The 233,474-nt window shown below is 42.3% G+C and overlaps 13 protein-coding genes across 31 annotated transcripts; 9 read left to right on the top strand and 4 right to left on the bottom strand.

Annotated features, from left to right (window-relative positions):
- Positions 1-5,027: 5,027 nt before the first annotated feature.
- hip1ra (huntingtin interacting protein 1 related a) lies at positions 5,028-50,220 on the bottom strand. Of its 2 annotated transcripts, none has more exons than XM_088617811.1 (32): positions 49,694-50,220; positions 31,839-31,902; positions 30,827-30,969; positions 30,095-30,151; positions 29,197-29,277; positions 27,766-27,842; positions 26,467-26,528; positions 24,398-24,538; positions 23,845-23,902; positions 23,267-23,342; positions 22,719-22,883; positions 21,989-22,044; positions 21,545-21,617; positions 20,374-20,557; positions 19,744-19,832; positions 19,148-19,264; positions 18,712-18,813; positions 17,549-17,743; positions 17,037-17,184; positions 16,498-16,584; positions 15,866-15,973; positions 15,395-15,531; positions 14,739-14,849; positions 14,117-14,175; positions 13,636-13,666; positions 13,077-13,139; positions 12,383-12,483; positions 11,225-11,330; positions 10,487-10,610; positions 9,965-10,026; positions 8,919-9,140; positions 5,028-8,272 (listed from the first exon to the last, which is right to left on the bottom strand). In XM_088617811.1, the coding sequence occupies exons 1-32, from the start codon at positions 49,784-49,786 to the stop codon at positions 8,264-8,266; spliced, it is 3,201 nt and encodes a 1,066-aa protein (XP_088473937.1). In that variant the 5' UTR covers positions 49,787-50,220; the 3' UTR covers positions 5,028-8,263. The 2 variants fall into 2 exon arrangements, with proteins under 2 accessions (XP_088473937.1, XP_088473938.1); XM_088617812.1 differs by lacking the exon at positions 49,694-50,220 and adding an exon at positions 37,469-37,623.
- A 502-nt stretch (positions 50,221-50,722) lies between these two features.
- ccdc62 (coiled-coil domain containing 62) lies at positions 50,723-70,967 on the bottom strand. 4 transcript variants are annotated; one of them, XM_088618036.1, is made up of 17 exons: positions 70,852-70,967; positions 70,112-70,215; positions 68,780-68,820; positions 66,995-67,138; positions 65,500-65,692; positions 64,163-64,329; positions 63,406-63,507; positions 62,443-62,614; positions 61,186-61,287; positions 60,220-60,308; positions 59,248-59,348; positions 58,781-59,008; positions 56,288-57,340; positions 55,638-55,830; positions 54,977-55,108; positions 53,813-53,887; positions 50,723-53,216 (listed from the first exon to the last, which is right to left on the bottom strand). In XM_088618036.1, exons 2-17 carry the CDS (start codon positions 70,191-70,193, stop codon positions 53,136-53,138), a joined length of 2,955 nt encoding a protein of 984 aa, XP_088474162.1. In that variant the 5' UTR covers positions 70,194-70,215; positions 70,852-70,967; the 3' UTR covers positions 50,723-53,135. The 4 variants fall into 4 exon arrangements, with proteins under 4 accessions (XP_088474162.1, XP_088474164.1, XP_088474163.1 ...); XM_088618038.1 differs by lacking the exon at positions 56,288-57,340; XM_088618037.1 differs by lacking the exon at positions 58,781-59,008.
- Positions 70,968-71,142: 175 nt separating this feature from the next.
- On the top strand, positions 71,143-83,791 carry denr (density-regulated protein). Its single transcript, XM_088617854.1, has 8 exons — positions 71,143-71,302; positions 74,186-74,301; positions 75,540-75,559; positions 76,022-76,106; positions 78,889-78,969; positions 80,238-80,354; positions 81,747-81,886; positions 83,484-83,791. Exons 2-8 carry the CDS (start codon positions 74,196-74,198, stop codon positions 83,526-83,528), a joined length of 594 nt encoding a protein of 197 aa, XP_088473980.1. The 5' UTR covers positions 71,143-71,302; positions 74,186-74,195; the 3' UTR covers positions 83,529-83,791.
- A 142-nt stretch (positions 83,792-83,933) lies between these two features.
- LOC148641634 (hydroxycarboxylic acid receptor 2-like) lies at positions 83,934-91,129 on the top strand. 2 transcript variants are annotated; one of them, XM_088617851.1, is made up of 2 exons: positions 83,934-88,914; positions 90,995-91,129. In XM_088617851.1, the coding sequence occupies exons 1-2, from the start codon at positions 87,863-87,865 to the stop codon at positions 91,071-91,073; spliced, it is 1,131 nt and encodes a 376-aa protein (XP_088473977.1). In that variant the 5' UTR covers positions 83,934-87,862; the 3' UTR covers positions 91,074-91,129. The 2 variants fall into 2 exon arrangements, with proteins under 2 accessions (XP_088473977.1, XP_088473978.1); XM_088617852.1 differs by lacking the exon at positions 90,995-91,129 and having other exon boundaries at positions 83,934-89,163.
- A 576-nt stretch (positions 91,130-91,705) lies between these two features.
- LOC148641633 (hydroxycarboxylic acid receptor 2-like) lies at positions 91,706-93,805 on the top strand. The gene is made up of 2 exons (XM_088617853.1): positions 91,706-92,688; positions 92,896-93,805. The coding sequence occupies exons 1-2, from the start codon at positions 91,723-91,725 to the stop codon at positions 92,941-92,943; spliced, it is 1,014 nt and encodes a 337-aa protein (XP_088473979.1). The 5' UTR covers positions 91,706-91,722; the 3' UTR covers positions 92,944-93,805.
- A 2,948-nt stretch (positions 93,806-96,753) lies between these two features.
- Positions 96,754-99,060, top strand: LOC148641632 (hydroxycarboxylic acid receptor 2-like). The gene has a single exon (XM_088618331.1). The coding sequence runs from the start codon at positions 96,866-96,868 to the stop codon at positions 97,841-97,843; it is 978 nt and encodes a 325-aa protein (XP_088474457.1). The 5' UTR covers positions 96,754-96,865; the 3' UTR covers positions 97,844-99,060.
- A 2,186-nt stretch (positions 99,061-101,246) lies between these two features.
- LOC148641631 (hydroxycarboxylic acid receptor 2-like) lies at positions 101,247-104,302 on the top strand. The gene has a single exon (XM_088618044.1). It carries the CDS (start codon positions 101,402-101,404, stop codon positions 102,386-102,388), a length of 987 nt encoding a protein of 328 aa, XP_088474170.1. The 5' UTR covers positions 101,247-101,401; the 3' UTR covers positions 102,389-104,302.
- Positions 104,303-104,565: 263 nt separating this feature from the next.
- Positions 104,566-132,068, bottom strand: kntc1 (kinetochore associated 1). 3 transcript variants are annotated; one of them, XM_088618040.1, is made up of 64 exons: positions 131,985-132,068; positions 131,318-131,458; positions 130,243-130,363; positions 130,036-130,151; positions 129,669-129,747; positions 129,481-129,558; positions 129,132-129,166; positions 128,713-128,823; positions 128,313-128,406; positions 128,013-128,065; positions 127,713-127,825; positions 127,566-127,620; positions 127,123-127,221; positions 126,867-126,937; positions 126,377-126,439; positions 126,209-126,284; positions 125,696-125,821; positions 124,868-124,957; positions 124,668-124,733; positions 124,139-124,200; positions 123,720-123,831; positions 123,297-123,440; positions 123,066-123,122; positions 122,879-122,980; positions 122,592-122,711; positions 122,162-122,305; positions 121,778-121,876; positions 121,464-121,567; positions 121,134-121,236; positions 120,783-120,917; positions 119,822-119,941; positions 119,541-119,613; positions 119,390-119,457; positions 118,814-119,103; positions 118,303-118,475; positions 117,966-118,063; positions 117,595-117,739; positions 117,328-117,384; positions 116,962-117,125; positions 116,533-116,637; positions 115,919-116,047; positions 115,300-115,416; positions 114,661-114,770; positions 114,236-114,449; positions 113,992-114,081; positions 113,518-113,689; positions 113,068-113,126; positions 112,632-112,848; positions 111,770-111,843; positions 111,237-111,447; positions 110,875-110,987; positions 110,303-110,358; positions 109,573-109,651; positions 109,294-109,418; positions 108,904-109,039; positions 108,530-108,625; positions 107,979-108,035; positions 107,818-107,872; positions 107,395-107,458; positions 106,979-107,108; positions 106,325-106,414; positions 105,849-105,994; positions 105,455-105,545; positions 104,566-105,017 (listed from the first exon to the last, which is right to left on the bottom strand). In XM_088618040.1, exons 2-64 carry the CDS (start codon positions 131,447-131,449, stop codon positions 104,991-104,993), a joined length of 6,711 nt encoding a protein of 2,236 aa, XP_088474166.1. In that variant the 5' UTR covers positions 131,450-131,458; positions 131,985-132,068; the 3' UTR covers positions 104,566-104,990. The 3 variants fall into 3 exon arrangements, with proteins under 3 accessions (XP_088474166.1, XP_088474169.1, XP_088474168.1); XM_088618043.1 differs by having other exon boundaries at positions 126,894-126,937; XM_088618042.1 differs by lacking the exon at positions 131,985-132,068 and adding an exon at positions 131,879-131,979.
- Positions 132,069-132,775: 707 nt separating this feature from the next.
- On the top strand, positions 132,776-140,256 carry rsrc2 (arginine/serine-rich coiled-coil 2). 4 transcript variants are annotated; one of them, XM_088618138.1, is made up of 10 exons: positions 132,776-132,930; positions 133,566-133,722; positions 134,653-134,693; positions 136,485-136,669; positions 136,950-137,102; positions 137,457-137,579; positions 137,711-137,790; positions 138,311-138,540; positions 138,700-138,789; positions 138,873-140,256. In XM_088618138.1, exons 1-10 carry the CDS (start codon positions 132,925-132,927, stop codon positions 139,053-139,055), a joined length of 1,248 nt encoding a protein of 415 aa, XP_088474264.1. In that variant the 5' UTR covers positions 132,776-132,924; the 3' UTR covers positions 139,056-140,256. The 4 variants fall into 4 exon arrangements, with proteins under 4 accessions (XP_088474264.1, XP_088474267.1, XP_088474266.1 ...); XM_088618141.1 differs by lacking the exon at positions 136,950-137,102; XM_088618140.1 differs by lacking the exon at positions 137,457-137,579.
- A 720-nt stretch (positions 140,257-140,976) lies between these two features.
- On the bottom strand, positions 140,977-143,491 carry LOC148641628 (uncharacterized). The gene is made up of 4 exons (XM_088618142.1): positions 142,993-143,491; positions 142,295-142,424; positions 142,072-142,205; positions 140,977-141,822 (listed from the first exon to the last, which is right to left on the bottom strand). Exons 1-4 carry the CDS (start codon positions 143,110-143,112, stop codon positions 140,992-140,994), a joined length of 1,215 nt encoding a protein of 404 aa, XP_088474268.1. The 5' UTR covers positions 143,113-143,491; the 3' UTR covers positions 140,977-140,991.
- A 58-nt stretch (positions 143,492-143,549) lies between these two features.
- zcchc8 (zinc finger, CCHC domain containing 8) lies at positions 143,550-151,984 on the top strand. The gene is made up of 14 exons (XM_088618137.1): positions 143,550-143,762; positions 145,754-145,794; positions 145,935-146,009; positions 146,530-146,635; positions 147,005-147,082; positions 147,257-147,360; positions 147,809-147,874; positions 147,954-148,014; positions 148,188-148,315; positions 148,681-148,823; positions 148,958-149,079; positions 149,221-149,307; positions 149,563-149,680; positions 149,929-151,984. The coding sequence occupies exons 1-14, from the start codon at positions 143,589-143,591 to the stop codon at positions 150,795-150,797; spliced, it is 2,172 nt and encodes a 723-aa protein (XP_088474263.1). The 5' UTR covers positions 143,550-143,588; the 3' UTR covers positions 150,798-151,984.
- Positions 151,985-152,262: 278 nt separating this feature from the next.
- clip1a (CAP-GLY domain containing linker protein 1a) lies at positions 152,263-212,345 on the top strand. 9 transcript variants are annotated; one of them, XM_088618127.1, is made up of 28 exons: positions 152,263-152,402; positions 153,150-153,400; positions 171,685-171,941; positions 173,764-174,326; positions 175,986-176,110; positions 176,471-176,687; positions 177,334-177,531; positions 178,215-178,318; positions 178,626-178,686; positions 181,094-181,198; positions 182,669-183,592; positions 184,139-184,255; positions 184,804-184,861; positions 185,295-185,378; positions 185,959-186,115; positions 186,496-186,661; positions 187,008-187,223; positions 189,747-192,431; positions 193,542-193,649; positions 197,208-197,314; positions 203,036-203,156; positions 204,382-204,434; positions 206,002-206,022; positions 207,585-207,702; positions 208,141-208,297; positions 208,596-208,648; positions 210,045-210,172; positions 211,008-212,345. In XM_088618127.1, exons 3-28 carry the CDS (start codon positions 171,860-171,862, stop codon positions 211,234-211,236), a joined length of 6,957 nt encoding a protein of 2,318 aa, XP_088474253.1. In that variant the 5' UTR covers positions 152,263-152,402; positions 153,150-153,400; positions 171,685-171,859; the 3' UTR covers positions 211,237-212,345. The 9 variants fall into 9 exon arrangements, with proteins under 9 accessions (XP_088474253.1, XP_088474259.1, XP_088474258.1 ...); XM_088618130.1 differs by lacking the exon at positions 211,008-212,345 and having other exon boundaries at positions 152,269-153,400; positions 209,202-210,100; XM_088618131.1 differs by lacking the exon at positions 184,139-184,255 and having other exon boundaries at positions 152,270-153,400; positions 182,669-183,385.
- Positions 212,346-214,131: 1,786 nt separating this feature from the next.
- On the top strand, positions 214,132-224,671 carry vps33a (VPS33A core subunit of CORVET and HOPS complexes). Its single transcript, XM_088618678.1, has 13 exons — positions 214,132-214,280; positions 214,747-214,812; positions 215,254-215,381; positions 216,399-216,585; positions 217,225-217,341; positions 218,473-218,647; positions 219,223-219,416; positions 220,301-220,427; positions 220,693-220,760; positions 221,117-221,254; positions 221,684-221,821; positions 222,433-222,601; positions 223,807-224,671. The coding sequence occupies exons 1-13, from the start codon at positions 214,179-214,181 to the stop codon at positions 223,998-224,000; spliced, it is 1,803 nt and encodes a 600-aa protein (XP_088474804.1). The 5' UTR covers positions 214,132-214,178; the 3' UTR covers positions 224,001-224,671.
- The last annotated feature ends 8,803 nt before the right edge of the window (positions 224,672-233,474 follow it).

Below are 233,474 nucleotides of genomic sequence, written 5' to 3'. Positions count from 1 at the left end.
TTGCGTTAATACTGTACATAAAGTAAAAAATGGCAAACATATCAAACAGTGATGATGTGCTAATTGTTGGAGTATTTTGTTTGTTTTTTTCATTATTTTCAGTTAATAACTAATTCCTAAAGAAATTAATGCTGACATTTTGGGGAACAACACCAATAAACCTGGAAATACCTAATTTAAGCACAATGGGAAATCTATGCTTGGAAACTGAGCGCAAAAGCTTTTACTTTCAGATCCTTCCTTGACAACGTAACGTCTGCTGCTGTCAGACTTGACGTGTCTGCAAAACTCACTCTGCTCTGGCAACTTCTCTTTTTGAATATTGAGCAAGATATTGGAGAAACTCGTGTTCCTATAGTCTGTACTCGGGGCACCTCATATCCAACCCTTCGCCTGGAGAACTTTCGTCCAGCACGTTTGACAGGTGACCATAAAATCATCTGTTTCGTAAGACATGGTACAGTTTGACTGTGTTCCACTGCAGCAGATTACTTAAATTAAGTCATTTAGAAACCATTTGAACTAAGATTTTGGTCCTCATGGACCAGAACGTTAATTTGCTAAACTTACCAGTGTATCCAGTCATTAAAAGTGATTTAGCTTGTGCTGCGAGACTTATGGGACTGTAGCTCTCTGTGTCCGGGACTGGAGCAGCCTGTTGTAAGGTGTGTGTTGAATCTGAGCAGTGGGTGTGGAGAGACGCACAATGCGCTCCTCTGTGAGAGTTCTGACTGGCCTCCTTTCATCTAGACAATGGGGCACTGATGTTTTCATTTAAACAGGCACACAGGGACACGTCTCCCATCCTTTTTCCCCCCACAGAAGCCACTGCAGTGGAGTGACTTCATTAACTGTGCCATTGAAATAAAATTTGAATTAGTTCAGTGAATCGAATAGGGTTTTTCTCAAATCGGTTCAGGAATTCATGCGAGTCATACTGGTGTGCAGAAATAGTGTTACACACACACATACATCCTGGACGGGATGTCAGTCCATCACACAGCACACACAGACACAAACACGCACCAGGGCCAATTTCCCCAGTCAATTAACTTGCCAGTATGTATTGGGACTGTGGGAGGAAACCAGAGCACCCAGAGAAAACCCACCCTAACATGGGGAGAGCATAGAAACCCCAAGCAGATAGCACCTAAGGTCAGGAATCGAACCCAGGACCCAGTGATAGCCATGGCACCACTGTACCACCTGTAAACATGTCTCATTGCTGGCCATACTAATTGTCTGCATTTCTTTCCTTAAATGGTCTGTTCATGTCTCTCATTTTAATGGTCCCTTCTCTTCTTAATTTGTTTTCCCATCAGTCCTAGTAGAGGTGTATTTCACCTAGATACAGTATGACAGTTGTGGTATTGGTGATTATTTGCGATACCCTGGTAGGTGTTTGAAGATGTAGGACCTGCAACATTTCAACATTCTAGAGCGCGGTTGGCTTATTAATGAGCAAGAAGCGAATCCCGACATTTCTGTGTTGCAGGAAGTGCTAGCTCTCCCATGTGCAGTGCCTTGGGAAATGTAGCAGACACATTCTGCTCAGGCCAGCGCTCCCTTTTCCACACTATCAGCGTCTCGCAGCTGTATCCCAGGAAACCAAAAGCCTGAGAACAACAGGAGGGATAATCCGACAGCAGCTGTGACTGTAGCTTAGCAAAAACAAACCAACTTTTGTTTTTCCTCGTCTACATGTATCTCGAAGGACATGTACAAGTCAAGGATCTCTGACATATATATATATAGCTGCCTGATAACCTTAATAACCTTACTTAAAGCAGTCTGTGTAAACATCTAAAAAAAAAGCCTAATTTCACCTCATGTACAGTATGTCTTTTAATTGCTCCAGTACTGTAATAATTGGTACTTGTGTAATGAAAAGGCTAAATAATGCCAGAAATTACACTAGCATGTTATTTAATGGCATTAATTATAAAGTGTTCTATAAAGAGTACCAGATTTAGTGTTTCTGCTGAACCCTCCCGGGTTTAGCTGGTGTCCTTAATATCCTCTCACAGCTCCTGCTTAGGGTTGCAATAGTGCTAGGTTTCTACTGGGACTTTGGTTGCCTGTATGTAATGGAGTTTGAAAAATGCTGGCTTAATCTGTGTGAAACAGGCAAGACCTTTACAAAACATCAGAAATGCACTCATTTTGTACCATTATCCCATATAGATATCCTGCAATACTCCAGTGTTCTGGCAGCACTGTAACTCCAGAGTCTGTGATTTTTTAAATAGCCCTCCTGCAATCTGTTAGATTGTAAGAGAAATACCTTAATGTCAGTGATAAGCCAGTCATGCGATATCAGAAAGCTCCTCCATCCAGGTACATGTCACGCCATTCCGGAGCCTGTCCTGGAAGCACAGGACACCTGGGGATAATACACACAGGGACGATTCCAAGACACCAGTTAACCCAGCTCGCGTGTCTTCAGGAGGAGGAAGACATTGCATCCAGTGGAAATGGAAGAACACCCAGCAGGCATCCTCTGGCCCAATTCGAACCCAGGACCCCAGACCTGTGAGGCAGCAGCTCCGTCCCCCATGCTACCGTAAGTGACCATTGCGTTTCGTGTTACAGCAAATACGTTTGTTAAAAGCAACAGGCTCTCTCTGCCCTTTAAACGGGGGAAGACACTGCAAAACCACCAAACATCCATGTGAGCTTTTCTACAATGTGCAATACTCCATTGTTTTCTTTCCAAATGGTGGAACAATTTAGCATTTCTAGTTTTGATTCCCACTGAACCAACGCCCCGATTTCTGGTAATCAGCCACTGCTTGCAAAAGCAGTTCAGCCTTTTTACTTTTTTAAAAATGCTATAGAAAATAAGACCATTGAATAACAGTGCCATCACCTGTTAAACTGATAAGACTCCTGATGAAGGAATAGTGGGGTTACTAGGCCTGCAACGAATCTTCAATTGTCCATTGTGAGGTTTCAAAAACTGAATTAAAACCGAGATCGGAATTGCAAAGTTGTCACCCGTAAGCGTACAATCACGACAGCTTGTTGCCCAAATCATGCCTCCGCTCTGCGTCTGTCACAGTGAAAAGTATTGGCTGCCCTACACTACAGAAGAAGGGTCTGAGCTGTACAAGGAGCAATTCTGCAGATATAATTTAAATAAATGCTGCAAATAAGTGCTTATGCATAAAAATGTTTTAGTATATTTTCTTCTCTAGGACTGTCAGATAAAGACTACAATATGTTTAGTTTATGGACTGCAAACAGTATGATATTTTATAAATATTTAACAACCAAGTTATTACAACTCAAATATCCATTATCCACCTATTCATTACCTTTTGCTCATTAACATAATTATACGTACTCAAAGTTGTTTTGCATTTCGCACTAATACCTATGCCAAAAGCTAGATTTTCCAACACAGATGTACTTCACAATTGTACAACCTGTAAGAACTAAATAGCTCGACTCTTCGTTTGGCTGCGAGGCTACTGAAACGGAAGCAATGAACTTGGCGCCTATGGATTGTTTTCTTCTGTCCGGTTCTGCTGTAGGCCTATCGCCTGTCATACAGCAGCAGGCGATAGCGTGAGGTAACTGTACCACAGTAGAAGCAAGGCAAAGCAAGAGAAGGATCGGAAACTAAAAAGATCTGAGGAAGTGCCTGATGGAATCGCGCTCCGTTTGGCACGACACCAGCAAGAGCAGGCCTGGCGTAGGGGCTGGCGAGGAGCGAGAGCCGAGATAAAAAAAGAAGAAGAGAGAAACGAGGAAATCTGATGTCAGAAAACCGATGGGGGACAGAAGGCGTGGGCGCTTCTTGCTCAACAAAACGCAGCACCTCTCTTTACGCCCAGACCTTTAAAATAAGGAACCGCTAAAAATATAAAAATTAAACAGCAGTGTGGAGCTAAAATAAAACAAAAATGCTTTAGTTGCACAGGACTAATATTCACTAGTGTGGGTCAGCAAGAGTCCACAATCTTTCTAAAAAATATATATATTTTAAGTAAAAGTAAAAGTGAGAAAGGCTTAAACAGCACCATGTAAGACTGTTTGGGTCAATTCAACATCTTCCCTGAGTCCTGTGAAGTTGATCAAGAAGCTGAATGAAGAGTTGGGCGCATCTGCACCAAAAAAAAAACAAAAAAAAAACTTAAGTTTCCGAGGAGACCAGAATCGCAGCTCTGTGAATGTGTTGATAGCTGGGGATGGCAGGGCCAGGGTCTGAACATTATACTGTAGATCCTGTTTCCTTCATTTTTCCCAAAAACTCAAAGAACAAAAACAGAGTTTTGTGCTTAGCTCAGACTCCCTATCTGAGGACTGAAACAGTGCTTTCATCCACAGCAGTTTATACGAACACAAGCTTTTACGATTCGCTGACCTAGCCAGAGGCGTTGTGCTAGTAGCCTGTCTTTTTAGGCTGCGGAGTGCTAATGCCAAGACCTTTGTACACACGGACCTCACTGCTCATCCTAGTTTGCATTCTTAAAGAGTACATACTCATCATTGCAGACAGTCCGAGGAAATGTGGACTGAAAATCACTGTTCACCTCCAGTGGAAGTGACCACAATCCAGATAAGTAAACAATGCCCCTGCAAAATCAGAACAGGCCATTAAGGCCTGATCTACCAGAATTACACTCTTAACATTGAGAAGGCAGAACAGGTTTTAGCTTCCACACATCTTCCTAAAACTGCAGCCTGTCCTGATGATTATTAAAACCACTGTCCCACAGCAACATGTAAATCATCTTAGATGGCAAGATTACTTTTTGAAGCAAAACATCAAGATTTGTTGCCAGAAATAATGTACTGCCTTTCGCACTCTGCTCGTATTAAAACCCTGAAGTAGTGAACCATACCATTCATCTGTATGATGCAAAGCTGAAACGCTTGTGTGAAAGTTGGGAAATGCAGGCGAGTGAAGTTACGACGGGAAACAGGTGTGAAATCTGTGCTTGTTCGGGTTTGCAGGGTGGTTGTTCAGTCACAGTGTTACGATGAGGGTCTATGTTTTGTCATCACAGAGGAAGTAACACTCAAGGTTTCATAAACTTTTATTGCTCATTTGACATTTACAGTCATTACAGATAACCACAGTAATCTTTACTAAAATATATTAATGGATCTGAGAGTATAAAGACATCCTTTAAGAAAGAGAGAGAAAACATACTTTATAAGACCCCTTTAGGTAAATATATATCATTCGCCCCATTTAGAAAGCACCCTAGGCAGGTGCCGAAAATCCTTCATAACACCCTTAGAAAATATTTACACAATCATTCCAGAATCCACGTTTCACATTTATCTCCTTGTTCTTCATCGCCATAAACAGCAGCATACTCTGAGTTCTCATTATAAAAAAGAAGAGTGTTAGCTTGTGAACCTTCATTTCGTTCCAGTGGAAAAGACTATGTGAAAAAACGACAATAATTCAAAGAAATTTCCATGGTTCGGATAAATGTAACTCCTAATGTTCCCAACACTAACCAGTATAGCCATTGAGGGGAACTGAGACTCTCACAAGATCTCCTGAGAGAACAGTGGAGCAACGTGGGAGAACAATGGAGAACTAATACAATAAATCAGATGGAAGACAAAGACTATACGAGGGGATGTACCACTACTACAAGAAATAAAAACTGAATATAGTGTTTATTACAGAATGTGCAAAAGTGAACTTTTGATTATTTTCATACAATGGAAATAAAATATCCAGGCATACAGAGGTGTGTAAAAGCATGGACTGTAAAGCTGGCTCAAACTGGAATTGCAAATAACTAGAAACTTGGATTAGACAAGACTGGTCACTTCAGAATAGTGCTGAACAGGTATGTGGATTTTCCCAACCAATATCGAATTGGTAACCTAGCTGTTGTAGGCTGGAAAAATCCTCTCTTTAAGATCTTCTGCCACTCATGGCCACTCCTCCGAATATTTGGGACAACAGTGCCAATACACTTCATTGAACTCAGATCGCTTTGCTCAGAGATATGATTTTACTTGATGCAGCTTTTGCAAGATGATCTAGCCTCACACACAAGTCATAAGGATCCATTTTTGTGCAGCCTTCTGTCCTGAGCTGAAGAACTACAATTGCTTCTGGAATGAGAATCCACTACAGATGTGGAAAAGCCAGACACCACAATACTGTTTCTGGTTTGTGAATTAAGGGAGCTTGTTGATCCATTCCCAAGGGAAGAAGCAGTTTCGCCCTTGCCAAAAGCATGTTAATGATTGTGCTAAAGAAAAGGCACTTCATTTCAGCGATGACCCATCTCTGCAGGTTTAGGAACTGCTGTCCAACTGTGGTCACACATTCATCTCTGAGTAGGTTTGTAACGTCTGTACTTAATGTTGCATGCGGCACCATTCACTGTTAGATAGCACATACTGCATTTGTTTAAGCTGTTGCAAGATCTGCTGTAAGTTCCTGGTGTCTTAGTCTACTGCAGTGGTCACAAACCTAGGTGACTATGCAAACCACCAGATGGAAGTTTTGCAGAGTGCAGGACATTTTCAACAGCCCCTAAATAAAACGGGAAGTGCAGAAATAAGGCAAACTTTCTAAAATGAGTCACTAAGAAGAAAATGCATTAAAATTGTCCACGGCTTATCAAAAGCAGCAGCTAGTGCAGAAATGGAACACAACCCAGCAACGGCCTTCACAACCTCTAAAACGCCCAACGAGTAAAAACAGCATGACTCTCTTTTCCCAACTTGTCAATGAAATTGTTAAAGGAGAAATAACATACAAATATACAGTAACATTGAGCAGCAATAATATTTATCCGAAGCCTTCTCAGTGAGAAAAATATTGGTAAGATGTATAACCTATTTGTGGCTTCCTGGCACACAGCAATGTGATTGTGCTTCTAGTAAAACACAGTACATTCGGGTATTCATTATTCTCAATTTAAAAACAATCCACACCATAAGGTTTCTATGTAAATACTCTGATTTAAAAAAGAGGGATACCTGGATGTCCAGATGACATCGATGTAATCAACTTAACCTCTTGTACTCGGGCAAGAAATCTCTGACAGACTCACAAACCAATCCGTAACTTTTCATGAGCTATACGGCCAGCATGTTACTTACTGATCTGTATTGGAGAGTAATTACAAAGCAGCCAGATGGGTTATCACTGGGTCCATGGTTCAAAGGCCAAGACATTTTTCGAGAGGCTGAGAAATAGACACACCCTTTAGGCTCCCTGTGCCAAGTACTGTATTTAGAAATTCTAGGTTGTGCTGTGGAATACAGGTAACAAATGTCTCCCTGGAAGCTAAAATAAGCAGAAGATAACCCATCTTTGCTTAATTTAAGTTTTGCTATCTTCTGTAATTTATTTTTTTCAAAGCCCATTAAAACATTACACAGTGGTGTGCATATAGATGAGTAACAGCACTGGTAAATCTCCCACATTTGTTAATGTGGTTTCTCTGCCTGCAAACTGATGTGCTTTGCAAATTCTCTTCTTCTGTGCTTGTTCTTAAACCCCTGAGTTGGGTGTGAACAACATAAACACCTCCTTGGTGCTGACACCAAACAGTTCACTCCAATTCAAAAAGGGGGTGACTGATCAACAGAATCATTTTCTAGTATTTGCCCTCAATTCAAAAGATACTTCTTTTTGCTGCTTTTCTATTAATGAAAAAACAATGCCCTTTGCTAAAACTTTGAAAAAAAAACAAAAACAAAAATGTATTTAAATGGTAGACCTACATTCCCTTTCACCCCTATAATCCCTTAAATTCCTTAGAATCTGAAGTGTCTTGCAGCAAGATTGCTGAAAACGCATTGTTTTATGTCCAAGCAACACCAGAAATAAACATAGATTTCCATTTCTAAATAACTCTGTAACAATCCCCTTTTTGTTTCTGAAACCAACAACGCTGACTAAAGAAAACAGTCTACAGCAGAACTGGATGTGCTACACACTGACGGTGTACACTATACACAGGTGAGTGCAAACGCCAATTTAAAATTTCAAAAAGAACGTTTCTTTTCCCTATTAAAAAGGTAGGCAGCAGAGAAGAGGAATGAGAGACAAGCAGAGTGAACCGTTAAGATTTGGCAAGAAAAATAAAATAGTTCAAAGCTGTTGCCGTAGCCCCTCTCTGGGCGCAGGAGAGACTCCAGCTCGTTCTGTCACCTGCGGATCTTGACCCAGGGAGGACGAGACTGGTTCTTCGTTCTTCTTCTCGCTTTGTGTCGGTAGCTCACACATCTTGTCTAATCTTGTCCAAAAATCCTCTCCAGCTTCCATTTTTTATCTGAACTGTGTAAAAAAAAAAAGAAGACAGAAATAATGAGAACTTTGTAGCCTTTAGGACTCATCTCAGACACACACACGGGGGCAGGAGGCCCCTGACACGCGCAGGAAGGAAGTGTAGCTCAGCCAGCAGGCCTGACAAGAACAGATATAAGCGATTTCCTTGCCCCTTTCCCCTTACGAAATAACAGCTGTTAATTCCCTCACTCGAATCGGGGCTGGAGATCCGAATAACTGTAAGATCGCAAGTCAGTCCTCTCAAGCTGAGACGGCATTCTTCGCTCAGGTGTGATCTTCAGAAATAAGATTCTACACCACCTGTTTGGTAGTGGGGTGGCACAGTGGCACAGTGGTCTGAGTGAGGTTTGTAAGTTCTTCCCATGCTTGAGAGGGCTTCCTCCAGGTGCTCCAGTCCCCCCCCCACAGTCCTAACAAATACAGGTCGGTAAACTGGCGCTGGTGTGAGTGTGTGAGTATTTGTGTCTGTGTGCCATCCAGGATGTATCCTTCCTTGCACCCACTGCCTGCTGGGATAGACTCTGGCTCCCCCATGACCCTGAATTGGTTACAAAACGGATGTCTGGTAGTGCCCCACTCACTAAGAGACCTGACCATCTCCAATTGTGGCTAAACGGTTCTCAGCCGCTCTTACTGGGTTTGCCTTGGGCCTCACGGAAGGTTTCTGAGCCAGGGGAGGTTTCCTCATGACGGCGGGCTTCACCGCTGCAGGAGACACGGGCGCTTGCTTCAGGAAGCCGTTCCCGTCGCTCATCTCCTCCGAAGGAGCCCCGGCCAGCTCGTAGTGCTTCTTCCGCAGCTCTCCCAGCCTCAGTCTTTCGCCGTCCAGCTGCGCCTCCAGCTCCAGGACCTTCACCTGCAGGACACACACACACCCCCCCCCCGAGTCAGCGCCGCCACCCTGGCCGAGAGACCCCGGCTCTCCCCGTCCTCCATCGCCCCCACTCCACCCCCCTGTACGAGCCACAGGCGCACGACACCTGGACGGCTCACCCAGAGTTTGCAAAAACAGAAGGCAACACTAATGCAAATGATTCTGAAGCAGCTTTCCAGATTGAAGAGCAGTTGTGAGATGATAAAACCGGCCTGCTGCAGCTTGTTACGGCCTTCACTGAGGCAAAGTGAAAAAGGCCTGTCGAGGGGCCTCCTTGAGAGACTCAATTGCTAGAGGCGCTTGCCCAAGGGAAGGTTTTGCTCTATAATCATGGGTTCGAGCCTCGGTTGTGTCTCTGGCCGACTACGACTGGGATTCGCCAGGAGGTGGTGCAAAATCTGGCTGCGTTCTGGCTGATTCCAGGCCCGCAGTGCAATCAGTGAGAGACGCACCTCTCTTCCAGTCAGCACTGCCCTCAAGGCACCTGTCCAAGAGCAGGCGCACCTCAAGGCACCTGTCCAAGAGCAGGAGCACCTCAAGGCACCTGTCCAAGAGCAGGCGCACCTCTTGGACAGGTGGCTTGAGGGCAGGCAGGTCGGAGGAATCTGCCTGCACCTGCTCATTCTCCCCTGTGTGTGGCTGCAGAGTTCATTAAAAGCAAGTCGTTATGTGAAAAGTGATTAGCTACTTAATACTGAGTATAGCACAACAGTTGGCATTTATCCATTTAAAAAAAGGCCTGTTGGGATAATCTACAGTAATAGGGCTGTGCAATGGTGAAGCCCCTCAATATCTCAAGCACTAACCTGGGACTCCATCTCCTCTTTCTTGAGCTTAATCAGGGACATGCCTGAGAAGTCCATGGTGTCTGTGAGGGACAATAGTACAAATTAATTCCATAAAATCTAGAACGAGAAAACCATTCCTAGATAAAACACTTTACACCTGAATACAAAATGGTTTTGAACAGGGATGGACCTGTAGAGAACCTAGTACAGAACATTTGACTTCTTCTCTAAACAGAACACATGCTGTAAATAATTAAAATCAGAGGTCGTTTACAGGATTAAGGAGACGCTGGATATTCAGTCTATGTCTAGAAGCAAAAACAGATGTTGGACTAGAAAGCCTTCTTGTTGGCAGGAGATTCCATCTGCTAAGCCAGTACTAGGGCAAAAGTGGACTGTTCAAAGACTGTTGTCCGCTGTAATGCTGTGTTTCACCACCCCGCAAGGACAAAACCACACACACACACACAAAAACAAGCGCGGGCTTATACAACGTCCAAAACCCAAGGACTTCGCGGCCGAGTGGGCCGAACCCCTCACCTTTGTCTTCTATCTGCTCCTGCCCGGTCTTGGTGGAGGCGACGAGGTTGGCTGCCGTCTCGTTGACATAGCGGGAGGCCTGCTGCAGGGTGGACAGCCTCCTGCTGCTGCGGTCGGCTTTCACCTGCGCCAAGGAAATGAAAGAGCTGCTCAGGCCACACAAGACTCACGGGTGCTTTACACGCTGGGGCCCTGGGGCCGGCTCTGGGCCTGGGGTGCCATCTGCGGGATCCTTGTGTGTTCTCCCTAGGTTTGCATGGGCTTCCTCCCACAGTCCAAAGATTCTGGGAAAACTGGCCCTGGTGTGTGTGTGTGTGGGCCTTGGATCGGGCGAACCAGGAAACTGCCTGGAGCCTCCAGGCCACCAGGGGGCCCCCTAAATGTGCAACTAAACATAATTTTTTGCAACTGGCACATTCAACTGTCAGTCAAACATTCCCTCCAGTGGCTCTTTCTGTTGCTGCTCTGCTAATATAGACTTTTAAAGTTTGTTAGTTATAAAATATATTATTATTTTAAGTGTAGGAATGAAAGTGTAGTAGTTTATTTCACCCTCGATGTAGGAAATGACTCATCTTTGCCGAAAGAGGACAGTATCGGTGTGGTTTCAGCTGCCGCTACACCCGAAAGCTGTTCGTGTCGTTTCAGAAAGTATTAAATGTTGGGAGGATCGATTGTGTTAATCTTCCATTACATCTGACAGCGCTTCAGAGCCGGTCTTGTGCAGAGAGGCCTCACCTTGGAGGCGGCCACCAGCTGGGCCGTGCTGGCGGCGATCTCATGCGAGCACACAATCAGCTCCTCGTACTTCCCCGTGTGCAGCACCACCTTGTCAGCAGACTCCCTGCAACACAGCCGGACAGCGCTGTCACTGCATTGACACACGCGAGGCTAATAACAGAGCACTGCAATGGGCTTCTGTTACTGTTACAGTTATATAATGCAAGCTTTGCCACAAGCTTCTTAGGCAGGATTTGTAAGACAAAGACAAGTGAAAGACAATTTCTGTTAAGGCCACATTCATGAGACGGATATACTGTAAGGAGATTAACCATGTTCGATACAGCCAGACAGGCAGCACGCAACAATGGCGCCTGTGTGAATCAGAACTGATTAGCAAGGCAGCCAACATCTCTCTCTCTCTTAATGATGAAGTTAAAAATATCATCGCTGCGTTTCAATGTCATCATCTGCGAGGCGGGAGTCCTGCCACAAGAAACTGTTTTTTACTCCTTCACAAAATGATCAAGTGCTTACAGAATTGAAGAAAAAGGACTGATTCCTTTGAAAGATTTGTATACTGACAAACAATCTGCATCATTCAACCAGTTACAAGACTTAAAAGGATTTGGCCTCCCACAATCCCACTTTTATTTGTTTGAATGTTTTGAAAAAGACTGAAATTTTCACATATCCCTGATTGTTTTACACATCCCAACAGTGTGAAATTACTTTTATTATAGATTTAGACTCTTGTCGTATTTCAACAAGAAAACTGTAAAAATGCCTTAGCAAGATTGAGCTGTTTTTTCTTTGTCTGACGGCTGTTTTTTTGTTTTTGTTTTTTATGTGTTGCTATGTATTCTGTGTTGTTCTTTATGTTTCTTAAGTCTTGCTAAAATTTTAAATTAAAAAAAAGACACACCAGGCACACATAGGTTACCCAGTGAGTCTTTCACAAAAATATGTACACAAACTCTCTGGATTAATAACATTTTTAAATGCACGGCCCTCATCCTTACTGTAAAGTGTCAAGTGGCAATGTTTTAAGATCTGTCTTCACAGCACGCAAGAAGACTTATTCAGTGGCTGGTGGTCAGGCTAAATGTCTGGCTTGCCAGCTACAGTATGTACTGTGGTTTGCCGTCCCAGAGATGGAACCAGCAGTGTACTTACACCATCTGAGTGGCTCCCCAGCCCACTGCTTTGGAAGCTGAAATCAGGCCTTCAGTCCAGCGGGAATTTTTTGCGTAGAATTCCCTTACTGATGCTGCCCCCTGAACGACCAAAACATCACAGGAACAGCAGAGTAAAAAAGCAAATCATTATATATTCACATTTGTGTTTCTCTTTTGTATGAAAAAGCCGGTGGAGCCGAAGTCGCAACTGGTCCTGCTCTTTGGCACCTAGGCAAATGAACTAAGAGCTTAACTTCCAATCCCATACTGATGACAACTGAGACATCTCGTGCGTGCAAAGAGTAGAAGAATTAAATTTGACAGAACTCCAAAATGGACAGATCACTGGCCCGGTGTTCGGTGTTTCAGCAGTTTAAATTTCATTGCAGCACCTTTTCAAAGTTATCTTGTACATCAGAACATCAAGAAAGATGATCTGACGTGTCTCTGATTGGCTGGAGCCGGTCTTGTTTGGTTGCTACCAGCTAATCAAGCTGATCTCACCCAACCATTTCACAAAATAAACCAGGATACCAGCTTCAACAAACCTGGACGCTGTCTGTCCCAGACCTCCACATCTCTTAAGTACATCCAATACCGGTCACGTCACATGTACTTTATTTTACAAGGCCACGTCAAATGTATTTCTTCCATTGCTCATCATACAGGAGTGCTTCAGTTTAAAGACTCACCCTGCCACTTTCCACGATCTCTTTCTGCAGATCTGTGGAGGCGATGACCAGCATATGAATGGCCTGAAGGCAAAAAGAAAGACCTCAATATATGTTTTACAAGTGCACCCTGGATGTCCCAGAGCCTGCAACAGAGATTAGGGATTAGGGACTATGCACGACCTCTTGAACAGGAAGCAGAAACCTGTTCAGACCCTTTTCCTCTAAAGTTCATAACGCTCAAAAGTCATAAGCAGACAGCTTTCAGGGATAATTTAATTTAAGACTGCTAAACTCTGTAGGCACTGCAGTGTTTTAGATTAAAGTCGAAAAGTAAAACTAATGTAATAATTACAGGCAAAACAAAATGAAAAGCAACTGGAATTTTAAGGAACCATCATTCAGTCACCAGCACAAATACTGAGTCAAGCCAAAGTGGTATAGTTTTCCTTCTTTGGGTATTGCACTCCATAGCATGCCTGCAAGATTAATATGTACCTGCTGCAAGTGACAGACATGGCATCAGTGGCACAGCGATACTAACTGGGAGACTGATATAAAAATAAATTGCCAAACTCACCTTCATCAGATTTGTACAAGAGTTGAGGATTCTGTAAGGATATGAAATACATTATACAACTTAGGAACAGAAATAAACTGTAATATATAAAATTGTGTCAAGACTGTTTTTCATTGTAAATTCTGTCTCTATAAATAAGAATGATATTGCTGATTGTGGTGTTATCAAGTAAACTGTACCCAATATTGTAAACTCCTGGTTCCATTTCATACATCAGCAAACATTAGGCAGAAGGATGAGGAAGGACAGTGCGGACTATTTTAGAGACCATATCTGACCTAAGATTAGTAGGTGATAATGCCACAGATTACATGGATAATCATTCAGAACTGACTGTAATTTCTCTTTCTGTTTAAAACAAAGCAACGTTTTAATAAACATTCCTTCAAACACTTTAGGGAAAAATACAGAAACTACAATCAGTGCTACATCTGTGTATAATTTTTTGTGTAGCAAAAAAAGAGTTGGACACTGTACTGACCGCTCATTGACCTCTAGCTTGACCCCAGTGGTGTCCTTCCTTGCCTGGTTCATCATTTCCTGTTTATACAACAAAAACACTTACACTATTATAGTTTAATGTTATACTGTATAATGTATAGCTTAGTTTATATCATTAACATCAGTGGAGGATTAAAAACATTTCTAGGGATATCAAAATATATCCTAAAATACAGTATAAGCTGACATTTTAAAGGGATAATGACTCAGTTACAAATGTGCAGTGTTCTCCTAGCCTTTGATGTTTACTGTATGCTGCTGCAATTTACTCAGTCATCTGAAAGTACAGACACTAACATAACCAAAAGCCTTTGAACCATTTCAGATTAAAATAAAAACTGTTCTACAAAAGAAAAGGCCAATCAGTTCACACAGCTTGCCTGCCTGGTAGATAACTGATCTTGGGATCTCTTTAGTCACATCTTGAAAGTAACCAGGGTATTGGCTTCAAGTATGCCTCCTGGTTTCAATAAGATGTGACAATGGTCATTTGCGTAGGACACAACACCAAGGGCAAAAAGGAGTAGACACCAACCCGCCAGTAACTGACAGGGGAGTAGAGGGGGGGGGACGAACAGTGCAGCACTGTGAGAGGCGCTTACATCAATCCTCCTCACGGCCTCCTCGATTGCAGCGGAAGTGGCTGCCATCTCCTTGTCCACCAGGTCTCCCAGCTCCTCCTGCTTGATGTCCATGCCCTTCGGCCTCAGCTCCTGAAACACAGCCCCGAGCCCATGGAACCTCACTGGTGCCCCCTCTGGTCACAACTGGAAGTACAGCCTCGCTGGACTGGAGAACCTCTACATTCTGTCTGAGCAAACAGCTCGTCAGATCTGCAGCTGACTGGCCTGCAGTGTTTAACTCAACTTTCAGGAAGCTGATTGTAAAAGGAACATTTTCTCCCTTGTGACAATCCAACCTAAAATTACAAAATGTAACGCACTGTTTTGAATGCACTGCAGGAAACTGATAGCACCTTCTATTGTTGGAGAACATACCGCTTCTTCTACCTCAACGGTAGCAGTAACAGCTTCAATAAACAATCATAATATATTTTTAGCATTGCAATTGCATAGCGTTTCTAACTGAAACCCTGTAAAAGGTTGCAGGAAATGCTCATTTTGAATTGCGCATTGAATAGCACCGCTTTTTTTACAGTACCACTACAATACTTCTTTAAAGACATTTGTCTTTGCTGCACCCCGATGTGTTCGTGGGGTCAGCAAACCACAGCCGCTGGAAGCCCCGGTGCGCTCACCTGACCCAGGCGCAGGATCTGCTGGATGATGGCCCTGATGGCCGAGGGGTCGGCCCGCAGCAGGGACTGCTTCGACTTGAGCTCCCCGAGGTACTGCAGGCTCTGAGTGCCACAGCCACGGCAGCTATCGGTCAGTCCTGCAGGGCAAAACAAGACAGGAGCACGCTGAGGGGTTAAACTCAGAGCCCCGGCTAGTGTCCACCCTCTACAGTCCGTACAGTCTAACCTCCCTAGACCGGAGCAGGAATAACTTCCCTAACTGATATTCTGCGTATGTCGCCCTACACGAAGTGGTGAACTAAGTGGGATCACTCCCGTATCTCAGGCCCTTCCGGATCCCTAGGGATCAACAGCACTATTCAAATGCAAGAAACGAATCGACTCCAATGAGCACGGCCCGCGGGAGTCATTCCGCTGCTGTCCCCTGCTCCGTCACACAGCGCCTGCGGCGGCTCGGCGGCTCGGACTCACTGTCCGCGTGGTCCGTGGGGGCCATGTGAGAGGTGGCGCTGGCGTTCACTATGGTGTCGGCCGTCAGGTGGGAGAACTGGGCGAGGGCACGGAGCAGGCTGCCCCCGTCTGAGGACAGAAAGCACAGCCGGCGGTCACCATCACGCTCTTTACACAGCAACTGCAGGAAACTGATAGCGCCATCTAGTGTTGGAAAACATACTGCTCCTTTTCCCAATATCGGTACCTGTGCTTGGAAATATTGCCATTACTGGACAGAACACCGTTATGGCAGTTTTTGGGATGCCATTGTTTCAGGAAATATGATATTAGGAAAAGAAGTAGGTTTTTCAAAACGGAACTGGAAAGAAAAGGCAATACACATCTAGATGATCAATGTGAATGACAGGATTTTCATACAGTAACGCAAAGCAAATTGGATATTTCTGCCTGTATTATCTTACTATATTATGTCAAGCCATTAGGGCAGGTGAGAGCATGCACCTTTTTCTCCATCTGCCAATCATGTGTATATTGCTTTCGTTCATTCATTATGACAGCTCCTGCCTCACCCCCCATATAATTGAACTTAATCCAGCTTTAGAGCTGTGTCAGGAGTGCGGGGGGGGAGTGCACCTGTTCAGGAGCCTTACCTGCCATATTCTTCAAGTAGTCTGCGTGGCCCTGCTTCATATTGTCAATGGCGCCCAGCGTAGCCTCTGCCCGGCTGATGAGGTAATCTGCAGAGCAGAGAGAGACAGACGCATGCAGAGAACCATCGAGGGGACTTGCAGTTACAGTATGTCTAAACAGAGGGAGATTATTACAATACTTGGGCTATTGTCAGTGACACTGATATGGACAAGGCTGACAACACTGTGAGCATGACGTTTTTCGACTTCTCCAGTGCCTTCAATACTATCCAGCCCCTACTGCTACGAAGGAAGCTGGAGGAGATGCAACTGGGTGCCTCCATGATCTGAACATTGTTGTATTATTGTATTATTTTATTACACCGTGCTGTGTTGACTGTGCTAAGCTGCTGTTGCACTGCAATTTCCCTCACAGGATCAATAAAGTATCTAACTGACTTCTCAGCAACTGCCTCTGCTCTGTGCTGATGGAGCACGTTATGCTGATAGAGCTCACTGGTACCGGAGCCCAGCGAGTGCCAGGGCAGCTGTGTGGTTACCTGGGGAACTGGTGCAGCGGACGTGCAGGGGGTCGTCCAGCTTGGCCACAGCATCCTGGATGATGTTTTTAGCCTCAGCCACTGCACCCTGCAGCAGACTGAACTGCTCCTCCAGCATCTGCTGCTTCAGCTGCTCCTCTCTGCTCAGCTGGAACAGGCGTGCACACATACACACAGAACCGTGAGCGCTCAGCCCGTCTGCTTCCTGCCCTGCGCGGGTTTTCGACCCACGCCCACCACGCGCATTTCACCGCTCGGAAAATGGATCAGATTAAAAAGGCAGAAAGCACCAGGCTACATCCAGAAACCCAGTGCTTCCAGTCCACTGCTGGGAACCAGACACTGGGGAGAGGGGAAAAACAGAGCCCAGCCCCATCAGATTGAGAAAAAGCAGTGAAATTCCCTAAATCGCTCCTCACCTTGAAGTATTGTTTGATACCTATGGGTGGCACTCATGCTCTTTCTAGGGGATACGGGGTGGTACCGGTACAGCGGCGGCGTGTGGTGCCCACCTTCTCCCGCAGTTTGCCCTGCAGCTCGCCCATCTCCCGGGAGGTCTTCTCGCGCTGCTGCTGGAGACTGGCCTCCTGCGTCTGCAGGGAGGTCCTCAGGGTGGCCAGCTCGGCCTCGCGCTCGCTCACTCTCCGCGCCAGCACCTCCTTCTCCGCCTGCAGCCCCGCCAGCGTGCCGCTCAGCTTCTCCCCCGCCTGCCAAACACACAGCAGCTTTGTGACTGGCGAAGCACCCGGCCACCTGGTCACTATCAGACAGGAGCACAGGGCAGGGCAGGACAACACATCTCGGCTTCATTGCTCAGTGTGCTGAGGATTCATTTAATCACTCGTTCAAGGAGGTGGCATTCCTAGGATCTGTCTAGAAACCGATAGGAAGGTCAAGTAATATCTATCAATCTTGCATAACGTGGTTGTTGTGATGCAGATGTATAAAGCTCTAACTGCAAACTTTAAACAATGCAATTAATACACGCACCTCTTCAAGTCCAGTAAGGACATGACGAATAAGGGTTTTGAGGAGATCAGGCCAATGAGTTTAATGACAGCCTTGCTTTACCATACAAAATACCAAACATACCAATTACCAAACACTCTGGCTTTACAATACCAAAACACACATCAGAGTAACTCATCTTTCAACTGCTCTGATGCAGTCCAGTATAGAATTTCGCAACAGTCGGCGTCTTATTTTATTGCTTATAAGAAGGATTAATGTGACAATAAAGGCGCTGTTAATATCAAAGTGTAAAGCAATGGAGTGGTTCAGAGGAACTGCAAGTTGAGGAGCCCTGTAAATTAGTTTTTTTGCCAAATACATGACAGTGAGTCTAAAATATGAGTAAAGAAAACAGCTAAAACCTGCTACAACTTGCTTGTTTACACTCTTTACCATGAAAACTAAGAGCTGTAACAATATAGTTATATTCAAATTACTTGAAAGGTGGTACTACCTTAGATTACTAATGAACTGTTTAATAATGTGCTTTATTTCTAATAAATTCACATTCCTTCAAATTCTGTCTGTGACACCCCAAGCCCAAATGAATTAAACCTTTCCTCTAGAGTGCAGCAGAAGATTAGATCAAGTCGCACACTTCAACACTTTCTTCTCCACGTTCGTCTTTGCCCGAGCCTCAGAAGAGCTCGACAGGAAGCCGTACCTTCTCGTTACTCAGCAGGGTGTTCTGAACGTGCAGCAGCTCCGTCTTCCTCTCCCCCAGCTCTCGCTTCAGCTTCTCCATGTCGAACTTCTGCTCCTCCAGCTGCAGGGGGCGAAAACCGAACTGATGAATTTCCAGTCCGTTCACGAGCCGGCTTCGGCGCGAGGACAGAAGCTGAGCTCAGGTCAGACAGGGGCGGGAGTGTGGGGCAGCGGTCGGCAATGAGTTCTGTACTCATAACTGGAAGGCTGTGGGTTCAAATCCCAAGTGAGACGCTACTTAATGTCACCTGAGCCCCTGAACAAGATGCTTTGCCCTCACCGGTATAAATGTACATTGCTTTGGATAAAGGCGTCAAGCCAGTCAGCAAAGGTTTAACAGTCAACAGTATTTTCCTTGTTTCTGGCGGACTGCGGATGGCCTCAAGTGGCAGTACCTTCATCTCAGCCTCCTGCTTGATGCGCTCCATCTCAAAGGTCAGCTGCTGCTTGGTCCTGGCCACCTCCTCCTGGGTCTGCTGTGTGGCCGACAGCATCTTCACTGTGTCCGCACTCTGCACGCCAGAGACATGACACACCTCAATGGGTGACAGATGGGGCACCAACCAACACACTTACTATCCCCTGTCTGCTCTACTATTTCCATTACTGAAAAAAACCCAACAAAAAACACCAAAATACCGTTTCCGTGAAGAACAGCTCAGACTTTTATGTCTCTGTTTCATAACTTTATCGTCTCCTGAGTCCATCCACTGCTCTAAAATGACTGAAGCAAAAAAGGATTCCTGCTGATCAGTCAAGTTTCACATCGATTGGCTCATTTTATGACCTATCCATTTCTCAGAACATTACTGACATCCATACTATATGAACACAGAAATTAAAAGAGACATGACTATTTAATTTGACAAGCCTGACTCGTCCCAATCATTGTGATTTCTTTCTGGGATATTAAAATGAAGGAGATGCACTGGATAAAGAAGCATATGTCCCCAAGTCACACAGCTGCAGGATTGTGCTGCGCTCACGTTACCTTCCTGAGGAGCTCAGCGTGGCTGGACACCAGCTCGGCATGCTTCTCCTTCAGTTTGGTGTAGCGCAGCTCTGTAGCCTGCGCTCGTTCTGCAAGGACAGGAAGGAGACTGGGTAGAACTGAGGTGCTGATCAGTCTTTGTGCTCTGTGCCTTTCTTCCATAATTAATCTATGAATATGTGCATGAGAAAGACAGGCAGCATGGCCACCAGCAGGTATTATGAAGAGTAATGAAAGCATTCTGTGTGCTTGTGCAAGAGTGGACAGTTGTTTGTATATACTTCTAAACTCAGGAGGCTGTAAAAGTTTTTAAAACTTGACTGCTTTCTTTCATGTTTTAGCATTTCGATTTTATTTTTGCCTGCTTTTTAAAATTATTTATTTTCTTCCTATTGCCATTTTTGTACACCACCTCAAGCTACAAGGGATAAAAAAGCACCATAATTCGATCTGACACGTCATGGCATGCGCGTGTTTTGAAACAATTTGCACGTGTGTGACTGGGAGTCACTGGAAACATCTGTGTGCCTGATTTTTCCCCCATTTCAGACCACACAGATTGCCGATGTGCGTGATGTGTGCAAATGTTGCTATGAATGGGGCCTGTGCGGTGTGCGCTGAGGTGCTCACTCTCGGCCTCCACGTAGCTGACTTGCACAGTCTCGCTCTCCGCCTTCTGCCTCCTCAGGCTCTCCAGCTCCATGCGCAGCTGCTCGTTCTCCACCAGGGCGCGCTGTTTCTGCACCCGCTGCTCCTCCAGCTCTGCCTCCAGGCTGTTGATCTGGGACTTCAGCTGGGTAATGTACCGCTGGGCCTGAAGAAGACGGGAACCAATTAGTCCACTGCACATTCTTTCACTCCGAGATCCCCAAAGTTAGCAAGGACCTCTGAACCTCATTCCCAACCCACGATTCCCAATCTCACTGTTGTGATTCCCTGTGGATGTCAGAGAGGACGTCCTTCAACTGACTTGAATCGGGAACCTAGTAGTAAAAGGAAGGCTTAACTAATTTTAAATTGGATCTCATCTGCAAATGAGCCATCAATGAAATTGGGATTTGTTTTACAATAATATAGTGTTACAAAATGTACCCAAGGGGTAGGTTATAATTCAAGGCCTGTGAGAAATGGCACAAGTTCTTGATATCCTCTGGCACTGATTTGGTTTAAGAGTAATAAACCAAGGCACACTTCATCAAGTAAATGTACAATCAAGTAAAAAAAAACACAATGTTTAACATTACAGAAGACTTTAAATGCTATCATGCACAAACCAATGCCTTTGAGAGGTCTACTGTACTTTCTGGAGATCCACAAACCTAGAGTGCGATCTATGCAACACCGTACAGGCCATAAAGAGAACATCCATCCTACTTAAAAGAACTGGTCCCAGTGCTACATCTGCCATCTTACAACATAGATGTCCAAAGGTGAATGGGAATCAATCTCCATATTCTAAAGACACATCCTCAAACTAGTAGAGAACATTTCTGGTCTGTGGATTCCACAATAAAGGAAATCACAATCAAAATAAAAAAATAAACAGGGCATCAAGCTCTCTGTAACTACATTCAAATTGTCTGAATAAGACCCTAAGAACTGCAAATGGTCTAGATTGTGTAGTCCAGCTCATGGACACCTGGATAGAACCAACACCATGTAAGCACCAAAGAATCCATGCTTGGCATCAGTAGAAAGAGTAGCTCAATTAATGCAAGACCCTGCATAATAAACATAGTAACAGAGTTACTTCTACAGGTATCAAATTCCCTGATCCCTAGTTAAACATCTCTCACTTCACCTCAGCTTTGATCTTCTCCAGTTCGGCTCTCAACAGCTCGATCTCTCGCTTGAGGTTGTCTATCTGGACGTCCCTGTGCACCAACCAACACAAAACATTCATTATTCTTCATTTAGTTTGTATGTCGTCCCTCTGTAGTTAATGTAAGTTCCATTTTGCTTTGTAGTAAGGAATACTGGTCTTCTTTTTCTAAATAAATGCTCATTTTCCCAGGACTAGACTTAATTCAAAGGTTGAATAAGGGTGTTCAGAGACAAAAGATCAGTTCACCTAACACAAAGAGCTTTCTTCGCCAAACAAGCACTAGGGGGAGGTCTAACCACATTTTTCCAAGTTTGCCAGATACCACAGCAGTTCTGTTATCGTTGCATTTTAATATATTCATTGCTTAACGATACATTTTATCAAGTGGCAGCTAAATAAAGGGAAATTAAAGATCCTCACCTGTCATCAAATCCACCATTAGGAGGGCCAAATGTTTGATCAAATATATCAAGCAGCTGAAAAAAATTAAGCCAAATTAAGACAAATGTGAGATCAATGATACTTAATATGGGTACAACAGAAAAAGACACACCCTGCCCTTGTTCGTTTTTCTTAAGTCCCAGATTTTGTGATAAAGACACTCCAGCAGGCCTTAGTTTAATTAGGGGTCCAAGAGGAAACTTAATCACTTTGCTGTGACGCAATTTCAAATTGCTTTTAAGAGGAAATGATTAGTATTACTTTCCCTCTTAATAATAGAGGCAGCAGCTATATTACCCTGCAGCTCACAACCAACAACCCATCTCAGCAGGTGCAAGTCTAGCCCATACCTGGATGGGAGACCTCCTGGGAAAGATAAGGTTGCTGCTGGAAGAGGTTTTAGTGGAACCTGTAGGGAGCACTCACCTACAGTACTATAAAAAAGTACCACCTGGCCTTTACCAACCATGGCCTCCTAATAATCCCCATCCCTGAACTGGCTTCATCACTCTGCTCTCCTCCCCACTGAGAGCTGGTGTGTGGGGAGCGGACTGGCACACTTTGGCTGTTGTCGCGTCAGCCAGGTGGAACCGATGAATTTTTTAACAGTTTAATTTTTGGTTAATTTTTAAAAATCCATTACAGTTACAGTGCTAGTTGTTTGTGTAAAGGGTTGTTTGTACACGGGATGACTCGGGGGGCTCCGTACCCGCGGCTGAGCCTGCGCCAGTGGCGTCTGCTGGGCGGGCTGGACCGGCTCGGCCATCTCGATCAGCGGCTCGGGGTCTTCGTCCTCAGGGTCCTCCTCCGGGATGACCACCACCGGCTTCACGTGCTCTGCCAGGGCGGAGGCCCGCAGGAAGTTGGGCGGGTGCTGCGCCCGGAAAAACCGAGGTTAGGGCGAGACAGGGAGAGAGCGGAGGGGCAGGGGAAGGGAAAAAGAGAAACACAGGCAGGAGGCTGATGAGAAACTCATCAGGGCGTATGCCCTCGCTGAAAATGACACACCTCAGCAATTTCAAAAGCTCCTGTGAGGTGTAAATGCAGAACACTAAAGTCACAATGATTATTTTCGATTATTCGGAGGAAGGAATACTAGGAGCTCACAGAAATTCACGCAATGCTACTCGATCCGTGTAAAATGTTTAATTAGGGACGCTGTTCTGGAGACTGCGCTCTGTGCTTCCTTGTCCTGTGCCCTGTCCGCCCCACCCTCCTCTCCCCCAGCGTGCCACTAGCTGAACCCCCTCCTCTTACATCAGGCAGCTTGGGGATCTGGATGAGTCTCTTGAAGTAAAGCATGTCCCTGGCTCGATTGAAGAAGTTCTTCAGGCTAAAACACAAAAACAGGCAGGATTGAGTAAATCTGACTCAACACGGCCTTCGCTTTTGAGTTTCGGACCTAATATTCTGGTTCTGAAGCTCATCCCTACAGACACTCATTGCTCTGCCCCTCCCCTGCATGCTTGCCCAAAGTGTTCAGTGCAAATAGTAGCATGTTATGTAAAATTCATGCTCCAACTGTAGTTGGCTAAGTTTCAACACAGTGACCCATTTGAAGAAGGAATTCTATTTATATAAAATGAAAGCGATTGGCATGACTATTAGATGAAAACGTTTTACTGAAACTCAATGCTGTCCTTCTACATTGGGGGGGGGTAAGGATTTTCACTTCCTTACTTAAAATGATTTTCAAAGCTGACAGAGCTTCAAGAACTGGGAAAGGGAATTTGCATCTATTTAGGTGAAGCAGGAATGCTGTCATGACAGGTACCATGCCTTCTGTGTCTAATTATAGATCTTGCTAAAACATTAATGGAGCGAAGTGTAGTCACCTGTGGAACTGGTCATGAAAGCGGTCTCTGTGGCCTTGAAGGGTGTCTGCAGGCAAACCTATAAGGGGCATCGGAAAAATCAGGAATAAAAGGATCTCTATACTCTTCATAACAGACTATGCTATTTTTAATTAAGAATGATTAATAGCTATCATAGCCATCAATCATAATCGTTGTAAATACTGCTACTTCCACCGGCCTTCCACGCAACTAGATGTCATGCAATTATAGCAGTGTTTATAAAATCTTTCTTCTTGCCATTCAAAAAACAAAAACAGAATGCCCTCTAAAAATATATAAAGCACAACTCTTCTGTGCAAAAAACGCAACGCCTGATTTACTGGATACAAAGTTTTAGACAGTAAGTTGCTTTAGAACACAAGTTGTTCTTGTCCAATGATCTGCAAAAGAAATTCAAACGGTAATTAAAAAAACCTCTTTGCGAGAAGGCTGGGCTTTGCAGGGTGCGCTCGAAGGGAAGCTGATGCAAACACGAGACAAACGTGTGGTGTGTGGTCTGAGATGGGGAGTACCGTCTGGGTCCAGAACTTACAGGCATGGAGCTTGAAGAGCAGTTTGACACTGAAGTGGTACAGGTGGCTGCAGTCCTGGATGACCTGGATCAGGGGGGACAAACGGCACTGGCCTGATGTAGTTGTGGAAATTGCTATGGATGTGTTGAGCTGCCTGAAAACTGGAAGGAGGCGGGAGACAGAAGCACACAGACACAAGACGCCATGTTAGGTCAAGGAAGAAAACACAACCACGGAACTGACCAAGAAACAGGACAGAGACACGAACATTTTAAGTCAACTGGTCAACCTAAAAAGTGAGCTCTGACCTCCATTTTGACTAGACACATAACCTGTCTGAGGAGTATACCAATTACATAAGTTGCGCAAACCCAAAATTAGCAGGCTGGAATGCCTGGCTTCTGTCCACCTACATATTAACCTTTGAGTTAGGTTTATCGCTCTGTTGACAGCTTTTTTTTCTGAATGCACTAATTAAAAAATAAGTCCCATTAAATGCTATTGGATTCAATACTGTTTTCCAAATATTTGTTCACTAAGATGTTGTTTTGTACATTTTCTATAAGAGCAAAGACACTGAAAACAACAAGGTTTTGAAAACTGAAAAAATGGATCACGTGACCCAGTGTCAGCAAACAAATCCCCTGGCAGAAACCTGACAGCAAACCCACTCACATTCCTGAGGTCTGACCAAACCTGCCAAAAGTAGTAAATGAGCAGAGATCAGTGAATGCCCATGGAGCACTGTCAGTATAATGTGCTTTAAATGCCCAATGGCACATTGCAGAAAGAACTCGTACTTGAAATGTTGAGTATTAAAGTGAATCCTTCTCTGCTCATAAAATCACCTGTGAATTACTAAGCCTCTTTATAATTAATTATATTAATTGAGAATTCCAGTAACATAAATAATTCATAGGATAGTTTCTAATCATAAGGTGACTGAAATTGAGTCAGATACTATAAATATACTAGACTTGTTTGTCTTGTTTTTTCATTTATCCGTAACAATAATTTTGCCCTTTGAATTTCAAGGCCTAAAATCCAGTCCAAGTATGCAAGATTCACACTGTCAGACTGCTTCTTTTTATGTTCTATCTCCACATCACTGTCTGAAAAACAGCTGACCTTTATTTTTCAAAACTGAAGGTAAAAAAAACCTTAAATTTAGAAAGAAGCAACATAGGCTCGAAATTCCAGCTGCATAATACTCTCTTTCCTAAAGCACAAAAACTGAACTGAGCAGTAAAGCTCTGGTCACAGCACTGCGACAGGGCCCAGGAGCCTGGTCAGGCCAGCGTGTCACTGTGACAAGAGCTGCACTGTGCGCCCAGAGACTTCAAAACAAGTCAGCACCTGTGGGCTGTGACCACAGTCCTGAGCTCCACCTCTCCTGCCACTCGTCATGTCAAAAGGCTGCTATAATAACATCGCAAATCGCTGGCAATTCCAAGATATCGCAAGGAGAATGCAAGAGAAAAGAGCAATGCTTTGCACTTTCAACTATTTATATCGATGAGGAACGAGGTTTTTTTAAATAGACAAGAGGACGTGTGTCGGTGGGTCTTTTCACACAGATCTGTTGTGTGCTGTACACCACCCCAGCCAGTGCTTCAGATGTGTTTATTTAAAAACTAATGACTAATGCAGGGCAGTGTAACCTGACGATACTGTTCTAAAACAAAACCACCCGCGCTTATGAGGAGCTCTGTGTGTCTATCAACTGAAAGCCTCACTCATTAAAGTCATGGGACAAACTGTCATGAAATAACTCATTTCCAAGAATTTAGCCTTTTATCACATTTATATGACTTATTAGTATATTATTGTATTCATCAGTTATTTGGCCCAACTAATAAAAATTAAAGGGCTGGTGTATTAAACATACAATTTAGTGTATACAATTGTTCCTTGGATCTGAAACAAAGTCCTAAGGCTTGGCCAAAAATAGAAACAAAACATAGACATAACATAACATAACATGCCACAGTGTTTTATACAAATGCTGCTAACATGTTTTCTACACCCATGTCTGCTTATTGGGCTCCTTATTCAATGCCTCAGGAGCACACGTGAGATGCCTCCTCACCTGTCTCGGCCAGCTTCAGCTCACAGTCAAGGTAGTCAAACACCTCCACAGTCAGCTGGAAACTAGGGGAGAGGGAACAGGAATCAGTTCAGAATCCGCACTCGAACCGGTTTTTTTCTTTCCTCTTGCGAAATGAGTATTTCGGCAGTTCCCGTCTCCAAAAAAACAACAGTTTTACTGGTAGTTAATTTGTTCTTCAAGCCACAGTAAAGAGAAAAAATTTCACCCCCATTTTTTTCTCAAAATAAATGAAAAAAAACAACAACTTTCCAGCCAAGACCACAGCCTGAGGTCTCTGCATGCTGTGCAAGCTTCACGGCTTTGTCACTCTCGTAGTTGATCATTTTTCTATCTCTCCGTGCCATACGTTGTGTACAATAACTAGCAGAGTACAATAAGCAGCGGAGCATTTCAAAGTACTTGTTATGCAAACGAGACGCTGAAAATAGCAGTAATTGCCACTGTGCTGCACATATTCTACATCAATCAATCAATCCTGTGCAACAGGACAGAGCAGGGAAAGGACTTTCACAGGTGTCTGCTTGTCTCCTAGGTAGAAGCCAATTTTGTTGCACAAATAAATGCCGATTTGAAAAACAGTTTTTGGAGGGTCGAACTAGGGTTTTAAACTGGTGTCACCCAGACACTCAGAGCTTGTAGCCTCAAGAGTTCAATGTCTTTTTAGTTTAAAAAAATGAAAATAAAGATCAGTAGCAGAACCACAGTGGTATCGTATGTGTGTAGAGGGTTGTCATCGTGTGGGAGTTTGTGTTTTATTTGTATGAGAGAGAGGTTAAAGAGAAAAAACGGTCTGGTTAACCCTGCAACAGCGGTGAACTCTGTCCGGTATGAGATAAAAAAACCCGCCGACCAGCACGTCAGGGGAGAACCAGGCCTTTCTGGAAATTTAAGGGGGTTACATCATCACACAGGGCTCATTGCCAAGGAGCTCTGGCAATACAGTGGTATGATATCCAATTGAAGATGAGGGTGCCTTGTGCATGTGGTGTCTGTCTCCTCCATCGTGCCCTGGGAACCCCGATTTCCTCCCACTCCCCGAAGACCCGCAGGGCCGTACACTGCCCCTTTTCCTGCTGGCCACGAGGCCGCAGATAAAAAAAAACTCAATGGGCGTTCTGCTGCAGGAGCTACTGCTACTTTGAGGGTCAAACCAGAGAGAGGGCGCTCTGCAAGGTGCTGGGGAGCCCCCATGCCCTGAAATCACAACGCAACCCACAACACTGGCCGTGCCCCCTGTCCCTCCCCCCCCCCCGGCGAGCGCACCCATCTTCCACTCACACATTGTTGACATCAGTGCCCGCGGTCCTTTCCAGCAACTCGTCCGACGCCTCCAGATTGGGTTGAATTTCTGAATGCTGTGAAGAGAAGAAATGAAATATCGCCCTAGTCAGCAAACAAATAAAACATCCCTATATTGTTGACTTAAAAAAAAAAACTTCTTTAGCTTCCCAAAGCAGTTTGTTTTAAAATGATATGCTAAGTATAAGGTTTTATGAGCTAAACCCAGGTTAAGGGAGATGCCTTTATTTGTTTGCATTCCATCCAAACGTTTGATGCGCAAGATGCAGATCCAAGCTTTGGGCTTTGTTTCTCTTACACAGCCTGCAGCTCATCTGGGCTTGGCAGAGCTGGACAGTGTCAGGAGGTGGTTCCCAGCACAGAACTCTACCTATTCAATTATATCAGAAGGGCAAAGTTTGCAGATGCCGTAATGTACAGTAAGAATGGATGTCTCAAACACACAAGACTTTGAGGGGACTTGACACAAGTATTCGAAATTCTCAAAGAGATTGACAAGGTCAACCTGGAGGACTTGTTCAAAATGAACAGTGAAACATAAACGAGAGGACACAAGTGGAAACAATGCGGAAGTGCTTTTAAAAGAGAGAAAAGGAAGAGAGAAAAGGGGGCACTTCTTTACCCAGAGTGTTGTGGGAGTGTGGAACAAGCTACCTAGCCTTGTGGCTAAAGCTGATACTTTTTTTTAACTTCCGTGAAGAAACAGCTGGACGAGTCAATTGACTCAATGAATGAATTAACCCTTGAATTAATTAACCAGTATCTATCGAACGGCCTAGAAGGACTGTATGCCTTCCCCTCATTTGTAACCTTTCTTCTGTTTGCTTGTTATCCATTTGGGGTGGAAAAGGGGATTCCAGTAAAACAAAAGCAGATAACAAATCTGCTAGAAAATGTAGAAAAAGAAGAAAAGAATGAATGTCTGGAAGATAGACAAATTGTACAACTGTTCTCAGACCTAGGTGCACTTACTGCTAAAGAATGTCACTGTCACATATGCTTAAAGCTGAACAAGTCTTTGAAGATTAGCAATTCAAATGAGAATCTCTAAATTTTATGCAACAGAGACCTGATTCTAAATTAAAACAGCATTATCTAACAAAACTGTGACATCCTTTCATAAAGCTGTCTTTCCAGATTTAAACACAATAATGCAATACAAATCAAATCTACAACAGATAGAACTAGTCTAGTATCTCCAGAGCTGGGTAATAATGAATGCTTGGGTCAAGTCCTGCTCTAAGAGTGCCTCAATACCAGGCCATGAGGTCCAGTGTGTAATTTTTGCAGATTTTGCAGGATTGTACCACAGTCAATATTCTGAACACAAACTACACAGGAAAAAAAAAACACATTCAAAGTACATGCAAGCAGAAACATGATACTTCACTCTGAGCTAGACAAACCTACCTTTGTATGGAAATCCATCTTCGTACACAGAAGCTTGGAATAAAGTGCGACAAGTTGTCCATATCGATCATGCAAGTTCCCCTTGGAAGAAAGCGAGAAATAATGTGAGGGAATAGTCTTCTTCACTTTAGTCCTAATGCTTGATTAACTACTAATCACACCACTTCTGGGTTTTACAGAAAAAATACATTACAGCACTGACTGCATTTATGTTTATGACTAGCGATATATTATTAGCACGCATTAAAAATGTCCCAAGACACAACATGCATGGAATGAGTGGGAGAAGAAATTTCTCTCCACAGGAATATAATCATCAGGCCTTTTTACCTTGGCTTGACAGTAATGATTAACTTATCGCACGTACTGTACCTCAAGCAAGTAGCATGTCATGCCTGAATTACTTGCTGAAGCAGCCAAACTCATACCAATTTTATTTTTACTTGCTTTAAAATTTTTAATCACCAAGGTCTACTAGTGTGTGTGGGGGGGCATGGTAGCATAAAATTTAAAATTGTTTCTTCACAATGGGTTCAATTCCGGCCTGGTGTGCTGTTTGTGGAGTTTGTACAGTATGTTCTGACTATGCTTCCTAACTCATTTTTTTATGTTCCCATCTCTGCATCCATTTTTCTTTTTTATGCAACATGAATGCAGTTAAAATGCGGTTTTGCATCCGAAAGCAAATCAAGTATAAAAAAACACTTTCACTGGCAATGGTATCGTTATCTCTTATCTTGCTTGACACAATAAACCTGTAACACAATTTCCCTTTCAAGGCTATTTGTTATGCAAACGGGACACACAAATCTACTGCACCATCTTCCCATTCACCTCTCCATTCAGCTCCTGCCACCCCAGTTCTGCCACTGAGACAGCCAGTCAGCAGGAAACTCACCCACAAAGCTCCCGTCTCAGTGATGGTACTCCGGTGTCTCATGCAGTCCTGCAGGCTCTGAAAAGCAAATTCCCGCTGCAATCAGCCTGAGAACATGAGGGTGATGACATCCTACATGGCAGCTGCACTATCACCTTCGAGCCCAATTTCATCCGATCCCAGAAGCTCGGCAAGGCCGACAACCAGGCTGTTGCTGCAAGTGGTGTTACTGGCCCAGGAAGTGGTCCTTTCCTATAGGTGTCAGTGAAGCTACGATTTCCTACATCTGTTTTAGGATCTCTCAGGATTAAAAGAACTGTGCAAAATGCAAGGAATTAACCAAAAAAGCTAAGCAAGTGAAAGAAAAACGGAGCACAGTACTAAATAAACAATATTCTTGGGCATAACAAGGGCATTACAGTATTATCGTCTGTATTGCAAATGAAAATAATTCAGGGTGTATAATTTTAAACTTAAACTTCTGTCACTGAATCAGGTGTGATTAATCCCCACCAACTCAAGAGCCACTGTCCTGCCCGTTATGCAGAAGCCTTAACAACTGAACAAATACAGTGTGGCAGGATCTGGCAGTTGTCATTCTAAGTAACCCTTCCCTTCAATTAACCAATTAATTACAATCCTGAGGTATCTTCAGCCACTGACGGAAGGCAGCTGCACAACACGGAGGCTGAGGTTGGAAACTCCTGATGGGCACTGCCATGCAGATGGCATGAAGGCGACGGCCCCACTCACGTTCAGGTGCCCATCTCGCAGGACTTTGTGCAGGACGTGGCAGAACTTCCAGCTCAGGATGGAGCTGCTGGGCAGGGGCAGGCCCAGGGCGTAGGACCAGAAGGTAAATGCCCCTTTCTCACGGTGGGTGCCAAGAATGATTCATGCACTTGTGTCAAGGAAGGACTTCGAAAAAAACAAGCAGGAGAACGTCTGCACCAACGCTGTATGAAAGCATGACCTCTGAACATTCCCTTCAGTTTCTCAGTCTGGAGTAATAGCATCCACCCCCCACCACCCTCCAAAAAAAGCAGACTAGGACACATGAAAATAGATGTCAAGCTACACCTAAAACACAATGAATGTATTCGCCACAAAACTCTTTTCAATACAACCAAAACCCCCCAAAAAAGCATAGATGATCTGTATCTCGTTAATTTGAGGCATCAGGATTGTGAGTATTCATTAAACTAAATGGGTTAAAGTCAGTTCTTCAGGTTCTTACTGGCTGCTGTAACAGTCGGAAACAGCGTGCGATTACAAGGTGCTCTTTGCTGCAGGGTTAACAAGAAACTAAGCTATTAAAAGAAACATGCATTTTTATCCTGTATAGACATCCTCTCCAAAAGAGACAACGAACTATCCCATATTACCAAGAAAGAGAATGTGGAAAACACAGTGGTGTCGTATTATTGTGTCAGAAGGCATTCTGTAAGAATTTATCCTAAAAGGAATGCACACAGTGCACTTCTAACACACAGTACATGGAATGATGCATGTTCTAGGAATGCACACCACATACTGTAAATAACTTCATGTTATTTTTCTATGCTCCCCCTATCTCTAGTTAACATGATATTCATTTTAATGGCTACGGGCCAGAATTGCTCAGTATTCACAGTGTATTCTCCTGCAGTGACAATGTGTGAGGGGCCGAATGAGCAGAGCACGTCCCCATTGATTGTCTAGCAGCGTGCAGGAGCTGCGTGCGTCTGTCCAATGGTTGTGTGACGCGGAGTGAAACAGAGGATACTGCGTGCATGTTTCTCCTTCACCGGGGTCTCGCTGGTATTGATGGCTTTGCTGATGCTGGCCAACTGAAAGAGAAGGACAGAAAGGATCAGCGTCATTCACAGGGCCCCAGCACAGATCCTGCCAGACCGTTCAGCTGCTGAGTCAAGCAGTCCAGAAACTGGCTGCACAGATACTGTAGGTAGACAATGCAAATGTAAAGACAGAACAAATACAATTAATATACGTGTCTGGGGAATTGTTTAGATCATTGATTTAACATGTTATTTCTTTTCTTTTTCGGATACATCATAATGTTAAATTATTAAGTAACAGATATTAATTTTTAACTGACAGGTATCAACAAGAGTACATTGAACAAAGCAAGAAAACAAGAATTTTGATAAAACATGTATTTGACTCAAGGAGTTGAGGCAGCATCACTGCTATAAATTTACAATATCATGTCACAGTGCTGGCCAAAGTCCCAGGCCGCGCTGAGTCAACCTGAAGTTGGCACAGAGCCCTTAAGACCACAACAGCAGACAAGAGCTCCTGAAATTGTGTGCTTTCTTAAAATGAAGGGAGGGCTGCCACCCTGGGCAACATGCCATCTCTGAAGAACGAATCATTCAGCCAGGAGTCCTGGCCCTCTGGAGTTTCAGGTGAAAGCAGGGCCCAGACAAAATGGTTTTGAAAAGTCTCTTGTAACAAGAAAAAACACGTTCATCTACCAGGACTCTTCCCCATGTGTTAATAGACACGTAAAGGTGACGCATTAAAAACAGAATTCCACGCAACCCACCATGTCAGTCGTCAGCATAGACAAGATATTCTGAGAAATGTAAGAATATTTGAGAGCCCAGGAAAACTACTGCATTATCTAAAGAATTCTACATGCTTTCTGGAACACACAGCTCAAAATCTAAGAGCGAATTCTTCAATATATAGAACTATACTCTTCAACAGTTAATTTGTTTCCTCAAATACATTATTTTTCCCCTTTGAGGCAGTAGTTTCATTTTACTTCATGTTAACTAAACCAGAAGGGCGTCTGGCTGCTTGAACACAAAGTATTTCAGGTTTTCATTCATTAATTTAAAAGTTTAAATTTCATTCGTCTGCTCAACAGTAATTACATTTAAAAACAATTCTGAATTAATTTCATATTTGTGTACACAGTACATAATAAAGTTGGGTAAGTGGATTACCCCCGGACTGTGAAGCATACCAAACCACTACTGTGAAAGGTTTCTCTTTCAGTCCAGTACCGCTCGCTGTGGGATATTCTGTTTCCCTTAACCTGAATAAAGAGGAGGCTCATTGTGACCACATAAAGGGGTGTGGACAGACCCCGTGGGACTCGTCCCCCTTCTCTCTGCATTCTTATCCGAGTGGGAAAAAAAACAAACAGGGAACACATGCCAGGACATATCCCTCACCTCGTGAGGGGGAGTACAGTATGTACCGTGTCGAGCAAACAAGAGGCGTTTCCCTACATACAGTAAAGAAAACTGCAGGAATGTCAACAAAGATTAACTGGAACATCAAACGCCAACAGGTTGTGTGTGGTAATATAATATATGATAATAATAATTTCAAATAATGACATTTAGTTTCACGTCTGTGCTGACTAAATGGATTCTAATCAATCATAAAAGGAAAGCTTTGGAAGAGTGTGGTAGTCTTTAAATGACTAACCTAATGGCCACAGGTGTATTTTATAATATTCTTTCTATATACAGTTGTATTTAAGCTCAATGATTGAAATCACATTTAAGTAGTCTGATTTAAGCCAAGAAAACCAAACTCTATTGTCAACCTGTTTCCGGTCATTAAAGGTTCACTATTCGCATCACATGTAAGAGGGTGTAACTAACTAACTAAAAACGCCCTTTGATTTTTAATGACCACAGAGAGTAAGACCTTCACTCTCATCTGAAGGATGGCACTTTTTTACAGTGTAGTGTCCCTGTCACGATACTGGGGTATTGACCCAGCATTGTGGGTGGGAGAGTACTTCAGTTGTAGTCCTAAATAATGTCTAAATGACATAATTTAACATATCCCGTTTAATGGATCACAATAATATTGTTCCACTGTATTAATCCACTGTTTCTATTATTAGAACTTCTGATTTCTTGATGACCTACAAACCCTGCTGGACTGGGGCTCTCCAGGACTATGCCCTATGGCATTGTGCTGTACGAAATAACTAAACATAGTCAGTCCCCTGATACAACAATGATGCACCAAAACAATGCGCTGCTAACCCAGTGCAGCAGCTGACTGCTACAGCACAATTCAAGGAAGTCCAAAGAAACCGATTCCAAAGTTCCTTTCAGATGTTTCGCAAAGAGGTCAGTCACTCTGTGGGTGTTTGCTCTCTAATCCTAAAAATACAACATTGCTTATCAGGGCCCGCAGTGCAACAGGGAAAGGTGCCTTTTCACTGAAGTCCATTTATAGAAAGAGCAGTGCCAGAAGCATTACTTACACATTTAGGCACTTAAGTGACCAGCTGTATAGTCATTCTGTAATGTTATACACAAACTGATCCATGGGTTATCATGGTAAGTGCATGTGTACTGCATGTTTACAGAAACGCCAACAAAGAATGTTTTTTTATATGAACAAAGCTCACCTACACAAGAGGACAGCTGATTGATTTTCCCGGACTTTTCCCACCTCGCTATTCCCACCCCGAAATCAATCAAGGAACTTTACCATCCTCCCGTTTTTAAACACCTGGAAATGCCTCATTCTGTCCACCCCAAGCAATGATCTCATCTTGCAATAAACAATCAATATCTTCAAGACGAAACTCTCCGATTTTAATCCGAAAAGGGAAACAAAAGTCTGGACACGGACCAGTTTCCTCTGTTAGCCAGGGTCTCTTTTCACACGTGCCATTAAGTTCATGCTGCTGAGACGCTGCCCATTACAGGGCAGGCCTCTAGACTGCTGGTGGGCTCTACAGAGGGGCTTCCTTGGCACAGTGGCACCAGAAGCTGCAGGCGCCCTCCTCTCCTTATCTAGGAGCCCTGGGTGCACACTGATCCTGACCTACAAAGTGCCCATTAACAGCTATGCCAACACTATCCGCTCAGCCAGCACTGAACGTGACTCTGGTAAACAGCGCTGAACTTCACTTTTTCGATATTTATATTAAAAAAAACAGCTGAAAAATTTCTCGCAAGCTTTTAGACTTGCAGACTTGCAAGATCGTCTTGCACTGGATCACAGTATATGACCTTCTGCGTTGCCCCGAGCAATATCAAGAACCACAGAGCTCTGCAATCTGCTCTTTCCCTTCCGCTGAGGGCAATCCCAGCGTGCTTCATTAGGCACTGTACTGACAGCATTGTCACAACAGAAACTGGCATCCACAGGGACTGCACTTAGAACACTGGCATTTTAAGCTTAGTATGCAAAACAGGTTTGTTAGAAGACGTTTAGAAAAAAAAAACGTTAAAAGAATGTTTGTTTTGAGTGGGAGACAGTTGTGGTAAGCAGGAGGACAATTTGAAAGAGTTAATTTTCAAATTGTAGAAGAGCCAATAGCTATTCTAAATCACTATACAGTACATTAATTAAGAACAAGAATACAGTCCTTCCCAACTTTTCTTGCTTTCAGTTAAGCAAGGAGGCATTGACAATAAATATGATTCTGTGGATAAAATGGGAAAATAACTATTTGTGTGCTATCACAGCTTGAAAAACATTTCACTGTTGAATAAACCTAGCAGGGACCAAAGATCCCGACCTGATGGCAAAGCACTCAGATGACATTGACGTCGATTTGCTAGTACTTGGGTCCCAGCATTCACTGCAGGAAAGCAAAGAAATGTACAAAGAGCTCACTTTGGAGGACACGGGGAACTGAGATGCATTCAAACAAGCAAAAATAATCTGAATTTGATCTTCACCTGTTCACTGATAAGCTTCTTAGTGCTGAAGAAAGATGTGAAGACGGGGGTTTGAATTTAATCCTTTCTGTAGGGGGTTTAGACTTCTAAGTCACAAGCTGGGGTTTATGGCAGGAAAGGGGGTTGACTGATAAGGATTGCAGATGCCAGCTAGGACCCCCCTGGGTGTAATGTTAAACTGACCATTTGCCCAGAACATCGTAAACTGGCCAAATACCATGAACCCCCCTCTTTACCATCATACCGAGTGACGTCAGAAACGGAGAAGAAAACACTATATAACCCAAAAGTTTGTAACAGTACGTTGAACAATACTTCGGTTTTGTTGTTTCTTGCGGGAAACAAGACTTCGGCTTTATTGTTCCTTGCATGCAATAAACTCATCTGTTTCACTTCATCTCGGGATCAAGAACCTTATTTCTTCTGTTACAACAGTGCCCTTAAAATGTTCTAGTCTGCACTGATGAGTCCCGAGGTTGTATGTTAAAAATAAAAGATGAGAGGACAATGGGATGAGGTGATCTTGGACACAGTGCATGCAGAAAAAGCCAGGGAGAGTGTTTGCTTCATAGAAGTAGGCATTTTTGGGGATTTTAAGACCACATGCAGTCCTGTTAGTGTTCATTCATGTTTGCCTTGCCCGCCCCAGCCCCATCGCCCATCATCAAAAGCATTAGACCAGCACGCGCGGCTTAAATGATCCTTTATTCCTGGGGACACATTTCTGCAAATGATCTCAGAAGGAGAAGAAGGCCCATCTGAGGACGTCTGTAGTCAGTGAGCCCCCACTGCATAAAGGCGTCATTTAGAGTCATCGAGGGGGTGATCTCACAGCACACAGAGCTCTACTGTGGCGTCTATGAACAGAGATCCAAGAACCGGAGAGACGGCAGGAGAGCAATCCAAGTTAATGAAGACCCCTCTTGTGGCAGCACTGGTGTCCCCGGTTCATTATAGCTGGTGAGCAGCACACAAAGAGAAAGACAGAAGGAGAGACAAAGAGGGACTGTGCCAGGGGCGAGCGAGGGCATCGGCCCGGAGACTCTCTGGACATTCTCCAGGCTCTGGTGTGCACTGCCTGGCACCTCTCTCCCGGCAGATGGCTTCTGTAAAGCGCTGCCACAGGGAAGCCTCCATAATGCATTTAAAGTGCCTGCCACTTTAAAAAAAACTGCGGATTAGCCCCACCTCGTTAAGCTAACTCAATATTCGGATAATTCAGGCAATGACCGAGTCGAATAGAGATTTCCTGGCTGACTGGACACTTGGACTGCGATTAATGTTTGCTGGTGTGGCTAATGGCCCCCTACTCCCGATCGGTTCCTGGCAGCTCTGTTACTGGCACGTTGGGCTCTGCAATTGCAGCTCACGTGCCAGTGGCACCCATCACTCCGCAGCCCATGCTGTCATCCTGAGCGCTCGACAACACAGGAGCCTCCGCCCTTGCTTAAACAATAAAAACGCAATTAAATGGCGAGCAATACAGAAGCGCGACAGAGGACAGACGCAGCCGATTTTCGGATTCTTAGTGCGAGCAGCATGTGAAAGACCGTCTTAACGCAAGGCAGCTAAATGGGTCAAGCAAAGCGACACACATTGCATCCCCCTCTCACAGCCTTCAACGGAGCCTGAGCCCCTTGACGTGCATCTGTATCGCAGTGAGAGCTTCAAACGCCTGGTGTAATCACCTAGACTAGAGAGCCAAGGGAGACGCTCTGCTTACCTTTTCGTCTTTGCTTTTTAACAGCACCTCCTGTACCTTGTGCTTCGACATCTTGCAGCAGCCCTGCCACAGCCCTGACTTGGGACGGCAGCAGCCCTGTGAGAATGCAGGCTCCTCTATGCATCAGGCACCTGTTTATGCTGGTTCTTATCAGCTGAATTCAAAGGAGACCTGTGTGCCAGCCTTCAAGGTCACCCAGCAGAAAAGCACCAAGGACAATTTCACACTGAAAGATTGCATTAAAGCATGCCAAGACCTGAAGCAGTTGATAAAAAAAATCTTAAGACACACACAGGAAACGAGTACCATTACAGCAAAGCCTTTAAACCAGGATTTCTAATCTTGGTCCTGGAGAACCCCCCAGTCCAGCAGGTTCTGCACGTGACCAATACGGCACCAGTTTCTTAAGATATGTATTAAGATATGTATTCATTCCATTGTGGTCAATAGGTGATTTGTTAAATTAAGTAATGTAAGGATAAGATAGGTCTAAATAGGACTAAACAAAGTACTCTTTTGCCTTCAAAGACCAGAGATCTCTTAATTACACCAGATCAATTGCTGGATTGTGATTCCATGGGATAGCTTTATCACTGTAATCTGCCAGGATGTCTCTGGGCTGTGGGAGGAAACAGGAACACCTGGAGAAACCTCCGTTAACATGGGGAGATCGGGGAGAACATGCAAACTCCACGCTCATAGCACCCAAACCCCAGGAACTGAGCCCAGGGCCTCACAGTATAACTACTCAACATAATTCCTATAAGGTATAAAACATTAACATGCATAAGTACGCTCAAAACAATATTGAATACTGTATAGTTTTTCCTCATGGAAAATGTAAATAAAAACACAAGAAAGACCCTAACTAAGCCTTATGAGAACTTTGGAAAATTGAATGCATTGTGAAAACTGGACAGTCCCATTAGCACACAGTCCCATTACTCATCCAGGTGACAGGCGATGATTGGGGCCCTGTTAAAACCAAAGTTTTTAACTATTGTCTTTTAAAGCCATTACAATGAATTATGTCCTTACTTGGTACTATTAGGCCTGAAAGGAGGGCTTCACCTTAATAACAGAAAAAAAGCTGAGATCTCAGGCAGCTAATGCACAGACTTGTCTTTCGCTGGCGATTAAGCAAAGCTCTGCTCAAACAACTTCACACTAATTTATATACCTCATGGGATCTGTACTGCATAGCAGACAATTAAAGAACTGCTTGTAACATTTACTGTAAAACCTTAGAACGTGCTCAAAAGTGAAATAAATATCAAGAGCAGTATTAAGGCAGCACAGTAATTCTTTCAACCCACAATACGCCAGTACTACATCATCTACCCTTGTACACCTTTATATGTAACATACCCAATTATCACAAAACAGAAAATAAATTTGAAAAACTAATCCCACTATCAAGTAGAGTGAAGTACAGTATGCAGGGTGAAGTGATTTTTTTCTACCATCTGTGCTCATATAATGACAACAGAGGAGGAGCCACTCAGAGCAGATATGCTGGAGGGAAATAATGTTTGTTCCCCCCTTTTCCTCCCGTTCTGTAAAGAGCAGGGCCGCCAGTCATGTGCTAACCCACACAGCTGCATTCCTGCTGCAGTTGGACGAGCCAGGTGAGTCCAGCCGGCCGGGCGTGTGGAGACAGAGAGTTGAGGGGTGACAGGGAGGAACACAGCAGGGCCACTCCGACCCCGGGCACCCGGTCAGCGTGCTCTCCGCCCCCCATTCTAGAACCTTCCCAGCGTTCCGCTGCGGAACACCCGTTTGTCAACAGTGGCAAAAGAAAGACACACTGAGGGCATAAGAAAGCGAGCTGGGGACTTTTCTGGGAAATATCAGTTTTACAATTGACATGGGAAAATGGATTTATATACAAGACTTCCTTACATTAGCTCGCATTGTCACGCATAAAAGGGAAGTTTTTCAGGCGTGACATGCCTCCTGTGGTCCTCCTTCCTTCTCCCCCCCGAGGAAGCAGGAAACGTGCTCAGGCAGTGCTGCACTGCCGCCATGTCTGCTGTGACTGACCACGCTGCCTGCTGTCGGAGAGGACCTGACCCTCCAGCTGGACTTGCTGGACAAGAAAGGCAACACAAATCTGGGTGAAAAAAACCTGGGATCTTCTTTCTGTCGGAAGGATTGCGTCATGGAGTACGACATGACTGACTGCTTTCACAGGGAACAGCAAGCTGCCTGGCGGGGGAAGGAACTTCGGTCTGATGGAATGCCTACAAGCAAGGTGTGCATTGCGGCACAGCAGCACAGGGTTCGAAGAGAAAAAAACTTTGTTCTTCAGAGTAGGGGGGGGGGGGGGCAGACTCCCAGTGAGGTTTCTGGCTTTCATTTCTTCCAAAATGGGACGGTGGTTTAAAAGAAAACCCAAAGCAGGTTTTCAATGTGGGACCTGGTTTATTGAAAACAGCAGGATTTAAGAGTGAGATTTTGTTCCGCTGCTTGTTCTGAAAAAGTCATGTTATAATAACAACAAAGAGTTTCATTCAGTGCTCTCTCAAAATAAACAAGGGTAAATTTTAAAATCAGGACATGAAAAAAACCCAACACAAAATGCAACAATAGGTTTGTGTTGTTTGGCTAGCAGCTATCATCTACCTGAGCCGAAAGCTTAATACCAACCACAATATCACACTGCAGCGTTGCTGCCTGTGTCCATAACCTTGACATGTGTCTTTAAATCCAGCTCACACAAAAGAGAGAGGAGTGTTGTACTGTAACTCCCTGGCTGAACTGCTACGCACCTCTGTTTAAAGACTGAATAGAACTTTTTCTCACAAAAATAAATACAGTACTATTCATCTCTCTGTAAAAAAAAAGTTCAGGACTTCTAATGTCACCCTCCTGTAATAGTGAAAAGAGAAAGAACATTTCTCTCACAGCACTGACAGCAATGAATAAAGTGATAATTTACCTCGTGAAAATGGTCTGAATTCTACCCACATGCTATTTAAGGAATTAAAAAGATTTAAACTTCTCACTTCTTGACAACCGACAGTAGTAAAAGTCATATTTTAAAATGAGAAACATTTTTAAGTTATGTTCCCCAGTTGGCCTGGCAGTAATGAAATTTGTTAGATTAGATTTCTATCTATAATGCTGTGAGACACCAGCATTAAACTGTCTTAATAGTTAGTAATTTGGTTTTGGATGCAATGTATGATAGATGTGTGATTGTCTATTTACTCACTCTTTTTTACAGCACCGCTAAAAACATACTGTAGCTGTTAGCCCGTATAACCACGCTGCTTGTGTCAACTCAGGTAACAATGGTACAGACACGTGAAATCAGACGATGTGTCAGCACAAGGTATACAATGACCCTGTGGTTCTGCACAGAAACAGACATTGCACATTACAGTTTCAGTGGTCTAGAAGACCCGCAGGCCATACTGCATTGCAGTAGGAGAGATTGCAAAAGTAGGAAATGTTTTTTTCCCCATGTAGTAGGGGATTCCATCCACTCCAGAAAGTCTTTGCTCTTAAATATAAAGGATCAGATGACATGAAGTTCCCCAGGGTTTGAGGGAATACTGCAGCAGTGCCACGCACAGTGCTGCCTCTGAAGATTCAGTTGCCTGTATGTGCTCTAGCTCTTGCTCACACCTGTCCCTGACCCTGACAGCCATAATGCAGTGGCTCTGGAGTCTCAGAACTGTGCATGCTGACTCCAATGAAACAAAACTCCACCCCACCCAGCACACTGACGCAATGATACTGTAGCTCTGCAGCCAGTTACACCACTGTCCCCAAGGCTGTGGACATTATAAGGCAAGATTTGCTTATCAAGTTATACAAAAAGTGCAAAGAAGAGGAAGAAAATGTATATTTCCCAGCATTAATCAAGACACGAGCAACCAGTCAACAACCTCATTGGAACGGCTTTCATGTGTGCAGAGAAAAAATATCCAAACACCAGCAGCCCCCAAGACACATCACACAAAGACCGTATCTGTGTATCTCTGTACACTAACGTTTTCAACTAAAGGCTTTGTAAAGAAATGATCAAGGTGGAAAACAGAAGATTATTGCCAATGAAAATACCAAAAAGAAAAATCACCCCCCAGTGCCAATAGTAAAGTGAGGTACACCGGGTCTTAATGTTTGCTCAGTGGGTGTCAATTGCCTTCACCAGTGGATGTAAAAATAAAAAAAAACCTCTTGATTGCAGTTTGCTACTGTTCAGGTCTTATGCCTCAACTACAGGCACGTGCTAACTCAATTTTTTCTCCTGCGGTGACTGTTCTGCACACTAATTGCTCAGAGGAGTTTGTAAAGATCTCTAGGCCAGACTTAAGCTGCTGCTGTTAACCATTGCCTTACAAAATCATCTACCCAGCTCCTGTAGCTGAATATTACAGCCACAACCACAGGGAAAAGCCTGACACTAGGAATGGCCAGTCTCCAGAGGGATGTATGATCATGGGGCAGTTAAATTAAAATTCTTGTCTGAAGGGACAGATACCTTATTCACTGTAGGTATGGTATGAGTCATCACAGCCAAAGTGATTAAAGGTATCATTTAAAATTGCTGCAACACAGTACAATGTGAAACTGCTTTCATCATGTTTTCAGGGGAATTCAGACAGAGGCACTGAGTTATAACCCCGCAGGCCACAGCTTCTCACCACTGGCTTCTCAACCAAGCACAGATACCAAATAATTGATATCCTGATGACTTTTTATATTATTGACGAGTTCCTCCCCCTGTAGAGAATAGGGTTACAACAGCATCAACCCATCGTCAGCTGGGTTAAACTCACCTGTCACGGCTTTCCAAACCAGCCTCATGAACCACAGCGGAGGGGGTCGGGGAACCTCATCAAGCTGTTCCTCGAAAGAGCCCAGAGTTCGGGCCTCGGGTGACCATCTGGAGAGCCGTTTTCTGGACACCCACATTTCGCAGGGGAAAGCAGTCTTTTCTATTCTGCATTCAGCCTTATCCAATACAGGGTTGCGGGGGAGCTGGATCCTATACCACCAAGCAAGGGGATACAGCCAGGATGGGGCACCAGAGCACTGCAGGGCACACACAGATCACACTCACACCAATGCCAATTTTCCAAGAAGCCAATAAACTGATGTCTTTGTATGCAAGACTTTGGTCTGTTTGTGGAAACCACAGAAACCCACACAAACCCAGGGAGGGCATACAAACTCCACACAGACAGCACCCCAGATCCAGAACTGAACCCTACGGCTCCTGCACCGAGTGGTGCAGGTCTAACCACTGCGCAACCAAGCCACACTTTTCTCCAACCTAATTGAATTCCTAATTAATCTCCCAATGTGACCTCATGTCCTTGTTTCTCTACATAGCCTGTAATAACAGTCCCTTGGGCTGGCCCTACTGTATGTATACTTAGGATCTTTAATAAAACAAAACGTTAAAGACTTTTAACTTCACATACAAAACGATCCTTGGACCATCAGTGCAAAGGTGCAGATTCTATAGAGTGTAGGGAAGCAGAGATGTAATGCAGTATTGCTCTGGGAAAAGCCCCACCACAGAGGGCAGCAAGAGATCAAAGAAAAGCTGGGCCTCGTCTGCTGCCATGATTGGGCGCACCTGAGGAACAGCATGAAGATGACGGGTCTGGCAGAGAAAGGCTCTTGAGTGCCTCGCGAAAGCCTGTTTGCTGGAATGTTTGCAATCCCAGATGCACGACACAACTGCAAAAACAAAATCGCTTGGCAAAAGCCATCAGTCCACATTATTCGAAGTCATCGTGAGTCACCCCACAGCTGTTTTTGCTTGAGTCAATCTTCCTTACTAATAATCAGCTGAGGCACCGTACTGCACCACATAAAAAAACAATACTTAAACACTACAAGTCACAACGCCCTGCTATAACAGTGAGCTTTCTAAAGCTCACGTTGAGGTGACGTTGAAGCTAAGAGTGGAAAGATTCGTTCAGACTCATATTTGATCTCTTTTAACCAAAAACAAGGCGATGTCATGCCTCAGCCCCGGCCCTTCCTTTCCCTTTTCCACGTTTCCATGGAGACCACAGGTGCCTTCTCAGGCCATGTCGTAGGGAATATACTACCTCCCTTGTAGGGTCCGCATCCCTAACCACAAGAGGTCTCACCGCTAGGTAGGTCAGGCCTACGTGATGAAGCCCAGACCACCGCAGCACACAAGAGGGGCTTTACTGCTTCTGCCGCACAGAACCGGGCTGGCTTCCTGCTGCTTCCCCCATCCGATTTGCATCTTGATGAAATGGCATCTTTCATGTCATCATGATGACATGACAAGGCACACGTGCTCAGTACAGCTGGGTGCACATGTGGGCTGGGCTGGCGCAGAGATATTTCTAACAGTCTTCAAACAACAGCCCCCTTTTTCCAGCTCTGGTCGTGCGTGTGCGTTGAAATGAAAGGGCAAAATAATTCAGATTTTGTCAGTTTGCTCTCACTGCATTGCTGACCACCACTGCCTACAAGGGCAGTGAAAAACAGTCCCCAGTAAAGCTCTCAGTATTCAGCTGTACATGTGCTCTTAAGTATTCTGCTTGGTGCTTCAAGACAATGATATAATAGCCAAGGGGATAGAGGAATGATTCCAGAGCACAGTTGTGCGTGCCTGTCTCAGCTCAGCTGCTGTCCAAAAGAATGCGTCTTGTCTCAATGGTGATTACATCAGTCAGTGAGAAACAACACGCTCCTCAAGAAATAAAGAGCTCGTCTCTAGAAGCATGGGCCTTCCCACAGAGCACCCCACATTAACTTGCTAAAAAATACGGGCAGCACTTCATTAATAAAACTTTCCGACAGACAGAAAAGTGAACTTGCTTATTTTCCGAGCAGACGTCCTTATCTAGGGGTATTTACAATACATAAATGATTTTTCTTTCCTTGTGTAATACATATATAAAATCTACATGCTGTATGTGTACACACATACAGGACATAAAGCTGAAAAGCAGGGGAAAGATATGTCCGGCACAATCTGGCACGGAAACGATAGTGCTACACCAGACAAAACGAACCAGAACGCAGGCAGTGTGGACACCAAGCAGCAGGCCTGGTGGCCTAGTGGCCTGAGCACATTTACAGTGAACAAGAGCAACAGGCAAACCACACTGCCAGCCTCAGTCAAGCACACACTGAAAAATACAGGTCAGAGCTGAGAGACCACAGCCGCTGTCTGACCAGATGAGTGCCGAACAGGCGCCGACAGCTGCTCAGTGATCACTGCAGGCACGGCAGGTTATTCCAGCACTGAGGAGCCAGAGTGGAGACAGGGCAGGCTCTGGAAGTCCGAGAACGGGGAGGGGGCACAGGGAGTCTGGTGGGAAAGGCGGAGCAAAGAGAGCAGTGAAGCGAGACATGAGACTGGGGATTGGCAGGGCCAGAGAGGTTGAGACAGGAGTGGGCAAGGACTAAAGGTTTGAGTTAAAAGCTTTAAATAACTTGACACCGGGAGGATACTGATGCATTACACATCCCTTTACTAATTCCCGGAATTATCTTTCTTCCTTTCCACAGCCGGCTCCTACACTTGTTTATCTTGTTCAGGACGTGCACTTTCACAAACGCAGTGAAATGAGGGTAAAGCTGTTTACAGTGCAGCAGCTGCCCTCTGCCCTTATCCGCACTGTATCTCTGTGCTTCTGCAGGACCTAACGGACTGTGCCTTCAGGAATTTGGGAGAGAGGGTGAACCTGCAGTGGAAACGAACAGCCAGAGCACGTGTACACAGCACTAATCATTTGGGACCACACTTGACCTTGGTTGCATTAAAAACACATGAGGAGCACTGGAACCTGTGGAAGGCCTGAGCTCCAACATCCATCCTACAGAAGTATTACATTTGCAATTATTTTTCCCCAGATATCTGAACAGGACACACTCTGTTAACTCCCTTAGAATGCGTTTCAGCATTTATGCAAAGTAATTGTTTTTATTCATTAATTCCCATCCATCTGTTTACCTTCTAACGGCTTCATCCAACTGAGGGTTTGCGAAGAAGCTAGAGTATCCCTTCAAGCAACTGGTGCAAGGCAGGATACACCGCCAGTTCATCACAGGACACACACAGACACACACAGCAGGGCCAGTTTTCCCTAGAAGACAACCAAGCTACCAGTACTGTATGTCTTTGGACTGTGGCAGAAACCCACACAAACATGAGGAGACAAACTCCACTCCAGGTACGGAACTGAACCCAGGGCCACAGCGCTAAGAGGAAGTTATTCACTAATTTGAGCTTGGAAAACGATTTGCCTTTGTAATAAACCGTTTGAGGCAAGTTCAAAATCCAAATCTATACAAATTATGCATGAAACTGAAACTGAAAAGTAGGCATATTGGAGGCCTTTATCATTACGGAAGCCTGCTATCTCTCACCTTATAGCTAACAGAATGGGACATGATTCACTATACTGGTCTGTTCCTTATTCTCCGTCGGGCTTTTTTAGGGTGACAAGAAATCTGTCCTCGGGCATTGAGCAGATCTCACTAAACCCGGGAAAACCTGCTAGACTAGTTTCTATTAAGAAACAAAGCCACTCAGGGCCCGGATTAAATTGTTGAGAACGTACTGGATCAATGTCAGGGTCAAGGGAACTCCCATGATTCTGTCTAATGAGAAAGACCTTCATATTTGACCTGTCCTGGGCACATGAGCAGATGCATGAAATGGCACTGAATAATACTTCCTAGCACAATGCAGCTTCACTGTTGGGCCACAGTCCTCGGACGCACTTACAGACTGTGCCTTCCAGCAGCAGATAACGCTGAGGAAAAAATGAATACGTGTGCTGGTGCTGCATTTGGAAATTATAATGCCTTGGGACAGATGCATACAGACCAAGCTGCATCCTGCGGTTAGTGGTAAAATGTTTACTTTGGTAAAACATTTCTTTTCAATCAACAGTGAAAAAACGGCTTTGAAGATTTTCAGGATTTGAATTAGGAGCCTTCATAATCTTCTCTGTTCAAGACTCACAGCATTCAGTTGTTTTAGTGTGTCAATGTAAGGCATTTTCCAGGAGTGCATCCGACTCTAATTCTCTGGACTGTTTCCAGAGCATCAATAGCTGGAGTGTCTAATTTAAAGTCAGACTCCTCTACCTGGGAATGAAAATAAAAGTCCCATTCATTCATTTAAGATACCTATACTACTGTACAGATCAAATCATGTCATATATATTTTGTCAACTGCAAATCGCATTTAGTAGTTTAACTGGCATTTGAAATTTATCCAAGATATAGCAGTCTAACAGCTGCATATCTTATCCACAATGACAAAGAAATACAGAATAGATTTCCACTTTACTGCGCAGTCTCGTGCCTTCCCACCTTACAGATCACCTTGCAGGCCAGGAGGTAATTCCCTAGTGAGTGAAACAGGCCGTCCCCCAAGATTGGTGTCTGTCTGCGGAACTCTCCTCATCACAGATGACAACGCCAGCTGCCTCCTGTCCATGTCTATTTCATTACGGGTTCCTAACGAAGCGCCATTTTAATCAGGCTCTATCTTGCACAGATAACCCACAGAAGTGACTTTCATGACGGGGGGGGGGTCTTGTCTAGCGCCACACACCATAAACACTGAGGCACTGTATCTGCCCTGAGTCCAGTGAAGCTCCTCATCAGGACTGTTCCAAGATTATCTTTCTGATCAGGTTCGTTGTTTGAGCACAAGTGATTCCAATGCGATTCTATCGAAGAATGCTTACTTAGTCTGCTTATGATAATTATTGCAAAATCTAGTTTCTGGTCGACAAGATGGTGGAAGGCCTGTGGAAGAGCATTAAAAAATCCAGACAGATGCCATTTGGAAACTTTCAGTTTCTCTCTTATGCATGCGAAATGTGATGTGTCAGGGGATGCAGTGATTTCTAACCTTCTAAAACCTTAACAATCATGATAGTGCTTTCTTCATCTTGAGTCCACTAATTAGCTTGCTGCCCGTTTAATTTGCTGCTCATGGACTGACTCCCTAGGGCCTCCCAGACTCACAACACTGCAGGTCATCAATCTTTGTCCAAGCTAAGGTTTTAACATCGGAGTGCATTCAATTCTTCCTAAAAAGAGGAACTAATTACATTCCTCAGTGAAAGCGTGCTGACTTTCTACGAACTTTCACATGCTAGTACTACTGTAATACAAAATCATTAAGAAGCAGCAAGGTGTAAAACAGACTCCACACTATTATAGAGGTACCATTATGACTGCTTAAAAAGAAAGCATACATTTTGTTCAAAGCATACTGACACCTTAAGATGCACCAGCCCAGTTTGCTTTCAAGGGGGTCCTGCTAGTCTGTTCAAAATTCGACATAAAAAAGTCAGGTCTGACCTAAAAAAAAATGTTGCAGTTATACGGAAACAAATACAAATATTTGTATCACTTTATCAAGAACAGGATTCACTGTATACTGAATGACTCCAAAATCTGTTTCCGTGGGATGTGACTTCCACTGTGGAGGTCGGAATCGCCCCAGCCTGAATGGCAAGAGGCGAGGCCCTCGGCTCACGCCCTCCTGCTCTTCATCCCCCCCCCCGTCTGCATCATCATCATCATCATCACTCCTCCAAGTTTTTCCCTGTGCTTGGAGTCTGAATTTCAGAAACAAAAAAGACCTCAAGAGGGCGTTTCCCATTCAATCATTGCTCATCCCGAAAGGTGCCGAGTGATGGGATGAGATGAGCCCGTCCAGCTCAGAGCGAGACTGGACAATTTCTCCCCGCTGGACTCGCTTCCTCCCGGAGCTCGCCGCTCGCCTTTTCATTTGGTTTTTGTTATCCATACGCCGCTGGTCATGCAGAACCCCTCCAGTTCTGTTCAAGGGTTCGCACTTCCCAGATGTTTCCGGGTTCGACTCCAGCTCAGGGGACCAGTCTTGTGGAACAGGCATTCTCCCTCCCCTATGATTCATTTAGTGTGCAAGCTGTGTGCTTTTGTCCCCTTCCATCTCCCACAGAGATGAGGTTTGATTGACCCGTTTGAACTGCCCCGTTTTGGGAAAGGGGTGTCAAGGAGAATTAATCTTTTTTGGGGGGGCTGTTCGCATTACAGTGGCTGTGATAAACTGATAAACTGGACCAAATGGCCGTAATGGGTCGAATGTAACAGAAAACCCACTGGAATCACAGGAATTTCCGTCAAGTCTGAAGCTCCATGCCCCAGGGGTCACGGGAGCCTGTTTTCCGAAGTTGTTTGCTGACACCCACGATTAAGCTGCTTGAACAGGTATCGCTTGTACATCAGGCCGATCACGTTAAGTGTAAGCAAAGCCTCCGACAACGTCCTTTTCATTGAATCCTGACGTGCACAACTTCCCTAATCAGCTGGGAGCAAGTCGGTGGTAACTAGGGAGGCGCCCTCGCAGGGCTACAAGGAGGCATTCATGCTGACGTTCAGCTAGCTCAGGTTAAAAAAACAAACGTGGAAGAATGAATGTTTTCATCAGGTGTTGTTTCGTAGCCATCATTTGTGCACTCACCTTTGAATGACGTATTTTGCGTGGAAGACATCAAACTTTCTAAAAAGAAATCACCACCTTGCCGGTTTATGTATGTAAACCAACACCAACCAGTCCCCTTTTCAGCAAAATACCGCAGACTCAACTGACCTGTCAACTGTATATTGAATTCTTAGCAGTTATTATCCACGTCGGGATTTTAAAAGCGCGAATTTAGGACTTTTATAACGATGCATTTTGAGGGGTCTTTTTTTTTAAGCTGTCTGAGTACTGTGAACTTATTTTGGGACACTTCCCTGTCTAGATTTAAGCAATCTCTTTAATTAATGTGCAATCTCCTCCCCGCCACTGCGCTCCCCAGCCGGGTTTCAACACCGAAAACAAAACAGAAGTAATATTACACAAACAAATTACAAAACAAGGACAGTTAATGACCGCTTTGATAGCTACGGCTACACAGAACAGACACCGAATGACTGACATCATGTTTCTGCCCTGCACATTTTTTTTTCAGCTCAAGAAGCCAACCTAGGCTGGCTACCACTAAGTAAACACCATTTCCCCCACAAAATCCTTGAGTTCTCTTCGAAAAATTTCACTGACATGGGGACGACGACACCTTTTGAACTCTTCCCGTCTTGTCACGTACAGTAGGACACAATGTATACGTACACGTGAAATTAATTCTATTACTCGCCCAGTTGTAGGACTTTAAATTATCAATGAACCAAGCCCACCGGTTTACAATGCGATATTCTCGTTACCTGCTGCTTGTCAAAATGCTCTTTCTCCGCCCCCAAACTGTTCTCATTTCTTCTGCTTTTCACCCTGGAAGGCACCTGTCGTATCGAATTCATCCTCCGCTCCGGCAGCTCGGGAGACGAATATGCCTCTGCCTCTGGTGTCGATTATGCACTTGATAAAAAAATCACCCTTTTTTTAAAAAACAAAAACAAAAACAAAACAAAAAGCAAGCCGGGGGATACGACGAGCTGGAGCGACCAGTCCAAACGACGCGCGTGTGTTTTTTTGTTTTTTTTTTCCGGTTGCCCTTTAAAACACAAAGGAAAACAAAACAAATAAAAACACAAAAAGCCCCCCCCGAAAAAACAACAGCTCCCGGCTGGCCGCGCTAGTGCAGGGGCTGGCTCCGCCGTGCAGAGTTAAATGAACGCAGCATCATGGGAGAAGGAAGAAAAAGGCACTGCTGTGTGTTTGCGATACGTGGATCCCAGCCCAGGTTGCACAGAACACGGACATAGCAACGCGCTTTCCTGAATGGGCGGAATGAGAGAAGGGGAGGAGGAGGGATAAGAGATCAGTCTAGAAGAAAAACTGTATACAGTTTTCCCCCCCAATCCATCAACGCACAAAGCTGCTGGGAGTCGGATTCACGTTTCGGCCATGCCCGGTAATGTCTTTTTTTTTTGTGGCGGGCTCTGCCAATGGGAAACTCCCCTGCGAATTGGCCCCGATCGTATCAAGTGTGATCAGATTTTCATTAAACGTTTGGATTTGCCTGCTGCAGAAATCAGCAGCGGCATCTGCCATTATAAATACACGCTACACAACGTCAGTGCATTTTATTGGGCTTCCACAGAAGTATTCAGACGTCTAGAAATTTCATATGTTAACATGGATTTCCTATTGCATTGTATTGTAGACTATATAAATACACTGAATGTATAAAACGGATTGCAACGTGCTGCTTATTTGAATATGAAGTCGAATAGTTTAATTAGCTGATATTTATTTTAAAATGTATTTTGTATCTTTAAAAAGGGTACACGACATATGTGAGAAAGTTTTATTTGAGCAATTCCGATACAAATAACAATGACCATTTAAAAAAAAACATACAATCTTCAGAAAAATACTGTTAAAAATAATGCAGTTTACAAAACCTAAAAAACAAATTTCAGAGTACACTTGTGCTAAAATCTGAATTGCACAGTATTGATACATGTTAAGTTTATAGTTCTGTTTTCCTTCCTCGTGTCTGTAGTGCTTTTTGATATGTACAAGAACCAACGGAAATAATATAGGGCAGTTTCAACCACTTCCCTATAGATGTTCACAATACTGTCAACAGGCACGAAGAAAAACTCAGTACTGACGCCTCTAGAGACTCTGTCTTCACGACATAAAGTCACTGTACTTCTGCAACATGTCCAAATTGTTCTGCATCTCCTTACGTCAACTGCTAGAAAAAAAACTCACACCCTTGTACACTGGCGGAACTCTGAAACGAGAGGCAATTTGTTTTCTTACGATTCAGAGTGCAAGATACCACTGTAATAACATTCCCACTTGCCCCGCTGCTGCGTAAATATTGCTTTTTAGAGGATTCAAAATACATAACACTCAATTAGACAACAAAGGTTTAATTTAATACGAGAAGCTTGGTAAATGAGGCTGGCAGAATTTCAGAAAACACCTTACCACTGTTATAGTGCACGCATTTAGTATTTGAAATGTGAGTGAAATAAATTAGCTGTCAGAATGTACATCACGGCTGCCTCAGTAATCTCACGATGTGCTCACCAGCAGTGAATGAAGTAAAACAAGTCACTGTATCCCCTGATGCTGTAGTACAGTACCTTATTAGAACGTTCTGTCCTCAACATTTTAGCTCATTTATAATTTAGTGTAACACTCAGGTGAATACTAGAACAAAATATCTTCTTTGAATTTGAAAACTATCACATTTTTAGCTAATTTTCCCAAATTTGCAGATTTTTCCGTGCTAAAAAAATGTGAGGCAAGACTTTGACATTATCATGTAATGAGTGGAACAGTTAAATGACTGTACAGTCAGACAATATTTAATGGAAATAGGTTTACTGGCAGGAGACAGCAGAGTTTTAATAGTTGAAGAACTGCTGTCAATTAATATTTTAAAGCTATTGTGGACCTTTCACAAGCCCAGAAAACAAATGATATTCACTAGACCTTGAATGCCAATGAAGTTTCCTCAACATCACTCATTTAGTGTGAAGACAATCTGGGATCAAGTTAAATCTAGGAGTGAAAGCTGGTTTCACCCCTGTGGAAAATACGTCTCACAGAGCCCAATGTTTTAAATACTGCTGGTTTTAAAAATCTAGATTTCTACAGGTTAATCAGGGGAAAACTACTTAATACTTTTTTGAAAGCCCAGGTATCTCTAATAAAATAGATGCCCACTCAGATTCAGTATGAATCATTTAGCTCTTCATTTCTGACCTGTTAAAATAGTTTCTATTAAAGAGTGCCATGTCTTAGATTACTGTATTTAATTGCTCATTTCATTCCAGTTACTGTACTGTATTTGTAAGGTGAAACTACATGTTAGTGATTGTATGAAAAAGGTTCTGACATCTGTATTAAAACCCGCATACGTCATATTTTAGGCTCTAGTGTCTGTGGTGCACCCTTAACAGTACATTTGTATTTCTAATAGAGAAGAGTTGGACTTCTAACAACAGTTTTGTCCACAAATGATTCAAACATAAAAATGCATATACTTAAATATTTCTTTTATAATTGATGTGTCTTTCAGATAATAAAATTATATTTTAAAAAACCCAAGCCAAGACTAATGCCATCTAAAGATCTGGTAGGTCAATAAATCTTAGATCTCATGTGCTATTTTTTCCTATAGGCATTAACAATATATTTTACATGGAAAGTGCAACCACATTCCTGTTGACTACAGATCTCTTTTGTATTAAATACAGAAACTGAAACTCAATTTCTGCTTTTTGGTTACTCCTTTATAGTACTTAAGTCATTCTTTTTATGTTGCTATCTAAAACTATCGAAGTCTAGACAAGTGAAAACAGATTTTTGCATTACATTTTGTTTCTAGCATTAATTAAAAAAAATAAATTACTGTATATTTTTTTAAAAACTTTCGCATTCTTTAAAGAATGAATTTATTATCACATGCATAAAATACAGCGGGACTCTTTTTTAACTTTGTGTCTGTTTGCATTGTTAGCATCTGAGGAAACGCCTACCCTAGCTATTAGACTCTAACAGTGGTCTAGGAGCATAAGACATTCCTTTTTTATGGTACATATTTCTGCATCCCTGTGCAATCCAGGCATCCCAGCGTCATTCAGAACTTTCACCTCCACCCACAGTTCCACGGAGATAGCTGGCTTTGAACACATGGGCAGCCTTTGCAGTCCAATTCACGGCCTCCCAGATACCTGATGCGTCTTAGAGATTAACAGGCAGCTGCTGTGTGTCCAGGTTTAAGAGGCTGCCTGCTACACTTCTCTTAGAACAAGAATTTTGGTGCTGTGGAATCATAAAAAATAACAGTAAGACAAACTGCATCTTTGTTTTCTACGCTTATATTGAGACACAGAATACTCTCACATCACCGCTCTCCTAAATCCAAACTTTTCTGCAGTGTTACTCTTTTATGCAACAGCACTGAAAAGTGCATCAGTCTGTGGTTTAATCTTTGTGTTACCCTAGTGAATTATTTCAGCTGGCCACTGCCAATTAATAGGGCGGTGCAGTGGCTCTGTGGCTAAGGATATGCGCCTGTGACTGGAAGGTTGCCGGTTCAAATCCCTCGGCCGGCAGAGGAATCCTACTCTGTTGGGCCCCTGAGCAAGGCCCTTAACCCTAACTGCTCCAGGGGCGTCGTACAATGGCAGACCCTGCGCTCTGACCCCAAGCTTCTCCCTGTCTGTGTGTCTGTGTCTCCATGGAGAAAAGCTGGGGTACTCGAAAAGACGAATTCCTAATGCAAGAAATTGTATAGGGCTAATAAAGAAAAATTATACATTATACATTATTATAAACATTAATATAGAGTTGTATTTGCACTTGACTTGATTTGATAGCCTTTGTTTTCCCAGCCTGTATTAAGAAACAATATTTACCTTGGAGTGCGTGGAACCTTCAAGCAGCTGGGTGTCTCTGAGGAACTGTTCTCTGCTGTCCAATGCCTCAACACTCTATTCAGAATTTCAGAAACAAAACACCAGTCAACGTACCACATTACCTTTAAGATCAAGTTTTAAGCCTTGAAGTTGGTATTCAAAAATATAAATAATTGTACACAGAAAAATATAAACTTCAGTTTATTATAAAGTAAAAACAGTCCTCACACAGCAGTCCAGCCATCTGCCTTTAAATCCTGCAAAAAATCTGCTCTTTTAAAAATATTAACTCTGGATGGTACTTCAACTAAACATTTCTATTTCAGTAGGCTTGAGTGGTGAATGACTGTATTAGACTGTGAATGACAGGAGATTATAAATAGAACAGAGCATTATTACAGGATTGTGTGTGCCAACCTAATATCATATTATTACACTCAAGTTACCCTTTGTGTGTGAAAGTGAAGCAGAAATACCTAGAGATTCTGCAAATTAGGCAATAAAGCCGCCTGTGCTCTATGTAGCAAAATGTCACAGAACAAAATGCAAGATAGCATGACACAATTCACCCCTAAAAGCAGATTAACAAGGCAGCTCTACAGTAAGAAGATTATGGAGATTAGGAAACCCGATTGATTGGGGAAGCCAACACGAGATCATTCAGACTGACAGGGTTAGTGGGCTAGCAGGCCACAGATCTCTATGAAACAAAAACAATAAAGCACCACCACATATAAAGTCCAACAAACTCACAATATATTTAAATACGTTCTTGTAAGTACAATAAAAGCACAATATTTAATAATGTGTTTCCTTTAACAGTCAGGGTAATAATTGTTCTTATTCTTTCGAAATACAGATCTGAAATATATTAAGGCATATTGTGAGTAACTAAAATGCATTCTTTTCTCATAATATTATATGAAAATACAGTAAGCATCAAAGAAAAACAACTGTGCAAGAACTGATGTCACCATTGTAATGGTAAAGCAGAGCCCTATTAATTTATTTTTAAAAGGTTGACAAGTTTTCTGGCCTCAAAAAAAGAAATGCAGATTTATGAAATAAGAAACGGTGTTTGACCTCTAATGGGCTTTGCTAATCCCTGCTGTCTGGTGTCAAAGAGCCCTAAGCCAGAGGGAGCTGCTGGTAGAGGCGACATACCCTGCTGCTGCCACTGCTGTCCAGGCTGTGCGCTGGGCTGGCCGGTCGCATAGTGCTGATCTCCAGATCAGCAACCATCTGCCTGGACTCGGCCACCAAGCGCAGCAGACGAGTGAGGGATGGCTGTTCATCCTGCAAAAAAAGGTCACATCTTCACTCCTGCCTTTGATATTCTAGGAGCTCCATACACAACCACTGGAATGGATTTCAATGTCAAGTGTTTCATGTGTGTATGACAATGCCATATTATGACAAGTGGATTGTGGGAACAGAGGACAACAATCCCCATTCCCAGGCCTATATCACAATTTATTGAAATGCAATCCATTAAAAGTTCAGACCATTGATCAGGACTTTATTGTGTGAGAGATCATTTCTTCACAGAAAGGTCTGACGTGGGTAATTCTCATAAATTCCCCTTCATTTGTTTTCTCATTGGCATTTACTTGAGCGAGGTGAGGTGCAACTGCAGCTCCCAGGAGGAAAGCAACCTCTCCCTTTCCAGGATGCCAAGAGTCCGCTGCTCCTATCACAAGCAAGGAAACGACGCTTCGAGATTTCCCGAAACAAAACGAAACATACAGTACAGCCACAGTCAGGGCTACTCAATCTGAAACATGCGCTTCCTTTGAGGACAGATGTAAAAAAAGAGAATCCTCACGCTGTTAGCAGCTGCAGAGCTGGGACCTCCTTCTCCATTTACAGTATCTTTGGGGGGCGAAACTGCCAGCTCCAGAGTGCCATTTCCCAGGCGTGGGCTCCCTCTCTGCTTCCGACGATTTGAGGCAGGAGAGGAGCCCCCCCATTCCGCAGAAGAATCCAGGTGAAGGGAGCCGAGGTCCAGCCTTCCCTGGCTGGGAGAAGAAGTACAAACTCAAAACTATGAAGAGCAGGTACAGACGCTACATCTTGTTCATTTGGCTCTTGTCCTGCTGTACAGTGTTTAAGAGGGAATTATTAGGTAGGTTGTGTAATCGTTTTGAGATTATTGTTATTAACAAATGATAAAATATGACTGTTAAAAATAGTTTTTCAATAAGCAGTGACTAGCATACAAAACATCAGCTTACCTGTTTGAAGGGTATTACATTTACCCAAGTGAAATCACAAGCTCAGTGGTGCACTGAATATTTAATTTACTATTTAAAAAAAAACAGTATTTATGACAATTGTCAATAAAATTAAAACAGTCCATATATTCACACTCTAATATTAGTATAAGAATTCCTAGTGTTTGTAACCCTTCAGGACTCCATGACATATGTTGCCCAAACACTTCAGCTAGAAGGAGAAAATGCCTAGAAATAGTACCTAGCAGGGTGCAGCGGTGATGTGGTTCCACAACCTGCACCGCATGACAGTTGCCTTGAATCAGCTGCTTCTTCAATACACTTAAAAATTGCAATCCACTCTAAGTCTGTCATACAGCACTCTGCTTCAGCCTCAGCTCTGCCAGGGGTCAGACTTCCTACTTCAGTACCAGCAGCAGCAGCAGCAGTTGCCCTGTGTCCTGCTGTGCCAAGAGCTGTTTGACAGGCAGGTCCTGCTGCCTTCTCTCGGCCTTCACAGCAGTGAGCACACCAGTCAGCCGCCTCTGGTCTGTGATGACTCAGACCCGCTCCTGAACCTCTCTCGGCTACCCAGCTGCGACGTGGAGAAGCTGCAGCTCTGTTCAAGCATGTGCTTTCACTCCACGGTCTGAGGTGAGGGTCTCCCTGCTGCGCCCTGGCTGCTTCTGAACAACACTGAGGGCTTTCTGGGATTCCAGACATCGTCTCGCCAACAGGTTTTTGCTGCGCACCTGTAATGTCCCTTGATCTAATCCCTAGCTGTGCAGCCCTGATGTTCTGCTGTAGGCCCGGGGGAACACCTCCTGAATGTTTGCTGTGGTAGATTTCACCATGAAGTAGTTCTCCTGCTGTCCCCTCGTGTCCTTGATCTAAATGGGATGGTTCCATTTCTGTGAAAGCTTTCTCCAAGAATCTGACCGCAGGGCGGCCAGGCTCACTGCTGGTCAGCACTGCAGGGCAAGCCTTATAATGCGATCTTGCCATTCTGGTGCTGCCCTTCTCCTCTGCTCTGAGAGGCTGAGAAGTCTTCGGTCTTACAGTTTCATTAATCTCTCTACAAGCGTCTGAAGGCTCATACGCTGTCTGAGCGCCGATTCCCTGCCTCCAGCACTGAGGGTTATCTGCCTGTGTCAATGTTCTTTGCTGTCTGAGTTTCACGCTATCTGCTGGGCTCTGCCTTTTATCGTTTCCACAGCAATCTCCTTCTCTCTCTGCACTTTGGCTAAGCGTAATTGCCTGTTCCTCATTTCTGCTTTCATGTTGAGGTCTGAGGGATGTCGAAGAGGAATTTGCACTAGAATTGTAAAAAAACTATAGTTACTCTATGCCTACATTGATTAAACCAGTTATTAGTTAAAATATGTAGTAAGCTTTCTTAAAAAGCTTGAAAAAAATAGTGCATATTTTAGTGCAGTTACATATTTAAAATATATAAATTACAGTTTAAACTGCTATTAACAAAGCTAATGCTAACATATAGACAATAATATATAAATAACAGATGTTCTCTAGTATGTGGTAAAAGAACACATTGTTACAATTTTCAGTTTAGCTAAGGCTGGCATAACGCTGACAGCAGGAGAAGGCTCTGCATTTGTGTTTCAGCATGAAGCAGACATGAATGCCCATTTTCACCGAGGAGGTGGTGTCAGTTTGCACAGTACGCACACAATAGTGATTGTCTGCCAAGCTGTAGACAACCAACAATGAAATTTGTGAAAAGGGAAAGCAGTGACAAAGAGGGAGAAAATAAACTGCCAGAGGTGAAAATCTAGACATTAAAAACAATTAATGCTTCAGGTAACCATTATTAATATCTAACTAACTGGTTAACTCTTTAACACATGTAAAAAAATTTTTTTCAGAAGGATCCTTATAGCCCAGACACTGCTGGACTGAATTATCCAACAGCCAAATGGGCGTGCTGGGTCAGCTGGCTGGGTTAGGGTGGGCTTCAGTCATTCCAGGTGCTCTCAGCAGCAATCGCTGAGCGCTGCAGTGATTTCTGCAAGGACAGAAAGTACTACACCTGTTCTCCCATCGGTGCCCTCTGTCCTGTGAAGCACTTTGAAGCTCATGTTGAATCAAGTAACAATGCTCCAACAAACAGGTGTTTCAAGAGGGCACCCGCACAGGACCTCATTTCCCCTTGACAGTACATGAGTGGATCAGGTGATTTAATTATACATCATTACTTTTCATTCTACATAACGCAAGTAAAGGTACTCATAATCAGTTTTGTAGCAGGTCAATTATAATAATTAGTCTAATCTAAGAGTTACATATCTAGATCTGTTGTTTAATCAAAACCTACCCTACAAGCTGCACATTACATTTTGATACAAAACACAATTTGACTGAACATTTATTCCACTTACTGCTTTTATCTTCCTCCTGGAATACTATTTTTGAGCTTACTTATCTGTTTTTTCTGTTTCCTTTATCCATATGTATCCAGTGTACTGCCTCACATATCCACTAAGCAGGGATTACATAGTTTGCCAAGAACAGGAACACGTCCTTGATCTGTAGCCATTAAACCCACTTATGTCTGCCACTTTCAGCAACTGACGCTGGCACCAATTCTGCTCCTACAAACATCCCTGAGCATACCACTCATACTGATATTTTAACAAGCGAATGAGTTCCATCCTGCAGACGAGACTCTAAAGTGAGGTGTTGACTAAAATCCCACAGCACTGTTTATAAGAGTGAATGTGTTAAATCCAGTGACCTGGCTAAATTCCAGTGTGGGCTTGCACAGTCTGGCCTCTCTGAATGTCCCTCTTGGTTCGGTTGTTGAAGCTGTTTCTCGCTTCTCCTCCTGATCTGCTGAGCTGTGGGGCTGCTGGAGCGTAGTGGCTGCTGTGTATCGCCCTGATCGGCTCTGCACTTCAGGGGTGGATGAAGTGGGTCCCCTCCTATGTTTGAAGTGTTTAGGAATCCTTCACATCGAAAGGCACTATACAAATCCAAGCATTCATGTTTTTTATTAAAAACATCCGACTTCAAAAATTTGTGCATCCATTCAGATGCTCACGACGCTCACCTATATGCGTTTCTGGTAAAGACTAAGTTGGCATAAAGAATCACATCCCATTTAATCCAGCATTTTGCAGGTAGGATTTTGGCCAGGCGACCATCACGGGCATTATTCTGCACATGGAATCACACATCATCCGTGTTTGCACGCCGACTCACCTTCCCTCCTGGGCCCTGCCCTCCCTCTCCTTCAGTCTCTCTTGTGAGCTCTCCAGGTTCAGCTGAAGGAGCTGGAGATCATTCTGCTGGTTCTCATACACCTGTGGCAGAAGGACAGCCAGAATTGCACGGTCACGCTTGCCCTCATTATTAAAATCACACCTTACACACAGCTTGCTCTTGTGGAGTTTGACTTCTCAGAAGTACATTCAGGAAAAGGAGCAAAAATAAATGAGTTTGCACCTTAACCTTCTAAAAGCAATGAGATCAGAAAACCATATCAGACTGGTGATGGAGTCTTACAGCACTGTTGTGAGAACTGTGCTTAATAGCTTCATGCCCTTATTCTTTTCCCAATTCCAAAGGTCTACATTTCCCCACGTTAAGTGCACATACTGCATATATCATTTTGTTAGACGGGAGATTTATTACAATTTTATTTTAATCATAGGTAAATTTCCACCACATCCTTTCAAGTTACAAGCTGGAAACATTTAAAAATTCTTATTTTCTGACCAGGTATTTCCACATTAACCTATGCTTTCACCAAAATACAATATTTAAATACTTTGGTCTTGATAGGAGGCACCACAGCTTTATACAATATTATCTAGGACAGCCTAGTGTTTTTTTACAATAAAAATAAAAAAAGTTTTGGTTTGGTTGCTTTTTAGTCTAGTATTTTTTTCAGACATAGACTGGAATGCTAAAAATGAACATCACATCTCCCGTGATGGAATATTCCACTTAACTCCAACAAAACAATTCAGTGCAAGCACGCAGCCGGATCCTTTAAATGCCAGAGAAGTAAGGTAAGAAAAATGTAGGTGTGTTTAGTTATGCCGAAAGACTGGATTCACTGTCCTCCAGCGACCCTTTTTAGTCTGCTTATTGAGGACTGCTTAACAAGCAATTGTTCATTAAATATTGGTTCAAGACATCTCAAAATGAAGCTGTGGACGGGAAGGATACCTGCCGGAGGCAGTGTAACTCCATCTCTGTGCGCTCTTGCTTCGACCTGGCCAGCTCCAGAAGCTCGTCTTTCCTCCGCTCACCTTCACCTGGGAAAAGAAGCGGTTACGTTCCGCTGCGCAGACCTGCGCGTGGCTGTACAGATCAAGGGGGGAAAGGCCCCTGTCATAGAGCTGTCAGGGGCGAAAGCTGATCGCCTGGAAAATCTAGTTTTGCTGAGGGCCTCTGGGCAAGTCTTGAAATTACCACCATCCTCCAGGTAAGGTTAGAGTGAGGGTTACTCTACAGCCTGACAAGAACCATCCCAATGAAAAAAAATCTATCACTTCTCTTTTATCTGCCTTCATGTTGTTTCTGGTTTCCTGTCACTTAGTCTCTCACTCCTGGATACAGTGATTTCCTACACTGGACAAAGGCGAATCCTTCAAAAGGTGGTAAGCTTGGTAAATGTGGTAAATTCATCCAGAAACTAGACAGACCTGAGGCAGAGTCACAATCCACACCTCAGTCATTTTTCTTTATCAATAAATACACATACCAGACACGTTTAAACAAACCTACTTGTATATTAGAGCTTATAAACCTCACAGTCCCATTATAGAAACAACATGTGGGTGACTTGAATTCAATGACCAATTGTAATGCTTATTTAAATGACTAATCATTTTAGCAATATAAGAAGCTTCTTCCTGTTCAGGAATTCTTGTGATCCTGTGGGTGTGGACAAATCACCAAACTGGGGTAGAACAGCTGATTCACCCTGATAAACAGGTTTTTTAACTTTCATGCCAGTTCTGATTAACTGACATTTCTGCAGATTTACAATGATCCTTAACCCAAAGTTCTGAAGCTTTTATATAAATGAAAAGTAAAACCCTTGAGAGAGAAGTTCTTGAGAGAGAGCTTGTAAGGACAGCACAATAAGCCTGTTGTGCAAACCTACAGTGGGTCATTAGTACTACATACCTGCCAAAGCAAGCTCACTTTGCAAAAGCTGAATCTCTTGTTTCAGTCGGATCACATCTTCCTTTTGATTGTTGTTCTCTGCGGTCTTTTCCTGTAAGTCGTCTGTAACAATAAAACACTGTCATATCAATGTTTTGCATGCAAAGTGGTTTCATTGTTGGGGCCTTGTTTGTTTAATCGTGTGAGTTTGAAATCTTTCAACCTGCAGCACCACTTAACATATCAAATATACTGTACGTAGCACTAGTGGAAATCTACTCGATTGTACTACACTCTGGAATTTCAGCATTCCAGTGCTTTCCTGCTCAAGCATGAATGTACTTAGTAAATGCAGTTTTGTCTCTGCTGCAAAAAGGGCACTTTAATGTGATGTAATACATGTTAATAATACAACATTAATATGTAATAATGTGCACACACAGTAAACTAAGATCTCGTAAAACGATTATGATTATTGTAGACGTTCCATTAAAAACGGTTATATATAATATCCAATATTATATTGCTGAAATGATTTGTCATCAAGGAAAGGCCAACTAGCAATAGACTTTAAAAATACAAATGCAAACATTTTCAAGACTCTTACTTCCAGCTACAGTCTACACTTTCAATTACTGTGCTTTGATTTATACTGCAGAACAAGGAAAAGGAAAATGCAGGTTTCTGGGTGCTGTGGAAAATCTAGGTCGATCATAAGCACTTCAGTAGTTCCCCTCCTTTCATCTTGTGTCTCAAATACCAGTATGAGCAGAGCAGACCTCCCAGGGTGGTGGATAAATTAACTAACATTTACTAGTGGTGCTGAAAGATCTCTTCGGTTTTGTTACCAACAGACCACAGCAGCAAAGGCAACACAAAAAAAGTAGTACTGAAAAACTGCAAGAAAAACTTACAACACCTGGACATTTCTACATATCAAAGGCCGAAAACACCTTTCAATCACCAGCAATGCTGTTTCCTAGAGCTTGGACTGAATAAAATCAGTTATAACCCTAACATTAAGACTTCGACTAAAAAAAAATGGTCAGATATATCAACTCAAGTCAATTCGTTTAAAAGAAGCTGCGCTAAATCCGTATGAGAGAGAGCAGACGGACACACTCATTTTTGTCCAACAATATCCTCTAACTGTGCCTCTTCCTGCCGCGGGGTTGAATGAAATGTGAGCAGCGGGAGTATCAGTGCTGCCTTCAAGCACTGAAATCCCCATTGTCCGTTTTCTTCTCAGCATACGCGCAACGCTCAATATTTCATTACCTCTGAGCTTTGCGGCCTCGCGTCTCGCTTCCCTCAGCTGCCGTTTGTATTCCTGGGCCTCCTTCAGGGCCCTGTCCTCCCGCAGGCGGCACTCCTTCACTGCTGCTTCCAGCTTCCTGAGGCGGCCGGTGAGGTCCACGATGTGCCTGGTGGCCTCCACCACGTCTTCGTCCTGGCGGGGGCTCAAAGAGGACCGGTAAGAACCACGGGGCCCGACTGCAGCACGAGTACAGGCGTGCTTACAGGATTACGAGATGATGACCTTAGTCCGGACAAGATCAACACTCCGACCTGCCCGCCCACCCGGTGGTGGGTAGGAAGAATGTGGAAGCAAGACACTTATCTCTCAGCCACTGGGAAGGAAATGGGGTTTGAATCTGTAACTTAACAAATCTGTAAGTTATTTCAGTGTTGATTTGCTGTCCCTTTCACTCAGCCTGATCCACACTAAATAAAACACACTGCACACGGAGTGATTGTTGCACTACTGAACATACCCATAGTTGTCCTATAATAATGTAGAAACCCGACCCTGGCCAGGGGTCATTCGTGACCTGGCTTTGAGTACATTCTAAACAGAAACCTGTTGTATGTAATATTTCAGAAATAACTGAAAGGCGGGGATAACATTATGAGGAATAACCATTGTGCCATGTGTGAAAGTACTACACCCATTCATGGTAAAGACAGAGGGTGACCAGAGCTGTGCTCAGACTATAAAACTCAACGTAAAAGTGCCTCAGAATTCAGAGCACTTCAGGTGAGACACAGCTTGTGTGTCTTATTTGGTGTTCTCCAGCAGTGGCCTTTTTTTACAAATCAAAACTCATTTCATATCTTTGCTGAACTGCACTGTGGCTTCTTGCATCTCTACGACACCTTCGTCAACATCTCCAACAATATTTATATAGCTTTATGAAACATACAATTTGCACTGCCTGGTCTTAATATCATGCACATTACCTTTAATTTCAGCATGGCACCAAGTTCCTGCTCACGAGCCTGAAGCTGCCCAATTTGAGTTGACAGTTCTAATACAGAGGAGTTAAGACTCTGATTTTTCTCCTGTTACAATGACAACATAAAGAAATTATTAATAACATATATTAAACCAGAGCCAATTTACTGACCAGACAACATGCACAGCCAATCATCATTTTATTCAGGGAAATATCAAGAGTAGCAATGCACACATGGGCTAGATTTATCCTGCCATTTGACTAAAACACTGAGTTCAGGATGCTGGTCCTAGTAGGCCTAACAGCTCAGGTTGTCCACTCAGTGGCTCACAGTACATGCAGATGCAGCCTTCTTTGTGCAGCGGTAGTAAGTGATAAGCATCTTTGCTCCTTGAGTGCCCAGTTTTTGCTGGTTTTAGAGGCAACTTTCTCTCAAATAAAATAGTGATTCAGACCTGGAAAAATATTCCTGATCTGACTCCGCACCCCCACATAAATCATTCATTTAATTCATGAAGGTCCGAGATGGAATGCCAACGAGAAACAGACATCAGGGATTGCTGACCCATACTGTATGGATATTTAGGGAAGCCAAGTCACCACAGGGCCTGTAACAGCACCTACTGGTTTGGCAAGTGGACAGTCTGGCGAAGGGTGTAGCCAAGGCTTTCGATCGCAGCATCTGAGCGAGCAAGATGGATGAGACAAGCAGGCCGGACAGGAAGAACAAGCAAGGAGGGGAAGGCAGGAAGCAGCGCGACCTGTAGGTCCTGGCACTGGCTGGAGGTCTCCTGCTCGCGTTCACTGAGGTCCTGCAGGAGCTGCTGCGTGCTGCTCAGAGCCGACTGGCGGTCCAGTTGCTGGGCCTCCAAGATCCTGATCCTCTTGGTCACAGCTCGGATGATTTCGTTCCTCTTCTGGAGCTCATCTGGGATACCGAAAGTTTACAATAGTGACCTCAACAACAACAACAATCACAAGCAAAAAAAACAAAACAATTTGCTTTACTTGACTTTAACTGTTCTCAAACTGATACTGCTTTGTAAAACTGCGGATTGCTGGGCCCTAACGAGAGACAAAGGAACACTAGGTCATGCGCAAACTGACTAGCAATTCCACACTGTGTCCCTGGTCTTTTAGACCAGAAACAGCAAACTGAAACTGTCCTTGATTTAAATGATTTTACATTTTTGAGTAAAAAAATAATTTAGACAATGTCTTGTCTGACATTGAGTCTTGTCAGACAAGAGTGACGTGGCATGTGAAACCAAGCGTTTTGTATGGTAGGGACAGCTAAATACCAGATCTTCCAATACATTCTAGTCTTTGGCACAACCAACTATATTAAATGTATATTGTGATCAATTACAACATTAATCATGCACTTAAAGGTCTGGTTGGACACACATTCTGCAGTGCAACAGATGGGAAACTCTACAGCGGTTGTTCTTCCTAAGAAAACTCAGCTTTTTTAACGTGTGTACTAGAACAATGGCTTTATTCTATAGAACACTCATTAAATCAGTCCTCATCTTCAAATGTGGTAGACTGATTTGGTAACCTTAATACACACAGTAAAAACAGACCGAGCAGGAGAGTGAGGCCGGCCAGAAAAATTATCAGTGCACAACAGCTACAGCTGTCAGATATCTATGTTACACAAATAGTAAGTAAGGACAATACAATCACTGACTTCCACAACTCCCCCTTGCACACTGAATTTGAGCTCCCTGCATCCGGGCGTTGATTTAGACTGTCCAGATTCCAGTGCAATAGACCCTAAGGTATCCTTTATTCTCACGGCTATTAACCTACTTAATTTGGTTGCATATTTTACATTCTGTATACATTTATTTTTCTTTCTCATCATATACAGTACGTATCTTATGTCGTTATTTGTTAACGGGTTCATGTCTAGTTTAACGTACTGTGTGTTGCGTTATGTCTTTTACCTGCCTGTAAGGCAAGTTTCCTATCTGGGACAATAAAATCAAGTTGGTAATAGTATCCAGTACTACACCTGAAATTAACCAGCATTATTACATGAAACCCCTGTGGGGGTCTAGAAGCCTCACTGTCCCCAGCGCTGAGCTCTTACTCTCAAAGCGTGCACATCTCTGCTCCAAGGTGAGCACCTTCTGCCGGTCCTCCTCCCAGGCCAGGAGCTGTTTCTGGTGGGCAGACACCATGCTGTTGAGCTCCCTGTCTCTGTCCTTCAGCTCCGCCACCAGCAGCTGCAGCTCCTTCCGCTGCTTCTGGATGGTGGCGCTCTCGATCTCGACAGCAGCCTTCTGCACAGCAGAGCGCAAACAGCAGAGAAATATTTGTGCTTATGCGTAAGACGTCGGAATAACATGGAAAGACCCCACAGCACAGCACGTAACATTTTAAAGGTTTTTCGTAGCCCTCTCAAAGAAACGCCAGGACATAGAGAAATGGTCTGCAGCCATGTATGATGGTTTACTGCAGAAAAAGTGGAAATTGCAGCAGTGTGGATTTCTATGATTGTACTCTTTGATTGTATTCTCAGTGTTTCTGAGGTCTGGGATACCCTGTCCTAATGCTGAACGAACAGCGCGCTTCCTTAAAATCACAGTCCTTTCAGAAACCGCGCTTCATCACGGGGAAAAAAAAAATCAAGCACACTTTTAAAAATAAAAACAAACACTCGTCTGGAGCAGGACAGCTGGTCCCCAGTCATACAAAAGCTGCCCAACTCTAGAAAGAAAACTCTGATTTCAGGTTTCTGCCAGAGCAAGAGCTGAACTGAATTCTTCATTGTGCACACTGGCAATAACATGGTGCCTGAATTCAGTGCCAAGATATATGCCCTTGGAGAAGTAAGAGTCTGAATTATTAACAGGAAGCATGCTGAGTGCCTAACACACAGGATAGTGATGATGTCCAATGACCAGGTCCACCCATGCTCCAGTAAATCTGATATCCTGTGATTCTCTGTGGCTTTCACATCTCACTGGTAAAGGCCACATCTACTTATCTGTAAATATATAATTGGCAGTAATTCCATTAATTCCAAGGTATAGTTGTCACACTATTTAAGACTAGTTCAAAGGCTGGTTTAGGGATAATGGGACTAAAGCAAACTAAATAAATGGAGATGACCATGAAAAGCAGAATAATTTAAAAACACGGATTAAAAATTAAATCTACCAATAAGTTTTGGAAAAATGGAGTATTCTAAATGTCTTCAAAGAGATTCTCAATAACAGTGTTGCACTACAATAACTAATCTTTATAAGTAATGTTCATAAATGATCAAACTTTAATTGTACTGCCACCTTCAGGGCACTACTAAATAATAAATGGAAACAATTCTGCTGTAGGTGCTGCTACAATTACTGCCAAACCCACAGTAATAGCACAGTTGGACTGGAAGAAAGAGGATTATTCAGAACAAACTCTAATGACGTAAGTGTAACCAAAGATATAACAGCCATAAATCATGTATAATCCTGAAGGAACTCTTCAGAATACAGTCGGAATTGTTTCAGCCTCTTTGATGTCTGTGGTCTCGAAATGTGATTTAGATTGCTGCGCCCGCGGTGTAGACCTCACAGCCAGTCTTCTCTTACATGAACATGCTTCCTTCCCGTGATGGGCTGTGGACAGTCAGAAGGGAGGTCCTGCAAGGGGTCTTCCGTCTGTAACTTCACTGCACTTCCGAAGTGAAGTCGTGTTGGAGGTGGCTGACTCTCTGTCAAGGATTTAAAGCTGTGCTGCAGAGACCCAGAAAGTGCTTCTTTTAAAAAGCCTTGAAATGTATTTTTTTTTTATTGAAAGAGAGGCTGTAATATATTATTTATTGTTTTATCATATTTTAAATGTATTTGTTATTATTATATTTAGCATTTTTGATCCACTGTATGTTATGAATTAGAATAATAAGGATTACTCATTAAGGGTTATTAACAAGGATTTCTTTACTGTTGGTGCGCTCCAAACATATACATACCCTTGACTCCATTTTAATAAAACAAAATTGCAAGTTTACAGTGAATATTTGTTGCATAAAATAAAACTTGACACACTATAAAACTATTAGTATTGAATATCACAAAATAAATCAGTCCAAAATAATTACACATTCTTCAAAATACACAATATTGAAAATATTCACACCAGACAAAACTGTTGAAAATGAGTGCTATAAATGCAATACTGAACTGCTTTGTGGACATCTGGCAGTTTTTCAAAATTTCCAGAATATTTTTAAAACTTCCATTTAATTACACAACAAGCACTAAATGTACACTTTTTCTGCTATTTAAGCATCAATAAATAAGGTCTAAAACTGGAAAGAAGTTTTAATAGTATCATGTCTACATCTTTTTGTGCCACCTGCTAAATATTTTAAAGCGCTCTAATCTTCATGAGAGTGCAGTCTAATTTTCAAACTGTCAGATCAACAATGATCTAATGAGTCCCAGGCAGCTCAATCAATAACCAACCACTTCCAGCTTGTATAGCTCAGGGTCAGTTCAAACTGCAGAGATTGCCAGTTTCAGAGTATCGAACGCCATTAGCCCAATGAAAGCTTTATTTCCTATATATGGAGCTCCCCAAGACTTCTATTTAAGGGTAACAGCCAGCAGGTGCTCAATAGCAGCATGACGCCTCTGAAGACATATTAAATGAGTTCAGTTAAGGTTTAACTGGAGAAATTAAACCCTCCTGCACTGGTTTGATGCTGCTGACAACGTAAGAAAAACTACAACTGCCTTAAGACCCCCTTGGACTGGTGCAAGGCTGGACAGGTAGTGCTGTGGTAGGATGGGCATGAACTCTCCAGGTTATCTTCTGCTTATTTTTCAATTAACATTAACTCCAGTGACTAAGCTGGGTGCATGTGAGCTTGCAATGTTGTGAATACCAGCAAGGACACCCCCTTATGGGATATTAGTTCTACTATAGGCACTGTGGGGCGCACAGAGGGAAAAGCAGTGAAGAGGCTCTGACAGTGCCTATTTAGGAGGAAGACATGCACTTTTTATATCTCTGCCTTCTAGGTACAACAGCTGTACCACATAGGTCAAATTAATTAACAGCTGATGATTGCAAATTAGCAGGAGTTTAAACTGACTAGCAAATCCAGTTTGTGCTAAAAATGCATATATAAGCAGCTCTAAATGTAATGACACTGAATGACATTTTACACCCTTCTTCCCCCATCTCTGTAATGTAAGCAATGTAATAAATATAAGTAATTTTAAATCAAAGGAAAGGCCATATCCTTTAAAGGGTTTAATTACTACAAATCAAAATGCCAATGTCAGTTCATGTGTGAATAAAAATGCGTGGAACATCCGGTTCCATTTTAATCCAGTAAAAATACGTTGACAGTAAAAGCATTGGCCTACCTTTTTTACCGGAGTACTGTGCCATGGGTCCATACAAACACCTGAGGAAAAATAAGAACAATCATTTAATTAAAAATAAGACCTTCTGTTCAAAGCACTGATGCACTCCTGGTCCTAGAGGTCTGCTATGTCCTCTGATTTTCATTCCTCCCTGAACTGTTAATGGGTTGATTTGAATCACTTGTTCACTTGATTGCTCTGTGTTGCACTGTTTCCAGGTTTTCACTCATTGATGGTTGTATGTCACCTATAATACCTGGTGGATTAGGAGTGAATATCGCTATCACCTTAAAAGGTCTTAGGATTCTTAACACTTACACTTACACTTATAGTATATTGCATATACTTTATTCCTCTCAAACACTTACAATACTAATGTCAGAAATTACACTTCTACAGTGGAGTTATTCATTGTTGCGTTATGGTAAAACACAGTTTGCAACAGATATTTACACTAATAATTACTCTCTTAGTAACGGGACACAGTGGCTTACAGTCAAGGGGATCTCAAGCTCAGTTCTTTGAGGGCCCAGTGTCTTCTGGTTTCTTGAACCCTCAGCTACTGTAAATTTTTGGACTAATTCTATAATTAACTACACGATTCTATTAGCCTTCTTCTAACTTGGATCCAAGGTCATTTATAGGTAACTGTACCTTTCCTGTAGTGGAGGTTTTGAGCAGTCAGGTGTAAAAGACTTTGAGGGAAATGCTAGGCCGCAGAAAATAATTAGGTGGTTTAATTGACTCTTAAGGTTAAAACAAAAACAAGAAATTGCTAGGTCCTCCAGGAATGGAGTTTGTGCTCCCTTGTTTAAGATGAGGTACAATATACAAGGTTTTCTGAATCATAAGAAAGGCATAGAGATTAATTGATTCCATATGGTGACCAAGACAGATGGATGCTACAGTATATAGTGGAATTTAAACAGAACCAGGGAGTCAAACTACTGTGATGTGACTCCTGCTGGATAAACGCATCTATGTTAGAATCCTGAATTAACTTAAATTCTTCTCTAATAAGCCAAGATGACCCACAACAATTACAAAGTAAAATATGCAGTAGCAGAACATTTAGAAATTCATTTAAAAACAAATGTTTAAAAGGTCGTTTTCTCCCGTATTCTCAATAAAGTGTGTCACTTGTGAAAAGGAAGGACACAACATGGGAAATCCTTGCTATGTTCCAACTTTCCCATCAACAACAGTCCGACTTCTTATCACAGATCCAAGAGAGGTTGACAGTAAGTAAATTCTAATACAACTCTCGCTGAACCGGTCCCGATAACAGCGGTTTCCATGGCTACGGATGAACTCGGGGAGTCTTCACAGTACCTGCAGGGTTGGACAGAGTGCCACAGGACAGCGCCGGCTGAGCGGTGTCTTTTGAACTGATTGGTCTTTTTTCTTTTTCCATTGCATAGTAGGCATCCCGACTCCTTCAAAGTAAAATGGAAGAATAGTTAATGGAAAGGATTCGTTACTAATTTGCATGAGTTCTCAACCATACTCAAAAAGTTTTTTTTTTGCTTAGTGTGCGCGTAAAATCAAATGTTATATTAAACAATTTTATGTATTACTTTGTATAAGTGGAATAAAGTGTAGTTCTTAAGATTTATGGGATATGGAGTTACTTTTTTGTTAGCTTTTCACAATAAACTATTAAATTCGTTTAATGCTTCCAATACGATATATCTACCCCGTTCATGCACATTTTTCGGAAGGCTTAATTTAAACCAGCATGAATTTCACAACTATTCATTATTTATTTTGCTAACATTCGACAATTTAGTTACTTTATTAACAACATCGACCAATGAACGTCTTCGGACTTTTTCTACGTATTATGCAGGGCTCCAAGCTTCCCCAGACACACACACGTCCACACGTAATTTAAATATTTTGGCAATTAAAATATATATATATATTAACAACTTGAGGTCCCTAGACACAAGTAGATACCTATAAGATTTCCAAGTACTTTCAGAACTTAATTCGTGTTAATAAGGTTATATCGTAACGAAAATTATTGCGTATAGTTTACTAGATATAGTTTTACCACCTTTTTTACTTACAGAAATATTTCTTTAATAATTTCAAACTGGACATCATATTGTAAATATAATCCCCAAAAGCAACTGCAGTCACTACAGGGGGACCACCCCCTACATCACAGTAGCCTGTCGCAAAATTCAGATAGTACCCAATATATTTATAAAATCTTTTAAGGTACTGTTAATAATGCACCTAATTAACACTGAATGTTGTTTAAAAAGTTAACACGAAGTTTATGTCCTTTTACAGGTCAGAAAAATAAAAAAGTAGATGGATTTCTTTCAGGCATTTGTGAGAGCGCTCTTTGATGCTAAATCTAAGCGCCCGCTGGATAAACAAGGACCCCGACTAAGACCAGAGAGGAGAGGTGTGCTTTTGGTGATCGTTTATTTTTTAATCATCATTTAGCAGTACTTAATAATGCTTAGGTTTTCGATTGGCAGTACATAAATTAAGGGTTGTAATTACACGGTAGGTATTATTTTAAAAGTTATCTTATATTTATAGTTCATTGTGAAGTTCTATCGTGGAAATGAATGGGGTGGAAAAGTCGCTTGGGAGAGAGACCATATTGGTCTTCTTCATATTAAAAGTTTTAACAGTTAATAGGTTTTCGAAAAAATATTTTCTCATACTCTGATTTGTAATCGTATGCTTATTCACACAATGCTTTTCTTCCAGAAATAATCCCAGAGATGAATGTCTCTGTCATTGCAATGATACGCCGTCTCCAGAAAAGTGGTCAGCACTTTAACAACTAGCTATATGAGATATCGTTTCTACCATTACGATTAAGAGGGGTTACTTTTTTTGACGTGGTTAAATATGCGTTTTCGTCTATCGAGAAATATATCTCAGAAGCGATGACCCTAGTAGACTTTTCATCCATTTATAACATTTCTGTGCTTAAATATGTGTCGCTGAAACCGTCGTTTTCGTTCTAGGTGAGCCTACTTTTGAGCTCTGGTCTCTATGCAGTCAGTGGCATCGAGTTGCAGGGTATTGATTATCGCACTGACGAATAATTAGAAATGTAACATACTCGATTGACTACCTTTTAGATAGCGTTCCATTATGTTCATTTTTCATAGACAGTGGTAATATTTTTTTCCAAACTGCTGACGGTGGAGACACTAATTGATCAGTGAGGCTGATCATGACATGCAGTCGTACAACTAGGGACTTCCTACCTTGGAAATTATGTAGTTCTTTCTACATTCCAAGGCTGTTGGGTGCTGTATAGAGCTTTCCCATATATCCAGTACCAGAAAAAAACAGCACTCCTGTAATTATCTGTATTTTTATACAGTCCTTTTAAAACCAAGGCACAATGTTTTTAAGGTGGGTAGCTGCGTCAGCATGCGTAGGCTGCAAAGGAACAAGTAATAGGTTTATTCCATGCTGAAAAAAAAAAAGAAAGAAAACAACGTTTCAGCCATGGAGCCTTCTTCAGGTTCACCTGAAGAAGGCTCCACGGTCGAAACAATGTTTTTAAGGTGTGTTGTATTTTTTTGTGTTGCCAGACGTTTTGGTTTCCATTTATTCATCATGCAAATATTAGTTTATACTCGGTTGAATAATTTCTTTTCTTGATTTTTTTTTGTTTTACATTATGTGTGCAGGTACCAAGAATGCCTTTTATTGTACTTATAAAATGAACTTTACAATATAGAGTTTATATAAAGTTACATTTATTTTCTCATTACTGATATAAACATGACCATGTAACACAGGAAAATCAGTCGTGTTTTACAGGATAGTTTGCACAATGCAGAATTTAGTCTGATGCAACTTAAAGAAAGGTTTTTAGGTCTGAGCCTTAGCTAATACTGAGCTTCATTTTTCTATGCACTAGATGGCACTATTAGGCAAGTTATTTTGGTTGTATTCACACCTAATTTGGAAGTGCCAGTTGTCTACTTCTGTCTATAGTGACAACTCCTGTGCTCACACAGGACTCACTAAAAACCTTGTCAAGTCTGATGTGTGTATCTTGTAAGTGTCTTAAGAAGAAACTAAAATCACAGATAACTGTGGTGCACTATGGGGAGTTGTGTGGTGTTAAGATTTTCCTCAGCATCCGATAGAAGTTTCGGGTAGTTTCAGGTGTATCGCTCAATTATTTTGTTTGTGATGACACCTACTTTGTTGTTGTTAGTCCAGAAATGACAGGATGGCTATGAGTGAGTTTCCGGCCCTCCCACTCATAGAGTCATTTTGGCATGCCACAAGCCCCTGACTGAATTAAAGGAAAGACTCATACCTCCTTTGATGTCACCACGAGCACCAGCGAAGTTACAGGGGTTGCTGTTTTGCCACGTTAATATTCATGGGTCGGTAGCATTCCAGGAAATTCTAGACATCTTGGTAGAAAAAAGCAGGTTTGTCACAGATGACTCATCCTAGGGGAAGGAGCTTTCTGGGGGAAATCCCATTCCATGCATTTCCATTTTCCCTCAGGCAAAACCTGGTGATTTAAAACGGGAATCTTCTATTATTTATTCCGACAGCACTGAGGAATTAAATAAGAGCTTCATTTCACCTCGACATAGGTGTCCACAAAAACAGACACCTACTGATCCTGCTGTGGGCAAGTTGCTGAGTCCTGGGTATGACACAGGTGATGCTCAGAACAAGCTCCTTTGCTGTTCAGGCTACTTGGAAGTACTTGTTTGGCAGTTTTTAAAAATATTTGGTCGTTTTGCTCAAGTCTGTCGAATGTTCTGTTGTAAGTTGCTTCATAATTTAGTGGAGTGTTGCTCAATGGCAACAGTCATTAAGGAAATGGCTAAGAAAGTCAATCTGTGCTGCTAACTGGTATGGCAACCTTACCTGGATCTGTCAGTGCTTAATAAGAGAAATCATGGACCTAGTACCTGGCTTCCCAAATAAATGCTACCAGAACGAACACATCAAGCACAGCTAGGTACTACTTAGTTTGGAAATGGTGGTTGTTAATGGACTGTGATTCACAACTTCAACCCTTGTGCCTGCACAGAGGGAATGAGAACACCATCCTGTGATGCATATTCTCGGCAGAACTATGTATCCTTTACATACCACAAGCAGGGGTGTCATTAAGGGGAGGCTGTGAGGACCCCCAACGTGTTAGAATGTCACACAAAGCTTGATAAAAGAGAATCCCCAAATTTGGCATTTAATGAAGTGCAACTAGAGTTCTTGCAGGAATTGGGTGTTGAAGTTGTTTCATTAGTCAGATGCCTGAGTGTAAGGGGCCAGAGTGCAAACTGCTCTGCGATGCTCCTGGGATCATTTTTATTATTTAATAGAAACTGGTTTTCAAGCAATCTGTTGTGAAAACTGTATTGATAATAATTTTCCATTTTTCTTTAGACAATATAACATGGCTACTACTGAAAATGCTGAATCAGGTTCACCAGAGAGCAAAGTGGATCGCAGGTCCGCTGACTCAGATGCAAAATACCCATTGAAAGTACTCTACTGTGGAGGTAAGGTGGCAGTTGATTTATTTTAGGATTGCAAATGTAATAAATGTTTTTATTTGCAAGTGCAGTTGTTGCCTAGGCATTCTTATTTTAAATATCAGAGGTTCAGAAATGTGTTTGGCCTTGACGGAAACCACCTTTTTATGAGTCATGTACTCAGGACAGAGTAACAAACACTGCTGATGTATAATGTGAAATATTATACACAGGTGGCAGAAACAGAAATTCTAGATTTGCTGACTTTGCAGAATCCACTTAAGAAAAAGAGGTAGGTGTCTATGCAAAACATGCCTCTTCTAGATGATTTGGGGAAGCAGTTAGAAAAGCAAGCAGAAGCTAAGACATACAGTTAAAAGTATAACATTTAAAACCAGGGATGTTAGGCTTGTTCATTACAGTCTCCCTAAATTTTGTGCAGCTAAGATGTGTGAATATTATACATTTCATTATAGGTTCCACAAAGTGTTCTGAACACTTCTGTTTGCATTTGGTTTTCAAATTGAAAATGAATGACAGTTCTTTCCTCCTTTCCAAAGAACCATCTTCCAGATGTGACACTTTATAATAAAAAAACGTGTCGTCCTTTTTCTGACTGATTTTTTTTAAATAGATGTGCTGTCAAATTTTAAACTTCTGACAATTGAGGTAACAGCTCAACACGGCAATTCTGTCTAGGATTAATGTATGTGTTGCTGACTTCTTCTAAAGCCATGCGTCACTGCTGTTTTTATTGCATGTTCTAGTTTCCCTTATTGAGAAATGCCCCAGGCTTCATACACTTTTCTTTCTGACGCAATGCCCACAATAAGCATATAGTCATGCTCTCAGGGTGTAATGGAAATGTAAGCACATCTTTTAAAAGTGTGCTGAAAAACGGATTTACTGTATTTAAGTGTACATGCATGTAGACAGGCACTTGTCTATTTATTTTTAGATAGACAAACATTAATGTGTGTTGCCATCCTTACACTTGAATACTGATAGCACTTTGGTAAGGAAGGATATCCGGAACGTAAAGTGTTATTGTATTTGTTTTGACTAATGCTAGGAAAACATGTGTTGATGTCATGGAGATAAATGTCTTTATTATTTTTAACTCCTTGATGCGCCTTTTAATCAAGGTTTTCTGAACAGCGAGCTACTAGCCAGACATATTTTTAGCGCTTGGGATTTTCCAAACGAGTAGCTCAGCATATATCTGCATATGTCTTCACTTACTGTCGCTTGTTCTTGTTTTGCAGTTTGCTCTTTGCCAACAGAGGTATGTACAGAACAGCCTTCCTTATCAAAATGTGTAGCATGTTTTCACAGTCTTTTATGCCTCAAGGAACTCCCTATATTACATGCTGACCAATTTAGATATGAAAAATAATACCTACATAATACAGTTAAATAATTTTTTTAGATACTGTCTAAAAAAATAGTACTGAGGAATTATTCCTCTTAAGAGGTGTGAAACCCACCCTTCTCTGGCAAATCTCCAAATCAGGATAAGACAATTATCTTTAAGGAATTTGACCACTTCAAACCTGAGATAGAAAAGTCATGCTGACCTTTTTTTAAATTCCTTTGGCATTGTAATCAAGAACAAATTGTCCACTTAACATGAACATCACATACATGACCACAGGGTGCAGGGTCCTTTTGCTAAAAGTAAACAGGTTTGTGGGTCCTCTTATTTCTGAACTTTCTGATGATCTTGTACTGTCTGCTGTCCTCCCAGTATTGTGAATACATGCCGGAGCCTGCAAAGTGCAGGCAGTGGCTGGAGAAGAACTTCCCAGATGAGTTTGCAAAGTTAAGCGTAGGTAAGTCTAGGCCAAAATTCTGTTTTTTTTTTTAGTATTTTCATTCGGTTTTACAGAATGAAATACAGCATAATCAGTGTTTCGCATTTTAATTTTTTATTTTGCACACACCACCCTTTAAAATGTCTGCGCTAGTTTGCAAAACAAATTCATTGTCCTCAGGGCATTAGATGTTTTTTTAGTGTTATTAACCATTATAGTTACAGTGACAATGCTTAATATTATTATATATTCCTGTTCTGTTGAAAAGAATCTAAGATAAGATCACTTTATCAGCCATATACAATTTCTTGGATTAGGAATTTGTCTTTTCACATACCCCAACTTGCTCTCCATGAGACACACAGACAGAGAGTGAAGCCTGGGGTCAGAGCGCAGGGTCAGCCATTGTACAGCACCCCTGGAGCAGCTGGGGTTAAGGGCCTTGCTCAGGGGCCCAGTGGAGTAGGATTCATCTGCTGGCCACGGGATTTGAACTGGCAACTTTCCAATCACGGGTGCTGTGGCTCTGTGATCCTTAGTTAATCCTCAACGTTAATCTCAGTACTTTGAAAGGTAAATGTGCAATGATACACACTGAGGGAAACTAGTGACCAGAGCCATTTGTAAACTGTGTTTGAAGCAAAACTTCAAGGACTGAGATGTTCAGTGAGAAGCAGTTCACTTTGTTTTGTAGTTTGCAGAGTTTAAATGTTTTTAACCGGGAAGCACAAATTGCCAAAGATAAGTTTAAAGGTACTCCAACAAACCTTTTCTACAGTCATTCAAGTTGCTTTTAGATTTCTGTCTCAAGCAGCACTACAGGTGTAATTCAGGAAACATACAGTGCCTTGCGAAAGTATTCGGCCCCCTTGAACTTTTCAACCTTTTGCCACATTTCAGGCTTCAAACATAAAGATATAAATTTTTTATTTTATGGGAAGAATCACCAACAAGTGGGACACAATTGTGAAGTGGGACGAAATCTATTGGATTTTTGAAACTTTTTTAACTAATAAAAAAATGAAAAGTGGGGCGTGCAAAATTATTCGGCCCCCTTGCGTTAATACTTTGTAGAGCCACCTTTTGCTGCGATTACAGCTGCAAGTCGCTTGGGGTATGTCTCTATCAGTTTTGCACATCGAGAGACTGAAATTCTTGCCCATTCTTCCTTGCAAAACAGCTCGAGCTCAGTGAGGTTGGATGGAGAGCGTTTGTGAACAGCAGTTTTCAGCTCTTTCCACAGATTCTCGATTGGATTCAGGTCTGGACTTTGACTTGGCCATTCAAACACCTGGATACGTTTATTTGTGAACCATTCCTTTGTAGATTTTGCTGTATGTTTGGGATCATTGTCTTGTTGGAAGATAAATCTCCGTCCCAGTTTCAGGTCTTTTGCAGACTCCAACAGGTTTTCATCCAGAATGGTCCTGTATTTGGCTGCATCCATCTTCCCCTCAATTTTAACCATCTTCCCTGTCCCTGCTGAAGAAAAGCAGGCCCAAACCATGATGCTGCCACCACCATGTTTGACAGTGGGGATGGTGTGTTGAGGGTGATGAGCTGTGTTGCTTTTACGCCAAACATATCGTTTTGCATTGTGGGCAAAAAGTTCGATTTTGGTTTCATCTGACCAGAGCACCTTCTTCCACATGTTTGGGGTGTCTCCCAGGTGGCTTGTGGCAAACTTTAGATGAGACTTTTTATGGATATCTTTGAGAAATGGCTTTCTTCTTGCCACTCTTCCATAAAGGCCAGATTTGTGCAGTGTAAGACTGATTGTTGTCCTATGGACAGACTCTCCCACCTCAGCTGTAGTTCTCTGCAGTTCATCCAGAGTGATCATGGGCCTCTTGGCTGCATCTCTGATCAGTCTTCTCCTTGTCTGAGCTGAAAGTTTAGAGGGACGGCCAGGTCTTGGTAGATTTGCAGTGGTCTGATACTCCTTCCATTTCAAGATGATCGCTTGCACAGTGCTCCTTGGGATGTTTGAAGCTTGGGAAATCTTTTTGTATCCAAATCCGGCTTTAAACTTCTCCACAACAGTATTACGGACCTGCCTGGTGTGTTCCTTGGTCTTCATGATGCTCTCTGCGCTTTCAACAGAACCTTGAGACTATCACAGAGCAGGTGCATTTATACAGAGACTTGATTACACACAGGTGGATTCTATTTATCACCATCAGTCATTTAGGACAACATTGGATCATTCAGAGATCCTCGCTGAACTTCTGGAGTGAGTTTGCTGCACTGAAAGTAAAGGGGCCGAATAATTTTGCACGCCCCACTTTTCATTTTTTTATTAGTTAAAAAAGTTTAAAAAATCCAATAGATTTCGTTCCACTTCACAATTGTGTCCCACTTGTTGGTGATTCTTCACATAAAATAAAAAATTTATATCTTTATGTTTGAAGCCTGAAATGTGGCAAAAGGTTGAAAAGTTCAAGGGGGCCGAATACTTTCGCAAGGCACTGTAGTTTCCTTGAAAACAGTTTTTCTTCCCCAGTTCTTGCTTTTGGCATTTCGAAGTGGACAGCCTCACTCTGGTTACTTGGAAAAGAGTGAGTCAGCAGGATGTTTTTATAACTCAAGTACTGGTTTACTGTAATTAATATACTGCTTACAGAAGAGGCCTGGTCTTAGGCTGCAGGAAATGCAGGAGAGAATGAAATCACTTTTTTTTCTTTGCTTTACTCGACTTCTGTGTCAGCGTTCCACGCCACCCAGGAGCCTGTGCTTGTTGACGCGAGCCGGCTCGTGCTGTGTGTGGCGTGAACGGCCGTGACGGAGCTGTCTCTTGCAGGGAATACTCCCAAACAGGACAGTGGAGGAGGAGAGGCCCCAGCTCCCGGGGAGGAAGAGGAAAAAAAGAAGCAAAAGAGAGGTGAAGGCGGTGTGGCGGGATGCGGTCTTTTTTTATACTACCCTTCCTCTTTCACGACCTTAAAAACATCCTGCCCGGCATTATAATAAACACTTGATTCGAATCTGTAGCCATCGAAAAGAAAATACGGTGTACTAGTACCTCCCTACCTGTGAAACTACATGTTTTATCCCCTGTTTTCAGAAGAGGACTTTAAAATGGCTGCCATGCAGCCAATTCATGAAACTTTACAGTGCGAATTGGCTGAATTTGATCACTGAAAGGGACTCGCAGATCTGCTCCTGGGTGCATTACTGGAGGCACCCTAAGTGAAGTACCTAGCTCAGTGACAGTGACCCACTTGGAATTTGAGGCCACAGCCTTCCAGTTATGAGTCCAGAGCCCAAAGCACTATTTTTGTGTTTTTGCTGACTTGTGTTTTGCCTTCCACTAACACGATACCACTGCATGGGTTTTTAGTATACTTGAATTAGGCTTCTTCATTTTGCCCAGCTTTATTTCCATCTTGCACTCTTCTTTCTGCAGACTGTGAACTGCTAAAGTGACTAGGTACACTTCATTACCAAACTGTTACCCATGCTTCCCTGTTTACTCCTTGTGTGACTCAGATCTCGTGGGAAGACGATTCCGTCAAAAAGGGCAAGCATTTCTCTTTCAAGAGAGTGGCTTACTGCGGAGACTCAGTTTTGCAGTCATATAAAACGGACCATTTTGGTGTCATTTTTATTCATCAAACTATTTGATCCAGGCTGTTATCTTCTTAATTTCTACACCACGCTATGTGTTGTAGCAAGTGTGTGGTCTTCTGTAGAAATTAGGATGTGGTTTTGATAGGAGTGGATAGAATGTTTCTCACATAGGCTAGTGAGCGCTGCTGTTCAGACCAATGCTTGTGATCTCTGGGAGGAAATCTGTATAGTTTTGCAAAACTATTTGGCATTCCCCACATCCATGTCCACTCCTTACCACACTCTCAGAGGAGGTGTACCTGCAGTCAGGACACAAAAGGGCAGCACCCAGAATGATGATGTTAGGTAAATTGCCGTAAAATTCAGTTCAAAGACACGTGGAAATCGAGCTGTACATATGCACTTCTTCGAGAGCTAATAAACTACTGTTAGTACACTACAGGAAAAAATGCTTCAAGGAATCATCAAGGTAACGAGAACTAGGCTAAAACTGGTGAATGTTACAAGTACCCCAACCTGCTTTCACTGTAATGTTGTGCCGAAAGCTGAACTCTGACCCCTGCGCCTCTCTCCTTTTAGGCGGCCGAGGCCAGATTAAACAGAAGAAGAAGACAGTGCCCCAGAAAGTAACAATAGCCAAAATCCCGAGGGCAAAGAAGAAATACGTGACTCGAGTGTGTGGTCTTGCGACTTTCGGTAAGAATCGGGCCCGCGTGTTTCGTGTTGGCAGTTTTGGGATGTCCACTTGACGAGGGGATTTGGGGTTCGGCACACGGGGGTGGGACGGATGCACTCTGCAAAGAAAGGCCTGCCACTGCGGTTTGCTCAGTAGATATCACTCCCTGCTGAGCGCATTCCAGACGTGTACTGCAGGGAATGTCGATCCACGTTCGTGGGAAACCACCCCGCAGTGTTAAAAGCTCGGGAGGGATGACGACGACCAACTTCAAGCGCTTCCTCACCTAAAACATTATAAATACGGTATATTATCTCCTTCCCTCCCTCGCTTATGTCTTTTGCATCCCTCCTCCCCTCCCATCTCTACCCCTGCAGCTGCCCCTTGGTCACTCCTCCCTCTGCGTGGGTCCTAGTCTCCTCGTTCTGTGGCCAGGAGGCTGGCCTTGGCCATGCGAGTTTTAGTAAAACCAATATTAACCCATTAGACTGCAGATGAAGAGCTAGTGAGTTCAAACATGTTTTTGGTTTAAAAAGACTCTGATGTCAGCATTCCTGCTTTATTTTGGGATGGAGTTCCAAAGATAAGGTAGTAACAAGTACAGGCTGCTGCACTTCTGGATCAAGGGATCAAGTGGCTGATGTGGTGGCAACAACAAAATGTAACAGACAACAACCTCCCCTTTTGAGCCCATTAAACCAAGGTGTTGCAGTGTTTTCTGTCGTCAAAGATAATACTGTCTTTAGCAAGGAGTGCATCATTTGTTTGCAAATTGAGAACATGTAGCACAATGTAACTTTGCAGACATAAGGTATCTGTGAGCCTAAAACTTCTCTTCACATGAATTTTCACTTGTTACAATTCAAGAGAGAAAATACAAATATATATTACATTCTTATATATGTAATTTCCCATTGGCCCTTACCAATCATGGCCTCCTAATAATCCCCATCTATGAATTGGCTACATTACTCTGCTCTCCTCCACACTAATAGCTGATGTGTGGTGAGCGTTCTGGCGCACTATGGCTGCCGTCGCATCATCCAGGTGGGGCTGCACATTGGTGGTGGAGGAGAGTCCCCATTACCTTTAAAGTGCTTTGAGTGGAGTGTCCAGAAAAAGCGCTATATAAGTGTAAGCAATTATTATTATTATTATTATTATTATTATTATTATTATTATTATATGTAATATATAAGAAACATTTATTTTCATGTTAACCTTAAATTTGGTTTAACTATTCAGTTGAGTTTCAGAGTGAAATGACACATATACTGTATCTGTTATATACTGAAGTTCTGGGAAACATCAGCCTGGCTCAAGCACACTCAGGTCAGCTCTTCGTAAGGCTGAAGTTCTGTTCCAGGTTCACATGGACACTTGGCTTTGATTGCGTTTTTCTCCCTCTGTAGATATTGACCTTAAAGAAGCACAGAGATTTTTTGCTCAGAAATTCTCCTGTGGCGCCTCGGTTACAGCAGAGGACGAAATCATCATTCAGGGAGATTTTACAGATGACATCATCGACGTGATTCAAGAAAAGTGGCCTGAGGTAAGGAGAACCTGAAGGTTAACATCATAAATAGAAATGTACTTTCCTGTAGGTTTTCATCCTTGTGTCCGTGATGATAAAGATCAGTTTGTTTTTTCACATGCTGAATTTAACGCTTACCTTGCACAGCTGCCTTTCAGCTGGAAAGAATGAGGATGTCTAGAATAAAACAAGAAAAACACCCACCAAATGATGTGACAGCAATCACAGCTAGAATGAGACACGCCACGATAAAATATCTGCAGCCCATTCCTGTCCTATTCTTCTGGCGCAGACGTCTTGAAGCTTCAGGGCAATTTGAGGCTTGGACAAATCCCTCCTGGAATATGTACACACACACACATCTCTCCATCTAAAAAAATAATAAGAAGCATGTCATGTATTGCAAAATTTGCAGACGTTCCAGCAGTAAAACAGAACTCCACTTTCACCGACTCTCGGCACAGAGAGTTTCTCCTGCACCCTGGGCCACCAGCCAAGATTTATCCATCCACACATCTACCTCCCTCCCCAGTCCCCACACAACACTCCCAGTCCTCACACAAGGACATTCTGGGTCCCGGCACTGACCCTTGCTGAACTCCATCACCTTCTGCCGCAGTGACATTTCTTTTTAGGTGTCTCTTACAACAGTCAGTTAACAATTTTCAACGTTATTAATGGTGCTTTAAACAGTGATTAAATATTTTTAATTACTCCTTAACCTAAATGGTCACTATCAATGCTTTCCATTTATTATGGATATGTATGCAGATGTACATAGATATACAAAACAGGAATTGATTATTTATCTCCTTTCACAGATGTTACTAATTTCTGTTGCCTAATGTTTCACAGATAAGTAGCTCTGATAAACAAGTCTTAGGGCAGCAGACACATGGCCAGACACATCGCGTTGTAAATGCAATGTTTTACTTCTTCATTTTAATATTTTAATACGCCATCTATGCATGTTACCATACCATGTTCATGAATACATCATTTAAAGCGAATAAACAGAAGTGGAAGCATTCATCATGTAGAGCTTTTAATCCTGCATTAAGTATTTTGCTTGAAGCAAAAACACACTTTCAGTAATTCATATCTTGCATTTTATGCACTCTGTATTGTAATTGAGGAAAATAATAAAAGAACCTAATAAATGTACCAACAAATAACCTAGGTGATTGTGTAGACCGTATATTCTAGATGCAGAATCCACCCCCTTTTTTTCCTTATGGGGAAAACTGAGTCACAGTAAGGCTCGTATCTCAGCAGCACATCTCCAACATATTTGGGTACCACTGTAAAAACAAAATGCCACTCGCAGCTTCTCATCTGGAGCATTTCAAATCTGGTACAAGGTACAGTATTACAGTATTCCTGATGGTGACTGCTTAGAAATCCAGCTTGATGATTTCAAGTTCAACACGTCATTGATGAAGGTCTTCTGAATTGTAATGACCAAAAATGGTGCAGTTTGTCTTATCAATAGTGGGGAAAAAACAGTCTAGTTTTATCAAGAGATCCATCTGAAAAGGTATCTTGTTCTCCCGGGTGTGTTGCGTGAGCATTGCGGAACAGGGGCCTCAGTGCTTGTGTCTCTTTGCGTTGGCAGGTGGATGATGACAGCATTGAAGATCTTGGGGAAGTTAAGAAGTAAGCCCACCTGCACTTTTGAGAAGGAGCGCAGCATAACACAATGACCTGGCCAAATCCAAACACTCATACACACGAGTAAAGGCATTTTATATCTATTTTATTTACTGTATAGAAACTGTGGACCGGCCCCTGCATTCATTTTTTTCATTTCTGTATAGCTGCTTCTCTCTTGGTTGCCAAAGGTCTGACATAATTGTGAATTACTTCAAAACACTGCACTAAAGTAATCTTTAGGTTAATAAATAGTCAATTTTGGTCGCCTTGGATGACTTGTCATTTCTTTATTAACATTTCCTGTTTTGCATGTGGCCTCACTGTGGACACACTGTCTTTTGCACAGCAGTGTTGAAGCCTCTTGTTTCTAGACTCTGCAGAACGCCAAAGAATTCTCTTCACACCACAACATTTACCAGATTTACACGCATATACACCTGTATGCACACATTTACAGTGCCTTCCATAGGTATATTGGGACAGCAAAGTCACAATTGCTATTTCTGCTGTGTGCTCAAGCAATTTGGATTAAATACCAAATACCAAGTTTGTAGGTACTGCTTTAATTTAATTTAATTTGTCCCAATAAGTATTCTCGCCTAAATTGCTAGGATTGAACACAAAAAGTGCTATAATTCTAAAACGGCACAACATGTAAGTGCAGAAATACCCAGAAATAAAATGTGACATTCTGCACCTTTGCCTCATTTTAATCTTTTCATCTCAAATCTGCTTGAAATTGCTTGAATATACAGCAAAATATACAGCAAAAATAGCAATTTTGGCTTCACTCTCCCAATACTTCTCTGTATACATTCAGAATAAAAGTATGAACTAAGCAAATGTTTACACAACCCCTAAACCAGCAGGAGTGCGAGTGTTTTCACAGCTTCAGCAAAAGTGCTGACCAGCTTCTAAAATAAGTTCTTCTGTAGTAATATTCATTTCTAGTCATCCAACCATCTTTGAGCAGCTTCAGCTTCCTTTCTGAGAGCAAAGCAGTGAAACGGGCACTTGCACTGCTCGGTGTGGGCGAGTCATTTTCGGACTGCCTTCCCACCAAGGGACCTGCTGGGACGGGTATCTGAAGATAAAGGCCCTGCCGAGGATTTCTAAATGGGGGGCGACGAGAAACGAAAGGAGCCAAGTATCCTTTTCCGTACTAGTGAGGATCGCCAGCCTTCCAGTCCCACTTTGAAATCCTTTTCGATCCACTTCTCCAAACCTTCACGAAGTGCTGAGGATGACGGGGACACTATACTGTAAACAGGCGTCGTCCTTCGGATGAGACGTAAAACCGAGGTCCTGACTCTCTGTGGTCATTAAAAATCCCAGGGTGTTTCTCGAAAAGTGTAGGGGTGTAACCCCGGCGTCCTGGACAAATTTCCCATTGGCCCTTAACAATTGGCCCTTATCAAGCAATATCAGACACTTGTATGTCAGTGAAAGTGTGAGCCACTATAAGCAGTGAGACCTCACTATAAGCATTGGGCCCCATATTGTAGGTTGTATGTAGGGATAGTTAGGTGTTCCTCAAGCACTTACAGAAACATGTAGTCAAAGACAGACCAGCTCCTTAGCCAGTTTGTCTGTTGCCTGTCAAATGCTTGCTGTTAATCTGGCTAAGTGTAAATAAGCTTTATTTGCTCAATCTTAAGGTGACCAAAAATCAAAGAGAAAGCACACAGTCTTATTTATGCATCACTTGTTCTTTTGTGTGTCTTTCTAGTCTGATGTAAAGCAGGGGTTTTCAACTCCAAATCTTGGAACCTCGGCATCTGTTATCCCGCAGGTCTGCAATGTCTTTAAATGTGTAGATAAATAAGTCCCAAGTGGATTACTTGAGCCCTTCTCCTATGTCCTATAAGTCAATGAAAATCCTACTGGATTCCAGATCCCAGGATCATAGTTGGAAACCTCTGATATGAACTTAAAGTCTTTGTTCAGAAACCTATAGATTACAAAGTACGCAGGTTAACCCCAACAGAGCAACAGCTTAAACATATTGCTTTTTCCTATTGCCTCGCAGCACTGGGGCACTGAATTCCAAAGCTGGATTGCTATCTGTGTGGAGTTTGTGGTTTTTCCCATGTGTTTCCTCTGAGTGCTCTGCTTTCCTCCCACAGTCCAAAAATACAGGTTAATTGGCTTATGGAACAATTGGACATGTTGTGAGTGTAAGTGTGTTTGTGTCCATGTGTGCCCTGTTGTGCCTGCCACTTGCCGGGCCAGGCTCCTGCTCTCCTGCATGCTCCAAAATGAATGGGAACCTATCTCCCTATCACTCTGTTCGAAAATAGGAACCTACAGCATCTCCCTATTCCAAAACTGTGTCCACCAACCAGGAGAGACCATTTTTAACCTAGGGATTTTCTCTACAGGAAATCAGTTACCTAAAAACAACATAAAGACAAGCTCTCATAACGAGGTTTACATACTTAAATTGAATCTGGTCTTCAAGAAAAAGGCAGATTGGAACAATGACCCCCTGTCTGGCACCATCTCTTCTCATTCTTTGTGTCTCTCATGTCCTTCACTCTTTTTTTTTCCTCCTTCCCTACCTGCCTGTTATACACCCTGTTCCTCGACCGCTGATGACCCTTAATCAAAAACTAGCTTTATTAACCAAGGTAAACTAGACCATTTTTTTGATCAATGTGTCTCACACCTAGTACAATTCTGCCAACACCTCAGTTGCTTTCTTGCTCGGAAGCTCCCGAGAACTGCAAATGTTAACACTGACCAGGTGTTAACCACTGACCCTAGTCTCCTGAGACACCACAATGGCCACTTTAAAAAACCATGACAGTACATTATACTTATTTGAAATTCTAAAATGCACAGTTTCATTATGTATTTGAACAATGTGATCAGTGAAACATTGAACATTGAAGCAGATGCTGTAGTATCTACAGTCTCTTTTAGTGTTGTGGTTAAGTTTAAAGGTAATTTAGCCTTTCTGAAGAACACAACTATGTCCAATTCATAGGTTGCTTATAATATGTAAAGTTAAAGCTGATAGAAAGGACATATTACAGTATCTCAATATTCCTGTTTTAAAACTGGGTGATGTAGTTTCAAAACAAGTAAGCCTTGTTCTCACCTGATGGGAGCATGCATTCTAAACTTTTCTTGTAAGTGGAGGGTGACAGTGAAGAGAGGATTTAAATCAAGGGTGTCCAAGGGGCTCCTGCAGGGACCAGGTTCATTTGTTTTTTCTACCTGAGCTCTCACTTACATACATGTATTTGGATTAATTACCAATCTAGCTTCTTAAAAATAATAGCTGCTAACCAGGCTTGAAGGTGTTTTATTGGGGTGTACCTTAAATTAAGTGAATGAGTAATTAACTACAAAAGACCTTAAAAAACTCTGTCATCTGAGAAAATAATTAGGATAATTGTTCAGTTGACAACTCAGAGTATAGCAACAGTCTGCAAATACTGGACCCTCTGCAAAATGAATTTGAGTTCTGGATTCCATATTAAATCTTTGTATCTTTGGAAAAATCAGAGCTCTTTGGTAGGAACAGTTCATAACTCATTCACTTCATTAATGGAACCTCCCTGTAACAGACAGCTGACAAGTAACAGACTGCTGAGTGACTCTATCAGCACAGTTGCTCATCTGCACAAATGGCATCAGTGTTTTAATTTTGGGGCATTGTATTAACCAGCAATGCCTAGTACTTTCAAAACAGCATTGCACCATTGTCTGAGCCCTGACTGGGTTGAGACTGTCATTGTCTCACCATTCAGCTACGATCCCTTGCAGTTTGCAAGCGATCAATCATTGATTTTTAGCTACAATCATTGCAAACTCTCCTAGGTGCCCTGTAGGACACGGTATGTGTGTCTACCTGTGCACAGCCCTCTGAAGGTACAGGGGCTAAAATGAATTTGAACAGCAGCTCAAATCAGGGAAAATGAAAAAAAGTGCAATAAAACTACGAGCAAGTTCTATTTATGAAACATCTCTGAGTATTAAAAATTTAAAACAGTAGTGCTGCCCCTGAAGCTTGTATCTGATCATGTCCTTTCAAACAAAACAGATCAGCATCCCCTCATTGGCAACATTTTCTTTGCAGTGTTGTGGTTAACCTCTGTTTTATTTTTAAGTGAGAAATGGAGGAACTTCATAACTCAACTTCATGCTACAGAATTTTCTGGTTCTTGGAAATGTTTGACTTCTGTAGACATGACGTAGAGGATGTAACTTTGAGATATATATAAAAAAAAGCTTCATAGTGCCTGTTTAGATAAAGATCTTTGTCTGTTACAAGTGCAGAACACACTGCTGCTGTTTTTGTTCTTCGGTTTTTCAATTGTTGTTAAAAAACTGATGATGAACGACTCGTGTCCAGAAGATGAAACCACCTGCAGGTTTGACGGAAGTGTCCTCCTTTACGTTCTGCCTCCAGTGCTCCTTGTGGAGTGTTTGCTGGCCACCTTGGGCAATGGGATTGCCCTGTGGATCTTCTGCTTCCATCTGAAGCCCTGGAAGACCAGCACGGTATTCCTCTTCAATCTGGCCCTGGCGGATTTCCTCCTCAGCATCATTCTCCCTTTCCGCACCAGCTACTACGTGAGGGGCAAGGACTGGATCTTCGGAGACGTCTTCTGCCGCATCTCGCTGTTCATGCTGGCGATGAACCGCGGAGGCAGCATTCTGTTCCTCACGGCGGTGGCAGTGGACCGCTACTTCAGAGTGGTCCATCCCCACCACCCGGTTAACTCCATGTCCATCGCCAAGGCTGCCTGCTTTGCTTGTGCTCTCTGGGCTCTCGCCATAGCGATGACAGTGTACCTCCTGACAATGCCACACCACTTTTGTTTCGAAAACGCAACACACTGCGAGAGCTTCACGACGATCACACATCACGGCTCCGACAGCGTGTGGCACGAGGCTCTGTACTTCTTGGAGTTTGTGGTGCCTTTGGCTGTTACCTTGTACTGCTCCTTACAAATCATCTGTCAGCTTAAGGGCAGACAAGTGGGTAAACATTCAAAGATCAGGAGAGCTGTCTATTTCGTCGGTGCAGTGGTGATGGTGTTTGTGATCTGCTTTCTCCCCAGCAATGTCACCAGGTTGGTCATCTGGGCCAAAAAGGCTCATCACATTGAACACTGTGACTCCTATAAATCCCTGGACAATGCCTTCTTCATCACGGTCAGCCTGACCTATCTCAACAGTGTGCTGGACCCTGTGGTCTACTACTTTTCCAGCCCCACGTTCAAGAGGATATACAGAGCTGCTGTGAAAGGAAGTCTTCACAGGAAAGATAAAGAACATGAAGAACCTGGTGTTGAAAAGATGGTAAAACAATCAGAGGATTGGACCACTGAATCTAATCAGCCTGCCCAGTCAACCCAGACAACAAACAACACATTATGGTAAGGCCAGTGAAGAGGACTGAGCGTGAAGGTTTTGTTTTAATTACGAAAGAATCATTAATTTTCCCATTTCAGAATGCATATGTGTATCCCTGTTATTCTGTAGTATGAATTGTTTTTCTCTGTTCCTGTTTTGTGCAGTATAAGGTTAGTTACGACATTTTTTTGGCTGTTGCTGTGCATTAAAATGGTGTTTAGACTGTATAGGTCTTTTAATTTCAGTTTAATAAATAGTATATTCTGCTATAAGTTTTTGATATTGACTATTATTGTGAATATTTACAGTAATTAACAAATATCCATCCATCAGTTAGTTAGTGCCTGTACACCCTGGATCATTCAATTGCAGGGCAGACAGTCAGACACAGACACACTCACTCCCGGGCCAGTTTTCCCAGAAGCCAATTAACTTACCCGCATGTCTTTGGATTGTGGGAGCATACCAGAGCACCTGGGGGAAACCAACATGAACACAGGGAGAACATGCAAACTCCACGCAAACAGCACCCCCAGGAATTGAAAACAGGGCCCCAGCGCTGTGAGGCTCACTATTGTGCCATAATGCCTCCCATGAACAAATATAAGATTAAATTAAAATTTTAATCAACTTCACATTCCGGAAGTGATCCGTATACATTATTGGACTTACAGCAAATCAAAATACTGTCATACTGTGATGTTGTTGCCCTAATATACTGTATGTCCTTAAAACACAAAATGTTGTACAGTAAGTATAAAAAGGAGTTCACTGAGGTTAAAGTGTGGCTGGTACATTTTACGTGGTACAAATCTGTGAAAGATCTGTTTCAAGTTTATATATAAAACTTGTCTGATAAATTACCTGTCGAGTGACCTTATGGACAGCTCATAAGAAACATCTTTCAGACAGTGGTAAAACGAGTACTGCTTACGCCAGCAGCCATATCATATTCTCATAAAGAGTAGGGTTGTAACCCCAGCGTCCTGGCCAAATTTTCCCCTGGCCTTTACTAAACATGGCCTCCTAATAATCCCCATCTCTGAACTGGCTTCATCACTCTGTTCTCCTCCCCACTGAGAGCTGGTGTGTGGTGAGTGTACTGATGCACTATGGCTGCATCCAGGTGGGGCTGCACTTTAGGGGTGGTGGAGGGGAGACCCCATTACCTGTAAAGTGCTTTAAATGGAGTGTCCAGAAAAGCATTATATAAGTGTAAGCAATTATTAATTATTATTATTATTATACCTCAGGACATACAGCTTCACTTGTGAACAACTTGTAAAGATCAGACTCACAAGCGCCATCTTGTGGCAGCAGATCGGAAAAAGGTGTATTCCATGTTGAAAGGAGAAGAAACTAAACACAACTTTTCTGCTGTGGAGCCTTCTTCAGGTGTGAAGAAGTGTCTTTTTGTGAAGACGTTTCTTTTCTTCTCTTTTCAGCATGGAATAAACATTTACTTGTTCCTTTGCTGCCTACGCATGCTGACGCAGTTCCCTGCTTGGACATTAGGAACCAAGTAACAGACGACATGTGCTTTGTCCCTGAAGCACAGGTTACATTTTGGTCCGATACTGGCTTCGCAATACTACTCCCCAGACAGTGGTGAATTGTGCACGAAAAGACCTCCTCCAGCCACCGGAACATATTATGTGATGTCATCTTCTCTATTATGCTTAATAGCCAATTACATGAATATGTGTATCTACTGTGTATGTAGCACAACCAGAGGGCACTTGTAAATGGCTAGATTCACTCCAACCTTTATCTCTTCTTCTTGGTTAGTAACATGGCAATATAGGACCTGCACAGATGAACAGGTCACATGGCCAGACTACACCTTGGATAGGATGCCATCTGATTTCGGGGTGCAGAAACACACACACAAGCACACTGTGTCAATTCAGAGACATCGGTTAACTTGGCCAGCGTGTCTTTGGTAGGAGGATTTTGAACGCTCCCCTGCAAACACATGAGCATGGTGAGAACTTCCAGACTATATACAGAAGGGGCCCAGCTCAGTCCAGAGCTGAACCCGGGACTTACAGATCCTGAACATGAGAGGATAAAAGGTCGTAACCCTATCATGCTATGTTTCAGGAGCAGGAGGAAACTGGAGCACCCATGCAAACTCAGGGAACAACCTGGAAATTCCACACAGATAGAACCCCAGGTCTAGAATGCAACCCAGGAGCTTGGCTCTGCAAGACAGCAAAACCGCGTCACCATGTACACAGTATGTGCTATATGTAGTATAAATGTATCTGTTATGATGAAATTGACTAACTTGGCAACTGATGAAAACGAATGGCTAGCAAACAAATGCTGTGAGTGTATGGAATTTGTGCTGCAGGAAGTTCTTTTATTAGTTACAGCGCAGGCCTTCACAATCGATGTAATTTGACAACTCATCAACATCACATCGATTTAAAAGCCTCAATGAAATGGAACATGAATATAAAAAGTATTATTATATTATACATATAATTATACAATAGTTCCTCATTCATTGCAGCTAATACACTGCCTGTATGCAAGTATTTTCAAAATGTTTCATTAAGTAGGGGATTTCACCAACTGTCACCCACCAGTATCTGTTAACAATAAGATGGTGAATTCTGAGCACAAGAAGAAACAGGAACTGGAAAATATACAATGCAACCTTGAGGCAGTAAAGTAATACTTCGAGAAAATGACCACATTTTGGCATGTGATTTCCTTTGACTGGTCAATTTCTGAGGAAGTGGCTTGGTCTCAGCGCAATAAATACCTTCTCCTCATCAAGGACCTTATCAGTCTCTAACATCAGCCCTGAATGTACAGGAACTATGGAAAGCCCTGCCTTCAACTGTACTCTCACCAACAACTGGTTACCCCTCGTCTTAAAGCCAACTCTTTTCATCGAGTTCATCATCGGCTGCGTGGGCAATGGACTCGCTCTCTGGGTGTTCTGTTACCGGATGAAGCCGTGGAAACCGAGCACCGTGTACCTGATCAACTTGGCTCTGGCTGACCTGCTGCTCATCTTCTGCCTGCCGTTTCGAGGGCACTACTACGTGAAGGACATAGACTGGGTTTTCGGGGACCCGGGCTGCAGACTCATGCTCTTCATGGTGGCCCTGAACCGGGCGGGCAGCATCCTGTTTCTCACAGTCATAGCGCTGGACCGCTTCTTCAGGGTGGTCTACCCCCACCACCCCATCAACATGGCGTCCGTCAGAGGCACGGTCAAGGTGTCCTGTTTCACCTGGGGCCTCACCTTGGCCTTGACGTCTTACCTCGTTTTCGAACAGAAGGCCACAGAGAGGAACAACAAGACGCTCTGCGAGAGTTTCGACTTGAACGCCGGACTTGTGGGAACCCACCTCTGGCACAACGTCTTTTTCATCGGCGAGTTCATCATCCCCAGCATCGTCATCCTGTTCTGCACCGTCTCCATCTCTGGCCAGCTCAAAACCAGGGGCATGGAAAACAACGAAAAGATCAAGAGAGCCGTGGTGGCCGTGAGGGCCGTGTCGGTGGTGTTTGTCTTCTGCTTTCTGCCCAGCAGCTTGTCCCTGATCGCGGTGATGATAGTCAAGAGCGCCAGGCACTGCCAGGCTTACCAGATCCTCGCCCAGGTGTTCTACAGCAGCCTGGCGCTCACCTACTTCAACAGCATGCTGGATCCCCTGGTCTTCTACTTCTCCAGCCCGACCTTCCGCAGGGCGCTGAAGGATGTCTTCAGATCCCTGGTCTCCAAGATGGACAGAGGCACAACAAAGATTCCGAAATCACCCCAGCATGAGTCTGAGGTATTTTGTACAACTACGTCTCTACCTTAGTTACACTACAGGGCTCCGACAGCGTGTGGCTGGATGCTTTGTCTCCTACTTGCCCTGTTCATTCAGCATTTCCTGTCAGTTTAAGGACAGACAAGCAGGTAAATATTCAAAGATCAGGAGAGCCGTCTGGTTTGTCGGTGCGGTGGTGATGGTGTTTGTGATCTGCTTTTTCCCCAGCAATGTCACCAGGCTGGTCATCTGGGCCAAAAAGGCTCATCACATTGAGGACTGTGACTCCTATAAATCCCTGGACGATGCCTTCTTCATCACGGTCAGCCTGACCTATCTCAACAGTGTGCTGGACCCTGTGGTCTACTACTTTTCCAGCCCCACGTTCAAGAGGATATACAGAGCTGCTGTGAAAGGAAGTCTTCACAGGAAAGATGAAGAACATGAAGAGCCTGGTGTTGAAAAGATGGTAAAACAATCAGAGGACTGGACCACTGAATCTAATCAGCCTTTTGAGCACAAAACTTCATTTTAAACAGAAGAAACATAGATCTTCCTAGTCCAGAATTCATATTTACATACTTTTATGATTGCATGTTACTAAATAGTTTGATATATGTATGATGGTATCATATTTTTAAAATACAACTTTTTGAAAAGGATATTATCATATGCTGCGAAGTGCTGTTCATGATGTATCCAGAAGCAGTTTTAAAGGTCCTGATTTAGCAGGATGATCTGATAATACGACCGAAAGTGACCTGTAATTGTGTATAACGCTTTGTTGGTTGTGTGTGATGAGTAATTCCTCATCTTTCTGTGTGTGTGACCTTTTCACTTCGTAGTTTTAAGTCATTTCTGTTCTGAAGAATGCAAGAGCAAACAAATGCCTTCTTTCTTAATTGCCCTCAGTCTGAAAGGATATCATCAACAAGGAAAACCCATGTAATGTCTTTTACGTGTAATATACTGTATTGTTATCGCAAAAAAAAGCTGTTGATAACAGCAATGCATTGTGGCAAAATACCTACCAAGACAATATCTGAAAAACAGCCTAATATAAATATTTTACATAAGATGTTATGTTAAATATTGAATTTAGAGATATGGTTTTAATTAAAAATATATTTACACCGTACTCATAAATGAATTTCACATTTAAAAAAATTGTAGTACTAATGTATTTCCAAACATAATAGTATATTCTGTTATAAAATAAGTACTTGGGTTTGAACCTCATTTGGGATATTTATAGTGATGAGCATTACTTTAATTTAAACTTCACCGGAATTATTCTTAATCAACTTCACGTTGTTGGAAAACAGCAAAACAGCGTACTCGTATGCTATGATGTTGTTGCCCGAGAAACGTATCTTAAAAACACAAAAAGTATACAAAGACGTTTCCTGCGATTACATTTCGGCTACTGGTACAGAAATAGCCTTTCATGTGGTATGTATCTTGAACGTACGGGTTTTAGTTTTATTTATGTCTCAAACTTTGACTTTCGTCACACCTCTAGATACACAAGCCCGCTTGCAAAACCACAAACACGCGCGCCATCATGTGGCATCAGACTGTAACACTGTAGTGTTAATTCACTGGCGAAAATATTATGAACCTCCAGTGAAGAAGAGACTTGATACCTGTTCGTTTCATTTTGTGGTATTTTACTGTTGGATGTATTGTATAATGTGCAGCCATGGTAATGTGAATGCGATTTTTCATCTAAGGATGTTGTTATGTTAGTGGAAGTAGAACAGTTCTTCTGTAGACCAAGATTCAATTGTGAATCTCTCAGGGTCGCCACACAGTACTGTTCACTAGGTAGTGGTGAATGTTGCTACACCAAAAGGCCACCCCTCCAGCCACTGGATAATTCAACATTATCTATATTCGAAAAGGATGACATGACCTTCCCTAACAGACTCAATAACCAATCACATTAACACATGTATATCTGTTACGATATGCACCGGCTGTAGGGAGACCAGAAGGCATTTGAAAATTCCTTGGTTCATACCAACGTTTTTTGGAAAGTCTCTTATTCTTGGTGTCATGGCAACATGCTTTGGCACCAGCAAGACGAACAACTCAGTTTTCAGCAGTACTAGGGGATGCAGCTGTGTCTTCATCTCAAGCAGATAAAAAGGTAAGGTTCAAAAGCACACACACTGCAGATATTTTTCAACAACATACAGCTACTAAAAGTGTCATTTACCAATATGAAATCAATTTCACAACTTCAGAATCAACGAGAGCCACTGCCATAAGATTATTTGGTATTAGAGAGCCCCAAGGTATATGTATCTGCATTTCTGATATAATCTGAAAGTTTAAATCTGCTACAGAAACTGCTAAGCATTGACTATGCACACCTATATTTGCAGTTCAAATGAGAAACTGGAAGTGACTATTATAGTTTTGAATAGTTATTTACTTATAGCCACAAATGTGCTATCCTGGGCAGAAATATTTCTACATAGGCATTTTTTAACTGCTGTGACTGTGGCAATTAACAGTTTATTTTTCTTTACACCACCTGAGAGAAACTACAAACAAGGATATCAACTTATCTAATTTCACGTAACAGCTTAGTTTAGCTCTCTTAAAATAAACAGAGAAATGTAAATATTCCATTTACTATTATCCTTTTTGGTTAGTCTGAAATGCGTTGGGAAAATAAAAGATATTTCCTTAGGTAAGAGGCTGGCAGATAAAGATATGAACACAAGAAGGAGCCCATTTAAGAAAAAACCTTTTACACATATGGTTTCAATGTGCTGCAAAAGACAGAAGGGAAAACGATTGTAAAAACAAATTAAAATCCTTACTCTGCCCTTACTCATCTCCATTAATCTTCTCGAGTTCCTCGTCTGATGTTTGCAATATGCTTTTTCAGTGTGTACATAGCACATACAGTATCCATTTGCAGCAAAGATAGCTAATATACTTTCATTCTTTATCACAGACTTTCCTTCTTTTCTGGAACTCCTTGTACTCTGAGCCACAGAATCAATTTAGTATATAAATCAGACTGGTTTTAAAGACTACAATTTTGTAAACTAGCAAGGTGATTTTCAGATGTGTGTGTTTTTTATAAATAAAAGACTGCCAACATTTTCACGCCAGATCATATACAGTACAAGATGCAATAGATTCATGGGTGAAGCATCTTTTATAACACCATTTTTAAGATGCAGAAAAGTAAAGCATTTCATTTTACAACCTTTCTGTTGAGAACCTTTCTGGACCCAGGTGATCCATCAGGTCTCAAGAGAGCAACTGTTCTTCTGGAGTCTCTCTGCTGTGAAGATTAATTTCACTCTCTTCTGCTCTGCCTGTTCTCATTAGAAGCTGTATTCCAAACCATAACTTCAGTGATCGTCTCCCCAAATAAAGGGTAGAAAAACAACTTACAACTACAAAACCGATAACATGTTCTCCAATTGTGTATGTAAAGTGTGTTAATGGATGTAGAGTATGGAAAATAATGCAGTGATCACATCCTTTTACTCTACATGGAGGGACAATGGAGGTATTTAAAATCATCTGAAGACTCATAAACACTTCAAAATATTGCTTACAAACCACAGTCTTTCAAAATCGTTAGCTTTGCACCGTGTATTCTGAGAAAGAGAACGCATGTTTCGTTTATGGGTACTTTGAAGATCAAACGTTTTTATAACGAGAAACTAATAAGTAATGATCACTTTCTGAGCTGAACGACTGATCATTACAAAATTCATGCAACAAATATTTTGATTTTAACACAAGTAAAAGGTCAATACTATCTCTCAGTATTAACCAGTTGTTTTCTAAACATGGGAAAAACATTCGAAAGCCCTCGATATTGCATATCGCAAAACGTTTAGCAGCCCGTGCAATTATTATTCAGCGTTCTTTCCAACGAAATTACCGCATTTTCAATATATTTAAGCACATCATCACCCATCAGCATAAGGCGAAGAAGTCTGTGCAAAAGACGAAAACGGCAACTTGAAAATTGAAAAAAAAAAAACCCACATTCAGCGTTTACTTTGCATACTTCTGAGAAAACTCCAACCCCTGGCATTTCGCTTCCTACTGCAAGTGTAGAAGGCTTTCGAGGAAGTGGTTTGGTCTCAGCGCAATAATTACCTTCTCCTCATCAAGGATCTTATCAGTCTCTAACATCAGCCCTGAATGTACATGAACTATGGAAAGCCCTGCCTTCAACTGTATTCTCACCAACAACTGGTTACCCCTCGTCTTAAAGCCAACTCTTTTCATCGAATTCATCATCGGCTGCGTGGGCAATGGACTCGCTCTCTGGATGTTCTGTTACCGGATGAAGCCGTGGAAACCGAGCACCGTGTACCTGATCAACTTGGCTCTGGCTGACCTGCTGCTCATCTTCTGCCTGCCGTTTCGAGGGCACTACTACGTGAAGGACATAGACTGGATTTTCGGGGACCCGGGCTGCAGACTCATGCTCTTCATGGTGGCCCTGAACCGGGCGGGCAGCATCCTGTTTCTCACAGTCATAGCGCTGGACCGCTTCTTCAGGGTGGTCTACCCCCACCACCCCATCAACATGGCGTCCGTCAGAGGCACGGTCAAGGTGTCCTGTTTCACCTGGGGCCTCACCTTGGCCTTGACGTCTTACCTCGTTTTCGAACAGAAGGCCACAGAGAGGAACAACAAGACGCTCTGCGAGAGTTTCGTCTTGAACGCCGAACTTGTGGGAACCCACCTCTGGCACAACGTCTTTTTCATCGGCGAGTTCATCATCCCCGGCATCGTCATCCTGTTCTGCACCGTCTCCATCTCTGGCCAGCTCAAAACCAGGGGCATGGAAAACAACGAAAAGATCAAGAGAGCCGTGGTGGCCGTGAGGGCCGTGTCGGTGGTGTTTGTCTTCTGCTTTCTGCCCAGCAGCTTGTCCCTGATCGCGGTGATGATTGTCAAGAGCGCCAGGCACTGCCCGGCTTACCAGATCCTCGCCCAGGTGTTCTACAGCAGCCTGGCACTCACCTACTTCAACAGCATGCTGGATCCCCTGGTCTTCTACTTCTCCAGCCCGACCTTCCGCACGGCGCTGAAGGATGTCTTCACCCGTCGGACACCCCTGACTCTGCCAGGACCTCAAGAGAGAAAAAGGCGCATTCAAGATTCCGAAACCACCCCAGCATAGATCTGTGGTACTCCAAGCACAGAAAGCCCTGTGCTTGGATTATTATTATTATTATTATTATTATTATTATTATTATTATTATTATTATTATTATTAAAATAACACAGAATTTCAGTATCATTACGGGCAAAAGTAAGGAACAAAAACGATCTTGAACGCTTTTATTCGAAACTGAATTTGAAATGTGATTGATTTGGAATTGAATCCATTCATGCGCTGTGAAAGTTGCCTAGGCAAAGTCCACTCCGCGTCTGTGATTTAAACCCCAGATTCCAATCATAAATCGTCTTATTAGTCTTAATCATAAAGTCTGCATTAAAAGTCTCTCCCTCCTCTCTGACTCGCCCCTGAGGGCTCCGTCGGGCTGTTTGTGACTTTGCTACAATATGATATGAGATACAAGTTCGCCGAACTGTTGAAGTAAGAATGCAAATATAAGCTCTTCCCTCTTACCCTTTCGTGAGCTATTATTCTGTTGTGCTTTTGGATATTGTTTTTGTTTTGTTCGTTCTTAAGACACAAATGAAGTCGGAGAAATGGGTTCATCTCGCAGAAGGATACACGGCTGTCATCAGAAAGGAACTGCCGGCTTGGTTATATTTCGACAATGAGCCCAAGATGAGCTGAACATTGAGAAAAAGTAATAGGAGGAACACGGGCTGCTACAAAAGAAAGGTTCCGATTGTGAAACTCAAAATGAACAGCTCTCTCCTGAAGATGCTCCAAACCGAAACCTGTTTTTCCTATCTACTTAACACCCTGCTTGCTCCTTCACAAGCTTACGTTACTATATACTGCATGCTGATGTTTCTATAAATGATGTTTATAAACATTCTATCAAAATCATAAAACATTTGCTGCTTTTCTATAACTGCGGGATTTGGGTGATGGTAGCTTGATACTTTAAATGTTAAACGTAAACACAGTTAACGCTTTGTAAAGTTTGAGCTCTCAAGCGGCGATAAGCATTGCATCTGTGACTTGTAAAATTAACATTTGAATATTTCAGGGACTTAGCAACGTTACTCATTGGCTGAAGCTGCAATGGGAACTGATGTGATGTCGTGTTGAATTAATGCTTGAAAAGTGCCTCATCCACGCTTTAATTAGTTACTGTAAGGGCTGTAGGATGTTTTCAAGAGCAGGGAAAAGCAGTGTACTGAAAACTCAAAATGAGCGATTGTGAACAAGCCTCAATAAAAGAATTTTTTAAATCACCGAGACTCATTTGTCTTCATTGATCTGTACTGGAATGTAAGCTCTTTTATTCCATGCTGTCAGTCTACAGATGGACCGTTAGAAATGAACAGAACAGCAGAAAATGCCCAATATGGTGTTTTACCGTTAGAAGGCTCACATTGGGTGGTAGAGTTTAAATTGTTGCAATTCAAAAAAGAGTAGGTTTGTTAAGCGGGTGTCACCTGAAAAAGATCCGATTGTTTTGGGTCCGAACGCCACAATGCATCACGTGTACAGCTATTTGGGCTTTTTCAAGGTCAACGGCAAAACACAAACCAGAGACAAGCGGAAACTATAGGGAAGCACCTCCAGGAACTGAGAACAGGAAGCAGGTCTTTGCAGAGAGGCTTGTGGGTGCCTGGAACAAGCCAACCAGCCTTGCTGTTGAGGCCAAGAACCCGACTTCTTTCAAGAACTGGTTGAATATGACCCCCATATCAATCAGCTAACAGAAACCAAATGAGCTTAATGGGCCAGATGACCTTCTGTCCTTCTCCGGCTTGTCATCAGGGAACCCACTTACTAATAACCTCTCTTGTGATTTCATGTGGGTCATTCTTGTTCGCTTCAGCCTAAAACAGGGGTGAGACGCCAGGGCTCCTGTGCGCCTTCATTCCATGCCAACTCAAAGACTTCAAGGCCTTAATTGCTGGGATCAATGCAAAGGCAGTTCCGGAACCCGGGACACAGGCACCAGGGTTGCCTGCCTCGGGGCCGAGGAGAGTGGCTTCAATTCCCTGCGCAGGGCTGTCCAGCCCTGGTCCTGGAGAGCTGGTGTGTCTGTTCAGCTTTAACGAACCCAGACCGCTTGATAATAGTGTAACTGGACTACTTGAACAGCTCTCTGGGTTTTTCTGATTTACAGAGACCTAGAAAATCTACACCGAACTGTGTCACTTACTTACAAGGCAATTGTTTTGCTATGCAAACTAGGCCCTGGTCCAGTAAGTCATGCTCTGTTTTCAGGCCACATTGCACACTCACTGAGACAGATCCCCCTGTGTTAGTACACCGAGGCGTTGGAATTGCTTGTCCAAGTTGATCCAAACCTCTGTCTGGCTGAGCTTTACAAATAACAGCTAAAATATTTGACACAAGCAGTACATTTGAAATGCAGTATTGTATACATCTGTCTTTTATTGGTAGCTCTACATCCGATCATTTCTAATTTAAAAAGCTAATGGGGAAGCGGTTGGCAGGTGGTTCTTTTTGTGCTTAAATCTCTTCTTACCATTAGAAATTCACCTTGGGTTATCTGGCCACAGAAACAACGGAAGAACAAAGAGTAACGAGTATTGAAGAATGCAGCAGAATGAAGAAGAAAGATGGTTGCTGTCCTTGTCTAAACCCCAGTTCTGCAGAAAGTTAAGCCATTGTGTATGCAGTAAGCTAAGGGAAATCAATTGATAAAATCAGCCAACTAGGACACCCAACAGGCTCAATTTGCATATGAAGTTAGGAAAGAGACTTTCGGACTTCTCATTTTATCACAACATCACGAAAATGAAAGCAACTCGCTCTTTCTAAAAGGCCTTACAGAGTAGCAGCAAATGTAACATTGGTCCAGTCCAGCTTTTTAAAATGACTACCGTGTGCTCTGAGAGATCTGATCGGGCTAGTAAGAGACTAATATGCACATGATTAGAATCATAACATAAACAGTTAAGAAACTAACCTTTTATAACTGCTGGAATGCTTAAGTTACATTTGGGAAAAGTGGCAAAGGTTTTAAAACAGTAAGAATACCACAGTTTTCATCCACATAAACCTCTAGTCTGCCTTCATTAGCATGTGAAGCACGTTAATAATTACACAAATGTCACCGTGCACTTATGCCAACACTAAACATGTTTATTAGTTTCTTATCAGTGCAATAAACTGTCCACTCTGAAGAACTGGCTGTAGAACAGCGGGTGTAAAGATACACCAAGAGGATATAGTTCCTGCGCTATTTGTAACATGGTTTCCTTCTTAGGATGTTAGTTTCCATTCAAATCAAGTACAATGGCTTTTCATAGAGAAATATGCCTAATTCCCCAGGCAGCTGGTTCTAGTGCTTATGGAACATAAACAAGGGAGCCACACCCTTAGGTGCTCTTGAGAGTCACCCGTGAGACTAAAGCTTCCCATCTGGGTGTCATTCTGTGAAACGAGGTTAAAAAAAAACCTCGGCGCCCTTCGAAAGTCATTTGCATGGGAACAAAAGGCGAGATCCGGGGCGATGCACACATAGGTGCAGCCGCACAGATCAGGGTCTGAAGCTGCTGCCTGCAAAGACAGAGGCTGTAGGCGTGCCAGCCCCCGAAGGGTATCGCTGGGATGGCGAACGTCTCCTGCTGCGCGTTCGAGGAGCCCATCCTGGACCTGGTCCTGCCGCCCGTGCTCCTGCTGGAGTTCGTGTTCGGCCTGCTGGGCAACGCGGTGGCCCTGTGGATGTTCGTCTTCCACATGGACACGTGGAAGCCGAACAGCGTCTACCTCACGCACCTGGCGGTGGCGGACACGCTCGTGCTCTTCTGCCTCCCCTTCAGAGCCGTCTACTACCTGCGGGGCAAGCACTGGATGTACGGCGACATCCTGTGCCGGATTCTGCTCTTCCTGCTGGCCGCCAACAGGGCGGCGGGCATCTTCTTCCTGACGGCGGTGGCGGTGGACCGCTACCTGAAGATCGTGCACCCCCTGAGCCGCATCAACCGGCTGGGCCTGCGGTATGCGCTGTGCGTCTCCTGCGGACTGTGGGTGCTCATCGTGTCCATGACCGCTTACCTCCTCACCGAGCCCCACTTCTTCCTGCAGAACAACCGCACGCAGTGCGAGAGCTTCAACATCTGCCCGGGAAACAACCCCATGGCCACCTGGCACAACATCTTCTACGTCATACAGTATTGCATCCCCGTGGTCATCGTGTCCTTCTGCACCATCTGCGTCACCCTGCAGCTGAAGACGAAGACGAAGGACACCCAGGGCAAGATCAGGAGGGCGGTGAACTTCATCCTGGCCGTGGCCCTGGTGTTCTTCTTCTGCTTCTTCCCCAGCAGCATGTCTCGGATCTCCGTGTGGGTCCTGCAGGCAAAGCACACGGACTGCAGCTACTTCAGGGAGGCCAACCTGGCTTTTTACACCTCTGTGTGCTTCACCTACTTCAACAGCGTACTCAATCCCCTGGTCTACTATTTCTCCAGCCCCTCGTTCAGCGGGCTGTTTCAGAAGCAGTTCAACAAGCTGTTCTGTAGGAAGACGCCAGAGGAGAATCATCGGCCGCCTGAAAACACAAACGTCGCCACTGCATCTACTGGCGATATATAAGAGCAGGTAATACAATACTGATTTGTTTAAGACCAGGGATTACGGTTCGTTAAAATCAATTTCCTTAAGAAAATAAATCCTGGCATATCTACAGTAGGTGTTTCATTGACTCTGGTGATTTAAAACATGACGCCTTTGGCCATGTGGTGTTTTTTATCCTGCTGTTTTTACAACATGACAATGGTACAGGCCGAGTTCCAAAAACATTTGCAAATGCAGAAAGCACTGTACAAGTTGCATAAGGCAGAGGTCTAATATTAACAAAGATTAGAACACAAAACCCTACGATAAGGTAACAACAAACAAGAAAGATTGTGAGTCCCGAGTGTCAGCACGTTTAAACTTGGCAAGAAAAAAAGAAACCAGAATTTAAAGTCTGTTCCGAATCTGAGATAGACATTGCAGTCACGCAATCTTTAAAGCATTAAGTGAAGAAAACAAGTTGAGCTACAAGAACCAACGTTTACTTTTTATGAAATAAAATGGGGGATAACTGATTCTGATTGCAAGATATACAGAAGGCAAGAAACATTATTGAAGCTTAATATATGCTGCAAATAAAGGTGAAGCACTTTGAAATGAGTGACAGTAATGTCCTTTGGTGGAAATGTAACAGATGTGTACATATAAAACTGCATCAGTCTTTCTGGTACTCATGTCTAATGGCTCAGGTGATTATCATCAATTACAAACCTATTTCTTGCATCAAAATTCAGCAAAGCTCATTTACAAACAGCTGATGACATTATTAGAAGCTGTAAACTTTTCGTATGAAATGATATAACAGCATTGGTAAACTAGAAAATGGAAAACAGTTAAGAAGTGTCCAAATTTAAGCTGCAGTTCCAGACCTAAAAGAAAACACTTGTCCCAGTGGACTAGGGTGCTTTGAACTGAATATAAACGGATAGTAAAAAGGCAAAAAAAATGGGTGGAGGTTGTTTAACTGGATAAAAAACACCATGAGCATTAATTATGTCCCTTTAGCAATTAGGCTGTGGGAATCACCTAGGGCTCTGTATATGGGATGTTGTTATGTAGTCTTACATCAATAGATCTAGCTGGTTTCTGCTGGAGCCTAACTTACAGATGCATGACAGTGGAGTTGTGTAGGTTTCTGTAAAAATAAGTTGAAAGACCACTAGTACGTCATGAAATGTTATCAAAGTAACCGATTTGTCTGATTGTCCCCAGCCTGCTTATCAATTGTATAATGAACAATCATGTTATACTGTGTAATGCATAAAACTACACATTAAATATTATAAAGTATGAACTGAATATGTAAAATAAATAATAAATCATCTTTTTCCCCACATTGTTTGCAGATGGTGGTTCTTCACCACCACTGAAGGAATTTCTAAAATTCATTCCAGATTACAACAAAGTGTTAAAACTAACTGCACAGTAACAAGAGGGCAACTCAATACTATATAAATTTCCACTCAATAAAGCCTTTTAAACCTCTCAAACGTGTGCGATTTTAAGAAAACAAAAACGTTAAAGCAAAGGCTGGATCATTAGTCACAGATAACCCTATTATTGTGCTTTGAAATCTCAATTAAGTATGAAATCTGGCAAACCAGATGACTGTGATATTTACTGTACTGTAGTTATTAGAACAGAAGCAGCATGATGGTATTTTACACAGCACTGTTTAGCTATGCATTTGTTTAAAGGGAACTGTAGCACTGATTAGGCAAACAGCTGAATTTACTTACAAAAATGTCTATTGTAGATTGTTATGTGCTGAGTGTTGGTTTCCACATTTTTTTTCTTCTGTGTTTGTAGTTATTTCTCTTATCTCATGAAAAGTAGCATCTACCTGAATACAGGTACAACATGACTAAAAATGTTGTGAATGTTACAAAAGTGTACATGCAGATTCTGTCAAATAAAACTACCTCTATAACATGTATGATTTTGTGAATATAATGGCTTTTACAACAAATTGATATACAAAACCACACCAAAAAAGCATTAAACATTGTGGCTTGTTCATTATTTAGTGTCAAATGCAAATTAAACATACACTACAGAATTGAACTTCTAGTACAAAGAGCAGAGAGGTAAATACAGCATGGTAGACTTAAAACTGTAACACCTGATCTAGTGCCAGTCCAGTTTCAATTGAAAATTTAACGATAAATTAATTCCAAACACAATACAATGATACATTTTTTAATTAGTTTTTAAGTTTTTAATTAGGTTCAACGTGACTATACATACAGATTCACAATGACGATTATAGTAAAAGCTTTCATGCATTACAAGCATCTATTTTTCCGATCTATTTTAGACTCTGAAAAGAAAGAATTGGCATGGAAACTTGGAACAAGAAAACAAATGATTGAGATATTCAAATGTTGACATAGAATTTTTTTTGAATACCTGCCAAGTTCAAAAGTAACCCATATAATAAAATATTCAAACCATATTAAAATTCACTGACTGGATTGCGTTACAGAAATGAAACAGCATGGTTCAAATACACACATTACATGTCCAATGTTATTAGAGTGGAATTGTTACATATCTTGCCATAGGAAGATATAGAAGATCAGAAGTGCCCATGGTCTTTGCGCTGCACAATCTACTTCCATCATCCCTCATAATTCTTCAGGAACTCCTGTAAAGTATCAGAAATATGATGATCAAACCACATTTGTCATGAACTTTCCTCTTGAAATAAACCCATTTTTTAAAAATATAATTGACGAGGTTCAGAAGAGATTGCTGATACAGCCAAAGTCAGTACAGGTGAAAATCTTTTTTTTTTATGGTTTTCTGTTGGTAAAACCTGTTTGTAAAAAAAAACGTTTCATTTGTGTAAAATATGCATGCTGCATAGAAAGGAAACAGCATTCACTCTAGAACAAAACCAAGAGGAAGCACCTAAAAATCTACCACTTCGCACTGCTTATAAAAATGAGAAGGCACACTGAAGCCAAGTTCACATCCTACTGCGATGCAAGATTAACAAGGGCGTGCATCTTTTGTGCAGAAGGTAGTTAGAAAAGATCATCTTGGTGGGGCCTTTGTCATGTTCAGAACTACACCAGTTACCTGCAAAACCTCAAGGGCAGTCATGTTGGCTGGCACGTGCTTCCCCCTGAGCTTCATATGGTCGGCAGCCAGAGTGGCGGCATCATCAAGGCTGTAGAGGAGAAATCGCAGGAGGTCAGATTACATTTCGCCACACAGAAAACAGTGGGGGACTCTGGCGGGCTCCGACAATGCTGATGTTAAAACAACAGCAGCAGCCTCTTTCCTAGTGATGGTTCTGTTGGTGCTTTAGGTATTTCCATAAAAACACACAAGAGGTTCAGCAGCCTCTGGGCTTGCGTGCAAAACACCTGGGAACTCGCATTGGCCCGAAAAAGCAGGAAGTTACGGTTAATTAGAACACCAATGCAAGAAAGAAGGATACGATGGGTGTTGGTTGTCTTGAGGGACCTACCGGTTGCTGTTTACGAGGTAGTCCATGAGATCCTTCACCTGGTTTGTTACTATCACATGGTGCTTCAGCAGAGGAAACAGCTTGCTACTCACAATCTTCTCATAAAGCTTATTTCTGCACATGAAGTTCAACACCATGTCTTTAATCTGAAAACGGTAAAACAAATGGGGGTATACAGGGATTTATGAGACAGCATTGATGATTTTAACATTGAATGCAGAAAAACATACTTCACGAGGGCGGTTCACTGCTCAATAATCACTGTATCAAGCACACACTAAAATTATCAAAGGCTAACAAAAACAGTATAGTGCAAGTACAGTAACAAGCTCTAGATCATATTATGGGAATTTCGAGTAGCAGCATGAGGGGAACTACATTAATAAAAAAAAATACAGGAAGTCATCTTAAAAAAAAAGTGGAAAGTACAAAACATATCATCCTGCACCATACACATTCTGGAAGAAAATACTCACCTGAGTCGAAAACCCAGCTACTTCTCCAGTGTTCATGTGCTCCTCTACTTGCTGAAGAACTGTGACCAGATTACTGGATGACAGGAAGCCCTGTGGGAAAAGCAATGTTCTTTCAGTCCTGCCAAACAGGTTAATTTACTCTTTACAGCTGGTCTAATTAAGGTGTGGGTTCATACTCTGACCTTTCAAAATCTCTTAGCTAAATCCCAAATCTTATGCTGTTGGAATCAAGTGGTCTTTCCTTTCTATGGCCATTTGGAGTCGAGATCTTACAGATATTTCAGCTGCTCAAAATGGATCAAGCTGGCAGCTCTTCTTTGCTCCCATTGTGACCAGATTCCTATCTGCCTTGTGTTTACGTAGATGCACAGTGTTTTCCGTTATCACTCTCTTCTATCTGTATATCCAAATATTTTGTGGGAATTAATGTTTTTTTACAAGAAGTGAACAGTGTGGTGGTTTCCCCACAAACAGGTCATCAAAGAGAAATTAAAGTATTGTTTCCTTAATGCATCATGTGTCTAAGAAATAAAATTACTTTACACAAGAGCCACTGAACAATGGCTTTTGGCCAGGTGAGGTGAGATTGCCTGAGATGCCAACCAAAACCAAAACAGACTTGATTATACTGAGAGATCCAGGCTTTGCTCTTACTTGGACTTGCTGCTCCTTTTTCTCAGAGCATGGAATCAGCAGAAGAGAGCCCAGAGTAAAGGCTGGCAGGTCAAACTGAGCAAACTGCTTTGCAATGCCAATCAAGTCTAGATCAAAAAGGACTGGGCACCTGCAGGCAAAGGACATGCAATGTAACATCTCTGCAATCTGGCTTTCACCTACAGTACATACCATCTGGTTTATGCCATCGAACAATGAAATGAGGACCAAAGTCAACTGTCTGTTACACTGATAGGGAGTAATGGTTTTAGAACAAAGAAAACTTTTCAGCAACACACTTTTTTTTGAGAAATCAAAGACAGACATGTTATCTCTTTATCTAGTACCTTTCCAGGGCTCAATTCCAGGTAGTCAATGTGTTTAGAAAACTTACTTAATGTGGTTATAGAACTTACTTGAGAAGAAGAACAAAGGTCTGATAGAACATTTCTCGTTGTTGAGGGCTGAGGGGAATAGAGGCTGAAATTCAATGGAAAAAAGAAAAAAAAAGCATGACTTTCTTCTGTTTAGGACACGTACATAGTTAAGCAGTACAAGCTATATAATTAGTTTAAGATGCACAATTTGCATAATTGCTCTCAAGAGTGTGCCAGTAGTTAAGGAAATAATGGGTTTGCTCTGTGGTGTCTAATGAAGACAGTATGTCATTTAAAAACGTTTAGAGGTCTTTCTTCAGCTATATGTATTTTGCAAAAAAATAAACACTGCAGGTAAGGAAAATACATTTTGAATGTACAATATGACTTGTACAAACTGTCAACCAAGAAAAAGAAAAAATGAACATAATAAGTGGAAAACCATCCCATTAAGTCACCTACCGGAGAGAAAAGGAGCCAAGATGACACTCTTCCAGGCTCTGATGAAATTAGGAACCTTTAACAGAAAAAAACACCTTTTACAGTAAGGTACCAGTTTAACATGAACCACTGCATTTAAAGATTGCAGGGATTACCGAGATGAAAAAACTACCTATACTTACCTGCCATAAAGAATGAACCGCAGTTAAGGCCACTAAAACTTTCCGCAAGTAACAGGTCTGAAAAATAAATCTGGTTAGATTCTCACGGGGACTATTAAAATGACTGTGGAAATGGTGGAACTTTACAGGTCATCAGTAGGTGTCAGAGTGAGATTTTTAATTTATGTTCTTTCATCTAGGACACAAACTTATTGGCGTATAAGGCAAATACCAGAGAATTGGCATCACATTATGTCTAAAAACAAAATCCTAGTATCACTTCCATTTTTTTTCATTTAAACAAAGACTCATTAGATTCCTTCAATGCTGGTGACATCTTCAGTCTTTATTGGGCTCATAAGAAATGTACAGGACTATTAATCCTTATTAACTATGTGTTTACTAGATGCTGAGCAAAATACTTTTGAAGGATGAGGATCTAATCTTTCCTCACCATCACGACAATAAGACTCTGAATGCAGGAACAAATGTGAATTAAACTAATGATTTGAAGTCATGAAGTTTTCCCTTTTGTGATAGCTGCTAGAGCCTTGATGCCCTGGGACACTTACCATGCTGAAACTGATCAGCTTTTGTAACACCCCGTTCCAGAGCTGAGGGTCATACACCTGGTACTCTAAACTCAGCTCTGCTACGAGCCTGACCGCCTGTGGGAGGAACACAGACGAAGCTGATGTCAGAGAAGAGATACATGACCCCCACAATGCACAGCATGTCATACATCTGTACTCAAATCTGCAGTTTTAACTTTTCTGCTGTCTGATAATCTGCCTGAATCACTTTGTATTTGATACCTCTTCTCATTTCAGGGTAATGCAGATGCTTAGCAGTGTTCTGCTTAACTCTCTGGGCCAAATCCTCAGCAAGTCTGCACCAATACTTAAGAGAGGATGGATCTGGTCTTTCGGCTCGCCAGCACTCCTACCCGGGGCTCGTGGCTGTGGTTCTTCCACAGTCCTTTGATCATGCCCTCCTTCGGGCTGCTGTGAAACGACTCCACAGTGTAGGGAATGTTCAGGACTTCAAACTCCGAGAGGTAGATGCAGTACTTCAGGTAGTGTCTGCAACAATGGGGAACAACACTCTTAGCACCTCATAGGGGTGCATTTACTCCACTGAAGATCACATTTTCCAAAGAAATAAACTTATGCAAAAAAAAATGAAGTAAACATTAATTTTAGACTCAATTCTAGGTTTTCGCTGAAATGCGACATAAGTTGAAATGACAGGGGTGCAACAGTGCCTCGCAATAGGTGCAATGGGCATGTTGAAGAAAGAAAAAAATAAATGCACATGAAATGGAAAAAGGATCTACTTGATTTTTTCAATAGACGTTTTGAGGAGGGACTCCAGAGTTTTCGTGTCGGCAATTTGGATGAGGCACATCAGCGCCCGGCTTCTGTTTCCAAAAGTCAGTCGAGGGCCGGAGTTGGATATGGGCTGGATTATAGAGAAACAAAAATCATTTGTACACACACACGCACATTCTACAGAAGCTGAAGCTGTGATGTGGTGTTCTTGTTTTCTAGAAAAAAAAAAATCTCAGCCTATATAAATGAACTGGTTCTGTAAATTAAGCTTGATTGTGACTTACGGAAACTTCTGCAGTAACAATGGCGTACAGCATTCGTGCACTGAAGTCCATGGGGTACATCTGGAGCAAGTAGATGACTCTGGGAGAATTTCAAAAGACAAACATGGCAGGTGCCCTTAAATGACCTCTGCTGCAGCAAACAGGTGTTTTGTTTTGTTTCGCCCCCTTGCGTCAATGCTCAAACTCAAAAGCTGGGGAGTGTGATGGAAAACAAAAAGCCTCAATTGGAGATGATTTGAATAAAGTAAAATAGTAAAAGGATCTCCACAGTTTCCACTGCACACCCCACCCCTCTCAGTTTCCACTTAGGTCTAAACCAAGCCAGATGCACAGTAGATTCTCATGGTAAATATAACCACATCTTCTGTTACTTTACATGAGAAAATACGTTAATTAATAAACCACGAGGCATCTTTTCTGGAATGGCAGGATTCTTGGAATAGTCTGTACCCAAAACAGCCCGTCTCAGAGATATTCAAAAAGCCCTATAAGATCAACAAGCCACAAACAACCCAGTCAGGAAAAGGCAAGAACAGTAACAGGCCTTATGTCCTTCAGCTTGTACAGAAATGAAATACAAACTGGACCCAGGTGTTTTTCTCTCAGTTTTCATGTTATATAGTCACCCTGTAGAATGATAAAAAATCTTTTACTCATCTTTTACTCATCTATGCAGTGCTGTTTTTAGTTCTCAGCAGGCTGAGAAGACAAACACAGCTGACAACTGTACCTCATGAGTTCTGGGTCTTCCTGGATGTCGGTGACATAGTGCTGGGTGTTATTATCCTAATAAGAAAGAGATCCATGTTAAGAAACCTCAGAATCTTTTATCCAAAATACAATCTAGAAATAAAGAACAGATTCGTGACAAACTACTTCATTACTGAGGGCGTTCTAGGAACTGCATACTCTCTCCTGTCTCAGGGGATGGGACCTAGCAAATATATTTTCACACAAGCAAAAACCTCAGGAGAACACATTTAATTTTTGTTTAGTCACTCCTTAATACAAGTCCCTTGAGAACAAATACTGCCATCAGGGAGTTAATGATCTCTTGAAACAGAACAACTGCAATACGAACCCAAAACCTCTCTTACATTACAAATAAACCATCTATGCTTTAAAAAAAACAAACATTGTCTTGGAATGGGCCTTCAATGGGGTAGCTGGTGGATGGTAGACAGTAGCAAACTGTGTTACATAAGAATGTAGTCAGGGAGATAGAAGCTTTTTTAGTGCGATAGCTACGGAAAAAATACTAGTGTGTTACGAGAATGATGTCATACTGAAACTGGTACTCACTTTTACTGCAGGCGCTGTGCTTTGACACAGCCATTTGTCCAGTAGCAAATCCCGGATTTTGCTTAAATCGATGTTATTTATTGATGCGATTTCTCTGGCCACGGCATGTATGTCTCAAAGAAAAAACAAAACAATTGAAATGTGTTCTGTTAACAAAATTACATTTTGTAAATGCTTCTTTTCACTCCTTAAAGCCCTGCATGTTTCTTTTTTTTTCCCCTGTTCAGAGTCACCAATAGTTTGTCCACTCAGCTTTACCACCATGACCTGCTTCATGCTTCTTCAAAACCGAAATCGTGCCTTTCCTAATTTTTGAGATCTTCCAAAAGGAGGTGCACAAAATATCTGTCAAGTTAAATTACCGGGGTAGTTTCTGCCTGCGGGATTCTTTAGCCGCTGTTCAATGCTGCTGTGCTCATAGAGGGAGACGATGAGTTTGGCAGGGAAACCGGTGGACTTCAAATACTCGGGAGAGTTTAAATGGTAAGATATGAGCGTATTCTCTGTAGCTGACCGCTGGTATTGCAGTTTGAGCTTCTCCAAAAATATTTCCGCTTTTGCGTGAGCTGGATCCTGTGTGTGTGTGGGGGGGGAGAAAATAATGTAATATTAAAAATAATTTAAAAGCAACTTTCCCTTTATGGTCAGAAAAATGACAGGACAGGTCTCACAATAAATATTTAGCGAGTGATGAAATTAGGAGACGGCAAAGATCTGTTACAGGTTGGATGTAAATGGTTTGCCGTAAGCTGTGAAAGACACCGAGGATATTCTTTGTGGAATTGCAAGGCAGAATTAGCAATATTCTCCTGAGTGTCACTGCCATTTGGTTTTCCTTAAGGCACACACCTTTAAGAGTTGTTACAAAAAACTATACACAAAATTAAGTTCAAACCTCAGGGCTTGAAGTCTTCAGCCATTTCTCTGCTAGAAGCAAGCAGAAGTTCAAGGAGGTAGTCTTAAGGATACCTGTGGGAGAAGTGTTTAGTTTTTTTTAATGAAAAGGCAGTAGAAGGTGCTTCTGGAAAAATACTAGGACACAAAAAACAGTTTAGTGGTATTAACTCTCAAACAGCAAAGGCAAATCTACAGAAAAGTATATGCTATATTTCAGCTACTCTATCGCAGGGTGCAGCATCTCTTGATTAGTGAACCACATCCATCTTAGTTTCATTACACCAAAAAATGTTCAAGTCACATGTTCAAAGGCCCCACAAGTCACTTAACTTACGTAAACCATATCCAATAACGCATTCTTACATAAACATTGCACTAAAAAAGAAAACCATAATGTCAGGCCATACTGTCAAACATGTCAAATCCAAATCGTGGGATGTTATAATGGTACAGTGCTCTCGCTGGGCCTCATTTGCAATATCGTCTTGAAGAAAGAAGACTATGAGGCGATTTGAAACAAGTAAAGCACTGTCACTTCAAAGGCACTGTCATACTAAACCCAACGGATTTCTTCAGACTGAACACTAATACATGAACCAGGACGCACACCAACGGTATGTGACGTACTTTCAAAACCTAGACTAGGAGGCACGTCTTGACCCAAAGAGTTATGGGAGTAACCCTTGGGGTAGGAGCCGATGAGATCCTGGGATCAATAAGCTACTATCAGCAGGCCAGACAGGCCAAATGGCCTGCAGTTGCTATCTGACCTTCTTATGCAGAGCATGCGTAGATGGATAAGGAGGCTGTGTCAAGCCAGGGTTTGCTGAGGAGTAATGGCAACTCTGTCTGGAACTGACCTGTGGGCAGCTCCTGAGCAATCTTGTGAGCTGCAGCTGCAGCCCATTCAGGGTTCTTAATAGACAAAAGGTAGGTCTTGATGGTTTCCATTGTCTTTATGGTTTCTTTGGTCATCACATGAGGCTTTCTTCCATTAGACGGCTTCAGAGACTGAGGCTTCAGTCTTTTGTCAAAGACATGATTGACTGCTGACATATAAAGTTTATCTAAGCACACCTAAAAAATGTTAAAAGCAAGAAAGCAAATAAGTTCAGAGGAAATGAAAACAAAAAAAAATACAAGAGACTATACAAAAGAAAACTTGGAAGAGAAAAGCAAACAAGCAACTGAAAGGTTTTATTAAGAAACCAAACGTTCAATGGCCACACACTCAAAATCACAGCCCACATACATATCAACTCTCACATTGCACACAAGAAAAAAATCACAACTTACCTTCATCAGTTTAGATATGAGGAGCAGTGTGGGAAAAGTCTCTTCACTGAGCTCAGCAGCTGATATCATTGAAATACAAAAACAAAAACAAATTGAAGCAACCCTGGAGGTAAGAGATTCATGCCTGCGTGAACATTTTTTGGGGAGGGGAGGCTCCCTGTTCTGTAGTTAGTGGATACAACTATGAACATTTCTTAAAGGACCTGAACAACCTTGACTTGTGCGATAATTGTTCATTTATCCATTGATACCCTGAGGCATGTGTCCCCAAAAACAGATACTAAAACCTCATCTGAGACAGCAAAGGTAAAAAGAAAATGACACTGTATTCCCTGTATTTGGTAATTACACTTAAAATGACAGAATTTAAAAATGAAAGTGACTGAAAGAGGTTTTATTATAAATGCAACTGGACACTAGCTAGTTGGAGTCTCACGAGATCTTACTTACAGATAATCTTCCAAAAGTAGAGAGAGGTCTTAAAGAAGATGAGGTGAAATGGCAGCCTAGTGTGTGTAAGAGGAGAGCGCGGCAAGGAATTCTCCTGCAGGTATTGGTGCTCTATATCCATAGGTGTAGAGACGCGCTTGTAGGACTTCAGGTGCTGCAGCAATCCTAATGCCTAAAGAAACACACAAGAGACATGCTTCAGATTCACACTCATGTCTGTTGGGGGGGGGGGGGGTTTAATCTGTATTATTCACAGTATATACTGTTCCAGCTTAATTTTGATCACATTCTTAACTTAAATAAAAAGGTTAGCTAAGAGCTTGCACTATTCTTATACAGTGTTATTACTTTAAAAACCCGAAAGGCTAAAAAATGTAAAGGTAGTAAAAGTGTTGAAGACAACGCTTCAGGAAAAAAAAACACTTTTATACATAACCACTTCTAATTTTAAGACGGTCTAAGTATTTTCTTCACCTGATCAAGGTGAAAACTTGTGATTTTTTCATCCGTGGTCTGGATTACTCTAAGAATGCCTTCAATTGTTTCGTAATCATAAGGGCTGAGCTGGAAATGAAAGAAAACACACAAGAATTTTACATGGCGAATGCACACGAATGAAAAAGAGTCCATTGCAATACTTAAAATAAATCAAAAGGACATTAAATCTTCTGATGTTAGACTGCGATGAGGATGTCATAAGCACAAGCAGTGACCTGACCTTGATGATGGCTGTATTTAGGCTGATGACAAGCTCATTTGCACTCTTGAGCAGAGGGATAATTTTGAGGGCTCTGGCCAGGGCATCACTGTGGTCCAGAGTGCTGCCGATGTCTGTTGCTGGCTCATCTTCACTCTGATCAATGCTTGTACCATGAAGCAGAAGAGTCTTAATGTACAGATTTAAGGTAGAATCAGTCTCTAGGTTAAATGTGCTGAAAGAAAAAAAAAAGCAGTCATGTTATTATAAACAACAGCATTCACTACACTTACAAACCATCAAATAACAACCCAGATTTAACTCTTTAAAAACATTTAACCTGGACGCATGCAAAATAATTTACATACTGAAAGGCCTTTGTTAACAAGCTAAATGTTAAATATAACTCAAACCGATATATTGCTCGTTAAAAAAAAGATTTTTACCGGCAGTATTTTAATATTAATTCAGAGTTGACATTCCGGTTCTTCACTAGAGTAGAAATCAGGTCCCTCTTCTTCTCAGGAGTCTGTCTGAATACAGCCTGGAAAGAAATCTGTTAAAAAAATGTTCTGGTTAAATGGTACTAAGAGATTAACAGGGTGATTTGCAAAACTGCATTTTAGAGTGAATCTTGTTCCTGACCTTCTGATAATAATAGTGGGAGTGCTACTAAACCACTTCAACGTTATCTAAAACTTAATGCATATCTGTCTGGGATTGCTTCAGTGCTCCTTTGAAATATAGCCATGATTCAATGACTGATTGCAATAGTACACGAAAGGCCAAACCACTATGCTCTACAATAATAAAAGCAACACTGCCAAATGCATATACTGTAGCTGCAGTCAGAAAAAAAAAACATAAATATGAAAAACTAAAGTTCACTTGAGTGATCTGAATGCCCAAGAAGGAGCTTTAGATGAATGTCCCCAGAAGCAGCATGGAGCGTCATCTAAATAATGCAATCTTCTGAACAGACGGATTGAATGTGCAGAAATGAGCCCGTTAACTACTCTGCAGGCACGTAGATAACCAGTTTCTCCACTTGTTCTCAACACTCAAAATGTCAGGCGTATACGTACACCCAGCTTCCCCAGCTCGATGCCCCACTCAGCATCAGCAATCAAGGACAGGAATTTCTGGTGTTCCTCCCCTTCTCCATACAAAACGGAGAGGTGGGCACCTATAGCAGCCACAGCCTAAAGGAAGAAAACAGCATTTCACATCTGCTCTGCAGCAGAGCTCCTCCTAGCACTACTTCAAAAAGAGACGCTTAGTCTGTTTTCACTTCAAATTGTAATTTTCTTAGATAGCTTTTGTGTTGCATGCCTGCCAACTTTTGCACCATCTACTTGTCTGTCAGAAAGCTACCTCTTCTGATAAGAGTCACAGCGGGCCTGTCAGAGGTTAAGGGTGCTACGTGGGACTGAGAGCACACAGCTGACCTTACCCTAGGAAGGAAGTACATCAAACTGCCACAGAGACAGGGCAGTTTAGAAAACAAATCAGATCTAGCAAGCATGTTTTAAAAGGGTGGAAAGAAACCAGTGCACCTACTACACATCCATATGAATTAAGACAGAACATGCAGACGCCACATAGACTGATGCCCAAGGCTGGAGTTGAACCCAGACTTCAGCAGGCTGTGAAGCACTAAACACCATGCTGGCACTCACTTTATAGTATATTTTAAACAATTACCAGAATTTTGTTGTAGTTTTGCCAAGTGTTGTTGATTACGTGCCAGAGTTTTTCAAACACATCTTTCTTTGGTAACAGACAGCAGTACCCTATAGCCAGGTCACAGTCCACCACTCTGCAGTTAAACACCTTCATCATGATGGGGGAAAAAAAGTTAGAAATAATAAAACAGATATGATGAAACTCATAACGTTTATCAACTCCCATCTGGAGGCTTTCTTCAAGCTTGCAGAATGAGACATTTTGAAAAGACACACAAAATAAATCACATTTAAGAACAGATTAAACTGACAGACCTTGATCAAACTGCCAATTGCAAGTCACAAACCAAGTATTTGATGGTAGGTTTCCATTGGTTAGAATGAAGAAGCCCATGACAATTAAAAGCTGAGCTTGTAATTTTCAATCAATCATGTGGAAGACATTTCTGACATAAGCGGTATTTGAAACATGGAGACAAACAGTTGTATCAGCCAACATATCAGACAGAAAGACTAGAGATCACAGTTGGAGATTTCCTTATAATTTACTTTTTAAATCATTTTAAAGACTATAAAAACTACTGTATATCAAAATTCTTTATAATAAAATGAACTATGTAAACATATTCTCACCTTATGCAATAAAGCCAAAGAAACATCTTTGATGACAGAGATGGTCCTCTCGCCCAGTGACACCACAAAGTTTCTGTCTTCAAGGAGATGCTGAAGATCATGCAGCTAAAATGAAGGGGACTTACTGATGAGGGTTTTGACTTCCCACAGAACTTGAGCTTTTAAATATAAATACAATCTGCTTAATTTTAAATAAACTATTTGACACTTATAAGTACTTGAGTGCTTTTGCAAGGTTTGCATGTTTCTTATGTACTGTCATAGCTCAAGCCATAAATAAAGAAGCTAACTTTATGCTTAGCTCAGACCTGGATATGAGGCAATACTTGCTTGACAAGTGAACGAAAGGGTTTGTATTTTCTGCACTTCGTACGAAGCTTGAAGGGAGTCAGTCCAGAAGACTGCACATCACGGTGCAGAACCACGCACCTTGGAGCTCAGAGTCAAATCCATGTTGTTAGATGTGATGTGCTGCAGACACGTCCCAAAACAGTTCATCATCAGCCTCAAGGCCAGCTCCAGTTGGCTGCACTCATGTAGGTTCTGAACCATCTCATTAATGGGGCCCTTGATTTGCCTGAGGTGGTTTTTACCTTCAGGGGAAGACAAAACAAAGGTCAGACGCACCCAAAAAGTTGAAAACTCACTTCAGACAACTGCGAACATCATGGACTATAAAAGAATAACTAATCTTAAAAATATGCTACCACGTGTCATGAAAGTGTACTGATGCCATTTAAAACCTTATCAGAATAAGGTCTAGGACTGTAACCAGTATGAAAGGCTTCCTGTTACCTTCAGTATAAGAGCAGTTGGACAAGCAGGAACAATCCAAAGGATAAAGCTTTGAATCTAAAAGAAGAAAATCAACAATAATTCAGAATACAACACAAAACACCCATTACCTATCAACGTACTTCTATAGTAAAATTAATATATTAGTATATGTTAATAACAAAATAATACAAATGACAATGTTACTGGTGTTATTGTGCAGTATTTTACATAAAAAGTATGCCTTTAAAGAGGCATCATCAATAAGGAGCGTTCAGAATGCCATACCCTCTGAATGGGGTACAAAGCTAGTAGTAATTTTGTACAGAACAGGCAGCACTGTTATGGGATCTAGAACTATGCCGTCCTCATTGAAGAAATCCTCAAAGGTCCACTCTCCATAGGGATCCCTGTCAGTCCCCAAAGAAGAGGTCTGCAAACAGAAAGGGAGACCATGACAGCTACTACACAGTCTCAAAAAATAAAAAGCCAGTAGGCAGTGGAATTACTGTAAAGATAAGAAGCAAATCTTGTGCAGTGAAAGCCCATTACATGCAACTCTACTGAGCACCAAGAAAGAAAATGTACCCCATTTATCCATGTTCTTACAAAAAGTATAGGTACAGGTAATTGTCTTAATGTTTTTGGCGTCTCCTCACCTTTGAGATGAAGCCATAGTCATCTATCTGACACTGCCTGTACACATCCATGGCAGCTAAGGTGTTTTTGCAGAGCTCCTGGCAGTCGAGTAACAGGTCTGCAAAAAGCCAAGCTTGATGATCAATATTAACTTTAAGGTTATTAACGTTAAGTTTAAATCTGAATAGTACATAAAAGCATTTATCTTGGTTGTTTTTATACTTTATACTTCATGCAATTCAGCTTAAGATATTTAAAAAAATACACTGAACAATCACATTAGCAATGCAAAAGTTATCTATGATGAACATACAGTAGTTGGCAGCTCACAGTCCATAACCAGACAGACAGAGGTACCTGCACTACATATAGTGGCTGCCTGACAGGCCAACTCATAGATCACAGCCGGAAGATTCATTCCATCAGGGATTATCATAGGCGTGTTGGCTTTCAGCATCTGGCAGAGGTCCCGTGCAGCATTGAAAAGCACTTGCCCAGTCTTCTCATTACAGTGATGTTGATACAATTCGCTGCAATTAGAACAAGAGGGTGCGGCACAGTGAGGTTTTGTTCTCCGGTCATGGCGAGAATGTGCAACGTATTATTCCCAGCAGGTCATATGGCACATGCAGCCTTTGAGGATCAGAGTGGGCAGTTTGCGATTAAACTGAATAAACAGTGGTAGAAAAAAAATGATCAGAAACTTAAATGCGTTCCAAATTTCAGAAAGCAAAGTCTTGGTGTGATCTTGCTGGGGTGCGCTCAGGAACTGGGGTTTGCCATCTCCGGATTGGAGAACTTGAACTGCCCTCTGTTCTGTGACCTCGGGGTCAGCAGTTTTTTAAGGCCCTCTGCTACTGCTACTCACCAACAGATCTTCAGGGCCTTTTCCACCTTGCCCACAGCCAGGGCCCTCATGGCCAGGTCTGCTCCCAGCTCCTCCTCGGAGCGCTGCAGCAGCAGGGCCAGCCGGTACAGCCCCGCCTCCGTGGAGATGGTCTTGGTCTTGCCATCCGGGTCTTTCGCCACCACCGAGGCCTTCTCCGTCCGGGCCCGGGACCGCGTGCTCTCGTAGGCCCGGATGTGCTCCTCCTGGAACTGAGCCAGCACCGCAGGGCTCTCGTAGTCCTCCAGAGACAGGAAGATGTCGAAATCCTCCTGCGGGTTTCACACATAAAAAGAACACTGCAATCAATGGGACTCTCCTGCTTCTCGCTGAAGGAGAGATGGAAATCAACTTTGGAAATCAAAAGAATGATGGCACAAATTAGAACACAACTTCTTAATTCCTCAAGAGACACCTTGGCTGCAGGGTTAAGTTTATTACGTCTTTGCCTCTTATCAGCAACAATCTTAGTGGCTAGCCCCAGTGGCTCACTGTTCAACTTCTACTGAGACTGGAAAGGGAATTCAATCAAATTACAAATCAATTGCAATTACATACCTGTAAGTGGGCAATCGCTTCAAACATCTTCAGATTATTTTCACACTGCATTCTTTTTAATGTGTTGTCTGTCAGACAGAAAAAAATAGAAAGCATTACAATTTAAACCCAGCAAGACAATTAAAAAGGTGAGGGAGAACAAGACCCCTACCTTTCTGAATGCTCAGCAGAAATTTCAATATCTCCACCATCACATGGGCTACAGCTATTTGATGGGTTTTGCCCTTCCAAAACAAAAGAAAACAGATTAGATTTGTGAAAAACCATATGAATAATCTGTCTTGTTCCAACCTACGTCTGGTAATTATTCTGTTTATCTGTTCAGGTGGCTTTCAAACCTTGAGTCAATAAATCTCAGTTATATTCTAGCTGGTTTTTCTTGCTGGGTAGAAAACAAGTCTCATTTAGCAGTATTCTTCTGCTCAGCCCCACCTCTTCAGAGACGTCTGTCTGGTCCTGTAGCTCCAGGCGAGCCCACATGGCCAGCCTCTCTGCAATGCACTCTGCTTCCTCGCCGGGAAGACGCTTAAGTAGATTCAGGCACTCCTCCCTCTGCAAAATAAAAGTTACAAAAAAGCGCCTTTGGTTTTTTTTTTTACTGAAACATCCAACAAACACAAAAATAACAGGTGCGAATAGTCAGAGCTGTGGGCTGTGAGACGAGAAAGGTATCTGACCAAACTACCAGTTTTTGCACTAACAATGTAAGCAACCCAGACTACTTTCCACAAAAGAAACTTTGGCAACACAAGCTAGTGTGTCAGAAACCAGTCTCCATCGAGTCTCTTAACAGAGTTCCTAGCAATTACCTGATGCACTAACACATAGAGAGCCACCACTTTAAGGGCTTCAATTCCAAAAACATATTTTGTTAAACTGGTACTAAAACAAGATCAAAATGTATAAGATGTCAAGGGGTTATTTTTTATTACAAGGCTGATATCCATCCATTTTCTAACTGCTTAACCCAATTCAGGGTCAGGGGGGAGCCAGAACCTATCCCAGCAAGCAACAGGCTAAGAGAAGGATAGGGACACTTCGGACCAAATGCTCACACATGGGGCCAGATTTCCCAGTACTCAATTAACCTACCAGTATATCTTTGGGCTGTGGGAGAAAACCACAGTAAAACCTGGATGAAAATCTTGTTTCTTATGGTACCCACACCTTTTTTTGTATTCGTCTGCGTTTCATGCCCTGTACAACACCCAGTGATTTATTTTTATGAAGGGTACTTTACGATAAGCTTCTTTAAAAAAAATTTTTCTAAGATTAACTGGCCATGGCCTGAACTGCATTTTCCCAAAATTAGAAATGCATGTTTCATGACTTTCAAAATGCATGTTCAGGTTACATTTTTTGGGGCTTGACTGCAGAGTAGATCCATACGTACTTTCCCTTGGCTGATAAAATGAACAATGCGGAGAATGTAGATTTCAATGGTGGACAGCTTGTAGGCTTCAGCCACCTTCAAAGCATCATCCAAGGAAGAGGGCAAGTCCTGCTTCAGAATGTATTTCACCATTTGCTGTAAAGGAATCAAGACATGGTGCCCAGGTTTACAGGGGAAGCCAGTTATGGAATTTAAATGCATGTAATCATCAAATGTGAAGTGCAATACTTTAAAAAATGGAGCAAAAAACTGTTGTTTTATACAGAGAAATTTGAAAATAAAGAATTTGAGCACACACTCTACAAAGCAAAGAACACTGTGCAAGAGCTCCAGAAATGTTTTGACACTAACCATGGCCTGCTTGTCATCAGAAAGGCTAAAGCCTCTAATGCCATATCCTCTTAGAAGTTTCTTCATTTCCATGAGCCTGTAGCTCTCCTGAAGCTGAAGGACCCTGATAACAATTAAACAATTACAGTTTAAAGTGTACATGTGCCTTCTACAGTAACATTTCACTTTCAGCCGTGATCACCAGGACTGAGCTGCAAACCTAGTTTGAAAAGTCTAAACTACAGGCTTCAAGCTGCTGCTCCACTTGCCACGAATAGCCGACTTTCTGAGAATAGACGGATGCATGGCTGCAAATGCAGGGAGAAAGATTAAACGGATTTCAAAACTGACTTGGGATGATCCATTTCCAGGTGTTGCTGGACCAGATGCTCCACTGCTTCACTCCAAGGAACAACAGCCTTGTACATGACCTGCAGCACTGCATCGAAGATGAGCTGGGAAAGAGGACACGCTTGGTTTACATGCCATCGCAACACAGCAGTCTAACCGAAGGCCGCAGAACATGCGGTCCTGCGTGACAAGGGTAAAAAAAAGCATTTGCCTGCACACATAAACCTCGCTTTTGTCACTGCGGAGACTGAAACATGGGGAGAGCAAAAACAACGGCGCTACAAACTACAGGTTAAGCAAGGGGGTTCACTTACATCCGTGTCAGTCATGCAGCTCAGCACAGCCATAGCTTTGGCCTCCCCCTCCGTTTCAAAGAGAGAGGCAGTCCGAGAACTGCAACGCTCCAGCAAATCCTGTTAGACCATCCACAACAAATTCCGCATTACTTTTTCTACCAAAAAGAGCATTTTTCTTTCCATTTTAATTTTCTTACACAATTTAACTCGAATTAAAAATATATTGTAATAGATACATATATATCTATTGGATAATAGTTCTATTAGTTTCGGTTTAATCTGGGCCTATACAAAGACGTAACTGGGAAAAGTGTATAGTGTTAACAGCTGGAAAGAAATGAAGACTGAGAATGCACTGTTGTATTGCAATGATGCATTTTGACCCAAGGTCTCGCTCCGAACCTTAATATACTGCAGGAGCAGCTCCTCCAGCTGCAGGTTGTGCTCTGCAGCGTAGGGCTTTATGACTGTCTCCATGGTGGATGGAATGAGCTCCGGTGCCAAAACCTTGTCCAGCATGAGGAACGCGATTGTTGTCATATTCTCCTGTAACGACACAAACCACGGGTCACAAGTTGGATTTAGGGGGAACTGCATCTGAAACCAAGAGCAGGAAGCACTTCTTTAAATAAAGGGCTGGGGGAGTCTGGAAGACACTACCCAGCAGCGTTCTTGATGCTGATACCCCGAGTTTCTTTCGAGAAGCAGCTGGGTGAAGTCCTTAGCTCAATTAACTGACCAATGAACGGGCTAGACAGGCCCAACGGCCTCCTCTCGAGTGGACCCTTCGTTCTTATGAATCTTCTTGCAAAACACTTGGCTTGCAGCGCACCTTTTCAAAGTCCGAGAGTGGCAGTCTGCAATTGTATTTTTTATACAGGTCCAGCATCTGTCGCAAGTTGCGCACCAAAGCTTTCAACTGTTCGACTTCTTCGCAGTCACCATCCTCCTTCTAGGAAATAAAAAATGCTGTATTAGGCCAGATAAGGTTTTTGATGTCCTCGAGCACCACTTGAGGAAACACAGAAGCCATTGGTTCTGGCCAACACATGGACATAAGAAGATCAAAAAAAGGCAGAAGATGATTATTTCAGAAGAAGGAGAACCGAGAAATTTTACCAAAGGAATCCAAAGCCATGAAGAAGACAGTCCTAATTCATTGGGGTTTCGAGAAACAAAGTATAGCTCGGCCATTTCCAGTCCATTTTCTGGCCAGTTACTCTAGTGGGGGGAAAAAAACAAAACAACAATTACATATCGAATTGTCGGTCATACCTCAGAAAAAGGGAAAATGAATACGGACTACCTTTTCAGTTAGCTCTAGGTTCCTTGACCTTTGTTCCAACCATCTTACAAGTGACTTCTGTTAATGGAGACAGAGAAGATCAAATTAAAAGTCAGTGTTGTGCAAGAAAGTTAAAATCAGCTAACTGATCAGACATACATCGGTGGAATAAACAGAATAACATTTAAAAAATTGTTTTATTAAGTTTAAGACTAATTTAAATCCTATATTTTAGATGCTATAGATGCTAACCTGTCCTTTTGGGACTATTCGTCTTACAAATGGGGTGATCACACTTTTAAACCACAGGCAGAGATCACGAGATGGGACATCTTCAGGGATCGTAGAGAGTAGTGTTTCCAGCATGTTTTCATCAAACTTCCTCTCAAATTCGGGCTGCAAGTGTTAATCAAAAGACATGAACATTTTTAATCTTAGTTCTTCTGGAAAACTGTGCTTCAGGTATTAATTGTGAAATAATTTGCCTCGCTTCCCTTTCTCAGCAGTTGTGAACATCTGTATTGTCTCACTGACTGATGATCTTAGTGTGGAAGAGAGAGTAATTTCGAAGATTTATTTTTAATACAACTATAACATATGCAAAAGCACATTAGACTGTGCAGCAACTTTAATTTTAATAGACTTAGAAAAACTAGAGATGGAAATGAAACTTGCTTGGTGTCTCAGCCACAGGTACTGAGCACTCCTGAGGTCTCGCTCCTTCAGATACCACATAATGTCACTCAGAAGGTCAGTGCTGTTCAGGAATTCAATCCAGGAGATTCCACTGCACATTAGGGGGGAGAGAGAGATAAAAAGAAAGGAAAATGTTATTAGTTCTGGAGAGACCCAAGGATTATAGCCCTCAAGGACTAGTTATGCACGTCTGAGAGTAAGTTTTAATATTCAAAGCAGCATTATAATGATGTGGCAACAATTACGAGTTGAGTTAATTATTGAAAGTGAAAGCTAACATTTATTAATTACAACTATCCACATAAAAGCCTTCAAAATCAGGCAAGCAGGATATTTAAGAGCTCACAGAACTCTAATCCTTCATTTCACTGGCACAAAAAAGAAAATGCTGAACACACCTAAATTTTTCTGGTCCACAGGAGCCATAGAAGGTAGTGAGCTTTGCTAGAGCTTCCAGCACCTGGGGAGCGAAACTGGATTACATCTCACATAGAAGAATGAGCACGTGAATACAGTTCAGAAAGAAAACAAACAGGTAATTAGTTTCAATAATTGGATGCATGGCTGTGGATAGTGGAAGGACAAGGACCTACAGCTATGTCCGTCTATTGCAAACGCTCATTTTTAACACTCTGCAAACTCCACCGTGCTTTACGGGCGAGTTGACACCGATTGAAGGATGCTGCTGCAAGCACAGAGGTGCCTAACCCGTCAAAGGATTTGCTGTTTAGCCAACGGCAGAGTCGGCCCTGGCCAGATAACGCCCTCCCTACCTTGGCAGCACTCTGCCTGTTGTGTGCCACTGCATGGGGAGGCATGGTCATGTGTGGTGAACTGTAGTTCAGACCTGGACCAGAGACATGTGTGCACAGAACGGAACCTGCACAGTTACAGCCTGTACAGTTGACTGTCTGAGACAGATCTTACCTCAGTCAGCAGGAGGGGAAGTTCCTCCATATACGTGGACGTCTTCTGTTCATCTCTCTTCAAAAGCTGTTAATGATCACAGATTTTACTGAAATGAAGTCTGGCTGAGAGGCCACATTTCGTTGCTTTTTATTTCACCTAAAGAGACTGGGCAATTACGGCACTGTCCTGAAAAAACATAAAACTTTAGAGCTGCTTACTTTGTTCTTGGCGTAATTTAACATCTCCTGTGCGGTGTCAAAGGTAGGCCAGGGAGTACTGATGCAGTACTGCACGGTAAACTGCTCGTCCTAAAAAGGAGACCTTGTCATTTAAATTCAGTCAAATGAAACTGTTTATCAAGCAAACCACAATCAGTTCTCATATCCTGTCATTATTGTGAGCAGTACATCCATAACAAAATCCTACACATACCCACAGATGCTATGTATACTGTGACCTTGCACTGTCTGATTTGCACTTTAGTGTTATCTCCGTTTAAAGAATACATCCTTTCATATCTGAGCTTCGTAGCTAAAATACACTCCTGTAGTTCTCTTTAATTGACAAGAGGAAATGGGGGACCTCTTCCCATGGACAATCACAGTGGATGACAAAGGGTCATTTGCGTCAGAAGGAGATCCATGCAAGCCACTGCATAAACACATTTTTAGATCAATGTTACCCCCTACAGCACCGTGTGATGCATCCTACCTTTCCTTCAGTGCTCCCTATGATACCATTGGCATGAGTACTTTCCACAGTACAGTTATCTGAACAGCTCAAAGACTTTATATGCACTTTGGATGTGGTTTATGACACTTCACAAAACATTAGTGTGGCATTAAGACTATACAATGTAAAAACACACCGCATGATTAACAAAAGAGAAGGATTTTTTCCAAATGGTAGAAGAGCAGCTGGACATATCATACTCCACAAAGACTTTTGCAAAAACAAAACTATACCCTTCGTATACAAATACATAGTGTTGCCAATTACTCAGAAATAATGCAAGGCCATTGATTTCTCTTTGGGAAATATCATACCACAATTTTGTGCAAATTGGTTTTGGCCTCTTCTACCAGCTCCATCCAGACAGCTTGCCCATAGCCCCCAGCAGAGACTGATGCGAGCTTCTCCAGCACAAAGTTCAGCCTGACTTTGTAGACAAGCTGGGCAGAAAGAGGGAACGACAACTCATATATACTGCGCCCACACAAACAATACGACACACTGTCCATTAATGATCAGAGACAATGGCAGATATTCAGGCTGCAAAAAACACTAACATACTCAAAAATCAGAATGCACATTCAAATTAATGGTGAGACATGTGAGGGTATAATACATATTTTCAAATATCTACCAACATGCTACTTTTATGAAAGCACTTCAGAACAACACAGTCCAAACATGCTAGTCAACGTCAATGACTGAAAGTGGCTTTCAAAATACATTTGCACAATATGGCTAATAACACCATGGCACAGTAGGATTAAAGTAAAAATGATTTTAAAAAATCCTTCTTGAAAGTCAACGATATATCGGAATCATAGTACCTCAACATCAAGTCCAAACTGGATGGCAAACTGTTCTGCCTCTTCAAATTTATGCTTGTAGAGGAGACGACTCAGCCTGTTTAAAAAGACACATGGATATAGGTTACTGAATTCCTTTGTGTCTATATGAAACACAGGTATACAAAATTTATTTTTAATGCTTCAAACCTATTTTCCGGCAGGGCTTCTGTGAGACATCGCAAAACTATGGCAGACACCATACCCTCGGAACTGCAAAGCAATTAAAAAGGGGTATTGTTGAAAGTGGGAAAGAAAACACGAGGGCTGTTTTTGCAGTCTGATCAGAGACTGCTTTGAAGAGCCTTTTTAAATTTAAATGACTTGGAGTTCAGTTCCAACTAGAATTTGTGAAATAGTCCATGAATGTAATATATTTTTTTAATCAAACAGCTTTCAAGATAGGAACAATTCAATAATTATTAACTGCACTTAAACACACTGAAGAAAAATATATAGTGCATAAAAACAAGTATGTCATATTGACAACCTCTAATAAAGGAGAATACATTTGTACATGTGGTGGTGCTTCCAGTGGTGTGAAGATAATTAATAGCCACTCAATAGGTAATCTAAACTACATGTTTTTAAATTGATTACTACACAAACTGTTTTCTGTGAGGACAATAAGCTGGAATACCTCTCTTTGTCACCTCCGTTTTCATACCTTTCCTGGTTTTCAGAAATTCCTTCAAGTAAATATATGGTGTCCTGAAATACAGTGAAAAAAGGTGTGATATGATAATACTCAAAGTGAAAAAACATTCGTTCATATCTCAAAAACCCACTCATCCATTTCAAAAGTGATCTCTGATGAATAATGGAAACATGCTACACATACGGACACATATTCTTCATGTTGGGTCGGTGATGCTTTCACAGAAGGATATTATTACCGTGCTGATTCCAGTTTGGACCAGAAAGGAAACATCAGAGACCTCCAGTGAATAGAGCAGGCTCATTGAAGGAACCGAGTACACGGTCAGGTTCCTATTCTACAAAGCCAAAAAGAGCAAGAATGAGAAAGAACATTTTTATCACCACCTGAAATGCATTCTATTCTGATGTAACCTAATCCTATTTTTTTTGTGGTAGGAAAAATTCATCTCATAATGCTCCAGTTGTCAAGTCAGTTCAATCTTGAATTAAAAAAAAAACGTAAATTAAAAATGTGCATTCAACACACTGGGAATTGGTTAACTACGGCAGATTTAATGATCTGTGAACAATGAACATGCTGAAAAGAATTATTCACTGGGATAAATGGACCAGCGAAAAAGAAATGCTGTAGAAAACACAATGCTTTATACCAGTAAAAATAAAAGGGGTCTTGTATCACCTGTGTGTTGTCCTGTGCCGTCAGGATTATGAGCTTCAAATTTGCATCTTCTTGTCTGTATAAAAATTAAAGATTAAAAATGAGTTTGAAAACAAAGACCTGGAAATAAACGCTGAAGCAAAAAACTAACAGTGATGAAGATTTTACGTGGCCACAGAAGCAGAGTCTCCCTCTGTTGTAAGCAGGAAGTCCTGGATACACTGCGATGGCCAGCACCACACCATAACCAGAGAGTATATATCCCACATGCTCAAGAAATTCTGCAGGGAGAACACGAAACAATGTAATTCAGTACCCATCTTGTTAATTTCTCGCAGCAAAATACATACTCATTTTGCACATAAAATATATTGGATCTGTCACACGGGCCAGATTGCTTTTTTGTCCTGGGAAAAGGTCCTTTAAGCTTTTCAAATATTATTGACAAGATTTTTACACACATCTCACCTCATTGTCCAAAACAAACATCACATTTCCCAAAATCTGGGTCTTTCTCACACCTGCAAAAGAGCAAGACACACACTTAGAAACATTTCAAAATTCACATTTAGTTCCTAATAGTATATTAACATGTATCTATTACTGTATATATACACATGCTAAATATACATTAAGATTCAATACAAAACTTAAATGCTTTGTAGGCCTGAGGTGATACTTTATGAATTGATCAGTGGGGTAAAATTAAATTTATGAAGCTGGAGTGGATTTTATAAGACCATGCAACAAAATTATTATGAAATTCACCTGTTACTAAACTGGAATCCATAACATTATTAAGACACAACGTCTTCTGAACCAGGTCCACTTTCCATGTGGAGAGCACATGGTCTCCACTGCCCTGTTGACATGACAAGACATGAAAGAAAGGCTCAGTTCACTGGAGACTGGAAGAAGAGATACAGTATGTTAAATTCAAGCAATTGGCACCATGACATCTAATGGGACAGCAACTGGTAAAGTATATCTGATGGCTTACATAAGACACTATGAGGTAAAGTGTTCAGTCCAGGAGTCACAGCAAGTGAAGACATGCCCTTGGTTATTTGGTCCTATGCTAAGCTGCAATCACTGCGCATCGATTTAGACAACGGACATGAAACAATGCAAGTTGAGAGAAATAAATAAGTAAACAGTCTCAACGCACCCCAATTACAAGCTGTATGTTATTTGCCAGTTCAGCGATTTCAGCATGCTGGCACCAATGGGTGTGTCTCTCTTCAGTGGAAAAGAATGCAATCTTGATTGGATTCTGAAGCTGAAAATGAAAGGACACTTAAGTATCAAATTGAGCCAAATGACAGAAAAAAGTAGAGACGAAAATTACCTCACAAAAAACGTTCTGACATGATAAAAATTTGACCGTAAGTTTGAGTATTTGTCAAATGGTAATTAATTACACATTTCGGAAAATAGTGGACCTATTTAAACAAGTACCAAAATATTTTTAAAGCTTTTAACAAAATTTCAACAACTACAAATTGGATATCAGAAACAATTCTGAATATTAATCACTTCAAAGTGATAAAAAAGGACATAGGTATATTGCAATTGTACATAACATACCTCTTTCAAGGTGCCAAAGTCCGTTTTTGCTATGGCTAAAAAAAGAAAATTCATTAAAGGATGTATACACGATCATCAAAAGTTATATTCATTTAGCTGTGAAGAAGATGTTATCAGTGAGTAACTGCTCAGTGAGTAATTCAACCGTGAATTTGTAAATATCTTAAATACAAAGATAATTGCCAATTTCTTCTGCTTTAAAGAAACACAAACTAATAGTACAATATTACACAATGTTTGAACAGTGACATGTAATTTCATCATATTGCTTTTAAAGAACTGGCTTGATACAATGGGGACAGTTTTACGAGAGGAAGACAGGCATGATATAACAGGGGGTACAGCTTACCCATATGAATTTTTTCCAGCTGAAGGTTTGAAATTTGAAAGAACCCGTCAGAAACAAGGAAGTACATGTGGTAGATTCCTGCACACAATGAACAAAATATGTTAGACCTTTGGTTGCTGACACAATATAATTCCATTCACGTTTTAGGCAAAGCAGACTACCTGGAGAATCTCATATTCAAACATTACCTGGAAGTGATGTGTCCTCCTGAATGAGCAGATTTTTGTAGGTCTTTTCATTGTCACAGCGAGGCTTCGGCACTAGAGCCTACCAAAGCAAAACAAAATAGTATTATTTTATTTATAATTCACACAATGTTTCAAGTGATATATCAGACTTGGCTACTGCACTATTCAGGTGGAAGATGTATTATTCTCTTCTGTATTTTGCTAGTCCTTTACTATACTCTTATAAAATACCACACTCTACAATGCCAACACTGTGCAATTCACACTTCCTTTGGGCTTCACATACCATTATGCTCTGTGTTTAACAGTACAGCCCTTGTAAATTTGTTTGAATTTAACTAAAAAAAAAAAGATGAATAAAACGTACTTTTGTCAACACTGTCTTCTTCTCCGGCACGTAATTAAGGTGGATATTTCCATTTCTCTCCCCGACCACCAGAAACTGTCCTTCCTGGCAGAGACCCACTGTGTCAACATCAGAGTCTGAAATAATGTTTTTTTTTTAAATAACAATAAGAACCATTTCACAGAAAGACTTTTATAATAGTAAAAGTGACAGGGTGTAGGGACTGACCAAACTGAAGCTGTAACAAAACCGACAGGCAGCTCTGGTCCAACAGTACCACAGTCTTATCGGCAACCACAACACAGCCATTTGAACTGTGAGAGGCATAGAGGTTTGGGCTGGAAATCACCTACAATACACAGAAAAGGTAGGGGGTTAATTGACTGGATTTCATGTACACTCTGGACACTACAATGAATTTCCAACAAGAAAACAGCCAGCTGTCTCAAGAACCGTGATTCACCATCCTCATCCTGGGGAACCTCTCTTCTGGGTTTGCACCAGGTGAGTTTGTAAACATGGAGTAGTTTACCTTACTTCCAGGCCTTTAAAAAATCAGCTCTTAAAAACCTGAAGGAGGTTTGTAAATAGAACGAACCCTGTGCCAATCAATGAGTTTCAAGACTGCCCTCGTTCATGTACCACAGCTGGAATATAACCGATTGAACTTAAGCAGAAGGAAAAGCAGAAACCAAAGTCCAGAAAGTGCAGAAAACAACCAGCGTCACATCACTTAAGGGTTGCAATTAGCACTGGTGATGAAGGACCCAGTTTGAATAAAAACCAGTCAGCACAGAGGCTCACTGAGCAGAGGTTATCAGACCCGCTCCTAGAGAGCATCAGCTCCAAAGGCACAATCCACCTCCTTCTCTCTGTACAGCACACTCGAGGAACATCACAGGCTGAATGTGTAAGTCCTTAAAAACAGCCCAGCACGCCGTGTTATACAGCACTGATTCTCCTTTCAAAACATCTTCCATCTCTGCTCTATCAGCAATCGCTTTATCCGTCAAGGGCTGCTGCGAGCCCGAGTCTAATCCGTCGGGATATCATTTGACAGGGCAGGGGGGCGCGCACACACCGTCAATTTACAACTCATCAGGGGCGAGTTTTAGACACGAGAGGAACTGAAAGGCGTTGTCTTTCGTATGTGCGAGGGAACGGGAGCGCTTGGGATAGAATTAGCCTACAACAGCGCTAATCGCTCTCTCAGCACAACTGTGTCCCCTGTTAATGGATGGCTGGCAGTTTTAGGAGATGCCTTGGAAAGTGGGTGACGGAACACGCGTGGGAACAGTATTACCTTTTCAGAAGAAGAGATTTTGACCAGTGTGTCCACCTGGTAAAGGGCACTACCGCACTCCTGTCTGGAGTCGATGCTCAGCCGACCTGTGCCCGTGTCGTCGTTCGTCAGAAGTTCCACGTGGGTCCACATCGCTCAATCCTGACACGGCCGAGAAAAGATCCTTTCAAATTCAAATCGGCAGCGGTGTAATGAAACTGTTCCATAAACCCCTCCCTTGTGTCAAGAAGCTAGTTTCGCCGTTAGATAATCACCGGGGCACATTAAGCGGTTAAATAGAGTGTTTTCTCATTCCTCCACGGCGAACAGTAATATTTAAATCACATTGTGGATTGCAGTATAATTTCATACTATATTGGCTACATTTTTCTAATTCTAATTAGATTAGAATTAGATCAGTAAATTCTAATAAAAGTATCACTGAATTTATGCAAAACTTTTTTAACGCAAATACAAAAAATGATGAAATAAAGAATATTACTAGTGATAATCCCTCAAATTAGAAATACGAGCACCAAAATGCAATAGCATCGTATGACGAACAACAATCAAGTCACCCACGTTATTAAGCAAAGACGATTTTTATACAAACTGCATCGCCTCTATTGATAACTATAAAAATTTTGCATCGATTCACCCCGGTTGACATTCCAAACATAAACACCACCTGTAGATAGGAGAACCTCCGCCCAGCCGTCAACATTGAAATTTGGCGGGATTAGAAATCCGAAGTAAATGCTTCCGGTGTCAGGGGCGTTTCTATGGAAACCTACAAGCAATACAGCCAACTTCCTGTTCAACAACTTCTACAGCTACTAGTGTTCTGAAGTGTATTTATTAAGCAATATGTGGTACACGATGTTAAACATTTTGTTTCAATAATATTATAAGGTCGAAGCAAAACGGAAAGTGATAAATTGTTCGTGAACTGGCATCACTTGTCTCTTGAGTTGCTTAAGGAAGCTTTTCATATAGTATAGGTTTGTTAATAAATTTATACATAAAATAAGAAATAGATCGTGCGTCTTTAAGAAACAATACCCAGATATGTCTTAACCGAAAAATAACATAAATAATGATTTTGTGCACTGTTTTTGAGATTATTTTGACACTGTTGTCCATTATTTTAAAAAATGAAGCATGCCGGACAAAAGGCTACAGACGTTGTCTAAAATCAATGGATACTTTTTACCATTAAGAGATCATTTTTACTTGTCTTATTTGAATAAGAATCAAAAGATAGTGATAAACATTATATAGCGCCTTTAAAGGTGGCTTCCCAGTAAAGCGCTTTACAGAACAAAACATAACAAAAACTGTTTTCCTTACGATCTGAGGGATTTTTCATGGACACTGTAGTCATGTAAGAATTGTATATTTAACTGAAAAAAGGTTGTAAGTGTTGCTATTGTTTTAAACCACACAAAGATGTGGACTGAAGCCGTGTTTCGCGAGACCTACATTGCTTTGCCGCACTGTCCCATGATGCACCACGCCACAACATCCGGGAACTGTGTGCTGGATGGGGAGTTTCGTGTTCGGTTGTGAAGCAGTTGGTTTGGCATTAGGAAAGATTTAAGCAATATTTAATTTCTGAGGAATCGAACATGGCGGTAGGTGTATAATAAGATGTTTTTAAGCTAGAGTGCCGATGTTTTAAACTCGTATTGATTATTATTTTGGTAAAATAAACATGTTTTTTAAGAACCGCATTTTAAAGAAGATGGCGTCACGGCAGCCATGTCGAGATCGCCGTTGAATCTATTCACAAAACAAAAAAAAACCTCTCGGCTACGGTTATCAGTAACTGTATTGTTCATTAATCAAAAGTTGGAAACCGAAATTTGTGTATACTATTGTGATTGATGAAAGGATTTGAGAGGAAACACGTTTTAACACGAGGCACAGTTCTTTTGTGACCGCAACAATTGATCTGCGAATCGTCTCGCATCCGCAATTAAAAACCGAATTTTGTTCGGATATATTTGAGAACCTGAAGCATACGTTGACTGTGCTTGGGCCACTTGATAAATTTAAATGGTAATCTAATCGAATTTTAGTTTTGATCTTTGTTAAAACCATTATTTTATGTAACTAATTTTTTTAACTCCTATTAATGGCTGAATACATAACTCTTTAAATGAAATTTTAACTTAGTGTGCACTCAAAATATAAAAATATTTACGGATTGCTCAAAATATTATTCTTCCCGCTTCAGGTTAAAACGTTTTGTTTCCTTAAAATGCAGGCCAACGACGCTGACCAGGACGGGCTCGTACGGAAGAAATCCTCCCCAGATACAGACAGGAAGAGAGACGGCACAGACACATCGAAATCTCCAAGAAGTTCAAAACATCATCACTCAAGATCTCGGTCACGCTCAAGAGACAGAAGAAGAAAGCTGAGTATGTATCTCAGTGTTAAAATATCACAGTTAGTTAAAAGTAGTAGTGGGCAGTATGATCACCACAATTTCTTGTTCTTTCTGATAGCACCCTTTTCTGAGTTGAATTAACAGCCCTGTCTTTAGAAGGTAAACACCAGTTTGCGCAAGAGTCTTTTGCATTATAAAGGGGTGGAGGCCATTCCAGTTCTGTTTTAGGCAACCTTAGCTGAGAAGAAATGAGTGGAAATTGTGTACTAAATGAATTTGGAACAGTCAATCATTGAGCCCCTTTTAATTTTAAAATGGTCGTTTTCTTTTTATTTTTTCAGGCTTCTTAATTATTGAGCAAAATATAAAATGGAAGTTCACATTCGGCACTGCTTTTTTGTCTCTGTAATGTTATGTTTTCGAGTTTATAGGGGCTCTGTAGAACATACCTGAATAGTGGGATTTAATACTAAAAAAATGGTGCTGCACATTCTTCTGAGATGTTTTCCAATTCTAGCATCCAACAGCTCAGAACTCCTTCCGTGGGGATATTCATTCATTTATTTTCTAAAATTGTTTGACCAGAATGCCTCAATAAAATGAACACAGCTTGTGTCCACCCCGACGCATCCTGTCTGTGCTGGTCGGCACAGGGATTTCAGCCTGGTCTTTCCACTGTATGCCAGAGAAATTAATCCCAGAGGCATAAAACAGGTTGTACTTATTTTTTCCTTAATGCAGTTTTTAAATTGGACTGTATTTGCCGTTTGATAGTGTTCAGTGGACGCTCCTTTCTCCCAGGGATTTTGCTGTATTTAGCTGCCTGCTGTAGCATACACCAAGCAATAAGGCATGAAACAAATTCTATCAACAAAACGTCAGTTAATTGTTCCAACTGTGGTCCACTTAGTATTACACGGTGGATTCTGTACACAGCATTATGAGCTGTTTTTCTTTTCAGGTGATAAGAAGCACAGAAGAAGTCGCAGCAGAAGCAAAGAGGTAATTAATTTTAGTTTTTTGAACTCACCTAGGGATAAATGTACAATTTGTTATAATTAACTTGATATTTAAATGGATGGTAAGTACCAAGACAGATTTTTTTTCTAATAACTGTAAGTTAGTAAATCAGATTTATTGGTGGACAATCAAGAGAAGCATGGATAAATTTATCAGGGCGTGACGGTAAATAGATTTGTTTTTATTTTGACTTTAAGAGTACAATTAACTGTCTCTTGTAGTGTCATTATATAACTATAACTGAAAAATAGAAATTGAACAATTGTAGATGGTGGTTTAGTATGTTTATGTAGGAGCGTTTTTTTACATAACTTTTGTGTGTAGATCACATGATAACATTTCTATAATAAATCATACTCAGCGTGCTAATGCACGAAGAGAGACAGTGAACTGAAGACGCTGCAGACTCAGATAGCAAAATTATATGCCTACTTCCTGAAAAGGTAACTATCAGTCATTCAAACTCATATTTCCCTTCTTAGAAAAGATCTTGATTTTTTTATTTCAAGTTTGTGCTCCTTTGGTATCTTGAAGAGGTTTTAACAAATTAAGTTTCATGATAAAAACGATCAGTACGTGACAACATTGTAAGAGAAAATGCCAGAATCACATCTGAAGAAATTCAGTTAGTACTTAGATCAGAACCTACTGTGATGTATGTACTAAGTGTTTTCTGAACAGAAATGAAAGTGCACCAAGAAAAGTTAACCATATGTTTAGATTGAGCTGACTTTATTGCTATTGTGTGGCAATAAATGCAGTATTTGTTTCAGAATTTCTATGAATGACTGCAGTTTTGTCCATTATTTTAGTTAGGAATTAAAGTGGTTCCCCTATAGAAAGGAAATTAGCAGAAAATATTTTGCCTTATAGATTTGTGATCATCAAATTTTTTGTAACTGGGAAAGTTAATTTTGCTTTTCCAGTTTGGTGAGATCTCATGTCCTCTTGGTATTGCTTATACCAGTAAGCACTGTATATAATCATTGTGTCACTCTAATGTGGTTACACAATAAGAACATTCCAGAACATGCTACACCAGGAGAACTGTCAGATTTGTGGTGTGTTTCTATTTACTTTGTCACCTGAGAACAAAAGAACTACTGGCATTTTTTTCTGGACATTCAGAAGCAATTACAAAAAACTGAGTAAGATGTATACTTTTACATATGCACCAGCAAGACAGAACACATCAGTAGTGAAAAGGTTAAAAGAATTTGCATTACTAGCTGGGAGAATTTAGTATAGAGAATTAAGGGAAATGATGAAGAAGCAGTAATGCAAAATATAGATGCAAATTTACAATTAGTGTTATACTGTGGCACAGTACAGGCAGTATACTGCATATGCAGTTATACGCATATATTGAAGTGCATATATCTTATCTTGTTTTTTTAATGTTTTTCTACAAGAACACAAAATAGGAGTTAAACTCAAATCCATTTCCAAGTAAGGGACTACACGTGTAAGGTAATAAAGGAGTTTGACTAATTCAATGATAATTAAGAGCTCCATATTATATATTATGTATATGTTGTAAGCAGCAATATGTGTGAAAGCCTGATGGATCAAGACTTTTGCAAATCCTTTCCGATTCTATTGACTACAGTAAGAAACTTTAACCTTGCATCAAATGTTGGGGAGGGGGGGTTGGGCAGCAAAGAAGTGACTATGTGTTACTTCTCTACATGCGTTAGTGGATATCTTTAATTCTCATACTAACTCTTTTTGTTGCACTATTTTCCTGAAAGAACCAACTTCTTCTTAAAACAGGCACGAAGAAGAGATTCGGAAGACAAGCCCTCCAAATCTAGCAAGGCAGAAGACCAGCAGGACCGGGAGCAGTCGGAGAAAGGAAGGGAAAGACTTTCTTCCGAGAATGGAGAAGAGCGCCACAGGCGTAAAGAAAAGAAATCTTCCAGGGGCAGAAGTTGCTCCAGATCAAGGTCAAGGGAAAGGTAAGTGTTTCCTCCTTGTGAGGTATGATAGCTTTTCAAAAGTTTTAAGCGTTGAAATGTTTTTTTTAATTAAATTTCTGCTCTTTTTTTTATACGTAATTGGAAACCTGTTGTGACATTATACTTTGAGATGTTGGAAAATTTGAACGGGTTTCAAATTCCACATACATGTTCCATAAAAAGTGACAATTTAATACAAGCTGATGAGGGTAGACAGATTAATGTTGGAAGACGGCTAGCGTGGACTTCTTACAGGCATTTTATTTATTGGTTGTTGCAGACGTCATCGTAGCAGAAGTCGAGACCGAAAGAAGTCGCGCTCCAAAAGCAGGGAGAGGCGATCAAGAAGTAGAGAGAGAAAGCGCCGCGGCAGGTCACGTTCCAGGTCCAGATCTAAACACAGGCACAGAAGTAAAAGTCGCAGCAAAAGCAGGTTAGCTATTTTCAGATAAGTACAAGAAAACATGACTTGACTGGACTAAGATACAACTGAGTGGACTGGCCTTAAAACATCTATTTTTGAGCTTTAACATAAACATGCATGATCCTTACATTACTCAAAAACCCTTCTCGCTATTCCAGGCACCTGTTTTAGTCTATGTAGAATCATTTAAAGAATCAAGCCATGTAGGTTTTGAACTAAGTAAAACTGATCGATTTAGAATTTCTGTAGTCTGTAGGTCGGATTTAATTCCGTTGATTAATACAAGCAAAAATATAATGGGTCTTAAAGACATCAAGCACTGTCTTGTTGTTTGAAGTAATATAACACTTTTATATATTAAAGGGAAAGGAAGAAGAGAGTAGAGAAAGTACGCAGATACAGTAGAAGTCGCAGTAGGTCTGTAAGTCCTCCTGCTTTCCGGGGCAGGAATACTGCGATGGATGCACAGGAAGCACTTGCCAGAAGGTAATACAGCTACTGTAATGAAACGTTAAGCTGGAATTCTCTTTTAGTGTGCACTAAAAAGGGTTATTTTTGTTTTAAATCAGGCCAATGAGAGGTTATTGTACTGATACATGGACACTTTCTTTCCACAGATTAGAGAGAGCAAAGAAATTACAGGAGCAGAAAGAGAAAGAAATGCTGGAGAAGCAGAAGCAGCAAGAGATTGTCACAGGTAAGAAAGTTCTTAAATCAGACAGTGATATGAATTGATATTGATATGAATTGGCTAATAAGCTGAGTCAGAACAAGTAAAGGTTTATTCCATGCTGAAAAATAAGAAAAGTAACGCAACATTTCGGCTTTGGAGCCTTCTTTAGGCATGGGGCCAGGCCTTCCACACCTGGAATGTTGCATTTCCTTTCTTCTCTTTTCAGCACAGAATAAACCTTTTACTTGTTCTTTGCAGCCTATGCATGCTGACGCAGCTACCTACTTGAACTACTAAAAAACTGAATGTCAGATATGTGTGCTTTGTAAGAAGATGGTTCCATGCTCAGTAGTAGTTGTAACTGTGAATTGCATTTGGCTTCTGACTTTTAGACTAGTCTTATAGACTGTGTACAGTGATATGTTTTAGAAAAGATTATTTTTAAGACTGGGGTGATTCTAAATAAATGGAACATCAGATTCATGGTCCTAATTGTTTTAATTTACTTTTGCAGTGAGCTTGCCTAATTGTTTGTTCTTTGTAGTTGCTACCACTGGTGGATCTGTCCTGAACGTTGCAGCACTTCTGGCTTCTGGGACTCAGGTCACTCCTCAGATAGCGATGGCTGCACAGATGGCAGCTTTGCAGGCGAAAACCCTAGCCGAGACTGGGATAGCAGTACCCAGCTACTACAACCCAGCAGCTGTAAACCCAATGAAATTTGCAGAACAAGAAAAGAAGAGGAAAATGCTTTGGCAGGGCAAAAAAGAAGGGGTAGGGATTTCTTCCTTCTACTTAAATAACCAAAGAATATTGATGGTTGAAAGTTCTTAAAATAATTGGATCATGCATGCATTGGACTGGTACTTGTCTAGCATCGCTTGTTGTGATACTTCAAGGAAGTCTTACACTACATGTTTTGTCTTTTTACAGGACAAATCGCAGACAGCTGAGCTATGGGAAAAGCTTAACTTTGGAAATAAGGACCAAAATGTAAAATTCCGAAAGTTAATGGGCATAAAAGTAAGTATTAGAGATGCATGTTAATTTCATTTAATGTGTTTTGGCACAGAACTGAAATCTAAAGGGCATTATTTCACTTTCAGGGTGAGGATGAAGCTGGTGCGCCCAGCATGGTGGATGATGAGAGTTTGAAAACTCTGAAGCAGCAGGAGGAAGTTTTTAGAAATCTAGATGTTCAGTATGAAATGGCGCGTTCGCAGACACACACGCAAAGAGGGATGGGACTGGGTTTCTCTTCATCAATGAGAGGAATGGATGCCATTTAACACCGTTGTATTCAGCCTTCCTGCATAGCTTCTCAACAACGCTGGAAACTTTGTAAAAGCTTTGTGTTCTGATGTAAAGTCTTTAATGAAAAGCTAGTAGACTAGCTTGCATGGATGTTGCATTGGATATGTAATTTATTGAATACTCACCCATTTAAAACATTCATTTGTAAATAGTTTAGTTAAATGCTGATGTTGCCTCAGCATTAGGTTTCTGTACATCTTTTTAAAATATGCAGTGGTTTAAGATGACTAAGAAGAGGGGGGTTACAATGGAGCTTTGGATACACACAATTGCTATATCATGTCTTTGCTTTTTGTACTAAAATTGTATATATTTTCATTTGTTGAAACATGAATGGAATATTGTGTAGATGTAAAGTACAATGATTCATTATTTTGGGTTGCCAAAGGGAACATTATCCACTATGAATTTTTAGGGGTTATAGCTTTTTTATGTTAACACCTGATTAAAAAATCCTGTGTTTTTTATGGAAAGGCTTCACTCCTGAGAATATTTCATTTATTCCATCCTTTGTACATCAAGCAGGTGGAGGGGAATGAAATCACATTGTAGCTGCAGCTTTTTGTATTCTACCAGTCAAATCTACAGACCATAGATTATAGAACGGGCTTCTTTTTATGTTAGTACTTTTTTGCAGCTTAGAAAAACCAGCCTTATTCCTCCCCCTTTAAGTGACACAATCATATCAAGGATCTAAAACATGACTTTCCTTTTGTCATAGCTTGAGTCGTTCCGTTTTTAGTTAGTGTACCTTACATGGCTAAAGTGATCAAAGATTTGGTGGGGGGGTGTTTATGCAGGTGCATAATTTAAAATACCAACTAATTTTAACAAACTACAAGTTTCTGTAGTCCAATTTGTATGGTTCTTTAATAGTTTTCCCCTGGTTGGATTTAAGTACATCATGCTATGTCCATTCTTTTGGACAATACTTGGAACATAAGAACAAATTAAAAGGAACTAACCAGCCTGTAAAGGCAGTGTCAGGGTTTATTTGAGAGGACTGACTTGATTATTATTCCCTTTTGAATAGTCTTGAATGTACACTTAGAACAATTGAAGGATAATCCTGGTTGGACTAAGTAATTTTGATCTTTCTTTTTGAAAGATAAAGCATCTTCAGTCTTATTGCCTGTAATGTTTTAAATAAGCAGACAATAAATGGTGCGTAGGATATTTTGTTTTTGGTCTCCAGTTTTGTGTTGTGATAATGGAATACATTTCATTTAAAACCTTTTCATGCAGCGTGGAACATAACAATTAAAATGATCAGCACCTTTTTCCAATACCAGTTTGAAGATCTGTAAAATCATTTACATAATGCAGCTAGTGGTAAGAAAATGGATTTAATGTCATTCTGTTATGCAATATCCAAATTGAAAGCATAGGTATTAAAATGGTAGGAAATGTACTAGAGATCTAATCTTCCATGGCAAGAAGCATTAAAATGCATGATAGTGGTGATCACAGTGAATGTTGCCAAATGTGTGGATGAGTCTTGCAGAGCCAGAAAGGTGGTCAAAAACCTTGGTCCTAACATACCTTTTTACCTCAGCTGTGCAAGGTTAGAATGAACAAAAAAGCAACTATAGATCAGGTCATTTATGTTGACTATGAAGCCATTAAATTGGTTATTTTGTTTCCACTGTTTGCAAAGACAGTCTTCTACCTGGTATTCATATAATGCTGGCTTCCTGGATCAATTGAGTAGCAGCCTCCCTGCCACAGCAGCACCCAAGCAAGTATCTATGCTATACACTTGAGTAGGCCTCAGTTTTCCATTGCAAAATTCCCACTTTAACATTGTTCCCTGATTATGTCTCTGCCTTGAGAGAGCACTTTTGATGGACACACTATAACTGTACATACCATACGCGTATATATGTACCACAGAGAAATTGTTAACTTGTTTTATTTACATATTAAACTTGAATATAATACATGTGCAACTCCTGTTATCAGGTTGTGGTTAGCAAATTCTAAAATGAGAAGCAAAATGGGATATTCACTTTGCCGTTTCCATAAAGCAGAGGCGTCATTCAGTCCCATCCAGTTTATTAGCAGAGTCTTCATGGATTCAGGAAACAACTTGCTGACCAGCTCCTCAGCTGGAGGCAGGTCTGCGATTCTGTTGATGTGGCTTTTTTTAAATCCCTCTATCTGCTTGCTAATATGGGCATTTGCAGAATTAAACTGCTGCCCCAGCCAACTGCCCACTGCAGAAAGCAGACAGCTGTTGTACACTGAGTTCTCTCCAGAGGTTTGCCTTTGCACCAGGTGATCTGTTGCCTTCAAGACCTGTAACACAATGTCTGTCAAACCCTTCTCGCTGAATTCCTGTGTCATATATTGCTGCATGTGATCCAGTAGAAGTAACATCACTTTGATTTGCTCATTGTGGACATCATTTTTACGGCTCTGTAGAAAATATTCCAGGCTTCTAACTTTTTGGGAGACCTGATGAGAGGGATCTTCCATGTTTTCTGGGGAGCAGTAGTTGTGGTCGGCTGTAGGAACCGAGTCAGATGTATCATATGAAATGTTTACCCTATCTGTCTCCGTTATTGAGTTATCCCCTAAGATACAGAAATTATGTCCTGGAGTATTTTCTGTTCTGAGTCTGCGCATCCAGTCCTCGTTGTGTATTTCGATAAGGTCATCTGGTGGTGCAGGACACAGCTGGACACTCAAATCATAACATGGGTTCAAGGGTTCATCATTTATTCTTGATTTCCACAGTTCCTGTGGAGATTAAAAAGATTACTATATTATTGTATATTCTTGTCCACCTTGGGGGTGTCAATTGAATGTAGGTTTGTCAAAAAAATCCATTCTACGCTCTGTTGCTTTTGTACAATATTTAAATCAAACCACAATGTTTACTGTCACTGATTGCTTTTGATTAAGGTTATCAACTAAATACAAATACGTTGAGCACCTCCAACAGAAAACTGAAGACTGGGTGTTTGAGATACACCAATGGAAACATACCTGGAATGTCTCAAGGACAAACAGCTGTTCCCGCTTGCTATACATTTCAAACGCAACACGGAAAAGCCCTTGAATGCTGTAAAACCATAGGCGGTTAGTCCCACATGGGAGCCTCAATCCGTGAAATCGGAATTCTATTAAGGAGCAGAAAAGAAGACATTAGAAAAATCTGACTCCTGTTTCAGATATACAAATGGCACTTAATCTAAAGAACAGAACTCACCAGAAGAAAAGCTGAGTTTACTTGCCAGTCCTTTCTTTGCAAACTTTGCATGGAATCTTGTGTGATTCTCTGTTCGGATGCCTGTATTCGAAAATAAATCGGCTCCAAGAAAAAGTGGAACCAGACCCTCCTGAAAAAAAAAAAAACTTGTATTGGCTCTTCGCTTTTGGTAGATTTGTTTCCTGTATTCCAGCCCGTTGTGATTTCACAGTATTTCATAGTACGCTGATATTGCTAGTTACATCAGTGGACATCAGATTTTACTGTGCCTTTTATAGCTAAATAATAATAATAATAATACTAATAACAAAATAATAAATTAAGCTCAGACAGAAAAAGAAGCTCTTTTAAGGGATTCTTAATAATAAACTTGTATATTGTGATGTTAAAGACAATGATCTTAAAGTTATTTACAATATACAAAAAAAAACAATACAGAAAATTAAGACTCACAAAAAGTGCTATTTATTTTGGTATGATATTCCACAGCTTTACGATAGAGTAGACTGTCACCCATCTATCCAGACAGTCAGTGGGAACATAGTCATCCAGAATCACATGAGAAGATGGGAATAAAAAGGTCTATGTACAATAAAAACGAGCCATATGAGAGTCTTAAACGTAAGCGAAAGGATTTTAAAATCAACCAGTTTTAGGACTACTTATTCCATGCAGCACAACAACAGTTTATTACGCACCTCTGCATCACATTTCTTGCAAACTTTAAACGTCCTGGGGCCTGCGAGGTAAAGAAAACGAACGCTTCTCATACCGACGTCCCACTGCGGTAAGCACAGAGACTGAGCCTGCGACGCCATGTGTACGGTCCCAATTTGCACAGGAATGACGTTCGCTTCCACTTCACGTTAATATTTCTCATCTGAACCTCAGATTCCCACTGATATCATCGCCCGGCACGTAAGACACCCGGACGATTTTCAATTAAGGGTTACCCCCGGTGCAGACGAAAAGTTTTTTATGCTCCCTTTTGTTCACTTCGAACATACAGTATCTTCTCTCTCAGTATACAAATAAATATTATCCACTATCTGCTACCAAAGTAAAGCTGTTTATTAACACGATCTATACACTACACACGACTGAACACTCTAATGGAGTGTTTTGGTACTGAATATCAGCACTTATATTAAGGCGTACACACATTTCATCTACCACTTCCTCGGCTCAGCCCCGTTTGCCTATAAAATCAAAAGCACATGTCGCTTTGCCTCCAATCCGGGACCTCGTTCTGTTACCTCTGACCCCGTGACCCCTGACCCGCGGAGGGACGAAGATGTCGGAGGTAGATTTTGGAGACACGGAACTGTTCCAGCAGTTGGGAGAAAACAAACCCGTAGCGATGCATATTCGTTTCAAGGATGACGAAGAAAGTCCCGACGAGCTCCAGGAGCTCCGGGAGAGGTTGGAAGAGTGCGAACAGACGATCACCCGCTTAAAAGCTGAGAATATCCTTCCGTAACGAGTGGCAGGCAGACGGTGCTGGGCGCTTGTTCTGTGGCCTGTAAGCAGGGATGAGAAATCAAATCTCGCTGCCCGCAAAGCCATTGGTTAAGAGTGCGGGGTTTCTCTCTCGCAGGGTTTTGCACTGCAATAAAAAAACTCGTGAAAACCGTTTTCTTTCTTCTCTAACTGGATTGTAGGTTTTAGTTCTTCGCTTTTCGCACGCTGCCTAGCGTGTCACTTGGTAAATTGTACTACAAATTTGCGTGGCGTTCGATAGATTTTAGGATGTCGATCGCAAAAAAAAACGGCAATAGATCGATGATCTTTCAAGTGTTCTTTTTCCCCGAATCCGAGATCATTATCTTCACTTTTTGTTCGTTGTCTTTTAGTTGAGCCGTAGTTCTGGACTCGTTTTCGTGTGTATGTTTTAGACGTAGTGAGGATCGTTACTGCGTGATTCAGTTTCGTTGCTTCGATAAATCGGGAATTTCGTAGTGGTATGTTGCCTTATGACATCCACGCACGGAACGATTAAAATGGTAGAGAGGTTTGAAAATCACATTTATTTTAATAAGCATTTTCATTCGTATGATATGTCGGTCTTCGCAAAAACGTGTGACTTATTCCGAATTCGTTCTCGTTGTTATTCTGGTCATGGTCAGCCGCACGCGTGGGTACTGTAGCCCGTGTTTATTAACTTGCTGCGTGTCGTTGCACTGTCATTAAGCGCCGCATAAATGTTTGATCCCCTAAAGGTAACAATCCTTGCAATGTAATACACGGATATTATTAATATCTTCCTCTATATTCTGGCCATCACTGGGAAGGAGGAGATTAATGGAATGTGAAAGTTTTTATTTTTTTCGGAAGTGGCACTATGGAAAAGCAGTTTCAAAGGCGGCAGTTTTTCAAGCTAGCAGCCTGATAATGTGAACGAGGCTTTGTGAAGCTGGCTGCCGAATTCTCTCAGTTAACCTTGCTCCTGTCGTCTGGTGAGCTAGGCATTGTGTGTTCGTTATGAGCTGATCTTGAGTCTTAAGTTTTTACACGTTTGCATGTTAGAAATGACTCGTGCTCATTGGGAGTCCGACAGTCAGTATTCTGAAAGAGATAGAACTTTTATTTAAAAAAAATCCACACTCAACCCCAGAGGCTCATTAGAGCTTACACAGTGGCAGTGTGTGACTTATTCCCATGACTGCTAGTCCTTCACAAGGTTACCCCCAGCAATGCTGTTCACCTTGTGGAAAGCTGGGTGCACTCGAGCTATTGATGTGAGATTGTTGCTCGGGTGTACAACAGCGGTGTCTGCAGTTTGAACATAACCCCACAGCCTTCTGATTGAGTCAAGCTGTAAATACTGCACTGCTACCTCTCATCCGCTACATGGGACTGTTATTGGGCAGCGGAGCACTTTTAGTAACAGACTGCTACGGTGTTCAGGGGGACGTTTCCGCAGGTCCTTCCTCCCGGCGGCTGTCACTGCCCGAGGCTAGGACTATTAGCCCTTCATCCCTATGGATAGCATGTTGCACTATTGTACTTTTTGGACACTCAATCTGTACATACAGTGACATATTTTACAGTGACTAGGAGCATATTTTGCACACTGCTTATATATTTTGTATTGCTGTACTTCATTTTTTGTCTATTCTAATGTCTGTTTTTGCTTGTCTTGGGCTGGGCTGCTGTATCACCTCAGTTTCCCTTCGGGATCAATAAACTCTTATCCATCTGATCTATGTATCTACACTGCCACCAGCGTTATTTGCAGAGCAGTCTGGGAAAGAGTCACAAAGGTAGCCTCTCGCGCCTTGTGATGGTAGATGTGTATACCCACTGACTACACACGCAGAGAGCTGTTTCTTTTTAATATACTTGATACAATGCAGTGAGACTTTTTTTAAAAAAAAACAACAACTTTTAGATGTTTTTAGATCTCGGAAGCACTAGGACAGGCATGCTGTCAGCATTTCCTTAACATCCAGCTCACATCAGGAATTGAAGAGAAAGTTAAAAATTTTGACACAGCCAAGGTGAGCATGCCATTTTGTTACCTTTGAGAATAAACTGAGAACAGTGTTTGGTGTGCGGGTGGCCTCAGTTATGTCTTGAGCTGTGTGTGTCTTTGTACATTAACTGGGACTGATCGCTGTGTTAAATGCTTCTCTTTCAGTGGGATAATGGTAGACGACTCCAAGGTAGACGGCCCACTGCTGCAGATTCTGTTTACAAACAACGTCATCTCAAAGTAAGGGTTTCAATTCTCCACCTAGAAAAAAATAGGTTTTCCTTCTGTGGCTCTACTGCAAAATGTTATTCTGCCTGGCAGCCCCTTTTAAAACTTCAAGAGCTCGTAGCTCGACCCAGACATGCAGGCTGAAAGACCTTGAAGACTCTGGCTCACCTCTTCTGGCCTTTTGCTGCTTTTTTTCTTTTTCTCTTTTTCCTTCGCGTATCTCTTCCAAATCTCTGGTGTCCCTTCTTCTACTCCTTTATTCTTGTTTTTTATTTTATGGTTGGATATACACAGTTTGTTCAGGTGCCAAGTCTTTCATGCCATGATGATTCTTCACACTTGTTCATTATTGTATATAGTACTATGTAATCTTCTTTTTCCTGAAAAAACAATTTGAACAAATTGAACGTAAATTAGTTGCACTTCCAGTTCATGTTCTCTGTGGTGAATGGTACGCTTTCTTGACATCTAAGTAAGATATATTAAAAATGACATAAGCTGAGCAACTGTCTTTGCTTTGTCTTTCTTTCAGGCAGTTCCACCAAGACATTGAAGACTGTATTTTCAGTCTAATCCAGAAACACGAAGAGCAATTGACAAGTGATAAAGAGAGTCCCTCTTTTAATGTTAGGCCTCAGGTACTTCCCGTTCCTTTCACTGTAATTTTCGTTAGACCATTACGTCTTTGTATGTTGAGCTAGTTTATGTGTGACGACTTTGAGGTTACTTCTCAGGCTGTTTGTCATGTGATAAATGCTAAACTGTTTTTCCAAACTCAAAACTGGTCTAAATCCCCAGTCCAAAGAGACATCAGTCCAGACATTCATTTGAACCTGGGCTGTGACATTAGCTGGCTATGTCCAGAATTTCTGGGCTGTTTCAAAACTGATTTAGAAGTGCATTCCGTTGCATAAAACATCCCATCAGTTTCCTTTTGTTTCTTTATTTAGCAACATTTTAAAAATTGCTGGTGATTTTTATTTTTCTTCCCCATGCTGTTTCTCTAGCCATCAAGTTTTGTTCTGGAAGAGCACCATAAAGTGAATACATCGAGTACGATAAAAAAAATCAAGGATGCATTTTGCGTAAGTTGATATTTTTTCCATAATGATTGTTTTCTGACTTTGTTTGTGTGATTTTAAAGGTATGAAGGGTGACCCTTGTGAGTCTTCATCGCGGAAGCATAATAATCCTTTTGGTTTCTGTTCTGTTTTAGTTTGTAGATCTATGCGTGATCCTGTTTGTGTTTGTTTTTTCAGGTTGTCGGGAATGTTCTCTATTTCACCAGCTTCTGTCTTGACAAGCTTGGGCAGCCTCTGTTAAACGAGAATCCCCAGCTGACAGATGGATGGGAGATTCCCAAGTATCCTCTGGAATCGCTGCTCACTGGGAGTGTCGGCTACACCTGAGTGTTTTTAGAAGTCTAATAATCTGATGCAGAGCAAGCAGTTTCTGCACTTGCTGAGCATAAGACAACTTGACTCTTCAGTGAAAACCACAGTTCTTGTTGCAGAAGATTTTTGATAACTTTCAAACTTGAATTTTGTGACGTGTGTGTAGTTTCTGATGCAGATCAATGCATAATTTTTATGTTTTTTTCTCCAATTTTAACAGTTGCAATGCCTATAATACTGAATAAAATCTATTAAATGTAACATTTTTGCAGTTGGTACAACAGGTATTATTCAGACATTTAAAAACAATGTTTTGGATTTTGGGTCTTGCCATGTAACCCCTCAGCATTCATAAAATTAGCCTTTTTGTGTAATGCAGCTCTCTAAAATTAAAATTCCTGAATATGTGTCCCAAAGATATCAGCAGGTATTTGGCACGGTTATCTCTCTGGATGGGCAGGAGGTGCAAATAAAGGAAAAAAGGTCCAGTAGTTTTTGTACATTCAAACATTATTGTCATTTCCATCAGCTGTGCTGTTAAGTCAGATTTTTTTCTTTGCAGACCCAAACCTTGCTGCTTCAATTGTGGTTCAGATGCTCATCAGCTAAAGGACTGTCCAAAGGTATAACAAATTTAATCAAATCAGTGGTTTAAAAAAATGTTTGCAATGGTGTATTTGGGTGCTAATTTCCTATGTTTACTGATTTATGCAACTGAGTTTGAGTCACTGATTTATCGCAGAGAGGAATGTTTGCTTTTCAAATGTGCGCCTATAGCGTATTTTCACTTTTTAAGCCACGGGACGTGGCCCGGATCAGTGAGAAAAGAAAGGAGTTTTCCCAGAGCAGCAGTCAAAGTAACCAGCGCTATCATGTCGAAGAAGTGGAAGAAAGGTTTGGAAAATACAAACCTGGGCGAGTGAGGTAAATACGTTTACCATGCATGTATTGAAAACCTTCTAATGGGTATAGCGAACGAACGCATCAGTGGTGCAGGACCATGTTGATGCTACAAGCGTATCTAAGCACATATGTAGTTGCCTGAGGCACAAGTGGGTAATTGCATGTTCTAGAGTTATGAACTGTTATATTGAAGGATAGAATTATTTGGCCTGTTACTGTTCGTATTATGAATGGTTTTGTGAAAATGGCAAGGTGCAGTAAGCCTCATTACTCCTGGGAGTTTGCTGTTGTTTTTAAGTCAGTATGCATTTCTTGATGGCTGCAGTTCGAAGGTTGTTCTGAGAGGAGTTTGCTTTGTTAATGCCCGGTGATGTCGCTGTTCGCAGCGAGGAGCTGCAGGATGCCCTTGGCATTGAAGAGAACACCTTGCCGCCTTTCGTTTACCGCATGCGACAGCTGGGCTACCCTCCGGGCTGGCTGAAAGAAGCGGAGATGGAGAACTCCGGGCTGACTCTCTATGATGGAAAGGGTATGTTGACTTTAATAAATGAATTCCTTTTCCTTTCCAATGGCTAACAAATTGCTTGCTCACCCACAATGCATATCGGTTTTCCAGTTTGGCCAATATTCGTTTTCAAAATGTGCTCATTTCCTTTTTCATAGCGGGAAGCGATGGAGAAATTGAAGAAGATGAGAACAGCCGGAACCAGCAGATCTCCTACGATGTGTCTAAGCTCATAGATTTCCCTGGGTTCAATGTTTCTGCACCAAAACACATTATGGATGTTAGTAACTACTTACCTTTTTGTTCAGTGGCTGAAATGTACATAAACGTTGAGAACTTTTGTATGTTCATGGAAATGTGACTGTCTGTTGATTCTTCAGCAAGTCTGTTTTTTTTTTAACGAACTTATTTATTTTTTTAGGAGTGGCGACAGTATGGTTCCATCCCAATGCAGTCAAATCATTTGAAAGAGAATTTTGCTGCTTATCTCTCGAGTAATTTTCCAATGGTAATCTCATTTCTGTCTCCTTTGGTTTTTTTTTTCCATTGTGTAATACACAGTCCCGAGAATTTGGTACAAACAGCTGTCAGAAAAATGGTGGTATGGCCGAATACTCAAATTCCAATACCACTCTAAACCCTTTTGATCAGATCGCACTGGGAATGGATTTCGGCTGCTCCATCAGTTTTTCACACCTGGTTTGTACCACATTTACAGGCACATAACATAAGCTAAAATATTTCTCTGTCTGCTTGTTTACAGCCAACCTCAGACTCAAAGAAAAGAGTTCATGACTGGGATTCATCCCCTCGGAATCCAAAAAAGAGGAAATCGGACATTTCTGACAGTGTTAGGAGCTTGGATATGGAGGTTGATTCAGGTACTTTCTGTGTACAGGTGCATCAGGCTTGTAGACAACATTCAGGAGAGGTAAAATGCCATAAACGTGTTCAAGTAAAGAATTTTTAGTCTTATTCTTTAGTTGAAACATAAATGTTTTCTGCTAAGAAACGTGCATCGAAAACTCAATCAAATGGTTTGACTTCAGGTTGGGATTTTGTATTTTTTTTTCTGCAGATGTTGGCATGCAGATGTTCCTGATTAATAGTCGTGTGCATCTGTCTCTAGGTTCCGAAACTCCGCGAAGCTCCAGGAGTTACAATGACTTCCCCTTCCAGCCTCCTCTCCCACCTGGTTCCCCCGCCTTGGGTACGCCACCACCTCAGCCCTGGGGCAGCCCACCAGGCACCCCCCCGAACTTTATCCCACCGCCGCCACCAACTCCCACTCCTCCCCCTTTGCCCAAGGGAACTCCGCCCCTGACTCCCTCCAACGGCTCCCCGGCCGTGCGCGTGCGCGGGGGCGAGGACTCCACCGACGAGGACGGCCTGACCCTGGAGGAGCTGGAGGAGCAGCAGAGGCTGATCTGGGCGGCGCTGGAGAACACCGAGGCCAACACGAACAGCGACTCGGAGATCTCCGCGGGCACCCCAATCGCCACCACCTCCGCGGCCTCTTCGCCGTGCCTGACGGACTCTGAAGCGGTCGCCCAGGAGGGGGTGGAGAGGCTGGAAAGTTCGGACGCCTCCCCCGGGAACGCCGACCGCGCAAACAAGGCGGCGCCGGCTGCCGTGAGTTCAGACGTTGGCGGTGATGATGATGATGATGATGATAACGATGACGACGCCGATGTGATTGAAGTCGAGAAGGAGGCACTGTGTGAGGTTGGAACTGGAGCCCCAGGCCTGGCTGCAAGTTCAGCTGTTGTGAAGCAGGAAACTAATGTCCCAGAACACCCTGGCAGAGAGACTGAGGAGAGTGGTGATGCCAGTGAGAAAGTGGAATCTGTCCCCCACAGGAGTAAGTTTGCAGAAGGAATAATCCCCTTCGAAGACACCGCTGAATACACTAATGTTGCTGAAGCCACTGGCGTCTACCTCAGGATAAGAGACTTGTTGAAAGGTTCCCCTCGAAACCAAAGCAGAAATAAAAAGTGATATCATCTGGAGCAGACAGGCCAACAGAAGTGGTATAAACCTAGGAATTTGTTAAAGGTTTTTTTTTTTTTACAGTTTTTAAGTCTGCGTTGTCCCAGCTGCATTAAGGTTGCAGTTTTAATGAATGTGAGGAAAGAAAAGTCTTTTTTTTTTTGCGTAGTTCATTTTAATTTTTTATTTTTTTGTAAAAAAAAAAATAACCCCCTGTAAGTGTAAATGGGTGGATCAAGGCATGTAAAAAAAAATGTAAATGATGATGTTAGAAACAGATTGATAATGGACTGATGGTGCTTGTTTTATCATGGGAGTCATGTGACATTCTTTGAGTCTGGTAATGTTCTGTTTTAAACTAATTTTTTAAAAGAGGTTTCCAGTCCTACTTTCCAGTAAAATTCAGTCTTTCAGGGATTTTGAGGATACAGAATATTTCAGGTATTTTTTAAAAATGGTCAGTTTTTAATGACCTTTGTGACTTTTGTAATCCATATTTAAAATGAAAAAAACAACAACCAGTCTACAGTGTTTAGTAAACTTTTTATTAAATTACTCAAAACATGTTCAAGTAAAATTCAAATTTTAACGTGATTGGATTGCTGCTGTTTCCTTCTTTGTACCAAGTAATGATAAAATGGATACAATATGCAATTAAGTGCTGAGAACGTTGTCACAAAAAAAAAACACTAGACTTTCTTAAAATATAATTTGTAAATTTTAGCTCAGCGAGTCTCTAAGCAATATATCATTAGTTTTCAGTTTACAGTACTGTAGAGGGCGGTATTTACTAATCCAGAACAACACAAAGAAGTGGCATTTAGGGGCAGGCGGAGGAATGCTTTCAATATAGGATTCCAGATTCTTACCGATGAGAGAAGTCTTTAAACACAATACAGAGGTTTTCACTGTTAAAATTATTGTATGTGACTTGACTAAGCATTTTGGTGTTAATTCAGTTTATCAACATGCTGTAAAAGAAACGTAGGCAGTAAAATAAACTGTTACGTCTTGGTAGAACTAATGATCTCAAAACGTAGAGAAATGTTATCCTTTAAAAAAGGTTAGTATTAAAGCAACACGTGGCATTACGTTATTTTTGCTGTCTAATGCAATCTTGGAAATATAAAAAAACACTGTAATATTCTGTAAGAGTAGTTTATACTGCATGCATAATTAAACAGTTTTTAATTTGTCCTGCAGTCCTCCTGCACGTTATTTCCTCTTGTTCTGTGCTATGGATGTACACACATGATAAACGTTATGGTGTGACATTACTCTTAAATATATAAGCGAGAATATAGCAGGGAATGGTTTCTCGTTAGTTCAAGGCATTACCTTGTTCTAGATTTACTTGAATTAAGCGTACTGTACGTTTTTGTTACTGATTTACTGATTAGTTAAGATGAGGAATTGAGACTGTACTGACAGCAAGTTCTTCCGGTGGAAGCAGACAAATGACCTGCCAGGTGGTCTCCATGGAGACGGCGGGGAGAAAAAGACATGGCCGCCTGTCCTCACCGCCGTGTCAGAGCGGGGGTTTAGGCAATCTGGAGTAGGTTGCATTATGCTTTGCCTGTCTTTTCCTCGGCTTTTGACATTTCTCTTGCTTACGTAAGTGGACACTTGCACATTTTTTTTAAAGTTCGCCTTCAGTTTCATTCGGATGTGGTCCATAGTTTGAGTCAGGATTAGAGTCATACTGACATCCACATCAAGTTGTATTTTATTATGTGAGATACATGTAGACAGACTTTTGAAATAAGATGATGCGTATCCTCCCCGTATTATTTTTTTCCTATCGTTTGTTTTAAACAACACCTAGCCTGTGTGTAATAGTGGTATAAATATACCAAACCCGGCAAAATCGTTTGTTCTTCATAGTTTATCAAATTACGTACCCCAGATCTCCAGTGCATCAATATCTACACTGTCTGTAGCAGCTGGCAGGAGGAATTAAATGAGAAATTCATGAACATCTGCCCTATAGTCACACTTTTATGGCTAAGTAATGCCTCAGTTATTATTGATGCGGTTTATCGGATGCCCGACTCCAGATAGGCAATCTCTATCGTGGTGAACATATTTAAATTGTGAAATATTGTAATAATAACGCTGACGAGCCCTACTTTTAAGTCTCTTTGTGTCTCCAGGGGCTAGCAACAAAAGCAGCATTTGTTTTACGTATACGATGACTAGATAAAGACGCCAGTGTTAGCGAATCAAGCTCACCCTATATATGTGTGTGTACGGGCAAGTACACACACAAATATATATATCAAGACGAGAAACTTCGCCGCCGGTGTGCGTTAAAGACCGATGAGGCAGGTAGCAGCCGACCGGTTAACCTTTGTCCCGAAGGAGACGATGACAGAACCGACCGACACCGAAGAAGTCAAATAATTTTTTTTTTAAAAAAATGCCTGCCGGGTCAGAAAGGCAGAAAGGAGCAGGCGGCGGTGGGGCGGTGACGTCACTCGTCGGAGGCGCTGTGTGTTAAACCTGCAGCAGGAAGACAGACTGGGGCTGGATCTGCCCGGGAATCGGAGAGCTATTGGGGAGGTGTCTTGAGAGAGAGAAAAAAACATTGTGATTACGGGACCTCAAAGCAGGTAAGCGAATCCACCCGCCTTGGCATACGTTGTGACAGCGTGTCTTGGATGCCCCGGCTCCGTGTTGCTCTCTTCTCCTGCTTCGGAGAAGCGGATAAAAAACGCGCCGGATCCCGTCAAGGGAACAGGGAGTCGCTGGTCGTGTTGTTGCCTAACCCGACCGATTCCCCGGGCCTTAGCTCGGCTCGCTCGCTCGCAGACAGGGCGGGGGTGGCGTGCGGGGAGAGGGCCCCGTCTACCAGACTGAAGGGAGGGAGGAAAGGGAGAACGACCCCGGTTTCATAAGCGAGGAAAGATCAACAGCGTTTATCCGCCCCCCCCCCGGATCGGTCCCGGGGGTGCCGTAGCTGCGCTCCGGGCCGGTCGTGACATTGGCGCTAGCAAGAAGGTATGTCACTCCCGGGCAGCAGACCTGTGGAGTTTCGCTGCCCTTTTTAATAAAAAACACGAGTCCCGTGTTCATCGTGTGGGGGGTCGGCGTTGATGGTGCACCTTCTGGTAAAACGTTAAGGGAGGGTGAGAGGAAGACAGCTCTTGGAGCTGAGTTGCCATTACAGTCCAGCCCCTTGCCAAGTTCTTCTTCTGCAATTGTTATTCCTCATTCTGATTCGGTTTTATTTTCCTCTCCTGAAGATCCGCGTCGACCTCATCTCCTGCCTGCCTCCTTTTCTCGTCACCCCTATCGCCACTCGGTAGTCACTGAAGGGGAGAGAGAGCTTGTAGCCACCGAGTTTGTGGTAGCAGATGAGGTCCAGATGTGCCACCTCAACGCTCGCTGGCTTTGATATTACACCCAAAAAAAATCGACGTGTCAAGTGTCTTCTGACACGTGGTGGGCTCACGCTGAACGCTGCCTATCGATCGGTCTTGGATCGTTTTGGTTTCGTGTGTGCTTTCGTTTCGAAAACAGTGCGATCTTTATTCGGGGGGGATCCCAAAGCTGTCGACATTTAAAAAAAAGGACTAGTATTTAGAAATGCGGAATCATTAAAAAGCTTTAACTCAGGTAAGGTGTGAGGCAGGAATCCTCCTCTTCCGCGCCTGGCGTTTTTTTTTTTAAATCGGGGATCGGGGTAAGCATTTGATTGTGTTGTAACTTCAAAATGCTGCATCGTTTTGGGATTATTTCCTTTAAGAATGTGGGCGGCGTAAACCCGCATGAGGGGGAAATTGAGAATTTGTCTGAGTGCATTCACATTCTCTTTCGCGTTATTTGGAAATATTGTTTTATGACACGATTCAGTACTGTGTGATCCCTTGCTTTAGGGTTGAAACGGTGAAGCAGCGAGATAGGACGGATATATAGGGTACTAGGTCGAGTGTTTAACGACGTTTTGAGAAGCGCAAGTATGAACCCGCCAACCACGAAAGCGAAGATCAGATCTAACACTTGTTATTTTCACTTACGCAGGAAAGCTAACAATGTGTGATCTTGCAAATTCATTCTGGGGTGTTTATTTTTCAATGCGTAGATTTTGGAAGAGAATATTGTAGTACAGAATAGTCGTGTCTCTGTGAGGTTGATATGAATGACTACAATTGAGAACCGCCGAGTCACGGTTAATTGTGCTCTTTAACTGGTGTCCTACTTTTGAAGCACTGCTGACGGAATGAAAATAAGCAGTCAGGATGTCTTTAACTGAGTTGGAGCAGATAATAATGTGCTTGATGTCGGTGTATTGCCCGAATTCCTCTGCTCGAGGCTCAGAACTGACATTATAAAAGCGCAGGACCTTGAACAGTGATTTACTACACAGCGTTTGACTTATCACATCCGCACAAAACAAAACACTAACATGTTTCTAGTTTTTTTTTAAACAAAATCTTTCCAGTAATTTGCGTGGGAGTGAGCCTGCTCTGCTGCCCTGATATTTATACTTTGTCCCCAGCTCTGTTTTGAGTTAACTGTCCAGTCACAACATTTAACAATAAAAAAGTGTTTGCTTTTTGTTAAAGGAGACAGTATTGTGTACTTCATTACTTTACCTTTTCAAATGATTATTATTGATCTACATGCCCTGCGGGTTAAAGAACACGATCCCTGGTGCAGGGGCAGACGCTAAATGCATTTAAGACCTGTTAATAGTGTATAAAGATGAATGATGAGCTATATAAATAGCGTATGATGGGTTCACAGTACGGCCACATCTCACTGGTGCTCCAGTCTCTCCGTCTCAAAGTTTGACCGACTCTGTGGATACATTGGGCTCCATGGCAAAACCGATGCGTCTGTGGCTTTGAAAAGTGTTCAGGTGCACAGTATTAGCAAATACCACTCAGCTGCGATTTGGAGTCTTGTCCCCCGATGCTCACATGTTTTGTGCGTACTGCTGTGGGTAGATGTTGGAGTCTCGGCTGGCCCGATGCAGAATGTCCAGACAGTGGCCCAATGCTTTTTGAGTTCCCTTCAGTGTGTGTAGATGGATTGTAGAGCGCTGGAGTTCGGTTTTGGAAGTGCACTTAAAACCTCAGACAGATGATTCCCCACCAGCGGAGCGTGGTGGGGCCATGGAACACGATACCCAGATGGGTGAAGCCGATACCCTGGATTCTTTCTAGAAACGGCGTTCCGGGAGCCGCAGACCAATAAGCATCTAACTAGCAAACAGGCTGGACGGGTCGAAGGGCGTCCTCTCGTTTGTGAGCGTACTTCGGCTTGTATTGAATCTCGCTTTTCCGGCCCCGGTTTTCCACTGGCGCTGGAGGCTGATGCCTCCGTGCGCTCGTTAGGAGAAACCCAATACGGGGCTCAAGGACGGCACGTCCTTCCCACCTCGCGCAGGCACGTGCTCACCTGGCCCGGCGACAAGCCCGCCGAGCTGCGCGGCCCGTACAGTAGCCAGCGTTGCACTGAGAGCCTCCCTGAGGGCCGGGGGGCTGGGCAGGAAGACTGGCGTCCGGGCCTGGCCAAGAGCAGAAGTGATACACTCTTGCGCTGCCCCCAGGCTCTCCCTGGCCCTGTTCGTTATAAACCTGTCAGGCTGTGCAGTTTGAGACTCGCCGCTGACGTGTTGATGTGTTGGGCTACCCCTCCCTGTTGAACAGACCTGTCAGTTCAATTCAGAATACTTTATTCAACCCCAACGGGGGCAACCTAACTTGTTTTTTTCTGTCTGGTAACCTCGTCTGCAAGGAGCATTGATGGAGCAGGTCTTACAGATCGCATTCAAGTCCTCAGCTTGTAAAGGCTTGGAGCAGGTGATTTGTTCAGTCGCTTCCGAAGTGGTTATCTGTGGCTGCCACATGTTGTTGGCGTTTTCCTTCTGAATGAATTTAAAGCTCCGTAATTAAAAATGCCTGCTCTAGTGGTCAGCACAAAATTGTTCCGAGTGTTTAGAGATTGGTGATAAAACTCTGGAATTGTCTGGATGGCAGTTGTGGGAGGCGAGTTGCTAATCCCAGCTCTTCTCTGTTTTTGTTTTATTGCTCTCTGGTTGGCATCCCAGCTCGGCACATTAGCTCATTTGATCAGTACTCTCTTTATGAAAAATGTAGTCACTCTCGTCTTGCTCACTGGCCTGAAAACTGGGGCAGCTGTTCAAGCATGTTCTCCTCTGACAGACCCTGAACTCTGGACCCATGTCCGGATTCGTGGGTTTGGTCCAGGGATCGTGGGAGTCTGAAACAAACCGCCCAGCCGTGTTGTAGAAACTGATACTCTGGTTTCTTTTAAGAAACATATGATCGTTGGATCAAGAACTGCTAACTACCAAACTGACTAGGTGAGCCAGATGGCTTGGTGTGATTCGTACCCGTTCTTATGATCATCTTTTAACCGGTCAAGCAGTTCCACACCTTGACATTCCCTGTGCTAGGTGTACAGCTGTTTGTATTGTAAGTACCGCTGGTGGAGTGCACACTGTCACGACAGAAGACGTCTTTTTGTGTGCTGTAAATCTGACATGGTTACCCCATCTATGGCAGATATTTTAAGACCGGTCTTGGGGTACGTGAACCTCCAGTCAACAAAGCGGTCAGACCAGTTTAGATCATGACTATTTGAGCCCATATATGTATTTATCTTTATGAACCCAACACTTCATTGGATGCAGTGTTTAGTTTTATAGAAGGGGTTTGTGCCACAGTCAGAGATGGTACTGTACGTGTTTTGTACATCCAGGTCATATTAATGTCTTCTGTTGAGCCATGAAGGAACTTCTTTGTCATATGTTGAACCATTACTGTCCGGCTGTGAAATACTGCTGTACGGAGACTGAGGACCTGCCGACGTGCTCCTCTGCCAGATACGCCCCTTTATTTAGGGCCATTCGTTTTTTAAAAATGCTGCAGTCTTCGCAGGGCCTGTCAGGAGAGTTTAGTGCCACAGGTTTGGCTATTTGAAAGTCCTAAAGAGGCATATGGAGTAACGTCCTCCCTACCCTGGCATTACTCTGTCAAATGGGCACCAGCAGTGGGGGAGTCCCTATGACTTGGCACAGAGTCAAGTCAGCATTTCTTTAGTGGGGTAGTAATGAATGTGTTTTCAGTGCAGTCTACAGAGTTGCTACAAGCCCAATGAAAATATGCATTGGAGCTGTATTAAAAATCAGTGAAGAGCATTTTTTTTGGGGTTTCTAGTAACAGAACATGTAGAATCTTGCTCTCCTGGTGTAGGAAGATAACTAGGGTTTAGTCAAAAAACTGTTAAAACAGACAGTGCAGCTCACCTTTTATTTAGCTATTGATAGATTGAATCTTGAAAGTTCCTGTGTTCTGAAAAAGCATTGACTTGTAGCCTTCAATTATTCAGAATACTTTGTTTTCCCATGTTCATGCCTGAACCCTGTGTGAAATAAGATCTCGTTTACTGGAGCGTTCCTGTGTTTAGAGATGCTCTTTACCTGAGAGGTCATCAAGGGGCTCATGGCCAGCTTTGAATGTTCCAGTGACAGTACAGATGAAGTCAAGGGCATTACTTTGCAGTTTCGTAAGACCATGCGCGTCATTTCTATATATACAACATTGTGAATGTTTATTAACATGTACTTGGCAGGCTGAGATATGCAATTTGAATAGATGGGCAATATCCGTGCCTTTTCTTTCTTTGGTAAGGCACATGTTTGATGTGTTGTGTTCTAAAAGAACTGTATGGAAAATAATGGTTATGTATTTTTGTCTAATTTGTGTGTCTTGCGTTGGCAAAAATTCCTGAAATTTTCATTTCTGTCATGAAACAAATGCTGCTGGGTAGTAAATAAAGGAGCCTTAAAACTTGGGGGTGTCTGGAGTAATGTCTGCAGTACGTGCTGGTTTACCTGTTATAGAGGATCTTCAGATGTAAGTATGTCTGCAAAGAGAGTGCCGGTTCTGCGGAGATCTTTATTAACAGGAGGCCAGGTGAGACCCTCTTTGCCAGCAGCTTGTACAGTATTTGTCCTCCCAGCTAAATTGGCACTTAATGGCTTAAGCAGATGTGTTTTTTATTCTTGCAAAACACAGCCCAGTTTAGCACTGCATGACAGCAGATCAAGACATCAGAAACACTATTTTCTTTTCGCCTCTAGCAAGGTGCTTGCTGTGCAGAGGGGAGAGCATGCAGAACAGGGAATGGGTTGTCTCTGTATAGACCAGTGCTGGGGCACAGGCTGAGAGAATGGGGATTTCTAGACTAATTCAGTACTGCACTTTGGAAGGCAGGTGCAGTTGACCTGATTTGGTGGGAAAACTTTTTTTAAGACTTTTTGAAACTGGGGACTGAAAAGCTAAGTCAGAATTCGAAATGAGAGGGTCTTATTGTACCAGTGAACATCCTTTACTAGTAGAGTAGTAGCTTATTGCCATATGTACATGTACATTGGAATTCTTGTGCACGCTGATCTCTTAGGACATACACAGTACAACAGACAACACCACACAATATAGACCATACATTACAACATAATAAAGTACGCAACCAGAACAATATATGTGTAGTAGTGAAAAAATAAAAAAACATGGTAGACCATGAAAAAAGTGTAAAGTGCAGACGTGCATTGAGTCTGAGGCATTGCAGTTAGCTGTTAAGGATGTGTACTGCAGGAATTGTCTGTCTAGTTGTCTTTAGTAATCGCATACAAACCAGGACTGGGCTCAGCCTGAAGAAGGCCACACAGAGACCGCAGATGATGCACCTTTTGATCCCTCGCTCTGTTTTTGTTGTCTTGGAAGACTTTTCTTGGAGAAAAGGAGCAGGCCCTTTCTCAGAGTCCTTGCACGCGCTCCAGAAAATGCGGCACAAGGCACATTTCCTCACTGACTTTATCTTCATTTGACGTTTCGCCAAAAGTGCAGACACATTAGTTTTCAAGATGGTCTACAGAACACACCGCTGTTCATTCTGCAGTTTGAGAAGCTGGTGCTAGTTACTTTTCACAGTGAGATTTGTTTGTTTTTGATTTTGTGCACATGGGCAAATTGTGTTAATCATTGTCCACTGTGGTGCTGTCTATAACACTAAAGCACGAATTGGTACTGAGGCAGGGTCAAGTTTTCATTTGATCAATACAAGCTTATACTGATCAAATTAAGCTTTATAAATGGCAAGATCTTTATAAACGGCAAAAAAACGCTTCAATGCGGCAGGTTTGACTGTTTCTGGATTGATTTCCAAACTGGAGAAATGGCTTTGGACTGATACGGCTAGATTATTTATTACAGTTGGCATACCGTGCTCTGACAAAAACTGTTAAAATGATTTTGTTCAAAAGAAAAAGCTGGATGTTTTGGGGAAGCACACGAGAGAGCGACCAAGATATCTGGTCCCTCTGGGGTTGCTGCAGACGTCTTCCAGGGAAAGGGATTAGTGGGGGCCGGGAGGGGGCAGAGGCCCAGGGGGAAGGCTGTTTCTCAGGGTGGGTGTTGGCCAGTTCCTCTGGCTGCCAGAGGATGCAGAGGTGCTCTGCATACAAGCAAGAGTGAGAGCGCAGCTGGGCTCCAGTCCCACACCTGTGCGAGACCCAGCAGGAGACCTTTATGAAGCAAGAAGTCCTCCTGTGTGGCAGGATTGCTTCTTTGGATCGAACGATAACTCCAAAACGTTATCACTGTACGACAATGTTTACAGCCAGCTGGACTTAGAAGTCCTTACATTTGTTCCTGCACTTAAAGTGAACGTAACCCAGTTGAATATTCTGATGTTTTTAGGTTAGCAAATTGTTTTGTGCAAAATGTGCATATATTATTTTTTTACATGCAGAAAATCTGAATTTGTAGACATTTTTAGGGATGAAGGGTGGGATACATTCATAGACTCATATTTCATTCACAAGCAATGACTCAAGAGTTAATGGAAAAAAAAACATTTTGTTCATGTGTGGTGAAACTCAGAAAAGCAGTTCTTTTTGTTTTTATTTACACAAAGGAAAACTTTGCAGAGTGTGCACCTTGAATGTAGCCAAGATTTTGTTTTTTTCAGTGGCACACGATTCACATTTAGCTGTTAGGGAGGTGACTGGCCAGTGTCCAGCTCCATTCTGCAGTCTTCTGTCTTCTGACACAGCTCTGCAGTTTCACATGGCCAGAAGCCCTGATGCAGAGACTTTTTCTGCTCGTGGAACTTTCGAGTCCCAACAGGCCATTAGGGGTTTGAAAGGCTTGCTGGGGCTGGAGTTAAAGTTTTGGGCACTTTTCCTTTTCTAAGAGTGATTATATGTAGTGATATGCTTGATGGCCCAGATGGCACGCTCAAGCAACACCTGCTACAAATCCTAATGTGAAGAACAGAAGAGAACAGTAATTAAAGTGTTAACTAAAACCATCTATGTGCACACCTAACACTTGGATTGTCTTACCTGTTTGGCTGGCTTGACACAGCACTGCCTTCTAAACTGGGTAAGTGAAGAAGCTTAGAGCCATTTAAAGGGGAACTGCAGTCCCAGTTTCTCAGACCGGTTCCTAATTAAAATTTTACCAATTGCGATTTAAACACAAAATCATGAACTTGGTGAGAGTACTGCATGGTCTCCATTTTGATGCAAACTGCTGGTGAGAGTGAGAGTTTGCACAAATTGCATCGTGAAGCTGCCCTTCCTGCTCACTAGTCACCGCAGTGACTAAAGTACTGTGATGAACGAGCAAATAAGTACAGGTTGTGCAGCAGGGATTCTACTGCAGAAATGTTCCAATCTGATCTGCATGCAGAGTTAACAAGTAAATTGTTTTTTTCAGCAATTGAGAGCAATATTTCTATTGGGTTAAAAGACATCTATGGACAAGCCTGTTTGTTTACAATGTAATAGGGCAACTTCATGTCACCAGAAGTTGTGTTGCCTTGTTCTGAATCGCAGAATGTGGTGCTGTGCATACTTGAAAATGTTGTCTATTTTGTAATGTAAATTGGAGGTTTTACACGTTACTGTGTGCATTTCATTGAGATTTGAAATGCACTCATCAGTGCCGATTCTTGTAAACGCTGATGTATAAAAGTAGCATTGCAGTGCTCCTTTAACTGCACTTTCATGAATAGGCCCATAGAAGTCACAGATTTTTGTAAAATGCAGAAATATATAAAACTAGTCAGTGTTTTCTTTTATGAACTGACGACACTACACGACACTAATGTGCTTTTCTTTTCCAACTTCCAGCTTGGATAAAACAGCATAATGTCTGCTATTAAACACAACTAAATTGGCCTGGTTGTTTCATAGAAAATGAAAAAATAATCACAGTTTTTGGAACAGCTGGGTGACCCTGCACTGCTGCAGCAAGAGGACAAGTGCACTGCTTGTTTACAGACATACAATTAAGTAGTGTTCTGCATCCTTGTCCAAAAGAATCATGCCATTTTAATAACTTAATTAAATGTCCATACAAAGCCAGAGTTTGAGGAAGAGGGGCTCAGACTGTCAGCCCCAGGGACACTGTTGATGCTGCAGTGCATTGCTTCAGAACCCGGCTCCTCTTTTCCAAGAATGAGAGACTGCCTGTATTCATTCCAGGCAGTCTGTCACTATTGATCAGTCAATCCTGTTGAGTTAATGACCCTACAGGACCTTGTCGGTGGGCCAGAGGGCCCAGAATCTGAGATTTTGAGGAGAGCCTGACCCCTTCATATCTCCTACTTTGATTCCCAGTATTTAAGCAATAGACACAGTCACATAAAGTACTTCCTCTTTACTCTTAAGTTCCGTTGTTAAAGATTTATTTTAAAAAAGCAATTTCATCATAACTGGGACTTGCACATGTGACTAGAGGTTATGCTGTTTTTGGAACTTGAACACGGAAAAAGCAAAAGGGTTCATCAACTTTTTTTTTGTTGAGGGCTGTTGCCACAATAAGCAGTCACTCTCTTTGGTAATAGCTGCGCGGGTAATGTCAAAAATAATTTTTAGACATGGATGTATTCCAACATATTACATCACTGTTCAGGATTTCACATCACCCTTTAGAAGAATCTGCCTACCCATTAAGCTGTCTTTTGTGAAATTGCTCCCTTCCTATGCAGGATCGTAGGGGTGTGAGTGCTTACTTTTTGCAGATCCGTGAGGAAACAAGGAGCACTGTCTATGCTGGTCACACTGCTGGCAACCCAGGGTGATTTTTCCATTTTCATTTGTTGAGCTATGGCAGGTTAAAAGGAGATAGTCTTGTAATCTTGTCCCCTGGATCCTGCATACAAGCGGGATTTGGCGTTGGGGACTCAGATGGGAGCTTATTGAAGTGATCTCCACGACAGAAAAAGAGGGGAATTGTGAGCATGTGTCTTGCGCAGCTTGGGGCTCAACAACGTTTAGTACCAGAGAGAGCCCATCTGTCATTAACTCCCTGAGGTGTATCCCACTCTTTAAGTCGCCTCATGTCTCGTCGTTCAGTAGCAGAGAGGCAGAGCGTGACTGTATTGTTCTGCACAACCTGACAATTGAACTCTAAAGCAGTCGTTTGGAATCCAGTGGGGATTTCTGGGTAGTACGACTTGTGTGCTTTGAATAAATTATAATATGGAAATAGAAATTCTAAAAATAAAATGATGAGGATCTGCATCACACTCTGCAGTAAGCAATACAAGCCAGGACACAGAAACTGGGACGACCTGGAGCTGGAGACCTGCATGTGAGGACAAACTCATAAAAAAAAAAAACATATCGGGGGCCATAGCCAAACGAATTGTGCATTTCAACATGCAAAGGAGAGTTTTTGTTAATGCATTCTTTTGTTGTCTTCCATCTGCAATGCTAATGGCCTTAAATTCCATTATGCACAAGACGGATCAGCATGCAGTTGCAGAATACTGGCGTTAAAGGCCTTTACTAGCAGTGCATCTAGTTCATCTACAGCTAAGGTGCTTCCTCCCGAATCCATTTTCTTTTTTAATTAAGACTCTAGCATCTTTTGCATAGAGGATTTTAGCTCTTTGAGGTTTTCTTCTATTTCTTATCATGTTATTAATGATCAATTGTTAATTATTCTGACATTATATGATATAGGAACTTTAATACTTGTGATTATTCGAATGTAGCGTGTGCTGGATACTGTGTATGTGATGGGGTTTGCCATGTGTTTAAATAATTACAGCAGTAGGTCACCGCAAACTCAGATCCGACAGTCCAGGCAGTCATCAGAGGAGCTGCTTCCAGCATTGTACAGCTAGCCGTACTGCAGATATACCAATGGGCTTGGCTTGGCTTCCTCCACTCTCCTCCTTCTCCAGATAATGCGTCGGCCAACTGGCCGGTATCGGCTGTCACCCGGCTGGCCTAGAGAAATTGATGATCTGTCGCCCACAACACCCAGAGAAACAAAATATTATTGGCTGGAATATTTAGAGAGCAGAGCGTCATACGCTTGCAGGTCATGTCTTGAGATCCATGGTTTGTACTGTTAAGGACATCTTTCTGAAAGCGGAGAAGGAATCGAAAACTAGTAGGGCTCTGGCTCAAGTGAAATCGTGTTCTGCAGCAACTTTTTCCATCCTCAGTTTAGGCAGATCTGTGCAGAGCCAGGAAACTAATCAACCACAAATAACTAGACATGGGAACTAATAATTAAAGAGGTCGTGGGCCTACTTATTTGATTGCTTAAGCAATTATAGGGCCATCTGATCTCAGTAAGGATGCAGTGGCTATAGGATACTGCAGTAGAGTGCAATGATAAATGAGGCCTTGGCTAAAGATTGAAGGAGCCGTGATTTCTGAGGAAGTCAAGCTGTGCATCCGAACAGCCTTTCAACAGTGGTGCTCGTTTTTTTGTTCTTGAAGGGTTCTGACTTGTTTATGTAGTACAAGAAATCTACTGTGCTCTCTAAAAGCAGCCCCAAGGCATTCTTCCCATGAGTCACTTCTGCACAGCAGAAGTTACTGAGACAGTCATAGAAGTCCTAGCTCTGAAAAAGAGATTTTCTCAGTTCTGTTTATACTAGGAGTCCCATGACTTGGGCTGTTATTACAGAGTCTGCTGGGTTTGGAGCCAAAGAGCTGGGGCTGCAAACAGAGAGGCGATGGTCAGAGAGCGTGGGGCGCAGTGGGTCTGGCCGGAGGCCCAGACAGGCAGTCAGATTATAGCGAGAGTCATGCAGCTCAGCAGATTACTGCTGCTGTTTACCGCAGGAACAAAGCAGGGGAATATCGGGGTTGGTTTCGTTTTTTGCCAAGTGGTGATTTTCAAAGGCTTCCCAGCACAGGGCCTAAGAAACTTGTCTGAGCAGAAACCCGTTTCCTGAACCTTTTTTCCCTGAACACTCTAGATGTCTAGCTGCTTCTGTTTGTCTGTAATGAAACTGGAATAGTGACTCACTAGTTCTACTACATGAGGATCCACCCTGGGTGGGTATTTTCTTGTTTTGGCTCAGAAAAGCCATGTTAGTATGAAACTTTTTGGCTTTCTGACCACTGGGTCAGAGTCTTGTGAGCTGGTCTTCATCTTCCTTTCTTATTCCAACATATTGGGGTGCTTGAGTACACACAGAACGCAGGGAGCTGGCATCTGTATCTAGAGCTGTTCACCTTCTACAAGGCCTGGCACCATTAATACGTGGCACGACGACACTGTTGCAGACAGGATCAAGCAGGGGTGCCAGTCAGGTTGCCCGTCCTCAGGCCTGTGCCCCCGGGCTGCGAGGAGCCTCTCTCTTCCCTGCTCCCCGGCCTGTGTGAACAGTGGCTCTTTGTGTTGGCTCCAGCGGTGCATCTTGTCCATGACACAGCCCCTTTATCAGAGCCCCTGCATGTTCTCAGTGAGGTCAGACTGTGGAGGCGTACGGAACCTTTTCCACAAAGGCCTTCTTTCCCAAGCTGTGAGCTTCACAAGAATGACGCTGGGGAGTGAGAGAAGAGGATCCCTGACACCCGTCTTGTCCATTTGCCCTTAAATATTGTGGATTCACATTGGGGGAGGAAAAAAATGCATTTTTGCTTCTGTGCATCCTGCTTCTCTTTTCCTGCACTCGTGATCATAGGAACATCAGAATGGCTTCCTTTTTTTCTGGCCCTTCATCCCATCCAGCTCATTTGATTTTGGGGTCAGCAATAACTTTGGGCTATACGATTTTTTTTCTGTATAAACATAGAGGCCTCAGATCCATCCGAAACGCCATGAAAATCTACATTTTGATGCTTGCTTGATGTGTGCGGAGAATGGGGGGTTGAGGCAGTGAGGTCGGGAGAAAAATCCCTCGCCTGCGCTTTCTGCCTGGAACAACAGGAGGACAGAAAGGCCTGAGATAAAGAGCGAAGTGTGCCTGCAGTTGGGATGGGGGGGGTTCGTATGGAACTGTACAGTGCCAGTGCGTTAAGGGAGCACAGAAGCTGCAACACCAGGGTGACTGGGACTGAGCTGAAATTCCAGTCCCATGTTTTCACGGGATCTTTCTTACTCCTTGGCAACACCTGATCGGAGAAGAGTTAAGGCTTTGGTGGCTTACAGAGTGAGAGGCTGTTTGATTAAGGGTAGCAGTGTGCAGAAGGCATAGAGGACCCCAGACCCGAATCATTCTAGAGTAGTCGGAGACGCATTTCCAGATCATTTTCTTGCCAACTGCGATTTGCATTTTGGGCTAAATACCTTATTGTCTTGTAAGGGATAAAAAGACTTGCTGATCCGGCAGATTCAAACTTGTCCTTAGTGTTCTGTTTAAATCTGAGACTGTTCTTCCTTTCCATTTATCTGTCTTGTAACCTGCTTGCTGCCCTGTGCACCAGCTGGCGCAGTGGGGATGAGTGGGTGATAACCAGTTTTCAAAGGATGTTTACATTTCATGCTTTTTGTTGTGGTAAACTGTTAATACACAGTTAAGATAAATAATATAGGAAAGTAAAAAATGAGGACCCTTCTATTTTTTCGTGACTACAGGTCACCAGGCTGAACTCGAAGTCTATACTGCAGCCGAATCAGTTATGAAAATCATAAAAATAAGTGAAACCAAAGTATTTGAGAATGTTTTCCCAGCTGATGATCATAGCAGGAACTCGTATGTGTGTGGAACTGGGATATTACTGACAAAGTGCAGAAGCTGTGAAATGTTCTTGTTGCTAATAAAAGGGCAGACTGCCTAGTTAATTAGGAGAAAATGGTACATGTCCACCTGCAACATGAATGTTCCGTTTATCTGCCTTTCAGAAAGCTGCGGTACTGCTATGGATGTATGATGTATAACTGAGTACTTTGATTTTGTGCCAAAATCAGTTTTATATCTGATCTTTTTTTATTATATGCATTTGTTTGGTTTTTCACTTCTCAGTCCCAGGTTTCAAGGCTGAAAACTGTGCTGGCAGACGCGAGACCTCTGCCGCTGCCTGTGTAGGTGTTTGGATTGCGCCGGCTGTAATTTTCATTATGAAACTTGGCACGAGACTCTCGACTCTTCCATGTATCCGCTCCTCTGTGGCAGCCTGCCAAGTGACCTTAGCCATGCCGTGAAGGGAGCCATGATATCGGTGCTCAGGGAGCAGAAACGAGAGCACTTTTTCATGCAAAGTAGGTCACAGCGGTTGCTGTGGTCCTTCACCCAGAAGGAGAGGGTTAAAATCCTCTTCTGTCCAATCAACGTCCACATGTTTGGAGCTGCATACAAATCAGATTTCATTTTTCCATTATACTGGTGATCATCTCCATATACCTGCTGGGTATGTAATACACTTGACACAAAGATATAAAAAACACAGCCTCATATTTATGCAACGGCTTGTGAAAACAAAGCCACTTATTCTTCATTCAGTCCCAGAATTGGATTCCTATACCCTGTCCAGCTGAGAGCCTGACGATGTTCTCCTTTTCCAGATCAGCTTTTTTTAAGCCCCAGCTTGCAGAAAGTAGAAACGGGGTGCATGCTCTCATCTGACCTTTTTTAAAAACCTGGCCAGTCTTTGGACAGCCTTCGTTTTAATGGCACAGGCTCTGACACACCTCTTTGGCCGGCCCTGTTGCAGGGCTTTTTGAGCTCTGCTGTGTGTGCTGTTGGGCCACTGTGGACTGTCCAAGAAAAGGTGTCGGAAGCTCTTCTGTGCACTTCAGTGCTGGGGGTCTCCTGTGAGGCTGTGAGGAAAACCTGTTCTGTCCCCCATTGTCCCAGGGTTGCTATGGCAGCGATAGAGGGCTCCGAGAAACCCAGAGTGTTAATAATTTACCAAAGCTGTGTAAGCGTGAAGACTTGACTTCCTTACTGCGCGTTTGAAGATCGCTCTCTCAGCCTTTTTGATCTCGGAAAGAAACTGGGGGTGATTGCCCGGGCCTTGCAGCTTTCTCCCTGAACTCCGCTTTTACTTGGATCTGCATAGCTGGAGGAAAAAAAAAAAAGATCCCTTCTTCTAATCCAGCTCCCTGCAGACCTCAGGAGTTAAGCTAGAAGCATTGATAGGGACCCTCACGTGACTTGCTCTGACTGGGGGTTCATGAAAGGGAGCTGTGGCTGGACTGTTTGCTCAGGAAGAGGTCAGTTTGATAAATCCCCAGAGAGTGGAGTGTTCAAGAGGCAGAGCAGAGAGTGCAGTGATTAATTCCTAAGTCCTCTGCGCCCTGTTACTGCTCCTCAGAGCCCAGCACCGTTTAATAGACACGGGCTGGAGAAGCTGACTCCTGTTGTTCTGAGCACAAGACAGCTTCTTGTTTTCCTCCTCTCCCCGAGTCTCAACTCCTCTAGTGGCCACAGTGAGACTTGCACTTGCATAGACGAGCCAGCTGTAACTGTTTTTTCGAAAGGTGAAATGGGGCACGCCTGGCTCGTGAGATACATGCGTGTTAGTTGGTTAGGGTTTGTGCAGTGTGCTGTTGAGGACTCTCAGTCTCTTTCCCAGGCCTTGACAGCTGTAATAGCTAAGCTGAGCAAGAAGCCCCTCAGGATATGCCGGGCCAGGGTTAGTGTTTTCTGGCGCTGGTGATCATTTATTTTATGTTTATATGTAAGGGAAGCAATCAGAAGCTTCATGTTAACCAGGCACTAGCTGTTCAAGTAGGCTTTAAGACCAATTAATCTCCCTTTCCCTTTCCTCTTTTATCTGATAATCCGCTGGAAGCCTCAGAGCACAGCACTGGTAAAAAGCCTCATTATCCTCCGTTTACACATACCCATCCTCTACCTGTGATACAAAACACCACATTAGAAGACAGAAGGAAGACTGGAGACACAAGCTATGCCATAGGGGTACCATTCCCCCTGAAATGCAGGAGTGTGAAGTATACTGTGTATACTTAGAAGAGAGAAATGTTTGTCATCCACTTAAGATTCTCAGAACCAGCATGTTGCCAGTTTATATCTGATTAGTTTTTATTTGAAATGTTTTCCTGCACTTTGTACAAGATGCAGAAAGCTGCAAGTAAATAGTGATAAGTAGCAATAAAGAGCTCCCATCTTGTTGCTTCCTGAGCAGTGGAATTTCCTGTAGTTTTCTAGTCATTTTGCAGCTCAACATGTTAGAATGATACTGGTGGGAGAAGAATGGTTTCTGCTGGCACCGTGAACCAGGTTTTGGAAGGTTCTCATTTCTCGTTATATGGTGATTTCCGTCATCACTCTTAAAACTACATCACCTGCCATAACGCTGGGGACCCTGGCTGAGGTCTGCTCTCTCGTCTCTGTCCTCCACACTGCAGTTAAATGAGATGAGTGAGGTCAGCGTGTTGGTCGGCTTGTGACTTTGTATTTTTAGAGAATGAATCAGTCAGGCACCAAACAGGGCTGGGAATCCATTAACTGATCCACAATTGTAAGCAATGCTATTATAACTACTGAGAACGTATCCTTTAGCAGATTTAATTTGGTAAATATTGAAATGAGATTGCCAGTCTCGGGTAGTTCAGCTAAGATTCTTATCTGAATCAAACTGACAAGCTGCTAGAAAAAGAACATAGTGCAGATGTAATATAATAAAATGGTAAAAGCAATCGTTAACTGTGAGGCTCAGTCCTTACTGCTTTGAAATTCATTAGTTGCATTTGATGCTATTTTCAAACAAGTTTTGTTATTACATTTTAAGAGGATGTATTCCGTTTTGAGAACGAGAAAAATCCTTTGTGCAAAAAAGATACCCCGTAATTGTAAACATTGACATTGCCTTGCGCTGAAGTTGTTCTTTCATACAATATCTGCATCAGGCCTTTCATCATCTCACTCAAAATCCTCCTACACGCAGATAGCCTTCAGGAACGGGCTCCTGGCTGAGGAAGGTGGCAATCCAGACTGCCATATTCTAGCTGGATTCAACAGACAGCCTTCCCTTTCTGTTGCAAGTGAGAAAATTAAAAACATGCCGTGACTGGAAAAAATACTTTTGTACAGGAGGTACACAGAGTTACACTGTGCAAGTCTGATTGTTAACTGTTTTCCATTTGGTTACACAGTTCTTCAACAGGTTCACCAATCTGGTAATATAGTGTAGCACAGAAACCACTGGCCAATGTTTAGCAGCCCAGTATTAATATTCTCATCAGGTCTGGCGGCATGATGGTCTTTCCATGTATATCAAGGACATCCACCTGGGACATTATGCAAATCTGCAGCTCTAGTGCCTCCAGTCCTGAATATCAATGCGTGTGTTGTTGAATTAATTATACATCTTTGATATCTTGACCAAACAAGACTCATACCTTATTGTACCTGCACCTGCAGGTTCCTCCCCGTCAACCTTGCCTGTAGAATTTGGAAAATGTGCATTATTGCAAGTATAGGTTATTAAACATGATATTGGACCACATTCATCAAGTGGTTATTTTTTCCTGTGTGTGTAAGGACCTCAGTGGTTTTTAGGTAGCGAAGCTCTGGTATCAATTTACAGATGGTGAGCTTATTGATGGACAGTTCATAAATAAGAGTGTCATTACTCTAATGCCTGCAGCTGTGTGAAGCATATATACTGTAAATGTCAGCAAGCAGAATGAGCTACAGTGCAGAGAGAAGCCTCTGTCGCTGTGCCAGAGAGAACACCGATGCAAAATGTTGTATTTGTCATAACTGGAGGCTCTTAAAAACTTAAGAAAGGTTACCAAATAGAGTAAGAGGCCATCCGACCCATCTAGCCCTTCTGCTGGTTAGTAGTTAATTGATCATAGGACCTCATGCAGCCCTTTATTGAAAGAAACTAGGAAGACATTTACCGTCTTCAGGAACATGGCTGAGTAGCTTGTTCCAGTCTCCCACAACCCATTGGGTGAAGAGTTTTAGAGTTGATTTGGGTTTTAAATAAAATCCACATTGTAATCAGCTAATGGAAAGACTTATTTTCTATTAGCATTATCGGTAATACAGAATAACTCATGCCTCGTTATTCTGGTACTGTATGTAGTGCCATCGCAGAGATTGTGTTCTGCAGTTCTCGGGCTTGTGTTACTGGTGACCTGAAGTAACCTCGCTCTCAGCACCGTGAGAAAGGTGACAATGCCGGCTGTCCAGCCTGAGAGACGCGTCTTTAGGCTTCAGTTAACCTCCGATTGAAAGTTGGAAATGTGTACACATTGACAACGTTTTTAGAATTTCATGTTGTATATCTGAGCAGGCTTCTGCTTCAGTCCGAAAGAGTGCCTGCTGTGGTGAGGGCTGAGACAGCGCAGCGCGACTGGGCCTCCATCAGAACTCCGAGCCGGTTCACAGGAGCGTTCGGCCACGTGCGGAGCTTTGAGCCAGGTTTAGCCTCTTTTCTGAGTGGATACCTCCCTTATGCACACACAAGGTTCACAAAAATCCAGTCTCAGCGGCTTTGTTGTGTTAAACGAGTGTTTAATCGTCAGGCGTGGGGGTTTTTTTCCTGTGCGGGCGGCTTGGCGATCCCGGTGACAACGCAGTCAGGCGGCCGGGCCTTGTGTGTGCCTGCTGCCGCCCCCCGCTTTGCCCTCTTCCTTCTGAGACCGTGTCACCCTCACGCTCTTTCCCTCTTGTCTTCCTGCAGGTTTTCTTTTTTTTCCCCCCCTCAGCTCCTGCCTTCCTATCCCCCCCCCCCCCCCTTGCCGAAGACGGGGGGGGCGTGTTAGAGTGGGGCGCGGAGCGGCTGAGTCAGTGGTTGGGAAGGGCTAGCCCCCACCAGCAGACAAAGGCCAGCGGACTCCCACAGCACAAAGGGAACGATGAGCATGCTTAAACCCAGCGGGCTAAAGGCTCCCAGCAAGATCACCAAGCCCGCCGGTGCCGCCACCAAAACTGCCTCCGGTAAGAGCCCCCGTTTCTTAACATCCCCTCGCTTGTTGCCACAGCAACTGAGTCCGCGAGGGCCATTGTGACCGGCCTTTGTCATTAAAATACATTTCTGTGACTTTTTTGTGTGTGTGTGTGGTGGGGAGGGGTTGATTTGTGGCAAGTATTTGAAGATTTCTGAATTTTATTTGGGCATGTTGTCCGTTTGAGAATATTTCTGGCTTCTCTTCAGTATTGTGTTAAAATAAGCCAAACTGTGCTGCTGAACAATTTCCAAGAAAGCTCCCCAGAACACAGAGCACGTATATTATGGGCCAGTCATCCCATCCCAGCCCATTTGCGGACTGTCGGTTCTTAAAGTCGATTCATCGAGTGACTTGTAGCCTCCTACTTCCCCGGAGGTGTTGAAAAGAGATCTGGGGAAATGTTTTGAAGACCACTGTAACAAACCGTTTTCATTTTGGACATGAGCTGTAGCACCTTTGCCAAAGAGAGTGAACATAACCCTCATTCTTACACCTGGTGATGAATACTGTCGAATCCCTTTGTAAAGGTCCTGGCATTGTTGTAGTTATTATTTTATGATATTCTATTGTTGGGGCTTCCTCTCCTTCCACAATGGGTGATTGAGCCATCGGAGCTGAGAGCAGAAACAGCTGAAAGAACAGTTCATTAATCTTCCTGTCATTCTCACCTTGGTCACATGTAGTGTTTTAGGCTTGCATTGGTGTATAGGTACGGTGGTCTTTACCTTAATCGGAGCATGCATGCCAGGAGGATTCACACAGGCCACATACTTAGTGTGTAGATTGAGCTTGCAGTTATTAAAAGATGAATGAATGTGTCTGTTGCCACGTTACAGCATTAACTCTTGGTATCCACGGAAACTGGAGGCCTGGTTTCTGACATGCAGCCATGCGCTTGTCTTGATGTGAGCTGCTGTATTAGGAGGCTGCACATTGTGCTTCCCATTCAGGAGCAGGGCTTTTTCTTAGTAGGCACAAGAGGGAAGTGATGGAAATCTCCCCAAAATCTGCATGCAGGATTAGGATGTGCCCTTACTTGCCTTTCTGATACAAAAAAGAAAATTGGCAAAAAATACTCTTGTGTTTTATTAAGTCTTTTTACAGTTTTACTTAACAGTTTAAGTGACGTGCTTTTTTTTTAACAACGAGAAAATCCAGTATAATGCAGTTTGCTCTTGGCACAGAGGTTCATTGGTATGTCTTCTGGTACCTGTGCTGTTGCCATGGTTTCCAAGATTCTGTTCTATAGAAAAGCAGCCTGTTGGTGTCCTGCTCTCCGCGCGCTCCACTGCCTGCATGCTCTTGCAATGAGCTGTTCCAGAAGGGAGAACGCAGTTGCGCATTTGTATTGAATTAGAATGGAAACAGATATTCGAGGCATTTCCGGCTTATTGTGTCATTTTCAATGCTGAATAAATTGTTGCTATTTACTGGTGGGATACTTAAATTCTCTCCTGTTTTGATCTTATTCCTTCAGATTTGTATGTCTGTGTGCATTGCAGAGCAGGCCTGCTTCAACTCTGGACCCTTCCAGTGATGAAAGCAGCTCCTTAAATAAACAATCAAGTTTATTTATCAATAAAGGAGCTGTTGCACTAAACTGCGGTGTCTTGGATTAAAAGGTCTGGTAGTTAAACAGTAGGGCTGCAGGGTTACTGGCAGGCACTGATTGCACTTTGTTCTCCGAAATGTGGCTCTGGCCTAGATGTGGTGCTGTATCGCGCTGTATGTGTTATCCACCCGTAAGGAAGGCTGTCTGCTGCCAGTGGGTGAAGGTGATGAGAAATAATTGCAGTCTGTCTCCTCCTCAGCCCCAGCCAAGCAGGCCTCCGCAGACAAGTCTGCTCCGGGGCCAGGCCCGTCCGAGGTGCAGGAGGACGTCGCGGGTGATTTTCACGTCGGGGAGCGGGTTTGGGTCAATGGAAACAAGCCCGGTTTCATCCAGTTCCTGGGAGAGACCCAGTTCGCCCCGGGACAGTGGGCGGGGATCGTGCTAGACGAGCCCATCGGGAAGAACGATGGCTCGGTGGCCGGGGTGCGGTACTTCCAGTGTGATGCCCTGCGGGGCATCTTCACCCGCCCGTCCAAGCTGTCCCGCAGCGCGGGCGCGGGGGCGGAGGGGGAGGGGGAGGCCAACGGCACGCAGACGGCCCCGCCGTCCCGCGCCACCTCGCCCACCCCCACCTCCGCCAGCCTGGCCTCGCCCACTGCCCCGCCCGCCACCCCTCCCGCCCCTCCCAAGACCCCCAGCGCTGCCACACCCACCACGCCGGGCGCCCTGACCCGCGCCGCCAGTGAGTCCATCTCGAACCTGTCCGAGGCCGGCTCCGTGAAGAAGGGCGAGCGGGAGCTGAGGATCGGGGATCGCGTGCTGGTGAGTCTCCTGCTGGCTCTGATGGACAGCCCTCGTCAGCGTGTGAATGAGATTGTACTGACGTCTCCATCCGCAGGGACATCTTTCTGTCCCCGGAATAGGGACTCCAAAGGGTTAGGGCACTGTCAATGTCAACATCCCATGAAAAAGTACTTACAAATTAGTCCTGTCACTTTGCATAAAGCGTGTGCACATGGCTTTGTTAGCTTATTAGCCAAGATGCCTATTTAGCAAATTAAGGTTTTGCTTACAGAGATTTGGCTGGTTTCATCCTTTTTTAATGTTCTAGTTTTGTCATAGTTGAATGAGTCATGCACTTACCCAGCGTGCTATCTGTGTCTTTTATCATAAAGTTCTTTAATCAAATAAAACTATATATTAACCATGAACAGCTCACCCCACCCTAATTACCTGGCCTGTTTTCAAATAATGCTGATTTTGGACATAAGAATATAGATGTAGGTTAAAGTATAGAAGATAATCTGTGTGCATTACAGGCTTTTATGAAGTTAGAAATACATCCATTTGTGTTTGGTGAAGGCCAATTGGTATAAAGATGGGATGTTTGCATTGGATATAAAAGTGTTTTAAAAATGCTTTTGGTTTCTGGGAACGGAGAAGAACATTTTGCCAGATTGCAAGCTCGTTTTAAAAGGGATTTGTGTGTGCTGTGGGGCTGCCACCCTGTGCATTTCAAAAGATCTCCTTGGCTTTCATCATCTTTGTCTTGGCATGAAGTTAGCCACCGTCTCTTGGCATGTACATCATTAGTCCACTTCAATCCCACGCGCTCTCCCACCATCTCTCCCATATTCATCCTGCTCAGGACAGAAGGAGCGCAGGCCGTGTGGGGTGTTCAGTGATGGCTGTCTCACTTTCTTGTTTATATTTACGGCTGTTTGAACAGGAAACTGATGGTCTGTTATGAACTACCACAGGAAGAGCTTCAAGCAGCCAAAAATAAACAGGAGCGTATTTCTAATCAGACCATGTGGTCAAAGGCTGATGTTTCTGCATGAAGGCGGAAGTAATGTTTTTTCTGTCTCTTGTAGTTGGGATCTACTGTACAGTAACTACAGAAAACATTTAATCTCTCATTTATTTTAAAGCTTAATTAAACTATAGACTAGGTTATTAGTTCTTCAAATTTGGCATAAACAACTGTATCTAAGCACATCTTAGAAAGAATGACAACCAGAACTGTAAGAATCTTGGAATCTGTTGTTGTGAGGAGTGGGATTTCTAAAAACACATTTATTGATCTGATTATGAAGATCAGATATAAAATTAATCATACATCCTGGTGAGAGATCCACCTTTGTCAGTTAGCTTTACGCTTAGCCTCGCCTGTTGCTGAGCTGAGCCTGACTGGCCTGTTCACAGTGCCTTTGACAAAGACCACCCAGAGACAACCCAGTCAAGATGAACAGTGAAACAGATAAAGTCGGTTTAAAAATGTGGACACAGGGTACTTCTGTACCCAAAGGGTTGTGGGCTTATGGAACAAGCTACCCAGCCCTTGTGGTAGAAGTGCACGCTTTGGCTTCCTTCAAGAAACGTCAGGGTGGGCTCCTTGGATCAGTAAGCTAACAGCCACCAAACAGGCCAGGTGCGCCCAATGGCCTCCTCTCGTCTGTAACCGAGCTTATCTCCCGGCAGGTTGGGGGCACCAAGGCGGGGGTGGTGCGCTTCCTGGGAGAGACTGACTTCGCCAAGGGAGAGTGGTGCGGGGTGGAGCTCGACGAGCCCCTGGGCAAGAATGACGGCGCTGTGGCCGGAACCAGGTACCCGCCTTTCTCTGCTCCTTTGTGTCGGTGGCATCGGCACTCCGGTGGTTAACACCGGGCCAGGGTTGATTTCAACTCGGACATAAAACACGGCATGCTCCAGTCCCGTCTCATCTGAGTCCGGACAGACAAGCTCCTCATTGCTTGTGGAAGCGTTTCTGTTTTGTATGTGAAATGGTTCCTGCTGTCACCATTGCCTGTGTTTGAAAGTGTTCACTATGAGTACTCTGCCCTTCAGGTACTGTGTAGCTCATTATCCGAAGCACTTCTTTACTGTCTCCGCCATGCTGTGGGAAAGGGAGGCGTTTGTGGGGACGTTTAGATGTTTAGAGGGGCTCATCTTTTCTTTCTGCCTAGGTACTTTCAGTGCCAGCCGAAGTACGGGTTGTTTGCGCCCGTGCACAAAGTCACCAGGATTGGCTTTCCCTCCACGACGCCGGCCAAGTCCAAGACCACAGTGCGCAAGGTGGTGGCCACGCCGTCGGCCCTGAAGCGCAGCCCCAGCGCCTCCTCCATCAGCTCCCTGAGCTCGGTGGCCTCCTCGGTGAGCGGGAAGCCCAGCCGCACCGGCCTGGTGAGACCCGGGGCCTCGGACCCCTGCCGCCCGCCTTCCTTGCCCACCGGCTGTAATGTTATCATCTCCCGCCTGCCATTGCAGGGTGTGACTGCCTTTACATGAATGGGCTGAGAGGCTGCGTTTGATGCCAACCCAAGATCGCTGCTCAGTTTGTTTTAGCAGTAGTTCTATCAGGCTGTCAATAGTTTTGAACCTTTATGAGTATAAACTGTCAGTGTTCCTTCACGATTTTTCTTTCGTCATCTTTGCGTTTGCAAATCCTTCCTCGGTTTCAGTGCGCTTTGTGCATAACAGAGAGGAAAATGAGGTGCACAAAAAAGTGGAATAGTGCAGGAAAATTGTTTTTTTAGCGGTCTTGTGCACACAGGATGTTTGTTTGCAAAAACAAGAATTTTGCAACTGAGATTGTGCAGTTAAGTAAGGGGCTACACATACAGTAGCAAGCACCCCCAGAGGAATTGGATTACGCTGTTTTGTCCTGCACTGGGCACTGCCAGTTTGATCTTTTTAAGGAAAAGAAAGCTGAGGCTGGGTGTGCTGTTAGACTGCAGGCAGCTTTCAGTTGCATTCGCTGTGGGAGTGACCGCAGGGCGGGTGAATGTCGGGCGGGTTGACCTACTCTTGTTGCCCACTCCCGCCCCAGCTGACGGAGACGTCCTCGCGCTACGCCAGGAAGATCTCGGGCACCACGGCGCTGCAGGAGGCCCTGAAGGAGAAGCAGCAGCACATCGAGCAGCTCCTGGCGGAGCGCGACGTTGAGAGGGCCGAGGTCGCCAAGGCAACCAGCCACGTGGGGGAGATCGAGCAAGAGCTCGCGCTGCTCAGGGACGGCCACGAGCAGGTGAGGCCGGGCTGGCTCGCTCACTGCTGCCCCCTGCCTGCCACCCATGCTCTTCAGCGCTTGCAGCAGAATCGGAGTATTCCTAAAGAATTCCAAAGGCCATCATTCCTTTTTTCTGTCCTTGACTTTTCCCACCTGAGATGTGTTATATAGAGACATGCGGAGTCAAATAGGGAGTCATAAACCTGCACATGTGAAAGGTGTCATGTGGTAAAATTCACTGCCAAACTGACATAAGACTTTCATTTACCTCACTGGCGTGTCATTATTGACAGGATGATATCAATGGATTTTAAAATGCATAGTCTGTTTTTTTTACATAAGTGCATCACATCAGGGGTGTGCTATACGGTCGTCATGAGGGGTCGTCATGTCTACTGGTTTTCTGGGTCTCTGGGTCTTGGGTAATGCTGCCACATCTGAAGAGCTGGGAGAAGCTGTTAGTTGGTCCAGTCAGGCCATTAACGAGCTGGTTTAGCTCGTTAGTTGGAATGAACACCCACATGACTGATTCACAACAGTATATGGGAGTTCTAGTAGTATTCAATGGCACATTCCTGATTTACATCAGGCTGGCTGGCCAGACCCGCAGTGTAATATTACAGTCAGGCTATGGCGTGTGGTGATAGTGTCATTCGGTATCTATCTGACTGGTGACTCCTGTCTGTGCTGTGTGCTCCCAGTATGTACTGGAGATGGAGGCCAAGATGGACCAGCTGCGCACACTGGTGGAGGCTGCAGATAAGGACAAGGTGGAGCTGCTCAACCAGCTGGAGGAGGAGAAAAGGTGAGGGTCAGGGACAGGGGACACTGTCCTCTTCCACAGCACTCATATGGGGGCCCTTAGCTGGAGAAGGGATTACGAAAAGGCTGGAAATTTAGAATTTAGTTATCCCAACTTTTATGTCCCGTTGGGTAAAACAGTAGTCTGTCAAAATCTCTGCCACCTAAAAGTTTCTGTGATCCTGTGCAAAGAAGCAAGACAGTTTCCTCCATTACTGGTTAGAAACATAGTGGGAGAAAATATTATTTTTTTGGTGAAGGCCCAGTGCAGCGGTGCCTTGGGGTGACTGTGTTGCTTTTGTGTCCAACAGGAAAGTGGAAGACCTGCAGTTTCGTGTGGAGGAGGCTTGTATTACCAAAGGTGACCTGGAGGTAAACAGACACCCAGAAACCTGGAGCCTGAGGCTGCTTCAGGGGATAAAGATGAAATGAACTGAAAACGCAAATCCACATAGATCGGCAGTTGAGGAAGTCAGAGCTCTGAGATTAGTTTTTGGGGTTTTTTTTTTCTTCATTTTTTTTCTTCTGCTCAGCTTGGCACCTCCAGCTGGGTGGCAGCATTGGCACAATCTTTCTAATGACCCTAGATAACCACTTTATTTTCTTATTTTTGTAACAAGTGAAAGCACCAGTCTTGCTTTGCTTATTTTAATACCTAATACACAATAATCATCCTTTTCGAATCTCAGGAGAAAATTTTTTAAAGGTTAAAACTGGCAACCTTTGGTTTAGTGTTCTCTGTGTCCCAAGATTAGTTACTCTTAGACAGTGGGCTGTGCAGATTTATGGTGCTTTGTCCCTGAGTATATGTGGACATATTAGGATTTGCAAATAATTGCAAATGATTGTGGTGGTTATTTCTTTTCTTATCAGCATTCAATATATTTTTTTGCATCTTTGCATATTTGCATAATGCATATTTTCTCCTTTTGCATTATAAAGATAAATGAATGGTGGCTGCAGTATTGTGGAAGCCAAAGAATGAAAAAATTGTGTCCCAAGAATAGACAGGAACAGCTCAGAGGAAATGGACAGAAGCTGGAGAATGGAAAGTTTGAATTGGAAATCTGGATATTTTATGCCTAGGGATAGAATAGATAAAAGTCGTATGAGATCAGTAACGGATTTAGGTTTATGTGTGCTCAGCCACGTTTTTGTCTTAAGTGTTACACAATCCGACGGAGCCTTGCTCTGAATATGCTTTCAGTCGGACTGCTTTGGGAGGGTTCTCTACAGCCTGACCAGTTTTTCCGAACCTAGATTTCCTCTGCGGTCCCGTTTAATTTCGAGGTTATTGTAATCTCTGTGCTGTAGCGAGTTCAGGGTCACCTTGCTTTCATTAATAAAAGAATGAAAAGTAGCCTAAATTGGTGCAAGCCTGTTTGTAGGAAGGCTGCAGTGCAGGTATTTAGTGCTATGGAAGTTACCGAGTAGAGCTTCAGAGAACCAAACTGTGCCAGTTTTCCCAGCAACGTTGGGTGTCTGTGAAGGCATTTAAACACACTTTGCCGCACTGTCCAATCTGGCGTAGTAAATAATTTGACCCATTTTCTTTTCCCTGCTTAGAAATACTACAGAACTTGCAAATACATTCATTCTCTTACCTTGAGGTAGATACCAGGCCTGTCACTCCATTGCGTTTTTATTATAACCTTTTAGTGGAGTGCATTCTGTCTGCTTTGTGATTTCAGCTTCCTTGACTGTTTCTGCCAAGGCTAATAGCCAGCCATTATAAATTGCACAGCAGCCATCTGGTTATGGGGATGTATTGTGTCCCTTGTCACTATTTATGAATATATGTATATATTTTTTTGATCAGTCCAGGAAAAGCCCCCAATTTGCCAAAGACACCCTACGTTGAAAATCTGATTTAATCAAAAGGAATGTTCTGCATTGAATTGGTTCCAACACTAACTACACAGTTCTTTCAGCATCAACTTTATTAATTGTGTGCATGTTACTCTCCAGCGATATTTAAAAGTGCTCTGTGGATAATAACTCCGATGATGTGCTGTAAACCCTTCAATGAAAGTGATCTGTTATTGCTGCTGTTCTCTTGGTATCCACTGGTGTGCCTTAGCGGACTGACACTGCAGATGTCACAGCTGAGCAAGCCACTGGGGATACCTTAGCGCTATCACACAGCTCCCTTTTAATTTTGTTTAATTCCAAAACTCATGCAACCTTATTCTTTTTGTTCAATCATTTTGAGTTGAATTTTGTTTCATAAAAAAAAAACGCATTAAAACCAGAGATCATTTGAGGCTTCTGGGGGTTTATGGTATGTATCTGTATTAACTCCTCTAATACGCATTGAACTAAAAAAAGGCTTTGGCGATGCTTTAGAATAAGCAGCAGTTTTACGTTCTTATGGGCCATGCTATGCATTAAGCACATTAAAGACTTGATGGCAGGGACAGGTTTTACTGCTGTCACCACTGCTGCTTACTGTGACGTGTGGCCACTGGACCTTTTCTCTGTTTGTGTAAAAAAACAGAGATACACTTACTGCATGATCCTTTTTTATCCATAAATCTTTTCTTTCTTGCGATCATCTCACCTTCGATCACAACAAAAAAAAATCCATTGCCCTCAGCAGCAGCAGCAGCCCCACGCTCCCTCTCTTGCCCCCACCCCTTCTCACCCTCCTACTCTTCTCAGCCACTCCCCTCCCGGTGAAAGGCGCTGGCAGCACGGCCTGCATGTGGCTCTTCTCCCATCGTGCTGGCATGTGATGGTGGCACTGGTGTGTTCTCTTCCTCTCCCTTTTTACTAACAGACGCAGACCAAACTGGAGCATGCCCGCATTAAGGAGCTTGAACAGAGCCTGCTCTTTGAAAAGACCAAAGCTGACAAACTCCAGAGAGAGTTAGAAGACACTAGGGTAATGGATCTTGCTCTGTACAGTCTGGGTAACAGGCTTCCTCAAGTCCCCAGAGAGGCCCAGGGGGTTGGGGGGTGATTTAGGTCACCCATTATCAGCATTTTCTCATATGTCACTCAGGGAGAAGCAGAAATACTTGATGAGGCTTCACGGCTTGACGCTTTTTTAGGCAGGCCTCAGTAAAAGCATAACAGAGTGCTGGTTGAATAATGAATAATCTACAGTCAGACATATCAGAAGATAAATGCCTTTTTTCAGTTTTTTTTGGTCCTCACCCCCGGGTGGTTACCCTCATGCAGCAAAAATTAAAGCCCAAGGCAACCAATTGTGAAACTGGTGCAAAGGATTTTATCTCAGCAGATTATTCTCTTAACATTTTTTTGTCCTTTGTTTTAAAGATGACAAAACTGTATTGCTCCTTAAAGTACTACCACACAAAAAAAAATCTGAAATACGATGTCAGGTGGGGGAATTGAGCTCATGTTGTAAGTCGACTCATTTTTTTGCTTGCATGGCGCATTTATTATAAGAAGCATAGAAGTTGCTGAGTAAAAAACAGCAGGTGGAAAAGATGTTTGAGCACTGCTGATTGGAAAACCACAGTCAAACAAATTGGACTAGCAACTTTATTTCAGAATTGTAGACCAATTTAAGGAATAGGCCAGTAGTTTATTAACATGCCAATAACTGCAGTTTTGAGAACCTGGATAATGATTGCACATTCATTTCATATTAATAACTATATATTTACAAACTCTGTCAATGGTGACAGCCAGGATTATCAAAGGTCATTCCAGGGCAGTACTGTGTTCCAAACAGACCCTAAACTGGAAAGCTTTCCACTTCATGTGGAGGAGTAGGCTTGGATGGTGATAAGTACTCTTGAGACTTGGCTGTGTGTGTGTCCTGATGCCTGCGTCTGTGTTCCACCGGTCTTGGTGTCTGCCCTGGTTTTCCTCCTGCTCTACTGCACCGCACCCATGAGCTCATGCTGGTGCCACTTCCCACCTGCCTCTTCCAGCCCGTCCGCTTGCCTGGGGCTGTCCTGCTACCGGCTCCTTCCTTTCCTCTAGACATCTACTGGCTTTGGTCCCTTTTTTCTGATGATTTCTAGGAGCCTGGAGTGCAGACGGTGGCAGAATTTCTTTCCGCAGCTACTTGACCTCCCTTCGTTCCTCCATGAAACTAGCCAGCTGAAGTTAGCTACCTCTTATGGTACAGAATACACTTCAGAGATTCCCTTTCTGATCGCCAGTCTTTTTCTAAGCAGGCTACTAAGGGTTATTGGGCAGCAATTCAGATGTTTGTTTAGGGCCTGCTTGGAACAGACAGCTGACCTGAAATGTCCCAGCAGGACGAGACTTAGCCAGTCATCCCAAAGAATGTTACTTGTTCTTTCAGTCTTTGCAACCAATATCTGTTGCAGAAATGAAAAAATGACTTTTGAGAGAGAAATGTGATGTTCTGTAGGTAGCCACCGTTTCGGAGAAGTCCCGAATTATGGAACTGGAGAAAGACCTGGCACTGCGCGTGAAAGAGGTGGCAGACCTTCGGCACAGACTAGAAACCTCCCAAGGGTCGGGAGACACGGACTCGACCACTCCGTTGCTGGAGGAGCTGAGCTCAATGAGAGACCAGCTAGCCTCCGTGAGCAAAGATCACCAAAGTGAACTGAAAGCCTTGAAAGAGAAACTTGAAAGCTCGGAGAAGGGGCATCAGCAAGGGATGTCCATGTTGAAGGCAACTGTCGAGAAGCTCTCCAAAGAGAACGAGGTGCTGAAGACCAAATTGAGCCACGCGGACAAGGAGAACTCGGATGTCATTGAGCTCTGGCGCTCAAAGCTGGAGTCTGCCATTGCCTCCCATCAGCAAGCTATGGAGGAGCTGAAGGTGTCCTTCAGCAAGGGGGCAGGAGCTCAGTCGGCTGAACTAGTAGAGCTGAAAAGTTCCCTGGAGAAGATCAAGCTGGGTCACAAGACTGAGCTCGAGAACATCGGAGTCAAGCGCGATTTGGAGAAGGTGGCATGGCTCAAGGAAGTTGAGGACCTGAAGGCCAAGCTGCTGGAGGTGACGGAGGAGAAGGAGAAACTGGTCGAGAACCTCAAGACCAACCTGGAGACTGTGGAGGAGCAGCATCTGGTGGAGATGGAAGATGTCCTGAGCAAGTTGCACAACACCGAGCTGAAGGTAAAGGAGCTGGAGGAGCTGGAGAACGTGGCCAGCGAGAAGGGCAAGCTCATCGATAGCCTGAAGGAGCAGGTCAGGCAGGCCGAGGAGCAGCTGACCGCTCTGGAGTCCTTGCGGAAAGCACAGGCTGAAGGTAATGAGGAGCTCCAGAGACTGAAAGCCAAGCTGGGGACAGCAGACGCCCAGTCAATCTCTCAGGGCAACAAGGTGCGTGTCCCTTCATCTCATCATCTTATGTTGTCACCATGATCACAATATCCTCTCATTCTAGATATTAACACCCATTACCGTTTTGTCTTTAAGCTATGTACCAGCTTTTTTAAAAAAGATTAATCAAAGCCTTCCTATTCTGAGATGGTGTGTATAAACTCTTAGAACAGATGAGCAACTTTTGCAGGTTGATTGGCAAACAAAATATTGAAATCTACATTTTCCTTACAATGCCCCATTATTTTTACTTCTGAAATGGAGTAATTTTAGTGCTATTGCTTTTAGATTTCCATTGCTTAGCTGTGAAGCAACAGTCTGTTGGTCAAAACTGAACTAAGTCCCTACTGTCCTCAAAATTTATCTCAAGTATGGCTTTTTGGTAAGAAAGCAGAAACTCAGGAATATCTTGAAGGTGTTTATTAAAGTCATTTTTTTTTTACTTTTATTTTTTTTTACATGGATGTGTTCTGTTCACCTTTATTTTCGTTTCAAGTTTTGTTCCCATTTGTTTTCCCTTCACCCATTTCACCAATCGTGCTTCAGGTCAGTGAATTGGCCAGAGAGCTGGATGGGAAAACACAGCAGGTCTCTTCTCTAGAGCAGAGCCTGGCTACCCTCAGCCAGGATAAGAGCTCTCTGGAGCAGCAGCTGGAGAGCCTGGTAAGTAACCACTTTACTGTAGGTCTTGCGGTCCACTTTGCTACTGGAATGCAGGTAGGTCCATAGAAACCCAGAAGCTGTTCATTCAAGCAGAGTGGAAATATTGTGTGCACATTTCACAACAAAAAGCACTGTTTTAGGTTATCGACTGAATACATAAAACATTTTATTGAAATTAATAAGGTTAAATAGCGAGGTTTGTATTCATAAATAAGGTTAACATAATGAAGTTCACATTAATTTTTTCTCAATTAAAAAGGATTCTTAGCGCGTCTCAAGAAATTGATTTGCCACTAGAGGGCGATGTGACTCTTCCCGTTTCCCTTTGAGCAATGAAATGTTTCAGAGATGCACCTTCAGTTATATCAAAGTTTTTTTTATTTTTAACAGAGATACATCTGCTTGTTGTTTCTTGTTATAATTTGTAAGACGTCTTATTAAGTGTCTGCATATTGGAAATAATGTTTCTATAGCAATTAACATCCCATTTAGGTGAAGTTATTGGTGCCTCAATGCCAGCGTAAATCTTTGTTCTCTTGGCTTTCTAGAAACAAAAGTTCGATGGAGCCTCAGATGATCAGAATAAAGTTCAACGCGTTATGCAAGGTACAGTGAATATTCTCTTGGTGTGATTAGTACTTTTAGGACTTACTACTTAGTTTTACTTAGTTGTTAAGCTCAATATGTATAAGGAATGCCACATTTTCACTATTTAAATACTAGTTTTGTGATTGTGATGTGAGCATCATCTGTAGTATATATTTTCTATATGGAGCCTTTTGTAAATGATCCTATATCATTGAGGTTAGTGGTCCCTTTCAAATCAACCAAGTTGTCGCAGTGCTCTCTGTGCATGGCCTGTTCTGCGATTCAGAGGTTAGGGGTGCTGCTGGGGGTCCTGTGGTTCGGCAAAATATTTTTTAATTTAAAAGCGAGTTATTTTGCCCCAGAAACAGAATTTTAGTGGCAGTTCAAGTTGGTTTATTATGGTTTTATTTTTTTAGATATTTCTTGATATTTGTTTCCCTTTGGATTTTAGAAACACTTGAGAAACTCAAACAAAAAGAAGAGCAGTGCTTGTCCTTGTCTGCGGACGCAGAGACTATAAGGAGCCAGCTTGCAGGTTTTTTGCCTTTCCTTCAAAGTGCTGTAATAATATACAAAGATGACAGCCCAACGCGCACATGCAACACATTCACACACATATTTAAACTTTACAGACTTACAGTAAGTTGAGACACATGTACAGTCCATCAGCCCACTGTCTTCCACAAAGGAAAAGATGTACTATAGACTCCAATCCTGGTCCCACAGGGGCTGCAGGTTTTCTAGGTCTCTCTGAAGCAACAGCCCCTGAAGAGCTGAGAGAAGCTACTCAGTTTATCCACTTGTTTGCTGCTTTAGCTCATTAAAAGCTGGAAAGAAAACCCACAAACACAGTGGCCCTCCAGGACCAGGACTGTCTTCTCCTTAACCATGCCAAAGGTTTTTGGGTCGTCATGTTATTTAGGAGACAACAGTTTCTGCCTTCAAGTTCTCAGGCAAGAGATGGCTGTATGTTCAACATTGCCGAGATATTTGTGAGTCCGAAACATTTTGCCTTTAGATTCTCTTTGCTTCTACCCGTGCATTTGACCTGCAGTGTAGAGAGAATGTTAACGTTATTTTCTGTTAATTTGCTTTGTTTTTCCTTCCTATTGTAGCAATGGAAAGGAAAGCCAAGGCAAGTGATGAGAGACTGGAGCAACTGGCCCAGGACAAAGCGAAGCTGGAGGGCGACATTTCAGATATGATGAAGTCATCGGGGGACAGCTCTGCCCAGCTCACCAAAATGAACGACGAGCTCACTCAGAAAGAAAGGTACCCACCGTGCCCTTTCCCTCTCAGTCTGTAGGCTCTCCTGTGTAGGGGACTGCGGTCGAGACGTGGCTGCTGTGCTGAATGTTTGTTCCAACAAAATTCATCCAGTCAGCCAGGATATGTGGATTACACAAAGACACCTCGATCCATTAGGTTTCCTAGCTTGGTTTCCATACCAGAAGTAATCAATCAAAGGACAGTATGAAATGTGGATGCGACGTTTCTTGATAAAGTTGTAATACCTGCGTCCACCATATATAACATCATTGCTGAAAGTGGGTGGGTGTGGTTTGTCTTCATCCGCCTGCTTCAGTACCAGTGCGGACTTCTGCGCTGATCTCTGCCCAGGCCTGTCCTCACCAGGGAGGTCCTTTTCACAGGAGGCTGGAGGAGCAGCAGAAGCTACTTGGGGAGGCCAGCGAGAAGGCGGCGCGGGCCGAAGAGAGTCTGCAGCTGGCCCAGGCCCGTGCCGAGCAGGCCCGCCAGGAGAGCGAGGAGAAACATCGGGCTGGACTGCAGGCTCTGCAGGAGAGGCTGGCAGAGCTGGTAAGGACGCCTTGCAACCCGGGCTGCAGGTTAACCAGGGTGGCCATCGCTGGCTTCTGAGCGGTGGAGTAGTCTGTAGAGGTCTGCAGCCCGTGAACCTCCCCAGGTGAACTCTCCATGCTCAGGAGAAGAAGCTGACTGGAAAACAGCCTCCAGGTTTTTTGTTCAGGAGTTTGTTCAGCCACAATGGCTGCCCCCTCAGTTTTGTTTGCAGAGAGGCTTGCTCTAAACAGGACTCCAGGCCAGAGACCTCACTTGCCATATGTATAACACAGCGTGCTTCTTGTGCTTTAATGAACACGCCAAAGGCTCTTCAACCTGTTTTTTTTTTTTCCCCCCATATCAGGAGAAGGACGTTGCCAATAGCCAGGCTCAGAGCAAGGAGCTGCAGGCCTCTCACGAGAAGACACTGAAGGAAGAAACCGACAAACACGAGCAAGCACTGAAGGAGCTGCTGCACAAACAAGAGCAGGCCGAGCAGGCCCTGCGCAGTTCCCTGGAAAAGAACAGAGAAATGGAGACCCTAATCGCTGAGCTCCGGCAGCATAAGGAAAAGGCCATGGTACGTGCTTTTAATTTGCAATAACGCATAATTCAGAAAGACACCTATTTTTATAAGTTGGTTTTCCTTGATATTGTGTACCATATGTCACACCTGTAGTCACTATTAGCCCACTTATAGACACTTCCACACCATTGCAGTGTTCAGTTTTCCTGTCTGAAAACCACTGAGCATTCCTTACAAGTAGTGAGCTCTTCAAAATGTGTCAAACGAGGTCTGTTGTGTTAAAGGGCTGCTCAAGATTCATTCCCTTTCTTTCCGATTGCTATTTTTTTAATTGGGTAAAAAAAAAAAAATTCTGTGCACTTTGATCAGCAGGATTGCTTTTAGCAGCCTTTCATAACGCAGCTCAGTTTACAGCCCAGACAGAGCAACAGAATTTACATGTGGCTCTCATTTAGAATTATTATGACTAGGCTATGTGCAATACATGTACAGTATATATTTGTGAACTGGTAGGCTTTCCTTATACGGGTCTTTAAATCTGTATTTTCTTTTCAGGTTAATTGCCTGCTTGAGGACCTTCTGTGGTTTTTCTTTGGCTTTCTTTTCACATTTATTATATGGGTGTTTTTAACTGTAGATTCAGACATGCAGATTTGTTAGTTAGAATGTATATACACCTTGTCCAAAATATTAGGAACCCCCACTGATAAGGTTTTATATCTATGTCCAAGCAGCAAGGACACAAGAGCACCACAGAGTGCGTTTTATGGTGCTGAAGTGTGAGCAGATTTGTCCCATCAGCAGGGTCTCCCTCTAGGGATGTTACAAAGGTGTTTTTGTTATATAAGGGGTTGAACTGCCTGCTTTTTGAGATCTGGGGATTGGTTTGGCTATGAAGCCAGTTTCAAGCACCTTGCTTTCTACTGAGAGCATCTGCATGTTTGTCTGGCAGTTCCTAATATTTTGGCCAGTGAGGTACATTCATCTACAGAGAAATAGATTTGTAATAGTAAACTAGACGTGCTGGTCATTCCCCACCAGGGCCGTTTGTGTCACTCTTGTTGTGGATTGAGGAGGCTCTTCCTTAATCTACTTATATACCTGTGTGAAGAGTGGAAGTTGTTTCATTCATGGTTTTACTGTCACATCCCTAGCATACTTTTCCAGTAAAAGTAAAAGTGCAAACCAGATCTCCAGTTATTTACTGAAAGCAGTAATAGTAAGCTAGCACCTGCTTCACACAATTGATGCGTTTTTTACTGCTACCATTCATTTCCTGGGAATATAACATGTCTAATTCCATCCAAAACTGAATTTCTTATTCCATTTATAAAAGTTCTAAACATAGTCTAGAACTTAGTCTTAGTCTTCTATGTAAAAGAAACATAAAAAACACAGTTAACGACCTGCATAGAGGCTGTCAGAGTAGTCTTTATGCATACTAATGATTCTGCAATAATCTGTGACGGTCACAAAGCACTCAAAAGGTCACTGTCCCTGCAACGTGCTGTCAGTTTTTTAAACAGTTTCCTTAAAATACGCATAGCAAAAATTAGCGTGCACATTAATTAGAATTACTTGTGGCCAAGTGAAATAATTATATCCTGTTCCCTACAGCAGGGAAGGTCAGTCAGTAATTCTGTCTAGGCCTGTAATTCTTCCTACACTACCTTAATCGTGTTTGTGCATTCATGTTTGAAAACCGTATTGTGTTTGAAGCAAATGTACAAACACTGATATTCATTATGAATTTAAAAGCAATGATAGGGTGGTATGTTGGCGCAGTGGTTAACATTGCTGCCTCTCAGGACTGGAACGCTGGGTTCAATTGCAGACCTGGGGTGCCATCTGAGTGGAGTTGTATTTTCTCTCTGTGATTGCATGGGTTTCCTCTAGGTGTTCCACCTTCCTCCCACAGTACTAAGACATACTGGTGGGTTAATTGGCTTCTGGGAAAATTGGTCCTGGTGTGGGTGTGCATGTCTATGTCATCCTGTCCAGGGTGTACAAGAACAAGACAAGAGCAGGCCAAGCAGGCTGGGATTGGCTCCGGCTTCCCCTCGACCCTGAATTTGATGCAGGGGTTAGAAAATGGGTAGATGGAAAAACAGCAGTCGTCACTTTTATTATTGAAATGATCTGTCCCATCTCATGTTATTTGAGTTAGGATTAAAACACCGAATGGAATTCTATGTGTTTTTTTCTATGAGATGAGTCTTGGAATGGATAATGGATAAACATTCAAACAGATTCTAACAGGCAAAGATGAGCTTTTGATTGAAATAGCACCATGGCTGTTGTTAACGAGTATTGTCAGGATACTTCATTGTCATCTTCGTCTTTAGACATCACCATTACCTTTAGCATCATTAGGTTTCTCATTGTAACCCAAAGTAACTCCCACATGTTAAGTTGTGATAGGGTTTTTGGTCACTTGATGTTTTTGGTCTTGTCTTTACTTCCCTACTGGTCCTTTTTTGCTTGCATGACCTTAACCCACCCTGTTGTGTTTTGGTTCCATTCATTTGCTGAATTCCATTTTTTACCTTTCCCTTCCCCTTTACTTTATTCTTATAGTCTCTAACTGCTGAGCTAGCATCCGCCCAAGGGCTGACTGAACGGTTAACTGGGGAAGTGAGAGAACTAGAATTGATGAAAGACCAGCACTTGAAGGAAATAGAGGCGCTCCGTGCTCAGAATGAGAGGTTGCAGGAGAAGGCTTTGGATCTAGAGCTAAAGTTGTCCTCCATGGAGGAGAAAGACCAAGATCTGTCCTTGAAACTTGAGGAATTACTGCTCCTAAACAACCAGCTTCTAAAGGAAAAGGAAGAGCTGTCCTCCCGAAACCAACAGTTAGATCATGAAAGAGGAAGGGTGTCCTTGGATAATGAGAAGCTTTCTCAAGCTGTGGAAGACCTGAGAGCAGACATTGAGAAAACCACAACAGAAAACAAGAACCTCAGGATCTCGGAGCTGGAGCTGACGGCCAATGTGGAGGAACTTCGGAAATGCAATAATGAGAGGGAACAAGATCTTCTGAAGTACCAAAAGGAGATTCAGCTTCAGGAGTCAGTGAAGAAACAGCTGATGGAGGATTACGACATATTGTACCAGGAGAGAGACAATGCCGTGGATGAGCTCAGGCAGAGCCGTGAGGAAATGACGACGGAGCGCGAGAAGCTGGTTGCAGAAAGAGACATGGCAAGAAGTGAGAAGTATTCCCTGGACATTGCTCACTCTGAGCTACAAACCAAATGTGTCTCATTAACCAGAGAGAGGGAAGAACTTAGTGTCACAAATTCCCAGCTGCTCATGGACAAAGAGATTCTGGAGAAAGAGAAAGCAGTGCTCCTTTCCCAACTTCATACGATTATCTCTGATAAAGACGCCCTTTTAGCAGAAAAGGAAGAGCTTAAGAGTCATCTGAGTATTGCCAGAAAGGACTTGGACAAGTCTGTGCATGATAATCGTGAGCTGCAAGCCTCCAAAGATAGCCTGGCTAAGCTCCTAGAAGAAATTAAGACCAGCAGAGAAGTGACAGACTCTGAGCGTCTTCATCTCCTTCAGGAGAAAGAGGACTTGCTGGCAGCTCAGAGGAGAGTGAGTGCAGAGAAGGAGCAGCTCCTGAAGGAGAGGGAGGAGACTGCCGAGATGCTCCACCTGTCTTCCCAAGAGTCTTTGGCCACTAAAGAGAAGTTCCAACAGGAGATTGCAACATTGACCAAAGAGAAGGAGTCCCTCTCTCAAAAGCTCACAAAGCTTGAGAGGGAATTCCACTTCTTGCAGCAACAAAAAGAGGCACTGGAATCCAAAGCGCTACAGCAGGAGACTGACAAAAAGTCCTTCCTGAAAGAGAAAGAAGACCTGGAGGAGAAGCATGAGAGAGAGCTTTCTGAGAAGGCAACATTGGCTCAGGAGAAGGACCAGCTTCTAGAGGATATCAGGAGATTGAAAAGTGAGATTGAAGAATCTGCCAAGGAGAGTGCCAGTTTACAGGCTGCAAAATCTAGTCTGTCCTCTTTGCTGCAAGAGATTAGTCAAGGCAAGGAGACGTTGGAGGCTGAGAAAGCATCGCTTCAGCAGGAGAAAGAGGAGCTGCTCGTTCATCTTCAGAGGGAGCGGTCTGACAAGGAAACCCTACTAAAAGATAAGGCTGATCTGGAAGTTAGGTCTCAAAAACTGGAGGAGGAAACTAGATGTGCAAAGGAGCAACTGACACAAGAAAGGAATAAGCTTAAACTAGAAATAGACGCCAAGGCTGCCAACAATTCAGAGCTGCGACTGTTACACCAAGAGAAAGAAGATCTCCTCATTCAGGAGAAACACCTCCGTGCTGAGAAGGAGTCCCTTTTCCAGGCAAAGGAACATCTTGAATCCCAGCAGAAGACCAGTGATGAGGAAAGACATGGCCTTGAAGCTGAAAAGGAGACCCTGCTTACCAAGATTGAGGAGCTGGAGAAACATTTTGCCACCTTGGCCAAAGAAAAGTCAGAGCTCCTACAGTCAGAGTCAAGGCTAAAGGAAGACTTGGAGTGTCTGCGTAGTAACCAAGAGATCACAGACTCTGTGCGCTCCAGATTATTTACGGAAATGGAAGTGCTGCGGGCATCTCACACCACACTTCTCTCTGAAATCGAGACTCTTCTTCACGAGAAAGCCTGTTTAGAAGAGAAGCATAAGAATCTTTGCGAAGAATCATCTGCCACTGCTAAAGAAAAAGCAGAAATCGCTGCCAGTCTGAAGGAAGTGCAGTCTGAGAAAGAAACCCTACATAGAGAGAAGGAGGAGCTGAAATCTCTGCAAAAGCAGCGTGAGGACCGAGAACAAGAGCTTGTAGCAGAAAAGGGAGGCCTGGTGTCTAGGGTGGAGGAGTTAGGGAAAGAATTGACCTCCTTAGCAAGAGAAAAGACCGAACTTGTAGTCTCCGCATCCATCCTGAAGAAAGACTTGGAGTGTCTCAGGAGAGACCAAGAGAACACGGATTCAGAGCGCTCCAGGCTGCTAATGGAGAAAGAAGGACTCCGGGCTGCTCACGAAACACTGCTCTCTGAGAATGAGGCTCTTTGTAATGAGAAGACAATATTCGAGCAGAAGCAGAAGGCCCTCAGCGAAGAAGCTGCAGCTTCTGCTAAAGCCTATGAAGAAATGTCTGCTAGCTTGGAGAGTGAGAGAGAGGCCTTGCTAAGAGAGAGAAGCGAAACCATCCTGAAATTCTCAGAACTAGAAGCTCTTCACAAAAATGCTTTGTCAGAGCGGCTTGAGGTACAATACATGCAAATACTAACCACCTCACTAATGTGAAGCAAAATGGCTTGGTTTTCTGCGCTTCTGATGCAGCATATTTTTTTAACTACTAATTCCATTAAATACATTAATTTTCCTTCAGTTCTCTGCAGATGGATGGTATAAACTGCCTAGATCTCTGTGGGCTAAATGCCATCATTGCAAGAGACAGAACACAGCAACTAGGAAATCGCTTGGGTTTTTGAAAATGTTTTCACATGTTGAGTGCGATGATGCATGAGAAATGTCAAGCATTCTAAATCGCGTCTGTTGTAGTCCTGGTGGATAAAAGAAGATTCAATGGTCTGGGCAAAAAGTGGAAGAATGATGATTGTAGAAATTGAAACAGCAGGTGTGTATCACACCAATAAGATGATTTCACTGGAAATCAATGACTTTAGTCGTGGTCTCTATCATCTTGTGACCTATTTAAGGATGAATACATATAACAACATAACCACCATCTAATGACAAAGCACATTGTACTAGTATTCTTCTTTCATTGTATACATGTATGAGTTCATAAAAACTTGTTTCATAATGTGTACTTATACGTGAATATTATTTCACAAAAAAATATTTTTTATCCACCATTACTGAAGCAGACAACAGTTTATTGCCAGCAGCATTTCAGTAATCTAGCTGTAGGTTGCCTATGTTATAATTATTATTTCTAAACATGCAATGCAGTAGTTAAACACTAGTGCTGCATTCTAATCCAAAAGAGATTCATTGATAATTAAATGGCAAGAAAGTAATTTTTTTTCTATGAATGGGTTTCAGTGAATGGGCATTGGTTATCTGCCAAATGGTTTAAAATCATGTGGAAAATGCTCCTGGGAGAATCAAAGACTTAATATAAAGTGGAAGTATCAGATCTGTACAATATTTTTAGCTGTTTTTTTATCATAGACAGTTTTAAAAAGCCTGAGGAAGAAGGGGAGAGGGAGAAATCCCGGTATTCCTACGTGAGCTCAGCCTACAGTCCTACAGTGTAATTTGTTGGGGTTTTTTTTACATGATTCAGGGGTAGCTGGAAAGCTACTTGGGAGCATGATTTATTAACACAGCCTTTCTCCTTGCGCTCAGGCTGCTCAAACAGCCAAACAGGAGGCTGAGTCCCTGCAGCAGGAGAAGGCGGAGGCTCTCGGCGCCCTGGGGGAGAGCAGGAAGACCATTCAGGACCTGCAGCAGCAGGTGAGGTCTCGGGCACTCTGTGGGTTAACCAGCTCTTCTCCGCTCCACAAGGAAGAACTGCAAGCTGTCCGTGGCTGTAGGGCAGAGCTGGAGCTGTTCAAGAAACTACTACTTTTAGAAACTGTATCTGTCATTCTTCCTGTCAGACTGAAAAGCCTACAGTTCTTAGCAGGGTGACTGTAGCAGCTGATTTCTTTTGAAAGATCATTTGTATTCATACTGTTCTTTATATTTATAGAGTCTTTAACCTTTATACTATTATTGGAGGGATGATTTTTATAGCCATAGTCTTTCCATTTATTAAGCATAAACTCAACTCCTGTTGTTTTGCTTATTTAATTACCCTCTTACGAAGTCTGAGGGCTTCAGTGTCACCTAAATATTGGTCTGACTTGATCGATGGTTGCTACAGTGCACTGCAAAATGCAGTAAATGGGTTGTGGAATATGGGCTGTTTTTTGTGACAACCTGTGTGGGTGGTGAAAATAGAATAGCAGAAACACACGTGCCTCAGGACTTGCTTGCCAACTTAAAACGTGTGCTTGCATAATAGTCCAGCTGTCTCCTAATCAGAACAGTGCTATGGGCACTGCTTCATAATGCCATTTACAGCTGTACGGCCATGGAATGTGCATGTCAGATCAGCTGTGATATTAAGGCAAGCTTGCTCTCCGTTTTCATTGCATGCATTTTTTTTTTGCCCAAGTCCAGCCCTCTGTTGTGTGCTGAGTGCAGATTTCCCTGGCCTGGCTTGCGGGCCAGATGGCAGGTGTGATGATGCAATTGCAGAAAAGGATTAGGATTAGAGACAGGGAGAAGAATGCACATGTGGCTGTATTGTTGAACATGACAGATCTTCCTGATGTTTTCTGTTTAGAAAGGTTTTACTTTTTCCTGTGCCAACCCTGAGATGTCAAACTCTTAAGTATTTGTATTTACAGAGAAATTGTGTTAAGACCAACAACAGCTTTTGCATATTTTGATTTTGAAACACTGCGTATCTTTACTGATTGGTTTTGCAATACTTGTCTGGCATTCTGTTGCCCTCTGTTAACACTTTATACTAAAAATTGGTCTTCCACCACCTGAAATGGATACTTGATGCATCTTGTAGCTGTAAAACTGGGCAACTGATTGGAATTTTCCATCTTCCATTCAAAACAAAGTGTGATTGAGACGAGTTTCTGTGGGTTTATTTCGACACGTAACAGAAAAGTAAGCCTTTGGCTTACTAAACTTGTCTTTGTGTTTCCCATTACAAATATGAAAGCATCATCAATCTCTCAGAAACAATCTAGAGGTGGCCCTGATATCCTGTTCCTGAGCCCATATGTATATGATTTATTTTTGCCAGTTGTTGAACAAGTTTTTTTTCCCAACAGATCAGAAATGTAGTGTACAATAACTATGATATTGAAGACAATTATATGAAATGATTACATTATTTTCTTCTACAGCGAGAACAATGAAGAAGTGTAAAAAACATTCTTCCAAAACTAACCTCTCCTTCACTTTCCTATCTGCTATTCCTCTTGTATCTCGTTATTAGCAGTGATTGTAATGTAGATTAGTTCTGCTTCTCCTAAAAGCTGCTGTATTTTATACCACAGATGATATCATCACTTTCTAACTCATCCATTATTTCATCTCTTATTTTTGTCTGTAAAATGAAAAATGAAAATATGAACCATCCCAAAGTTGTTGTTTTTTCCAATCCAGAAGAGTGAAAGATGCAAGCAGAATGGTCTAGTGGTAACAAATTGTTTTGTAAGAAAATAAAACACCATGTTGTAATGCCAGAGTCTGATACCTCTGGAGTCTGAATTTATCAGAGCTGAATGGTCCAGAAGAATCCCCGGTGATCTGTATGTGGGATGCCAGGGCTATCCTGCAAGGACCACACATTGGCTCTTTGACGAGAATGTGTTGTGACAGAACCCACAAGCCGCTGTTGGAAATGAAGTGGACGGCACTGTTCTCAATGCTGGTGTCTGATTGGCTAAAGAGATGACTGGGCTGCATTGATTGGCTGCTGATGGGTATGGGCTGGGGGGGGGGGTCCTCACAGCATCAGCAAGGGACTTAAGAGTGTGTTATGTAATCCAGTGCCAGTTTCATTGTGTACTTGGGCGAGTGGCAAAGACTGAACCCTTACAGTCCATAAAGCACTCTTCGCTCTTCTGGGGGCAGTCCTCCATTATTCATAGCCTTGCTGCTTTACTTGGGAGCAGCTGAGCAACAACAGGAATGGAGGTGACAGCCTTACAGCCAAGATACTCCAGCTTGTATGTCTCTCGTTTTAAGGTACTGTACGTGTGTGTGACTTTGTTTTTATGTGTTGTTCAGGCTGCGTTTGTAAATACGCTTGCTTCCCTTTTGGGATTTAATGCGTGAAGTAAGACTTCTTTGGAAACCAACATCATATCTTCATTCATTTATTGTGTAGTGCGTTTTTTGAAGCAGCGTTGAGTGGAGAGATATACAAGCACTTACCTGTTTTGCTTAAAGCTGCGCGCTTCAAGGAGACAAGCAGTGACTACCAGTTCCCATGCAGTTTCTGCCGTCCGCTGAAGCGCTGGAGTGAATGGCTTAACTCGGAATAGCTGTCATAGAGTATTGTAGAGAACAGTCTTGTGGAAAGTGATCGGCATATCACAGAACATGTTACTAGTTACTTGTAAAGATTTTTTTTTAAATCAGTGTAGTCTATTTTTTTCTGAATTATCGAATGCAATGGATAGACCTGGACAAATGTAACCAGCCTGATGAGTACACTGCAAATGCAAATTAAAGAATAAAATTAGCTTTTGATTATGAGCATTTTAGATGCCTTTAGAAAGACCTTGCTTTCTCTCTCGTGTTTCGGTAGCCAAGACGAAACGTCCTCTGGAAGTTCGACAAAATCTGTGCACTTCTTTGTTCTGTAAGACCTTAAAGTCTGAACAATTTAAAACTGTTCAGAACCATGTGATCAGTAGTTCAGTGCTATGTAGAACTGTAAGTATGAAATAGAAATAACATTTTCTTAAGTGCAACAGTGTCTTTGTCTGCTGCATTTACACGAGCCTTGTGTTGGCATGCCACCCAGTGTGTGCTTCTTAGCTCTGTGGTTATAAGATGATTGATAGAATAATGTTTGTGCTAGGACTCATTACATTTGAACGGTATTGGAATTCTGTACATCCACTTTTCACTTTATTGGTAGAAAAGCTCGTTTTGAAAAATGCATGAGACATCTAGACATCTGCATGAGAACTTGTTGTTGTTCAGGACAGAGGAAAGAATATAAACAGTGTGACATGTCACTGCGCTGTTTAGAAGTGGTGTTGTGACACGAAATGCCCTGCCTGGAGGAAACAAAACAACAAGATGTAAACAGGAACTGGGGAGAAGTTCTAGGTTTCTGAGTGTCATGAGAAGGTCCTGATTGCCTAGCCTTGCCACACTGGCAGCTGGGGACGTTGACCCAAAGGAAGTAAAGCGAGCCGTCTGCTGACACGGGCCGTGTGACGAGTCATGTTGCCTTCACCCTGCTTTCTTCTCCTTCTCCTTTGGCAGCTTGATGCTTTGCAACAACAGAACTCAGAATTTCAGGAGGAGCTCAACCTGTCCAAAGAGCAACTCAGCTCGGAGAACAAGAGGATAGGGAGTCTCTGCAAAGAGATGTGAGTACCAGCTGTTTGTACGTTTTCTTTGCTTATCTATGTATGTCAATGGGTATTTGTAGCATTTTCTTGAAAGGGGTCAAATGCCAGACTGTTTTTATACATGGGCATGTGTGATCATCTTTGCTTGGTTTTCTTTATAATTCTTTAATCCTCAGTCTTCACCACTAGGAAGATTTTAAGCACATTTTAATTGATTTGTATATTCAGATATTCATGCTGAATTTCAGGTAATACGCAGTTCTTTTGTAAGGAAAAATAAGAGATCATAGTTTTGTAACGCACTGCTGCACTGTCCACAGGCTCATCTGGTGAGCGCTCAGTCTGTTTCCACACCAGTAGCTGCCATTTTGATTAAGGTGTATTGAAACACACAAGGACTGGTTTTAATTACTCCACGGGATGAAGTTTAACCGCAGCTACATCCAGCCTGCCATTCCTCTGGTTAGCCGTCAAGAGAGATGTGTGCTGTAAAAAGCCAGCTGTGTGAAATTTCACAGTCCGGAGTGTGACATCTTGAATCCTCTATGAAGGTTGCTTTCGGATTAGTCAAAACTTGAGAGCTTTTAAAACATTTAATACTGTTTGTGATACGGGAATCCATAATGTCACAGATGGGGCTGATAAACCTCTTCAAGAGTGGTTTAGCATGAGAGAAAGAGAAGGAGCTAGAAACGGCCCTTGTGCTTAAATGAGACGGCTGTGAAAGTTAAGAGTGGCATCGCAGCCACCATGAGGCTGATGTCCACGCCAAGTCCCCCTCCTGATCTCCCCTGTGTTTTTTGACAGGTCGCGGCTGTGTGCTCAGATTCACCGCCAGAGTGGGTTGATTTGCAGGGAGGTTGTAGCCTGTTAACAGGAAAGGCGAGCCTGCGGCGCTATCGGCTACCCCCACAGAGCTCTCATAGTTTATTACAGGGAATGTGCTTCCTTCTTTTCCGAGAATTCATATAACATTAAATCCCATACAAAAACAAAATAATCATCCGTCATTATTTGCTAGCAAGCGCTAACTGATGTAAGATAATGATGTGAGACACATGGAGTGGAGTTCTGACTGCTTGCATTACAAAGCTGCAAGCGTCCCTGTTTTCATGACTGCAATGTCTGTTGTGACATCAGCTGCTGTGTGTATTTGGGTTCCTAGAAGCCTGGAAGCCCTCATCCATGACATTTTCAGCATGCTGCATGGTTAGAGTGCCCTTTGGGGTATAATCTATATCAGCCTCATTACTGTAGGCTTTACTATGAGTCCAGTTCATTCCACTGCTAATGGAAGTCTCTATCGGACAACAGTAATTGAGTAGCTATGCAGAAGAATGTCTTATTCTCTCCAGGATACAACGCATAGATGACGTTTTTAATCTGGAAGGGAAAAAATCTGCATTTTACTTTTTTTTTTATTAATGGTAAAAAATTGCAAAGGGCCTGTTTCATTATGGCTTTCTGATAAAAAAGGGGAGTTTTACTTTAAAAGAAAATATTGCTACCTATTCCTGAAGAGATCCCAGTCTTGTTGCTTAAAATATGAAAATTGTGTTATTGCCAATAACAAGATGTTGTTTATTTCTTTATATAATGAGAAAATGCGATAAGAATCGAGCTTAAAATGCTTTAGGTAAATGTAATACAGTTTTGCATGTTCCAGCTGTGTGGTGAGCTGGAAGTGTCCTGCACTTGGAGCGCATGTCCTGCATACTTTTACTCTTGGGGTACGACCCCCAGAACAGTACACAGCAGCGCCTCAGTTCTCCCATCGTTCTTATTATACTGTTTGTGTGCTGTGGGTCATGAAAGGCAGTCTGAAACCTAGATCTAGATCAGGCTTTCATGAAGCATTTATAGTATCGTCTCATCTTTTATTTGTTATTAGTTTTTTTTTCTGCATTAGATTAACAATGATAAACTGACCTGAACATCCATGCTGTGATTCTGCCTGAATTAAAGCTTGACTTTATTTTTTTTTAACCTTTGATTCACTGGCACTCATGCACCTCTTAACAGCTTTGTGATAATTACAGTGGACCTGTCTAGTGCTCTTCACTGAGCAGCTCGTCTGCCTTCCATCAGGAAGCAGTGGTGAATTGGCCCTCTGTTGGTTGTGCAATGAAATGGGCAGGACACATACTCTCTACTCCAAAGAAATTGAATAGACTGTCAACATTTTGGCCTCATCAAGATTTGGCCGCCAAAAATCCATTTAGCTTTAGGATCAGCAGCAAATTAACTGGGCCATGAGTTCCAAAACCTGTTAATATTTTCATCGGCTTACATATCCAGTCTTTAATTCTGGGCATCTAAATACCTCCTTGCCATCATGAGATGCCAACTTTTTTTTCCAGAAATGTTCTGACTGGTTTTCCCAAAGGTACATCCTTGAGCTTTTATATAACTGCATCTTTTCTGCTGAAAGTGCTCCGCTTGTCAGACACTGTCAGTGATGTGTGCATTCATTACCTTGGGTTCTGTCTGCTGATTTGCCTTCAGGTTTTTGTTCTTTGGAAGTTGTCTTCCCATCCAATAACTTGATGTATGAATCACAGTTTAACTCTTCATGATGCATTTATTTTTAAACTTTACAGTCTGAAGCATCAGTCAGAATGCCAACAGCTGGAAAATGTTTCCTAATATAAACACATTTTGTAGCTTGAAGAAAAATCAGTGCACTGTGTCCACTTGAGACAAAACCTCTGGATTTGTGTTTTCATATGCTTTTCTTCACCCACATGCACCCACCCACCCACACAACACATGCACACACCTGCTTGAAATGTGTGATCATATAGACTCAAGAGTAGAGTCCTGATCCCTGAATAGGATGTCAGTAGTAACATATATGCAGGCCTTTCTGGATAAAGGAAACTTGCTTCCCCAACTAGGGAGAGCTTACAGAATATGTTATCATTCAACAGAAGAACATCATTTTTCCATCACGGTAATATCGCCAGACTGTGTGTAATGTTGTCTTTGGCCATAGCAGAAAGGCTGATCAACACATTTGTCTTTGCTAGAATTGATTAGTGCAATGCCCTACTTGCTGAGGTATCTAAATTCACACTTAACAAACTCCCAATATGTTCAGAATTCGGTAGCCAGAATCCTGACCAGGTTGTGTATAAGCAATCATTACGCCTGTCTGGGAGTCCTTCCACTGGCTTCCTGTCAGGGTTCGAGTGGACTTCAAAATCTCCATGTTCACCTACAAAGCTCTACATGGCTTGGCACGTCAGTACCTGTCTGACTTACTATCTTCCTGCTCCCCACCTTGCAACCTTCATTAGTCGAATTCTGATCTCCTGTCTGTCCCCCAAGCTGGTCTGCACTCTATGGGTGAAAGGGTCTTCTCTTGCTGCACCCCAAAGCTCAGGAATTCTATCCCTAAGGATATTAGAGAGCCACCTTTCCTGCGTGCATTTAAATCTAAACCCAAAACCTTTTTTTTTCATATTGGTTTTAATTAGTGTCTGAGTCTGCTCCATTTTCGAATGACCTTGAATCTTCCGCTGCACCTCTTTCTGCTTTGTGTTTCTTATATACTTATTTTGTATTTTGCTGTCCTTATAACTGTTTTACAGCTACTGTAAAGCATTTTGAAATGCTACTTTTAAAGGTACTATATAAAATAAAGTTTATTTTTATTGACACAGGCCAGTGCTGCTAACAGTATATTTTGAAAATACTGTACATTGTTGATCATCACATCTTTTTATAAACATAGAATTTCTTAAGTAACCCAGTGCCACATTGATTGTTTTAATGTGCCGCTTAATTGTGTTCTGCCAGGATATTTTTGTGCATATTGAGTGCAGACATAGCTCTTGTGTAGATACACCATTTTTTGAAAACTATATATAACTTTTGAATTTTATGGGTACAGTAACATGTGGCTTATATAAAAAATGAATTGCTTGGAATCTAGGCAGGTGACGTTTTGAGCCGCTTCCACCCTGTTGCCCTGTAAATGAGTAAAAAGTAAAAAGATGTCTCAAACACGTTTTGTTCTTAGCAAGGGGCTGTTGGCTAACTAGAGAGAGCTTCGGGAGAGAAACTGCCCTTTCCCGTCAACATCGAACTGTAGAAATCGGTGTGAGCAAAACCCCTCGTGAAGACTCGTGAGGGAAATCGCCAGCCCAGCCTCTGCGGGCTTCAGGAGCAATCAGGGTGTCTGAAGGAGCTTGATGAAGGAGCGGGACTGATTCAGCTAGAAGTCGGCCTCAATCGGCACAGCTGCCTCGCAGCCTGAGGAATTAGTCACAGATGGAGCTGATGAGAACGACCTCCACGCTTGAGCGGCTCCGTTTCAGGAACCGATGACATGTTTAATAACCGATCTGCCGCTGGTGCCACTCAGGTTTAGAACAATGTTTCATATATTAAACCTGTTTGGGTAATTCTGCTGTTATGTCAATGGATAAGTCTCTAGAAGTTAATCAATTCAAGCCCTGTACTATGAAAACTGTGTCCTGGGGCAAAAATGTTTAGTACACATATAAATGAGACCACAGAAACTTTCTCGACAGGACAACAGCAGCACGCACCAGAAGGAACCATGTTGCACAAATAGTGGGAATGGCCTGCCTGACAGTGTCCCACAGTTGTATGAATAGGCCTGCTATTCATAGTTTATTCAGACTGCTAATTAACTTTATAGGTACCCTGTTTATCCAGCAATACTTAAAACTAATTACACACCTTAGTGTTGAGACATTGAATGTGTCTGTATGACTGTATCTCATAACTGTTCTTTTTAAAACTGTTAAAAAAACGGTTGAGGATGTTTGCCTCTTTTCTTTCACTGCTCTGTTTTGATCCGTCATCGTGTTAGTATGATTGTCTCTGCTCTTGTAAACGGTCCTTTGATCACTGAAGATCTCATCTGGATTCATGTCCAGACTTCCTGAGGTGAACGAACCATCATCACCAGCCTAACTTAGGAGGTTTAGGTTTTTGGCAGTCAAGTGTGTAGCAAAACCTTTATTTATCCAGGCAGAAGAGTACAGGCATCTTGCTGAAGCAAAAGCAAAATGTAACTCTCTAGGGACACATCCACATATAGCACTGGCTTACGAACACGTTAGGGGATGCGTGACAGCTTACCCTGTGCAAAAGATCTAAAAATGACACATCTGTATTGGTTCTTTCATTAGCTGAATCCTGTTGGGGGGTGGGGGGGGGTGAATTGGACGACATGCTTTTTTCTCTCTCATTTTATGTGCTGTCATGCCATGAGCCAAACTAAAACCCACCCTGAAGTGATACCTCTGTACATTCTTGCCTCCAGCTGCCCTGTTTTTTTGCACAGTCTTCGGGTCATTTCGTCACGTGGCACAGATTTTGCCCTCTCACAGGAGGAAGCTTTTCAATAACCTGGCTTAATTTTTTGTGGTCCGAGTTGCAGGATTTGAAACAAGCTGACTTTGTGGCGGGCTTTTGCTGTTCAAATGTTCCTAAGCTTGTGTGATTTTAAAAAAAGACATTGTTTTTAATATTCAAGCCATATCTCTGCAGTGCTAGGAGGGAGAATGCAGTGAGAAAAAAACTACTATCATCCGATTAGCATATATATTGACCTAGATTGCTACTCCTTTTTTCTGTTCAAAGCCCGCCCCCCTCCCCATCCTCTCCAACTACCCTCTTTCCCAGTCTCCCTTCCCATCTCTCCTCCATTGCTGTACTCCCCTGAAGTTGCCTTGGTGACGGCGGCCTTTCTCGTCTTTGCAGCGAGGAGCTGAAGCTGGCGGCCAGTCAGAAGTCACAGCGCCTGGCCGCTCTGCAAGACGAGAATGCCCAGTTGACCGAGGAGCTGGGCCGCAGCCGAGAGGAGGTCAGCAGTCACCAGAAGGTAAGACCCCGCCCTTAACATGGGCCAGTATACAGGCAAGCCCAGACACTCAGGCTCACATGCATTTATTCCATTATTTCCTCTCTAAGAGCGCCAACCACAAAACATTAGGTAGGAAGGCATCTTGAAATTAATTATCACAATTTCTTAAACATTGACGGTTTTTTTTTTTTCATTTTTCAAGACAAAAGCCGGATACTTTCATGGTCAGAAAACACTTTCTGTCTGGGTGTGTATAGTTGCTGTTTAACCTCATCAGAAGTGCCTTTAGAGTATTTACAAACCTCTTCAATAAGTGCAGGTACAAAATGAGACAGACAATTGCAAGCAAGAATAGGCACAATAACATGAAAATAAAAAGCAAGTACAATAATGCTAGTTCAGAAAGTGCAGCACAACAGAATAAAGAAATGAATACATGAATGAAGTACTAAGCACCATAACATTTGCAAAGCTGTGCAGGTAGTGTGGATACAAAACAATTATGTGGACACACTACTGGTATGTGTAGCAAGTGAATAACATTATTGGAGGCCACCACAACTGCTTCTTACTTTGAAGCACATTCAGAATGAGCGATTGTGTGTGCCTGGTTTGCGCTGACTTTTTTTCAGCTGTAGCTGAGCTGGCAGATCGTGAGCAGGTGCTGCTGGAAGGTCTTTCACATTTAATGTGAAAGGATTCTTATTCACTCCCGAGTTGATGCCTGTATCTAATGAGGGATTTGTGCATGCTGGCAGAGTGTAGTGACACTGTGGTAATCACCAGTACGTTCTTGAAAGGCTTTACCGCTCACCTGTATTCACTTGTTCTCAGTCCTCTCCACAGCCCAGTTAGGAGGGAGTTACAGAGCAGTAGGCGCCACTGACATCAAAGAGTCGTCCGCTATTCATACTGGGCTCGCTGTTGAACAGCCACGCTGTGAGAGAGCCCCAGGTGCACAAGGGCATGCAAGTGTGCCGCTCAATCTGTTCCAGCATAGGAAAGCAGCTGACAAAAAAGAGCTCCTCTATTTGAAATCCAGTTTAAAGAAAAGGTTTTTAATGAGGTGTTTTGCACACAGCAGATTGAATTAAATTTCCCCGATGAGCATTTTGCTGCCTAGATAAGGAGTGATAAGGACATCAGACATCGCTCAAAGCACACAGAAAGCATTTGCTTTTGCTAAATGTCACCTCTGTTGGGAACTCGGGCCTGTTAGGTGACCTTCCCCCTCTTGTTTTAGCTGGAAGAAGAGCGATCTGCCCTCAACAATCAGCTCCTAGAGATGAAAAAGAGGTAAGACACCTAACAGAGCAAAACCCTCCATTAATTCCAGCAGCTGTGTCCCTTGACTCCTTCAACTGCACAAGGTAAACCGTATTTCTGCAGTACAGTAAGTGTTGGACTAGCTGCCCAGTCATGGTAAGAGGTACCCTAGCTGATGGAGAAGGGACTTCTGTTGTGCTTTTCAATTTTCTTTGAGTGATAAGGATGGTAGAAGTGGATTTTCATTGTTTCCAGAGCTAACTTAAATTAATTTACTCCGTGTTCCAACCAGGATGTCAGTAATGGAAGGATGTCAAAATAATCAGATATTAAAATGTAACTGTGGTTTCATAGTAAAAAATGAATTGCAATATTTTAGGTATCCTATTTAAAAGAACTTTAAAAAAAGATACGTTTTCTGCTTTTATGTCTGTCTCAAAGGAATTAGTTCTTTTCTACAGCTAGTGTTGTCATTATTTTTAAAGTGGATTTCTTGGTTCAGGATATATTTTAAGGTTTGATTTTCACTATCCCTTTGTGTCTATTTCCTTTACGGCATGCTCTGTTTTTTTCCTTCAGTCGCAGACTGGTTTGCCTGTTAGTATCTCTTCCTAATTAATTAACAGCCTCTGGGCTGTTATTGTGCCTAAAGGCAAACAGAGATGTTTACATTTTTTGTTATTGGCATGATTTAAGCATTCACTAGGTGATACAACTATGAAAAAGTATGTGAATTCTTAGAAACGAGAAAAACCTGTCATTAACGAAACTATTATGCAACTACATTTTATTCACTGAGCAGGAACCACACAGGACTTTAATGGAATATACTTCCAGTTCTTCAAGCTGCAAACTCTGTTATTACACACATATTTCCTTTTTACTCTTATTATTACTATAACACAGGCCGAGATATCCATTGTCTTTACACTGTTTCCATGTGCCAGTGAAATAAAAAGCATGATGCCATTGCAATACTTAAGTGGGTTTGCAGTGGTCCAAAGTATTCATGTGACACAGGAGGTCTCCGAGTACTGGGAGAAAAACAGTAGAAACATAACCAGATTGACTCAACACAGTGAACTATACACTGTGCCTGTAGTGATTTGTGATTGTACATATACAGTGTATTAACCCAAACTGCTAGTTCTAATCTTTCTGTGTTGTTCTAATAATTATTAATATTAATATTGACTTGGAAGCCATCCTACTTACCAATCCTTCTCATCGGAATCCTCTTTTTCCCTTTCCTAATCTTGCCTTCCCCTGCTATGTGTGTCTGTCTTTGATGGTAAGACTGAAAAAAGTCTATCCGCGTTATAATAAATGATTTACATTTCATGTGTTTATTGTTATCATTTTTTCCCAATCTAAAACTTTCTTGGTACACATCTTATTTTTGGCTGCTGCCTTTCCTTACAATGTCTTGCTTTTTTTTTTTAGTTTTAAATTGTATTCAAAGCTGTATTTCAAATTTATTTTCTTTTTATTCCAGAACATTTAAATGCAAACTTTGGATATGTTTCTTTCTCAATGTACTTGGCATTTCTCTGCCATGTTTCTAACGTACGCTTCCTGTTATCTTGCATTTTTAAAGCTTGCCCAATAATACTTTAAGGTACCTGCTTTGTTATTAGTTTATTCAGATTTATTTGGTTACTTTTATGGTGTGGAAAGAATCTGGGATAAGCCAGCAAGTAAAGTCTAACTCAACTTGAACTTGAACTTTATTGCCATATGTAACTGGTACTGGTACAATGGAATTCTTACTTACAGAAAGTCATGAGCGTAAAGAGCTTCTGTTGTTATAACACAAATAATAGGTGCTTTCTTTATTATTGTGGAAACTGTTGAAATACCCCTTGGTGAAAGTTATGCATTAAGCAGTGAAATAGTTAGACTGGTTGATAACTAACTGTCCCAGATTGTTTTCATGTCTCTCATTACCTACTGTGTTAGCCAAGCCAGCATGTCATTGTTGTGGCAATTTGTGTCTTTTTGCGCTTATAAAAACATTGTTTTTCAAGTTGTCTGCTTAGATATGCTGAACATCTCAAACCCTCATTGTGCCCCCATGTTAAACAGAACCATCAATCCGCATTAGTCCCCAGTTTCTCTTTCTTGTGCTCTGACTGAACCTGACTGAACGGTTTTGGGAATTTCCAGCATGCTAATGCCTTGATTAAATGAGCATTGGGCAGAACACCCAATATAACTCCCGTTTTGTTCTAAGAATCCCATGTGAATTAACAGAAAATCCAGTTCCCATAAATTATAATTGAAGCTATCCAATTATGGGTACCCATGAGTAGATTCTGGTCTATGATGCCCTTGAAGGATTTGTTCCCTAGATTTCAATTTGAACAAGATTTAAGTCTCATTTCATGATTCTAAATATTTTGATTTTAGAACATTTCTAAAGTATTTACATGACCTTAGACGTCACTTAAAGCCCGTTTGGAGGGGTGTTAGCAGGTGGGGTCAGCAGAGAAAGCAGAAAACAGTCCGTGTTTGCATGAATGTGGCTTTTATATTTTATTGGTAGACTTCAGAGACATGTCTGGATTGTTTTTTGGCTCACAAACGTGTCTGTCTTCTGAGAAAAGTGAGCACATGCAGGTTATACAGTATAATGTGTGCAATTCTCCTAAAAATGTCCTGGGAACCTAAGAAGCCTTTATACCTAAACAATCCATCGTTAGTGTGAGAAGCACAAGGAGCTGTATTTCATCATCAAAATCTCTGAAAGCATAGTGATGGAGCATGTACAGTGTTGCTCAGGTAGTCTACACTGAAAATAATTCATGGGTCCTTTCACAAATTACTACACGTAATCATTGAGGATTTTAAATATGATATACGAACATGGCAGTAAAACATAATTGCATCATCTACAGTCCCTATTCTTACCTGCAGCTCATATAAATGACTTGGTGAGCCATAGAGATGCCATTCTTACTTTAACAGTGCACGTTCTTTCACCAGATTTGTTTTGGATTCAGAACTTCCCCATTTTTGATCTCCTTTAGCTGTATTCGCATGCACCCAGATATCAACAGTAGATACATGCTGAAAGGCCGCATCCCCATCTGTTTCTCCCAGTAGCCAGAGAGGTGTTCCCGAAGATGCCATCTTCCATGCTTTGTTGACTTTCTTCTGAGGTAATTTGTTCTTCTGCAGAGAGGCTTTGACAAAGAAAGGATGCGATGAAGAGAAAGCTTCCTTGCAGAACACCATCCAAAAAACTAGTGCCTTGATCTTGGAGAAGGACAAAGAGCTGGAGACACTCAGAAATGAGGTAATGTGGGCTGACCTTCGTCAGAGGAGCCTAATAAATTGGGGAACTGCTGTGGTGTTTGAAGGTGTGATTCCAGAAAATGCAATGCCTGTGCAGACTTGCCATGATGATTTGAAACCCTGCCATTCCCCCGTGAAAGCAGTTAACTGTGCCTGTTTTAAGCTCTGCTTTGATCTACCGGGCTTGTTTTTAACATGAAATGTGTTTCGTTTTGAGCTCTCAGAAAAGCTGTGTCCCAGTGTTAATTCTGCCTTCTCACATTTATACTTCTTTTATGACAGTATAAAAAACTTCTGATTTAAAATTTTCGCTGAATAAGAACAGAAAGAAGCTAGCTTGAAAGTCAACTGGTCCATATAAAAACCGCCTTCCTAAAGCTCGGGGGTGTTGCTGGGTGTGGAATAACATGGGGCTGGGTGCGATTGTGTGATTGGCCAGGTTGCAGTTTTGAGAGGGGAGAAGCTCATGGCCAAGACTCTGCAGTCCACAGTCCAATCTCTGGAGACGGACAAGGCCAAACTGCAGGAGACGGTCCAGAGTCTGGAGGAGAAACTCGCCCACAACAAGAGCTTAGTGGAGAGTGGGGGCTCCTCAGGTAACCTGTCCTTAAAAAGGGCTTCTTTAAGTCCTCCGGGTGAAGGACATCTACTTAGCAAGTAATACAATAATGAAACTATCAAACGTAAAGCAAAAATGTCCATTTCGTAAACTTGGAACTGTTGTGAGTGTATTATTTAATTGTGAGATTGAAATAATTTCGCTGCAAGGACAGCATTGACTGGTCAGTTCTGACTGAGATTTACCCTATAGAGATATTAAGTGAAAAGTCTGGGAAGTGAAACAGCGTGGAGGTGAGGATGTGTCATTATTGCTGTGTTCCCTGTCGTTCTCAGGTGATGCTGCACTTGAGCAGCTCAGAGAAGAGAAGGAGTCGGCGGAGAGCCAGGTAAGAAGGGGTACCTGTGAATCTTTGCAGCTTCATTATTAGTATTCTGAAGCCCTTTGTCTGTTTATTTTTACTGGAAGAGTGAAGATTCAAATTGGAAAGGCTGTAGAAAACGCTTGTCTTAGACTTACAGCAGCGTCAGTTTGAAAATTATTCTTCAGGTCCAGTAGCTTAATTCTCTGGCCTTCAAGTGGCTGGCAAATGCAACTTGCTTTTCTCTTGGTAGTCCTTCATTGTGGCCATACAAATGTATCATTTTGTGTGATTAAAATTTGGGAAGGGTGTTATGTTTACTGCGCGCGCACACACGCACAAAAACTTGCTCTTTCAGGCTCTGAAAAGAAATACCTTAAATCTCGGTGTCCCAAGTGGCTGCAGCGCATAAAAACATATCTTGTGGTCCCTTTCTGACACAGAGGGCTTTCATGTTCTGTAGCGTGCAGTGTAAAAGTGTAGCACGTTTCTCCTTGGTATCCCACTCCCTGAATTTAACCTCTGTTTTGTTTCCCTTTCTCCCTTATCCCTGATGTTGGCAATCCTTCCCTTCAATCAGGACATGGTTTGTTACTGTCTCTCATCTTGTCTGTTCCAGCATGCTGGTTCTCATTTCCTTCGACTTATTGGTTTTCTGCCACATTAGAATTTCTTCTTTCTGTGCTAATTGACTTAGGTCCTTGCATGAGTGTGTATTCTGCATTTCATGCCAATTACTGGTCTGTCTTGCAAGTGGCTCCTCATTTGTATCTTTTTTTTTTTTTTTCCTGCTCTGACACACAGTGCCTTGCAGCACAGCTCTTTCGAAATATCACTGATCAGTACTCACAATCGGTTTTTAACTCGGTGCTGTTGCGCGATTTAATGCGCTTAGTCGACGCATCTGCTACCATTCCTAAAAATGGAGGGTATCATCTAATTCCTACTAGGTTTCTTCCGACAGAAAACAAGTTAGCTGAAGATGTCATTCTGTCCAACAAATAAACACCTCATGCTAAGGTTCTTTGTCATCACATAACCCAGGGGAATTTCTATTTTTCTTATTGACGTCTGGGTGTCTAGTGATTAGGGGGGTCACTACTGAGTGTGGTTAGTCAACTGGGTGTGCTGGATTTGATGATGGTATTGGTGGGTGAATTTACTCACACAATGTAATTAAAGGGTCTGTGGTTTGGTAGTCTAGTTTGTGGGAAGGTCTTGAACTTCCTAAAACAGGAAGAGAGTTTTTGAGAGTGTACAACTACCAAAATATATATATATATATTTTTAATAACAGTAGTTGTGATATTTGCACGTTTTGGGCGTCGTATTAGGAAGAAGTAAATTTCCCATAATGCTTTTGTTTTTACTCTGCTTGTTTGTCTGATAGTAACATGGAGGTTTTTCTCTTCTGTTGGGTCAGATTGATTTCCTCAATTCTGTAATCATTGATCTTCAGAAGAAGAATGAAGAACTAAAGGCCAAACTGGAGAAAATGGCTGAGGCAGCACTCAATGGGAATAATGCCAGCGAGCTGGACAACTACGACAGGTGTGTGGCAACTGTGTCCCTCTTTATCTGTGTGTTTTATTCAGGTGTAGGAAAGCAAGATATTACTGCTCGGACAGGGGAACCGTTGTCTAATGTTTCTGTCTCCGGAGTGAGGGGTTGGAAATGATTAAGTGTGTGCAGTGTTGTGTTGTTGTTCCAGTAGAGGTCTGTTTTCATTGGTAATCAAATAGGTTAGGAAGCCTCTGACACCAACTGCAGGGGAAGAATGAATGACTACAATTATCAACTGGGAGGAGTTGAGTGTTCATTATAAAGGTAGAGGGCAGAAGAGGGACAATGCAATAAAATAGATTGATTAATTTAGTGATAGAATAAATTAACAGCTGAAACTTAAGTAGCTACTAAAGATGTATCAAGACTTTCAATCCCTTTTGTATTCTTCCCAAAGCAAAAGGAAGAATCTACGGGATCTAATTCCTAGCGAGACAAAAAATAATCTGCACTTTTTTAATAAAAGGACAGGCTTCATTAAACTGTGCAGATTGTTAACTTCATTCTTCTGGAGTCCTCCTGTAACTTGATTTTCGAAGTGAAGTTAGAAACGGACGGACAGCTTCCTCATCATCACATTCAACTCCGGAATTTACAATTCCGTATCGGAACGGTGGAGTTTACAGGACACCCTTCTGATTTCCCTGCGGTGACTTTTTTTCCACCCCCCCCGGCCCCTGTGTTTGTCTATTTCATCACATCATCCTCCAGGTGGGGCTGCACATTGGTGGTGGTGGAGGGGAGTCCCCATTACCTGTAAAGCGCTTTGAGTGGAGTGTCCAGAAAATATATAAGTGTAAGCAATTATTATTATTATTTCTAGTCTGAAAGAAAGCCAGTCGAAGAAGAAGCCGGCCCCCCGCCTCTTCTGCGACATCTGCGACTGCTTCGACCTGCACGACACCGAGGACTGCCCCACGCAGGCCCAGCTGCCCGACTCGCCGCCTCACACCGCCTACCACGGCAGCCGCACGGACGAGCGGCCCTACTGCGGCCTGTGCGAGGTGTTCGGCCACTGGACCAGCAACTGCAACGACGACGAGACCTTCTGACCCCCCGCCGCGGCCCTCCGGCCTCTCGCCCTTCCTCCCGTGCGAGAGCCCGGATAAGCGCTGGGGTGCGCGGACCTGCGCGCGTGTTGCACACAGCCCCCTGCCCGCTCGCGGGGTCCGCTCTCTCCCCCTTTACAGCCACGCCGGGCCCATGAGAAAGATAACACCCTGCTAGCCTGGCCTTGAAGAGAAGCCCCCTCCCCTCTCTCCCCCAACTCCAGCTCCTTCAATTCGGAAAGAAAACAACAATTAAAACCGAACAAACCTTCGAGTTTTTCTTTTTTTTGAAACAATTGGCACTGTCCTATAATAATTCCATTTTGTTTTTGTTTTTTGGGTTGAGTTTCGTTATGACTTGTGAGCGTTTGAGCTCGATGTTGCTGAAAATGTTTTTTTTTTTCCTTCAAACATTTACGGAAACAACAGTACTTGAAGGCGTGTCCTACAAAACTGGGCTGGGAAAGTGGAATTGTAACGATGCACGTTGCTGCTCTGGCTGTGTAACGTCCAGCAGTGACTTCAGCGACATGCAGTACAAAATTACAGGAGTGAGGAAACGACTCCTGATCAGTTACCATTAAGGAGGTGAAGTCCGGTTGTAATAAACTATTGCACTGCACACTTTATACTACAGCTTCTCTTCCCGTTTTAAGTCCTTGGCTCCTTTTAATCGCCGTCACATAATCGTGTTTAAATTATCAAGGCATTTTTAAATATCAAGAAAGAATAGATTTACTGTCAAATTATTTAATGTATCGCCTTGTCTTTTTGTTTGGGGAAATCTGTATGTTTGGCATCTGTATAAAAAAAAAACATAGAATAAACAAAGACTTGTGGATCATATTGTATCTTCCATTATAACTGTAAAATATATGTGGAAAAGAAAACTTGACCTATATAATTGTAAATACCGGTTGTATTTTTCTGAAAAAGTGTACGCTACATGACACAAGGAATATGAAGAATATTTTTCCCTGTTACAAAGCTGGGGTTCATTATTGAATGTATAGTAATATAACTATTGCAGGGAGAAAGGCACATGTAAAGACAGTATTACCCTAATCACAGAGTGGGCTGTATCTACTTTAATAAATGGTTATAATCTTTAACAGTGGGCTGGAGTCAGTCTTTGTTTTGAAGTCCAAGTGGGGTTCAACAAGGCGCAGCTGTTGAAACATGCTTTTCAGAGTGAAATCGACCACTTCTGGTTATTATTTTGTACATTTCTGATTCATTTCACTTTCATACATTCGAAACCCTGTGAGCCCAATGGCTAGAAAAATCTTTTGGAGCTTTTAGGACTCTGTGATAAGGTTTAAAGGGATGAAGAGACCCCTTTCTGAAGTGAAACATCTGCCTTCCCTCTCACCTATTTTTTAAGCTTTTGTTAATTTTGGTGATTGCAAATGCACCCATTTAACTTTACCTTAACTCCCAAGGATTCTTCAAGTGATCACAAGGTAAAATGCAAGACATTGGTAGAAATACTGGTAAAGAAGATAAATTACCTGTAGTTTTTTTAGTCTTTACCTGGCTGCCTAATATAAATAACATTTTAGAAGGTGGTAGTTAATGTTTAGGAACAATGCGTCAACCCTCCAGGACTGATCAGAACGGAAAAGCTCAGTGTTTGCTAAAATCCATTTTTTAAGTTTCTTTTGTCTGTTTTAACATAGATCTTGGTGATGGCCCTTGTATACAGTCAGAGACAGAAATACCAATTTTTATTAAGAAATAAAAAGATCCAGCAATTTTTTTCCTTTCCCCTTGAAGACTTTTTTTTTACCTGGTTGTTTACTTCTGCTTCACTAGAGAAAGCCTGTTTGCACAGCTCATATTTTATTTACAGAAAGCTCTTCTTAAGCTTTGCTTAAGAAGATGGAAATGGCCCGATCAATTTTTGATGACTTTGTGATGGTTGAAAAATGCTATCAAACAAAAACAGGTCTTTCCATCATACAGCAGGTTACAGATGGGAAGATGCCGTTCAACCCATCTAATGGGTTTGCCTGAAGGTATTTAATTTATCCAAGGATCTCATCCTGCAGCTTCTTGAAATACCAAGGGTAACAGCATGCCTAGGTAGCTTGTTCCACACTCCTACCACCCTATATGTACAGACGCACCTCCTGTTCTTGGTTTCAAATTTACTTCCAAGCGGTTGTCACTTTTGTCCTCAAAAACCTTCTGTTTACTGTCATTAAAAGCCCAGGTTAAAAAGGGGGAAACCAGGGCCAACAGCTTCCCAGGTCCAGGAATTAAAAACTTGTCATAAATGATACCTAAGGCTTATCAATAAATCATTAACTCGATCTGGGTTAATTTCAACAACACAAATACCAGCAAATTGGTCAAAATAGACAACATAAAATATGTTTTTCCCCTGCTACCAGACCTCCTGCAGTGGTTGTTTGTGCTCTCAGCTCTCTTACTTGTAAATTTTGAGAATCACATACAGGTACTGTAACGCACTAACGATCTCCTGTGTGGAACACATCATGGCATTTAACAGCTTTGAAATATTACATTCTCGAGAGAGATGCTAAAATAATAGAAAATCTTGAGTTTACATATGTATCCACCGCCACCCAAAGGATAGGTCAACAATTATTTGAAAAACACATATTAAGATGCAGCGCTTAATCGTTTGAGAACAGTGTCTCCCTGTGGGATAATAGGATGTTACAACCTCATTTTTTTCTGGCGAAAGGATGCCTTTAAAACATATTTGTGGTATGATACTTGTAAATCACTAAAAGCAAAAAAAGCACAGAAACGTCGAGTCCACAGTTGCAATTTATGCTAATGCAATTCCCGTAGTCTGCAAAAATAAGGAACAGCCAAATAAATTAATAAAGAACGCCGCGTGAGTGTTTTCGCTCGTCACATGACACCTCCCTGCATTCCTCCCGTCACATGACCCGCTGTCAGACGGGGCGAAGATGGCGTCGCACTTGTCTTACGGAAGAGTCAATCTCAACATACTGAGAGAGGCTGCGAGGAAGGAGCTGCGCGAGTTTCTGGATAAGTGCGCTGGAAGCAAGGTAATCCGTTGATACCGACGGCAGCATTCAAACTGTCTGCACCGTTCGGTGTTTTGTCCATAAACGGGAAGCACCAGGAATTAGCTTCCCGAGTGAATAGAGAAACAAATGCTCTAAAATAATGCACTGCTTAGATCGTTCCCTTTCTTCCAAGGTTTGGCATGCAGAATTTGGTTATATAAAAAATGATTCCTCTCAGTGGCAATTTTTTATTATTAAGTATTTATTAGATGCTCTACGGTATGCAGTAAGTGTTTTGCCATCTTCATGAACTTCAAGAACCGTGCTGTTCGACTTCATCCTTGTCAGCTAAATAACAATTTGGGTCCAGCAACGGATTTACCCTGATGCAGTGTTGCAAAAAGTTTTCATCGTACCTATAATTCGTTTTAAAATAACGCCATGACTTCGATCTCGGGACTTGATTCCTGTTTTATGGTCTCCCTGCACGTTTCTTTTTGTGCAGGCAATTGTCTGGGACGAGTACCTGACGGGACCCTTCGGGTTAATTGCACAGTATTCCCTGTTAAAGGTAGATCCGCTTTTTTTTCCTTGTTTCAGGAACGTTTCTGCTATTTAATTTAAGTTTCTTGGTACGTGTCGCTGCCATACAACCATAATTTCAAGTGGGTAGTTGCTGAAGCCTTGTGCAAGTGTGAGTGTTCATGACACCCCTGAAGAAGGCTCCACAGCAAAACATTGTGTCTTTTTTTCCTTTCCTTTCCTTTCAGCATGAAATAAACCTTTACCTGTTCCTTTATAAATGTATTAATGTTGTCTCCTTTGATTAATTCTAGAAACCTGGAAGATATTGGGCAAGCGTGGTTGTGTTTCTAGTGTGTGTGTCTTGCTTTCCATGCTTTGACCCTTGTTAAGTGTCTTGAATAAAGGAGTCTGGCTTATTACATGCTGCTATTCTCGTGGGTGCTGTGTGTGTGTGTGTCCTAGTACCGTGGCCTTTTGTGCTTTTCAGGAACATGAGGTGGAGAAGATGTTCACTCTCAAGCCGGGGCGCCTCCCCGTCGCCGATGTCAAAAATATCATCTTCTTTGTCAGGCCCAGACTGGAATTAATGGACATCATTGCTGAGAATGTGGTCAGGTCTGTTACCTTGCCTGTGTGGACAGGTATAATTTAATCTAATGAAAAGCAAGTGTTAGCTTACACCTGTGGCAGCTGTGCCTTCATTGCTCGTACGTTAGTCTTGCTCTTCGCCAGAGCTGTCTATAAGCAGCGTGTGCATGTTAATCACAGTGTGACAGGGCACAGGCACAGTAGCGTGGCTGTTTGCACTGCTGCCTCGCAGGTCCTGGGTACAGTTCTGGCTTGGGACACTTTCTTTGTGGAGTTTGCATGTTCCCATGGCCCGATGGGTTTCCAGCTGGTGCTGTGGTTTTCTGCCACACCCCAGCGATATACTGTCTAGGTTAATCGTCTCCAGTATGTCTTTGTGAGTGAGCGCATCCTGCCTTGTGTCCCATTGTCTTCTGGGTTAGGTTCTGACTCAACGCATCCCTGCATTGGACTAAGGCCATTGAAAATGAATGGATGAATTTATCATTGCATTAATATCACTATATTAGTACTCTACGAATATGTTTTAACTCCTAAAACATTTACAAAAAATACCGTAGACGAGGTGTTACCCATTCACCTAGGCCAGCTCAAATAGCACTGTTAGAGTACCAAAAGGTAATCAAAAAGCTTCAAAACTAAATGACTTGAAGTTGACTAACTGGAGAGAGCAGACTTGGCACAGAGCATTGAAATTCATGCATTTACAGAAAGCTTATTTGTGCATCTAAAAAAGGGAGTGTGTGTTAAACAGAGCCATGAAACCTGGTCTGAAATGTTGCTTGTTTGGGGAATATGGCTTCCTTTCCTGTCGTAGCTGTCGAAGAGTTGCTTTGTCTTTAACTGAAGAAGGTAGTAGGCATAAGGGCTAAACCTAGAAGCAGCAGTAACTGGCTGTATTGGAAAAGAAGACAGTGCCATCAGCATTAACCGGGACTCTGAAGAGCACAAGGCCGGCACTGCCTGTCGTCGTGGTGACCGAGGTGCAGGCGAAGAGGGCGGCCCGCCTCACTGTGTGTGGTTTCTCTCCCCCGCCGCCCCCAGCGAGGACAGGCAGCGCTCCCCGCGGGACCTCCACATCCTGTTCGTGCCGCGGCGCAGCCTCCTGTGCGAGCAGCGGCTGAAGGAGAGGGGGGTGCTGGCCTCCTTCATCAACATCGACGAGTACATCCTGGACCTCATCCCCTACGACGGCGACCTGCTCTCCATGGAGTCCGAGAGCGCCTTCCGGGTAAAGTCCTCTTCCACCGCTGGCGTTTGAGATCTCCACAGCCCTGCCTCCCTTCCCCTGTGACAGAATTCTCCCACATTTCTTCGCTTCGACCTCAGTGCTGTCCCTCCGGCGCTGGCTTGTTTGGCACTTAAGCTTTTACTCGGTGACAACAGAGATGCAGCAAGTACTGTGGTCTCCAGTGCTAATGGGTTGTATTGTAATTAGTCCATCAACATCAGACATTGAGAACTGAGATGCCTATCATGCACATTGTTAACAGAACACCAGAATGTCATTTTTAAGATCTGAGTATAGACTTTGTACATATTTTAGAAGTGTGATGGGATCTGTTACTGAAGGATTCAAACATTCAGATAATTCTGAAATGTGGACTTGAGAAGTACTTGGGTCAAGAAGCTTTTTGCACAGGATGTCCACCAGTTAGTAGGGCTTTACGAAGTCTGCACAAATTATATAACCAGCAACACGTTTACAGTCTTTCTGTCTCGGCAAACACTTTTTTTTCCAATATCAACGACACTAAACAAGCAAGGACAGTTTAACTCTGGATTTAAAACACAGTAAAGCCCAACATCTGGTGTACATGTGTAGCTTTTGAGGCAGGCTTTGATTGTGTCTGTTCTTCGCGATTAACAGGAGTGTTACCTGGAGAATGACCAGACCAGCCTTTACCATACAGCTAAGGGGCTGATGACTCTGCAGGCCCTCTATGGAACCATCCCTCAGATCTTCGGGAAGGGCGAGTCTGCACGGGTATGGCACTGTGGGGGCCGGTCAGGTCACATTGAGCTCGCTCTGCTGAAATCACTGAAACGTGTGGCGTGTTTTCAGCATCTCGGCTAGACATCTAAAGCAGAAGCATCTGTCTAAAATTCAATCTTACTCTGAATGCATTAGCACTTTAGATTAAGCTTGATAAACAGGGTCTTGATAGATATCCCATTGATGATCAATTTACTGTAAAGCGTTTCTAGAATGTTATCCAAGAGCATGGTCATCTGCTAAGTAGCTAATAAAAATACGCTTGTCACGTGTTTGCATATTTTCAAACTTTGTTCTCGCCTGCAAAATTGCATTACCTTTGTAGTCAAGACAGATAGCTTGACCGCAATGTTAGCACCCCGTTACCTCATCTCATCCTTCTTCAGACGTCAAGCAAAGCTGGGCTGGATCAGGGCTGGGTGGGAGTTCTGTAAGAAAAGCCAGGCCCCTGCTGTAAGTGGTGTTGGTCAGCCAGTAGGTGGAGCTCTTGGACATCACGCCCTGGTAAAGTGAGCAGGGAAGGTGCCGTCCCTTGGATGAGATGCTTAAACTGAGTTCCTACAGTACGTGTTCATGGAAATATTTCACCATTCATCAGAGGGACCAATTTAGACTGCTGGGAAAGACAAAGGTTGTTATCCCCCAGTATTGCTGACTAATTTTCACTCTGAGCTTGAACGGTCTGGCCTAGTAAAAGTTCCCCCTTAATTCAGTTCTCTCTTCCTCGTCTGTCCTGCTGTGTAGTGGAGCTTAGGCCCAGAATAGCTGTCGTGCAGGTGGGGCTGCACGTCAGAGGTGGGAGAAGTGGCTCCCCATCTATTTGTAAATGTAAGATACTTTCAGTTCCCATGGGATGAAAAGCGTTATACAAGTGCAAGGTTCTATCGTTGTCACATAGATTGTAACAAATGCTGAAAAGGTCCTTTTGAAAGTTTGATTTCTCTTCAACATTTCATCACCTCCTAAAATCTTCTTTCCCCACGTTCGTCTCCTTCGCTTCCACCGCTACCTACTGCCTCCGAACCGGAGCGCCGGTCACGTTAACGCACCGCGGTCCGTGAATTCGCACGTCGCCGCCCGCACCTCTGAAGCGGAGGCTGACTGTTTTTTTTTTTTCCCCAGCACGTGGCCAACATGATGCTGAGGATGAAGAGGGAGTTTGCCGGCAGTCAGAATCAGATCCTGCCCGTGTTCGACACCCTGCTCCTCCTGGACCGCAACGTGGACCTTCTCACGCCCCTGGCCACACAGCTCACCTACGAAGGCCTCATCGATGAAATCTACGGCATCACCAATGGTGAGTGTGAGCCTGTGAGCCATCGCCACCAACTCCAGCTCCCTGGGTCGTGCGGGCTCAAGCACCCTGGATTTTTTTTATCATCTTGTCAGTGCGGAGGGGAATGCATTTGAACTTGTGTTCACGCGTGGGAGATTGCTAGAGGACTAATGCTAAATAACTATTACTTCTTGTTCACTTGAAAGCTAGGGGCTGGCTAAGGTTTTCTGCGAAGGCGGAATCTGCGTGTATCGAGGTTGTAACAGCTTTTAGCCATTCCGCGCTGGAAGGTGGCTGTGAAACTTTCAGGAAAATAATGACCAAACAAAGCACTTAGTTAAGAAAAACAAAATCTGAACTGAGAAACCGGAGTACTGATTCTCAGTGCCCCATATTCACAGAGATTCACTTTCACTGGACTACAAAGATGTCATCATTTTTATTCTAGGAAATTAGACCTTTTTGTGTGGCTGGTCGGCTGTTTGTTGTGTTTTTACTAATTATATTTCCATACGTAACCTTCCATTTATGATTGTATACTAATGGTATAATAGCTACGCTGTACCTCCTGTATAACTGACGTGTTCTGTCTGCAGGCTATGTGAAGCTTCCTCCAGAGAAATTCTCCCAGAAGAAGCAGGGTGAGGGTGGAAAGGACCTGCCCACAGAGCCCAAGAAGCTACAGCTGAATTCTGCTGAGGAGCTGTATGCCGAGATCAGGGACAAGAATTTCAATGCAGTGGGAGCTGTGCTAAGCAAGAAGGCTAAAATTATCTCTGCTGCTTTCGAGGTGAATCCCTGGAGCTCGTGAACACGGCTTCTCCCTGTAGTATTCCAGGGCAGGAACTCATTTGCGTGCCGACATCTTTAGCCAGTAGATCCAATACAAAAAATCAGAGAACTAGTATGGGTTAATTTAATGTCAGTATTTAAGTGTGTATACAATAATTCTGTGTGGAAAGGGTGTCCATTACTATCTCTTAAAGTTAAACTGAAACATGTATACAATGTACAACAACAGTTGCCAACAAGTTTGTGCTGACTAATAATTAATAGTATCATGTTTTTTTCCAGTGCTTTGTATAGTACTGTCTTAAAAACTACACAAGCTCTTCAGAATTGAAAAGCACTACAGACCACTAGTGGATATGTTCATTATCCAGAATAAATTTAAAGAATACTCAGGATTTTATTTCCTTGTGTCCATATTGTGCAAAATCCATGTGCAATTAAAATAATTTAATTGAGTTATGTTACTTGTTTTGACTGTCTGACAGCCATGTGATTATAGGACGGAACATGCTGAGTAATATAAGGCTGATCGTAGTGCTTTTTTAGCTGACCTTTGTTATTCATCTGTTTTAGGAGCACAGAGAATCAGATACGATAATTAAAATGCAGTAGATGTGTTGATGGCTGCAGTATGTGCTAATAAAATGAAAATTGGGCTCACACATAGCCTGGCACAGATGTACAAGTTAGTTAATGGCCTCATTATCAGTCCCATGCCCAGACTTGTCAAAAGCAAAACAATTTTTTCTGGTGTGGTAGTATTGTTTGAGGGCAAACTTTAAAGAATGTTTTTGTTCTTAATTTAAATTTGCATGCACTGCTTCTCTTTGCGTTTTGAGATAATGGCTTTACAGATCCTTCACGGCCTGTTGTCTTTTCCAGGAGAGACACAATGCCAAAACCGTGGGGGAGATCAAGCAGTTTGTATCACAGCTGCCACACATGCAGGCTGCCAGGAGCTCTTTAGCAAATCACACCTCTATTGCTGAGCTCATCAAAGATATCACAAGTATGAAAAGCCTTTTCTCATTTTTTATTTTCTGTTTTTTTTACAGTCTTCTACTCTGGCGTTATGCAAGTATTTTCTAAAAATTCTGCTCCTTGAAGCGTGATGTGGTACTGGTTCTAAGATTAAGTGTTTGAGCGATCTATTGTTGTTTTAAAGTCACTGGGGGCCATGTGTTATTTAAATTGTATCTCTTTGCTGTTTGTATCGGCTTGATTTTTTTTTAGTTTAATATTATTTCTAATTAAATCATTCTTTTATGTTTCAGCCTCAGAAGCTTTTTTTGATAACCTGACTGTTGAACAGGAGTTCATGACAGGAGTGGACACAGATAAGGTATTGACACACCGGTGGAATTTCTCATGTGTCACACCTGGCGATAACCACAATTCGGTCCTCCAGCCAAAAAGACAACAACAAAGCAGCCTTTACTCCATCGTAACGACTGAACACACTGTCACTCCGTCTTTCATGATTAGAAATGTATTATTTGTTGTTTGTTGCTTTTGAGAAGGCTCAGATTTGTCCGGTTTTAGTTCTGTAATAGGTGCCCAGCTCAGAGGTGCAGTAGCAGTGCCCCCGCCTGGGATCTGAACCCACAACCTTCCCACTAACAATCCAGAACCCTAGCCAGTACTGTACACTGCTGCCTGTTGCTGGCAATAAATCAGAAATATGCCCCTGTCGTCCAGGTGAATTCCTACATCGAGGACTGCATTGCCCAGAAGGACCCTCTGATAAAGATCTTGCGGCTGGTGTGCATGCAGTCCGTGTGTAACAATGGACTGAAGCAGAAAGTCCTGGACCACTATAAACGGGAAATCCTGCAGGTATGGCTCCTTCAGATTGCTGTGCAAATCTCAGTTATCCTAGAACTCTTAGCAGTTAAGAGAAACGTCTTCATTTAAATGCTATACTGTTAATACAACTGTGAGTTCACAAACGAGACGAGGCCTGATTGGCTGTTGCCAGCTTATTGATTTGAAGACTTAATCCAGCCATTTCTTGAAATTTCTCAAGGTATCTGATTGAGCAGGCTAGTTAAATAGCTTGTTCTAGACACCCACAACCCTTTGTGTGAAGAAAGGTCTTCAGTTTTCATTGTCTAAATGCTTGTTTCACCTGTTTTCTGGGTGGAGATTAAGATCTCTCCTCTTTCTGACCTTGCTGTTTGTGCTTAAGAAATCCAGAGTGATGTATAACAAAGTACGAAATGTCTTCCATAATAGTAGGTGGTCCTAACACCCTTTCTCTCCCAGACTTACGGTTATGAGCACATACTGACCCTCAGTAACCTGGAAAAGACTGGCCTGCTGAAGCCTCAGATCGGCACCAGGAACAACTATCCCACCATCAGAAAGACCCTCAAGCTGTGGATGGAGGATGTGAATGAGCAGGTGAGTGTTCCTGGGAACAGCGGGTTGATGACCGGTCTTCATAAAATATTGAAATCAGCAAGTGTGCTCCTTTATGTTCCCAAACAATGGAACAACACAATGGAATTGCTAAACGGTTTACATAAATCAAGTTTTGACTTCCCGAAGGACAGTTATTTGATTTTTCTACAATTATTTTTCCAGAAGAATTGTAGTCAGTGTAATGTAGCACAAAATACATTAGGGATGGAATTCCGCATAGGCTGAACTTTACTCCCAAAGAAACTGATCTTGGGAATTTTACTCCCAAGTTATCACGTAATTTTCTGCCTTGCCTCCTCCCAACCCTTTTATAACTTAAAACAAACATCCCTCTCAATGGACTATATGCTCAAAACAAATAGCATCAGAAGCAATGATGGTATCTGACTTTTTGTGCTGAGCATCCTCTCAAAATGCTTTATAGTGATCAAATTAGGACATCGCTGCAGTGCGGGAGAAGGGGTACATAGGAAATAATCAATACATTTCCCAGCATGCATGAAGCTAATAGACACCAGATTTTGGATTGTTGATGGTAGCTGCAAGGTCATGACCCTGGAAGTCAGGCAGCAGGTCTCCTCTTGTTGCAGAACCCCAATGACATCTCCTACGTGTACAGCGGCTTCGCCCCCCTGAGCGTGCGCCTGGCGCAGCTGCTGGCCCGGCCCGGCTGGCGCAGCATCGAGGAGGTGCTGAAGATGCTGCCAGGGCCCCACTTCGAGGAGAGGCAGCAGCTCCCCTCCGGGCTCCACAAGAAGCGTAAGTCACCCCCCGGCCACTAGCCCAGGCGGCAGATCCGCATTGCGGGCACATACCCAGACCTGCACGGTACGCAGTGCATCCTACACGGCATGAGTCCGTGAACAACCAGAACACATGCATGCATAAGCTTTAAACAATCCTCTCAGTAATAGACAAGTAAAGCTGAGTCGTCAGTGAATGTAATACCTATATGGCGAGAGGAAAATTGAGCAATCGATCAGTTACCTGTGCACACATGTACTATATTTAAAGGATAATTTAGTTTTATAGCACTGAAAGTAAAAATAAACTAAATTGGTGCCCTGATGGAAGGAGCTCAGATTTATGTTGCAAGGGGTGGGCATGACGGTGAGTAATCGAATTGACCTTCAGCAGTATATGATTGCTGAAGATACCTGCCAGCTGTAGCTGTTGTGTGCCAATACCTTTGCGGGCTGCCTTCTCTATCCTGTTCAGTTGGCATTTATGGCACGAGTCCACTCTTGCCTGGGGTAGAAGTACACGCTGCCAGAACATTACTTTGTCGTCATGTGGCTGAAAGCTCTCACGCCAAGCTTGTCCAACAGTTTGAAGATGTGTTCATTTACCGAGCTGAGAGACATTTTCGTGGGCTGTTTTTACCGATTTGTACAGCGACAGGTTAACGTATCGACAGAAAGTGACACAATAATGTAACCGTTTTCACGTAGTTATAATTGCCGTGATTCATATATTTTATAAATATTAAACAAATACAAAAACGTTTTGTGGTGTTGTGCATTGCATTTCTTTTAAACCTGTAGATGCAATGTACTTTTGTCAAATGTTAAATATCTAATAGCTTTAGGAAATGAAGATGCAGGAAATGTAGGGTCGATTTAAGTTAATAACTTAATAATTTCTGACATAATATCCCTAGATTTTATAAACGTAAGACAATAAACTTAAACCAAGACTTGTTATAATCACTTTAGGAAATCTAGAAATCAGGGTTAAAAGGTGAATTATACTGTATTCTTCCGAGTTGTGGTCAAGCCCCTGGCTTCGCTTCTTACTGCACCTTGCTTTGAGCAGCTCCCTGCTGGCGCAGACTAAATAAATAGATCCGCGTCTCTCACCTCCTGTTCACATCTTTGCCCTCAAGACGCACAACCAGTAGTGAAAGAGGCAAAATGGGACACGGACCAGCTCTGAGCGCGGGCCTCTGGGGGTTCTGTTCGCAGGCCAGCAGGGGGAGAACAGGACCACGCTGGTCTTCTTCCTGGGAGGGGTGACCTACGCCGAGATCGCCGCCCTGAGGTTCCTGTCGCAGATGGAAGAGGGGGGCACGGAGTACGTCATCGCCACCACCAAGCTCATCAACGGCACCAGCTGGATCAAGTCGCTCATGGACAAACTGGAAGCGCCCCCTTTCTGAAACCACCGGACTGGTTGGATCCGGGGGTGGGGGGGGGTGGTGGATGCGGACTTGATCGCCCCGAGGTGTGGAACATAAAATGAGCGCGCGTTTCAGAGGAGCTCTTGAGGAGCAACCGTGGGGCTGTACAGAGTGCTTTGCGGCTTGTGTGTCTGCTAGATTAAACAGTGGAGGCTTATGTTGTATCGCCCCTGTGTGTATACAGTATATAAGCAGCGTTACATGTTCGCCTGGATTTTGCACTGCATTGTACAGTATGTTTCAGAGCATCTACAAGGGTCAGGCAGGCACAGCACAGTTCACGGGAAACTGCAGGTTCTGAGAGAGAGAATGGGGGCATTTCCCTCATTTGTCTTTCTCAGTTCCTCATTTCCTCTTTGAGCTGAAGTGTGCCGCTGAAATCCTCCTGCGGCACAGGCTGCTGTGGAACAGCCCCGGCAGGCCAGAGCTGAGGCTCGAGACTATACTGAGGCAAGTATTGCATTGAAGCAGCTTCTTTGTGCAGAGCCCTGTCAGCAGGATACTGAAGCACCCAGTCAGTCTGCTCACTTACAGTACCTTTTGTATGTCCGTCCATCCTTATCAGTTTCTTTTTTGCATAGTAATGTGGTCTCTGTTAAAGCTGGCTGTAAACGAACAAAGTAGTAAACAGTGTTACAGAAAGAAAACAAGGCTGTTCTGTTGCAAATACTGTACCTGTTCCCATGACTGCCTCTCATTTGGTTCATACAAGGACGGGGAAACATGGTCATGGAGGTTGCAATGTTAAAGTCGTCCAGCTTGATTTCCAGAATGCACATCAAGTCCAACTTGTTTGTTGTCTCCCTCCCCAACTGTGTTGAGCTCTGTTGTTTTCTGTAGTCCGGAAAACACCTGAAATTTAAAACCATTCCCTGTCGCATTACCCACGCATAGGCAGAACACATGATGAAAAATTTCTACCTGCTGAACCTGAAGAAACTGATATGCCCGTGAGAACATTATCTGTATTCGCTTTATAGTAATTTTACGACATCGTGCACAATCTTAAATTAGCCAGCCCTGCAGCGCTACAGGGTTTATAAACCTACTCAAAGACTACCTAAGGTGATGCTGGATGCAGCCTATAGCCTAGTAAATGTTAAACACCGAGAAGGCTTGTTCACTCGCAAGGCTGTGGAAAGCTATTGACAGGTCACGGGAAACAGGAGTGCAGGCCTTCTTCAGTGGCCTTGCTCTCTTGAGGAGCAATTAGTGATAACAGGCTTCCTGATCAGCGGATAATGGCCTGCTCCTGTCTGGAGGGCTTGCCGCGGATGAGGCAATGATTTGATGATGGAGGACGCTGATTAAATTAAGAAGCCATTTTGCTCTTTGTTTTTAGTGAAGGATGACTCGTGGGGTTTGTTCTCGGATGGATCGATCTCTTTCCTGTCTGGGCTTTCTGTTTTATATGAGAGGAGAGCGGGCGTCAGCCCCTGAGAAACTAAGTTTGAAAGAAAACTAAATTACGTTTCGGTTATGCGACTGAAAACTTCATACCGTGTTAAAAATAGCACAAGTTGTGTGTAAGCGAATACAAAGAGTAAGAGGTCGCAGCCTGGTTAAGGATTGGTTACGTTAAGGACTGTAGCGGTAGTATCAGATTGCAAGCGTGTTTTCTGTAATAACGTCAGAACAGTAACAGATACCACACCCTCCAGCTCACCTCTGTGTCCGTTAGTAGATTCATTTAAAAAAAAAAAAGAATTAAATCACCCGTCCTGTCGTGTTTGCGCCCTCAGTAGTAGGAGAGGTTTTTAACTGGGGCTGTTAGTCCTGAGAAATCGAGAGCGATGAAGAATTGACTCGTCACGAATTAAAAAAATAAAAATAAGAACCCCTGAAAATGTTTTAATCGATATCCTTCTACCAAAACAGGACTACTAAGATATTTAAGATGTAGTTTGCCGAGCTAATTCTGGTGTTCGCCGACAGTAGTATTTCGAGGGAGTAAAACAGCAAGGAAAGCCTTTTAATAGTTTAGTTGAACCTCGTTATTCAACGTGAATTATTATTTTTTCTGTCGTATTGTTGCCTTTTACTTTCTCCATCGTGCTAGAACTTGCAGCGATTAGTCCTTAAATCCGTGTCTCAGGTGGATCACACAACCAGACTCCATGTAGAAGGAGCAGGTGTCTGAAGAGCCTTGAGCTCCCATTAGAGAAACCCGAGGGTTTAAGGCTGTGGTCATCAATTTAATAGACCGTGGCCACACCTATGCCTTGAGCGCTTGTTCTGACGGCGATGGCCCACAATCTCTTCAGAAGAAGAGAAAACAATTGGGATATATTCGCTCCTGACGCTCGTTCAGAGGGACACCACAGTACTGGAACAAAAGTGAGTGCATTATTTATGTTTATGTTTTTATCTTATTATATAATAATAGATTTGCTTTTTTATGAAGTGGAAAGGAACGTAATGGTTTGCAATATTATTTACTCTTTTGCTACGTCCCGTAAAACAATGTTTAATTATAAAAAAAAACTATATATTGGTAATTTTGTATTAATTAAATGGGGTGTGAACTGAATTATTTTAAGATGGTACCGGTATGCTTATTTCTGCGTTGAATAAAAACATCGTCTAGATTATTCGAACAAGATTTTTCATGGATATTGTGCATGATGTTCACGGTCAGATACAACACATAATACTCGAAAACAATTAAAAATGAATTATGCCTGATAAACTCCAAGTGGGATTTGGTATTTGATTAATACAATATTTAAAACCTAAGGAAAACAAAATCTAAAACACTTCAAGTTACATACCTGTTTTGATCGTATACGCTTCCAAGTGATTGCTGAATTTGTGTTTTGAAATTTATACATCCGAAAAGCATCTGTTGCAATTTTTAATAGCCAATAATGTGTTTTCGATAAGAAAGGTGGAAAACGCACATTCGGATTAAAGTCAGTTTAAAACTACTCAGGCTACTCCCGGAAGCGCGGTTCAGAACCATGGACAGTTACCTTGCGCCGGTTTTGAACACGGCAGCGCAGTTGCCTGTACAAAATTAACTGCTAAATTGTGCTTTTTCCGAAAACATATTAGCTGTTTTCTGAAACACGCCTTCCTCTCCGTCATACATTCTTGCAAAACATTGTCCATACACTAGACTCCAGCATTCAGTATTTAGTGTGTGCCGAGGTTCAACAGGTAGCCAAGACTAATCTGTAGTTCTCGGCAGTTTTATGAATTCATTGCAGTGTTAAGGGAAAGCATTTGTATTGATACACATGAAAGTGCTGATAGCCCATGGAAAGATCTATAAAAAACGGACATTAAGAGCAATTAACGTATTAAATATTAATACAGTGAGTGCTTGAGAGCACCACGACTTACTGAATGGATTTTGTATTGCAGTTTATTGGGCGGCGGGGAGGGCTTGTGACGTCGTAAAGATTTAAGTTTGTTTTTTTGTAGGTAAAAGGGCAAAAAAGAGTAACTGCCGTGAAGGAAAAAAGATTTTGAATGGTGTGATGAAAATTAACTCTCGTTAAGAAAAAAACAAAACAAAGCAAATCCAACAAGACGCAGTTGAAAAGCGGGTCGTGGTGTCCTGCCATCTGTAGTGTTCCTAACGGGCTCTTGTCCTGAACAGCAGCCCGCTCGACGAGCCGACCAGCGAGAGGAGGATGGACCTGCTGCAGCTGGAGAGACAGCCTTTCACCCTGCGCTTCCTCTGGGTGCTGAAGGAGCTTCTCAAGTTTGTGCTCTTCAGTTACACAGTGTTGCTAGGAGCTCTCCTGTTGGCCGGATGGACGACTTATTTTCTGGTTGCAAGATGAACTTCTCTGATTGCGGAAAGGCCCAAGGTCTGCTTACAATATCCCAAACAATCGCAGTGATTCCCCGTGCAAGGACAAATGTGCTTCTGTGGTTCTGTTCTGTGGTTTCTAAATAGATCTTGCATTAAGAGTTTAAATTTCAGTATTCAGTAGCGCAAATACCCATCTTTTAAACATATTCTGTCCTGTAATGTAATTACTTACTAAGCAAAGCTAAATGGCGTATTTTTAATTAAATTAAACTAAATATGTGCCTTTACAAGTCTCGAGAAATGCAGTGTTTTGTTTCATGTTTTGAGATTTCTGTTGTGTATCGCGACATTATATCTGCGTATTCCTTCCCCTCGTATAAAATGAACGAGATCGTTCTTTTTCAGTTTTCATATTAATAGGTTGGATTTTTTTTTAATCTCTCTCCACTTGTGACACTTGGGCCTGTCAGTAAATGTGTGATTTGAAAATGTTTATGATGTCCTGTTACCTGTTCATAACACACCCCACCACCCCCGGCTCAGTCACAGAGAGATCACTACAAAATGGCTGCTCTGCCATTCAAAACATGTTTGTGTCGAAGAAATTATAAAAGATTCTAAAAGATGCGGTAGAGGAATGAGCATATTTAACGAGCTCTTATTGATGACTTTCTGTCCAAGATCAGGTTTTGGTCAGTTATGTTCGTGAGCTACTTGTAGCTTTATGCAGAAACAGTTTCATCTATATTTTGTAATCATACCCACATTTTCAGTGTGGGCCCGAGAGAGGCTCTATGTTTAATTGCCTGATATCTTGAAAAACACTTCGTTTTAAACACACCTGTGTTTGTTTAGTTTATCAGAAATTATTTAAACTGATCCGTTAAAACTGTATTGAACTCTCTTGTCCGACTGTTTCAGTCACACACGTACACAATGATTATTATTGATAAACGGTGGACCTGTGCACCTGTTGGATAAAAGACAGCCAAGAATCCGTCTCGGAATAAAAAAATACAGTTTTTATTTCATGCGTGTGGGAGCGAAACACGCAGAGATGCTCGGTGTATATTTCTCGAAATATTTTTAAACTATAAACTTAAATATTTTCGTAATTTATCACGCACATCCCCCTACCTCCCTATTTGCTAAAGATAACGTCTTTTAACACAATTGTCTACTTAGGTTCGTAGCAGAGCATTCCTATATAACAGTATAGAATTACAGAGCAGCCCCTGTGTCCAGCATTCTTCCAACCCATTTCAAACCCAACCCCAAAAAATGACCAAAACCAGATGCATTTCAATATTCAGTAAGTGATCATACTTAAGGATTTCAGCTGTAGATTATTTTTTTAAAAAAAAAAACCTTGGAGCTTTCAAACAGTTGTTAATGTTTACAACAGTGATGTTTTTTTCCCCTTTGCTTTTGTTTAGTCCAACTGTTTTATTTTCCGTGTATCCCCGCAGGGTCGTAAGGCACTCATTACATTGGACACGACCTCTTGTTGGTATCCAACAGTTATTCTTTCTGAATTTGCCAATTTGTTCAAGCCGTTGAATTTATAACACACGCAATATTAAGAAAGCCTAACAAAGATTATTTTTAATTTACAGTGGAGGTTACAGTACAGTATATTATCGCGAAGCTCCATGCTGGAGCTCTCTGGTTAATGTTACTACTAACTACACTGACTATAAAGTAGTTCATTTTGCTATAATGTCTTTAGTTCTTCAGTTCTATTTATGTCTTTGAGTTCTTAAAATGCGTTTTTGTTGCATGGAATTCCAAAAATGTAAGCTGTTATACATCTTTAGGCGTCCGGTTGACCTTTTGTTTTTCTGTTGAGGTGGGTAGCTGCGTCAGCATGCGTAGGCTGCAAAGAAACAAGTAATAGGTTTATTCCATGCTGGAAAAAAAGGAGAGAAAACACAACGTTTCGGCCGTGGAGCATTCTTCAGGTGTGAGTTTTAAATGCAGCGTTCAGGTTTTGCGGTCTTTATATTTTTCTAAATAAAAAGTGAATAGAACTTAGCTTTGTAAAGTAACCGACACGCTATTGTTTGTTCTGCTGTCGTTTATTTTACCGAAAGATTCCGCTATTTAAAGATTTTAAACAAAACAGATCCGAGAGAGAATGAACATAAAGAGGGTATTAAACATTTTTAAATGAAGCGGGGTTTTTTTAATCCAAAGAAAAAAAAATCTTTGATTTTATTACTGCGTGGATTTTATAAATTTACTTATGGGTTTTATTCATTAATGACAGGTTTCAGCGCTTTACCATTTAGATCTAGAACTGAGCTGTGAATTTAACAATCGTTTTGTTTTTCTTTCCGGTAACGTCACCGGCTAACCAGTAACCTCATACAGTATAAGAGACTCCCTTTTCCGTGAAGGAAAAATATTCTGCTAGCGCATTTCCTTTGTCCTTTTGTCACTTAATGTTCACAGAGGGTATGTAATGTTTACATGCACTAAAGTTTCAATAACCTTAGGCTGCTTGGCTCTGTTTTCATTACATTTTAGAATAAAGCTTAGAACTTTAGGTTGTTTCATGTTTCCCCAGTGGCATTGTTAGGGGGTTGATTTTCCAAAGGTTTATGCATTAAGTAAACACTATTCACGTTGTTTCTTGGAAGCAACTACCCTTATTGGAAACTACTACCCTTTAAAGTGGTTCCTTTTTCTGTCCAAACAAATAGGGAACAGGAACAATTTGTGAGCAGACAAAAACAACAAAACTCTATATTCCTCTCATTAGGAGAGAGGTGGGAGAACTCTGTGATATAACCTATGTTACTCCATAAGATCGGGCTTGCTACAGTACATCCTTGATTCCTACAGTACAGCTCTTAACGCATTGCTGAATTAACGGTTACTTACCGCATATAACCTGCTAAATTAGGGGCTCTCAGTATATTAGTATATTGCCCCCCGCAATCTATTACTGTATTGGAAATATGTAATACAATTAATTTTAGTGTTAACAAGATTCAGTATAAAAGATACGCATGTGTTACAACAGCATACAGTATATCACATTACTATGAATGATAAAAAAAGATGTAGATTAGATTGGTTTTAAACTTCACCGTCTAGCTCCGTTTATACATTAATGTCTTTTTCACAGTGGGAAATTCCCGGGAAAAGTTGGTGTACCCAACCTAGAGATGTACTGTAGCCTGTTCTCTCCAGATCTCAGCAGTTAAGCAAGGTCACACCGCACTTTTTGAAAGGATAGGTATGTTAACCCTATAGTGCCAGGTATCCTAATTTTTCCACCTGGGTATTGCACAGTCTTGGCCATGTGAAGTTTGCCACTAATACAATTAGTGAAGCAACTTCTCACTTCAATAACTGATTACTGTGTCACAAAGGTTGCTGCTGCACAATCACTGCGCCACATCACCCTGGTAAAAAGCGATTCATTAGAAATGAAATCCTGGTCTTGTCGCAGGGCTGAACTAGAACTCTGATAACAAATCATACTCTACAATTCTCCGAATACTGTCAAGAGCTAGACAACCGGACATTAGGTCAGAGATGACAGAAAGATAATTTTGCAATTGAAGGAGAGTTTCAGATAAAGAAATAAGTACTGTGCAGGTATTAGCACTGTCACGGTAGATTGAACAGGATTTCGTTTGCTTTGCCTTTTTCGGTACGTGTTGGCAGAAAATATGCAATTTCTTTTGTTTCACTAAAATTGCGTCTTATCATCATCACTAATTTATCCGATTTCCGATTGATCTATTTAATCTCGGCTTGTGGGTAATTGATTTTAGCGCATCGAGCTAATACTTCTACGAGTCCATCCTTAATAATCTCCGTGCAGTCCGCGGCTAGACAGTCTAATAAAGTATATGTATAACATCTATTATTATCTCATTGTTTGGAATGTTTCTACCTAATTGGTTTTAGTGGGTTTAGCGGACTGTAGGAGTTCATTGGAATTCCGTATCTTCTAAGAACTGCACTAGAAACGGGAGCACAGTACTATACAGTATGTACTGTAGCAGGAGTCTGGAAGTCTGAGTGCCTCTGTGCTGCAAATGCAGATTGCATGATTGAAATGGACGATGACGAACGGCGTAAAAACTGGTATCACTCATGCACGGCAGGTAGTATCTGTAGCCTCGTGTTGGAATATATTCTAAATTAATAGTTATTTAGAGGTCGCCACCCCCCGTTGAATTCACTGATTTGAGCAAGGGAATAAAACAAGCCCAGAGGGATATTCACTCAATTCACATGTTGATACCCAACGTTTAAACCACGTTTCTTTTCCAAGTTTTTCTGGGATTACAGAGTAATAATCCACTTACTTTGTTACAAGTGCTGTTAAAGTACTAAGGAATCAATTCTTTCCAATTGTCAGAAATCTGTTTTAGCGGCAATCTTTGTATTTAATACTGTATGGAAATAATGGACTTTTTAAAAGAGTTCTCAACTTTTGATATTTCGAAGGAGGTACAGTGACTACCCATGCACTGCCAGACACGTCTTTAACACAAGTGATATAAAACTGCTAAAATAACTCAAAAGTTAATGATTAAACTTCCATTACCAAAGGAAGGCCTTCAATTAGATAGCGTGAAAATGTTCTAAGAGTAATCTGACTTTTGTTTGCCTTTTCATCTGTAGAATAGAAATATGTTAACGTGAAACAACTAAACTTTTATGATACAGTATGTTTTACTATTCCGGGAAGAATGATATGAAGTGTAGCATCACATATCTGGGAAAGCAAAAATTTAATGATGTTATAAATGTATTCCCCAATTCAATTTCGTACCAGAAGGACTGTGGTAGCAATGTGATCGTTAGCATCCTACAAAAAACCCCGATAAATATAAAAAATAAATATACTATTTTAAATGGTCCATAATTCTTTTCAGTTTTTACTTTCTTTTTAACCCTTTAATCTACAATCTTATCTAAAATTCAATAAATATTGGCCAATAGTACAGTACTGTTATGATTTCTTTACATTTCTTGAAAACCTTTAACATTAAGTTTGCTCAGCTTCACACGTCATATCGTACATAGTGATAAATGATAAAAAACTAGATGTTTCTTTGTATCACCCGGTACCAGTATATTCAACTTGGTGAACACCTCCTATAAAAAACAGTTTTTCAACGTTTTGCAGTAGAATGTAGTAATAACAGACGTGTTCAGTGTCAGGTACGTTGTTCTAATTACAAAAATGCTCTAAACTAAAATCAAGGTGATTACTATACATTCGTCTCCTTACAGAACCTTTTTGCTTCATTACTTTGTGAATGAAATCATCTCGATGCTTAACTATACTGCCAAGTGACCTCAATAAAGGCACAGTTGCACAGTTTGAACTTATTGCCCGCGCTACAATATAATACTTTATCATCAAATAGAACGTTTTTTCTCAAATGTTATAAAAAATCAGATCTCCTGTAATGTTTTTATTAACTTACAGATAGAGTATAATTATTATACTACATTTTCTTGTAGAACGTTGATATTTGCATTCAAAACATTTTGCAGCTTGAACGGTTTCTGTCGGATTAAAATGTGCGAGGAAAGCAAAGCCGATTGATGAGATTCTAGGTACTGTACATCTCTCTTTTTCTGGTGGAATATTATGGCTGGTGGGGCAATAGCGTTTTAATAGTGGGGACTCTTTGTAAATCTGTTGGATCCTGTGA

The sequence above is a fragment of the Lepisosteus platostomus genome, chromosome 24 (assembly GCF_059453375.1).
Source record: "Lepisosteus platostomus isolate fLepPlt1 chromosome 24, fLepPlt1.hap1, whole genome shotgun sequence".
Classification (NCBI taxonomy): domain Eukaryota; kingdom Metazoa; phylum Chordata; class Actinopteri; order Semionotiformes; family Lepisosteidae; genus Lepisosteus; species Lepisosteus platostomus.
Note: the sequence above shows the minus strand (reverse complement) of the source record. Positions and strands in the feature narration are given on the sequence as shown.

What these genes read in the sequence shown, in the direction of transcription:
- hip1ra (XM_088617811.1), bottom strand. Translation starts at nt 49,786, where the DNA reads ATGAATTCGATACGACAGGTGCCTTCCAGGGTGAAAAGCAGAAGAAAT. An exon ending in AATGGTGGATTTGATGACAG is followed by an intron (nt 21,618 to 21,988) that starts GTGAGGATCTTT and finishes GTTGGTGCACAG; the next exon opens with GGACGTCCAGATAGACAACC. An exon ending in TGGGGAGCCACTCAGATGGT is followed by an intron (nt 11,331 to 12,382) that starts GTAAGTACACTG and finishes GCTGTGTTGCAG; the next exon opens with GGAGTCTGCTGACAAGGTGG.
- ccdc62 (XM_088618036.1), bottom strand. Translation starts at nt 70,193, where the DNA reads ATGGAAAAAGAAAAAAGACCAATCAGTTCAAAAGACACCGCTCAGCCG. An exon ending in CGGGAAGGAAGCATGTTCAT is followed by an intron (nt 65,693 to 66,994) that starts GTAAGAGAAGAC and finishes TCTGCTGTGCAG; the next exon opens with AAGGCTGCTGTCGAGATCGA. An exon ending in GCTCTGCAGCTGCTAACAGC is followed by an intron (nt 55,109 to 55,637) that starts GTGAGGATTCTC and finishes CTTTTTTTGCAG; the next exon opens with GATGAACAGCCATCCCTCAC.
- denr (XM_088617854.1), top strand. Translation starts at nt 74,196, where the DNA reads ATGGCTACTACTGAAAATGCTGAATCAGGTTCACCAGAGAGCAAAGTG. An exon ending in AAAAAAGAAGCAAAAGAGAG is followed by an intron (nt 78,970 to 80,237) that starts GTGAAGGCGGTG and finishes CTCTCCTTTTAG; the next exon opens with GCGGCCGAGGCCAGATTAAA. An exon ending in GTGTGGTCTTGCGACTTTCG is followed by an intron (nt 80,355 to 81,746) that starts GTAAGAATCGGG and finishes CTCCCTCTGTAG; the next exon opens with ATATTGACCTTAAAGAAGCA.
- LOC148641634 (XM_088617851.1), top strand. Translation starts at nt 87,863, where the DNA reads ATGATGAACGACTCGTGTCCAGAAGATGAAACCACCTGCAGGTTTGAC. An exon ending in ACAACAAACAACACATTATG is followed by an intron (nt 88,915 to 90,994) that starts GTAAGGCCAGTG and finishes GCTATGTTTCAG; the next exon opens with GAGCAGGAGGAAACTGGAGC.
- LOC148641633 (XM_088617853.1), top strand. Translation starts at nt 91,723, where the DNA reads ATGGAAAGCCCTGCCTTCAACTGTACTCTCACCAACAACTGGTTACCC. An exon ending in CACCCCAGCATGAGTCTGAG is followed by an intron (nt 92,689 to 92,895) that starts GTATTTTGTACA and finishes CTTTTTCCCCAG; the next exon opens with CAATGTCACCAGGCTGGTCA.
- LOC148641632 (XM_088618331.1), top strand. Translation starts at nt 96,866, where the DNA reads ATGGAAAGCCCTGCCTTCAACTGTATTCTCACCAACAACTGGTTACCC.
- LOC148641631 (XM_088618044.1), top strand. Translation starts at nt 101,402, where the DNA reads ATGGCGAACGTCTCCTGCTGCGCGTTCGAGGAGCCCATCCTGGACCTG.
- kntc1 (XM_088618040.1), bottom strand. Translation starts at nt 131,449, where the DNA reads ATGTGGACCCACGTGGAACTTCTGACGAACGACGACACGGGCACAGGT. An exon ending in AGAAGACAGTGTTGACAAAA is followed by an intron (nt 129,748 to 130,035) that starts GTACGTTTTATT and finishes TTGCTTTGGTAG; the next exon opens with GCTCTAGTGCCGAAGCCTCG. An exon ending in CAAGTTTTCACCTTGATCAG is followed by an intron (nt 113,690 to 113,991) that starts GTGAAGAAAATA and finishes GTGTTTCTTTAG; the next exon opens with GCATTAGGATTGCTGCAGCA.
- rsrc2 (XM_088618138.1), top strand. An exon ending in GTCGCAGCAGAAGCAAAGAG is followed by an intron (nt 134,694 to 136,484) that starts GTAATTAATTTT and finishes TTCTTAAAACAG; the next exon opens with GCACGAAGAAGAGATTCGGA. An exon ending in GGCAGGGCAAAAAAGAAGGG is followed by an intron (nt 138,541 to 138,699) that starts GTAGGGATTTCT and finishes GTCTTTTTACAG; the next exon opens with GACAAATCGCAGACAGCTGA.
- LOC148641628 (XM_088618142.1), bottom strand. Translation starts at nt 143,112, where the DNA reads ATGGCGTCGCAGGCTCAGTCTCTGTGCTTACCGCAGTGGGACGTCGGT. An exon ending in GCAAGAAATGTGATGCAGAG is followed by an intron (nt 142,425 to 142,992) that starts GTGCGTAATAAA and finishes TTTTTTTTTCAG; the next exon opens with GAGGGTCTGGTTCCACTTTT. An exon ending in TAAACTCAGCTTTTCTTCTG is followed by an intron (nt 142,206 to 142,294) that starts GTGAGTTCTGTT and finishes GCTCCTTAATAG; the next exon opens with AATTCCGATTTCACGGATTG.
- zcchc8 (XM_088618137.1), top strand. Translation starts at nt 143,589, where the DNA reads ATGTCGGAGGTAGATTTTGGAGACACGGAACTGTTCCAGCAGTTGGGA. An exon ending in AAAATTTTGACACAGCCAAG is followed by an intron (nt 145,795 to 145,934) that starts GTGAGCATGCCA and finishes CTTCTCTTTCAG; the next exon opens with TGGGATAATGGTAGACGACT. An exon ending in GACTCTCTATGATGGAAAGG is followed by an intron (nt 148,824 to 148,957) that starts GTATGTTGACTT and finishes CCTTTTTCATAG; the next exon opens with CGGGAAGCGATGGAGAAATT.
- clip1a (XM_088618127.1), top strand. Translation starts at nt 171,860, where the DNA reads ATGAGCATGCTTAAACCCAGCGGGCTAAAGGCTCCCAGCAAGATCACC. An exon ending in GAGAGTTAGAAGACACTAGG is followed by an intron (nt 181,199 to 182,668) that starts GTAATGGATCTT and finishes GATGTTCTGTAG; the next exon opens with GTAGCCACCGTTTCGGAGAA. An exon ending in AGGTCAGCAGTCACCAGAAG is followed by an intron (nt 203,157 to 204,381) that starts GTAAGACCCCGC and finishes CTCTTGTTTTAG; the next exon opens with CTGGAAGAAGAGCGATCTGC.
- vps33a (XM_088618678.1), top strand. Translation starts at nt 214,179, where the DNA reads ATGGCGTCGCACTTGTCTTACGGAAGAGTCAATCTCAACATACTGAGA. An exon ending in AGTCCGAGAGCGCCTTCCGG is followed by an intron (nt 216,586 to 217,224) that starts GTAAAGTCCTCT and finishes CGCGATTAACAG; the next exon opens with GAGTGTTACCTGGAGAATGA. An exon ending in TTATCTCTGCTGCTTTCGAG is followed by an intron (nt 219,417 to 220,300) that starts GTGAATCCCTGG and finishes TGTCTTTTCCAG; the next exon opens with GAGAGACACAATGCCAAAAC.